Source organism: Typopeltis vanoorti, chromosome 5 (assembly GCF_054136105.1).
Source record: "Typopeltis vanoorti isolate ZY-2024b chromosome 5, IOZ_Tvanoo_1.0, whole genome shotgun sequence".
NCBI classification, from domain to species: Eukaryota; Metazoa; Arthropoda; class Arachnida; order Uropygi; family Thelyphonidae; genus Typopeltis; species Typopeltis vanoorti.
Window position 1 is genome coordinate 90388542 of NC_143553.1, and position 288358 is coordinate 90676899.

A 288358-nucleotide genomic window follows, 5' to 3' on the forward strand; every position below is an offset into this window, starting at 1 on the left:
GTATACATTGAAAACTGAGAAAATAACAAGTAAGAATAAGAAGCTCGTTTTTTTGCTTTATTTTTCTCAAAGTGTGTATGAAATATTTCTGCATTTATCTTACTGTTTTAAAGACTATTTTGAGTATTAGCATCTAATTTGTAATGCAAAACTGTCAGATTCTATTATTTATTTTTACTGTTATGTATGTTGCTTTTTAATTTTATTTTGAATAGTTAAGTATTCGAAAGAAATTACAATTGTTTTTCTTCCTTAATGGAAACATTTGACCCTGTTTATTATCACAGGAGTAGAAACAAGAACATCCCAGGACGACTACCTTTAGAAATAAGAACATAAAGAATTTCTTTAGGATATTCAAGAGAAGAGACCCACCGTTTTAGTTGAGTGCAGCAACGAGAACTGCTGCATCGTATTAGAGCCATAGAAGCAACATAAAACATAAACACCAACATCTTCATTTGCTTGAGCATAAAGTCGCTGTGAAGATGGCAAAATATGGACGATAAACTGTTGAAAGCAATCAACTATCAGAACGAAAATATGCACGGTCAATAATAAGGCGATGGGAGAAACTCGCCACCGTCGGTGTTTATTTCTTTTAAAATAAAATGTTGGTGCACTCGTCTCCCGCTAAAGTGTCCTCAATTAGTTCCTCTGGAGGAAATCACAGTCCCCTTATGAGAAAATGTCTTTTTATATGTATATACACACTAGGTAGACGTCTAGTAGTATGACTTTCGGCGTCCTCTGGTGGAATGCTTGAAAGTTAGCCAGCATTTCCACCGGCGTGATGCCCCTTTCTGTAATCAGATTTTGATAGTTGCTGATCTAATTCTAATTTTCCTCGGTCTATGGATTTCTATAAACTTTGCTCTTCAAGACACTCGAAATATGTAAGAGCTATAACATCCCAATATGTATAATGGAAGGATATTATTTTCGCATTACATTCTGCAATATAAAGGACGTGTGCTTCGTGGGAATCTATGAAGAGCGAACTAACTAAATAACTCGTTCTGTACATCGCACTTCTTAAACCTGTTTTTTTTTTCCTTTTTTCCCCTGCCTTCTCTCCGACTGTGTTGATACAGCCGTTTAGGCGTTGTAGACATTGCACCCAAACTCATCATCATCATCACAGGTTCCTGTGTAAACCCAGCCAGAAAGTGTTGCAAGTGTGGCTTCCACGCAGGAGCACATTTATCGCAGTTTGAAGACGCAGCGAGACACGCTGGAGCAGGCCTATTAGTTTAGTTAAACACAACGAAATATGTACACACACACACACACACACATACACATCGGTTTATAAAAAAATAAAGAAACAGATAAGGGGGACGCTGAAGCACCCGCCCGTCTTTATTACAAAGCAGCCCTGCGTCAGCTGGTAGCGGTCAGGGCGACCCAGACGTGCTCGCATTGGCCGAACGCTAGTTGAGAACGCCTAAGGGTCGGCAGTGAAAGACAGAAGGAGTAACAAAGAGGGCGCCCGGTACTGAGCATAATCGGTCGACAGCCAACCTGGGCCGCCCGCTGGTCCGCTGCACGCGGGGCTGAGCGTCGTCTCGTGGTCGTTGTTACAGACGGTCTCGTGAGCACGGGGTGCTCAGTGTTCACGGAGCACGTCGTCTGCTTTGTCACGCTGTCTGAGGTGTGGTGGCTGCGCATGCAACAGACGTCGATAACACGTGCTGCCTCTGGACTCGAGTGAAGTTCACGGCGGAGTGACGATGGAGGGGAACAGGGGCGACGGTGAGAATTCTCCGTCGGTACCAGTGGGCCTGATGTCACCTCGGTCGCTACACACCCCTCCCAATCTGGACGCTATGGGACTCATCAGTGACAACAACCCTATCGGCGGAAGTCAAATGGTACTCGGTAACTGTGGTAACAATGCCGGTAATGGTGGTGGTGGCAGTGGCGGGAGTCCCAAACACGGACAAGCGGTTTCGGTAATGTGTGGAATGGGATCTCCCGGATCAGGAATCGGTACTCCAGGTCGAAGTTCATCCGTCAGTCCTCCCGTTCCGGCCCTGTCGCTGGTGTCTACAAAACAGTACTCTTCTTCGGTGACTACGGCCGTCACAACCAACGGTGGCGTCCCCCGTCAGTGCTACGAAACCCCCACCATGCCGAGTCTTAGCATGGGTAGCGGATCGGTCCGATACAACGGTGTCATGACTCTCCCAACTTCCGTGGCCAGTCTGACGGGCTACGGTAGTAGTACCAGCAGTAGTAGCAGCAGTACCAACGGTGGTAATGGTGGTGGTGTTGGTAGCGGCGGGATCGGCGGAACAGGGTGCCAGCGAATGGAGCGGCCCATCCATCCGGTATCCCCGCCCGGCATTGCAGCCGACATCTCGGTGAACGATTGCCGCTTGATCGATTACCGCGGCGCAAAAATAGCCGCTTTCCTCGTGCACGGGGAATACCTGCTGTGTCTGCCGCAAGCTTTCGAGCTGTTCCTCAAACACCTGGTGGGGGGACTACACACTGTCTACACCAAGCTGAAAAGGCTCGACATCACCCCCATCGTCTGCAATGTGGAGCAAGTCCGGATCCTCAGGGGCTTGGGGGCTATCCAGCCCGGCGTCAACAGATGCAAGCTGCTGTCATGTAAGGATTTCGACATCCTCTACAAGGACTGCACCACAGCCAGGTAGGTGACCCCTACTGGTCAGCTCCTATTCCTTAATTTAGAGCTATCGCAAGAGGGAGGATTCACACTCGCATGAACCTCTTTCTAAGCGTGAACTATTTGAAGCACCGCACTCCGTAACTAAGCTACAAATAACCCCAAAGCCAATAACACCCGTGCCTGCAGGGAATTGCATCCGATACACCAATCAGACCGTCTTATAAATAGAAAGCCGAAACTTGTTCTTGCTGAGGGGTCAGTAGAGGATATATCACACTTGTTGCAATTATTCACCCCAGGATACGCAATTCCCTCCCCTCCCCCTCAAACATGCCCTAACAGCAGTAATTCTTCATTTAAAAAATCCGGTCTAGTATAGCAACTTCGTTCGTCCCAGCCCTTTTCACCGCATAATTTTCAGTGGGATGTTGTGCATCTTTCTGTTTCCGTTACTTGTCTTAAGTAACGATCGATTGAACGGCAGATATTTTTTATTCGAAACGAGTGGCGATTGCCCACTTAGAAACATTGCATGTGAGTTCAACTTCTTAATAGAAAATCAATTATGTTTTGATAATTTCCATATAAAACTATAAGCGTTTGCGATATACTAAAATAGTGTTCTGTAAGCGAAAAATGGAATCCCTTAATCTGTAAAAAACGAAAAAAGAATCTTGAAGAAGTCTGTCTGAAAGGTCTGGGATTAGAGAACAACTTTCTGTAGCAAACATCGCATGATTGGTTTGTAATAACATAATGTTTAATAACTGTTGTGTCCACATCGAACTTTTATATTCGAAAGTATAAAAGTTTTCTATTACCCAAACAACAACAGTAAAATTCTACACTTTGATGTGTAAGCATCCAAAAGACTAATTCATTCTACCAGATTATTAGTACTGATTTTGTAGTTCCAATACTTACGTCCTGAAAAGGATTTTAAGATCTATCTGAGAACGCATCTCATATCATTTAGTTTTCCCGAACTCAGAGAAATAAGGGAACATTGTCTATAAATCCTCAATCTATGTGACAAATAGATTTGGGTTTCTGACAAGTTTAACCGTTCAAACAAGAATCACATTTGTTGGTCGTACGGTTCAATTTTGACACTTATATTTGAAATAAATCATGCATTATTGGTTATTTTTACCAACATTTAGATGCGCGCGTTAATATTTGTAATTCTGGAAAGTTTGCAAATATATTTCCTTGTATCTTTACAAGAGGATCCTCCATCTAATTTGATTTGTAAGACTATGCAAGTAAAAAGTGAGTCATTCACTTCCTTCAGTACATACGGATATCCAACAAGAACATTTCACTTTAGCAACTATTCCACCGCAGTACAAATTGTAGTTTCCTCTGTGTTTATTCGTAGCATTAACTGCACAATTTATCTTCTTAATTTGACTTCCTGCAGGAAGAGGCAACGGCTCTCTCTCTCTTTTCCCCCCTCCTCTTTAAATCCGCTCTTTTTTCGTTGTATCCTCTGCAGATCTTTAGTATAATGAGAGACAGTTCTTCACTATTTTGTCTTAAAACACGTTTAATCTTAAATGCTTCTTTATCGTGTACATACGAATCTTTCGGGTATTTGCGGGTAGCATGTGGTCCCAGTCGTCATCTATCATGTCATTCCTTTCCAACCCTTTTTCTTCATAATTTGGTCATAGATTTCTAATATTTTTCGAAGTAAGTTGGGCGTCAAAACAGACTCGACCACCTCAAGTGCCTCTGCGATCCCATGGGGATAATATCTAATCAAAACCTGTCAATCCCGAGATTTTTCCACTCAGACAAGACGAAAAAAAAAATCCAAGTTATTGTTGTGTTGTCGTTAGTCAGTTTTCTAATTTATATAATATTACTAAGAGGCATCATCCAGCTGTTGTGTGTGCGTGCGTGCGTGGATTAAGGTATAACATTAAAATTCATTTTTTCCTTCAATTATCGGAATCAACCACTTTCATCTCCTAAATGGCATTCCAACATTTTAAAAATGAAGAATCCATTCTCTTAAGTCTGTAATTCTGTGTACTTTGTGCATTTAGGGAATTAAACTCTCTTAAATGTCAAGCAACGCTTTCCAAACAACAAATGAACTGTATTTTTGCTTGTTGCAGATATGTGGTAATTTTAATCGTCTAAAGTAGTTCCATCCAACTACTTTCGCAATACGTTTAACAAAAGAGAAACTAAAAGGATAGATTTATTTAAAATGAGTTCGGGGAAGAAAAAAAAACGTATAAAGAAGCGTTAGAAGATCAATTATAACTTCATGAAATCAAGTTGCTATGAAATGTGGAGATTTATTTTGTGAATTTCGGATGAACACACACACACACACACACACACACACACACACACACACTGCTACTAGTATATTATCTTAATAAAAGTATCCTACCCTGGTTTTTAATAATTTTTTTTTTAAAAAAGTCAAAAGACCATCTCATTCTAATTTCTCGAGACAGACAAGGATTTTAAGTGACGGCGTTCTTGTCACATAAAAGAAAATTTATACTTCCTTCTTGATCAACTTACTTGAATGTCTTCATTTTTATTCTAATAAAATATTCATTTACTTCCATTGAAATAACTTTTTGTTGTTTCTGTATAACTTAGCTCTTTTTGTACCCCTTCATGGCTCCTAGATAAGAATAATAGTCAGTTATGGATGGAATGTATCCTTCCCGGATCTCAAGTGCTCATCTCTACTTAATGTAGACATAAGCATATTCCAAATTTACTGATTCTAACAAACATTTATAAAATAGTAATCAGACAGGTGTAAGTGGAGCTACTCATTTATTTGAATAGATTACTAACAATAGCTGCTTTGGGGCATGTTGTTGTCCTTGTAATCAATATTGAAATCAGCAGAGAAATCGGAAAACGTCTGTTTTTCCTTGCTCGCCTACTCAGTGATTGTTGTTTGTGTGCGTGTCTGCTTAGCATTCTTACGTCATTTTCCTCACGATTTCTGCATCATATACGATATAAAATCATTAGTGTTTTAGGAGTTTGAATGTCTTTTTCTCAGTAGGATGGGGTAATATATTAACTTATACCGAAAAAATATTTTTCTGAAAGAATAGAAGTTTTCAGACTTTAGACTGGGGAACTGAATCAATATTAGAATGAGCTATATTATGTAATTTTGTTTTAATTAAGAGCAATGTCAGAATAAGAAGCCAGTTTTATTCCTTATATTTTTTTCAACATATTTTTGTTTGATTTTAAAATGATCATTTATAATATTTAAGGCATGAACAAGACTTCATTTAGTACTAGTTTTATTTGCTTTAGGTATTACTTGTTACTTTAAACTCGTACTATTCCTAGAGGGTAATAAAGACTGATGCTGTCCAGTAGGACAAAAACTACTTAAAGATATTTCAGCAATGTTGTTTTAGTAATAGCGCTTGCATTTTCGCAAAGAGTGGTTGTAGTGTTCGGTAGACAGGAAACAATAAATTATCATCAACTTATGTATCGATATATTTTTATTTATCATCGTCATAATCAGTTAGAAAAGGTAAAATGGATGAACACACAAGATTTTGACGATTGATAGCCTTTGAAATCAGCCAGAGTGCTTCTCTGTAAATGAGCTCTTATATTTCTGGTCTTCTAAAAGGGACAAGAAGTAAAAAACAACTTCAATATCATTAATAACGAATCTTTTGTATCCATAAATTGAACATTTTCCATTCCAATCAACATTATTTTTGGAATACAGGACGTAAAGATTTCGTTCTGCATGTCTCAGCATACTTTATTGACAATAATACTGATTATGAAGACAGATTGATAATTGTAGACTGCAGACAGGAGAAAGAGAGGAGATATGATTGAAACTTCTGATTGAAACTTCTGAAAGGGTCATACAAGATTTCAATTTATGGAGGGTGGGGGAAAGGACGAGAGGGCATCGTTGGAAGCTGAGAATGAATGCCGCTAAGAAGGGAGTGAAAGCTAGATTTTTCTTTTAGAGGGTGGTGCGTGATTACAATGGATTGCCATTGGATGTTGTGAAGAAATTCGTGCAAGCAGAGTGTGAATGAATTCAAGAATAAGTATGATAGCTGGTGTGTGTGTGTGTGTGTGTGTGTGTGGCTTCCCTCGATGAGTCTCTGACTCACTGGAGGTCTCTCTTAATAATAATAATAATAATAATTTTCAGCATTCAAAAAACCTCCTGTCATTGAGATTGAAAATACATCTTAAGGATTAATTCCGATAACGCACTATTTTACCTCTACATAATTCGGTTATTCAGATTATTTAGAATAAAAATTCGTGCATTCAGAAGTTTTATTAATATATGTAAAATATCACATTCACCAATGAAGAGGTAGCTTAGTTTTAAATAAGAATTTAAAAAATAAATAAAACTGCATATAAAACTGAAAATAATAAATTTTAGTACTATACCAAACGAATAGAACAATAAATGACCCTTTATTGCTAATTAAAAAAATCATTTCAGGCATCGTTCATTTCTAATTCGGCAATCAGATTTGTTAAGATGTTACTTTCGAACATTGCGGGAGAATACGATGTTCGATGTCTACGTAATAATTAATTTGCCTTTTTAAAAATATTGTTAAAATAAGCCATCTGTTCTTTGCTATTCCTGGATTTTGATTATATTCATCAATACGCATAGGCCAACAATCATACTGAATATTTGATTCTTAGTGTAGTTCAAATCCTTTATTGATAGGGAACAAAAGAACCGCGTATATTCAGATATTTCTGTTCTTCAAGCAGGGAAAGAAAGAAAAAAAAAAAGTCAAACTCTTGAGTTTGTCTTCAGCAATTTAGAAAGTTTATTCTTCGAATTCAATCATTTTTTCATTTATTTCCAACCGTACATTACACATAAATTATATATTATACAATCGACAGTTATCCACTGTAGGTGTGCTACAAACGAAAAGGAAACTAATACCGAAAAATCAATAAATAATAAAATAAAAATAGGCCCGTTGAAATATCTTTCTTTGGTAGCTAACATAGCGACCAAAGCTAACATTAATAAAAACGGGAACATCACTGTGGGGGAAAAACCTCTGAATGATTTCATTGGTCAGAAACTTGAATAATTAACTGGTTTAGAAAAGCCACACCTACAGTTTCCTTCTCTTGTATTATTACGCTTATTACGTGCCAATGCGTCTACTGTCGGAGTTCTCGTTCGTGGAAAATGTTATAAGTTAATGTCTGAATAAGGAAACCAATCACAATACAGTGAGCTAGAAATATCCATAGTTCCAGAAACAACAGGGAATAGGTTTTTTTTTTTTTTTTTTGTTCATTTCGTAGTATGTTAATAATGTTCGCTGAGTTATATACAGTATTACTGCATTATAAGTTTGTAAATTAATGTCGTGTTTCGCACAGACATATGTACGTGTATATCAGTATGGAAGAGCAAAAGTACCGTTGGGCCTGTAGCTAGTTGAAATAATTGAGCAGTTACTTATGCTACGCAAGATTAATTGTTGAAACAAATAAATAGGAAGGCATATTATTGCGTGTGATTAATTGTTGCGTTTGGGTTTTAATACGAACATTATCCAGATACTGAGATTGAGGTACAGTCGTTGTTATCCAAACCTCGCTTATTGGCGAATCAGTTTGATCCATCTTCAAATCTAAGTTAAGGAAAATATTTTGTGTACAGAATAAACAAAGATAAATAATATGAATGGTAATAAAAATAACTAAAAATACAACCTTTTATTTTTCTTACATCGAAGTTTCAACCCTGTTTGAAGATCCTTTTCTAATCTATATGGAAATAATTCAAGATGATATTTGTAACTCATATGGAAGGTATATGTTTGACTTTACTTTAGTTTTTATTCTGTAGGCAGTTTGCAACATTGTCATTTCGGTAGTTTTGATTCAATGTTTATCCCTGCCCCCTTTTAAATGCGAGGATGCAACACGGAGAGAGAGAGAGCGCTAGTGAACCATCCTAGCAGGTTTCTTCAAGGATAACATGAACATTCATCTCTCCGGACTGATACACGTTGTCCTATAAACAAGCAACAAAGCACATTTAGTTATCTTCTTTGTGTTGCAGCTTACATCAATCACTGGGATTCTCTGATTAAACTAACGCACGTCATGTTTCCATTTCGGGTTTTCATAAACCCTATTTCAAACAGGATTATCTCCACATGTATCCATGCTTGCGTAGGACTCAAGGGTGACCTGCAGTAGTTCAGTTAGTGATGCCCAAGTACCGGTCGGTAGTATGAAGTGTGGGTTAACTTCAACGGACGCTGGATATTTATTGAAAAAATAATAATAATAATGTGAAATGAAGGCATAGAACAAAGAAGGTGACATACGTTTGTTGAGTAGTTAATTTAGCTGTGCACCTTCCAACTTTTATTTTTAGAAAGTTCACAAGTTAGGATTAAAATAGGATGTCCTAGATGATAGAACTGGTAAGAAAAACTCACTCTCATCCCTCAGAACCTTACAAATTCTGATGTTATTTTAGAAATAGCAACAAATCGAACAGCATTCAAATAAGCGTGTGAAGTCTCCCTAAAGCGCCATTCCCCTTTCCAGCCGTAGACTGACATGCATCTGCGGATAATGATCAATCCCTTGTTCTTCAAAAGCTTCAAACCTTGCTTCCATTACACACACACACATACACACACACACTAGACTCTTTCATGTAAGGTATATGTCAAGGAATGTGTTTACATTTTACCAAGAACAATTTTAATGATCTCCTATCGTATTAGTGCATGTGATTTTTTTTGCGTAGGACTCGACAGACGTTTGAATACAGGCTTGGTATCTGAACGTAGTACTCATACAAAATCTTGTAACTTGGAATTTAAAAAAAAAGTGGTACTTGTCTCTGCTAAATGACGTTCGAATACAAGCATTTGTAATCGGTCAGATCGTTAGGAAACATCCGGTTTAGCATATCATTGACAACAGATAAGAGTTTAAGATAACGGTTTCACGAACCCAGAATAATAAAAAAAAAGATGCAGTTTTATCCTTTTGCATTTTGACTCATAAAAATGGCAAATATTTTATTTATTTACCATAAAAGATTATTAAAGATTATTGCAATAATAAATATTAATTAGGCAAAAAAAAGACAAAAGGAAGGAAAATATTTTCCTTCACTGTGGGGCACTTCAACACTTCAGCGTTGAAGTGTCCCACAGCTATTCACACAGATACTGTAACTATTCACTTAGAGCCAGCCGATTGTTGAAAGGATTCATAGTTATAGCCATGGCAATAACAGATCCATTTGCTATTCATAACAGTCACTGTAAGCTTAACTCTTCAATCTTTGCATTCTCCTACCACTAAATCACGTTATTATGTGCATTGTAATACTATATTGTATGAAATAAATAACGCCAATGCAGTCTGAGCAGAGGTATACACTTGATCTAACTGCAAATAATGACACCTGCACATAACTCAGAAACATGACCAAATCGTCCGTTTTGAAAACATAGAAACGTTCATTCGTGCCGATTGGGATGCGAGTTGAATTCCATGAAAAATAACAAACGATCGTTTTATAGCTACGATAGAGCGCAGTCGAAAACGCAGTTGTTCGTTAATTGTCTAAAAAATCCGCTTTCTGCTTGAAATAAGAATCGAAGACATTGATAAGTGGTGGACACTTTTCCCACGTGAGCCTAAAGCAGCCTACACACCTCGGTAATTCTTGCAGATGTTTATTTCATGACCCGAAAACGGTATTTGACGGACGCCAGCTGAACGTAGTAGACAACCTGAAGGCCACCCCTTAGTGTCTAGCGAGTCAGTTGGACGAAAAATAAAAAGAATGTGATCCAAACAGACGCCTCCATAACCGGGTCAAGTTATCACTTGGTTCGCGGATGACTGTTTTCTCCTTTTTTATTGTAAACGGAGTTCTCTTCTCGTGGAGGCTGTCAGAACCCTCTTCTCATGCATACATACATGGATGTATACATCCCTTCCTCCCCTCTCCCCCCCCCTTAACAATCTGTCAACGTCAGATCTCTGAAAAAAATACAAATAAAACACATTTCCAACAACAACAAAAAAATGTATTCATACAAAAAAGGAACCTTTGGTTATATTGTGGACTTATCTGCGATCTGGTCAACTGTGTTGAAACCTTGACGGTAATTTGATAGAGGGAAGGTGGGGAAACGGTTTTGGAATAACGGTTTTGCTCTTTATCATAACTCAGGTTGTGTTCGTAGCAGGAGTTTAGAAACTTTGTTGGGTAACTGTTACAAAATAATCAGCCTTCCATATCTGACTCGAGAATGCAATCGATACTGTGATCTCGATTATGAAGTCAAACAAATATTCCTTCGCTGTTCATCAGTTAGTTACTCGCAGCTACAAATTATTTGATCTGCTACAAACAATTTGTCTTCGTTGGAAAAACTTTCGAAGTAATATTGGCAATCATTTCTGGAACTAATAAATAGTTTGGATGCTTTGTTTGTGTCACTTGAGATGCATGTTACGGTGACTAATTCATAGAGATTTCTGCCATTTATTAGAGTTATTACGTAAATTTATTTCTGAAGGAATTAATATAATGTTGTTTGAATATGATATTATTAATGTTAGACATGATTTCAAATATGTCATAAACTTTATCATTCAATGTCATGTTTCGATCACTTTTATGATCACCCAATCAAGAACCGAAACACCTCCTACATGCGCAATCAATCGAAGTTAAGATATTTATTGAGCACTCTTGAACCAGGCCAACCTCGTTGACTATTGGAGAGCGTACTCCCTCTTCGAGCAAACCCTGGTTTCGAATCCCGTAAGTGACGTGGATATTTATAAAAGTCTATTCTAGATGAGCTTGTGTAATTCCATGAGTCTTAAAAAATTAGAATGGTGTGTCATCTGGAATTTTTTATTCCCTGTTTTTTCTATAAACTAGTGGTCCGTCGTGCCAGTATCAGAGTGGTGTTTGCGATTATAAAGAGCTTTCCTAGCCAGATAATTCCTGTCTGTAAAGGATAGGTGGGCTGTTCTAGAGATTGAATTTTATCCATATATTCCGCCCAACAGTGGACTTCTGTTACTGGTTTGTTTACACTGAAACGGTAAGAGACACGATGTATCAGGAGAACTATAACATTGTACTTTATAACCAAAACTTGTGTAGAGATTATTCAGTTATAAACGATTATACCAAGTTTACAAAAAAAAGATGCTTCCATGAATCTACAATAACAAAAACTACGTCGCAGGGGACAGGAACTCGGACTGTAGATTTACGCTTTCGTCGCTCTAGTCGTGATCATTTCAAATTCTCATACGTTTCTTGATTAAGTTTATTTCTATTTCTTTACACATTTTAAAAGCTGTGTTACTTCTAGTGGTTCTACATTCTTGATGTGAATTACAAATCCGGAAGATGGTAAATCGACTGCAGTTAGGGGTAAAATGAGCTTATAAAAGGGATAATGTGAGTTTAGTAGTGATGTAATTGATCAAGTAACTTGGTATTTTTACACACACACACACACACACACACACACACACACACAGCATCCTTTCTGTACCATTAACTAAATGTAATGCTAATAGGTAAGGCTGAGTGTTCATTATTCCCGCGCTTAAGGTTTTATTTACATCTCTGCGTTATCAAGCAACAACCACAGTGAGAATAAAAAAGCAACACTATTCTTGCCTTGTAATTGCAACAGCCACAATTAAAAAGATTATTGAAGATTATTAACAAGCATGAGCCAGCTCCCTTTTAAATGGCTTTCTTAAACGATTAAGAAGTTAAGATACTGAAAATATGCCGAAAGTGCGGAAATAGCCTAAAGTTACGGACCCTCCTCTTCCTTCTGACCATTATTAAATTCATGCATGATGAGGGAGGACAGATGATGTTCTTCTAGAATTATTTAATCCGGGCATTTTCGCAGATGGTTTCTAGAGATTATCAGCATTTTTATTGAATATCATTTAGTAGTCGATACATTCAAAACAAATCATTTTAATATTTACCTAGTTACTAGTTGTTACGAATGAGTTTATTATAGTTATTCGCACAATAGTTATTAAGTAATTAATAACCATTGTGCGAATTATTACTGATACCTCCGATTAGTTACTCTTTATTTAGTAAAGTTATTAGTTACCTTACAAATTAGTTATCTTTCAGCTATATGATTATCTACATTGCTTAGTAATTCTCTTATGGATTAGTTATCATACATTACACAGTCTTTGGTTATCTTAGGGATTAGTTATTATTAGTTATCTTTGGTTATTAAACACGTCACACACTAGTTATTTATTTATTACAGATTAATTATCATTAGTTATCTTAGAGCTTAGTAATCGTTTTTTCAAACGAAACAAGTCTTGCATCTCTCCTTCATTTTTACTACCTTAGTAGTAAAAATGAAGGATTAATAACTTAATAACTTTCAATGTTTTATTCTCACCAATAGCAACACTTACTTGAGTATTTGTCTAGAAATACTTCACACTCATTATTAGGTGGATCGCAAACACTTTCTCATTAGTAATAACTTCGTACCGTAAAAATTGAGCTTGGTGATCTTAGTTTTCAGGAGTTTTTCGTTATCTTTAATTCTTTGAATGCAAAATAATTCTCATTACATCGACTAAGTCTAGATGCAATATTTAATTAAGTCGTACGAGCTTCACACTCCTTTCCGATACTTCGCATATTAACAATTGAAAATATTTTCGTTGAAATCTTAGGAGTACTTTATGAAGATAAACTCCAACTGGAAATGCTTTCTGTTGACATCCGATGATCATCAACATCACGTGTTTACGAAAACCAATTCGCAGCGACCTGGTTAGCTTAACGTTACACGCGGCGAACGTAACGACGGCATCATTAAATCGCCAAATGGCTTGATTTGCCACTTGACCCCTTCTGACCTCCGGGTGGTTGTCAACCGAGCATTTCTGACGTTATGAATATCTCACCGAACGATATGGGAATAGGGATGAGAGAGAGAGAGAGAGAGAGCACGAACCCCGTAACGATGTGTCCGTCTTTATTCGCGAAATAACTGACCGTGCGAAGAGGTCATCGGCGCATTGACAAACCGTAGAGCAGACGAGGCTGGTATTGATTACGTCTACTCGTCTCGTGGTGTCTTGTCGTAGTCACTCAGTTAGGTAACAGGTGTCGGGACAGTAGTGCATACCGGACTCCAATAGTCTACAGGTTTAGATAGCGTCTCGGTGTTAAAATGTGATTATTATGTAACACCATATACTCAGCTGATATTTCAGAGACTGCGCCATCTATCGGTAGCTTCTGACAAGTACATCAACTGTATGTTCTTGTGCAAATACAGTCTGAAAATCTCTCTCTCTGTTTCTCTTCCTTACGTTAGCTTATTCATAGTGGCTTATACCCTTATTTTTATTAACTGCATTAAGCGAAGCAATTAAGAGCATGAAAAAAAAAATGTACCTTTGATGACCGGTCACTTTTGTACTACTGAACCCAATCATCCTGGATCACTGGATCATCCCTTGAGTGTTCTCGTAGTGGCCCTAACGTAAAACGACATACCATCGGCACCTATCTCATCATACCGAAAGCAGTTCAAAGCAAAGAAGAAAAAAAAAACAGCTTCTAAAGAAGAAAGTTACGAGATTATTGGTATTCCAACACAATCAGTCACTTCACTTTCACGCTAATTGCTTGCTTCAATTAAAATTCTTCGGTGGGAAGACAACGAAAGCTAACACACAGACATCATTGCATTAGTCTTGACCTCATAGTAGTCGGAATCTATCACAAGCGGTTGGAGGAAGGGGGAGAGGAGGAAATGCCGTTAATACAAGAAAGGGAGAAGGATTAAATACCCTGCTCCCTGCTCTTGGGGGGGGGGGGGGAGAGTGGATGCGGGTCTGATGTACATATCACAAGAAGCAAGTAAGTTATCGCAGCTGACTGAGGTTCGTAATTTATTCAATTAATTCGCCGGAATTCTAGGGTTAATATTATTGTTGTTTTTCGCCTCTTTTTCGATTGCTTTCTTTTATTGTGTTGTGCTTAACGAGACGTTGATTTGTAAGTTGGTTTATAGGAAACAAACTAAGTTATCACATGTATAAAAAAAAGAAAAACAAAACTCTCACACCCTAAAATAAACACTGCGGTTTCCCAAGCCCTTAAATTATAAAATCCCCTTGGAGATTTAAAAAATTTCTTTAGTAAGGCGGATTTGTAATCGCTATTAACTGAACCAAACGTTTCCTTGAGCTTTAACTGAACCTGAACGTTTCCTATATTAAAACCGTCGAAATGTATATGGTTCAAACAGTTGAAATCATCCAAGCAACTCCTTGCTACAAAGAAATGAATTTCCAATGAACAAAAACATCAAATTAAATAATTTGACAGAGTAGAAACCGAAGTAAATATTCTCGATAATTGAGGCAAACTTGTTCGGCAACAGGACTTGGAATTTTGTGTCGTAGTACTTGTCGCTATGCACTCTGCACGTGGATACAAGGCACACCATTCTAAAGATAACGAACATCATTTTATTGTTTTTTTCTTCTTCTAACTAAGCAGAAATTTTTGAAATTGAAGATCATAGTTCTCAGAATACAAATGAAATTTGATGTCCGATCTCTCTAAGGCTGGTTTTGCCAGTCGAACTCAGGTTTTCCTGTTGGAGTGTCCGTTTCTTTTCAGAATGAGATTTATCGTTTTCAGTATAACTAATTATGCACACCCTTCACATATGATTCTTGGAAAAGTCTAGTTGCTAGAATCACTATAAGGTACTGTGCCACCTTTCATGTCATGACAGAAATCTATCAACTCTCACTTATATTTCCGTTAAGTCATCAGATGACTATTCCTTTACATTCGGACGTATGATACCAATGCACATAGCCTTTCGACTAGTTAGGGTCAGTTTTTTTTTTAATTACGATATATTCACTAACTGGAAAGTCAATCTGTTTAATTTTCCCCCAGTTCGCATCCTTTTGCTTAAACATTACTAGGAAAGTTTTGGAGGGTCTTTACTTTTATACGAAAATATTATAACGAATATTTTCGCTCTGGTTGTTCTATTTAAACTTGGGACTCATCTCCATGGGCTTATACACTGGCTCCAGAGCCTCCGTAGCTCAGTCTGCATAGACGAAGCTCTTTGGTCGAAAAGACCTGAGTTTGATTCCCGTCAGTGGAACCTTTATCTGGTCTCTTTCGATTAAATGTGAATTAGCCGCTCTCATACGGAGGTACAGAATTTTTTTCTTCCGGAAACTCGGGTTTTTCGTCCTTCAGAACAGGCAAACCAACCGGTCCCGTGAACACACGCTGCTACATAAAAAAAAAACACATACTTAATCCCTCATTGGGGGGGGGCTCAACCAGTCCTAAGGGGGAGGTAGAGGAACGGGGGTAACTCCATACGAATAAAATAAAAAACACTGGCTCTTAATGCTGAAAAATAAGGCACTAAAACTTATTTGGGGGAATATGTGCCTAGCTAAAACCTTTGCGCTGAAAAAAGTTTCAGAATCCTGTACTTTAATTTTCTGGTAAGAGCACTATCTTTTCTTCTCATGTACAGTATGTATGCTTTGGTCATCCTCATCTTCTCAACATCCACATTTCTAAATTTTCGGAATCTATTTGAAATGTCGTGTTTTGAAATCTTCCAACGCACTACTGTCAATCTCAGAAAAATCACTTATAAAAGCCACAACAATCAATTCAATGTGCTCATCAGAAAAAAAAAAAACATTTAAAAAGTCTAATCGAATAATTTAGGTAATAAAAACTATACTTAATACGGCTTCCGTTGTTGGCGCATATGAAAATATGGAGGAACATCTTTGAAGTGCGTAGCATCTCTGTTCAATTGAGGGGGGGGGGATAAAGGCCCCGGATGTGAATCAGACACGAAGAGAGCGGCTCTTTATCATCAGGAGTACTATTAATGAACTAATAACAGAAAAAAACCTCAATTATTGTCAAATTGCCTCCCTTAATGATGGTAGTTTTAAAAAAAAAATGGCATTATTTTTAAAATAAGAGACTTCATTGTTAACGTCCGAATGTATTTTTTTCTTGAAATGTATGTTGTATAAGACCAATATTCGGCTGTACAGAATTACTAATACACAACAGATTAAAGAAATGAAGGGAAGCGATACCAATAATCTATAATAATAATCATAAAATAATCATTATCCTATACATTAAACACAACAGAACCGGCAGCAAAATTACTACAGGGCTTGCCATCTGTTTCTATTGTCACATTTTATGACATTCCCCATGGTGCTAGCTTTAATTATCACCGTTTGCTGTCTCCAGTCGACCACCTGGATGGCTTGACTTCATAGGTCCGATATTAATGATAAGTCTGGCAGGAAAACTGGCCTTTAATTTAGATTACGTTAGTAAGAGCTTAGTTGTAACACAGAGAACAAGAAAAGAGTCAAACACAGAGAGAGAGAAAGGCATGGAAAAGTTGGACGAAATCATAAGTAAATAACACGCACGACTGATTGTTACATTTAAAAACAATGCAATCGAGCAGTGTTACAAACAATTGAAATATAATCTGCATCTAACAATTGAAACTTGTGCATTTCAACTAATCATCGTTAGCTCGTAATGAAATAATTAAAACTCACGCAAACAGTTTAAAGCATGCACAACTTAAGTATACCGAGAAAACTACATTATGCGTGTCACCTTTATCAAGCAATTCTACCTTTGCGCAAAGTGTAATGTGAAACTTACGAAACCTTTTGCCCGGAGTCATCACGTTCCAAGGAGTTCCTTTGTTTTCCTTTAAGTGTGAGTGTGCTTCCAACCACGTTCAAGGATCATAAGAAGGAGGAGTCGTTGAAATTACTTCCGGCTGTCTTAACATTGGGCCTCAATGTTCGTGACGTAAGAGATGAAGGTCTCTTTTGCAAGACCTGGTAACACGACATCGTCTTGATTAGAGTTTTTATTTGAATCAGAAAAGTTCTCTCTATTTTTTTTTTTTTTTTTTTTTGCACATGTTCAGATTTGATTGCAGATGGCGCTGTTATCTGCATACAAAATAGTCTTGTAAAAATTAACTATCAAGTGCATTGAATGCAATAATAAGTTGTTTCTTCACTTCTTTGAGTTTGGTGTAAACTGGACCATACCAATAAGAGAAACTATTTTAATACGACTGACATCATCGCTCGTGATTTCTAAAGCTATACTCGATAGTGTGCATAATGAAAAGGGAGGAGAATAAACAGGATAAGGTGAAAGGATAAGGTATTTAATGCGCTGACTGACCAGTTCACTTAGCAAGCAGAGGCAGTGCATGATCTACTTAGATACTATCAGGACACGATCTATGAGATATTATCAGTGTAATGGCTAAACACAAAGTGAGGGTACTTGCAGCCTCTATATCATTACAGAAATAAGGCAGTAAGATCGGGATAATTTTCAATGTTTTGATTTGTGATTGCCTGATGAAACTTAAAGAGATCGAAAGATTTCAGTTCTCGCTCATCACAAAGAGAGAGATCCGAGTGATGATAAAATAGAAAAAATATGTAATTAAAGCGAGATATCTCAAAATGTAGCTGCCAGATATGACTGGAATATTGTGATACAATGATTAGTGGGACTTTTATTAGAAAGGTATTAAATACGAGTAGAGTGATAGCGAAGGTGTTACCGTGTGGAAACTACTAGATATGAGGTCATGCGACGGAAAACACGAAATGCTCAGTGTATGTAAACATGCGGACTTTCGATACCATTTAGCATCCCTACTAGAGTAGTTAGATCAATCTGATTTAGTTCTTTTTACTAAATTTAGCTCCATCCTATCACTACTGTTGAGTTAAATTATTTGCGTCAAGATTTAACTAATCTTTTATGCTAGCTAAATAATGATGCTGAGCGATTTAGCGTCATTTTTTATTCAACTAATTCTACTGATTTTAATTCCATCCAACCACTGCTGAGCTCAATTATTCCAGTGTTGGGCTCAGCAGTGGTCTCAGCTGAGCCCAATCATTGGAATCATTTATCTGAGTCCAGTCATTCCAATGATTGGGCTCAGATAAATCAGAATTTATCTAATTCAGTTATGATATCATGCGATGCATCTGATATGATAATAAATATGATAATAAATATGCACTAATCTTTTCGAACCAGGCGAAAATTCTGGATCGACTCTTATTCGACATCTTTTCCTCGGGTTCTTTATTAGAATCCATTTTCTAGTCATATGATAAAATATCTTTATTCTTACTGGTCGTCTAACCATCATTGGTAAGTTCATATTTCAGCGTGTAGCTTACTCGATCAGTTTACCTACGAGTCGGTAGAAAACCTGAAAAGACCCCCAACCCCCATTCATCAAATGCTGTTGGCCCTCCTACAAATATTGGTTCCGACGATTAGTCGTGCTATTTTTTTGCTTCCTGTCTGTATGACCACATAATCTGGGAGTCTTTTGTAGGAGACGCCAGACCAGCCAGGAGCGTTGCAGTCGGAGGACGACAAAAGCCCTACCCAGCATTACAAACTGCAACAGAGGGAAGGGGGGGAGAAGAAGAAGGGGGGGATGTGTGCTGTCTTTTATATTCCGTTATCTACGCGTCCGTCACCAGATACGATCGATACAATAACTAGTGACAAAGCACATGTATGACTCATTGCCGACAATTAAAAAACTGTCTGTTGTCCTGTGTCTCAGCAAGCGTTCTACAAGGCAGTCCTGGCCAACGCGAGTAATTTGAACGCTATAGGAGGGTTGGGATAAACCGGAGTATGGGGTTGTTCCACAGATGGAATGACGCAGAAATATGACAGTTCAGACAGCAACTACGTGGTGAATATGTAGCAACACTTATGGTCACTTAAGGCCTCTACAGGCAATTTAAAATGATACTGAACACGAGAACAAAACAAAATTGTGTTGGTCCCTACTCCTCTGACAATGCCTCGCGCATATCACGGTGCAGAATTTTGTAAATGCAGTCACTCTTCACCCCAAGTCGTACGTTGTTCTTAAATGAACGCTTCCGTTAATCATTTGTTTTCATTTGATCAGCATCTATGCATCTTCTGACCGTTTTTAGCATTCCTTCGACAATGGAGAGCTAATTAACGGGAGGGAGGATCATGCCCGTTTATACGGTATGAATAATGCTGTACAATGAGCTATATGTTCGGTAAGATTCTTATCTGTTTGCTCGCGAAGGGGAAATACCTTCTTTACCCTTCAAGCGAAACAAGAAATAATATGCCGTATCATTACAGCGTACAAGTTGTTTTTTTTTTCTGAGAATTTGCGATAAACTAGTTGTTTAGAGCAAATTTCCTATTAACGTGAGCATTTAAAAGAAGATAAAAAAAGGAACGCAAAGAGGAGCAATTGCTTAACATATTCATTGCAATGAAATCATTGGACTCAATGATATTGGTCGTGGCCTTCGCGGGGGCGTGCAAAAGTTGTCATCGACTTTATCTTATTCCAATGAAGAATAATGCTACTGTGACATTTTATAGCGAATGTTTTTGTTCTACTCAGCGTTCCTAAATTAAGGATGGCAAACAGTTAAATCTTATGAATCTATGACCTAGTCCTTTACTTTTTTTTTTAACTTAGTGTTCCTTTCCAATATAAATCATCAAGCGCCTGAATCCATTTGAAAAATATATAGTGAGTGAGATATGGAGGGTTTTAACAGGCTGAGCTCTGAGATAAGTTCATTAGATTCAAGTATCGTACACTGAAGTACTATATATTGAAATACGCGATCCTATGGGGAAGGGAAATATTATTTACAAGTTCTTTAAACTTTTGTATCCAAAAACATTGATTTCTTTCGATACTACGATGTAGAATATCCGGCAGGCGCGGATCTGGTAAAGCCGTCACTCTGCTGTCTTATGACCAGTCTTGGATGCTCATAAACAAAGAAACTAGTGCAACAATGCGATAATTTTATTCCATTTCTTTATAGGTTATGGTGTAGAATGATGAAGATTCAGTGGAACTCATTAATTAATACAAAATGCGTCAATGGAGGTGTTAACAGGCAAACGTAGTAGATACAGTTTACCATATTTGTATCATTGTTATGAAAACAGATGAAAAAAAAAACAAATCCTTAGGTTTTTATACTTTATATAGCATCGCAATGCTTAATATTGAATATTAACCAACGTGCCATATTAAACGTTTAAAACTCTTAGCATTGGTTTTTTTTTCGACAAATGAAAAAAGTATTAAGCATTCCAATTGTACTGTAAAATCCGATCTGCTCAGACAAGAAATCAAAATAATTAGAATGGTAATTGTCATGCTGTTATATTACAATCCAGTGCTTAATACGGTTATGCAAACAGCCTGAATCCACTGGCTGATCTTCCAGTGAAAGCTTTTAAGATTTATTAAAACCTCGAAATCTCCAATTTACTGAAATGATTCGTTTATGAATAAACCATAGTAAACAGATTTCTAGAATTTACTCTCTCTGTCTCTCCGAAGGCGGAACTCTGTGTAATTGTACGGGGCGGGACACAAAAACTGGGATGAAAATTGATTACAGTGGCGTATTCTGTTGCCAAGACAATACCAGCTTCCGATACTGTGAGCATGAGGGGAGAGATAGGGTAAACGTTGGGTCTGAGGGAAAATTATAGGGTTATAGTAAGTGGTTCCAGCAACATGTTGTCGACCGACTTGGATGAATCGTTTCTTTCCCATTCCCTCGGGAAGATGCAAGGAGTGAGTGGTGGTGGGGGGGGGGGAGTCGCAAGAGTAAAAGAAGACGAACGGGCATTCGTTCTTCCCTGGGTCATTATTGATGTGTTGTCAGGGGGTGTCGTGCGCTGTTTTCTCGTCACTTACTTGTGGCGCGTTTATAAACTGAATGCCTTGAACTCCTTATCTCCCCCCTGCCGAAAAACTGAAGAAGTAACAATAAGTTAACCTGTCAGAAGAGTATTTGCGGTGAGACCCTCGTGGGTACTATGAAAACATCGCTAGCCCCGAAGTGCGTACAAGTCAGTGATAGGTTTTATTAGTGAAGGAACGTGCCGCGAGTTACCATGTGACATTAGGCACAAGCGGAAACCAATCCACAAGGTGATTTCGATAATAACTTTCCCACTCCAAATATATTAAGAATCGCACCGCACCAGGGGTTAAGTATGAAGAAGCTCGACACACACACACACACACAGACGCGTAAATAGTTTTGAACAGCGAATTCATATTTGCGAGATTAAGGAAAACGTCAGTCACATTAAGAATAAAGTACCAGCTCCTTTTTCCAGATTTGTTTGGATAGAAAAGTTTGAAATTCGCAAAATTAAACCACGTTGAAAGTTCCAAGAACAGCTTTTACAAGATGCCTTATTCTGCTTCTTTTTGGCATATTGAATTGTTGTCTCTAATACTATAAAAAAAAAAAAAGTCCTAAAATTGTTAGTGCACTGCAAGCCTATGATGGGACGTCAACAGCAAGACGAAATACTGTGTGACAAGCGGAAACCAATCATACATCGGTGCTCATATGAAGCATTCGATGGCTGTCATGAATCTAAATGATTTTAGCATTGAATTAAGATAAAGCAACGATAACTAAGGTCAGTAAACTAAGCATGATCGATACGATAAAATGTTTGTGTTCTGATGTTGGCACAAAACATTAGAACATCAGTGTGAATCGGTGAAAAAACCTTTTCTTGAGAAAAAAAAAAACGCCTGAGATCAACTGCAGTTGAGACTCTCATAATCTACGAACATTCTCACTACAGACTAAGCCACAGTACCAAGTTTTAGGAGACAACAAAAATTGGGTGGCGAAAATAAATCAGGAATACCGAGGCCAGGCGTTATCATGGCTTTGGTATGATATGCAAAACAACTCAGTTTTCAGAGTTTTGATTACAGTATTACAAGAAAGCACCCGTGTGTGTGTGTGTGTGTGTGTGTGTGTGTGTGTGTGTGTGCGCGCACATAAAAATTATGGCACAGTGAAAAATCAGTTCAATGCATGGCAATAGAATTGTTATAGTCTATATTGATTTTCACTTTCAGTGTGTATTACCATCGTTTTTGGGTTTTTAAGTGCGATATAACATTCTTCCTGTTTTCTACCGAATCTTTAAGTAATAATGGAATACACTTCTGCTTAATTACCAGGAATTGTGGCGAACATTCGGAACTTAGATTAATCTTTTCTTCGATTTAATGTATATTAATATTGATAATTAATATTAAAATTTAGATTATTATTCATTCAATATTGATCGAATTAATAGGATTCCATCGAATGTGATACTAAGTATTTTCTTTTTGTTTCAAAATTATTTACAAAATTAATCTTTCGATTTTCCAAATTCTAATTAATGGTGCATGTAATTATTAAAATCTTGATTTTTAAAAATATCCCTGCAATTCGTTAACAATAATTAATAAAATTGGAGACGGTAAACTATTAGACCATAAGCCTAAACCATTGCAAGTGTTATAAAGAAAAGCGAAACATTACTTGAAGATGGCGCTTTGGTAGCATTTCCTATGACCGTTTTGTGTGGATCGCAGCTCTGTTATGAGTACATCTGGATTAATTATTGAGACTTAAATGAATAATGAATATTCGTCAAGACCGTACTCACTAGAGAAAAATGTTTCTATCTGTTAATTTTGGTTTGACAATTTCAATTTTCAGACCAAAAGTTAATTTTTTTTTTCTATTAGAATTATTGAAATATTAAAAGGGACTAAATGAACTAAAGATGACTCCTAAAATTGAAGGTTTAGAAATGCAACTGCGTTTGATGTAACACAGGAAAAATACAACGGAAATGATATCTGGAAGATCAAAGAGCTGTCTGAAAATCGAAATTCCATCTAATCGAATCTACAATTTCCTTCTTTAAACTATTGGTTTCGAATTATCTACCAGTGTAGTATTTTCTCCCCACTTTCAGCTTCTGAAACCTGAAATTACTCTTAGTTTGCACTTTGCAGCGGCAAATATCTTGTCTACGGAATGGATCCCTCCCTCTCTTATAAATAGTACTAAACCTTAGCTACACCACTTAGAATTCGACCCACTTAATAACCTTTGATATATTTGATAATTTCATATAATCGCAGTATATAACAAACGTCGAGTCTGATTAGAGGGTTCCCTAAACATTCTGGACCCTCGGACTCAGACATTCATTTACTAACTTTTATCGTGCTTAATTTCTAAAGGAGATTTAACAACCCATCTTGCCTATAAGTTTCAATTGTAATTTTTTTTCTTATTCATTGATTTTTTTTTTTTTATCCGTAACGAGTACCGCGTTCGTGGAGTCTAGCAAAGCCTAAACTGTTGTGCGGACACTTCCAGGTTCTTTGGCCGTAATGTTCATAAGATTTCTACCCAAGAGAGCAGATACTGCATTCTGCAGATTTTCTAATAATTTCTTCCATTGTTTAAATATCTCTGAGAGAACTGCTTACACACACACACACACACATGCGCGCGCACTGCCTGTATCCTATTATAACTTCTGGTAGATTCAGTTATTATTATAGAAGTTATTCGCTTAATATCTTGACAAACATTTCCTGTAATTGTAAGATATTAAGAGCTCGGTGAGAACAGTACTTGTTTTCTCATCGGTTATGTCCGTAAATCCTTTGCAACTATTTCTAGGTACAATGGTAGGTGCGAAGTATGATTATGAGTATGATATCCCAATTTCGCTACTATTTTATAACCTCGATAGGGCGTTTGTACTTCTGTGCCATTTTGTTTCCACATAATATTGGGTTGATTAAATTAATATCGATGTTTTTGTTAGCAATTCTTAAGTTAATTGCTTCAGCTTTATAAAGTAAACAGACTGTAGTTCGAACCCTTTTCTAGATATGAAATCCTCTAATAGGAGGCATAAAGAAGCTTGAAAAGCTCCGCGATTTGTATTTTGAAAAGCGTTCCCGTATTATTTAACGATCCATAGTGCTAATGTACGATAGGTTTCCAGTCTATTTCGTGAGTCGGGTTCGTATATATATATCATCGGATATGGGAAACACGTGCTCTTCAACTACTTTCTCTTTTAAATATTGCTGTAATTTTGAAGCCTTCGTAGCTCGGTTACTAACGGTAATGGAACCATTTTAAAAGGTTTTTTCATCTGAAGTAACTGCAGGGTGTTTTTCCCCTTTCCGGAAACTCGAATTTTTCATTTAACGAAACATGTCAACCGATCAGAAGAACAAACGCAATTTAACATACAGTAATGCACTCACCTCATAGCATTAGTTGTTTGAACCTTAAGTGAGATCAATTCAAACCGCATTTGTAAAGTAACCCTTATTGCTTCAGCTTTATAAGCTGTTATTAGCATATACTTCAGGTGTTCGTTTCAACTAATAGTGCATATTTCACTTCTGTCATTACATTAACTACTTTAGAATTTTATTCTGAGATTTTGGTGACTATTATTTTGAGAATAATGAATGTTCCGGTTCTTGTGATTTAGCTTTTAAATTACGAACTACCCGCTAGTTTATATCAAGGCGACATCGAAATCATATACCAGAACATTTAGCGATCAAAGTTGAAGTTTGGCAATGGTCCTTTGTACGCAAAATTATATTTTTCTCACTTCTGTGTTTACATTATTTAAAAGAAGCATATGTCTCTTATATAAATTCTTATTATAAGAGACATATTAGGATAGGGGCATTATTACGACATACTATTCTTCTTACCTACATTGGTTTCTAAATCACGTGATAATCCTCTTCTCTTGTAATTCGATTGTAACATTCTGCAGAAACGCGCTTGCTGAGTAGTTGAACCATTAAACTGTTAGATTTCTAGAGAGTTGAAACACTCATCTCGGATGCGATGATCATTCCAGAATGGTTTTTATCTGAAGTTTTATCTCTAGCTGATTACGTATTATAGTAGCAAGGTTTTTTTTCTCAAGGAAAGTGAATTTTTTTCTTGAAAACAGACTATAGAACGCATGCATTGACACAAATAACAGACTGTGGAGTTAGCTAAATTTAGTTGAGAAGAAATCAAGTTATGTGATGAATAAAAAAAAAAAGACAGGATGAAAAGAAAGAAAGTATGTGTTTAGTAGGGTGAGTTGTTGGTATGGGAACTTTTTTTTTTAATGCAAACTGTGAAAGCCATTTTCTAGTTTAATTGATATCATATTCATGAGTATTTATTTAAAATTTCCACATTTTTTTTTGCACTCCGACACTTTGTTTTATGGTATCAGAGTGCAAAACAGTATTCATTTCGCTTGAGAAAATTCAAACGATTTGAGAATAATATACTGAATGGGATTGTTTGAAATTGTAGAATCATCATAAGATGAATGGTAATCATCACGATTTAAACTTACAACGTTGCAGAAAGGGGACGATGAAAACTTTATGACTTCTGGGGGGAATGGGATATACAAAAGCTTAGAAAAGACCATCTTACTTAATGGTGCAGACCTACAGAGATTTGGATTCAGCTTACTCTCGATCTCCTTTAACTTGCTGCTCCGATTTCCAGATCTCCATTTTCAAGGTAAGCTATCAGCTTATAAGAAAAAATATTCTGCTGGTATCGGATACACTGTTTATTACCCAAGTTAATAAGTATCTTATCCAAAGATTTTTTTGCGATATTCGCTATTAATGTCAATATTTCTTGGCTTGACTTTCCACATTCGGCTCCCTCATCTCCCCACCAACCATTTAGTCGAGCATTCCGTTATCGGACAATGTTCCTCTTTGCTATTTCTTCTAGATATAGATGCTCATAAGTCGTTTTCTGTTTAAAGATCAGATGGTAGAAGGCTGAGACATGCTCCAATTACTAAGAGAAAGAGAGAGGGAGAGGGGGGGAGATCCATTTTCCATATTACTTTCTTCATCCCTGTTCGGCATTCATTTTTTTTTTCATCCGAAATGGTAATTTTAATTAAGGCCTGTCTTCAAATTTATTATTCTGTTCTAAGCTTATAAAGAAGAGAAAAGCTACTTTCAGGTCGTTACAGACTGTGACGCCATCTACATTACACTTTTACTACTCCACCTATACATCATTTACATAATTATCACGGTCATCATTACAAGAGAGAGAACTAACGGTCATTTTCCACATCTCTCCCTTCCTATCCCACAATGCCTTACGAACTGCAGCAACACCAGTGTGCGTCCATGACTGATAGAGTCATGAGTGCGTACTTCTAATCTCCCAGTCTCGCTTCACTGACTTATAACATAGCCTCTAATCCTGTCAAGCTCATCACCGTGATGAGTTACACTGCGCATGAGCACATCTTCTAAACATTAGGTGGGTCGGCGCACGGTTAATAATTGGCAAGGCAGGTGTTAATGGAGTTGTTAAATAATGCAGTTTTTCTTCTACTGATTTTTGTCGTCAGCACCTTGACTAACACCAAGACACCCTTCTCTTCCACCCCCTTCTTCATCAGTTGAATGCTTGATTAAGGCCTTACTTATATCTTCAGGAAAGAGAGTCTATCTATATTCGAAACGTTGTATAAAATAAGTCTCAAATCATTGAATAGTGATCTATGGCACATGCCATTAGCAGTCATGATTTGTAAAGTCTGTTTGGAAAGTGGTAGCTTTGGCTTAGATCAGTTATAATCATGTGATATACACTTAAAGAAGTAGATGGTCAGATCGTCTACAGAGCTTGAAATATCCATGTAAATGAATTCATATTACGGTTCGTGTTTTGATGCCATCAGAGGGGGAACTGGGTCATGAATCCAAAATTAGGTGGTGAGCAGGAGGAGAACAGACCTTCCTTCTTTCATTGGAGAGAGAGAGAGAGAGAGAGAGAAGCTGAAATGCATAACAAATCGGTGATAATAACTGAGTGAAAGTATACTTTTTATTAAAGAGTCATGAAGTTTGTATTTACAAATAATTCGTCCTTTTTCCATTTTCAATTTCATGTTTTATACCAACCGATTGCATTGACTGGCACACAAAATCTGCATTTATCTTGTTATATGCTTTTCGACTAACAATGACGAAAAAAAGTCACAAATATAGACGAAAGCGAGTGAAATGGAATTCTTATAACACGATCATAAGAGTGCAATTTTTAAAACATTCGTTTAAAAGCCGTTTTCTCTCTAAACAGTCGAACGTTAATCATCACAAGGTGGCACTAGTGCAGCGGCGCCAATATAAAGACAACAAAATATGATCATAGTAAAGGAAAAACAGGTTTGGAAGAAAAAAAGAAAGTAAGAAAGGAAAAGATTAGTCGGCGTTAAAGTTTATTTCTAACTAGACTTGACCGCACACATGTGAGACACGACTGACCACTTAGAATCTTTCGATCGGGAGCGCAAATCATGGCGAAGGAAGTAGTTGAACGTAATTTAAGAAAGAATGTTGACAAATAAACAATATGCGACGTCGAAAGGGTTGCGAAATGCACTCGCCACGACGATGTAGCTGAGAGGGGAAAACGAGGGTGGGGGATGAACTAAGTGCCAAATGAAACATCCGCGTTTAGTAGGCGGGAGAAACGAAAACCGCTCGGAGCTCAATAGACCGGCCTCCGTAGATCGTCCATTGTGACCTACGCCAGATAAGTGCGACTATCGCTCCGTTCCGTAAGACGATCAACCAGGGAACAGCGATTACATCTCCGTCGATGTTGCCTTCTCCGTGCGCTCTAACCAGGGCGGATTCTCACGGCAACCGATAAGGTAGGTAGAGTGCAGCGTGGAGTGGAGTGGAGAGAGAGAGGGGAGAGTTGAGAAGCGCGTGAAAAAGCTGGCAACACTTCTTATCGATTGGTAACTTGTTGGGTGGGATCCATCGGGCCAGAAACGGTCGAAAGCCTACACGACGTAATGATGCGTGCACATGCTGTGACTTACCCCCCCCCAACTCCCCGAGCCTTTGTCAACGAGGGGCCGACAATCCTCCATTGGGATGATTATATCAGATTTAGGCCACATGTCCGTTAGCGTAATAATAAGGTTACGGTTTGGGGCCGAAAATGGATGTCTAAACACGTGGGAATTAATGGAGTTTTTGTACACCCCAATAAAAAACACACAGAAGAGTAACCCACTGTGTAAACAGCGCAAAGCAACCTCCACAAGATCCCAGCCATGAGAATGACGAAGTAGCCTTCCTGCGATGATGAAAACTGCGTTAGAATTACTCTAGCAAAACAGATCTTCGGAAGCAGACTGTTTGTTTCCGAAGTTTGTTTCCGTGGAAACTCAAGAGCAATTCCGAGCCAGTCACTCGAATCTCCATTTCACAGAACTGGTTTTCCTGACAGCAACTACAGTTAGACATCTGCGATAATGTTGTTTATATCGCTAAATATTTACTCATCTCCGATTCCATCGAATCCAGTAAACTGCTGGAATAGAAAGTATTTTCACATTTCACGTCATAATCCTCTATACACAGTAGTTAACAACTTGGAAAAACTGCTGGAATTAAATCATGTTTTATAAAGATTGCTTCTTTACGATGAATATTCTGTCTGAACTTGCTTCCTAGTATAGATAGTATTTATACAATTAATTTACTAATTTCTCGTAGTGCAAAATATTTTGAAGGTATTTTTCACAATCGTATAGAGCAGAGCATTCTACAGTAATCATAAATCTGAGCCGAGTGACTGATAACTATTGGAATAACATGTTAATATTATCAGGTTATCCCAACGCTATATCAAGGGCTTAGTAACTTCGTCAAGCACTGAGAATTTGCTCATTAAACCGTGTATTGATATCAATGAATTAAACATCCATCATGCTATCTCACCTTCAAATTCGCAGCAATCCCGGTCACACCCAGATGTGACGTTTTGTTAATCACGTGACCAAAAGCAGGTTTTGGTGAGCTGTGAACTTGAGGTTCTCGAAATAGCAAAAACACCCTCCCCCGTCGAGTAGAAGTAAAATAAGAAAGAAAAATAGAGGAACGGGGGAAGAGAAATACGAGAGCCACCCATGACGCTACTAATTAAACAGTGATATATCTCCATTGTTCATAGTGAAACATGAATTATAAAACGATGCATCTCTCTTTCGCAAGAAACGTAGGTGTGACTTACAGCCCTCACCTCCGACCTTTTCGCTCGACTACTGGCTGAGTGGGCAGCAGTTCACATATTAGTGAGGGCTCAGGATCAGGGCGCATTCGATTCTGCACATTTTAACTGGCTAAACTCCTCCTAGCGAAATTAAGAAGTTTCGCCTATTGACATTTTCCTATTTTGGTTTGAATGCGTATTTGGCATTCAGTTAGTCATCTATCAAAATTAGCTTTCCGAAATAAAATAAATGTGAATTGTGACGTCATTTTTTAAATGTCTGTCACATACACATCAAAGTATATGATTATGAGAACTATCCTCGCTTTCAAACGAGAGTTGACATCACTGTGACGTCATAAACACAACTTGTCTGCTGTATATGTGAAGAAAGGAAACAATACTGTAATACAAAATTCTAGTTTGTTGCCTAATCGGTATAAACAACCAACAGATTTCTCCTTCCAGTGAAACAGATGCATCAATGTAGGTCTCCTGTGTCATGTAGCATTACGAACTTGGCTTCCAAGTACTTTGTACACGTGTCGTTGGTCATAAAGATGTTGTACGCGTAGCTAGAATGGGCAGGTAAACTGCCTTCTAATCATCAATGACCAAGGTGTAATTGCATCATCAAGTGTGTTATTAGAGTTGATTAAGTTTACAAGCCGCAGTCAACGGCAAGTCAAATGTTGGTTTAGAATCCGTTAATCGTGACTCACGAAGGTGTTTTCGTAATACTATTTCGCATTATAATCGCAACTGTTTTGAATTTTTGAAGTTACTGGATTGTCAGGAATATTGTGTCTTATGAATATTGCAGAGTTTCTAATTAAGAGATTTATAGTCTGATGTGCAACATCAGAAATATTGGTATTTTATACCATAGACGTTTATAGCTCGTGGCTCTAACGTGATATGAATAAAATAGAACGAATATTGATGCCAAAAAATATATTCTGCCTACTCGTAAACTACTTGAACTAGTTTATGAAGGTTCGGTCCATTTTCTTGTCCTTATGAGGAAAATATCACTGGAAAATGTTCAATCATTCTTACGTCCTTGGCTATCTGTTGTGCGGGCGACAACAACACAACTACAACCTATACAATGCTGTGAAGCAGAAAACTAAAATAATTACTGATTCATCCTCTCTCTCTCTCTCTCTCTCATGCACCATCAATCTTTCTCAACCTAATATGTCACCAAATAATCTAATGTTCAACTATGACCCTGCATGTCCTACTAAGAAATAGCATTAGGTTAGAATAAGTAAGAAAAATATGCATTTCGGATTAAAATTGCAATCTGTAATCGTATGGTTGAGATAACCATGTTAGTTTTTATACGTAGTTTGTAGCGAAGCAATTTCATTACTTCACCGGTACTGAAAGGCAAGAAAAAGTCGCGTGATTGATTCATATATTTCCCATTTACTGCCTATCAAAAATCTATTGAAATTGTTCCTTCTCAAAACTGGGAGAGAGAATCTGTTTGTTATGACTTTTAGATTTCGCTGTCTACTGTGTGTGTGTGTGTGTGTGTGTGTGTGTGTGTGTGTGTGTGTGTGTGTGTGTGTGTGTGTGTGTGTGTGTGTGTGTGTGTGTGTGTGTGTGTGTGTGTGTGTGTGTGTTTTCTTTGTTTCCGTGTCCAGCGAGATATTTACTTGTGCCAACAGACGGTCGCATCTTCGTGAGGAAGCACTTCTGACAGAAAATCGAATAATCATTTGCCATAGTCCATATTCTCCCCTGACATCATCTCCCCTATGAATAACAAATTTAGGAATAGTTCTCGTAGCTTGTCAAAATCTCGTTATCTTTATCCTTTCATAGGAACAAGCAACTCTAGGAAACGAAGATGCTTCTAAGAATAGGTTAGAAAGTTGAAGTCGTTTCTATCTCTCGAGATGTTTGTTTCCGGCCTGTGTTTCCCGTCACAATTGCTCTTTGTAAAACTGAATCGAGGTAAAGGAGATATCAAAGTATCTTACACATTACACTCTTTGTACACCGCCTTTTATAGGACCTTTCAGAATGGATATAAGTGTCAGAATGGTGATTAAGAATAATGTCACTAACGTTTCTTGTTTGATTATTGTATGTTTACAGTGGAAGAATCATAGATCTATTAGATGTCTTTAATGTCTTCCGAAAACCGATAAACATATTTGGTGAAGAATCATTCTTAGAAAAAGCAGTAGTGTAGAATGACTACACCTTAAACCAGGCTTCTTTTCTCTGATATATGGATCTTAATGATAGTTAATATTCTGCAAATTGATCATAATATCCGTAGCTCAGTTAGTATAGACGAAGCCCTTTGGTCGGAAAGACCTGGGCTCGATTCCCGTCAGTGACGTGAGGAACCTTTATCTGGTCTCTTTCGACTAAAGGTGAGTTAGCCGGTCTCATACGAAGGTGGGAGTTTCATCCGGAAATTCGGGTTTTTCATCCCCCCAGAACAGGCAAACCGGCCCCGTGAACATAGATGGATTACAGTCATGAATGCGACCCCATATGCCGGTCCTGAGCCCGGATAAAATTGTGTGTGGGGGGGGGGGGGGGGGTTGGAGAAAGCAATGGTGAACTACCCTGTAAAAATCTCACCAGGAATACTTTGTGGCAATACCTACAAAAGTCACCTACAGTCGGAAACGACTGAAAGGGAAAAGCAGTTAATTGATCATACGATAACAAAACTCTGTTACAGCCGTTGCATCGGTATTTAACGACAAGGAAACTGTTTATTTGCGTATTTTTAGATACTTAACTTCCAGTGATTATAATTCTTCAAGTATATGTTACTAATTTGCGATTAATGTTGAAGGCGAAATAAGCAGTGATCGTGCGAATTTTACAGTCAGACAAGTTGTGAGTGAATTTGATTGTTGGAAAAGAGAGGAAGAGACCGAAGAAAGATGTTTGCAGATTTAGGTTTTGTTTTGATAATTTTAAAGGTTCAAATAATATAAAATCGAAATACACTTCTGATATGAAATACAAATGATGGCAAATAAATATAAAGAAAATGAAAATAATTTTTTTATTCAAATTATGGAAATTATCATAGACAATCATAAAAAATCACCCTTTTTTGTCACTTGATTTATAATTAGAGTTGAGAAAATGTCAGAAATAATATAGCATAAAAAGATACTTCTCACAATATGTATTTTTGCGTGAAGCATGATTTCTTTATGACATCATTTGAATCTAGAGGATCTGTCAGAATTGGCTCTATAATTTTTCGTTGTCTTTCTCGAATTGTCCTGAAAAGGGTTCGATTTAACAAATTTCACAAATTTAATAAAGATGCCAAATACCTAATTTCAATAAAACTGCGTAGCCAGAGCGGAGAAATCATATATATATCCGGAAAGACGGATGAATGGTAAAAGTCATGATGTCGCGAACAGAATGAATTGGAAAAAGTAGATTGGCAAAAAAAAAAATAAATAATAAGGAAAGAAAGAGTTGGCACGGTATTAAAATCAACACAACGGATATTGAAACTTATATGAACGAAAGTAAAGGCTTAACTCAAACAATCGATTTTTTCGCGTTGTCAAGTAAGTGACGAGAGAAATGGAGTGGCCGACATTGTATGAGACGGTGGATTTAGGATGGAAATACACGTGGTGTATAAGCGTTAGCTGATAAGTTTGTTTTATTTTAAAAATTTTTAAATGTTAAGTTCTTGAATAAAAGAGCTTATATAGTGCAAAGTGATGCCACTAATAGAAGTAGGTGGATTTTCATTGACTAATATTTCATTATATTGTGTCTCGCTTTTTCTCTTCGATAACTACCTCTTTATAAGAGATGCATTTGGTTTCCCATGCTTATTCTGTTAACTATGCTACATTTTATGCTGTTTGTCATTTGAGTAAATCAAAACAAAAACAACCTCCGAAGTCAGTAAGATTTCCGGTAATGGGACATAGTACATCATGTTGTTGTTGATCTGGCCCCACAAGGACCAAATAAAGTGAAAAAAATTTTAAGTTGTTTATCAATATTAATTGTTTAGTTTTTCAGCAATCATCAATTTAATATTAAAATAATCAAAATAGACATACCATGTTTTACAAGACCTCACTTGGACTATTGTGCGCAGATCTGGTCTCCGTTGTGATTCTGATATATTGGAGAGAGTACAAAGGAGAGTGTTAAAATGATGTCAGGATTGTGGAATACTGATTATGAAGACACTTTGAGAATTTGTAGACTGCAGATACTTGCAAACAGGAGAAAGAGGGGTGATATGACTGAGGCTTACAAACTTCTTAAAGGGTCATACAGGATTTCAATTGATGGAATTTTTCAATGTATGGAGGATGGGGAAAGGAAGAGAGGACATCCTTGGAAGTTGAGTATGAAGCCGCCAAGAAGGGTGTGAGGACTAGATTTTTCTCTCAGAGGTCAAATAAAATTTTTCATTTTATCTGGTCCTTGTGGGGCCATATCAACAACGTAGTGTACTATGTCCCATTACCGGAAATCTTACTGCATGATTGGAATGGATTGTCAATGGATGTTGTGAATGAAAGCATTGCGAATGAATTCAAGAATAAGATTGCTAGCTGGTGTTTGTGTAGTATTTGCCTCCCTCGATGAGTCTCTGACTCCCTGGAGGTCTCTCTTAATAATAATAATAATAATAACAATAATAGAGTAAAGTAAGTTTTGAAAATATATCTGGCTATTCTTTTTCCAATCTACAATACGATGTCTTACTATCTACGCAAGAAACTAATTTAGATGATTTCTTTTTTTTATGATACAACGAAATCATATTACGATCTATGCATTGTGGATCATAATATTATTTCGTTGTTGATAATGGTATTATTGTGATAATTACAACCTGGACACTTTATTGGTGGCTTTTTCAGTAACGTTGAATTCATTCTGATAAATCAAAAAAAAAAAAAAAAATTATAAAATCGTGAACCAGCCTTTCAAGAATTTGTTGATTCACGATTCATTGCTTTACACTATGGACAGACAGACAGACAAACAGATGGATAGTTCCTAGTGATGGATATTCTTATGATAATTTTCACTTTTCTTCCCACATGGTTTATATTTCAAAGTATTATTAGATGGCATACACTAATCAGAGATTTTTTATTATAGGAAATTCTATTCCTTTCCTGTGTATTTTACCTCATCTCTATCTAGCTTTCCTTTTAATCTATTTCTAACCTACATCAAGTTTCTTCTTCTTCTTTTTTTTCTTTCCAGCTACACCTAGTTTTACTTAACAAAAATGGAAATGATCTCAGGACTATAAAATGGTGAATTTTGCAATGTCATTATTGAATATTGACGTAATTTTTATTACAACAGTTAAAGCTCGAAAAAGTGGCAATAAACATATACTGTTTATAGTACTTATATACTATAAACAGTATATTATTGTCTTTTGTAACATATAATTTTATATCGCTTTGCATAGTTTTGCCACCGAAATGGTCCAATTTTAGCATTGTTCGACATCTAGCAAAGATCTCAAATATCAAATTTTATTTAAAAAAAAACTCTTTTAAACAGAAGAAAAAGCTGTCATATGCGCACGAATATATAGAGAAAACGAATTTAACAAGAGCTTACATATTTTGCAAAATACACTTACCCGAAGCAAATTTTAGAATTATATAAGATCTATCACACATAGGATGATAAGTTGAAAGCAGTTTTTCTTTTAACCAGTTTGGTTTAATTTTAATATGGCTGAAGAAACTAATTTGAATATGGCTATCAGACTAGTTATGTTAATTAATTGTATGTTTCTTTTACCCAATTCGACCACTATTTCAAGTATTTGTGTAACTCGCAGACCAGCACATACTATTGGGTAAGTATGAAGACGACTGTCTTCATACTTACCAATAATGTGTTAATGATATACTTCAAAGATTAATGGAGTATCATGGATGGACGATGATCATCAAGAATCAATGACGCGTCAAGGATCGATGACGATCATCCAAAATTAATGACATACACATCAAGGATCGACGATGATAGTCAATAAGGAATGACACAACTATAATGTAAAAAACTTCAATAACTAATGACACCTCAGTAATCTGAAAACGCCAATAATCAGTGATGCACGTCATTGTATTTTCTATGGTTCCTAATATGATTATCTTCATCCCTTTAATAGGAATAATGTGCGCAAAAATGAAAAATGTTTAAGGGTCGCAATACATTCGAAAAATCTTCTAACTCTGCATCTATTTCTACGATTTATTATGAATTATCTTGTTAGCACTGGCGATGATGTATTAACCAATGAAAATCCTAGAGATCGACGAATGTATAATGAAAAACGGAAAAGTCTTTTAAGAGGGGGAAGGAACAAAAAAGACGAGGCAAAAGGTAAAGGGTTAGCAAAAGCCAAGAGGAAGAGAGATCGATACTTTCCTCCGAAGCCAGCTGTGGATGACAGCTGTTGGTGGTGCATTCTGGGAACCAGGTCAGCTGTCAGCCCTCTGAGAGAGACACAGACAAATCACCTTTGCCCGTGCGGCCAAGCCATAAGGTTACCGTTTGTGGTTCACCCGCTATCCCGCCGTCTTTCTGCGAACAACACTGACCATTCAGACTTGACGTCTTCTGTCCAGTTCCGCCTCGGAGGTGACGGAGGATGCTAAAGACAATAGTTAGGCCGATAGCATATTCATCTTAATCCATCTTGGCTCACAACTGCGGTGTCATTCTCCACTCCTAGAAGAGGGCGTGACAGTCGCCTCGTAACTGAGCCTGCCAAAAAGTTGACTGCGTGGTTCTAAGGTTACTTAGTTTGTTGGTATGTGCAGTGTGATTCGAAGGACGGTTCCCTATCTTAAGGTCCCTCAAGAGCAGAATAGTTACTTTGAAACTGGCTAGACGGAAAGAGGTAAACAACCATTTCGGTTGAAAGAACGGAAAAATGCTTCGATGGACTCCTTTAGAGAGATTAAAAGATGTTTTCCTTCTACCAACGTAAACAAGCACAAACATAAAGAGGCATACAAGTTATTCGCCGGCCCCAATGGGGACATGCAATAACATCTTGTAGAATGCAGTCAGTGATTGTAAAAGGGTTACGATGTCCATATCCTCTGATTTTTTTTTCTTATTCTTTTTACCCCCGTGTCATTTAAGCCTCTTCTCAATGGAACGCTTTCGGACTTCATGTTGTGTTTCAGTATCATGCTGAAACAGCCGGGATTGTGAAGTGAGTTTATTATGCCTGTTAACTGCGTGTAGTCTCCTGTCACTTTGCGTTTTGTGGAGAAAAACACCAGTTTGTAGGAGAAAATCCCAACCTCCATATAATGACACCTCTTAAAAGATAAAAAATACCGATCAATTTTCAGACGTTTGCACATTTCCCCATATTTTTACAGTTTTGCTTGCTTGATTCTAGAAGATTGTCGCACAAGGTCTGAAAATTAATCTACATTAAAGTTCCATAAATTTTTATGCAGCTGCTTTTGTTTCTTTTTGGCTTCATTCGTAAGGCATATACATTTACTTGAAAATATACGATTCGTATTCCATCAAGGAAGCAATGATGGTGGATCAAGGATTTAGCTGTTTTTTGGGAGGGAGATCAGAAATATTTTAAACATTTTGTTTTCTCTACATAATAAAATATTTCCATTTGCGTGGCATGATGTGACGCAATGTTCCCATGACAACGACAGGTTCTTCTTACATGACAAAGGAAGCGGAGTATGTTTCATGGTTAAGAACATAACATGAGATGGGTCAGTTCTCATGGACAGTGTTCCCTCCGCACACAAACATACACACGAAAGGGACGTGGGGGCAAACTAAGAGATATTCTAACATGCACGGAAATGTCGATTTTAATATAATTCACTTCAATGCTTTACTTAAAGCATTTAAATATTTTGTATTATAATTCAAAAATGCAGATATTCGATTGATTAATTCATTTAAAAATTTCCAAATACTTGATTTCTTTGGGGAAGGATGTCAGCCGGACGCGAGGAACTCTTTCGAAATCTTTTGCAAGTGAAGGTTCGAAAACAAAGATCTTTTTTTTTCCTTGGATGGAGAGAGAGATAGGCTAGCCTTCTTACAAGACAAAAGGAAATCCACAATTGGTCTAAGAATACATGCACATAATAGCATAATAAAAGCCGTATGATAAACATACTTTCTTCAATTATCCTGAATGACTCCGAAGTTTCTTTGAAGATACACTGGAATGATGAAAGGCTATGGATTAAAATCAATAATTCAAATTATGAAATAAGTATTTCTTTCTGTCTCTTATTCCACTCCTTTTGCATTTCTCATCAGCATGAGGAAAAGATACATTTCTAGTCTCCCCTCACCACCCCCCATTCTAAGTGGGTGGATTATATAGGCGGGAGTCAGCGTCATGAACGATAAATGAGAATATTTTTCGTAACCTTATAACCTCGTTCTCAATTTTTCATCAAAACGTTACCATGTTAAACAGAATTAGTAAACTTCAAACCGGTATTAAATATATTTCTTCCTTGTAACCTGTAATTTCAACAGAACTTTACCTGGGGGGACAAAATATCTGTCATTAGATGCAAAGCATTGCTATAGGTTTGATAGAAGTCATTTACTTTTTATATAAGTTCGAAAATTTTATTATTCCACTCGTGGCAGATAAATTATATTAGACATTGTCTACTATGTAATTATAGTGTTGTAACCGAATGGCAATCAGCATATAATCGTGGACCAAATACACAATAGAAAGAATTTCATTAAGATTCTTCGAAAAGGATGAAAATAGAGTTTTTTCTTTTATCCCATTGGACAGGAAGACAATACGATTTATATTATTGTGCATGATCATACAGTATTTCGAATAAACATAACAATAGCTCATGTTACTGCATGTAGAAAACAGCATAAGGAACTGAATTAACACGTTTTTTAGGTAAACTGAACAAATAAGACGAGTTGGCCTTTAAATAGTGCAATTTAAACCACAAACGAAATTTGTCGATCACATCTCAATTCGTATACCATGTGGGTGGTAAATGAATTTTCATTGTTTATGACGCACATGTTAGCGTTTAAACAGCAGAGCACTTCTTTCTTTTTTTTTTTTTTCTTCTACTTTACGGCTTCCCCTTCTTTCAAGTGTATACTGTGAAGCTGAAGCGCATTCCATTCAAGGGTACTGCTGGGGCTGACGGCAGATCGTATACTGGATCAAACATAATGCGCTAAAAGTCTTCGGGATCGGCTGGTATTTAAGTTTGCCGCACTACCAGATATGCCCTGAAGTACGCCGAACGGTGACGCGAGGAAAACAGTCGAACGAAGACCAGTTCTTGCTAGAAAGCTTATTTCATATCATGTATACAGCATGCAAAAACATTTTAAAAAAAAGTGGGGGATCATTACTTTATTTTCCCTCAACCTTGAAACTCCTGTGTAAAAGAAATACGAGTTAACACGAGTCCAACCCTTAACGTAATATGCATTCAGTTTTCGTATATTAATAATCAGTGGCGCACCCAGAGGGGGGGCCAAGGGGCCCGGGCAACTCCAAAGAGAAGGAAAAAACACAAGAAAAATTTCCAAAAATCTTTTCCTAATTAAAATTCATTTTTTTTATTTATGTTGTGTGCTACTTATGAATTAGCGATCTTTGCAGATGCTCAGTTATAGGTTGTATGCGATGTGTAGTGTGTATTCGCAAAACGTCTACTCAACTCGCCCTTCCCCCAAAGGTTAAATCCTGAGCGCTCGGCCCCCTCCAAGATTAAATCCTGAGTGCGCTACTGTTAATAATAACAATCACTTCCTCGGTGATTTCTTATTTCATGTTTCCTAACTATTCGACCAAATTCCTTCCGGTTAAAGGCAATCTGTGTACGCATATTTGTTCAGTAATCACATGATAAAGATTTCTTGACGTGGCAGCCTGTATAATTGAGTTTGCCATTCTCCGTTTAGGCTGTGGGTTCGTATCCCACTGTTGCATTGATATTTGTGAAAGTCTAAAAGATAGTTAATTTCATCAGCCGTTTGAAACCATCGCTTGCATGTTGACGGTGGCTTCTACTGTGTTTGGTCTCTCGATCAGGGGGCTCCGAATTATTCACCCCCTTTCCCTTAGCTCACAATAGTAAAGTCAATCTCACTCTCTCTCTCTTCAACCTTTCATAAATGGGAGAGTCTTATTCTTATCATTTTGATATTTAGGTGAAATTTCTATGATGCATTCTTTTCGATTTATTCCGTGCTTCTAATGTACCCCTAACTCAACAAACCATTTAGAATATTACACTCTGCTTTTCAACTCGTCCCAATGAAGTCACTTTTTCCTGGGAATAGTGAGCAATGGTTTGCTCACCAGAATACTTAATAATCCTACAATCCAACGCCTTCACTATTTTCCTGATCAACAAAATTTGTTATACTACAGTTATACTTCGATTGTACATCTCAGCTGTAAGTACCTTCGCCCTCTTGTGGTTGTTTTATATACAACAAGGTCAAATAGGATGTTCTTCTAAATTTCTTCTGGAGTGAATTGAAACTCTTTCAATTCAAACACCGGAACGAAATACATTGATAATATAATTTCAATGACATGCATTACCTTCATTACTCGATTCCGTAACTCTAAATAATTAAAGCACTTGGAAATAAATTGTTTATTTACTTATTCATACTTACGTATCTACGAAGAACATGTGCTGCCTTTGATCTCACTCATTGCTGAGTGAAGGCTCTTCCTTCCTAATTGGAAAAAGGGGGGGGGGGGTCTACCTCTCTTCTGGTGACCTATGTCCATCTTGGGAAAGTGCATATATTGTTGCGAATGTGTATGAACGACATCGCAAACATCCATGACCAAGACAGGATTCGAACCCGCAGCTCTTTGGCTGAAGATTGAATACGCTAACCACTTGGCCAACCAGGCCGGCCTTTAAGTATCTGTATTTCAAAATATTAATCATTCACTTTATATTCTCTCTCTGTATGGTAAAAGCCGATTTCACTGGTTTATCTCCTTACCGTTCCTCAATAAATGAGGACAACCTACATAACTGCAGTCCTAATATTCAATCACGCCTTATTTTCGCTATAAAAAATAATTATTCCCTTCTTCTTCTCTTACTTTTTCTAATGATAGAGACCTTTAGACCACACTTTTTATTTTAAAACAATAACCTCTAGCTTTCAAAATATCTCGTCTATAGCTGTCTCGACCTCAGAAGTAGGATTTTGCTTTAACCCACATCATTATTCTCATCTGAACTGCTCTCTACAATCAGAGACTTAACCAGCTGTAGAATACTTCTCACGCGCAGGAAGGTTATCAAAACCTCTTTAAGAATCGTAATTCTCTTTGTAACTTAGGTTTCTTACTGATTCCTCTCTCACCGTTTTACTGCATTCCGTATCCCACAGATGCTCAATTTCTTTTAATTTTTTTTTTAACAGATGCTTCCATGGTATTATTTAACAATGTTATTGGTATCTATAATGCTACCATAAAAAGAAACCTGTTAATATACGAACGGTAACTTGATTGCCGAGTTTTCCGTGCAGCCTATAAGCTACGGCTTATAGGCTGCACTCATTCGTGCCATGCTCTTAGGTAGTAAATGATTTTCATTGCAAGGTGGCGAAATACTTCCTTGCAGTGAATCGGAAAAGTACTTTGCTTCGTTTAGACCAGGGTTCGTAGATTGCTTAATAGACCACTTATGAAAAATATATGTTATAGGTTTACAACACTTAGTGGTTTAGGTGGGGGGGGGGAATCATTATTAATTCACAGTTTCAAACTCCCTGAAGTAATATTTCTTCTATGCAGCAATTTCTCTTTGCCAGTAATTCCCAGATTATGTCTTATCAAAAATGTTTGCTTTTCTACCTAATCTTTAGCCCGCCAAAAATGAAAACGTGGACTGCCCTTTAAATGACTAACATATCTAGAGGTTTTCGACCTCTCCAACATACATGCTGCTGGTTCGAATCCCATCGTAAGTATGGATGTATGTGATTGTCTTTAGGCGGGAGATGAATTTCACCGTCCGGTGCGAGCTCATCACCTGCTTATTGGATGCCTGAAACTTCTCGAAAAAGTTTGATTTCTTGTTCTCTAGAGCAGGACGAACTATGTAAAGATAAATAAAAAATACAATTTTTATTAATTAATAAAATTAGAAAAACATCTTCAGGCCACTTCAGGCCACTTTTTTTCTTCAGGCGAAGAAAAAAAGTGGGACTGATATCTAGTGCTTTTGAAATATACCTAAAATGTGTAGAATCTAAGAAGAATAAATTTTTATGAAAATGAAATGCTGATATCCTATGGGTAAAATGGATAATCACATTTAAATGAAAAATATTTAACTTTACTAAGTTCTCTCCACAAACGCAGTCGGAAACCAATGCGAATGGGGAGGGGGGGGGATTGGAAAAGACCACGTTTCAAATTCTCTTCAGCGATATGAGGAAACCAACCTGCTAGAGAACAGTAAGAATACTGATGAAGATTTTCGGCTATAACGGATTGTTCTGGAGTGACTTGAATGTAGGAAGTAATTTGGGGAACCAGGACTCGAATCTGGAGCGTACTCAAAAAGGCAGAACCTGGATTAGCGGCAGATTAAACACAAACATGGATTGAGAGCGTCTCTGAGACAGTGAACTATAAATATGGGAAGGGATTGAGGATTACTTCTCCCAAAAAATACCGACTAACCAAATTCTCAATTGAAGCCTAATTGAAGCCTTTGGCTCTTCATATTAAATATATTTAATAAGCATTAACAATATTAATTTAACAGTTGTTTTAATTATAAATATTGTCGATATATACGATCTATCCGAGATCGTATATATGCCTGAAACCTACAAGGAACTTTAATACGGTGTCTGTACAAGTCACATTAGTACCCTTGTAAATGTATTATATTATTCAAGATTTTGTTAAGAATCCCAGCATTTGTTGTTTTGTGGTGATTATAGCCTTTCGTATGTTTAGGGGCTGCTATACATACGCCCCCATCTAGGGAAATGACTATGAGCAAGGTGGTTTCCCGTTGCCTTCCTTGCAGTACTATATCCTATGACTGCACTCTGTGTGTTCAAGGGGCCGGTTTGCCTGCTTGCGGGATCAAAAACTCCAGAAAAACTTGGGGGGGGGGGACCTGCTGTCCACGCCCAAGACCGGCTAACTTGACTATGGCTGAGGATGATTCTTAAGCTCCTCACGTCGTCGACGGGAATCGAACCTAGGACACTCCTTCTCCCAGGTATATGGTTGCAAAGCGCACAGCCACTAGACTAACAGCGCCGACTTCAGCATTTATAACATGCTCGTTCCCTTTTGTTCCACACACACACACACACACACACACACACACACACACACACACACACAAATCTAGGGTATTCAGTGTCGTATATGCTATGATTAATTTACTTTGCCATCATTGATAGTTACTGTCTAATTTCAGATAAATTATCTCATTCGATGTAAAAGGAATATCAACGTGGTACAGATGTATTTTAATTTTAGCAAGAAACTCTCATGTTAGGAAGAAGCAATTATAATTTTGAAATGGTCTAAATTCTACAAGAGTTATTATTGGCAGAGAGGAAATAGAAGTATGGTTGCTAAGTTACTATGTGCTTTACATTACAGTTTATTTGCAAACACATAGCGAACAGTCATATACTTAGGAAGATGTTATTAATTCAAGAGACATTCAGCAAGACAGAAAGATATAATAAATATGGCAAGTGATTTCTCTTCACCATTTACTGCGTGTTGTTATTGTAGAGCGGGAATTATTTATTTGGTTTTAAGTATTTAGTATTTCTCAAATCCAACTGCAGTTTTTATTGTATTTCCTTTTATAACTACCACTTCTTTCCTCTTTTTGTCCCCTTTTCTCTTTTCCCTCATATCACCGCTTGACCTTTGAAGTGCACACCACCAACTACTCTCCGTAATCCCTAAATGCCCGAAGACGCGTGCTGGTTACAATCGACAAAGCGCCTTTATATAAAGCAGTCCGAAGCTTATGCCGTGCCTAAAGAGTGCACTAAAGGTATAGAAACTCCATCTTTTTGCAATTCACGAACTATCAGATCTGAACTGCTTTTTTTCACCCGCAAGCGTATATGATGATGACCACCTCTTATTTCAAACTTTGTCGTGAACAATTTCTTTAGAAGTATGACTCGGCTCCGTTATGTGTACCTCCCGATCTGGGAAGAAAAGGAAACGATTCGCATTCTTCTTAACCATTACCGACCGTGTAAAGTACTGAATCCCCCCCCCAAAAAAGAACAAATTGATGAGCTAAAATACATGCCGAAAAAACCGGGATTTGAATGAGGGAAAGAAACGAAGCATGCATGTTTCACTCTTCACCGTTTCTCAATGCACTTACCTGACCTGAAAATAGCTGGGATGTCACGTAGCGAAGCAGTTAGCCTTTGACATTTCACCGATGGTTGATACCTCTTCCCCTCCGTCTACTATTCCTAATTCATCTTCTTAACCATTACCGACCGTGTAAAGTACTGAATCCCCCCCCCCCAAAAAGAACAAATTGATGAGCTAAAATACATGCCGAAAAAACCGGGATTTGAATGAGGGAAAGAAACGAAGCATGCATGTTTCACTCTTCACCGTTTCTCAATGCACTTACCTGACCTGAAAATAGCTGGGATGTCACGTAGCGAAGCAGTTAGCCTTTGACATTTCACCGATGGTTGATACCTCTTCCCCTCCGTCTACTATTCCTAACTATGAACTTATGACAACTGATAAAAAAAAAATGTTTTATTAATGTCCAATAAAATGACTTAGATCAAAAAATCAGATTTTAAACTGGATCAGAAAATGACTTTGCGTATGTTTGTGAGTGTGTGGATAGTGAATGTCGTAAGCAATTTTTGCGGCGTATCGAACGTATGTCATTTAATGTTTGTACTAAAAGGAACTATATTTAAACTTCATCTTTGCAAAGCAGTATCGTTAACTGGCTGCTGACAGTATGCTTTTAATGATTGGCATGTCTTATTCTCTTTTGTTAAAGGACTTTGTATCATGTGAATCACGTTACACTATCTTCCAACAAAGATAGTGTAACGATAAACTGGAGATTGGGATTAAATATGTTTGGAACAGTGTCGCTCATTTTCACTTTATTTCTGGGATAACTACCAACCGTTCTGCACTTAGCATACTTCATGCAGGTTATAAACATCGTCTTCGTGGATGAATTATATTTCATTTATTAAAATTCGTTTTTAATTTTTGATGCTAGTTGTTTTCCGTGGGGGAGTAAGACAACATTCGCATTGAAAAACTCTGACCCGTGAAACGGGTTCCTTTAATTCACGGTGAATACGTTGCTCTCTCCTTATGTCCATTTGTTTCTTTTTTCCGACTAAGAATGCGCCTCTCACTATCATCCATCTGCTAGAAACTAGATCCTCCTCAAAAGAAGCCCATTAAAAGTAATTGTAAACGTGGCAAGAGCCCGGATGTTACTTTCTGTTGTAAACATTTATCTTTCCTTATAAACAAAGACGACTCAACTTGCCGCCATTTTCCAAATGAAGCAGTTAGCAGGATATTAAGTAAACGACCAAAATCAGTGGCCATGATTTAGTAGCGTGTCGCTAATCTGACCCCATCTTTTAAGCCCCAGACAAAAGTAACGGGTGGCCTTGAGCAGGGCGCGCGCGCGCGACTAACCATGGGCTTTACAATGACGTAACGGGCGTCTCAGACAACCCCACCCCACCCAGGGGGATGAGGTAACATCCCCCGGAACAAACACTAACCTATCGGCTTCTAGAACAAACCGGACTGCGAAACGGTGCGGGCGCTTCTCAATCCGCACGAGCACTGAAAACGTGATCTGGCTACGGCAGGGATGTCACGAAGAGAAACAGAGGATCCGAGCCTTTGCCAGCCCACCTGGTAGTGGTTCGGCCACTGATGATTCGCAGTAGGCTGTGCGTTTCATTTTTTTTTCTTGTATTATTATTATTTTATTATTATTATCATTATTGTCACCTCGCTTTGAGCCATGGATGTGACGTCATCAATATGGATGCGTGAATCGCGATGTTTTGATATGCTAAATCATAACTATTACGAAACAACAGTTAATTTGGCCAACAATTAAAAATGAGAATAACATTTCTATTGGCGCAATTCCATATCAGTTGTGTTTTCCTCTGAAGAGTATCTGAATCCAGAGATAAAGTCACAAAGAATAAAGTTCTCTTAATGGGTTGAAAAAACAAACAAACGTTAGATCAGTGTTAAATTATATGCTTTGAAATAATTAAATGTTAAGCACAGCTAATTAAATATTTGAAGAAACTAAATCATTGTCACTTCTTGGAAAACAGATTCGTCCAAGTCTTCTGTAGTTTCAAAACAGGAGTATTAAACGAAAATCTTTCAATAGTCTTCACCCATTATTTTGGTTGAGGTTTGTTATTCATTCAGACTTCGTTAGTTCCGCTTTGAGACACCAAATTAAAGTTTTATCGAGCATTGAAATCATCTTGTCGTTCAGACTTCTCAAATGGGATAAATACGAATTTTCAATCCATACAATTCGTGCTACATTATGAGAGGTAGAAAGAGAGAGAGAGAGAGAGAGAGAGATTACTGCGAATTTAATATCTTTTCTACTTTTTATATATTACTTCTGGGGTTTCATAAAATATACAAATAAAAGTGATGTATAAAAATTAATGCATCACATATATTTCTATTTAATAGTTTTATTTGTTGACTAAGACAAATATGGCGTCACGCTTCTATGAAATATGCAAGTAAAAAGTCATGCTTTCATAAAATATATATAGGAAACGTCGTCAAGAACAAATAGCAGTGATATTTTCAAAATGCTTATTATTTTTTTTCACGGTGATGATGATGGTAATGTACTTGTGTGGTCTAGTGTGAAATAATACATAAGTTGTAAGATTAAAGACATTTGTAATTCATATTGTTTGAAAATATTTAACTGACGAACTTTTTTTGGTTTCAGTTTCTTTTCACAATATTCTTAATTTGATACGCACACTTTTAAATGTTTAAAAACAATGGGCTCTCCAACAAATGCTTTGTGACTCGCATGTGTTGTATTGTCTAATTTGAACATTGTATAACCATTGCAGTATAGTCAAACTTCTAACAATAGGTGGTAAGTGTGATAAACATATAGATGCTATTAAACTCGTTATACACGACTTATAATGCATAACTCTGTTAATTGTTGCAATTAGAGCACAGTTACATTTAGAATCCTTGTGGTCTTTCATTGTACATTTACTTGAAGAGAGAGAGATAGAATCTGTATTTGTTTGTCGCGTCATCATTGTAGATTGAAGTGGATTATTGCATTGAAGTAGCCTTTTATATACTTATTACATTTAAATTTAAAAAGTTTTAATCTTTAATTTTAATATAAATGTTAAATATATATATTTATCTACTGTATACAAGCAGCGAACAATTTTTTTCCCTCCTTAGATGCTTATGGTCATCTTATGGTAATCTGAAATCAACCTCGTAAGTAGTAAATTTACCTTAAACGTTTCTCAATGTATTTGATTAATTATAGTTATTAGTTAAAGGGAAAAAAAAAGTTACGCAGATCTTTTTTTTTTTTTTTTTAAATCAACATTTTATATGGGAAAGCGCACCTTTGAGAGCATTCTGATCAAAAAGCCTTCATTTAATGGACACGAAGTGAAAAACTTGTTAGAAAGTTGGCAAGTCGATTAAAATGTTAAATGAGTATTTGGTAAAAACTTTTTTTTTACTATATTTAGTGCCGCTTAAAAACATAAAGAATGTTCACCACAGCAATGCTAAACATCTTTTGAAACCGCTAACAAATTCTATCAAACCATGGCCAGCATATTGTAGTTTTTCAACCCGCAACGCTATGAAATTTTCGTACGAAACGCTGTTGATAAGTTGGAGTAAAATTCCTGTGGCGGTTTTTTTTTCCCCCAATTTTTTCTTCTTTTTTCTCTTTTTCTTTCTTTTTTCATAACCAAGGAAAGAGTTTTTTTTTTTTCGGTAATTTTAACACAGTACAGTAATTTAAAGCATAAAAATACATCACTTCAGAAACTGGATTGTTTTTGCTTGTTAATATGCGCCGAATGCTCCTTCACAGAATTTCTTTGTTTATTCAATTCTTGCGATTTTACTGATGAACATGTTATCACGTGGTTTCATTAAATAACACCAACTTTCCTAATTGGAGTTATTTTTATGTCACTTAATCAAGATAATGAAGTTTTAAATAGAATTCAGCGACAATTGTCAAACTAATAAAAAATATTAACAATAATAAAGCATTTGAAATGTTGAATACTTAGATTATTTTAGTAAATTGATTTGAAATTCTGGTTAAACTGATGTTCTGGTTTTGTAAATTCCGGCAATGAAATTCATCTTGTGATTCTAGCATTAACTTTAATTGATGTATAGGCATAAATAAAGGGGTTTTCATATTAGAAAACTCGGTATCTTTGTAAACAAATAGAAATAACACAAAAGATAATAAACATGTGCCTTCTATAATAAACTACAAATATATGAACGTTAGGATCTTGTAACAATTGTGGTCTGTTGCCTTCTAAATGACGATAGTAATTCTCCTCATGATGATTAATACATATTCTGCCACAATCCTTAAATAATCAATGTAAATGAGATTCTCCGGCACTGTGTGCGTGTGATTATTATTGCCCGAGGGAAGATATCTTTTATTCCAGGCATAGGATGCTCTCGATGGGAAACCATGTAGTTAAGGTCACTGGTAAATTGCCCAAGTCGCATGTGGAGAGGCATTCAGGAAGTGCTAATAAAACCGAATGTTTAAAGGAGAGAAATTCTGTTAATGTTGGGGAAAACACAAAACCCATAGGAAGAAATAAACCGAACTCAGGTTATATGCCGAGTCCGTCTCCCCCCCCCCCACGTTTGCCTCACCCTGAAGTTTCCTGTTAAGCCGTTGATAACGAGGGGGCGAGTCTGTTTTTTTTATTTATGGTAAAAGCCACATTCTTCAGTGAAGGATAGGCAAACGCTGGCTACGGAAGACGGCCCTTGGCGACGCCTTCACGGAAAGAATGTTGAGATAAGGAATGGTCCTTTCCACTCACATGAAAAAGAGAGAGAGGCGAGGTGGTACACCATCAGACACTACTGCAAATGCAAAGCGGAAGGGAAGCCGTGGTTATTGTTGTAACTCGTAGTGACCTGCCTATTAGCTCTGTAAACGACTGACATTAATAGGATTGCAGTAGTATAGAAACTCAGTCAAAAAGTGAGGTGCATCTTTTTTTTTTTTCTCTCTTTATTTCTATTGTTAAGCTGTTTACATTTAATAACTTCCTATTACTGTAACGAATTCAAATATCTTGGTCTTCGTGTATAATTCGCTAACTGTTCTCTCATACTTTTTTAATCCTAAGCGCAAACGGTTTTTGGACCTATTATACTTTTGGTACGGTCGCACATAGGAATGATAGTTGCAGAGAAGTATATTTTGCACCAGAACATTTTTGCAGATTATGTTTTCTATAAATAAAATTCAAATACATAGGCAAAGAGGCTGTTTTGAAGTGTGCAAGGGGGGAAACAGATTTCTGTACTTGTAGTACGATGCATACGATGTTAACGGCACTGTGGTCAGCCATTTTGAACTAAAATGACGCATGGAGCAGAGTATAATGAAAGTGGACAGGTTGCCAAATATTTTATTGCAGGGCTGAGTATTAGATAAATTTCTGAGATGTTAACCTTTATGAAACGGTATGAAATAATGCACAAAAATGAGACAATAAAAATATCAAAGTGAAATGTCGGCCGATAGAAGGTTTTTTATTTTTTTATTTTTTTTAATTTTGTTGTTATTGTTTGCTTGGTTGGTTTAAATTGTGACCGAAACAAATAGGATATTAAATTAGCATATTATGTCTGTCAATTACATCTGCTTATCAGCTGAGTTTTCGGAAAGGGGAGGGGGGAATTTTCCAACTCAACCCTAGCCTTTTTATCTATTTATTTATTTATCATACGGATATGAAGTCTTCATGATAGGACTGGAAGGCCATAACATTTTTTATTTTAACAAAGAAGTCCTGAAGACTGTAGTGCATGTCGACAGGGGGTCTCTCAAGAAAAGTTACAGCTTGGTCACCCAGGAGATGCAAACAGGAGTGAATGCAAGCGTGCAAAAGTTACGCAGAACTTTGCATCCTCTGAATTTCCATGAGCTAGCTGCAATCCTACCAATTTTTCCTAATAACAAGAATTCATGCTACCAATGTTTCTAATGGTTCTCGTTTTTTGGGACTGCATTTTCCCAAAATTTGATAGCGGATTTTTTTACGGTATGAAATTGATTCGCTTTTTTTTTTTTAAATCGATGTCGCCATGAACTGGGAGCTGTATGTTCACGTTCTTGCATAACTATACATTTAATAGAATTCTACGCGATGGACCATATCTGTTCCTAAAGCAAGATAGTTCTGTGGCACAGCAGTCTTGCATGGTTTGATTCAAGGATTAAAAGAGTACCATAAATGAGCTGGACATTGGTGTATCTAAGAAAAGAAAGGGCAGTGACATAGAGGAAAGGCAAGAAGGATCTGCGATGTGGGTGGACGCAGGAAGAAAAAGAGAAGAAACCAATAAACATAAATGTTTCTTGGTTTCTTGGTTATATATATCAAGTAAGAACTGGACCCGTATACTCTTTCTTGCACATTAGACATCAAAGAGATATGACGCGTTTTTAGCTTTAACTTTTATTTTAATTTTAAAATTTCTAAAATAAAAAAGCAATCTAATACAGTGTCGCTTCCTTCGATTCATTTGAAGATCACGTGAAAAGTTATTTATAAATATAATGTACAATATCTTGGGAATATAAATAAGTTCTTCATTGAATTAGTTGATAGCAAAAAATGTATTTTGCTTATTTTGTTGTATATTTTTATGTTGTATATTTAAAGAAATCATGACGCCACATCTACTTTATTTAACACTTTGTATAGACAGACTAAGTCTATTTATACAAAGTATTGTATAGATAGACTTAGTCTGTCTATACAAAAAAAGTATTGTTAACAATACTTTACAGTGTTGTGTAGAGCTTAGGGGAGTGTTATTAACACTCCCCTAAGCTCTACACAATCTCTCACCGAAAGAACATGGTTTTAAATGCCGACACTCGCTTACCAAGTCATTGAACAGCACAAAATAATTAATTACTTTACTTAAATCAGAAAACTCTTAGTAACAACTATTAAATTTAAAAAATTACAATTTCTTTAGAATGATAGTTGAAACACGCACTAGATTACTGTGCACAAACAGAATTTATTGTTGCCATATTATCATGATGTGGGGCCATCTTAGTCAATAAGAAACAATTTTATTATATAGAAAGATATGATGAACTGGTGTTCTTTATTAGTGTACGTTCAAGACTTTAAGTAAGGAAAATTGTGTGAAGGGAAATATAATCTATGCATATGAGTAAACAAAAACTACAAATGCGAACTCGTTTATTTTATTCCGATTAAAAAAAAACAGTATTTGGCCATTAAAACCTTGCATTTCAGGAAATCTAACTTCTGCACTACTCTCTATTTATCTATCTATCTCTACTAGAAAAGAGAAACTTTGGCTCTCCTGGTCTCCTTCAGCACAGTGATGTTTTTTTCCCAAGGTTCCTTAGTAGTCTCATCTTACTGGGAAATGAATAGGAAGAAAATTGGAGAGCGAGAGAGAAAGAGATAGAGGTAGAATAAAATGTAAAGCATCTCTTCTTTTTTTTCGAGAAATTAATAGCTGGCTGTATGTAAGCTTTGTCATGTTTCCATATACAATTTAGTTGTTTGGCAGTTTCTATCATATCAGCTTTTTTTTTTTGCTTTAACATAAATTTTGTTAATAAAGAACTGGAACCTCCGTAGCTCAGTCGGTATAGACGAAGCCCTTTGTCGGAAAGACTTGGGCTCAATTCCCGTCAGTAACGTGAGAAACGTTATCTGGTCTCTTTCGATGAAAGGTGAGTTAGTCGGTCTCATACGGAGGAAGGGTTTTTTCCACCGGAAACTCGGATTTTTCGTAACCCAGAACAGTCAACCGGTCCTGTAAACAAACACAGGGATTACAGTCATGAATATTGCCCTTAGGGGATGCAGCAGAGGAGTGATTAGCGGGCTGCATTAATTCATCGTAAGCCCCTCATTAGGAAGGGGAGACGGATGAGAACTGGATGTTTCGAAAAAGGAATTGTGAATGCTGACCCTGATTAAAAACTAACCGTCAAGAGCAGGTTTTGTCACAGTTAATAGCTTACTCGTCATATTCTATTTAACTCTGTCAACAGCTTTCTCTCTCTCTCTTTTTTTATTTATATTTTTTATGTGACTCCCGCCCACGAAAAGTTGGATATTGTGCATTAGTACTGTGTGGGGGCTAAAAATATTTCTTATTTTTAAAATTTTATTTCTTTTTTACATAGTCCGAAAACCCTGTCCTAGAAACCAAACATGGAACTTTCTTTCAAACCACTTTAGGTTTCCAATAAACGGGATGATGGTATTAAATCGGTGATGAAATTCATCTCCCACCTAAAGACAATCACAAATACCCATTCTCATAGACGATTTGAATCTACAGCCTGTTGATCAGATAGCTGGTACGTTAAGCACTCTGCTAGCTAGAATGGAAAATTTATTTAGTGGGCTGATAAAAATTTCAGAATTCCCATTGATAAAAATGGCTGGAGGAAGAGGCCAAACTGATGAGAATATTTTGTCCAAGAATTCAGTCCAAATTGAGCTGACGGAGTAGAAGAGCTATCACTGGGAAATTTCCATTCGTCGGATTTCCGTGTCTTTGGCAGTTTCGATGACATAAAAATGCAGTTTTCTGACATGCTGAATACAGGAGTAGACATTCTTAACTACTCGGTAAATTATAATTTTCAGCCATTGATTCTCCTGCATTTCAATTCATTGCCTTATCATCATATGTTATTTGCATTAATTCAATACCCGCTACCAGTTTTCCCACAACATACTCGTAGATACACTTGTTTCTGTTTAATATCACGATAACAACACCCTAACTGACCATGGGATGGTTGTAACAAATAATAGACGCAACTTTATAGAATCATTCACTTGTCAAACATAGCACTGCACCTACCTTTCATGGGGCTGTATGGAGCACTGTACTCCAAGCACTGTACCTACCCTATCACTGGAAAGCATGGTTTACTGGAGAAACATTCTCAATAAATAAATAAGTATCAAGTGTGATATTTATTTATAGATCGTTTCGAAAAATGTTTATATATATAATTCACAGGGAGATCTTTATTGTACAAGAAAGAAATCGCAGCAACTTGAGTTCAATTTAGTTTTTATTCAGTTATAAGCAAAGTAAATTAACAAAACCGACCCATTTGTACTTGTCTTTCTGTTCCTTTAAGAAAAATCTGAAGACGAATCAATGGACTCAGCAAACGGCTGTAATTGTCTGAGAAAATTTGATCACCAGTGGCTTACTCTCTTTTTGTCATCTGTTCAATTGATGTACGGTTGTTAACTCCCCCTCCCCCCCCTCATCCTCCTCGTTCTCGTCGTTCCCTCGAGCTATGCGTGAACTCCAAGTAACCAACTGTTGTACATACAGGGCTTTACCATTATGCCGTCAACTCCCGCCACCGCTGACACCATAGCACGACACTAAACCCTCCGTCAGTGTCTCTCACATCGATTCACCGTAGCGCTTTGCCGTACAAATTGATTCCAAACGATTCTGTCAGCTGCGGTTGTGTCCGCGAAGAACGCTACAACGACGCAAGAGATAGGAAGTTTTATTTTTTTGTTGTTGCTTTTTATTATTATTTATCTTCTTACGACGCTGACCTTCACCGAGTGACAGAACCAGAACATTTGTATTGTAGCCCATTCGTCACTGGTGTTACATTCCAAAATGCTAGTCAAATATACGACCTCCGAGTCTGTTCGGAGTTAAAGAAGCATACATATACTTCTTTAACTCCGACTTCTTATATGTAAAGACGAGATGCTTCTTATATGTAGTGCGACTTCGAGAGAGAGAGAGAGAGAGCTCAATATAATAACTTGCATTTAGTCTCTTGAATAGATCTTTCAGATGATGTATCGTAATCCGCTCGTGGTGCCAATATTGTGGGTGTCTTTCATATGTAGGATTTCCATAAAAAAGTAATATGAGAACTAATACACAATTTGTGCTTTCCTTGTGTTACATTAAAATAGAGATTTTAGTCACGTTAACTCAACTTATAGTCCTTACAGTGTCTATCATTTTTAAAGAATGACCAAAGCAGTTTCTAACTATCCTTCAAGTTACCTGTGAACGAGTCTAGGATCTGAAAATTTGAAGTGTTACTAAACCTGCTTAGATAAATACGCAGTTAAGTCGGTAAAGACGATACCCTCTGGGTGGAAAGACCTGGGTTCGAGTCTCATCTAGGACGCAAAGAACCTCTGTCATGGCTTTTCATGTGCAAGTATTGGATTCGGTCTCGTACGGAGTTCACGGAGTTTTTCCTTCCAGAAATTTGGATTTTTCATCCTGAGAAACAAGCAAACCGGCCAAAAGAACATACACGGTTTAGAAGAAAATAGAAGACAATGAAGATAGGATTAACCTCCCTATCATAAGCAGTAAGAAGGTATCTAAGATGTCAAGTTACTTTATCGTGACAGGCCATTGAGCCTAATGGAAAAGAAGATGAAATGGGATGGGATCACTCTTCACTTAGCTGCAAAAAGAAATGCAGATATCTGTAGTATGAAATATTTTTTAGAAACCATTCTAAAAGCTGTTTATCAGTTGCAAATTCTCCATGCTTGCTATGCTTGCTGCGCAAACTCATTAATTGAGAAAGAACTGATATTTATTTGTTAATAAATGCGTGCATTTATAAGCATTCCATTTAGGCTTTAATTTTTGAAGACGTCTTAAGGCAATAAATTGAGCTTTGCGTTGTTGTATCGAAGGCCGATGCTTGCTCGTCTAGTCGAAGCTACCTTGGTTTTCTCGGTTGAGGGAGCTTCCAGGTCCTCGCATCAGCACTGTGATTTCATGCGCGCGCATAGCCATTTCACGTCGTCACACTCTGTTGCTTAAACACAGGCCATACGCAATCAACGTAGCTCTAGCCAGTGAGCTTCTGCCAGCCTTTACAAGTGTGCGTGTTGGGAAAATTAAGTTACAACCAACTTTTTATAACGATGTTATTGACCAGTTCATAAAGAAGAACCGTAGAGGGTAGAATTTGTATTCAAGTAGCTAAATTGAAAAAGATAGAATATCATTTGTAAAATAAATGTTGTATTTGTATGATTAAACGTACATACATTTCTAAATACATAGTTTTAAATGGTCAGTAATTCATTATTCCGCTAATCAGACTTCAATCACACCTCTCACTCCCTGAATCATAACAAGAGCAAGCGTGAATTTCAAGACCAGCATTCGCCCCTGCTGTTTAGCAATTGCAGACTGGTTAGAAAAGTTACAATCACTAAGCTGTTTGGAGTTAACAAATAAACTGTTTGTTAAATTACGATTGTGATATCAGACCCAAACTTAGAATATACTGCCTTCGAGTTTCAATTAAATTAAAATGAAATGTATCTTTTTATAATTTATAATAATAAAAAGAAAGAATTTTTCTTTTCTACTCACGAGAAAATTAAGTAAAGTTTCGTCTTGCTGTACTGCATATTGTGTATTTAGTTTCGGATTTGTGGTTATATTTATTATACTGTTCATGATCATTGTATGATATGAGTAATTGAAGCGATTTTATTCAGCATTGTCACGTTAATTCAACTTGTAGTCCTGAAGAAGATCGAGGTATATCTAAACAACTTTTTTCCCCTTAAAGAAATCGCCGATTATTTTCTAACGTACTGTATTGTACATCACGCTTTCTAAAGAACCTAAATTACCATTCCTAGTTTTCATAATAACTGCTTTTCTATAGAATTAAAATAAACACAACATAGCGGGTAGGCCTGGTTAGCCAAGTGGTTAGCGCATCCGCTCTACAACATCGGAGGTTGCGGGCTCGAATCCTCCCATTGGGAGTGGACGTCTGTAATGTTCACGTTCTATTAGGGTGGAGGAGGACTTCCTCAGTGGTGAGACCGATTAGAGGTTGAATACAATAAACAACAGAGCAGCCGAAAATTTGTTGGTGTCCAAAAATCATAATGTCAGAAACCCTTTGTAATATTATAATTTTTTTTTCAGTTGATAACACGAGTTAACTCATAACTAAACTATCTAAAAGTGTGTAACGAAATCAATCAAATAATCCTATTACTAAATATCTTCCTTTAAGATTCTAGTTTCGTCTCTAAGCTTTACTGGGATAGAAATATCACCATGGATGAACCGAAAACCATATAGGATCACTGAAAGGTCTTCCCTTTACATAATCTATTAAAGTGACACACCACTATTTTCTAAATACTAATAAATTGCATCGGATATAAATAGAACGAAAAAGCAGTTTATCAGTCATTCTTAAGGAACTGTGACAACCCAAATCCCAAGGCATTAGCCATAGCTGCTATAAAAATCATGTCGATATTTAAACACGTGAGTTTTAAAATTCTCGCGTAGTCAGTGAACAGAGCAATTATAATATGTCAGCTGCTAGTGGATGAGTTAAAATAATCAGTAATAGGATGAAATCATGGTTTCCATAATGATCTTCCCAAGAAAGAGAAGTTATCTAACTCAGTAACTCTCCACAATTTTTTATCTTAGATATTTCTATATATATTATTGTATTGTAATTTAAAATAAATAAAAATCATCAAGAAAGTTTCTTTCTTTTTTTATACTTTATGCTAAAGATGTTTTAAACTGACACACCATTTAAGTTTTTTAATCATATTAATATAAAATAGAAGAAATAAGAATTCTGGAATAATGATAGGAGGTTGAATCGACCGTTGGATGCGGTGATTAATTATTACTTGGAGGGTAATGGATGCCAATGAAGTTCTAACTGAGGCTCGGCTATTGCTGTTACCCTCCTGCCATGATCAGAGCTTTAATAGCTCAATAACACCCTATCCTTACATTGTCCTCTACAGATAACGGGGAAGATGAAAAGCATTCTTGCTTCGCCCATCTCGCCAGTACTCTTTAGTTCCTTCAGTTGGAATAATGATACTTCACGATTTGTTGTAGATGATGAAATGTAAAATGTAGATTAGGAATATAAACATTTTTAGATTCAGTTTTTTTTATTGATTACAATTGATAAAAAAAACCCTGAAAACTCCCCATAACTTTTATTTTTGAATTGCAGTCGACTGTAGTTGAACCAACTAGACGATCAGAAATCTGCTATATAAAAAGCCATCTTGGTTTAAGTGGTGAAAATGCGATTAATATTTTTTTTTGTATTTTTATTTTCAGATATCAATTTAAAAAAGTAGGAAAGTAAAAGCTTTAATTATTCACAAAACTCTTTTAATACATACTACACGCACGACAGTTTAGATGAATGCTTTAAACTGAACTCTTCGCCCCATTCAATAAATAGTTACAACAAAATGATCGTTAAAAATGTACTCAAGGGAGTAACAGCATTCCCTCCCTCAAGTGTCTAGCTGTGCACATAGAACGGTGGCTGATTATTATAGACGAAAGGAGAAAAACAAAAGAAAAATAATCCCTATGGGACGAAAATTAAGCAAGAATAGAAAACTTTAACGGCAGAACACGCAAAAGACGCATGGGGAAGATGAGATGGATGAATTTCTTAATAAGGTATGACGTCATTCGATTCGCTAACTGCCAAGCGGAGAAGAAAAAGTAGACGAACGTAAGAGAGGAAGTTTAGACATCTCTGAAAAGAAAGAAGGGAGGCCACTTGCGCATAACCAAAAAAAAAAAAAAAAATGAAATAAATCCCGAGCTGTTGCTAAACTGCTTCATACCATCCTGGTGTTGTGTGCATTTTACTAATAAAATCTTCCAGGTATGGAGTTTCCTATTCGTTTGTTTAACTTAACAACAACAACAATTTCTATTGCATGGAGTATGTTTCTTGTAATTCCGGTTTCGGTCCATCTGCGTCTTATTCCTTATCCAATTATGTCAGCCCACTCAACGGTTATCCTTCAAAAACTTATTTTAAACAACTAAACATATACTTAATTTCCCCCTCCCCTTTTTTTTAAAGTGTTGCTCGGTGTTAGCAGTGAAGAAACCCAAGTATCATTAAGCAAATAAGGAATGAATGAACGAATGACCAATACGAAGAAGGGGTGTTTGGTAATGAATGCTCGTCCAAGGACATCTTGGAAAACCAAATTCGTGATAATATCTCACTTCAATTATATAAAATAACAGAATGTATCTAATTATAAGAATGCTTAATTACATCGAAACAGAAAAGTTAAATAGAAATAAATCATCAGTTATAATTAAAAGCGATAGGACACTTTCTGAAAATATTGACAGAAACTCAATTAGCGCTTTTCCTATTTGAAAATACGATAGCCAAGAATAATTTAAAATGTGAACGAATATTTAGAGTTATTAGTATTATAAAAGGAAAGTAGAATTGCTGACTGAAGATTGATGATAAGAGAAGTTTACAGACGCCTCAAAGATCGCGCAAGTAAAAAACCGTGGAAATAAGAAGACACATTATATATAATACTGCTTAGTTGACGAAGTTCTGATGTCGAGATTTAAACACGTATTTATATAGAAGCTGCTGAGCACATTGTAGATATGAGTATTTGCTGATGGAGCAAAACAAAAAGAAAAAAAAAAGAAGTACTAAAATCTTGTACTTAGTATTATCAAATAATTCCCTGAATACTACAGCTAGGGATATAAAGTCGATATGAACATTGAATCGTGGCAAACAAAATTAGTACCCTTTGCAAGTTACAAAGACGGTAGGGAACAATGCATTCACTAACATGATATTATAGAGTGGGACCCCGTTTTCACTTTATTTCTCTATCGCACAGATTGCTATGTCTCTGGTCTACAACTCAACAACATGTTTTGTAGTCATCGAGTGTTTTGTTAAGCAGGAAGACAATGTACTGATATTGAACATATGGGCGAGGCTTGGAGGGAGAGGTTGGTTTGTTGTTTGTTTTACGCTAAAGCTATGAAGCAAGAGAGAGTCTCATGTTCTGTGAATTGCGTTTGTTCTCTGACCGGTTTGTGCGTGCACGACACATACAGGCAGCGAAAAAAAAAAAAATTAAATAAAGTAATAATTAGGAAAAGCCATATATATATGTTCCACGCATACTGCTACGGAAATTGAACACTGCTTTTTCTAACAAAACGGCCTCGTTACCACCATCTGTGTTATTCAGATGCTGAAGACTAAGATGTTTTTTTTTTTTTTTTTTTTTATCCAAAAGAACCGAAAAAAATTTCATAAAAGCCTGAAAAATGTTGCTCAGTCATTTTGTTTAACCTCGTAATATTCTCCTATGGGAACACAACCATCAAACTATGAATTAATTAAAAATATATTTCAAAGATAAAAAAAAATCTTTATTTATCAAATCATGTTAAAGCTGCAGACAGAAGTAAGCGAACTTTTAATGACTAACATGTTTGGTTTTTGACACCGTCAGTGTTTAACAGACTTGAGCAATAGTTTAACTTTTGTTTTTCTAAAAAAAAAGTTAAAAACGAATAGGCTTCACAGGTTTTGAATCTGCTTTGTTCTATTGATGGACATGTGGTGCATGTACCTTAGCTCCTTGGAAACTAAAACTGGTTTCTCCTAATCTCTTTCTTTTCTTAATCTTGAACTCATTTAGAAATAAGTTGATCTCTGTATTTGTAATTATCAACGAAATAGATTGGGTTCATTGTTAAAATTTCGATATATTATAGTGCATAGTCTGTGAACCTGCTTGCTGACGCTAAATCTATGTGAAATGATTAAATAATATTGTATCTCAAGGGACAATGTTGTAGAAAAAAATAAAAAATAAATTGTAGGGAAATCGGCGGAAACATTCATCAGCTCAATCAGTGCAAATTCCCTTTGCAACTGGTCTATTAGTAAAAAGTATTACTTAGGCCTAACAGATTTATGTTTTAATCCAAGCGCTCTCGTTCTGCACGGCAGACACTATCAAGGCTAATGCGTCATGTTCATTAACTGCCTAATCCTATAACTTGATTTAGGACAACTGGAGTTATCAGAGCCTTGAATACACGCTATAAAAGCTTGATGAAATGTGCGTTCTCTGTATGTGCGTGTGTTCGGGGAAAAGAAATTAAAAAAGGCGGGCAGAGAATATAGAATACTCTGCCTCTTATTTCCCCAAGTTGCCCATAAAGTTTTAAACATCTTGCTAGGAGCTTCCATTGTATTTCTATTTGCCTGCTAAATTTAACGACTCCCGGGTCACAAATAGTTCTGTAGAACAAAGACTACTAGGAAGACAAGATGATCTTTTCTTTATAACGTAATAGTTGAAGATAAAGAAAGAAGCAAGCCACCCTCATCTTTCAAAAAAAAAAAAAAAAAAAAATGTTTGATAAATAGTCGGCTTTAAACAATTGCCAAAATGCCGAGATCTTTTTCTTAACAACACCATTATCTCTTTTATATTCTTACTTAAAAAAATTCTGCGAAGAAATGGCGAAAGCTCACGCGCCCAACGTTAATACTACATTAGAGTGAAAACACAGCCACCTTGCGGTGGGTGTGTCGTGCTCTGTATTTTTCTCAGGTAGTGTGGTAATTTTCTTCCATTATGGGCCCCTTTGTTATATGTTTAAATTAATGAATTTTCTGCTCGATTCTCTCGTAATTACATCTTTATGTAGCTCTCTCGCGCGCACACACATACACACATGCGCTCGAGTACTTCCGCACCAGCTCCTCGAGTGTGTGTGTGTCTGTGTTGTGTGTGTGTGTGTATGCCTCTTCAATACCAGCCCTACCCGGCAATTATGGCAGCTCTCTGCTAGAAACACTGAGAATAGAGAGGGTTTTTATTTCGATTCATTCAAATTCAAATGCGGCCCAATAGGGGACGCCTTTGTTGCTTGTGATGCATCGCTTTCTCTTTGTACAATGGCACGGTACACACAAGGACAAAGACTGCTAATGTCGCACTCGCGTGCCAGTTTTACCACGTGGAGGCGAGAGAGAGCGAGACGAGGATGAGGGGGGTTACCTGTACACGTGAGGATATGTGGTCCATTTGACACCTGTGTGCTACCATTAGGTTTAGTAAGTTACCACGAGGGCTGATATTGCTGTCGAGTTGAACCTGGTGACAGATACACGGACTCGTGCAAACAAATATTCGCTTTTCAAATGCCACAGTGGTGAGGTAATTTATTGAAAATACTCGTGTGTGAAAGGGTTAAAAGAAAAGAAGGATGCTGTTGATGATAAGGAGTACTACTTACTGTTAACTGCCAGTTCGAGGGAAATAATATTTAACGGCTTGCGCTAGCACTCCGATAGTAGAAGGACTTAAATTATGATGACGCTTATCTGGACCAAGCTCTGAATCTTTCCATGCAAAGCATAAAATAGTAGAGATGCAACAGACGTTTCTGGTGCATGTCTACTAACCACTACATTTCGATTACCTGCGAATCTTCTTTCTTAATAATAGTCTTCTCAAAACGATGGTGAAAAATAGAGTGAATAAGTGACTGGAAGAACATGACCTCAAACACCCGATGTAATTACTTGGAATGTATAAAGAACCAAAGAAACATGTTTAACTTACTAGGGAAGGAAACTGTGGCAATTTATAGCAGTACCTTCTTAAAATAATAAAAAAATAATCTTGTACATTCAAAACTTGAATTTGTTCTTTTCTCTTTAAGATTAAAAAAAATGAACTAGCTTAAGATGATTCCGATCATCTTACGCTATATTGTTCATGATCATCATTCCTGATCAGCGTAAAAACATGATAAACGATATTCGTCTACATTTCGTCTTTCATAAAGCGTAAATAATATTCACAATCATATCTGAATCTCTAGCTTGGTATTAATATGCATTCCATTTTAAATCGGTTGGTTAAGTGACATTTCAGCAGCTTTATATTTCAGTCTGGTCACGGCGTCGAACACAAGTGCAAGTTGCTTTGTCCTTTTTTGGAGCAGCATAATTTTTGCTGCTCCAACAAAGGATGTTGCTTCTGTTGGAATAGCAGTCTCTCTCTCTCTCTCTCTCTCTCTCTCTCTCTCTCTCTCTGTGTGTGTGTGTGTGTGTGTGTGTGTGTGTCGTATTAGGCTGTGGGTATTAAACACTCTTCTCCCACACCACGTGTGAAGTTTAACTACTGACCATCCTTGACGTGAAGGTGTGTTGGAAGTCTATCGAAAAGAGCTAATGGACACGATGTTTTAGTGTACTTTTATATTCTCCTTTAAACAGCCATGTAGTCCGTTCGGAATCTTTGGATGCCTCCGACAACCTCCCCCTCAATCGGCAGCCCATCACAGAAGCTCGCAGCACCAGAGAAAGGGTCATTCGTTTGTGTCTTGTCTCTCGGTTTATTGTCGGAAAAGAGGACGCAGGGACATCCTGGATCGTTGGTAAGATAAAAGCCATCATAAAGCGGCCCCGCGATACTTGGATCGACAAGACGGTGCGACCCGTGTGGCGACCACCCTTCGACAATTACGGGGTTTTCTGGTCGTAAACACCGACGCAGATGGCACTCCATCAGTGGAGCTATCACTCCCCCGCTTTACGATCATTGCCTCTTCCTCTTCTTTCTCCCCATTTTCCTCCACCTCAGCAGCCGACTTTGCCACATGATCTTACTCTTAACCCTCCCTCCCCTTCATCTCTTCACCCCTTTCCGTTTTTTGATGGCTGCTGGGAAGAGAGCAACATGTCATCTTCGAGACTGGGCCTATTACCATAATACTAAAGGCACGCGCTTCTCTACATCGGAATCATGTGACCATCTTACATGTGACGTATGGCCCGAAGAGAGCATCAGTTCGGTCAAAGTAGCCTGCATTTTTTGTTTATACATCTGGTTTTGTTTTATAAAAAGAATGTTATTTTCTATCATGTTTCTTTCCTGTAACAGCTGAAAATAATTTCCCCTGAAATAGAATTTTGGAAAATAACAAGTTTTGGTTCAACAGAAAATCTACATATAAAGGTCTCTTTTTTTATGGTAACTTCCTTCACGAAAGTTTTGAAACTGACTACACTTTTGCGCCATGAGTGGGATTCGGGAACTGTATTCCAGTGATCAAACATCGAAACCTTTTCAAGCCACTTCAGACTAAGCAAGACAATGATTCAAATCTCATCTATGATGTGAGGCACCTTTAACAGTTTTTTTCAATCAAATGGTGAATCAGTCGGTCTGTAACGGAGGCACAGGGGTTTTTTCTCCGAAAAACTTCTGAAGATTTTTTTCTCCCTCGGAAGAGGCAAATCGGCCCCGTGAACACACGTATTTCCAGACATAAAATACTTACCGTTAAAGGGATTCAGCAGAGGAATTGCAGGCCAGCTGCATTAATTTCCCTGATGAAGACTGAGTTTCTACATGTGCTTCTGATGAAGATTCTGCAATACCCGAATGGATTGATAGATGAGTGAAATCTAAAATGCCACAATGAAAGACGAAATGTAGCTCTCAACAGAACAGAATTATATTCTTTCGGGTGTAAACGTGCTATACGGAGGAAGTTCGTGTCTGAGATAATTCCAATATGTCAAGGCTTGACACATTTTCAACCGATTTCCTAGTGCAAAGAATGTTTGTGTTTGGATAAAATTGCAGTATTACATTAGATTTCAGGAAATATTTATTAAGATCTCCGAAGCATTTCGAGCTTTCTAAAGAGTCTAAGGGTCTGTAATTAGCTAATAACGATTTCTGATTCTAGTAAAAAAAAAAAAAAAAATGAAATATAACAGATGAGATCCATTCATATACGAGTATAATGAAAACTATTATAACGACTGTATTGGATTTATTATTTATGTCTGTCATAGATGCTTTTAAATTGAAAGCAGCGATAGATAACTCACAAAAACATCTCTCTCTCTCTCTCTCTCTCTCTCTCTCTCTCTCCCTACATTTTGTCCTCTAGTGCAGCCGACACCATACATTTCAGAAGTCTTTTAGGTATGTATAACTGATCTTGAGGTAGCTAATCTCAGACAGAAGTGACTCGAATTTTTTTTTTTTTTTTTTTTTTTTTAAATACAGGCGAAATGTCAGAGATGGTTCAACTTCGCCTGGGCAATATGTTTACTAAGGGAAGCGTATTATGTCTGTCAATTATGCATATCATCCAGATGATCGGTTTTGGTGAGAGGAAAAAACCCTTATATTCCTGTTTTTGAGATCAACTACCCAGCTTAAGTTAAAAAACACATAAATATTTATTGAATCGTACACACCAGTTTCAAGACTGATTTCCCAATCACGAGGCATCACCTGTTCTTCTGATTGAGCTATGGAGCTTGATGGACAACAACCTAGATTTTTGGCATATTTATACAAAAATATACACAGTTTTTCTTTCATAAGTATCAAAAGCATTTATTGGCAATATTTTTAATCTCAGAAATATATTGACAGTATTTTTCCGAGCTCCATGAACTTATGTGTTCATGGAGCTTTCATTCTAAGCTTCATGAACTTATCTGTTCATGGAGCTCAAAAGACTACGTATTCAGACTGATATTTCATTCCTAGTTTTTCATGACAAAACTTATTTTTGCGGTTTACATAACTTCGCACAGCCGTAAAATCCTGTAATGGTTAAACACATTGTTATATCAATCTCTCCACTGACTATTTCTATTACTCATTTCTTTATGTTATTTATCTTTGAACTGAACAGTTTATTTCACTTAAATAAATGTTACTTTTTTTAATGACGTGGTTTTGTAAAAAAACAAATTAAATAAAATAAACAATAAAAATAATTAAAACTCTGGGTGATAAAAGTAGCCAGTTGCTATAGCAACAGTTCCTTCTTGATCTCTCCACACTGCAGACATCAGGAGTGGAGTCTCGGATGACGACACAACTCTCCACACATCAAACTTGGATATATTTCGACCCCGTGCCCAACAGGGATACTGTTTGCAAGTCCCACGCATCTCCACAACGATCCGTATCTGTGAAACGTCACCCCGCACGAACGAAGGTCACGAGCCACTTACTTAAGCCAGCGGCGGAGGCAACTGTGGTGATATACACCGTCACTCAGTCCGGTCGTTCATCTTCCGCTTCCCTTCTAGCGATGTGTCGGTGCTCTGTGCCTGAAAATGGCGTGCTCTATTCTATAGGGCCTCGAAGCCAGAGCGCAATCTCTCCGCCCCATTTCTTCTGTGTGGTAAAGATAGCACAATGATATTGGGTGCGCTGTATCATAACACAACCCCGCAGCTAGCGCTCCTTGATGGAAACGCACACAAAACTGACACTCCCCAAAAAAAGTTTGTCCCAGTCGGGCTTCTCAAGATAACGAACTGAGTGTAAACAGTTCCCTATGTGTTTAGAGGCCGATAATTAAAGAAGAAAGAAAATTGCAATACCACTTAATCAAAAAAGTAATAATAGAAATAATAGTATTTGCATTATCTCTCCGTGTACCTTTTATTTCCATTTTGGTTGCGCATGTTTTAATATATATTTTAACGCTCTAATGATTAATAACCAGACCCTTGTATTTAGTAAGAACTATCTACAAAACTACAAATTTTTAATATATATTAGTACTCGATAGCCTTATCGCATATCGCTTTATTCTAAATTTCATATTATACTAAACAATTAAAAAAACATCTGTGTAACCTACGAGCAGCAGCTCTTAGGTTACGCATATCTCGGTTACGATATCAATTTTTTATTTTGTATTTTAATAATTACATTTTTGTATTTTTAATATTCTTACAGTGACTTGTTTTCAAATCTAAAACTGGTCTCTATTGTAATTAGCACACAGGCTGCAAAAATCAACGTAATTAACTATCCATCCATCGCACTTGTCAAGCACGTTGAGAACTCCTCCCCTCGTTCTAATCTACTTCAAAAAACAACAGGAAAATCAACTAAAATGTGAATATTCTCTCATTAATCAGTCAATAACGACAGTCTGCTGTTTACTGTAGAATATCCAAATAGGGAATTGAACAATAAATCTGTAATTGTTGCTAATTTAGCAATTGCCATTTCGAAAGTTTATAATGAGAGATGCCATTGTTGCGTGTAATATTTTCATTAGTTGCTTATCAATTTTAACATCTATTCCAATACGCTTTGCCAACTTGTTATTTGGCAACAATAGACACACCCATTGGTTTAATAGTAACTTAAGTATTTACCCAAGTAAAATGCAGGCTAAAATAACAAATTTTCTAGTTTATGTCTAGCAGTTTAATCGACTGTCTGTAGCCATAGTTACGAAAAAAAAATATTCCAGTTCGTTTTACATGTAACTTGGTAAATTACATATATAATGAACATTTAGAATTAAGAACAGGTTTACATTGCAACTCATTCGAGGGCAGAAACTTGACCTAAATGGTAAATGCGAGTTAGCCTTGCTTTTTTGTACGTTTGATATGTGGAACAGATTGATAAACAAACCGTACTCACGTAATGTGCAGCTACAAAAGAAACAAAAACGGCATAGAAGTGCCGCACTCAAATATTCGACCACGACAAGAAAAAAAAAGATAAAAAAAGAAATTAAAAATAATTAATAATAAAATTGGATATGTCAGAAAATATGAACTTTTAGAGATTCACCTCGCTTAATACGGTAAATATCGCCTATCTGGTAGCGTCACATACTGAATAAAATACACAATATACTGCTGTGTCTGGTATTTCATAGCCTTGGTTGCTTTAGCCGTAATTTCAAACAACCCAACCTAACCCAACTCTGGTATTATATAGAAGTACAAACTATTGTTGTCATGGAAACCAGGAGGCATAAAGTCATATTCGTCAGAATTCAAATTCGTCTGAAAACAAACTAACTGATTTATTATATATAGAGATTATACATCATATATTTTTCTACAGAGTTTAAGGGAAGCAATCAGAGTGTGATACCTTACATCACACTACAGTTCCTGCTTCTCCGGATCATCCTATTCTAGATGCCTCTCCCGGCAGTAATTCCCCACCCCGCAGTCAGTCTCTTGAAATTATGTAGCAGATAATTTTACTACCTTTTACTTAATGCATCGAATTTTATGTGAATCTCATCTCGAAAGGTTGTGAACTTATGGTATATTTAGAGACCAAACATGAAAGTTTTTTCCCGAGCCACTTCAGGCCTCCAATAAATAGGATGTTGATTTCACATTGGACGATGAAAATCGACTCTACTACTTAATGACTTGTATGCCCCTAATGGAATTCGAACATGTAACCCCGTTGGCGCTGGATTTTTTTTTTTTTTCCCGAGTCAAGTGAAACTATTATGAAAACAAATACTTTTATTCGTCTGAGATGGAAATTGGATCTCCCCAACCATGGTAACGTTTTGTATTCTACTACCTCACAATGGGTGGAGCAACTAGAAAGTGTCAAAAGTTGTTTGGCATGTATTATGATATATAGTGCGATAAATCTTTCATCATGATATACTGTATATTTACGTGCAATGCGACTCGGGAACTTTAGTATATAATTGGAGATTTTACATTGCCACACAACTAATAGAATAAATTACTAATTTTTTTTGTTATTACAAATAGTTTAAATTATTATTAAAGCCTAATTTTTCACGTGTCTTTTCTTTATCAACAGATATGTTTTGACATAATTAATAACATGCATTTTTCATATTATAATATTAATTTTATATCATTCATGGCGTAAGTCAGGACCAATAGGGTGGCGGGAAGCGTTTTTCTCGAGCACTAAATCACAAAAATTGTAATGCAAAAATGGGGTTGACTTTTTTTTTTTTTTTTAGTTCATAGACAAAAGAAAACCTTGACGCAGATATTTACCTCTGGCAGAACCCTAGGATTTCGCGAAAACTTTTAGGAGTTCCAAAACTTGTATTAAGCGTAGTTTCGAAAAAGAAAAAAAAAAAAAAAACTTCAGTGAATGGGGAAAATACGATATTAACATTCGTTTGGAAAATACCTGAATTTGGATCCAGTCTAGAAGTCGAGAAATATGATAAACGAGTTTCAACTAAAGGTCAGTGAGCCCTAGGTGACAAGGGAGGGAAAGGGTAACCGCTCAGAAACTCAATTATTATTTTTTTTCTTTCTTCTTCAAAGCAAACAAACCCAAGCAAGCACAGATATAATACGCTCGGTTCATAAGTTGCCTTCACGTAATCTGAAACAACCCCTCCCCTTTTGTACACCTTGTCCATACATGAGTCATCAAAGCAAGTGATTTGCCTGCCGCTTCTATTTCACGTTCCACACTTTCGCTTTGGTCAACGCCTCGTGGTAAAAGCTTTCCTGTCGTGAGATCATGAAACGTAGTACCGCACTTGGGGTATTAAAATGCATGGGATTGCAATTGGTCGTGTGTGAACGTTCCGTCTGCTAATTCACTGGCTCGGAAAGATTTTCACCCTATGAAAATGTTAACGGAACATCCATCAAAAAAAAAAAAAAAAGATTGCTGCTCGAAACTATTTCTAGAATTTCAATTAATTCCGATCGATTATCTGCCTTTTATTTATATTTAGACACTCATTCAAATTCTGTTACATGTTTTAGTTCATAGTTAATGTCCTGAACTTTGACATTATCTGAATGTATTTGTCGTGGTCAGTAGCACGAATTCGTTGTATATCAACAGTATTTATTATATTAGCACTAGTCTAATCTTTCAAAAACATTTGTTGTTAAAGTAGTACTTTCAACTGCTTTCTAGCTAGCTGAAACCGCCATTCTAGTTCATTGTTGTATTTCGTAAAATAAAGTATCAACAATAGTGCATTCAGGAGGCAGTATTAACAGTTATTTGTTTCGCAAGATTTAGCAAACATCAATAATTGGCTAACAACAATAGATATTCTGTTCTCTTCAGTTATATATTTCATCGGCATTCTACTAATGGACAAATGTAAGTAAATGATCTTTATTAAGTCTTCTTAAATCATAAGCCTTACTGTGAGAAGAATTTTAATGATAAAACATTTATCGATATCTTTTCGCTAGTATTGCCCATCATCTAGCTTTTAAGGCAAAGAGTGAAGATATGTAAACATGCATGCGCCCACAACTTTGTCTCTTTAATTTCAAATAAGCTTTTCAAATATAAACTTCGAACAAGTCTCTGCGTGAAAATGACAAGATTGTTCCTTGTATATCACAGCCGATGTAGTTCTGCCGGAGGACAGAAGTTGTCAACTTCTGTGGTTTGCCAATGTGTTCTCGAAAACAGCGAGGGAGTTTTGTTTTAAGACATGTTGCTTTGATTACGAAAAGTCACTGACTTGCACTATAGCTGTACAAGGAAGTACAATGAGTAAGGGGCCAAACACAGGAAGGGGAGAGACAAAGACGGGAAATACGAGCTTCCAAATGTTCCGGAACACTTTTTCTTCGATATAAAGACCTAGTTGCGTTTCTCAAGGAGGGTTCTACTGAGCTTATTTGTTTGCAAAGTTAGGGAGCGTTCCCCAAAATGGTACCTCCCGAACATTTGGTGTATGGATAAAAATATAGGGCTAATTTATTGCACCATCGTTTCACAGAACGCTTTAAGTTATGTTTTCGGGAGTGAATAGGAACGAATTTCCTTTGAAGGCACATTACCACCCATTTCGGAGGGGGGGAAAGGGAAATATACTCACTCTAGCTGTAGATCTTTAACCTCTGGTGTCCCCTCCCCTCCTGCTTCTTCTCTTCCACCTCTCCTCCGGATAAATTCTCAGCCCCTAATGGTAATCATATAAATTTTCGCGTTCGTTATACCTATCTGTGCACGTGCAACTGTACGACAGGGCAGCGGGACAAGCGGCAGTGCGGAAGAGAGAGAGAGAGAGAGAGAGATGCCGCCGCTAGGAAAGTGACGGAAACGTTTTCAGAGAGAGGTGTTACTGCGGACTAAACTCACACAAAAGGCAATAACGATTCCCTGGGCAACTGGGACCGTCGGTCCGTATTGTTGACCTTTATCTGCACTTGCGGCAACCCTGTGTAAAATACGGTCGTTATTAGTGACACCGATGCTGGTCACTGTGGGAAGTTAAAAATGCGCTGAAAGAAGTAGAGAGAGGAAGAAGCAGTCAGGCCACCTGTTGAGTGAAGTCTCCTGAGTATCGAATGGGAATCGTAGGTTGGGTTGGGTTGCATTTGGTCATCACCGCATTCGTCTGATTAACGATAATGAATGGCATGCGGTCATTTTGGATAGTGTTTTTCGAATTGATGGTTCCTGTCCAAAAATAATTGAAAAAAAGACATCCTCACACATCTATTTGTATACATGCTTGGTGGAGTTCAAAAACGTTGCAATAAATGAGGAAACTGTGTTCGTAACTCATCAAGTTCTATTGAAAAGGGTCCTAAAAGAAGAAAAAGGCCAGGAAAAGTACAGTTCTTTAATAATCAAACACATTCCCCTCCTTCTGAAGTAACACGGCATGATTTTACTGAATTTTTATAGTAAACACGCATATTTTCGTTTTATTGCATAAAAGTGCAATTCTGTTGGTTGTATTTGTCATGGTAGCGTTCAGACTACGATATTTGTCATGGTAGCAGCGTTCAGTTTTTAGAAAGAAACAGGAAACTTAAATCGTTAAACTCCGGATCGTCTCATGCGATATGTTTAATTCCCAGAAGGAGCCCCCTTATTAACATTATGCTTCCAGAAAAAGGCAGTTAATATGAAATTACAGTCATTTCCTGTCCTGCTTAAAACAGCTGTTGAAAAATCTAAACGCCTAGTTGCTGCTTCCTAAGCCCGGGGCTTTATTGACCTGGCAAAACCAGTAAGTTCCTTGACTGTCCTTTATAACATCCGGGACAAGGATAGTGACCGAATACTGTAGTCAGCACGCATGCTCGAAATATAATGGGAATTATCTTGCGATAACGTCATTACAACGCTTAAAATAGAAGTAATCTAATAACAAAAAAGCTGCATTAATTTCAGATTGAAAGAGATTTAATATTTAATTATATGCGAATCACGGAATGAATTAATCTTCCTTTGCCATGATCGTTCAATAATATTACTGATGTTGGTCATTTGTTTGAGAATGACGGGGAAAAGGGATGGAGATATATGGGATCAACGGGAGAATGCACGCGAAGAATTGAGCCACATCGTATGAATGATGTTAGACGAAAATTCGTTGCGTATCTGGATTTAAAAAAATATCTTGTATCGAAAATTATAAATGTCAGACTTTTAGTTGACATTTAAATTAATTGAAGCCATTGTTAAAAAAAAAACAAATGAACTGGAAAATGATTCCCACTACAAAAGAAATTATTGTAGTTTATTGCTGTGCACCATGATTGGTTATAATCTTGCTACCACGTTCCTACAATGAAACCAATCATGATCGCTGTTCTGCTAAATCTAATTAAGATCCCAACACTACAAATAACGCAACGCATCCTTTCAATGAAAATTTTCTGGAAAACTTTAAACAACAAATACTGAACTTCGCCAGTATTGTCGACGGACTTAATCTTTACCAAAACAACACACCGACAACGAACACAATACAGTAGAATGGCGAATGAACTCAAGCGACGTATCCTTTGTCAATGCTGACTTTGTCTTTTCTGTTAATATGATGTGCGTAAATAATTTTCGGGGAAAAAAAGTGTAGGCATTTCCAGCATGATTCAAGTTTCCAGTAAACTGATTATTTTTGCTTCTCAATTCCTAAATCAGACTTAGAAAGATAAACTTATGTTTGGCCGGCTGCATTTTTTTTTTTTTTCATCTTGAACCTCCCGGATCATCTCCCACCTTTAAAGTTAATTGTATTACAATTTCGCCTTGTGTTTAAAGAACATTAGTCTGAGGCGCTTGTAAGTGGGGGATAGGGAAGCAGGAGAACAGATTCCCGCATTAAATAATTGCCTGAAGGAAGTCCAAAGTCGGGGGACTGCTACAATTAATATTCGAATCTTCTACAGGTAATAATGAGTAAGGCTGAACCCGATATTAGTGTGCAAGATAAGGATGCGTGTATCACAAAGATAGATAAGGACAGAGAGAAAGAGAGAGAGAGAGAGAGAGAGAGAGAGAGAGAGAGAGATGGGAGGGGAGGGGGAATCTTCTTTCATTAAAAAATTAAGATCCGAGCAAAAACGACGCAGGAAAGTCATCGGAGGGGGTTGGGAAGAAAAGGGAAGGGTTCATCAGAAGTCGAGATTAGGCTCCGCTGTGCGTGCGTGTTTCTGCCTGGCTCGCGCTGCTCGTAATCCCATCTCCATAATTAAATTTATACCATCTTCAACATCCTGTTCCAATTGCTGCCCAACACTTGGGCTTGATTTTCGAGGCTCCGAAGAAATTAATATGATTGAATGAGACAGAACTTAATGAAATAGAAAGGTTCTCTTAATGCACAGCACATAGCACTCCCAGGATTTTTTTTTTTTATTCTATCCACTACACAAGTAGTAGTTTCGGAGTGTTGGAGCCTTCTTCTTACTCTACTCTTTCCGTGGTAGGAGGGGTACACGAGATACCGAATGGAAACATGGTATTATCTGTGATAGATGAAAAAGTTTTAAATTCTCAAAGATGATCTGTGTTTGTTTCGTTTCGGCTAATTTATATTACTTACCCCCCCTCCATCCCTCACACACGCACACACTGGCATCTAGCATGCAAACACTTTGTTAACCAGACTTGCATATCAATTCATTTCGTTGATTATCTTCTGAAAATAATTGTAAAGTACAAAATCCATCTGATGAAGAAAAAAAAGCTTTACTTCTTCCATTAATTATCTCTCTTACTGTCATTAAAGTCTGCATGCAATGTGTTTGTGTGTATTATTATTTTATTACAGCTTTTTTTCCCCTCCATCTATTGTGTTTGCTATTTCGAAGAAATTATCCATAGATTATGCAGTAGTTTTAACACTAAAACGTCTGAATTTCAATTGCACGTAAAATTGCGTGCCAAAATATTTTGTTTATCCTTTGTCCATTAAAGGAACAATTGATAATGCCGTGGAAACAAATCCAATCGATAATTGTTAAGACTGCATTGTTAAGAATAAAATACAGTTACATATTTTTAGAAACTGCCTAGCTGAGTAGAATAATATTTGCGATGACCAATTTACGCTTTTTATAGTAAGTCTGGTTTTTTTTTCTTCGTAAAAATCTATGTTTTCCTTTGTTTTTCCCTATAGATTCTTTACATTACGATGTGCAACTTTTTTTCCATATCAAAACTCCTTTTAGAAAGGCAGTTTATGTCACAGTCCGAATGTACTGTTCCATTTATTATTTATTTATTATATTATAAATTATTCAACGCACTTTATTGTTGATTAATAACCGAACTAATTCACATATTCAGGCTCTCAATTCTACAGTATACTGAGATAACATCCTGGTTACTTAAGAGCATACTATCAATGGGTTTTTCAAGCAGTGAGTATAACGCACACACTTAGCTCATTGTTCTTATCTTCGTCCCTACCCTATCATGGCTCCAGGATGGTGCGACTTTTGGCGTCTCGAGAACACTAGCACTTCGTCACCCTCCCTCTTGTTCTTTACCCTCATCTCCCTCCTCCGGTTAATCAATATTTCTAGTGTTCTGCCGTAATTTGAATACCTTCTCCGTATCGTCCATACGAAGCAAGAGCCCTAATAAAAGTGTCAATGGTTCGGCTGTAATTGCTGTAACAGACAAACCCAGATACTTCCCTTCTTCCTCCCTTGGGAATATTCTTGGGTAGAAAGAAGTGAGCCTTTGGAAAGCAACCGTCGAAACCAGAAGAATTTTTACCCTTTTTTTTTTTTTTTTTTATGTCTTCCGCGTAAGACACAATGGGGAGGGGGAGGTGTCGTGGCTTTTATGATCCTGACATCAGTTCCTTTTTAATAGATTCTCGCCGGGGAGAGACAATTTAATCTGTCGCGCATGACAGAGGAAATGGAATAAGCATGAATTTTTCAGGAGGCCTCTTTCATCGTATCGTGTTTATAAACCACCCCGAAGCTCGTTAGGAGACTAGCTTTAAAAAGGTATTACTGCGGAATGTCAACGATGCAGTCAAATGAGAAGTGTATTCATTAATCACCAAGGAAAGAGACACAGTTGTGTGGTTAATTTTACCCATAGCTCTTCCAAAACTGATGAGAACGAAAAAACGATTGAAGAAAAAAGAGCCATATTAAGAAAACCTGTTAGAAAAATTATTCCACTTATCAGAAGAGGGGGGAAAACAGGGGGGACACTTTAAGTGAAAACAGACATAAACATGGATTAAATGAATCGTTTGTTAAACCCCCCCAGGCGCGCGCCCGCACGCGGAAGAAAAGGTTCACAAAGAGAGTGCTGTTTTTAATTTTCTTTTTGCTTAATTCCCTCGATTCATTTCCAGGTCGATGGCTAAGGTAGAGAAGCATAATCTAGCGAACAAATTATGTCTTCTCTCTAGAGAGAACTGATATTCTTCAAATCTGAAGATGCCATTAATAACATTGTCGTGGGTTACTACCGAATCCTGGAATTTCTTTTTCTTAATGCCGAAGACGGATATATAATTAGCTTTAAAACTAATCAACAGCAGTAAGCAATTTTTCTTCTGTTCAGCTCGTGCATTACGACAGCACCATAAACCTAGTTCACTTTGTTAGCAGAAAAACTTTATCACCGAGCCCTTTCTATCATATCTGTCGTAACCCCAGGGATCATAGCCTCACACCTATTCAATTAGGGAACGATTGGTGAATTTGAAAAATAAACCTTTGGTGAAATATTATAAAATTTAGTTGTGACATAAAGGAGCTTTAATTTCTTAAGTTTGTTTTTTTTTTCTCCTTTCTTCTTTCCTTCAGGAATATCTTCATGAGGGGACGATAAAGAACGGTTTCTTAAGATGATTAAGAGATGAAAAAAAAAAAAAAACGTGTTCTGATCGGAGCACTAATACGTGTCCAAAAGTATATCGAGTATATTAATGTATTGATTATTTTCTTTCTTAGTCTTGCGAATGTGAATTAACTTTTTTTGTTTTAAATTCCATAATGATAGCTTGAAGTCCATCAGCAAGTATATAAAAACACAGTTATTATATACTGTATTACGAAGCCATTCTAGAAATATGTATATTTCTAGTATATCTTTATCTGTTTTTTTTACATGATTTCTAGAATATCTTTAGCTATTACGTGATTTGATTTCTAGAATATCTTTAGTCGTTACATGATTCTAGAATATCTTTAGTCGTTACATGATTCTAGAATATCTTTAGTCGTTACATGATTCTAGAATATACTTAGGTGTTTGTTACATGATATCAACAGTCTTATCTTTAGCTGTCGTTGCATGATATCTACAATCCTATCTTTGGCTGTTGTTTCATGATTTCTAGAATATTATTAGCTGTTACGTGATTTCTAGAATATCATTAGCTGTTACGTGATTTCTAGAATATCATTAGCTGTTACGTGATTTCTAGAATATCATTAGCTGTTACGTGATTTCTAGAATATCATTAGCTGTTACGTGATTTCTAGAATATCATTAGCTGTTACGTGATTTCTAGAATATACTTAGGTGTTTGTTACATGATATCTGCAATCTTATCTTTAGTTGTTGTTGCATTGATTTCGACAATTTTATTTTTAGCTATTTGGTGCATGATTTCTAGAATTAGCTGTTTGTTACGTGAAAAATGGAATCTTTGGCTGTTTGTTACGTGATAAATAAAATCTTTGGCTGTTTGTTGCATGATTTCTAGAGTGTTTAGTTTTTTGCTATACGATTTCTAGAACTTTATCTTTAGCTGTCGGTTACATGGTTTTCGAATATTTAACTATTCAGATAATCCACAATAGCCAACCGTCATATTAATCCACAATATTCATCTGGTCCGTGAATCTAAAAGCTGTTCTGTTAAACTCTACTTAAACTTTATCAGTTGAAATTGCAATAAAATGTTTCGTTTGGAATGTCACACAATCTTATTAATAGAAAAGCTCATGTTCGGAATTTTTCGCTTTTATATATTGAATTGATGATGGCAGAGAATTTGCATTTTTTTTTCAGTACCCTGGTGTACTTACTGATGACATGGCTTTTAATCAAGTACGGAGAAGCGAACGAATATTAAATGATAAAAACATATAAAGGTACCCCAAAAAAAGCATATAATGTTCGTGGCCCAAACAAAACGAAACTCGGTACTGATTATTGATTTCTGTTAATGACCAAGAACTAAGGAGATTAATGTAAGAATAATTGCCTTCAAATGATTTCCAAAGGGCCATGTGAACCAACGAACACTAAGTTAAACTGCAAGAAAGCAAGATGACGGATAAAAGTGAAACTATGGGCTGGAGGAACATAATTTGATGCGAAGTATACTTAACTTAGAGATGAGATCGCTAGTTGAGGATATTATATAATAATTTACACACAAGTTTAACTTGAAGAGACAAGGTACAAGTTGCCAGGCTGGCAAACAATAAACAAGTGTCAGGAACTGAAAAACGGGGGAAACAAATTCTTCCAAAATAGTAAAGCCATAGACAGAGAGGATAGAGGGTCTTATTACTGACATGACGTCTGACCCTTACTGTTGCAACATTAAGCAACAGATCTCAGATAGTGCATATAATGGCGTGTGACTTTGCATAATTTGCATAATTATTGTTTGTCCGATTTAAATCAAATATTGATAAGACCAATTTTTTACATTCGTCAAGCAACAGAAGGAAAAAGTGACTGTGTGATGGGTGCTTATGCTATTAAAAAAAAAAAAAAAATAGGTAAGCACCCATTACAGTCGTGAATTTCTGAACATCGTACTCGCATTTCACTCTGTACTCACGCCACAACATATTCCGACCAACTATTGTGTTCGCTATATAATTTTGCTTCAGTCTGTAAAAACTTTTGGATCATACTTTGTGGATAGATTCATAGTAATCAACAGTATTTAATATGTAGAAATAATAGAAGTGCGTTTATGCATTTCATACATAATTTATTAATGCAGCAGTTGGTTCTGGCACTCATCATTGTTACATAATTTTCATTTTTGGTTTTGGGTAAATATTGCGTATTTTTTTAGTCTATTATATTTTATTTATAGATAACGCAAACTCTTAATCTTCTTTAGACGAGAGCTTATTTCTTGCTCGGGGGGGATATCAGCATTGCTACAAGGGGTTGCTTATGATGTTTCAGTTTGGAGGATCTCGCGAAGCGCAGCTTTTTTTTATTTTTTATTTTCTCATAAACCGAAATATTTAAATTTTAGACTCAGTCACAGTACGTGAGCCACATCAAACACTGTAGACAAAGAGACTCACAGAAGGAGAAAAATTGAATAACAGAAACGTAGATGGGTGAACAATGAAACAGAGAGGGTAGAGTGAGCGTGTAGGTACAGAAGAAAACAAAAAAAAAAAAAAAAACGGAGAAGGAAAAAAAAAGTTGGAGAAATATATTTAGACAATGGGTGGAAACAGGAAGGGGATGGACAAAAGCAAATCGCTCGAACAACCTTCTTTATAATTTACGTCCGTTAGCTACAAGCGATGACCGGAGGAAGAAATGTTAAAGCTAGTGGTGGTGGTGTTTGAACTGTCTTGTTTATTTGCAACCTAAGGATAAAGCACGCTGTAAATATTCTTGGAAGGTCCCTGAGAAAGCAGAAAGAAACTGGCGACAATGGAAGTTGTTAAAAGACCTAAGGATAGTTGGACAACCAGAAGGGGAAGGAAATGCACATATAAATTCAGAGCCTAACAATGTCACGTGCTCTCTGAACCAGTAGCCTCCCTACAGACAGTCGAAGCGGGTTTTATTGTTGCAAGTCGTGGTAATAGCGCCGCTATTGGTAATAAAATTTAATGAGATTCGCCACCGTAAATTATGTTTTATAATGACTGTTATGTAGCTCCAGTACCGGAGTAAGAAGTTCGGGGAAAGGTTTGTTATCTGGGCATTCATACCTCTCTCACCACCCATTTTGCTCTCAACTAACATCTACCTACTTTCTATTTTCGTTTGTGGTTTGTAGAATGCGATCTTTACCATGAGCGAATTTCCCTACTAGTCTGTTTGGATTTTTACGTCTATAAGAATACGAATATTACAATATTTATGAGTTAGAACTAAATGAAGTGACCGAGACAGAAAACCAATGTTGCAGTCTTCAGAGTTTTTGCGTTGCTTGTAATGAATCTGATAAAATTTTCAGGTTTGTAAACTAATCAAGATTTTAACCTTCTGAACTATTTAATGCTTCTTTTGTAATTTATTTGAGAATAACAATTCAATGAAAGAAGATAATTTAGAAAGGAAAGAACACATTAATGATTCAGGAGGGAAACAATGTCATTAACGTGAATTATAATAATTATAATGAGCATTTCCTTTTAATCTGCAATATTTATAATATTTCTATGATCAGGCATAACATTCTTAAAAACCTTTGGTGATGATATTGTCTTCTGAGATTCCCATTTGCGAACAACCTTCAATTAAATAAGAAGTTAATTATTATATCTGCGCATAGTTTTATTTTTCTGAAAGAAAATTTTATCTTGCCGATTATTAATTATCTCTTCCTTAAATATTATTTCTTCTTAAACACCTGTTTAACTTTTATAATTATAGTATATACTATGCTGAAATAAGCACTCGGATACCCTTCTCAGTTTTCGAATGAACATTCTGATATATTCTTGTCAATCACATCGATCTTATACTATTATAATTAAACCCAATAGATATGCTACATTAGAATCGACTGTGCATCGTACAATCAATGCCGCGTGGAGAACTTAGAATTCCAAATGATGTATTATCTTAGAATGCAATGGTATTCGTCTATCCTTTCATGACATTAATAAAAGAACTCACCACCCATAATCAACTAGGAAGCACTATCAGCCTATTGAAATGTAAGGATGGTGCTCATCTCGGCCAAGAAACGCATAAGAACTCCTTCCCGTGTCAGGTGTGAAACTTTCAACTTGTTTATGCAGAAACTAGAAGCTCTGATACTTAACAAGGACTCCGTTTAATAGGAAGTTACGTTCTATGGGTTCTACGGAAAGACGACGTCACATGAGCCGTTAAGTTCGTTAACTATAGCAATTAACAACGTCCATTGCGCTAGTATTGAGAAATATCATGACTGGTCCGTTATGTTTTGGAAGTTCGTGATGTGGAGCGATGATTTACGTCAAACTCCTTTCCGATCGGACAGACGAATGTGGCTGGAGAACTCATGATGTCCGATTGCATCATACGAAGTACGAAGTTTGGTGGTAGAGGTATAACGTCTAGAATTGTTCCTCCTGGTGCGAACTCGGAATTTTTGTTCTGGTGTCTGGAAGGGAAAATGCCAGCAAATATGCAACACTATTGGAAACTGCAACGCGTCCTACGCTTTGGCAGTTTAAAGAACAGAACTACGTCTCAACACTACAGTTCATACTGCAGTGGTATTGCGATATGGTTTGAGGAAAATCATGCGAGAAAAAACTTGACCGTCCTGATTGAAATTCCCTATCTGAACTCAATAGAATACTCTGCAATGAACTGAAAAGTTGGAGCGTCCATCAATACTATACAAGAAATAGTACACGTGAACCAATAGTTATGTTGGTTCATGTGTACCGACCCGACTCATATTATCACAAAATGATGGGATATGTACCGAGAAGAGTAGGAAGTGTGATAATTGCCTGTGAAGGGTTAGCCACTTATGCTATTGAGGTCTGTGTGCAGTTTAAGTTTCTCTGAAACACAGTGCTATTCTGTTACTTATTTCGACACACACACACACACACACACACACACACACACACACACACACACACACACACACACACACACACACACACACACACACGCACACGCACACACACGCACGCACACACACACACATCATGTACGAGACTCTCCTGCTCAATCGATAGTAGCGAATGTCCTTTATTTGAAAAAATCTAAGTTCGAGTTTTGTCTATGAGGCAACAGTTGTTCTCCTCATACACAGAAGAACCGATAGCACGATTTTTCACAACTAGAAACTCATACTTTTCATCCTCCAAGATAGACAAATGGGCTGGAGAATACGCGTAGTTTACAAACAACATATTTCAATGGTTATAAGGCTAACTACCTCATCCTACTAAGACAAGTATACTTGTTCGGTCATTGGCCTGAAAATGAGTGAAGAATAGAATAGATATTATATGTAGTTATATGTAGTTGTTCGGTTCTACGAATCTTGCATTCGCAGTTATCTTGATATTGGGACTGGACACAATAATCTTGGTGGATTTTAAAGCTATTCTGAGTCAAGAACAAAAACGAAGAAGAAAACAAGTTCTAACCTAGTTATAGATGTCATGCGATATGACTGACGACTCAAATCTACAGCATTATTTTCTAGAATATTCCCACGTGTGTGTGTGTGTGTGTGTGTGTGTGTGTGTGTGTGTGTGTGTGTGTGTGTGTGTGTGTGTGTGTGTGTGTGTGTGTGTGTGTGTGTGTGTGTACAGAGTACTATGATAGTTCAAAACAATAGCAAAGAAGTCGGCAATTTTAATGCTGTAAGAGGGTCTTAACTGTATCATTCTATCAGCGATTATCCTTTGGTATACTTTTCTCTGGTTTTACCTGTTTTGCTTATCTTTCCTTTCTCATTCCGTTTAAATGATACCATCTCAGATGTCAATATATACTTGGATCTTACTAACCAACTAAATAATTAATCTCATATCTCAGTGTTTCTCATGGATGTTTTTTGGTTGATATTACTCTAATATCAGTGGATATGATTTAGGATGGATGTTCATTCTGATGCCGGAAGTCACTCTCATACCGTTAGGTTAAAATTTTGTTTGGACTGGGAGTTATTTAGAAGGCTATCTTCGTTTGCATAAAAACCGATTATTTAATATATCTTGACATCAATGGTAATTTCCGTCTTCCTTAATAGCGTTGTTCATATTATGTATTATAAATAATAGTGAAAAAATGTTATTTTCTAAGTTCTCCACCCATCACTGACTGTCATATGTACAATCGAATCAGAATCTGAAAGGATATGAATTGATTGTACATCAGTCCACATTGATGTGCAATGTGAATTGATCTTTCACATCTTTTACTTCATCTTCTGGATGCTAATTTTAACTTAAATGTAACATATCGATTCCGTGTAAATTAATTAAAAATTGTAAAAACTTTTTGCCTGGAGTGTTATGGTTTTTTTCATTATCTATAAAACTTAAAGATTCTAGTTATATTCCTATAATTTTCCAACTATTTGTTTTAAAGTTAAAATGGTGTTATTCTTCATATTCATTTATACATAAACTAGATTTAAAGTACTATATTCTGATCTATTATATACTAGGATTTTCGGTTATAAGAATATAATAGTTTTAATAATTTTGGCTTGTAAAATGAGACAGAGTTCCTTTATTGAAAATGTTTTTTTTTTTTTCACGGAATTTTAGCGAGCAGAATTTTGCAAAGTGAACCGCCATTTGAGGATCAGTCAGAATTCTCACACGAACCCAGAGATGAATTGAAAACCAATGCTTGTCGCTGGTCGATAAGATAAAGGAAGTAAGGTGCTTCAAAGAATTATAAAGCTGTTAGGGTTCTACCATATGTATTTTAACTTAAAATGTATCATTTCCATCCTAGGGTTTGTCCGTCTCGTACAGCCGACAGCCCACCTTTCATTAACCCGATACGTTTTAATATAGAAGTTACTAAAACACACGCTTACTAGAAGTCATAAGATACTCAGCTATGAAAAAGCAGCCTTTATTGACAGAAATTAATAATGTGCTATTTTTTCTTTTGCCATAATATCTGCTTCAATGCTTCATGAAAGACTTTTTATCAATTTCTACCAGAAAGTCGACGCACTCTCAAAGCTTGGTGACTGTACCAGTTAGCATTTTAGGCCTAACTTATAGCACTTTGTTCTCATAATTCTGTTCTGTAATTATGGATAAAGAAATTTAAATGCAATGGTTCACTTATATAAAAAAAAAGTACATTTTTGAATATTGGCTAGCAAAATACAAACTATTACCGTAAGCAGCACGCTCAGCTCGCAGTAAAGTCATAATTTGCATTTTTGTAAATTTCGTTCGATTTTTTTTTATGTAATGTGAATAATTCACATATATTTATGTGAATGAAATTCATTGTGGAGTCTAAATAATAAGTTTAGTTCAATCCTTTATCCAAGTGTGAGCAAACAAAGTTTACGGAGTCGTTCATTGTGGAGTCGGTAATTCACTTGGCGAAGAGTTCGTTTATTCCAAATTTTATTTACTTTCAAAGCTGTTCTTGTTTTTGTAGTTATTCTAGATATTGTAGTTTTTTTTAAAAATTAAATTCCCATATATGATAACAATATCATTAACATTTATATTTCACTGAAACTATTTTAAAACAACAGTAAGTCCTTGGAGCTCCGTAGCTCAGTCAGTATAGACGAAGCCCTATGGTCGGAAAGACCCAGGTCCTATTCCCGTCCATGACGTGAGGAACCTTTATCTGGTCTCTTTCGACGAAAGGTAAGTTAGCCGGTCTCATACGGTGGTAAGAGTTTTTTTCCACCCGAACGAAACATTGGGGGGGAAGGGGAAGCAGTGGGGAACTACCCTGTAAAAATCTCACCAGGAATACTTTGTGGGCAATGCCTACGAAGTTACTTACGGTCGGAAACGACTGAAAGGGAAAATCAGCTCAATAAGTCCTTCGCTTTCCAAATTTTTTTCCGGTGGGGAGATGGCACTCAACTTTCTCCTATGTTATGTTTAAAGATTGACATATTAATTTTAAGATTTCAATATTCCAACTTCATAATCCGAATTTCCCAATATTCTTGGAATATTAAATCTTTCGTGATAACATGACAAGCAGAAATTTCTGTCTTACAAAAAAAAAAAAAAAAAAAAAAAAAAAAAAAAGATGGCTAATATTAAAATAACATCAATATCAATACGTACAAACAGACATGCAAAATATTTGAGTGACATTATATGGAAACAGCGCTTACATGGCAATGCACCTCACTGGCGTATTAACCTGCATTGAATAGACAAATGCTCCACCCCGTTCTTCGTGGCACTTCTCATATATCCACTAACCTTCGTGTTTCATAGGTAAAGCAGATACTGTTTCCTAATGCCGGTGCTGTTTAGCTCTGTTGATGTAGAAGCTAAGTAATTGAATAGAACTTTACTAATACAAAGATAATACTAGTTTTCTATCTCACCTCTTTATAACTAAGTTTTGCATGCATACACAAAAGAATTCTCTTCTATAGAAACCCAATACCGGTATAATCTACTTGCCATCCTTGATGTTGCCTGCGTTGTTATCTCAGCCATAGAAGTTGTGCAGTTTGGAATCACTAATTACTGGAAAGCTGATATTCAAACCTTATTACATTATCTACTCGGTATCGTGATGGTAAATAAGCGAATTATTTCTACACTGCTATGTTCCTTTAAGGTTTCAATTAGCTACTTAGTTAAAAGAATTTACGAAATATTGAATAGTTGAAGTCTGTAAGACTTGAAATGATCTCTTATAACGAAGATGAAGAAGGGATCTTACCCAATGTGTCACAATTTTGGCTTATGTTTCGCTCGTTTCTTTTTAAGCAAAGAAAAGAATCTTTCAACAATTGATACCGGATCCTTTATCCAAACTACAAGATCTAAGAATAATTACTATATTTCTTTTATATTCATCTTTTTATCACGATAAAATTTAAAATGAAATTTAAGAAAATAAAAGCTTCATATGATCTGCTGGAGCTTGTCGGCTTCATTATCTGTTGTTTCAGCGATATTATAAAAATTTGCAGGAAAAAATAGCAAAAAAAAAAAATCTATCCTAAAAACAAAATGTCCTTGACAACGCATATATACGTTAATATTGCGTATTAGCAGGATATTTCATTTTGTTGAACTAACACAAGTTCTGTTTTCACATTTTGCGCCGAATCTTAACTTTGTCTCTTTCATCGAAAGAAAAAATAATTTTATCTTCAATCTCAGACATTTCTTGCCTAAATTCTTATAGAATATGATCATGACATTTATCAGTGATCCCTTAGGTTTTAACTACACAAACCGAACAAAAATCCAACAATACAAAACACAATATTCAAGTAAATATAATCAACATATATTAGACTGCTATCACAAACATTATCTTTCAGTTTCACATGAGAGTATGGGGCTTTTTTCGTGATTTTTTTTTTTTTATTAAATGTCAGAATTTTTTAGGATTTACTTCCAATCACTGATAAAATATCACCAATAAAATGACAGACTGAGAAATAATAGTTACAATCTTCATCCTATTTATGTGAAATAGAAGAATAACAGTCGCGATTCGTTCATTTAAAATAAGACATTTGCTGATTCCTTTGAATATTACCTAATTGAAACTTCTGAATCTTTCTAGTTTTACTTTTATTTTCTTTGCTTTTTGCGAGACGTTAGTGTGTTGCAATTTCAGATAATAAAATATGCAATTACCTATTATGCAATACAAATTTTGTAATCATTTTATTAATGGTATGGGTGTAAGTTCCCCCCCCCCTCCTAAGTACGGTCTGTTTTTTCACGAGTATATGGTCTGGTTGATTTGTCTTTTGCAGAGCCTCTATAGCGTAGTTAGTTTCGACGACGTCCTTGTGTTGGAAAGACTTGGATTCGAATTCTTTCTAGAACGCTAAGAACCTTTTATAAGAGATGACAGAGTTTGAAAAACCCGAAAACGAGTGCTTTCATCCCTCAAACAGGAAAACCGGCCAGAAGAACACACGCAGTAAACAATGAAAATATATTGGCCTTAGTTGCTTCGGCCGTAATTGTAAACAACAATAAACGTTTTCCAGGAGGAAGAGCCAAGTTCTTAGGAAGAAAATTATTGTTTTTATCAGACAGCCTAAACTTACATTCAGTTGAAAAGATTTTATCAATGATCTCCGAACTCTAGACAGGAATCGAGTCTTTTCAACCAATGGATGATTTCGCTATCGACTACACTACGAACTGTAGTGTAGTCGATTATGATAGCCAACAATGTTCTTTAGTCTTCTAGATTTTAAACTTCGGAACCATAGAATGCACAATCCCATATGTGAAACATAAAATGAAATTATTTGTTTGTGATAGCGTGCTACATTAGAACTAATTGTATCATAATTGACGTGTGTGTGTGTGTGTGTGTGTGTGTGTGTGTGTGTGTGTGTGTGTGTGTGTGTGTGTGTGTGTGTGTGTGTGTGTGTGTGTGTGTGTGTGTGTACGTGTTTTAGTTTTTCTTTTACTGGCGACCTCTATTCTAATCCAGTGAATTCAGGTTCAATGTATATTACACGGCATACAGTGCCACCTGTCTGTTAGAAAGTGCACTATTCCGATTGCTACGTTAGAGCAAATTATCATTGAGGTGTGTAGGTTTGCATGTTAAATGTCGACATTAATCGGTCTACAGTATTAACCCGTGAGCATGCGACATTCACAGTCCCATTGTATGTCCCAAAACCTCCAATTATCACGCTCTTTATTAACGATTTGTCCCGTTTCCAGGTTAATGATGTGAACCGTTTAATAATGGCAGCTCAGAGCCGCGCACACCGAATGTCCTACATGTAAAGTGTTCTCTAGTGGCAGCAACGCCCCGACATGCTTGGCCTTATTTAATTCTGAAAGTATTAATTTTAGAGCTTAATTGTGATTCGTGACGTCATAATGACCTCGGACGTGGAATGGCTGATTTACTTCTTGACCATGCGAAAAGATGAAAATGAAAACATAAAAAGTTAAAAAAAAACAGTAAATAAACTTAGGCAAAAGCTGACAAAAAAGAAACAAAACTGAACAAAGTAAAATGAGATTAATATTAAAATAATGTACAGAACTATTCAGAATATAAGATCTCAATATATAATAAGATCGTTGGAAATGCTTTAATTTCTCTGTCGAATGTTTTGTAATGTTTTATTAGACATTTCACAGCAATGTTTGAGAACCTATTAAGGTCACTCTGTCTGTCTTCGCACTTATATTTCCCAGTGGTTGGACAGATTTTAATGAAATTTAGCATTTGCGATCTTTACTAAAATTTCTAGAACCATTTCATTTTGATTTGCAACTTTCATACCGAAATTGGGGAGAATAATAAAAATTATCTTCTACTAGCCGCATGTTTTTTTTTTTTTTTCATTCTTCTTCAAATTCAGCCGGTACACCGCTCCTCTGCTGCATCCCCTAATGGCAAGTGTTTTGTCTGTATATTTGTGTGTGTGTGTGTGTGTGTGTGTGTGTGTGTGTGTGTGTGTGTGTGTTCACGGGGCTGGTTTGCCTGTTCTAAGGTACGAAAAACCCAAGTTTCCGGGTGAACAAAACCTCTACCATCCTATGAGCGTGGCTGATTCACCATTTGATCGAAAAGATTTGATAAAAGTTCCGCAAGGCATCGACGGGATTCGAAGCTGGGTCTTTCTAACCAAAGGTCTCGTCTAAACTAAGTGAGCTACTGAGGCTCTTTTGCTGCATGAAATTAGCAAACTAATGCATATAAAGAACAGAAAAAAAAAATAGTGTGCTGTCATTTGAATGAAGATAACACTGAGTTAGATCTAGATTTATGAGGTGTGTGCGCGTGTGCGTGCGTGTGTGTGTTACTGTTTAATACTAATCAAAGAAATAGCTTGACTGCAGTGGATAATCTCAATCAACAAAGCTGTTGTTGTTAGATTACGAGATGGCCTTAAAATTAGTTTGAATGTACTAATGCGTTAAAGATCCTCTTCTCTGATTCTGTTTTGCAATAAAACATAATGGAATTTTGCCCAAAACAATTCTGTGATATGAATTACATTTTCTAATTTTGTACTTCGTGAGAGAATTTAGAACTGTCATTAGAAATGACATAACACGCTCTACATCAAATCGCTTACCCACACGATCATTTAGTTGGAAGGATTCTCAGAAATCTTTCGTAGTCTTTGTCTAGATAGGTTTGGCAAATCACCAAATGACTTTACCATAAAATATGATGAAAAAAATAAGGTGCGCGGATGTTGATTTTGCTGTTATTATAACTAACACTGTATACCAGATCAGGATTTTGAAGATATTAGTATAATCTGAACATGATACATTCATGTTCAGATTATACATGAAGATGGGTAGATGGGTATCGGAGTAGACGGATGTACAAGTATTTTATTTCTCGACTCTCGCGGTGGAATTTTAGGAGATATAGTGCTCATTAATAATCGATGACGCATCCTATTCAGGCTTGCCAAATCCATGAGGTCTCTACGATTAATGCTCAGAACGTCATCTAACTTGAAATTGTATAAGATTGAGATGCAAATCACACATTTTTTTTTATTAATCGCTTAGATCATTTTCATATTAGTTACAAAAAGAACAGGCGGGAGGGGACGAGTTTTTAAGTGATTTAAGGCTTTAAAGTATGCAACATGTTTGCAGCAACAACAAAATAATAATAATAATAATAATAATAATAATAATAATAATAATAATAATAATAATAAACTTGTAAAGAATAAAGAACTTTTATTATTAAAAGACCAGAAGATGGTCTTTTAATAATAAAAGTTCTTTATTTTAATACATCAGACCAAATATGTACAATTTAAATAATAAACTTGTATTAAATATTTCTTTTTCTCATACTGCTAATACAAACTAGAATAACTGCGTAAGAAAAATTGTAACGTAATAATTAACTATGTCATAAGATGATCGAAGATTCTCTTTGCATGCAAAATCTCCATATGTGCACTGCACGCGTACGTATCAAGTCGGTAGAATTTCGAGATGGATGCGGTACACCCAGAGGACTATTTTCATTCACAGAACTGAACTGATTTCAGTTCAGTTCTGTGATAGCGTAACCAGTAAAGGAAATAACTTAAAAAGTTTATATTTTTATTATTATGCCGTATACTTGCAACAGTTTTTAGAATAGGCCATTGTAAATAAGTGTACATTTTTTTAAAAAAATGTATACACTTATTTACAATGGCCTATTCTAAAAATTCATGCGAAACGAATTTTGCAAGAATCCGACAATTTTCGGCATCGATTTCTTGCAACGAATTAGCAGCGTGGATTGATCTTCTTATCATCACTATCACCGACGTTTTTCTTCATGACCAAAGAATCCCTGTCACGATGGATTTTCGTAGGAATGATTTTCTCTGGATGACTGCTTTCCTTTGCTTCTTATTCCGAACTCACTTTCGGCGAGTGGATGCGCCATAAAAATAACTGGCGAACCCTATGATTCGAACAACAACGAACAGCCTAATTGAGAGAAGGATGCCATTGACCGTTGGTGGCGATACTTGACATATGTTACCTACAATCCGATTGTTTTAGAGTCTTTGAGAGAATCTGGAGCTGGAAACTCTCTCTCTCTTCCCCTCACAACTAGCTTATTTGTTTTTTGTTTTTTTGTTTTGTTATTCAAACTCTTTATCCGAATCCTTCAAATGATGTAATTCGAACTGTTATTTAATTTACTAACAATTCCTCCAGTCTTTGTGTGTGTGTGTGGGGGGGGGGTAATAACCCGTCTTTAGCAATTCTTTACGAATATACAATTCTCTAGCATTTTACCTCTTGCTTGATAAATCTTAATGAAATTTTGTACAGAACATCCTTTGCTAAACTGTAATCTTCAACGATTTTGGTCCAGATTGGTCAAATTTATCTAATACTTTACATAAGAGTGAAATTGTTTTGTATAATAATCGATTTATAAAATTTTGCTCTCTCCCTATGAGACCAGTTAACTGATCATTAATTGAAAAGCCTCTTCTCAGGGTCCTTTGAATTCTGGACGGATTCAAACTTCGTGTTACTATAACCGGCCGTTCTGCTCTTGTTTGCTATGTAGATCCTTTAGCAGTTTTCGATACAGATCCCACGATACGATTTCGTACGCTTTTATTCAAGTATTGCTTTATGAGTGATGTTGGTAATTTCTGTGCGATGGAAGACTACCATTTGCGAGTCTAGTTATCGATATATAAAAATTGGGAAAGTTCAGAAAAACGAGGCAACTTTGAAAAGTATATTAAGAACAGTAGTGTAATAACACAGAATAAATAAAACACATTTAAATATTGAATCATTATTAACAAATATGAAACCAGATAAAATGCACATTGAAGGAAAGTCTTGCCTGTTCTTTTTTGCTACTAACCAACTCTTAAATTTTTCTTTACCGGTTGTACATAAGGAAAATTTTCAGGACTTTGCTGTTTTGATTCTGAAACAAACAAACAGAATAGCATTCGGAAATTATGCTCTTTTGCAACAATTGAATTGACAGCCAGTTTTGGTTGGTTTACTTTAAAAAAATGAAAATAAATTGTCGCATACAATATGTGTCTTTCAGCCTAATTTTGCTAATAAAAATGGTCTCTGTAAAACCTAAGTTGAGATGATTCGAAAAATCGAAAATACGAATCTGGCTGGGTGATATTCCATCCAGCCAGAGCCGAGTGGTTTCAAAACTTTTTGTTGCTAATTAAAAATAATCCGATTTAAATTAAAATTAAAGAAAATAACTCCAATACAAAACTCTCTCCTTACAGAGCAGAAACAAAATATGCGTACGGACGGAAAAAATAAATAATAGACACATTCGAGAAACCTATTTAAAATGCCATACACGTCTTTGAATGTATCAAAATGATGCTAAAAGGGGGTGTTTTAAATATTGAGACATTTTATGATTATTATTAAAATAGCAATCTTAATTACAAAAATAATGGGCATTAATTATTACACATTTCTCTACTTGTAGGCAAGGAGTTTCTTTAGGCACAACTGTGTGCTATAATTTTTAATTATTGCACTTATGGTGAGAAAACCCTCAAATCACTTCATTATTTGCTTATATACAGATCTAAATAAATAAAAAGACAGCTAATTTTCCCCATAGGGACTCGTTATGGTTATTATTATTACATTTGGTAAAATTAAAAAAATTGAACAATACACTATTTAAGTTTAAGTTTAACAAATATTAAAAGGATAAAAGTGGGCTGTAAATATATAACAGAAAAGTACCAAGTAAGAAGAAAAGAACATGTCTCTCTTGACAGAAAGTTTTGGTTTGTGTACTTAGAAAAATGAAAACCAACTCTGGTCGTCTTCTCGTTTATATAAGAAAGTTCATGCTATCTTTCCAGTCCAAAAGCAAACACCATTTGGGTTCCATTATGTGCACCAAATTGAGCCAGAGAGTCTTGTTCTCAATGGCGGTGATATTCGAGCAAAAGCCGACTGTGCAGCTTTCTATGTAAGTTTTGTGCGAGGTGTTGCTCGGACTCGGTGACATATGGATGCTGATTTTTTCTGTTTCTTAGGTGAACTTGTAGATGACTGCTTTGGTAGCAATGCAGACAAACAGTGAAGGCTGTGGCACAGCATTGTGCCACAGCCTTCACTGTTTGTCTGCATCTGGTCTGTTAAACTTTGCATCTGGCAAAGTTTACCAGCCTAAGCTGGTAAACTTTGTCTTGTAGGGAAAGATCCGTTAAAAGCTGGGTAGTATGTGTAAGTGTGCAGATAATGAAGAGAATGAGGATGCATATATAAAGGATAAGGTCGGATGCACTGACTTGAGGAAGTGGCATATTTTGTTGGCGTTGTCAGGTAGAAGTGATCTCTCTCTCTCTTTCTCTTCCTGTTTTCGCATGGTTTGCTGGCAAAAAACACAAATAAGAGTTATCAGTGTGTTGGATATAATATGGTGAAGAGTGTAGTTGTTTTTGAAAGTCAGTATTCTACTTCAACATTGCCAAAATTGTGGTAAAAATGATAAAGCTTTAGGTTCTTTACTGTATGTAGAAGTTGTTTTTAACAGCTTAAGTGTCCGTCCTACTGAGACTCAGTAGGACGGACACCGTATGAGAAAATGTGACACAATCCCATAAAACAAATTTTCTCATATGGAAATTCTAAATCAAATTTTAAACCAAGTAATTAACACCTACTAAAAATACTGAACCTCGTAGATTATTTCATAGTAATATCTAGAAGAAAATTTCGAGTAATTTTTATTTTTTGAGTTAGAAGATGTGATCTGATTTAATTTTGCAAACCCCACAGCATGTGATACGGGATATCTTAGATTATTTCCATTTCAATTCCTTATCATTGCCAATACAGTAATAAAGAATACCCCAATACTCACACACACACACATTGCTTCACACAGTATAAAATTATAAACTTTACCCCCTGAGTTGAGGACTAAGCTACGATTGAAGGTTTCTGATCGCTGGACTCCCCACGTAGCACCGGTTGGAGGCCGATCAGTATGCCACTAAGTAATTTTTCTAGCTGTCCCGAAAAAAAAAAAAAAAAAAAAAATGGAAAACTAACCTTTATACGTTTCCAATCACCTGATGACAGGCAGCCTAAGGATTTTTTGTTTATCCCCGCATAGTTTAGAAGCTATTGAGTGATTTCATAATAGTTTTATAAAACTCAAGCAAGTTTCATTGTATGGAATTTTTCCATCGGAAAAACAACACTTTATGCTCTGTTATTTGAGACTGGTATAATATCAGCGGCGTGGGGAAGGGGGGGAGGGGAAGCCTTTGGTGTTTGCTTTTTTTTCTGATTTTTTTCAGTTTATATTAATTTCGAAATAAAATTTTATCCATGACGGACTGATTGTGTGACACTGTGTACATTAGATGATGGTCAGTCGCAAAACTAGCCGCAACTTATCCATATTAAATATAAGTTTTATATTTAAAAATGTCTGACGCATCTGAGAGGGAAAAAAAAAAAACAATTAATGAGAGCAGAGAAAGTTACAGAGAGAGAGAGACAGAGAGAATTGTAGTACGATACGGTAACGCTAGACCACCGGACTGTTAACTTTTAATGCTGCATTTGGAGTTTCCCTTACTGGTCGTTGATAGGCTGACTCTGCCTATTGCTTGCGGCAATCTTTCCCACAACAATGAGATAGCAGGGCAAAAAATAAAAGAAAAAAAAAAGAAACATGACCAGAGACTTTATTCCGCACGTGATTTCATTGTTTCCTCTGCACGTGTCATTAATCCAACCAAAGTGAGGTGAAGGTCAAGCAGTCGACCAGCCGGATTTGTAGCTCTGGGAATCAGTTGCCCAGCTGCGAGTCGTGAAGGAACGCAATGTCGGAGCTCTCGGTCATGTGACCCTCATCGGTCCCAAGAGCTGTGCTATTGGCAGGAAATGGAACGAATAAGGATGGAAAGAAAGTTGTTAAGACAGACAGACGGTACATTTTGATGTTTGTTGGAGGAATACTAATGGTCCGTCTGCCGGGTTTTCCTTTGGCGGTGACCTTTCTCGCCGTATTAATGAATAAGACATGGACGTGACTGATTGGATTGGGCCACATCAACTACTAATAATGCGTCCATTAATCTTTGCCACGGAGACCTTTTTGCTGACCCTCGTTGTCTCATATACTGGATAACGCCACTCAAGATTGGTCTGTCCGAAAAGCTTTTGCATTGTTCCGGAGGATGGTGTTTGATTCTTTCTGTAATCGTGATATTTTCCTGTCAATGCTTCTTTTTTACAAAAAAAAAAAAAAAAAAAAAAAAAAAAAAATCGATTCAGCCTCAAATCATAATTCCCAATGAATTAATTAAAGAATACTCACATGATGTTTTGTCACTTCACCAATTTTTTTAATGCGAGTAAAAACATGCACTCATTGAAATGTCTGATATTTGCTATCATTAGACTATCGTCTGCTTATATATATTTGAAATAGACAAGACTGCTACCATATAGGCTGATTTGTCTGTTTTACAAAAAAAAAAAAAAAAAAAAAAAAAAAACGTCTTTTTTTAGGATGCAATCGGAAAACTCACCTTCAGCAGCTGAAAATCTTATAAATCTTTCTCTCATCCTAGACTGGATTTCAGCCTAGAAGAATTTTATTGTCTTATTATTCTGTGGCATAACATGTTATTGTCAAGAGTCTTTCGTATTTTTATGTGCACCCCCCGCCAATGAAAAGTGGTAAATCTACCGTATATCAGTATGCTATTTTGGTTGGAGAGAGGAAGTTTATGATAATAAATTTTATCATAATCATCATTAGAATATGCACAGCTCGAAAAGGCGCTTATTGAAAAAAAAAAAAAAATGGAATGTTATAAATGCTCAGGATAACAGTTAACCTAAGCAGCACCTTTTATGCAGGGAGTCCCTCATCAAACCCATTATTCCATTTGAGGAAAAATCGAATGACCATTTTGGTACAGTTATATTCATTCCTGTGATGACAGCACAATAAATTAACTGAATATTCAATCTTCCCTAACCTCACTGGGAATGCAGGCAATTAAGTACTACTCGAAACTTATATAGCAGATCAAAGAAGGATTTAGGATTGCAATACGAAAGACATAAGGAGATGATTTCATTAATTACACAATACAAATGCACCTCTTAGACCTAAATAAGCCATTGTTGTCTCGGTGATGAGGGTTTCACGTCCATTTCCAAATACAAACACGCGCTACCGGACAGCATCAAGCGATGACGTCATAAGCCGTGACATATCAAGGCTGAATGAAGAACGATAAGGGGGGGATGGGGGGGGGGTTAAGAAGAGCTTTGCCAAACACGGATTCTAAGTAAGTCTGCAGCAAACGGAGTTGAAAACTAAAGTTGCATAATGCTTACGTGAGTGGCTGCGGTGTAAGTAGCTGGCGGGGAAAGTCAAAGAAGAAATTCCGAGACGTGAAAGTGATAAACGCACCACTTTGACCCAACCTGACAGCAATTATCTGCGTGAATAGTTGTTTTATTTACGTGTGCAACAGAGTTTTCTGATGCGTGCTTGCTGAATACAGCGGGTCAGAGTAAGGATTGGTTGATAGGCAGACGAAGATGAGGACATGAAAAATCTGAGAGTTCCAAAGAAAAAAAAAAAAAGGAGAGAAGGAAAAAAAAAAGAAACAAAAAAGCTCTCGAACTGTGCGTGAGTTTCAAATCTACCTTTGTGAATAGTGGGGTAATCCGATTGGTCGACTTTGTAATTAATGGCGGTGTCAAGAAATAAATGTAATAGAAGAACAACGCTAATGTGTGTAACAATAACGAAGTTACTTCTAATGCAGTTCTCCTCGTGCAGCAGAAAACGCCAATCGTGCGCCGACACGTTTGTAAATTGCAAGAAAAAAGAAACGAAAAAAAAAAATGACTAATGAAAAAAAAAAACCACGTGACTCCCTGTAGTAGTTCATTAGTAATCGATTTCTTCGAACTTCTGTCTTTAGAAATGACAGCCTCGAAGGCATTTCAGCATCTGCATGTCCGGCTTAGCATGAATATCCCCCCCTTCCCCTCTTTTCTTTAGGTCACTGAGTATACACATGTCTTGGCTAAAGTTGGGATTATTTAATAAATAAATGTTTTAAATCCAGTTTGTATTCTTTATCAACTGGCACTGATGTATTCAAGATGGCATTAAAAAAAAGAAAAGATAATTTTGCTATCTTAGATTTCGTTCTTACAGGAAAACAAAATATTTTTACTTCATTTACTAATATCTTCTATTGTCTGCATCAGTCTCTATGACGTCATTACTGGCCACGCCCTCTGTAATGACGCACACCAAGTATTGTTGATGGAAGTTCCATTACAACGCTAGATTATTAGGCGTGACAACAAATGGGCAGTTCTTTCATGGTCCTAAAAATGATCCGCTCTAGAAGATGCTTTAAGGTTTTATAAATACTGTAAAAAATTAAGTCCATAAAGGAGATAGGCAACTCATTCTTTCGTTAATATTCCAAACATCACATTGATAACGTATGAATGAGAATCAGACAACAGAAGATAAGTTTTTTAAATAAATTTAAATTTTTACACCCTGTCGAGCTCCTCAGAGATGCTGCAGGATTTTTTCCTCCTGGAAACGTATTTTTCTTCTCATAGAGGAAAAAAGTTAGCTATGACCTAAGCAATTAATGTTGCATATCGTACATCCGGATAATACGATGCTCTATAAGTCGATTATCGTGAACAACAGAGTCGTGTGACAATGCTGTTAATTCACTATATAAGTCTTAAACCATAGACATCAGTAAGTCAATGTCATTGAACGTATGTAATGGAAGTTATTTTACCAGATCCTACGTATAAGGATATGTCATCGATGAAGTCATTCTGAAGAACGTCGCATTTATGAGAAGATAGGATACTGTTTTTAGTGAGCCAGTCACCGTAAATCGGAAACCATGATTTTAAAAAAATGACGACAAAGAAATTCCATTGAAAAACTGTAACAAGGAAGTTGAACCCCGTTGATAATGCTTCGGAACTTTCCGACCAGCACGCAAATAAGCATCACTGCCAACAACTCTGCCAAGAAGGAATCCAAGCGGTATGAGTGTGTCGCTCTATAATAATAATAATAATAATAATAATAATAATAATAATAATAATAATAATAAGTACTGTAAAACATATCTAAGAGTTATGCGAGGAATGTCTACTGATGTGAAACGTGCCTCACACTGCACTCCCCCCTCCTTTTTTATATAAACTCCGTGAAAAGAAACATTAATGATGATAGAAACAAACAAACAAACAAAAAATAAATAAATAAATCCGACAAAAAGAAAACAGCTTAATTCTAAAATTAATATACTATTTTTTCCGCTACAAAAGGCGATAATGCTTACGTGCGATTAAACATTCTGTCCTGGAAGATTGCTGCTCTAGAATGCCCTTTCTTTTTTTTTTTTTTTCTTTTCCCCAACATGCCTTTATTCCGGCTGTCACACTCATTTGCTCATATCTTCATTACGCCACCTCTTTCTATTTTAATTACATTTATTTTTACTTTTGCAACTTTATAGGCCGAGGATGCAAAGTATTTTCTGTAGGGTAGTCAACAATAACTTTATCTCGTTGCAAGCTGTCCCTCTCTTATGAAATGCTCATCATTCGGCCACTCTCAGTACATGCCACCTGAAACTGATATGTATCATTCCTATTAAACTTTTCCATGTTTAAAGTACTATTTTTCCTCTGAACGCGTACTCTGATCAAGCTCAAGATGACAATATCAACAAAAACGAATCCGATTTTGAAAATACCAAAAGCAGAACATTTGTCTTGTGTCCAAATAGAAGTTGTTCCCTCGCTTAGGCGACATCTGCACTACATCAATGTGAAAGTGAGTACGTATTCGGCCTATTAGATGCTAAAGAAATCCCTACAGTAGGAAATCTTCATTACGTCACCTCTTTCTATTGAAAAGCTGCGAAATAAAAAATCGAAAAAAACTCGAAACTTGAAAGTATCGCTTTTGACATTTCATCAATGACTTCGTCTCGTCTACGACACGACTACTTAGTAAGCTTGCATCTTAATAAAGTTATTCTCTTCTTCCTTTTGCAGTTTGGATCGCCAGTTAAGTCTTCTACCTTCTACTTGTTATGATGGATAATTTTCTATTTTCATATTTTTCTACTAAGGCAGTAGTGTCTAAAGAATCTTTCCTTTTACCGACCCCTTTTCTCCTTATATATATGAAGACCGTTTTGAAGCTATTGAGAAACGGTCTTTATATATAAAGACCGTTTCTCACTAGCTTCAAAAATGTTTCTCGTAGATTAGATTTGCTACTAATACATTACTTCTCATTTAGTGATTGATTCAGTATTTCAAATCGAGAATATCTTCAACTCTTGCCTTAAATATTCCTCTCTATATTATCCTCTAATGGGTTGAAGATAGCTTAGTCAACTTCAGTGCAACTAAAAGTACCGTCTTGTGTCTTACAAAAAAGAAAAAAAAAACGCGTACTGACTCCCCTGTCCTCAGACAACATCAAATAATTTTATCACGTGACAAGCCATTCATATTTACTTCTCTTGGCATAAATGCATACAGTATTTCCGCTTTTAGATTTCTATTTTCCCTCTTGGTGTTATTTCACTAGTGAACGACTGCTTGTCTGTACCTCCAACTTGTTTTATTTCAAAATACTGCTTTCACATTTGAAGTGCTGCATCAAATCCCTCCATAAAGGACCTTATGAACTAATCATCAAATTAATAGAAAGATCATAAATGTACATCGATCTTTCTTTCCCTGCCTCATTCCACTTTGCTCTGTTTTTCTGACTTATCTTCTCAAGAAGAACCTTCATGGATACTATTCGACCTAACTAGCGTCCTTCCTTCACTCTCCTCTAGACTTATCGACACACACACACACACACACACACACACACACACACACACACACACACACACACACACACACACACACACACACACACACACAAAGTAGTCATTTCACGGTTTATTATCAATTACTGTGAAAAATGTTTAAGTCATTCACATCTTAAAAACAATGCCTTAGAGCCCTTTCACTTTTGCTACAAAGTGTATTATACACACTTAGTTCCTTGCTTAATTCCCTGTTTTTTTGTGTCAACAGTGGGTTGTAAATTCTGTTGTCATCTCCCTTTTTCTACGTGTGTGTGCTTGTTCTTTTCTGATTCAGCCAGATAATTAGGTTTTTGTTTTCAGATCTATGAAAAAGACTGCACGTACCTTACAGTAAACACAGCAAGTCATTTCTCACTGCTCAATTTTCATTGTGTGTTCGTGTTACTTAGTAGCATATTGTTTCACTAAAGCAGCTTTTTGATTAGCTAAAATTAGCGTAAAAGATTTTATCTCAAAAATGGCTATTTTGGTTCTCAAAGGTATTGAATTAAAATTTTCTTAATTCTTTTAAAATTTTTTCTTTAAAATTTTCTCGAATTTATTGTAACCTCAACAGTTATAAATAATAACATCCCCACTTCCGCATTTTGAAATCATGAGATGAATCATCAACTAGATTCTTATTTGCGCCAAGTGGATAGTATTTCCATTTTGTAACCAAGTTGCTGTTGGTTTGATTTTGTGGTAGCCAAACTTTTGTATGACGCAGCATCATTCTAGATTTATCATCATCATCATCATAACATAAATTTCCCCCATCTTAATTATTATTTTTTTGAGCAATCTTAATTTCGTCGTCACGTGAATAATTTTCAAAACAAATATGTCTATAAATGAGTGCTTGTATTAGTTTTCCAAGTTTTTTAATAGCAAAACTTCCGATGAATAAAAAATGGCAAATTTTTTACGGCTGAATTACCTTATTAAGCCAAATGATTTACATATTGAAATTTTAAAAACTACGAAGTAAGGAAATAAGTTCAGCACGCAACTGTTATATCAGTAACGTCGGTATAGAACAGCGCAGTATTTTGTTCATCCTACAGACATCGGCAGCATTCAATAGCCATCCAAGAATTAGTGGTCAATTATCTTAAAACTTTGCATGTCTGCCATCAGAATCGATTGCCCTTTTTCAGCCAAATACGAAGACAACCGGTAATACCCTGTAAATTTCCTGTCTTTGTGTCTCGTACTATCTCCTACTACTCCTGGGTTTCCACTTTATTTTTCTTGTTATCTTCATTGTTTCTCGCTGTCCTCCTCATTCCTGCTCACCCCACTCCTCGCACTATCTGTCGTGTTTTTTTATACTAATTATCATTCCATGCATCCACTCCAGATGGCGCCAGTGACAGCTGGCGCTGCCGTCATTTACCAATGACGTGACATCAATACATAGTTGTTCAACATCTGTCAGCAAGGCCTTAATGCCAGCCTCTGTATCCTGATTACACCCGGAGATAAAATAAGTCTTTCTGTCCGCGCTTCTTTGAGCAAAATTTAAAGGCTAAAATTAGGCAGCCGTCTGCAGCGAGGAAGTAAGGCCCACTTTTATGATATACAGCATTCATAACCTGGCGCATGTTTGTGCTAAACGTGCGCGACAAGGAAATCAGAACCATTACACTACGCACGTGCTTCTTGACTTCACAATGAGCCCTTTTTTATTTCTCTTATATATAAAAAAATTGACTTTCTTGCCAAGAAGCGCCTTAAGATATGAAAGATATTTTACTAAGCGATAATGATAGTTTGATATCTTATCCTCTTTCAAAATTCATAAATTAACGGTAATAATTAAAACACACGAGAGATTTGATTTCGTTTCACCAGGAATTATGGGACGAGAATTCAGTGCTCTGAATGGCTATTATGGATGCAAGGAGAAAAATTATAGTGAAACTGTGTAACCAATTAACAAACTTACGTTATTTAATATAATGAAATAGATTTTTCCTAAGCTATTTGCTCTCTTAAGTCACGCCATCTTTAGGTTTAATATATAGAGGAGGATGAAAACTCTTTATTATAGAACCAACCGTTTCTCGCCTAGCTAGATATTTATCACTTTATTTCCAATCTATAGAGGTCAGCAGTATCGTTGGTTCATCCATTGTTGAAATTATTAACAATAAATACATGACAATATCTGAAAAGGTTGATGCTTTTTATTCTGTTAAAATGTTCAACTGTTTGGATATTTTTAATGAAATGGAATTTATTTTGTATTTGAGTATTATCGAAATGGGCAGGACTGGTTCCAGTCAAGTAAGTTTGTTGGGAAATATTGGTTATAAGTATTATACATTGTGTAATTTTACACAAGACTGCCAAAGCTACATCTCACAACGAAACCAAGCAGTAAGATCAATACTAATATATTGATCAGTATTCTAGATCAACTTCTTTTGAGCGTTATAACTGCTGGACAATAAACGGCTATGCATCATGAAATAATATAATAGTTTATTTAATTTAATTAAATAAGGAACATATTTAATTAGCAAACAAAAGGAAAAACTTTGTAATATATTGGAGGTCTTAAATGTTTGCATCGTAACAGAGCTGAGGGTCGTGGTATATTATATGCTGTATCGGGAATGATCGCATTGTCTTCCTACCTCCCTTACCAAAACGAAATGAGCTAGATTTAGCTGTTTCTTTCCTTCTTTTTTTTTCATTCGAATTAATTTTAATTAAAACAGTTTTACAGATGTGTTCGAAGGTTTTGACTGATCAAACTATGACCAGTAGTTTGCAATAAGACTGAATGGCACTACATCTGGGACATAGGTTTACTAGTCCACGCACCTCGTGACCTTAGCTGCCAGCTATCTGCCAAGTGCATTAATTTTGAGTAACCCACATTCTAACATATTGAAAGTCTATTAAGTAGTCTCTGATTACAGAACCAGTATTTTTTGTCATTTTCTTTGTAGTATTCCTAAACTGGTTTTATTTTTTTTTTCGCGTGCTAATTCATTTCAGCATACGTTAGCATCTGACGAAAGGAACCAAGAGGGTTGAAAGGTGGATAAAATAAAATACAGACAGATATCTGAAAACATACCCAAATACGTAGGTCAAAATTTCTATATCTTTTATAAGATTATTATGGGGGAATGTCCGTTCCGTTCGTAAATCATTAGTGCTACTACGCCGTAATTTTCATTATAATATTGCAGAGTTTTGTTTCTCGGACTGCATGGCAACTCCATTATGGACAATAAAAAAAAATGTAGTCTTAAGATGATGTTTTCTCGGAACTTGTCAAAAGTTATTTTTATGAAAAAATATTGTAAAAGTGATGCACATGTAAGTGAAAGTTATAATTTTTAAAACGGATTGATCTATAAAATAACTGTCCCAAAGAAATTGTGGAGAAATTATTAGCAAGGCAAAAACTGTCGAAGTTCTAAATATAATTTATATCCCGCTTTTATAACTTCACACGCTGTAGTAATAAATTATTTACACATCTATATTGAAAAAAAAAAAAAAGGAAAAAGCTGATTGAGTAAGCCTACAAAGGGACTTCGCTTCTGCTTAACAATACTAAGCAACCAATGGGCATTGGACGAAATATGAATTTTTAATACATTAGAGAGAGATAACGTTTAGGAGCGTGAAAAATCACGCTCCTAAACGTTTACAGCAGAAAACAAAAGCTATTTTAATATTATAATAATGTTATATCTATTTTAAATAATAATTTTAATGGGTGTACTTGAAGTTACAGTTACCATCCCTACTTATTTATCATCCCAGGATTGGGTCGTATTGGTCTAGCTGTGATTTTTCCCAGCTGTCAGTAGTAAATTGACTCAAGTCGCATTATAATGAGAGGAATTCTAACTTCTGTAGATAGACAAAGGGAATCCCAGTCCATCATACTTAAGTTTTACGAGTTCTCTATCCAATGTCTTTTTCTTATTTCGTCCCTGTTTTCGGTGATAGATTTGGAAACATGCGATGAAATCTCCGTACGAGTGATTTCTGTTGATGCTTCACCTTTTACCTTCTCTCCTATCTGTCACGCGTCCATTTCAGTGTCTTTTTACATCGCGACCTAGTTGTTTCTCTCTCTGCTGTCTGTTCCATCACTCAATTCCCTGAGCCATTCTAATAATATAAATGGTTAAAAGAAACAAATGTGATCCTGAGGTCAACGTGTGGCCTCGTAGCTTATATTCATTCACGACCCCAAGATGGTGCTAAAAAGATCGGGAGTGAGCTGTGAGTGAGGAGCATCAACGAATGCTCATAGAAATCCAATCTCTCAAAAGCGAGGCATTTCTGCCACCCCCATTTCTTTCAAGATGAAACAGCCCAAGTTGCACATAGAAACACGATCCTTTAAGTACCTCACTTTCCTCATTTTATTTGCCTCCATTCATTTCTAAAAACATGTTTACCCAAACTGCAGAGACCGAGCACATCCTAAGAGTTTTCATACTGCCCCCTACGGCCCGAAACGCTATTTTAACCGCTTCTCCCCTCCCCTCTTTTAGTTGGCCCCAAACAGACGACAGGTTTATTAGAACTAACGGCGGATGTTTTACGAGGACTTTACTTCCTGCAGCGTACGAGAACGACTTATCCTGACGCTCCCATAAAGCTGTTTTAATGACCGAAGAGACAGTTAAAGACGTGATCCAAGACGACGCGAACCCTACAAGTGTCATGTCTTGGTGTCCCTCAGACACCAAGAGAGAGTGGCATGGGGCTACTCTTAACAGAACAAAGAACTAAACTGGGATGTTGTGCGAATGGAACACTTGTACTGTTTTCGATGGGAGTCTATGAGTCCTATAAAACTGTGGAGAAAAAAAGAACACTTTAGAGATGTCTTTCACAGTATTTTGTTGGTAATACGTTTGTTCCATCTGCATCAAATTAATTCGAAGTCTTTTCTTTGTGGTCATTACGCTTCATTGTATCAGTTTTGTTGTATACGTTTCTCTGTGTGTTCCCGAGCCGGCCATTCAATCATTGTGAAAGAAACACATGATTGAAAACTTCGGTAACTTTAATTTTAAAACTTAACTTAAATTCCACTGACAAGACTATGAATTGTGAATACAATATTCTGCTCTATCAGGTGTAGTACAACACTTTGTTCCAGATTGGAACAGACAGAGTTCTTGTTGTTCACTATAGTGTATGCATGAGGCTTATTGTTGCTGTGTATATTGTACGCTTGAACACAGAACCTTGTTGTTCCCTATAGTATACGCATCAACACACAGTCTTGTTGATGCTCGCTGTTGTAATGTAATAGTATATGCATCAACAGAGAGCCTTGTTGTTGTTGATGCTCGCTGTTGTAATGTAATAGTATATGCATCAACAGAGAGCCTTGTTGTTGTTGATGCTCGCTGTTGTAATGTAATAGTATATGCATCAACAGAGAGCCTTGTTGTTGTTGATGCTCGCTGTTGTAATGTAATAGTATATGCATCAACAGAGAGCCTTGTTGTTGTTGATGCTCGCTATAGTATATGCATCAGCACAGAGCTTATTGTTGCTCGTTATAGTATAACGAGCCAACACAGAGCCTTGTTGATGCTCGCTGTGTATATGCATCAACAAAGCATTATTGTTATTGCTCGCATAGTATACGCATCAACAGAGAACCTTGTTGCTCACTGTAATATATATTCCTCAACACAGGGCCTTGTATTGTTGCTTCTATAGTATATTCATCAGCATGGACCTCGCGTTGTTGCTCGCTGTAGTGTATGATTTCACACGGTTTTTATTATTGTTGGCTATAGTATATGCATCGAAATAAGTTCCACGTTGACCGTTATAGCTGAATGTATATCGTGTGATTTGTAACAGGAGTTAGAATGATCACTCTTTGCATATTGAACTATAAACAGTTCATCTTCGACAATAAGAGCATTCACAGCAAAAGCAATGGTAGCTCTGACTCATGGTTCGTATGCAGAAAATAATGGAATGGTGAATATAAGCTTGAGCTTACTGCAACGACTCTTGACCGACTGTAAATTCTTGCGATGTTATAGTTAACTTTTACGGGGGGGGGTAGCAAAAGTCAAAATTATCTAATTCCTATAGTGGTTCCTTCCTGCACCAAATGTGAAAGGCTATACTTATTCAGGAAAATGGGTTGGGGAGGGATGTTCGAAAAGTTGGGCAATGCGAAGCAAACTCGGCATGTGCATCCAAGTACGGCAGGTAATATTTCTTCACTTGCGGGCCGAACTAGAGAATAATTTCAACGCTCAGCTTCAAATCTCTCCTTGCATACTCGGCAGCTAATTAATTTTTACCCCAATACGTCTACGTTTGCGGGAAACGGTGACAGCTACATAAATCAACGGTAAAAAGTTAATCAACTGTGTTCAGTGCAAAAACAGTGGACCATCTGCTCTCTTCTCACTGGCTGCAGCACATAGGGCCCGCCAAGCGTGTTTCGCGAAACTGGCTTAGTTCAGCTTTTAACTGTAGATTCTTCAAATCCTCGAAACTGCACGTCATCGGGAAAATGCCTTTCTTTAAAGGCGTAATGCTGCTCGAAACTCCACTCCGAGGATTTACGACACTAGCAGCTAAACTGAATTCGCGTCATGTGGGACAAGGCAGAGTGCTCTGTGTGTTTGCCGCTCTCTTGAAAACACAGAGATAAATATGCCGCTCCCTGACCGCTCCGGAATGGCTTCGTACTTTCACCACCGCTTAATCAATAGCCATCGTTGAGCAAAGTGACGGTGGCGTTCTGTGATTCGGATTCCAGAGGTCTGCGATAGGTCACAAATGACCCCAGTTATCCTTCCGCGTCGTGACCTCTGTTGAAAATCAGTTTGCCCATCGTTTTTTAAGTCTTAAAGATGTCCTTTAGGACGGCACTTTATAACAGCTTTCAATTCGCTTTAGCTGCAGGTTAAATCTGTTGTAGATACAGCAAATAAAGGTTAAATTTGCTGTAGCCGATTTTAGGTTAAAAAAAGGAGCAAATTGACTCTCCAAAGTGAATGGATCCTCATAGAGAGCTTTTATTTATACGAATTCCATGCTTGAAATGTTGCTAACCTAGCGTTTATTACTACTGCGGGTGGGGATAAGTATTAGATAATCTGGAAACTCTGTTGTAGACACCAACAACGGAATTTTTTCAAGCCTAAGCAGAATTGGTGGTCTCATACTGAGCGCAAACCGCCTACTGCCTTAAGACATTAACAAACATCTGTGCACAGTGGAATCCGAACCAATAGCTTGTTTGTTTGTTAAATAGGGGAGACTATCACTCAACCAACAAAGTCGTCAAATATGTGCGTTTCTTCTCAACGTAATGGTTGGCGTGGTAGCAGTGCTATTTTACTAGGGAATTATTTCCACTTTTCCGTTACCTTCCTTTTTCAATATTATTCTGTCAGTAGATATGTATGTCAAGGGGTCCCGATTTGCATGTTTTGAGGGACGAAAAACTCAAGTTTCCAGGCGCTAACCGTCTACCCACGTATGAGACCGGCTAACTCACCTTTGATTGAAAATCACTGATAAAGGTTCTTTGCGCCATAGACGGGATTGCAACCCAGGTCTTTCCAACCAGAGTTTCGTCCAAACCCCCTGAAGTACGGAGGCTCCATCGTCAAATCTAGCGACTATATATAAAAGGGAGAAAGTCATGTGGAGATATACATGGCTCACTGCGTGAAAATAACTCTCAAAGTTTAAAATGCATTTTGTTTTCATCCCTAGAAGAGTAAACATGTGTATGTAATTTAATTACAAACAGAATTTAACTTTATGTTGTGTGAATGCTACTCAATGAATAATAATTTATTCATTGAGTAGCATATAATATAGCAAATAATGAAACATATATCATTATTTTCATTAAGTTTGTTTTCTTTCCGATACTAGATATGTTCCTTTTCTTTTAATGTTACTTCAAAGCACATGTCTAGCCTGTGGGAACCAAATTTGTTCCCACACGTCTCACTAGATAATTAAATGCATTGAAGAAAGTAACGAGAGTGCTTTTTCCGTATTTAAATTGTGACTTACTATAAAAACCTACGGAAGATAGTCTCGAAAATACTTTTAAGTGTAACGCAACACAATTCAGTTGATAAAATAAGTTCGTGACAAATTAGTGTTCGCATAGTGCATTTAGAAAGGTGAAAGAAAAAACAAAATCGAAACCCTCAACGACTGTTCAGAAAGCTACTTAACATTCATTGAGAATCAACCGTCATAATTATGTACAGACATATTTTATATATATAAAAAACAGGTCAACCACAAAATGAAAGAGCGATAATGACTCTTCAACATATGAACGCAAGCTATCTACGATCAGATATTGCCTAATTAGTAACGATTCCGTGGGTCGGCTCATTGGTAAATGCTTAGAAACAAGAGATATCTACGAGTAATGTCACAATCCAAGTTTGTGTGTGTGGGAAGAGAGAGAGAGAGAGAGAGAGAATTGAAGTTACAATTTACATTGAGAGCAGGTATATTAGCATTAGTCAATAAATTAAACTGGGCACGCAAAAAAAAGTATTGAATTTATACACAAAAAATTTAAATATATAAGGAATATTTAAAAAGAAATTTCGTTTCATTGATTTTTGTTCAAATATAAATTACACCCGGCAATATAATCGGTAGATTAATTATCTGAAATGCCATAATCCATGCACGAAACTGTATCACTAGTGAGAAAACAGCAGGACAGTGCGATTACTAATATGTGATCTGCTAAATACTCCTAAAGTGGAGAGCAAACCAGACAGACAAGCAAAACAATTATTCACTTCACTATTTAATGACGTCCGTCTGTGCTGTTTGTTACAGTTAACTTTTTCTTTACTTCTATGGCATTATCATTTTCAGAATGTTTTTTTTTTATTATATATTGCATCAATCTCGCATATTTCAAAAACAAAGCAGCAATAAATGAATTTAAATTGAAGAATAATAGGAAAAAGTACTTATGTTATTAATATGGTAAGTTATTGTAGTGTTTCTTAATGTTAATTTTGATTTCGACCCACCCACCCTGTTATGCGACTTTCTGTTTCTTTTTTTTAGTCAATAATCTCAAACGTAATCAAACATTATACAAAACTACTGTCAAATTTGTAAGGCTTTTTTATCATCAGAACAAATTAGCTCTTATTTACGACAAACCCCCTTTAACTGATAAGAGAGAGGGATACGATAAGTATAGCGTGAATGATGATGAACCTCCAGCGATAAGTATTCAGGCTTCATTTCCATATGATCATTAATAATAAGAATAATAATTAATGAAATAATCAAAACGAATAAAATAATAGGTTATAATAAGTCCTAATAGGAGTTCGCGAATCTCACGTAGAATTGGATGCGAAAATCTTTATAAAGGCTTTTCGAGTTTTTCTCCCCACAAAACAGGCATACCGCCGAAGATAAACATAATTAACAGATACAGTACTGTATCTGTTATGAGTCCACAGTACTGTAAGACTATGAGTCCACAGCACTGTGGACTCATAGCCTTAGTGTCCGCGGGGTTAGCCTAGTGGCTGTGCGCTTTACAACCATATGCCTGGGGAAGGAGTGTCCTAGGTTCGATTCCCGTCCCCGACGTGAGGAGCTTAAGGATCTTCTTCAGCCATAGCCAAGTCAGTCAGTCTTGGGCGTGGACAGCAGGGTTTTTTCTCCCCAGTTTATCTGGGGTTTTTCATCCCGCAAGCAGGCAAACCCGCCCCGTGAACACACGGATCTACAGCGATAAATATTTAACCCCCATGAGGGGGGGGCTCAACTCGCCCCAATAGGGACGAGGAGAAAAAGGGACGCAACTCCATACGAATGAATAAATAAATAAATAGCTTTAGTTGCTTCTACCATAACTGCAACCACCCTACCCCAATCCATCATTCCCGGACCTTTTGTATGATGCGTTATGGTGACGATATTTTTACCATCTAAAATTGTTCTCAATCAGAATTCCAAGCATTCTTATAAGATAAACTTCTCTACAAGGATTCAGTTTAGAAATAAAATTTGGTTCGTTGAATTAACTGAATTCCCTTTCTAGATTTCATACTTTCAATCAGATGAAAGGCTTCAGCTCTCTCGCCTGTGAGTCTCCAAAACGATAACCACCATGGGAAATTACATCGACACTTGTCTCATCGCCATAATCATCATTCTGTCCATAAGTTGGGTGCTATGAAAATCTTAATCTATGTTCTAAAAAAAGAGCGCTCTTTTAGAAGAAAAGTTGGATTAAATATTTCCTTCCAATAGTTATGGCATCCATTTCACAGAAAAAAAAAAATATATATATATATATATATACAAAAAACTTCAATCTCTGTTATCTATCTTCTCGAGAAGATGCTTGTAGGATTTCTATTCCTCATGTCCAAGGCTGTTCAAATCTCTTCGACTTGTTCGCAAGTTATTGCCTTCCTTTCATTCCTTCCTCTAAAGATAAGTTGCATCTATTGTCTATGTGGGAGTGTACTTTGGAGGACATTGAGAAGGTTAGCGTTCTTTCGCACCTGGATCACATCAGATACAAAGGAGCTGGTAAGTGCAGTCTTGGTCAGCGTGCCATCTCTGCCTACATGCAGATTTCAATAGATTAGTGTTTCTCAAACTTCAGATATCTGTATACCCCTTCTTAAATTTTCATTATTACCAAGTACTTCTTATCAAAATAATAATAATAATAATAAATAAAAAGTATATTTCATTGTAAATGTCTGTTTTATTTGAATTTAGATTTACGTGTAAACAAAAATATGATTTATTTTTAATAGAACAACATTTATAAAGATACTATAAATTTTTACTTGATTTAAATAATTTATCATCAATGAGAGGGATAAATATCAATGTTTTCTTGTTGCTTACATTTTCTTTAACCAATGATCCGTACTTATGCATTTGAAAGCTAAAAAATTACAATATTTATTCGAATATAACTCGCATTTGCATTTTTTACCAAAATTAAAGCAAAAAAATCGTGGAGCAAGATATATGCGGAGATTTTCGGAAACTAAAGTTTTCAGAAAAAAAAAAAACTGAAAATGGGTATGACTTACCAAGAAGCTTCTATTCGCCATCACTACTTCCGGCCTCGAGAGTGACTTCCTTGTGTGCATCGTCAAAGTCATCTATCCAAATAGTATCATCTTCTTTCCCATTATTTCAAGCAAAAGTTACCAGCAATTTACAAGACTTGAGATACGTAATGAACAATTCTTCACAAATGACTAATGAGAAGTGAAAGCAGAGTGCGAAACAGACAGCAATTGTAAGCCAGTAGAGATAGAGCAGACTATGAAGACGTGCATGTGATTGGTGCGGTATTAACAAAAGATCGCTGATCCAAAGACAAAAGCAAGCCGACAATTGAGTTGGCTCTCATTTCAACAATTGAGTTGAAATGCTAATTCTCTTCAACCGAATTCCATAATATCAGAAACACATTCACTATATATTTCTTAGTTTTAACACGTTCACGAACGGGGTGGTGTCAAACAAAACCATATGTTTTGCAGTGCAACATATGGTTTTGCTTGAGTCTATACAGCAGAGTCTGTGGGATGGGACATGTGATTCATTAATTAGTGCCGTTTTTATCCCGGTTGTCTCTAATTGCATTATTTGTTGAGAAATGTATTACACAGACTGCAAATATCCCTGTAGCTTATTCAGTGATACAATAAAACTACTTGTTTTTCTTGCGTCTTCAGTATAGCAGCTGTTGCGGAGGGCGTGTTATTTTCCTCATAGACCAAGTTACTATCGTCCCACCGCGAACTTCGGGGCGATAGTAACTCGCAATTTGAGTAGGAGAATGAATTCATACATAATATATATATATATATATATAATTGAAATTAGGATATTACTCGGGATGTATACATTTATAAAATTAATTTAACTGACTAGAACCCGAGAAAGTATAACAAAAACCTTTAATACATCACGACTAGTTTCATCGATGCTCCGACTTCTTCAGGTGAGAAAGAAAAAAACATAAGACTTATAAAAATAACACGGTAAAAACATGGACTTTCCAGCTTAATGAAAAGAAGTAGAATAGTAACAGTCATATTTGAATAGGTGACCGCGTGCTACCGTTGGCATGAGTTGAATGTGTCCGACAGCTAATTTTAGAGCGCCAGTACTGGATTACTCCGCTATGGGAATCAGGCAAATTGTAGCTTAGATTGTTGTTCAAGTGTGAAGGGTCCAGAACTATTTCTTTTGATTCGATAAATCGTCTTTCAAATTCATCCTTGCATATATATAAATTAGTAGTGCGTTCCCAATCAACTTGGTGTGGCTGTTCTTCAAGGTTAGAGTTTGCCGAGAAGAGGACATGACTGGAAAGGGCGCTCGCTCGTGTTCTACTGTAAGAGATGTCACGTCTATGTTCCTCAAGACGAAGTGAAACAGATTTATCTGTCTGGCCAAAATAAGGTCGACCACAGCCGCACAAAACTTTATAAACACCAGGAAAATGCAGTTGGTTGTGTTTTGGTTTTGGTCGACTCAGAAAAGAACGAAGTTTTGGCAGAGTAGTATAGTCGGTCTTTATGTTGAATTTCTTCAAAATCCTAGATAGTTTTGGGGTAAGAGAGCTGATAAATGGTAACTGTATATGAGTGATAGGGTTGGAATCATCTTCTTGTCGAGGATGTTGGCGTGGTCTCAAACGTTTAGTGATGTTACGAAACGAATATCCATTATATATATATATATATATATATACTGTATATTCCATGCGTTAATGATGCATAGCCGAAAATTGCCGAAAATTGCCACATACCCCCGGGGGGGGGGTACGCGTACCACACTTTGAGAAACACTGCAATAGATGAAAGTCAAAGTCCTCTATGAAAGAAGATTCTTAAATGGAACAACTTTACAAAGACAGCTATAAAGTTCTGCTTCACTAATCCGATTTAAACAGGAATGATTACTTCATAGACTGTTTCCAGTTTTGATAAGTGCTTTTCAGACATCAACATCGCTTTAATTTTTATGATTCACTGAACTACTCTGATGACTCAGACGTGAGGCGTGCCGCTACTTGTAATGAGAATCACAGCATGCGCTTGTAATACTTAAATTTAAACATTCAATCTCACTTTCTCTTTTCATCTATTGTAACTTATGATTGAACCAAAGATGGCCTCGATACTAGGCTGAAAAGTTTACCACTAATAAAAATCACGCAAGCTTTATCCGTTTTAATTATTTCATATCTTTACCTTATGATTCATTAACTTCTTTCAGTATGAAAATATGTGAAAAGTGCTCGATCTTTAGTATATCTAAACATTATGAGATACATGCAAAGAGTGGATCCCCATTTCTCTATTAGATATATTTGTAAACCTTTAAAACCATAATCAGAGAGCGTTAAAAGAAAGGCGTGTTCTCTTGCGAAGGCGATTCTATATTCAGTGCAAAGCATTTTAAAAAAACTTACATTTCATGAGTTGCTGTCCACTTTAAAAATAGGTTGCAACTGATAAAATCTGAGTTTAAGAAGTTTTGTTTGATTGTTTTGTTGGGATATGAAAAGCAGTAAATCGGGAAGCTTCACTGATTTCATTGGAAAATGATTATGTTCACCTTCATTGATCACTTCATCGAATGTGCATATTGAATCTGTCATATGATGAAGCTTTTTGCAGTGATGATCGCGTATTCCAATGTTCCCTTTTCTAAAGTCAAAAAACATCGTTGAGGTTTTAAAAAATGTAATAGTATCGTGGAACATTCTGTCCCTCAATAGACCGCGTTGTTCTTTCTTTTGGTCCCCTTTTAAGATAACTGCGATTCATCATGTGTTCATTTATTGTTCAAATGGATAAAAGCAGTCCACTGCAGATTATCGTTTCCCAAACGCGAAGAAGCACCTCCCATCATTTTTACACTAGATAAAATAAGGACCGGCTGTCCATCGGAAAACGAGCAAGCGTGTCAGGATGGGAATTTAAAACCATAATGTGCGAATTCAAAACACAATAAAATAAGGATTTCACGTCAATTCCTTCATTAAAGAAATTTTAATTACCTTGTATTAATTTATTTACTCCAGAACAAAGATTTAAAATGAAATTTTAGATTGGCTGGTACCAAACTTGAATACTCCTTTTTTTTTGTTAATGCAGATGCTGAACAACAGCTCACAGTTTCATTTGTTTACAAGCTAACACATATAATACCCTTGTAATGTGGCTTTCCACTAAAACACACGGATGGATGCACTGTCAAAATACCCGATGAGCTGGTTTATTTACAACTTGATTAGATTTTGCACTAGCTAACTTCTAGCATCGGGCGCATTCTGTACTATTTTAAATTCAGTCCACAGTTTTGTGTTAAATGATTTCGTCACACATTCTGTGTTATTTCCAAACTATTTAATAAATACATGTAACGATACGTGATAATTAATTAATCAGTACAAACAACCTATTTATTCCTTTAGACGTCTTTGAAAACAGTTTTTGCTCCAACTAAGTGAGTTCTAGTTGTGAGATAAAACTTATCCCTGAGATGAGTTTGTATGATTGGAAGATATTAGTTGGATCCGTTTCCATGAACTGGAGTCGAATGTTTTCTTATGATTTACAATTAGATGATAATAGCAAATCATTTTGTGAAGAAAAAGCTTGAAAAAATCGTATGTAAAAAAAAAAAGGAAAAAAAAAGAAATATACAGAGAGTGAGACAGAGAGGGAGGGAACGCTAAGAGAGAGATCAATATTCTGTACCACAATCGTTCCATTTTCCGTGAAAAATCTACAGGCAAAATTTAAAGCCGTCATCATCATTAGCATAAATCAGCTTAAATTAAAATTCTCCGCGTTCCCCCCCCCCTTCCTCCATGTAAACTTACTGTGGTAACGAACACCCTCACGTCGCTCGAGATAATTTGACTCGACAAACAAGAAACTTCTTGGGACTTGCCAACTTGGAACCTGCGCTTTTAACAACATCACTCGTCCAAGGCTGAAGACGATGTCAGATGTACAAGGCCATTATGTCAATTGACGGAGGTCACCGAACTCTCGGGATAAAATCGGTATTGTAAGGACGTTTATTAATACCTCAGACACCGAAGCTATGAAGAAAACGAACGTGGGTAATAGGAGAAAGGACAATCTCGATGTCTCATATGTAAATAACGGGAAATCTAATACTCGATGTTATACAAACTGTAGTCTTTCTATTCAGTGATAACGATGATGTTATTGAACCGTGACGTCATCTCACGAGCTTCCTACTGGCAACAGCTGTGTCGTTCGCTCTTGTTAGCTCAAAGGACATCTTTAATGTATTTTGAAGCATTGTTTATAAGGTATACATATAGCAGTGGCCAGAAATAGTGTTGCTTCAACTTTGGGGACCCCCCCCTTCCCTGCAGAATTGGATGATTTGTCCTAAAAAGTTAATGTCGTATATCTTGTACTAAATATTTCGAGCTAAACTTGCGCTTCTTTAACTAAATCTATTTCTGGATAAGTAAGTGAGACCATGGGATCCGCATTAAATTAATTCATTGTATAGAAATACTTGATTAGACAAATAAATTTAAAAAAATGTTCATTCCTCGAGGAAAATTAAACGTCATATACTCACCCCGTAGGAACGTCTGTGTAAACCAATGTATGTTGACCTCGACGCTTGCAGAATTCGGATTATGACTGCACGTTCCTCAGTTGGACAGTGTTGGACCGAATCCTGTCAAGATTGCGAAGAATAGTCTCAGACGAAATTGGAGTCTTAGACCTCTGAGTTCTCGAAACTGAAACATTATCCATCCTCAGACAAAGGTAGCAAAGTACTTCTCACAGCTCGCTCCAGTTTTTCTTTCAGCAAAACAGGCAAATCAAGAACACGCTGAACTGACAGGTAAAAACATAATTTTTTTTTTCAGCCAAAAGTTGTGTTTAGTCGGTCCCACAGGAAGATGACTTTGGTGTTCTTGCCGTTTTTTTTCACTTGATTCTCTCTTTATAGTCGTTCTTGCTGCAGTTAACACGACTATATACTTTGTATAAAAACAAAAATCTATATACGGATATTATAAAGAAACGAACATTTTCATTCTTGGTGTTCCTTCACACTTTCTGAAACTGCTCTTGTTGCGTTAATATAATTTTATATTTTAGTTAGAAAAAATTAAAATAATCCAATTCGCATTTCTTAAAGATTTCAAAGCCTTATTATTTTAAAAGTCTAACTGGCCAAACGGTTGTTCTTATAAGACACGTTGCTAAAACGGTTAGATACCTCCAATCCAACGTCCTGCAGCAAGCCATTAAGAATGTTGAATATCTGGAGATAGACTTTGGGAGAATCTTAAGAAAGTTAAGCAGCTCCTTAAATATTGAAAATAAAAATAAATATTTTTATAAAAAGATTCAAAGTGACTTGAATGACAATATAACTATTTTTAGGTAATAAGGATAAAAAACATTCCTTGATCCATCTTAGCTCCTTGGTTAAGGAAATGTATTTTTCAATTCGGCTAAAATATTGAATTAGATTCCAATCCGAAGTGTGCCATGATTTTCTTCAATATATTTTTAATAAATTATGAATACAGTATTAGAGATTTGTTTTCGTTTGTTTTCTATTGTGTTTTATCCTGCTGTTTGATATACATGATAAAAAAAATCTAAGGTTGATTTTGTATTTAGGAAGAAAAAGTCGGAAAAAAATCAATACGGTTCTTGAAAGCAGGAATATTTTTCATTCCTCCACAATTTGCATATGTGATGAGTGAGAAGGACAAATAAAGATTAAGAAATAGGAGAGAAAAAATATGGAAGGAGAACTGCCGAATAATTCAATGTTTTTTTTTTAAAAAACCTTGCTCATAATCATTTCCCTAGTATGGTAGCATATAGCTACCCCCACCAGCCGTATGGCTGAGGGAATAGAATAGAATTTTCAAGCATGATCTAAAAGTTTATTATAATAATACTAAACGTTCAGAAACATAATAAAGAGAATTTGTTGACGTAACGTACTCTTAAGAAGTGAAAATTTTCACAATTAAGATTTTAGAATTATATTTTAAAATCAAATTGTAGTTTTGACTAATATCATCATCGTGTTAGAAGTTTTTGGCTCGATTGCCTATCACGAAGCTCCTCCTTAACACAGTAGCGACAGTTTCCGTTTGTAAAGACCTAAGTTCGAATACCTATTAGGGTTTATTACGTTTATTAGGGTTGCTTCTGACTCAAGCAACCCTAATAAACGTATTTTCACCTAAAGATTAATCCATAAAGAGGAACAGGATGTGAGGAATCTTTATCGGGTCTTTCCAATCAAATGGTGAGTTACTAGTCTCGTACGAAGGTGGAGGGTTTTATCTTCCCAGAAACTGGAGTGTTTCGTTCCTGCAAACAGGCTTCGTTAACACAGATATATACAGTCAGAAATACTTTCTCCTTAGGGGATGCAGCAGAGAATGAGAGTTCTGGCTGCATTAATATATATATATATATATATATATATATATATATTGTATATATAAAAGGATGCAACACACACACACACACACACACACACATGTAAACAACTGCAAATATGATCATCCCGTCATAATCCACAGCACAAAATGGAAGGTAAGTAACATCTCTCACAAGCATTTTTTACTCATGAATTTCATTGAACTGCTGCATAGCATATTATAAAAATTTTATAACATGTTAAATTATTACATTATAAAATGCAACCATCTTTTTGTGTTCGCTTGATCAGCATTTTGTTGTGCTTAGGACTCACCTATGCTAAATTCTCAAATGTCAGTATCTGCCATCCTACTTTAAATGCATAAACAGAATCCAACTACTCCATCGATAAATACAGATGACGGAAATCCTTTCAGTTTGTCTTAATAATAACAATGTAATTACTTGATAGCAAAGCAATAATAAAATGAAACACAAGACGTTTAATAATAACATAATCTGTGCAAATATATGTTACTCTGAACTAAAATATTTGGATTAGATGCACAAAGTACTGAAATTGAATATTTCCAACTCATTGTTCAACATCATAGCTTTCTATAAATCGGATTATTTCCTAACGCTGTCAAGTAATGTGTGCAAGTCTATATTCCGTTGGAAGCATTACAAACTGCTGAATCACTTTATCCTCATAGAAACCACTAATAAAAATTATGAAATGATATACAGATCATATAAATTTACTTCTATTAGTACCAAATATTAAAATACCGAAACGTCATTTATTCATTGAATTGTTCGATGTGTAGTTCGCTATTTAATTATTTTACTGAGGATTTGTTTTTTGAATCGTCCGACTTGAATTATTTCTAAATTTACGTTTCAATTATCTGGCGAGAAATGGATTTTTCGGGGTGTCAGGTAATATACGTACCAGATGACAAAAAAAAAAAAAATGCAAGTTTTTGTAATTAAGACAACTCTGTAAAGGCAGCGTGGAGCTATCTCATCTATTTTCGGCAACCGCGAGAACACAACAGGATTATTATTAAAGAATATGACAGTGACAAAAATAATGAACAAATATTTCCTCATCATTCGCGTATCATTTTCAGCAGAAAATCAACTGTATTCATCCCATCACTTAATACGGGTGTACAGAGATACAGATGGTTGATACCGCAATATCTTGAGACGTGTAAAAGCACTACAAAACAGACGAGAAGTAATCTTACTTGGACTATTCCTCCACACCATCAGTTTAGAGGGGGGGAGAGAGAGAAAGAGAGAGAGTGTGTGTTAGGAAAGGGGAGGCGGACAAGATGGAGAGAACGTGTTATTTAGGGAAATAACGTTGTCAAATCTGTACCTCCTTTCAATCAACGCCCTCTGACTCTGCATGCGAGGGTTATTATTCACTCACTAAACACAATTTGTCGACTTGAGAAAACCGCAACGACACGTCACGGGCTGCTCGCAAGTGATATTGCTTCCACGAGGACAACACTCACCCCTGCGTAAGGCCATAAATCTTTCATGGGAGACGGAAAATTACATTTTAAAATTTGAAACTTGTTGCTTATCACGGCCAAAATCAGCGACCAGCCGCGATAATTGCCAATATTCTTGTCGCTCGCTCGAGCCGAGGGTTTTAAATTTCTTCACAACCCTCCGTTCCTTTGTCTCCTGGTTAGAATAAAAATCGATGCTTGTAACCTCGGTAGGCGCACGGCGTATCAATAGAAACAGTTTATCTACTCGATGACTTGGCCCAGAGAAATAGATATTTGACAAACGTTTACTATATTTTTCCATATTTTTCAGATGGATTTTTTACATGTATATAAGTCAGTTATAGTCTTTTCTCCTCCTCTTCTCCCTCCCCCTCTTCCCCTCGCCCTCCTCTTGGCTTGTACTGCGCATGAGTGAATATTAGACAGAGGACGAAAATGCGAACCGGTAGCAATACTTGTTTTGTCCACAACATCATGAATCATAAGACTTTCCATCGGCCATCTTTACTGTTGGCTGACGTTTTTGGGCATCTAAGTTCCGCTTCAAAAACTGCATCGCAAAATAGTTGCATGGTTGGATCTTTCAGGCCGTATATCAATCATTTTTGGCAGCTACGGAAACAGGATTTTGCAAATAGAAGTTTCAACAACCCATCTTGGTAGAGTGTTGGACTGCTGTGTAAGAAAGGAATCGCGGAAATAATATCCTGTGTCAGTGATGCTGTGAGGACATTCATAGATGAAACCCCACTGTGGTTTAATAGAAAGGGAACAATACTTCAAAAACCGGAAACATATGAGTGAAAGTTTATTCACCCAATCTCAATCCCTATCCGCTGTTTTTTTTTTTTTTTTACTTTTTTTTCTGTTTGATGTTTGTGTATATAAAAGTCCAAACTCCTTTTCGTAAGGAACATATGAAAGCGATTTATATTGTAAATAATACATCGAAACTTATCCTCTAACCTAAAGAAAAAATAAATAAATAAAAATAAACTAGAAAGAGAGATTTTCTGATACGAGGGTTATAACTCAAAGACATTTCAAAGCCTTACAGTTATAGTTTTTTTTTTCATTATTTTTTGAAGATTTATAAATAGGCTACATATTTAGAATGAACAAGAAACGTGACTAAATATTTATTGAGTATGAATATCTTTAATCTTGTAATCTTAAAATTGTAAATTTTGAATGTTCTGAATACTTTGAATTCGAATACTTACCTTGCCATTGTATAAGTTCATCTGATAAATCTGAGTATAAAAGTGGACCTCTCTTTTGAAACGTCCTAAATTTAAGAAGAGTATAGATTCAAACAAGTACTTCAGTTCTCAGATACCATTACTTGATTCTGAGTATATTTCGAGGTAGAAATGAAGTTCTCGCACAATTATTTATCTTCATGAGTCGCTGTATTCTTATGAAAATGTTTTCAATTATGTTAATGATATTACTTGTCTATAACTAACCCCCATGGGGGAATTCCATGCCATGCTCCGTACTTTGTAATTGTTCTCTCTAACCGTGTAGTTCTAGGCCTGGCAGACCTCCGAAACGAGTTTCAATGGTAGGACTAAGTAGCTCCGCAGCAGGGACGTTGTTAAAAAAGAGTCGTTTAGACAGCGATTACCATGGTTACGAAAATGGACACATTGGAGGTAAGTTAAGTTCTTTGTTATTGCCACAATTACATGTTCCAAGTATGTCCCACTTTACGAGTATGTGCCTAGTGATTCATATGAATTGCATCCAATTTATTGTCGATATTATATTATGTTTCATTGTTCATGATCTATTCTTGTTAAGTAGTCCAAGAATATGACAAAATGGATAATAACATTTGTTTGATCGTTATCTTCTTATGATAATTATGCTGGTTTAGTATTTTCCGTAAAGAACTAAAGGTATATTAACATCCATATAGCTATCTCCTATATCTACCTATTTATCTATTATGTAGAATATAAAAAATAGGTCAGAAAACTTATTTAATTTAGTATCTCTCTCTCTCTCTCATTAACGTTCTTTCAGAGAATGTTATCTACAAAATAGTGCGATTTTAACAGGTCAAACTCTTTCCCTCGAATGAAGAATTATGAAACAAATTCCTCTGAGTACCTTTCGAGCCACGACTGAAATTTAAAAATAAAATATTGCGCCAATAATAACGATGTTCTTCGATATATCCGAACGTGTATGCAGATAATTTCTTTATTATGGGGGGGGGGGGGGGAATCTCTTCACAATCCTTATAATGTCTTTATAAGGATTATAACAGTAATAAGAAAACTTTATTACTAAGTCGTCAGTGTTTTTGTTATCTTTTAAATATTGTTTATCTAGGATTATTAAAAATACTTCCCATAGAGACCTAAGAAATAATATACACCATATTGTTTCCTTTTTCCTTCTTTTTTTTTTTTTATTTATACCTGCAATTTTTCCTCAATAACGAATAAACCGACAAGTAAGAAAACTAAATGAATTATTATATAAAGTAACTTGTACAAAACTCTCAGAAGAATCTAAAAAAGAACTTGGCAAAGCGTGGTTAATAAAGAATACAAAATAGTTTCATGGGATGAAAAAATAGCTTGAAGATATATTGGCCTAAAGAGTACTCTTATATATCGGACATTAAATAAATAAACAAATTACTTTATCAAAAGTACTGAAATAAGTCTCATTATCGACGGGTGTCAGATAAGACCCACTGAATTAGGTTTCCTTTTAGGACACGAGGAAAGTTGTAAATTCGTGATATTTTGATAGAAAGAAACACACTAAGAAAAAGCATCACGTATGAATGTAGTCGATCACTAAGCATTAATTCTTCGAAAGTAATTTCATAAATACATGCTGAGCATTTTGAGTGTATTTTTTATCACGAACATTTACTGATCAGTATCGCATAATTTGCTGAGTTCACGTAGCTGAGTTGGTTTCTACGGAGCTCTATGGTTGGAAAGACCTGAGTTTGAATCCCGCTCATGACGCGAGGAACTTTTATCAGGGCTTTTCAATCAGAAGTGAGTTAGCCGGTCTCATATGGAGGTGAAGGGCTTTTTCTCTTGAAAACTCGGTTTTTTTTCATCTCTCAAAACAGCAAACCAGCCTCTTAAACACACCTATCTACAGACATAGAATACTGGACAAGGAAGGCGGCGGGAAACCACCTTGTTCTAGAAATAATTCCCTAGTGAAGTATTCCCTAGCACTCTTTTCAATAGGACTTATTATCAGGATTATGCTCTCTTAATCAGCGTAATGCATGAAAAAAAAAAAAAAAAACTTAGTGTTGAAAATTATTATTCACTGCAAACATTCTACTCGTCAATGAACGTTTATTTTCAAAAGACTGGAAAGTGTCACCTGCTGACCTCACTATTTCACAGCCAAACTTTCATCATTGCTTTCAACTCAATCCAGTTTAGCAAGTACGCTCTACATAAATTGGGCGTTATTGTCCAATGGCTTTATTGTCTGAAATACATTATTATTATTATTATTATTAGTAGTAGTAGTAGTAGTAGTAGTAGTAGTATTTACATAATTGATACACAGTCAAAACAAGATATCATTCAAACAACAATTTGACTGGTGATAGAGAACAGTTCAGATTCTACCCAAGAATCTAAGAATAGTCCGTCAGGTAGCGTCATAAAATATGGACTGTCCCAAGTAATGCTGTTTGTTGTAGATCAATGGGATCACTTCGCTGATGTTTAATTTTTGTAGATAGTTGGATAACTTCTTTGAAGTTGCACCAAGTGCATCGATAACTATTAGGATGACTTTGGTGTGTTTAAGCCATAGCCGGCCAACTTGGATTGCCCAGATCTCGATATTTAGTACTTTTTTTCCAGTTCGTTGTTGTTAATGTTGTTATCACCGAGTACTACGATATCAATAATCCAAACCTGTCGATGTTCGATAATTGTGATATCAGAAGTGGGAAAGCCATATTTTTTGCATACATGAAAATGAATTATTTTGGTCACTTGATCATGGCGATATTATAATCAGTTTGAGCTATCTTGCTGCGGGCACTGATTACATGTTCCACAGTCTCATCTTTCTGATCGCATAATCTGCATTTGCTGTTCAAAATTTTTGCTTTCATTGCATTAGTTTGTAATGCCTGTTCTTGAGCTGCTAGAATAAATCCTTCTGTTTCTTTTTTAATACAATATATCCATAATATATCCATATTGCTACAATATATCCATATTGTAGCCATTGCCACATCTTGTTCACATCAGTTTTGTCCTCAGTATCTCGAAGAAATTGGCCATGCAAGGGTTTATTTTTCCAGCGCACATATCGGTTATTTTGTTGTCCCTTTTTTAATCGGATTTGTTTCCTTTGTTTCCTATTGCTTTTAGAAGGTCTTCTTGTGTAATTGCTTGAAGCATTGGCTCAGAGCTATTGTCGATGTAACTTCTTAAACTAATTTCGTTTTCTTCCACAGTCTGTCTCACTTGCAGCAGACCCCGTTCACCTATTCTCCTCGGTAGATACAACCGGTCAACATCACTTCGTGGATGTAATGCATGATGCATAGTCATTAATTTTCTAGTTTTCTGGTCCAGCTTGTCCATGTCTTCTTTTGTCTAATGTATTATGCCAGCTGAGTATCGGATTACTGGTATAATAACCCAAAAATTCATTGCTCTAATTGTTTAATCCATTTAGTTTTGTTTTCAGAATATTTCTAACTCTTTTGATGTATTCTGATGCTGCCTGTTGTTTAACTTTCGAGTGGAGAATATCACTGGCTTCTAATATTCCTAGGTATTTATAGTGTTCGTCAGCTGTTATTATTATTATTATTATTATTATTATTATTATTATTATTATTATTATTATTATGCAGTTAGATGCTAATATATTGTAAATTAAAATGCTTAATACCACTTCTGTGAACACTAAAAAAGCTGATTTAGATTTAGTGCACTATAAGGAAAATCACGTAAAAAAATGCAGCATCACAAGTTTATTTTAAGCGTTCCACTGACGTTATTAGAAAAACACAATATGCTTTTACTTCTTTTTTTATTTTTTGTATCCATAGTTCAGCTACTTGACTGCGAGGTTAAACCTTATCTCAATCTTCCAGTCGTGTCTGCTATTTTAGCATGTGTGATCCTAATCCGGCAGGGGAGTACTATGACATCTCTATAGGCCATAAAAGCGCTGTAAACCAAACTGCTTAACTCTTCGCTGTCAATGCGCCTGTCGTCTAAGGCATTTTTTCGCTCGCCACTTAGGGAAAGGTTGTATTCACCGTCACGTAGAAGATTAGAGATCTCGCAAAAAAAGAAGGAAAAAAAAAAACACTCATTGACACAAAAGATCTGTCTGTGGAGCATAAGAAAGATTGAGCAACCAGAGGTCGCCACCGGTCACATAACTGTTCTTGAGAAGCGGGCACGAGTGATGACAACGATAACACACACATAGCACGGCGACAGGCAGATGGGAGCGATAATAAGGGAGTTATGTGAGGGGAGGAACGGCTTCAAGGACCGCTAGAGTGAAACTCACCCCTTTTCTTCAGTGTCATTGTGGTCAGAGAAATGTTAGCAGCATCTACTAGGAGGCTTCGAGCGGTTTTTACTCAGATTTTGTACTGATATTGATAGGCGGTAGATACTGTTGACCAGCTGTCATTCGTCTGCTCAGTGGCTCTAATTATTCAAATTAAAATGATGAAAATTATCACTTTAATTAATATTTATATTAATGTGTGCCTACTTTTGCTAATACATCAATAAAGTGTTAAAGAGGCAAGAGCCCGGTCCAAATTAACATTTGCAGAACCCATTACTTTTTAAAATAATCAGCTAGTGAGCTCATTCTTAAAATAATCATTTAAAATATTGTTTTTTTTTTTTACCTTTATTCATATTGAAGCGTGTAGCACATCTATATTACTTCGATGCATCAATCTCGAAATCGTTACACACTTGCATTGATGTGGAAGAGTAGGTGTGATGATATTTCCCACTTCTGAATTCAATGAACTTAAAATAATAAAAAGCAATTTCTGATTCATAAGGAAATAATAAGGACTTTATTTACATTCGTAAAGAACATTGACAGAAGCCTAATCTTTAGAAGGATGTAGAAAATAGGACATGCTTAAAATGATTCAATGTTTACCTTAAAACAACAACTTTTGCGCGTAGTTTGTAAATGAAACAAAAATTTAAAGTTTCGTGGATGAGTTAACATTTGATTTAAAAAAAGTGATGAATGAAGTTTAATCAAAACTTCATTCACGTAGTGAGGATATTTTTACCGCTTTCTTTACATGATGTAAACAGATACTGTTTTGTGTTTTATATGTTTTCGATTACACATACGAGATTGATGAAACGTAAATATTTCATTTGAGTGAAATCGCATTTTTATACTCATTAAATAAAAGGTAAATTACGAGTTCCAGCTTTGATAACTAGGGGGGAAGTATATAGTATAAAAAATTTGCGTTTTTAAAAAAAATCTACTCGGTTATTAACAAGTTTTTTTCAATGAATAAAGGAAACATTGGGAAAAGTTGCAGGGTTCATTTCTCTGAGTTACGTTGCTGTGGTTGTAACAGAATAATGCAATTTTTCTATACGTGCAAATTACTCTTAATTTCAATGCATATGCATTGGTGTTGGTATTTCTTTTTCTTTGCACGTTTAGACCCATTGAATATAGGTCTATGCCCTCTCCTCCCTTCCCATCGTGATGGGAGATTTGTGGTCATTGTCTTATATTTGTCAATTATTTGCATTTCCTCAACCAGTTTGCCAATTTTTCTAGAGAAAAAAAAATGGATTTATTAGTTTGAAAAAAAGGAAAGAAAAAAATTGGAATAGATGATCCACTGGCGTTTGCGTATTCGCTCTCCAACCAACAACAGACTGCAGGTTCGAATCCCGCTACTGCATGAATATATGTGATTGTAAGACTACCGTAAGACGGCGTAAGACTACCATCCCGCTTATTGGGGACTTGAAGTGGATTGAAAAAATTCCGTGTCTGGTGATCTCTAGAGCAGATTTCGGACTATGTAAAAATAAATAAAAATACAAAAAGAAAAAAAAAAAAAAGAAATGAAAAATATCCTTAACATGTTCACGGTACAAATGTACTATAGATTTATAAATAAACCTTTCATGGATATGATCCAAATAAAAATATTAATAAAGTCACTTTTGACTAAACAAAAATGGTTTAGTCAAAAGTGACTAAACCATTTGAAAAAAAAAAATCTCTAAAATAGCTATAATAATGATTAAAGTCAAGAGTTATATGAACCCAAGTTTGAATCAATTTAAAATTACGATAATAAAAGAAATCAACATTTTTGGACTTTTTTTTCGAATAATTCAGGTGCATTTTAAATGTTTTTATTATTAGTTGATAACAAAGCACTGTGAATTATACCAAACCCAACTCTATTTTCTGATTTTTAAAAGCGGCCTTCCACGACCTTTCTCTAATTGTGTTTCTCTGAATTTCGTCGCCTTCAATAAGTTGGCCAAGACCACATGTTTCATGGAGAGGTAGTTATAAAATGGAAAATCCAAAGTTTTGAGACTGAATATATAAATGGTGTCTAATAAGAATGAAGAAGTTAATAAATATTAAGAGCATTCGAAACACTTCACAAATATAAGATCCCAAGAATATGTCGCATTTGAAGAATTCTGTTGTTTGCGTATCCATAACGGTATGCTAATTAAGATGGGGGGGGGAAACACTGTCTGATATATTAGTACCACACGGTACTAATGCATAATGGGTAATACCTTGTTCTAGAGAGTATTAAGACCTCAGGGAAGCTTTTAGATCAGAGAAAATCTACTTGGGAGGTCTCTGCCCATAGACAGTTCCGGTTGGTGATTTGACACATACGAAAGTAGACATACTGGCAGCCCTCCCTCATTTCGTTTGCTGCCATGGGTGAGGAATAGCTATGTCAGCATTTCTATGAGTGAATGGCAGGTTGTCAAGTGGCGACAGTGATACAGGTAGAATTACAGACAGCACCTGCCAGGAATAACCGACATGTCAATTTTCCAAGCAGTTTTTTTCCTTCTTTCTCTCTTCAAGATACCGAAATCTCTAAACATGACCTCAAGTGGTGGCTTGAGAGTCACAACTCTTCCAACCTTTCTGACCAATTCTCTCTCTCTCTCTCTCTCTCTCTCTCTCTCTCTCTTTCTTTTCAAACAATACTTTTCGAAACTATCTTGTATTTGGTGTTTGAATCTTTAAAGTAGACAACATAATAAAAATCTAGAATCATTTGATGCCGCCTTCAATCAGCCTTAAGAATATTTATAAGAATTGTCATTAAGCTCTTCCGATGTATTTATATTGCAACTTATTACAAGTTACAAACAGCCTTGGTTAGCGATTGAGTCGGCCATATTGAATTGTACTTAGAATATCGTCCATCTATTCTTTGTTTATACGGTACACACACACACGATTCATACTAAATTACAATCATTAGCGATAGGCGAATGGATCAATCACGCTACAAGAAAGGCTCGTGAAAAGAGGCGATTGTTGTCTTTCTACATCCGTAAATGACAGTGAGTATAAAGCGATTGTGTTTTACTTGTCTTCTTTTTTTTGCTAGTTTAAATAAGTAATAACAAGTGTGTCTGCAGACAGCAACTTCTATGGAAGCTTGAGTACATTTATCAGAAGAGAACGACAATAGATACGATATAAATAAGATCGATAGACTCATGAAAGTATCGTTTTGCATTTACTTTCACTTCAATTGAAATGTCCCTTTCATCTTTTCTCTCTCATTCGACACTACTAATTTCCTTCGCTAATGAATAGCAAAATATGTATTTTCTTTTTGATATTTCCACCACTCCTTTCTAAGACACTTACCAATCATTTTCTTTGTCATATTTTTACCACAGCCTTTGTTTAGATCGTCCATTAAAATTTTCTGTGGTAAGATATGAAACAAATGAATCATGAAAATAATCATGATGCCTGTGCAACTGAAGCTTTTCAAATATGGAAATAAGAACGAAGCCGTTGTAGCTATGTAAGTTTTATTTCTAAAAAAATAATAATTTGTACTCTTTTTAATTCGATTCTATGAGGGTTTAGAAGCTTCAAAGTTAGCTACAATTCACCTGGTTTTTTTTTCATCTTAAACATTCTGGAGATATCTAACTTAAAAGCGTCTCATAATTTCTTGTTGTCTTGGTTATCATCACTAGTTATTTGAGTAAGTATTTTGCTTCACTTTCCAAACTTTCGCACCAGATCTGCGCTCTAAACTGAAGGTTCAGTAATATTCTCGTTCCCCCCCCTTACCCTGATAACATTTCCCCCTCCTTAATGGAATGGAGTTACCAGCAACTGGTGCTTCAGTTTCGCGCACTTCCTATTCTGCTTCTTCTATTTGAAGCCACCAGATTTATGTATGGCATTTCCAGGTAAATTCTCCCTACCTGTTTCACTTAACTGGCCTCTTCACTCTTCACAGCGAATTGTTGCCATGGGAACGCGAATGTAGGACTTGTTGATAACGCTTGAACCACGCCCGTCTTTTGAAGGGGAAGATTTTTTTTTTTTCATGTTTCTCGAATGGAAATTACAAGTCAAATAAGGTTTAAGTGCAAAATAAACAGCGAACTCTTGAGGTTCTTTCTTCACCTTTTGATGTGATTCTTTGATGCTTGTTTCTGTTTTGGAGCCAAATGTACACTTGCGTTTATCGCTTACTTTATATTACAAAGGAATGAACTTGTTCTTTTGATCCACCTCGACTTCGCCTTAATCTACAGGTGTCATTTTAGACTTGAACCTTCCAAGTTCAAGTAATAGGAAATTTTACCTGAATACTTGTTAGATTTCTTCAAAAATTGAATTCCTTTTTAAAAGATAGTATATTCGTTAATTTCTTTTTGAAAATACCCGCTTAAGTTATGATTAAAAAACAAACAAACATTAAACCAGCATTGATATTTTAATCACTTGAAATTCGCTCGTTGGCTGTAATGACTTTGGCAATATTTGCATGTAAGATGAAACTACAAAAGTTAAAATACTAAATACTAATTTTATTTCAATGAGGAGACTTGCAGCTCAGTTTCACGATAAAAAAATGAAAAGATGTTGATGTTGTATTAAAAATAAATAATAAAAATAAATAAAATAATCCTGCTCGTATTGCTTAATCAATAATGTTAAGTAATGAGAATATTCTGTTCTATTATAGCCATCACCATGCGAATCAAATCCATAGAGAGCAGTGTGATGGATTTTGATGGTAAAAGGCTTTCGATTAAATCGCAATTTTGATATTTTCATTCTGTCCTGTCATAGGATAAAATTCCAGTTCATACTTTATTTATTTACTTAATCATAAACAGAAACGTTCTTAGATCTGCAATTCTCTTCTGAGAGAGAAAGAGAGAGAGAGAAAGAGAGAGACTTTGAGAGAGAAAGAAAAGAAACCTAGTATCATTGAACTTAAATAGCTGCATGTTCCATTATTAACAAGTTTAAATAAAGTGCTGAAACATGGTTATTACTTTAGATGACCAGTAGCTATGGAAAGAGCTGGAAATTGAGATTTTGTGTAAAGATCGAAGCAAACCGCTAAGAAATAGATTATGCCATCACACTCAGTAGGCGGGGTGGGGGAGATGGTAACTCTCATGTTTCGTTTACCTCTTAAGTTTTGAGACTTTAAATTGATCTTCTTAGAGTGGTTTCATTGAATCCACTAAGCTCTCAGTTCCTTCATACTCGTAGCTCTGCCAGGATCGACAATACCCTTTGGATGGAAGGATCCGGGTTCCATTGTAGGATGTGAAAAACCCTTATAAAGATTTTTCAACTAAGGGTGAGTTAGTCGGTCTTATTCAGAGGTGGAAGGTGGTATGAAAATCCGGAAACTCCGGTTTTTCATCCCTCCTACCATCAGTTGGCGAGCGATGGAGAGGCGACTATCTTTCTCTAACTGAAAAAAAAATGCGGAAGAAATACCCGTAAAATGAATGTAAAATCACACAAAAAATGATTTAATTCTAGATTTAAGAATAAAGGAAACCTTCTGAGAGATAGACAACTTCTTGGTATAAACATTTTCCGACCGAGACATTAAAAATCTTTTTTTCTTTTTTCTAAGCTCTTTCCAGCATCAGTCAAAGTAAGGAATTAATACAATGTATGCAGCAGCGAGAGGAAACTTGTCAAAATCATTTATGCAGATATTAAAGGAAGAGACGTGATTTCGTGAACTTTTTCCTTAAGCAATGTCACAGTAAAATACTCCTGAACACATGAAAGAGAAAGGGACAAATATACAATGGCCATTTTCTAGGGGGAAAAAAAAGTTTTTTTTCTTGTATTTAGTTTTTTAATGAATTATTATTTATTTAGTTGACACTTTGTTTGAAAATGTTAATAAACGAAGCCGTGAAATTTTGATTGAACGCTAGTTACGATATTTCTTATTCTTTTCTTGAAGGGCTTTCGGATTTCTCAACATACCTTGAAAAAATAAAGTACGAAAGTTTGAAATAAATGTGAAATGCAATTCGATAATGTCATAATATTTATTTCATGACGTTAGTGAAGCATGCAATTCTTAGAATGAATTTAAAAAACCTCCAATAGAGATTTCGAATCTACTTATGATAATCAACGTAATTCAAAACAAAATCATTCATAGTATTGCCAAAGAAATGTGGATAGAAAGATAATGAATGTCCCAATATTGGATGGTGATTGCAGATCGCCTGGTATTGAATGATATTCCGGAGAAAAAGCCGAGAATCCCAGGAATAATAGGCTGGAGGATCACCACTTCTGTATATCTTATAAGTGTGATCAGTTCCAGATATTGACAGCTTAAGAACTGTTTTATGGAAGGGCTTTTTGAAACAGTCATGCTATCCGCCACTGTCAAGATATAAACAGAAAAGAAAGATTAACTACCCAGTAGGACACTCCAGTATTTGTTAAACAGATGTGCTGAATAAACTGGAGTGATGCAAATAACACTTCGCAGATCTCTCTATTAAAAACCATTATCGTTTACCTCTTCTCGTATCTGAATAGTTATCCGTGACTTCTAGGAATGGATTGAATATAGTTCCTTCTGTGACAATGGATTATACGATAGCTGAAGGATTGGCCCTTCTGAATCATCTTTCACTACGAGAGCATTGGACGTGGCAGAGAAGATATTCCGAAATTTCGGAAATATTATCGCTCCAGTTATTGTTCCATAGGTTGGCTTTTTGGTATTTCATTATCTTTTTCATTATTGATATTTGAAAACAAAGCATTTATAACGGCAGAAACTGAAAAAAAATATATTAAAGACCAACAAAATAGAATGTATTTTCGGTCAACAAGCATTGGTTATGAGATTGTTTACAACCTGTAATAGCCTCAGAATAACTCATAGTTCTACACGATTCACTGCCTCCATTGATCAGTTTCTGTCACAGAAACTGAGTGTTTCCTGTCAGCATGAGCAATTCTTCCCTACAATGATCAATTAGAACACATAGACTTTTCTATCAGCAGGACATTAGGAAGATGCTGAGAGTTAAATTTCGTAAATATGTGTAAATCTATACAAAGACTTATTGACGATGGTACTTCTATTGTAATAATTCGCATTGCACCCAAATAATTAATACTAAAATACCACACAAGCTTCTGTAAGTGTGCATTGTAGTAGTGCAAGAATATTTTAAGAGATGAAGTAATTTGGAAAATGATGCATTCACGCTTGCTCACACACCCAAATGTGTCATCAATTAAAGCGAAAGACCTCTGTCAAGTCCATGTGTTCATGATAATCGTGAATCTTATGACTGGCTCGAGAAAGATAACGAAAGTCTCTCAATAACTGTAAAGTAAACATGAACAATTCTGTTTTGTGGATTTCATTTATAAATTTCAGTTAATGAAATTTGAAGCTTATTTGATAAATAATGAGCCGAAATTGAAGATTTTTGCTAAACTTTATTTTTTATATTAAAAATCATACAATGGAGACAGAGAATTTTAATTTCTCTTGTAAGTTCATGAAAGTAAAAGAGAGTAAAAGTAAATTTTGCCATCTTCATGTTATTTTAGCTTGCTTCTTTAAGAAGCTGACATTTATGTTCAATTACACGTTAAATAAATTTTGTTCTTTTTTAGAACCGAATTTGGTTTCAGTTTCCCGTGGGTTTTGTAACTTATCTACTTATTAGCATCACTAGTCCATCTTAGCGATCAGTCTGAGTTCACAAACAGAGCTGTCTTTCCTTGGCCGCTGAGCTTGTGAATTATTGTGTATATTAGTGATATACACTACAGTACAGTAACATGAGGAAATCGGTTTTTACAAAATTATATGAAAAAAAAATTATGAAATTACATGAAACAACATTAGAGAATTAGAATGAGCAAGTATTAAGAAATTGTTATACATAATCAGTTAGATCCCTTTGCACAAAAAACTGTCGTATTGGTAAATGGTACACTAGTAGATTAAGTTGTTCAAACGTAAGCCTGAGATTCATAAAAATATATTATTATGAATCGTAGGATTATATTTGAACGGCAAATTATAAACTGAAGTTCAAAGTTAAAGATTTTTTGCCTGTGGACAGAAAATGCCAGTTTCGACACAGAAATCTCTTTCACTTCATTTGGACAAGAAGCTTTACATTATTTTTTCAATAATGAATGACGTTACTTATACAAGCGTACTGTCATGATTTTTTTTTTTGTAGCAACATATCGATTTTCTTTTCTATTGGACTATTAGTAGAGTCAAATTGTGTCGAAATTACCCAAATTTCTCTATGAGTTGATGTCTGGAAGGAAGAATGCTTTTACGAAACGCGTCAATTTCTTATGATTATCTTCAGTAATTTTTCCTTATTTTTTATCATCTCTGATTACCTCGTAAATTTACATACGTATTTAATTTCAATTATAAAATAAATCTTTATTTATTTATTTTATTTAAATTTTACAATTCACTGAGTTAAAATTTAATTTCAGCCGAAATCGTTAGTTTTGGTTATTCGCGCTTCTAATTCATAAAATAATAAAACATGGTGATTAAGATAAATTGTTATTTTCTTAACATGTTAGTTAACAATTTGTTTAATTTAGAGACCAAAAGGTTTAAATTAATCGTGGGTTCAATAGGAATGGGGCAAAGCTTTGTTTTATGTTCTTCTTTCACGAAATAATACTAAGTTATAAAGAGCTTATTTCATAACTTTTGAAATAATCTGATAACAGAATGAAATTACAATTCCTACATAATCTTCTAATCTCCTAAATTTTGAGAAACCTTATCATAAGTCACATAATCATAAGAATGTAAACTGACATGATTCACAGAATCAAGAATGTAAACTGAGAATTTATTCGTGTAATGCATTATTATGATTGTGTGAATCATAAGAATGATTATGATTCACAATCATAATTCACATTATAATCATAATCATTCTATGATTATGAACATAGTCATAAGAATGTAAACTAAGCATGATTCTCAAATCACAAGAATGTAGCAAAAACTAAGCATGAATCACAGAATCATAAGAATGTAAACTGAGCATGATTCACAGAATGAAGAATGTAAACTGAGAATTTATTCCTATAATGCATTATTATAATTGTGTGAATCATAAGAATGATTATGATTCACAATCGTAATCCACTCTTATGATTATGGACATAATCATAAGAGTGGATTATGGCATGATTCGCAGAATGAAGAATGTAAACTGAGAATTTATTCTTATAATGCATATTATAATTGTGTGAATCATAAGAATGATTATGATTCACAATCATAATCCACTCTTATGATTATGGACATAATCATAAGAATGTAAACGAAGCATGATTCTCAAATCACAAGAATGTAGCAAGAACTAAGCATGAATCACAGAATCATAATTAGGATGCCAGTCCTGTACATGATTAACAGAATTATGAAAATGCAGTTAAATGATCATTAATATTTTATAAATCATCATAACAATGCTGCCAAATGATCTTTAATATCTTATGATTATGTGAATGTAGCCAAATTAAAAGTAAAATCATAATTATGAGAGCGTAAAACTGAGCATGACTCACCTAATCAAGTGACTAATTACAGTAGACAACGGGTAGCCTATGATGCTGGGATGCTAACTAACACTAATTAAAATGCATCCTTGCTGATGGCGGACAAATTTTGGACAAGCTTCATAGTAAAAGAAATAACCACTCGCCGAACTTCGTGTGTAGAGTCGGAGAACTTAAAAAGCATCCAACTATCGCTTCGTTATAATTCATCCACTATGAAAGCAGCTGAAAATGGCAATACGATCATTAATTGAACAGTACGGATAAGAAGTGATGATGGGCCTTGCTAAAAAAAAAATAAAAATACCGTACGACAGGTTTAAGTAATGAGTACAGCAATAAATAATAATTAAAAAGTTAAATTAATATCGATTTAATGCGAAATTTCACAGTTTTGCACGCGATGTACTTCATTAAGCTGTTATTAAGCTGATGCGCATGTTTTACCTTGTTACCCACGTTATCGGATGTTGTACACTCTTTAACTAATGTTCGCAGGACGATTTCCCACAATCTGTCCAACGCGGGTTTTTCAACACAACCCTGTGTGCACTGCTATTAACATGAAGCAACGTGCGTGCTTGTAACTCGAGACAAGCGCTTCATAAAGCAAAAACATCAAATAGAAACATCTACAGTAATGCGTATGGCATGACCCTGTAGAAGGCGCGTGCCATGTTCTTCTTCCCAGCTGGGAATTATATTTTCAAGTTATTTATCCTTCAGAAATAAAATTGATAAGAAGTCTAAGGAAAATATGCATCAAAATGCTAATTGCGTATTATCCTGTTTTAAATTATTTCGTTTCGTGTATATATATAAGAACGGATCATGACAGTGTGAAGATTAAAAGATCAATAGGCTTGGCTTTGTTCTCCGTTCTGGTCGGCTGTTATTCCTAATTCCAGTTTTTTTTTTTTTTTTTTGCTACCAGTTCAGCGATCACTATTCATTCCATTGTTGTTTGCCTTGCCAATCGAACTATTACTGGAAATTCTGTTGTTGTTTTTATTATCAGATCAGGCTTCGCTATTAATTCTTTGTTGGTTTCATTGTCAGTTCAGTTATTATTAATAATTCCATTGTTGTTTTCACTACAAGTTAATTTATCACTTCTAATTATTGTTGTTTTCATTGCCAATTAGCTATCACTATTAATCCTTATTGTTGTTTTCATTGCGACTTTTTCATGATAATGCATTCTTTACATTGCCAATAAATTCTTGAAATTAATTTTCTTTAAAGTAACGAACTCCAGAAAATTTAAAACAAATTTTAAACATAAAAAATCTTCTGGATGTGTTGCATAACTTAGTATCATAGTGATGAAGTGAAACAATAGTGTTTTAAAACTCCTTTTGTAAGACCAGATCGGAAGTGTGTTAGAGAGTTTAAGATGATTACGTATATTTTGGCGAGATTGATATTTGACGATGATATTATAATACCCCCCTGTAGATGATCTTCAATAAAGTGTAAGAAACGTGATTGTACAAGACGAAATAGATGCATAAAAAGAAAGTAACACTGAATGTAATTCCAACTTTCACTACCATTGCAACTTAAACTCAAAATGCATTATACGAAACATTTCCTGTTGATATTTTTAACTTTCATCTTTTAATCGAATTAATTATGAAATACAATCCAAATAATAAATTAATTGAGGCCTGGAATTTCACTGAGACCTCGGCCTTTCATATTTTTGATCCATGTTCAGTAGAATGCGATTCCTGACCCCTGGCAGTACTGTTAGATTAGTTGCTTTTTTTTATGTATTCTAGTGTTCAGTTTTTGAGCAGTTTTAAATAAAATAAGAAATAGAAATAAGGAACATATACATTGCAGAAAATGCACACGTATAGTTATATTTAATATTATATAATTAATTTTTATAGTTCACACACTTTACATATGCAGATAAAAGGAAGAAAATTGAAAAAGGTAACTGTTACAAATAAATATGAAAAAAAAATGAAAAATGAAAAATGAAAATATTAAATAAATATTTCATAGTAATATGAAAAACGAATTAATGAGATGGATGAGCTTGCTTATTTTGACCCAATACATCCAGTCTTGGCTTAATATTGGATAGTGCATGTCTGAGAAATTTCCATAACGTTCATTCCAGTAAGGTATTTCGTTTTTAGTACAATTAATGTTGAAACTGCAAATAGAGGTAGAATTTCTCATATGATTCATATTACAGTTCATTTTGCCCATTGTTCTTTTCAACCAATGGAAACCATTAATTTAAAGGTTGCAATGTATTCATCACGTTTGCCTGAACCGATTTTGTGTGTTCTATCAATGCTTTTGTTCAATAGGGTTTTGAGCTGTTTTGTATTTTCTTTTCTAAATAAATAAAAAATAACACATAATATTATTTTTCTCTTTTTTTAAAAAAAATTTTACCTACGTTACAAAACTGTGCTAAATTCTGAAAAGGCTTCAATGTGCGATCCACCATCCAAAAATGCCTTATCTTAGAAAGGAAACCATAAAAAAATTTTTTTTTTCTTCTAAGAGTCATCATTCCGATCTCCTGGGGACCTAAAAAAGAAATCTGGGAGGTATTTATGGGATTTTTGACTAGTATGCAGGAATAGGCAATTTAGACAGAAAATGTCAATAATACAGAAATTGTCGTCTTTGTGTTGAATAAAAAAAATGCTATGATGCGAGCTTCACAGACTTTCCCATGAGACTCGATGGTCTTAAAATACCATATTTCCAAGGCCGAAGATTTCTAAGAAGAAAAACGTAAAATAAAAAAAAAAATCACGGCCTTCTGCTCCTTCATGCACGAGATTAAAGGAAATTTCCAGACAAGGGTCGCTTTAAGGGCTCGGTGTTTTAAACATCGTGCTCTAGAGTAAGCATTTTTATCCACACACCAAATGTTTTACGAACGCCGACAGCAGGACCCTCGTGCAAAGAAGCCTCCACTGATCCGCAGGCTTTGCCTGTCAAGCTGTGGTCGGAACAACTCACTGGGATGTCGAACTTGATCATCACACGCGGGGCGATGAAGCAAGAGAGCCTCGGGTTTCTCTCCTCCATTCATCTCTGTCACCTGAACAAGCACGCGTTCGCGATGGCCACTTATGCAGCGACTCAGCTTGAGGACGGCTCGGAAGCACAAGATCGCAAGACTCGACCATCAAAGATGTAGATTCTAAGATCAGATATCGCTAAAAGTTAATAAAATTTAATAAAAAGTTTTCAACTTAGGCACCACCTAATTAAGGTCGTTATACGAAATCCGGACGGAACCCGAACGCTTCAGACTGATAAATATTAAGGGGTGGATGCAGGCATATAAATTATACTCCCGATAAACTAACTGGAGGCAGCTTTACCGTCTGCATGTTAATGCGAAACTTGTGGACTATTTTAAGATAATCGATAATAATTTAGTTTGTCATACACATTGTTAATGTATCTCCACACAACGCATGTAATTCTAGTAATGATTGCCTATCAATAATTTTATATCATCTATGTAATGCTATACACGAATATCAACTAACAATGTAGTCTTATATATACATCGCTCATCCTAATGCCATAATTATCCTGACAAATATAAATAAAATGCTAACAATAGAGAAATATTGCCTAACAGAAGCTAAGAGAACCCTTCTATTGTTACCATGGAGTATTGTTGTCATCCATTATTAGTTTATTCAAAGTAGACGTCCTTTTGTTATTGTTGCAATGCAGTATTGTTGTCTCTGTGTCAGTATTGGTTTATCGTTTGCTAAGTCTTTTTTTAAATTCATTGAGAGAGTTTTAACTGCATTAATACTTAACAATTTCGACTTCATTCAAATTGCATCATTATTTTCCTGGTTTACACATCTCATTATTCATTCCAAAAATATCAGGAATAATATCAAAAGAAAATAAAAAGAAGGCAGGGGAAAGATTCCTCTGATACTTCTTAGTATTGTTGTGTCAACATAATGAGAATTGCTTACAATTTACTTGACACCAAATTAATCATTACGGGAAATGATAATAAAAATAAACACCGATGACACTTGGAGAATGAGTCTCACATCCAGGAGAAGTTTTTCTGTACTTCAAAGACTCTCTGGGGTGTAGTTATTGTGGAGTGTAAAATGTCAGAATAAAGATTAGCTTCTAAACTGCAAAGAATTCATAAAGAGAGCATGGAGTTAACTGGAAGAAAGATGATTATTTAATTAGTTATTACGTAGGGATTAAAATATATCGCCTCATATAATATCCTAACTATGCAATGCCAGTGAGTCAAACAGAGTATATGCATATAGGTAGGGATTTTAAAGAAATTACCGAAATAATCAGCGCTCATAGACGGGCGTGTATTCATATGAGCCTGGATAGATGCGACATTTTTTTTCCTCCATTACGCTTAAAAACTGTAATGACCATTTAAACTGGCACTGGAAATGAATCTGCCGAATTTATAGCAGGTTTTTAAGTCTCATTCTCAGTGCAGCCATTTTATCGAGTGAGAAGTAGTGCGACTCATTTAATATACTACAGGTTTAATAAGATCGGAGAGTCATAAGATCACACATATTTGTAGCCTCATCTCGCTTTATAAATAACCATTATGTCAAATGGGACTCTGATGACGGAGTCTCAATATTGAGTCATTAACAGCCAGGCCAAAATTCCTGTCTTCGTAAATTCAGAGATGAGGATGAAATTTGAATACTAATATTTAAATGGAGAAAAAAATTACTAGATCGTGAGTATCATCACTCATTTTGAGTTGATTACCCATGAGGTTGATTAAAATAGTTTGAAATATTTATTCGTGAGTTCTGAAGTCTAAGTTGCCGTGTGCAGTGTGCTTACACCAACAATTTGTAGAACTATATTCATTATTATTATTATCGCTTTAATCGTAATATTAACATAGTTTCATGAGTATTGTTTTACTTGATTGATACACAAATCTTTTTTTATTAATAATCTTATAATATTATGAATGAACGTAATGTCATCAATTGTTTCTTTAGTAGGTGAGCGTTTAGACAAGAGTCACATGCTGGCCAATGGGTACAACCATCATCACCATCATCATCACACGACGGCAGCGCAAGCAGCAGTAGCAGCCAGCGTGTCGTCTTCTCATATAAACCCCATTCCGTTCATGGCCCTCAATTCAACCCATCATAATTCCATGATCACCGCCTCAGCATCTCTTCCCCTATCTGCCTCTAGTCACTCTCACAGTCACGTCCTATCTCGCAGTGATGGCAGCTCCATGAAGGAACGACAGTCTCACGGAAATGACATCATCACTTCCGCTAGGTGAGTTTTCAAACCTTTAATTAATAAATGAAAAAGTCTATTAATTACTTTTTGGGTGTGTGTTTACGTGTTCGCATGAATTTAAACTACGTTATTGGGAATCTGTCTGTGTTAATATCCTTAATATTAATAAATAAATCTGTTAGCGTCTGAATCCCAACACGGGACAATCGTCTACCATCATGCTTCTCATGGATGGTACTCACATATGTTCACGTTTTAATCGACTGAAGGTTACCATTTGTAATGTACCCTTTTGTACCCAACGCACGGCACTTATGTGCTTAGAGGTCTTCTACCTCTCGTGTATGGGATCAATATTTTTTTTTTAAAAAAAATTACGGTTAGAAATATTTAGTTAACTCCGAAAGTTCAGACAAATGCAATTCGTTCCGATTGGTCTGATTTTGTATGTTAAGAAACCCGAGTGTTCTGTATTAAAAAAAATTCCTCGACCTCTGTCTGCGATCGGCACTTCCTCTGAAAATTGTTCTCATCTACTTTCAGAAGAAATCAGATAAATTTCGTTTTTAATCGTGTAATTAATATCGAAAATGAAAAGGGTGGATAAATTTAATATTCCGAATACTGCTCAGAAAATTTTTCAAGCAGATGTTTTATACTCTCCATGATAGACTTCTGGTCATAGGCTGTACTGTTACACGGGACTTTCAATGTAGTTGCTTACCTACCAAAAACGTAAAATGAAAAAATTCCCTTCAAACAGTATGTTGATGTACATTCCAATGCAAACTGGAGAGTGGGTGGGGTAATAACCGAGTGGTTAGCCCATCCTCGAATAATGTTTGACTTTTGGCAAACATTTACTTGTTTGATAACGTCCAATAATCTTCTGCACGAATTACCATTTTATTTTCGCTCCTTAGAGACAAAACTGTCCAACAGCCTGTATATTTTAGCTTATGATTAAGAGTTCGCTAGCTTGACAGGTGCTAGAAACATCTACGCTCTGTCGAAAAGGTTAGCTATTTCGAACTATGGATTTTCTTTGGAGACCAAGTAGAACCCAGAATACCTTTTAGTATTCTACATGTTTGGAAGATGTATTTATCTTAGGTGAACTCTCGATCGGTAAGTAAATCATAATTAATGAAATAAATAACCAAAAAGCTTTCAAGTTGGCAATGAAAATTATTAAAAGCAAGGCTTATTAATAATTCATTATTATTTATAGCCTTAATCAAAAGTACTAATACAAAGTCAACATACGGGCTCTTGGACTTCATCAACGCAGTGTATCTCTCGTCAGTGTAAAACCAAGGGAAAATAATGATGATAGTAATGACTATTTCGTTTAATTATATTCAATATCAAGTTGAAGTCGTTTTGTATGTTTTCTTCATTAAATACTAAAAAAAAAAAAACCTCACAACCAATCGCATCAAGACTTGGATGCCTTTGAACAGTTCTGGATATCGAGCATATTATCCCTTTCTACACGCTAGTGAAAATTCCACTGGATAAAATGGTTTTAATCTGCCATTTTATCCAAAAAATTTCTCATCCCCAAATATTTCTGACGAAACCACGGTGGTTTAAGATGGTACGAGACTGTACGCTGGTTTCAACATTTCACGGTTGTTGTTATTCTGAGTCCTGGATAAAGACAAAAGCTTTTTAAGTTTTTGTCCTTATGTACTTATCTAGAGGGACTCTCTCTCTCTCTCTCTCTCTCCATCGTTGAAAGAAAGAACTGCAGCTGACCAGCTTTAATCTTGGCATAATGAGAAACAAGAGGTGTGTATGTGTCGGTTATAGCACAGAAAAACTTGGTCTGCGTGATGCTAAAAAAAAAAAAAAGAAAAAGAAGAGGAATCACAAAACCAAACAAAAACGCTGCATCTCTACTTTAAATTGCACGTATGGCAAAGCAGTATTTCTGAATAGTGATAGATGAAGCAATTTTTGCATTAAATGTGTCATAATGTACGGCAAGAAATAAAAGAGTGAAAAAAAATCTAAGATTGATAGTCGGAATCACCAAGGTTTCTGCCTGAAAAATAACTCACCCAGTTAACAGCGCTCCTTCCAGTGTGTGTGTGTGTGTGTGTGTGTGTGTGTGTGTGTGTGTGTGTGTCAGCGAGTTGAAAAATATCCATCTCCTTTCCCCATCCCCACACTTGATAATCAGTCGATTCTAATTAGTGCCCTTTAAACTGTGTGCCATTGTTTCTTTTCCTCGGTCCTCAGCTAACATCTGTTTTATTTCAACACAAAGAGGTGGCGAGCAGTTAATTTAACTTCTCCGGGGACTGAGTTCTCTTTCTTTGTCTGGCCCGGCCTCTGCTGTTAATTGACTGACACCGAAACAATGAACAATAACGTGGCTTTACTCAGCCAAATATCACAGCTACTCTGGGCCCTTCAACAAATGCCACTACCGACTTCGTTGCAGACTAATGTCTTATTATGTACGCAAAATAGCAGTCTTTTTTTTTATTTATTGAAAACAAATAAGATAATCTAGTGATTTTCTCTTTCAAACAACCATATAATATTAACTACAGTTCTAATTATTGAAGTACAATTTTTTTTGTCTTGCTCATCTAGTTTTATGTTTTTTGGACATCCAAAAAAAAAAAAGAAGTAAATGCTGCGGGCTAATATTCCAGCTAGCAAAGTAACTTGTCTGAAAAACTGGAAACCAAGTGCGTTAAAAAAAGGAAAGAGAGAGGAACCAAGCGTGATGATCCAACACCCAGTCCGGTTAAGTCAGTCGTGAGATTGCAATTTTATGTCCCACATTTTATTATTTTTTAAGCCTGTAACTATAAGACAATTGTTTCATTGCAACATTCGTTCAATCAGTGTCACAGGAAGTTAAACGACTTCCATAATTCAAAATCGTTACCTACAAATCCATTTTTTTTTTCAACGTAAAAACGCACCAATATCTCTATTAGTAGATGACTGATGATTGTTTTTGTATTGGAAACTGTTTCTCAGAAAGTTGGAAGCAATCGCTCCTCGTGGTATCGTAGCTGCTCTACCATCATAGAATGGAGACATCACAAGCTTTGGATGTTTTCTGCATCCATTTAATTTCTTCAGTAAAATTTCTTCCTCGTCCATCCCTCTCACGAGGTATAGACGATGAATTGATACCTGCAGGTTGTCAGTGTGTGCCAGTACTGCTGTAACTGGACAGAGTTTCTTGTTTAAGCGCTTCTGTCGGTTGTATAGCATTAATCTTTTAAAGGCAGACCAAACAATTATTATCAGAATACAAGAAATTGCGCTCAGTACCTATAAGTAAATTAAGGCTACAAGGCGTCGGAGTTTTATGTATTTCAATTAAGCCATCATGCAGTTTTTTTAGGGAAGAAACACGCCAGTTTACGAGTGTAAAAACTACGATTACCTTCTGAGATCTGACAATGCAGAACTGACTAGAAAGGGGGTCTAGATGAAGACCACATGAAGGAGCCAACTAACAAAAAGAAACACATCCCTTAATAAATCCTTTTAAGGGGAAAATCATTTTACATGATCGGTGCAATAATAATAACAACAGGGAAAACTATTTCAGTATCAACGTATACTGAAATAGGGGGATTCAGAGAAAACAATTATTGATAGTCGTTGGGCGAACTATCTCAATAAGCGATCGACTAATATCCATCCAAAGTTGATCACTAAATAAGAAATTCAGCTTCGTCAGTATTAATCAGTCCTATAAAAGTAATTTTAATCTAAGAATGTACACTTCCTGACATTTCTTAAACTGATAAAAGTAGCGTCAGTAATATACACAGAAGTTTCCTAACGAAAGGGAATTATCATCTACAATATTATCAGTGAAAACTGATTGCCACACATATCAACCGTACTGACAACGATTATCATTGCCATCAATCATTCGAATGCACATAAATGTATATATTCTGTACAGGCAGACAGAAATCCACGTATTCTCCCGATACTCTTAACTGACCATTCCGTCGATGAGCGGAAAGTTGGAAAGAAAGAAAGAATAAATTTTAGGAAATAAGTAGGGAACGATGTTGGTCTGAAGAGCAACGAACAGCGGACTTTATTAAGTAATAAATTCTTCTACTTTGCATCTATCCCAATATTTTATTTTCGTATTAACTAAATATATTAACGCATCTGGCCATTTAAGTAATCTTCTGAAAATAGCTAGAATTAAAAATAAAATAAAAAAAAAAGCTTTGCGCTACATGCAGCTAACATCAAAAGTTATTCTTCGATATCAGTCACATCTCAATTCACAGCAAAAGTTTAAACTTCGAATTAAAAATCGAAACTTTGAAGCAATGAAATATTTCAAAAAATCCTTCCCAAGGCAGCTCACATTATCGGAAGGCATAAAAACTCATCAATTAATAACCGAAATTAGACCTCCATTAATTAGAAAAAAAAAACTTATTGTATAGGCAACGAAATGTAATGGGGTCTCGGAGGTTTTCATTCTTATCATCATAAGAAGCAAACAAGAGAAAGGAGGGGGTAGATGAGCATCATAAAGAATGTGAAAGAGACCCATGCTCTCTCTCGACATCTATGGATGTTTAGGTATTTTAAAGTTGTGGTCTTTAAAAAGTCTTTTTTTCTTCTTCTTCTTCTCTTCATTTCGGCCCGTTTTTACTCTCAGATAACGGAAGAAAAGGGACGGCAATGGTATCACTTGTTTCCGTCAATGAACGCGCTCTTGGACGCCGTCAGTAGTTGTTGTCACATGTCGGTAATTAGGGCACAGGTCGATCGACCGTTCCAAGACACAACGACGTTGGAGCCCCGTTTTTTTTTTTTTTTTGGTCCTACGCTATTGGTGTGTGTGTGTGCGTGTGCGTGTGTGTGTGTGTGTGTGTGTGTACAAAACATGGCTTTAATTGGTTTGTCGATAAAGTAACAGTCACTGCTATTTTCCCGGGTTTTTTTCCGATCCTTTTTAATCCAACATTGAGAGAGAGAGAGAGAGAGAGAGAGAGAGAGATCGATGAAGCAGATAGATAGATAGATAGGAGGGTAGTGTTTAAAGATGTAAGGCTTTATCTCTTTGTCTACTCTTCCAAGGAGGCTGAATCTTAGTTTAACAAAGAGAAGGTTTTAACGACAACCAATCTGTTTGTATTTTTGTCCCATTCAACTTGAAAAAAGTTTCTTGTAAATTTTACTTCTTTGAAAACTCTAATTTCAGCGAAGACTTTATTCGCGCTTATTATGGTGTCAGTGACCTTCCTTATTGTTCCCATATCCGACCAAGATGAGCTTGACGAGGTTCTATCATTCTTTTGGGTGGATTTTTTGGACTGATAAGGTTTCCAGCGGCAATTATAGTCTTGTGTTTACACGAAGACTGCAGAGAGATAGATTCTGTCATCAGCTGACACACACTAAACTACAGATGAATCACTTTCTGATTTTTTTTTTTTTTTTTTTTTTTTTTTTTTTTGTAGAGAACTTCTATTAAAGTTTGGTCCAAAGATCAATTTCAGGAATTATTAGTGCGATTAAACCCCTTTTTTTTTTTTCTCTCCATTGCAATAATTGACTTAAAAAGTCATCGTCCATCGTACTGTAGAACGCAATGCGGAAGCAATGACTTTTTTAAGCATATCAAAATAATAGCAGCTAAATGGTAGTTCAGAAGCTGACGCAAAAACGTATTTTTTTTATAAAAACTGTGAAAACGGATTCCGTGGAGGAAAATACCAAATTTTATGGCAGTAAGTGAAAATTTGACGTTTGATAAAATTTGCTTCTAAACCCTTTTGAAGAGTTTGCTTTTCGCTTTAAATTAACTTCTGCAGAATCTGCTTTTATATTAACGTATTCAGTATTTGTTTTTAATATAAATTTCTGCAGAATTTGCTTTTAATATAAACTTCTGCAGAATCTCCTGTTTATATGCTTCAATAGCATATGCCGATGATACATTTCCAAGAAGCATTATAAACGTTGTTGATATGCTTTTGAAGAATCTGTTTTTATAAACTTCCGCAGAAAACTACTATTCGTATGCTTCAGTACCATTTGCTGTTTATACACATCCAGAGAGAGAGAGAGAGAGAGAGAGAGAGAGAGAAAATCTTCTGTTCACATGCTTTAACAGAATCTTACTGTTGATGCGTATCAATATAATAACGCTACTGCATTACAAAGTTAACAAAGACATTGGTGAGCTCCTTCACTTATATTTTCGTCTTCACCCTTATTGTCATTTTTAGTCCCAAAAAAAGAAGAAAAAAAAAGCCACCATTCAGAGTTTGACACTGGAAGTTCTTTTAATCACTTCACCCTCGAACATTTTTGAAATCATTTTTCCAAGCGATCATAACTCTAACACACTCACGTTCATAAACACGATTCTAGAGGGCGGGAGGTAAGATACGAAGTCCCCCTATGTGCCTGGGAATTGGCGCGTGTCCGGGTGTCAGAAAGACGTCCTCAGAGCGGGACGCGAAGTCCCAACCAGCCTCCTTGATTGCATCTGACATTTATTGCATGCTCTTGGTGTCCGCAACGCACGAGCCTTTTGTCTACTATCATTTGTCATACGGGAACGGCGAAGTGACAGTGTACATCGCATCTTAGTGTTGACGCCAGATGTCGCCGGTGTATGATGCAGTGAAAGATTGTGCTAACTGGTGAGGCCGGTGTGAGTTGCACAAAAAGAAAATGAAAATAACTTAAAACTAGATATTTATTAAGGAATAGAACTGGAGACAGTGACGTAAGTGTGTCATATCGTTGGTTAGTTAGCCATCCGGGATGAAAAATATTCAAAAATTAATGAAACTCAGAAATATACAAACATGCCTAACTTATTTCTCACACATATGGATTCTGTCAATCTCATAACATTTCCTAATATTAGCCATCATATTTCCTTCTGACGTCTAAGAAATGTGGTGAACAAATTTCTGCATTGTGATTAGCAAACGAAAAATCAAATAGAAATCTCATATAGGATATTATGGATCCATTTATATTTTATAGCCAAATATAGAAATAAATTTAAAAAGTTTCAAATTTAACAGAGAGTTTACGAGAATATAACTTTCGGCATCGGAGTTGCCTTAGTTTGTACTACTTAAAAGACGCGAACTCTGCCCAAGAACAACCTGTCTTTTAATATTTTAGTATTAGAACACACGCACGCACGCGCGCGCACACACACACACACACCTATCAGTATTAGTAAGATGCATTCTTTCATAAAACCCATTGACATTAATGCTTCTAACCGATCCTTTTATAATAAATTTATCGTGTGAGATTTGTGGAATGTACACGCAATCATTTAAATAAGAACGAAAAAAAAACTCGCACGTTTTGCAATATCCGATTTGTAACGTTCAAGGGTGTATAAAGGTTTCAACGGGTTAATACTATTCTATGCATCCATCTTCATTTCGCTTTTGAATGATAGAATACAAGAAAAACAGTTTAAATACGCATTGCGACAATACTAACCATTCAGAATGCATAAGTGGTGATACAGTTGTTACGTTATGCCCATCTATCAATTACTGTCGATTGTTGCCTATCTAGGTTTTTCTCTCCACCCAAACAGTCTTCTGAGTCACATATCATCGTTCTCTTTTGTAGGTTAACAAGTATCACAATATTTCAACCGTTTGGTGGTTTGTTTTAATGTGGAATTTTGATTCCGATTAGATTTATCTAGCATAAGTGAACACATTGAAAGTCTGCCAACATTCTGTCAGCAATTATTAGACTCGCAAAGAAAAAATTACGTTAGCATATTTTAAGATGCGTATCTTAAAACATAAAATACTTTTGTTAAAAGCGACTAACCAGAAATGTAATTTATTCTGTAGTATATTGCGCATAATTTTCGGTACGACAGTAGAAAGGAAATCTTGCGCTGTTTTCATTTCTGGCGTCCTACTGAGGGGATAGATGGCGCTGTCATCAACTCACACTACTACTAGAAAATGGAGAAGGAAAAATCAAGCAAAAAGAGGTTGTTAGTAAATATCTCTATCGATATATAATGCCTGGAGTGTGGAGGCTGTCAGCAGAAGCATGAGCAGCTGCCCAAGATCAAGAAATAATCCACATTCAGTAACATAAGCAAAGGGGCTATTGTTTCGCGGCCGCTGTCAATGTGTAAAGCACCATTCTAGGCGCCCCTCTAAAGGTGTTTTTGTCCGGTCTGTTCGCAAAATTTTATCTCTCTCCAAGTTAATTTAAGCCGACAGGATGATGGATTGCTAGTTGTGCGTTAGGAACAACACGACTACGACTCTTTTCTCTTTAGTCCTTTTTTTTCTCTGTCTGCTCAGAAACAACATCAATCATTCATGTCATGGGAGACGGCACGAGATGCCGAAGCCCACTACACCTCTGCCGGAGCAGTCCGCTGTCCGCTTGCTTTAATCTCCGGCAACCGAAGTGACAGATCGCGGCATATTGCACCAAGCCTGGCTTGCTGAAGATGATAAATTATTTCCAAGAATTTATTTCATACCACCTTAATTTTCATCTCATTGCACGCGGCGACAGGGCATGACAGCCGGTTGTCCCGGATTTAGTGTGTCCTAGGATGCGATCCCTAGCTTCCTCGCGGCTCTCAGACTGATTGGGAACGAGATTTAAGAGATTAAAGCTCCTTCTGATGAGAGTAATTGGTAGCGCTAAGAGGGAGAAGGGATCCTCCTATTTAGCGAGCGACAATTGCGCGTGGTGTCATCATACGCCATGCTTTAATCCTTCTCTACTCTACAGAATTCGGTTTCTGGCCACAGAAGATTTACTTTGTCATTTGTTGTCGTCGGACTGAGACAGAACTTCGGTTTTCCAAATCAGAGAAACAACCTTAGCGAGTTTTCCATCCTTCAGTGCTCTGCTGACCATTAAAGTTCTGAAAGATAGAAAGAGAGATAGAAAGGCATATTCTCATAAGAATTAATTAGTCGCTAGTTTCTCGAATGTGATCTCCCTCCCTCCCTCAGCTTCAACTCTAACTGTTGTTAGCGATTGGGTTTACTGCTAACTTTAAAAGTCAAATATCGTATCTTGTGTGCTGCCATCTAGGGACAATGATAGGAGACAAAGTAACGTTTATTTAAATTTCTTAAATTATCGATTCTTATGTAAAGTTTTAAAAGACTTTCGGATTATGAAACGTTCTAAAATAGTGCCGCAACTAAAGTTACGGATGATTAATAATTTTTGTATTGAGATTGTTTATTTAGTTGTACGCTGTATTTTTAAATACATATATCTCATAGATTAATAACTAAAAACGTCAGAAAAGTCAATAAAGTATAGTATTACATGCAGTTAATAATTGGAGCGTGCGAAGATCTCCAAATATGCTTCCTAAGGATATTTCATTGAACCATTTCAGTAGTTGATTTCCTCAGTTTTTCCTTAGTGAAATGAAATTTAATTGCTCAAGGTTTTTTTCCAAACTAACAAACTTTATAACTAGTAAAATTCATGCTTCTTTCTCGCAAAAAGAAATGGTCTCATGTATTTGTCCTTTCCTTAAAATATCCACATCATCTATAAAAGAAAATAATTCTTAACCTAGAAATAATTTTAACCTCCTGTTTTTCTTGAACTCGACGTGATCAAAAAATGCCTAGACTGACCACAAGATGACACTACTGAAGTTAGTTAAAAACTCCACCGCAAGGCTTAGGTAGAATAGAATCTGTTCTGTCATTTGCTGTTTATTTCGAGAGATTCTGCCTTGAGTTAATGAGAAGTAAAAAAAAAGGTGTGATTGAGTGTTATGCACTCCCTTTCCCCAGATTTTCGCTCCATCAAAAAAGTGTAACTTCAGAGATCAGTTTATTATTATTATTTTTTTTTTTTTAAAAAAAAAGCTGTTTTAGTATTCATTTAGTCTATTCTCCATGAAAAACAAAATCACATCCTGTAGACATTGATATCCACTGCTTCTCCCCAACGTTCCGCCCACGAACAGTTGAAATAAGTTTGGCACGGTGTTGCTTTTGTTTTATTTATTTATTTTTGAAAAGCAAAATTAACTTAGAAAAGACGATCATGCGATATGATCTTACTGCACTCCATTTAGTTGGCACCACTATTGCTTGAGTTTTTATTATTTATCTTTTTTTTTATTATTTTATCTTTTTTTTATTCTTTTATTCTTTCTTAATTTCAAAGGATATGATACTTGACTACCCAATAAATAAATCTGACGGAATGTATGAAATACTCGTATATTTTATTCTGACATCTTATACGTTTCTTTCCCTTTGCTATTTACTAAGAGAAATCTTATTTGAAATCCGTGGACTATAAACGCACAGAAGCATCTTTTATCGCACTTATGGTAAGTGCTCTGAGCGACTTGATAGGATCATTTATGCAATAAAAAGATTGAAATCAACGAGAATTGAATACTTTTTTTTTATATTATAAGGGAAAAGGTATAGTATGTGTCACAAACAATTCTCGCTTCCAAATATTGTAAAAAATGTTACACTATATAATCTAAACGCATGCAATACGCCAGCCCAAAGGGGAAAAAAATGCAATAATGAAATAAAATCAGCTGATAGCAAACTATTTTAATTCTCTTATGCGTCAGCTTCGCTAAGGAGGGTTTGTGATGATCAATTCACGTTCACTATTTAAAGGTATTCTCTGGAAAGAGAGTTTAAAAACTTATTAGTTCTAAATGTCAGTGTCATTGTCGGTTGGGTGTGGTCATTGCATTTGATTGATTTGATTTCCCTTTTTTATAATCGTAATGAATTTGTATTTTTTTTTTCTCCACCCGATGTGCACCATTGGAGCAATGAGACATCTCTACTGCTCAGTAGTAGATTTCTGCGTCGACCCTGAAATTTAAAGAATAATATTCTCTCTCTCTCTCTCTCTCTCTCTCTCTCTTTCTCTCTCTCTCTGCTTAAATTGTGTGTGAGAGAGAAAGAGTTCCGTCAAGCCAAGATGTGAAAATATGTTTATCAGAGCAAAATATTACGCTTGGTTACGAAAGGAGAACTTACCTCAATTCTCCCCCCCCCCCAACACACCCCAAGATCACGATTTTATCATCCCTAGTGGGTGCTGCTGTGTAACAGCAGCATATCGACGTGTTAATTCTATTTTCCGGGAATGCTTCTTGTCAAAGTGTTCTTCGGGAAACAATCAAATTGCCGAGTTCCTCCCAGTAATTCCTTGAAGATGTATTCAACCGTAGCGATGAAAGCTCACGATAAAACAGAATTGTTTCTTCCTTCCTTCTTTCTTCTCTATTCTGCATGCAAAATCTTGACGTGGGATGAGAAATAGAAAAGTTCAAATGCATTAAAAAAATAAATTAAATAAAATAAACAGATGAAAGTTTACAATTTTAATCTAGGGAGACCAAGCGACGTTTTCCAACTAATTGCGAAATTATTTAAATGAAGGGGATATTAAATCCCATATTATTTCAAAGCCGAATAAGAAACTCAAAGATAGGAATCAAACAGTTTCATGCCGAATATAGCGAACTATAAAAGTTTCGGTGAATTGTAGCGTAAGCTAAAGCACATAGTTCAACACTAAAGCTTTTTGACAACTCGTATAGCAAAGTATATAAAAAGTTCTCTTCGCTATAACCTCAGTATTACCTAGGTCTACCTACTCACTGATGAGACCTCAATAAAGGTCGAAACCTGTCTGGGTAGTGACCTTCCACCATAATGTATAACATCATACATCTCCTAGGAGATGTGTTTTACATTATGGGAAATACTAAGAATAGTGATCAGAACTTTCCCCACCTTTGCAACGAGTTGCCCTAGTGTTGAACTATATACTTTAGCTTACGCTACAATCCGCCGAAACTTTTATAGTTCGCTATATTCGGCATGAAACTCTTTGATTCCGATCTTTGAGTTTCTTATTCGGATTTGAAATAATGTGGGATTTAATATCCCCTTCATTTAAATAATGTTACATCGCCGAAGTGAAGCTTATTGGCTCTTTATTTTAAATAATTGTGAAATATTATTTCTAATACTTTGAAATTGAAACGTAATCATTGTTTATGTTAATTCAGTCATTAGATATGTAAATTCCATGAAGCAATATAAGAATCAAATATTCAAAGAAAAGAAAATCTCGTTACCTAAAGCATTTTATTCGACCGATGTAATGATACTCGTATCAATAGATGAGTTACAATGACATGAAATATGATGTGTGAAATTAAGAATAAAAAGAACACTGCCAAGTAGATAAAACGTTGAATGTCACGTAAAAAAGGGGTGTGACAGATTTTTTTCTCTCTCTCAGCATCATCTACCTTTGTACATAGGATTATTAGGCTTCAGACAAATGTAGAAAGTCCATATCTTCTCTGTTTAAGGCAGTGGATTCCAACAGCGCCTTCACCGTCCCTTGCGTCTTTCTTGACAAGTCTCTCTCAAAATAAGCCATCAGCCCTTCCCATTTAGCGGGGTGGTTGACGAGAAGTTGGGAGAAAGGAGACTGAAAAGGAAAAACGTTTATTCCTCTCCCTCAAATGTTTTCCACTGAATATTCCTTTAGTTATCCTTGAAATTCGAGGTTGGTGAATAGGGATTATAATTGCGGCACTCCATGCATGTGAAGATAGAACGAATGCTAAAAGAATCTTTGAAGAGTTGTTGTTGTTGTTGTGTTTATTATGGTCGAAACAACTAAGACTGCGAGGTCAGTGCATGATGCCTGTTAAATGGGAATAAATAATCTTGGTTCTCATTTATGGAATGTTTCATATTCAAGTTGTTTATGATGCAAACATGAATCGTTATTATTGAAAAATGTGGGTGGATCTCCTTTTAAGTGCTGTGAGCATCAATTTTGTATGACTGCAACGATAGAGTAACTCTCATAGTAGAGTACATAGTAGCAATTCGCAATCGTATACCACTTTTTCGAAATACAAAATACAAATTTAGAAACAACTGCGTTTTCTTCTTTCCTCTTTCAAATTAGGCTATTGCGAAATAGTCGAAATTCCGCATACGAGAGGAAAACCGAGTGACCGAACGCTCTCTTTATGTGTGTGTGTGTGTGTGGTGGGTTGGGTGGGTGGGTCTTATATCTGTAAAGTGGGTGATTTGTGAGAAAGGATCTTATTGTCGCGGCCTTAAATCAATTCGGTACGAAGAGTGTGGTACTGATTTAGTGTGAGGGAAGGAATTTGTTTAAAAATTGAGACTGTATTGTATGTTTCATCTATTAATCCAGTTACGTTACATACTTTATTTCTTGGTTATTTCATTCATTATATTGCCCTCAAAAATCATTGCTGTATGCAGTGTTTTGCATTTTATTTGCAGGAGTGCTGACTGATATTACTTTTCCATGAATTGAGCTTATATATATATATAATCCTCGATTTACACGGTAGATGGGTCTGAAAAAATATCGTGTGAATAAATTGGTGTAAATCGAGGCTAACATTTGTTGAAAATGAAGGGATAGATTTCGTATCACTCAATTAAATATTTACGTATTTTTAAATAAATAAACACTGTATTTTTATGTACAGATACACAACAAAAATTTAAGGATAATAAAATGCGCTAAGAAAAAATAAATACTTTTATTTGAACAATTTATAATTAAATATATAATAAAGTATATACTGTATAGCGATGTTTGAACAATTGCCTCCATTTTCAAACGATTTAAGTTGATAAACAGTACAATGGCCCTTACATTAGCTGGGTGGACCAATTATATGCTTATAGTAATAATTTAAATCTTCATTGTATAGAATATAATATTATTTTACAGCTTAATTGTTACATTAAAAAATTGTAATCATCACATGTCTGACAGACTGATACCTCAGTATACCGTAACAGTGGAATAATAACTGACGTGACATACTCAATTGGTGTATGCTACCAATAGGTACAAAACTCATAACAATGGGCATAGGGCACATAGCCTTTTAATACAGCACGCACATATTTTTTTGTTATTCTTAAACTGAAATCGTACCGTGTAAAACGAAAAGATGTAGGATTTTGACCGTATAAAACAGAAGTCGTGCAATTTGAGTACCGTTTAAATCGAGGGTTATGTGTATAGTAAAAAATGGGATTTATATAACGGAGTCCAAAGAGATCGCATCCAAGAAGGATGCAAGGATGCGATCTCTTTCTCTCCTCTTATCCAAATAAGACCAAATTATCCAAATAAAGTCTTATCCAAAAAAAAAAAAAAAAGAGATTAAATGTTCGTTTGATGGAGCGTACATAGGTGACAGATGTTTTATTTCAAAAAATTCTTAAAATACAAAATATAAAAGTATTTAAGTAAAAAAAATATAATGTGATTTATAGCCAGAAAAAAAAATACGCAAGAAAATAGTGCTAATAAAAAATTTCTGGATTCAGGGTAACTGGCGCTCTATCGGGATTCATGAAATATTGAAATATAAAGGAGAGAAAAAAAAAAGAAAAAACACTTAAAAATGTTCGTGGACCGAGGGGCAGCGATAAAACAAGCGTGTGGTGTATTTCACTTTGGCATTGCTTCCATAGAAGCTCCTCCATATGTAAAAGTTGAACACACGTTGGCATGATTTATCGATTTTTCTTGGGCGCTATCAAGCATCGCATTGTGCCGATGAACCAATGATCGATTTAAAATGCTGAAACTTCCGTGCGCGACACACATCTGTTTGTTCACACCTGCTTCCAGATGACGATATAAGAAGTGTGGAAGAACTTCGACATCCTTGACACCTGCACATTGACTGCCGGATTCACCCCAGTAGCGCCCTTTTTTTCCCCCCCTTAGGTATTGTTCACCTTTAATTTGTTTCTGGACCCAGAAGAATCAAAAGAATGGAATTTAATTTTCTAAATTTTAGAAAAATAGAAACTTTTATTTGCAAGATTTCAAAAGCATGAAATTTAATTTTCAAGATTTTTAAAAAAGCATGAACTTTATGTAAGATTTTTAAAGCATGAGCTTTAATTTTTCATGATTGAAAGATGCATGACTTTTAATTTTCAAGATTTATGGGATAAAACTTGCCTTTAATTTTCAAGATTTAAGAAGAACAATTATATTCGTTAAATTTCAGAATGGTCACTTAATTCTGAAGTTAGAAATAAAACCGGAAAAAAAAAAAAACGAAACCCCCCCAAATTTTTTTCCGGGCTCAGGAACCGGCACAGGGTGACGAATCAGGCTTATGGCTGGGTTAGTATTCCTTCCTGGCTGTATGCCGTATGCGTTCACGAGACCGGTTTGCCTGCTTACCGGATGAAAAACCCCAGATAAACTGGTGGAAAAAAAACCTGCTGTCCACGCCCAAGACCGGCTAACTTAGCTATTGCAGATCTTTAAGCTCCTCGCGTGGTCGACGGGAATCGAACCTAGGACACTCCTTCCCCAGGCATATGGTTGCGAAGCGCAAAGCCACTAGGACACCATCTGAACTATATTCGAGTTTACAACCACTTTCAATTAGATTATTAAAAAAATGGAAGATTTGAGTTAACCTTCAGGTAGCTTCATATTGTAGATAATTGTCGCTCAGACAACTTATCTTTTAAATTACGGAGAAACTACAAATGTTTTGAGCATCGTGTTTCCAAACTTAGATCCAAAATTATTCCTAACACGGAAATATTTGTCAGTTGGATCTATTGGGTTTCTGCACTACATTAAAGAGTAAAATTAAACGTCTATGCTCCTCTAGACTTTACTGCAAACGTAAGGACCACACCCACAACGTCTCAATTCGGAGAACATGTGCCAAATTGAATCTCAGCCAAAATATTCAACTTATCTGGATAGCAAAGCTTATCTCAAACATCCGGAAATTTGTTTGTCATTTAGAGTTTTATCTCTCTGTTTCTCTTCTTCCTCAGCAAGCGGTGTTCGAATTTACGACTAATAAATTACGGAATAAATTTATGAAAGACATCGCAATTTATTCGGAAGAAATATTGTTGTTGTCTTAGCAAATTGAAGTCGGCTTAGCTTAACATATCCTACCCTTAAATCGTAATTAAAACCTCTCTAATGGTATTCCATCTAATGTTACTAATCTCAATCCGCTATTGCAGTTGAACTATTATATATTTCAAACTGAAATTTCACGAAGATATATCACGATCTTTTTGACATTTCAATTTGATGTCGTTTAGTGAACTTAATTTTCTCGATTTTTGAGAAATCATGGATTCTAATTTTCTAGATAGAAAAAGCATGAACAATACTTGATAAAAAAAGAATGCTTGAATTATAGTTCTCCGAGATGAAAGTTCTATTTTCTTTCATTAGAAATTCTTACTTTTTAGTTGTTTTTGTAGACACTGAGTCAAGTTATTCTTTTCATACTCTATCCTTGCTTACATTGTAACGTAAATAGTTAAAGGAATTCCTTATAATCATAGATTAGTGTTAATAGTTGTTTATTTATTGTTGGAGATTTTTTTTATTGTTGCACGTAATTCTGTTGCTAAGATTGATCAGAATTATGGCCGAAACAACTAATGCTTTGAAGCCAGTGATATTCTCTCTCTCTCTCTCTCTATTTAAAAAATGGTCGAGGTTCGTAGTTAGGTCTTTACAGTCATTTTTGTAGCCGGATTGCTATCCCTGTGCATATCCTTCCTGACAGTTGGTGCACTGTGTCTGTTTACATGACCAGTTGGCCTGCTTACCAAGGAAATTTCGGAGTTATTTGGAACTCAAAAATATTCCTGCTGCTTATAAGAGTGACAACTTCGCCTTCAATTGACAAACTTATAAAGGTTCTTCGTGTACCAAATAGAAGTCGAACCCAGATCTTTCTATTCAGAGGGCGCCATCACTGCTGAGCACAAATTCTCTGGCATTTTTTCATTATTTTAATTATAATGGAGAAAAATTTACTATTAAATCATAATTAGTTGATTATAGTAAATCATTGATTACTTCATAAATGCTTTAATTTAAACGAATTTATAAAGAGGACAAAATCCTTCAACATCAACATTTATACTGGAATGAGTGCAATAATAACTCATAACTACTGATAGTGGATATCCTAAGATTGGGAAAATGAGATAGTGGGAGGGATGAACGCTTTCCTGAGAGGAAAGCGTTCACCTCTCTCCCACTGGGTTCTTCGACGACTCTCCATTTCATACAGCGAAGAAAGTGATGGTTGTAAATCTTGGTAAATTACTTTTCAAGTCATAAACCCTGGAATGTCATTTAGATATTTTAGTAATAGGGAGGGAATATTCTCCCTACTCATGCCCTGGGGAGGTGCTAGTGAGTCCTGAATCACCCCGAGATTCTGAAAGTAGAAGAAACCAGCAACATTGAGGGAGCGATCATGTTTATTTAATAATTAATATTATTAATTATTTAAAAAAATCCTAAAAGCTTATAAAAAGAAATTTCAATTGCTCCGCAATCGGGTTGAGGTATTTGCATAAAGTCAATAAAATTAGTGCAACACAAACAATTATCTAGCTCAATAATCGAAAAGGAAAAAGTATAATTTTTCCCCTTCTGTTTTTCCTTTTCGTGTTTTGTAATCTGCCTAATGAGGAAAAAAAAAAAAAGCAAAGCAAACATTCCACCAAATGTTCTCAGATGTCTTTAAGCGATAGCATATACACCTTTAAGGAGAATTGCTTGTGTCTCCTAAAGTTAAATAAAGTTGTGTAAGAAAGTCAACTTACATCCCCAAAGTGTGTGTGTGTGTGTGTGTGTGTGTGTTGTCTCAACGCTCCGTCCCCTATCTCGGGCACACAAAACGTCATAGAAAAGAGCACGTGTAATCTTTTCTACTCCTCCCCCCATCACATGCATATTTAACTCACTTCGGTAGCGTTTTTAACTTCTGGTTAACCTTCCTTTAATTTCCTGTCCCTCCGCCCCTTTTCCCCTCATAAAAAAAAAAAAAGAAAAGCCGGCCACGATAGCCCCGCCGCTTTCCCGCTAGATCGGTTACGGAGGTGAACCAAAGCTTATAGCAGACTTCATTAGTGAATTGCCGCTATGTCCTACTGGAAAAGTGGCAACAGTTTGTCGGGAAAATTTGTTTGTTTTCTGGGGTTCTCTTCCCCCCCCCCCCTTCTTTGCCGTACTACCCCCTTTCCTTCCGACAACTCTTAGCTGCCGTAGGTAAACAAACATCTCGCGCGTGAGAGTGTGACTCGGTGGCGTCTGAGCCGTGTGCAAAGTCGCTAGTAACAGCCGAAATTAAAAGTGAAAACGGCCGAGAAGCACGCTTAAAATTACATTTACAGAGATTTCATTAATCATGGGAAATAAAGCAGTGGCACACATGCGAGTGACTTGGGGGTGGGAGGGGGGTAAAGACGGGGGGGGAAGAGAACCGTGGCAAAATGAACAACGTTGTTTCATTAAACGCGCATGCAAATTACCAAGGCGCACTCGACTGAACAAATGGATTCGTAGCCGCCCGAGGCAATCTTTTCTCTCCTATTAGCAGTCGTTAATTTGGCCTCATTTGTCTCATACCAGATGTCAGCACCACCGTGGTGCCGCGTGCACCCGTGTAACCCCTAGCGCCAGATGGATGGAGAGATAGTGACTCGTTGGCTTCTCAAATAGTTTTCAAGAAAGTACTTTTCTGTTTCGGAAAGAGAGAGAGAGAGAGAGAAAGAGAGAAGAAGCAATTTTGTCACCAAGAAGAGGAAGTCAGTGGAAGGACGGCCATACAGAGGGGACAAGGCAGTAAGAGAAAGGGGGATAGACTCGATGGGGCGATGAAATGAAACGTAAAAAAAAATGTTAGCACAAAGCAAAATATGGAAGTGTAGAAGAAAAAAAAAGTATGAAAGTAAAACATGGCCTGCGGATTGTATAAAATCCAACAAAGTAGATTAAGAAATGAAATTAAGAGTCTGACAAACACATACGAAGATTAATTATAATGCCCCCGCGAAACCACCTAAGACTCAACAAAAGAACACTTACCAAAAACTTATTTATTACAGTTTGCCTGGAGAAAAGTCACAAAAGTATTTCGTATTTAAAGAACTTCATTTACGAGCCTCTACCATTCTAGTAGCATTCTTTGAAAAGGAGAAGAATGAAAAGAATTTTAAGTGCAACGTATAAAAAAATAAAAATAATAAAAATTAAAAATTAACCTCTGGTTTATATGATATTTAGAAACTTAATGAAAATTAAATGTTATATTTAGCGTAAAACGATTTAAACGAATGACTTAATTGTTCTTTAATACAAATTTCCTTTTCGGAGAAAAGTACATGCTTTAATTAATTTCGCTATCCAATTCCGCTAGGAATTATCCGAAAAAACACAATCTCATCTTACAACAATTAGTCAATTGTTGCAAGATGCCATTAGAATAGTTTGCAACAATTAAAATTAGTAACGTACAATTGACACGTGCATGTTCATTTCCATTGTTTTCTACATCATTGTTGAAAATCGGCATTTTTTTAGCATCACGCTCAATAATGTTTAGGTGAATTAAAGTATAAAAAAATACACAATTTCGTGTATCAAACGTATATTTCCAAATTAACTGGAATAATTAACATCAGTTGATTCAGTATAATTTGAAATGCTTAGCTAAAAAAAAGAAAGATAAAAAAAAAATGAAGGAAACAGAGCAGAATTTAGTAAGAAATATTTCTTCACATCGGTGTTTTATCAATTATTCCGATAGCGTGAACTAATCGCAACCATCAAGGTATATCAACAAGATTAGATTTCATGAGTGATGTATTTTTTTACTCTTTACGAATTCGGTTGTTATTACTGTTTAATTATGATTAAATTCACGGCACATCACAACCGGAATTGTGTGTGAAGGAACAAATGAAGGCCGTAATTGAAACATGATATTTCTACTCGAGATAAATCCTGATATGAAACAGAGAAGCGAGATAGCTTGAAAATAATTAGTAGAAAAAAAATTAAAAGAAACATTTGAATTAAAAATGCAGGTTTACATTACATTCACAAAGATGAGCAACGTCACAGTTGAAAAATAAAACAATTGAAAAGGCCTGCAAGCTCGCTGTATTTATTTTGTATCCCACGCAATGCTAGGAGTCAATTCATAAGACTAAATAGGTACTAGAATGTTTAAATATCTTTGTCTTCGTAACTTATAATGAATCCAACATATTATGCATAACCATCATGCTGATAATATACAAATGAAGATTATTCGATAGAGATGGGATTTTCCCTCCTTTTAGCCGTGTGAGAACTTTATGGTTCAGCAGTGAGGACGACCTCACGATGCTGAGGATGGATTTACGAACAAAGCCAGAGAGGATGTTCCGATAATATTTTAGTTGCTCGGTGTTTTGACAGTTCATTTATAAACACTTAACAGACTTCCTGAGAGATAGTCGTGACGAAGGTCTTGATGAGTAACGTTCATCGGGACAGATCATTACCAGTTTTGCTTTCTCGTCGGTTGTTATATTTTAGAAGGGTCGCTGGGGCTTGGTACAAGTCCAAATAGCGGTATTAAGGCGTTTCTTATTTTATCTCAGAACACATGTGCTCATTTCCTGTGTATAACGATTAGATGAGAAACTAATGAAGTGAAAAATTCCGTAAAAAGTGAGAGAGAGAGAGAGAGAGAAAGAGAGAGAGAGAGAGAGAGAAGAAAGGTTTCATTGGATAAAAAGTTCTGGACAAAACCTTTCTATTATGCTGTTGATTGGTTAAGAGAGAAAGAGAGAGAGAGAGAGAGAAGAAAGGTTTGATTGGATGAAAAATTCTGGGCAAAACCTTCCTATTATGCTGTTGATTGGTTAAACAACTAAACAAATATCGGAGGCACATATTTTGCCGTCTGTAATTTGGAAGTACTGGCCATAAGGATGGCAGCCGGTTACACTATATTCTTTTCTTTGACTTTCTTTTTTGTGCGTGCGTGTCTTACTTCACTTTTTGAATATATTTTGTATATTCTATTTTCATTATAGTGCCTACAGCTAGAAAATCAAAAATTTATTTGAGATAAGTGCTAATACTTATTAATAAAGTATTCTTCACGTTCTTAAGGACATTGATCTCTAAGCAAAAAGCAGAAACTTTTATTTATTCTTTCTCTTCATCATCAATTCCCCCCACACACCCAAAAACACAACTCCAAGAAGCCTCAAGGGCATGACTATGATCCAGCAAATTAGAAAATAATCATAAATAAATAAATAATCCAGAAGAACAGAAAGAAAGAATTCTTGTTATTCTTATCACATGAATGAAAATAAGGGGAGGGGGGGGATAATAAGAACCCTGATGATAGAAAGAATTCTTATACAAAATAAGAACCATACCGGAAGATCCACAATGCTGAGAAAGGCGAGAGATTGGCTACAATTTAGAAGCGGCCACAATAGTGATATTATTTTTAATAATTAGTGGTGTTATTTTTGCTGCCGTTGCTTGAGTTTTAGAAGGAACTGAAATTCTCCACAATCGTATCACGAAAGTTGCTAGTTCTAAATCAAAATGGACTTCTTGATTTCCCCCAGTATTTTCGTCACTTTTTTACGATATCCTTTTTCTATTATAGTTTTTTTTTTCATTTGAAGTAGGAAGAAGGAAGGAAGCAAAATGGTCCATGAATGACATCGAAACTAGATGAATGATGTGATCCGTAGACTTGTCAGCGCATTTTACTTCCTTCTTTATAATCCTGCCTCCAATTGTGCCAAATTCTCAAAGAGACTTAACAACATGAGAATTATATACAACTGAAATCACCTTAGAACTACAGTAAACTAAACGTGCACGTGTTGTTGTGCTGATATACGAAATATATCCTTTGTAAATCGAATCCACAAAAGGTTATGAATCGATAGCATACCGGCATTGTGGATGAATGAAGAATAGACAAGCTAAAAGTCTTCCTTGAGAACCGAAATATTTTCCTATAGAAGAACTTTGTCCCACCACGTGATGAAAATCATCCGTCGTTTTGATATCCTCTGGAAGAGATTAACCTTAATCTCTCAAGTGACCGACGGATATACCAACCATTATACTACGGAGGATTCGTGTAAGATAAAGATTTATTCGTGTAATAGCGAATAAGATATTTATTTTGTTTTGTGGGAGGGCGCACGAAATCGGTCATATATTGGTAAGACTGTTATGAGGACTCAGAGTTGGCAACCATCCCCTCGGGCCTAAGCGTTTTACAAATGAAAGCTTCCGTGAACGGAGAACTGCAAGACTCGTTGAGCACTCTTAGGAGTTGTTCACGAGATTATTAACATGCTGCTTATCATTGAATTTATTCCAATGTACTGTTTGATTCGACTGATATTTAAATACATCCTGTCGGCGTAATAGAACTATTTGTGTACGTCATTGGAATTCACACAGATTACGAACAATTCTAATTACATTTTCAATCTCTTTTCTTCTCTCTCTCTCTCACGATTTAAACTCTCTTTCAATCGTTGTTCGGCTTTGATGTTCATTAAATACTCTCGTTTGTGCTTAAGATTTCTTCACGTGCAACTACACTTCACCACTGCAAATGTATTTACAAAGATGCATACCTAAAATCGCGCGCGCGTGTGTGTGTGAAGGAAAATTTCCCAATGAATAACGAAGTTAATCGGACTGAGACCCGAGAGACTTCGTTCCAAGAAGATTACCACAATAAAATCTAGAGAATGCTTGATGCTGTGATTGGCTTTAACAACAAAACTGCACATTAGTAAAATGTACGTTTTAAATTCCTGTGGAGTGCCAAAATGCTTATCTTCCTCTAAAGAGAACGCCAAAAGAGAAAAATACTAATTAGTCCCCCACTTCATCCAGCATGTATTCAATTTCCTTACACGTTCTTTGTTTCAGCAATCCATAATTAATCACGTCTTCGATAATTTCCGCTTTTTTTTTTCTTTCTCTCTCTCTCTCTCTCCCCCCTCCCGAAGTTCACTGTAACTTGCTAAACTTCGTTGCACTTAAAATTCAAACCGAGAAAATGGGTTAAGGGATATAAATAAGTTTTCTAGCCCGGCTACCTCTTAATTGTCTTTAAAAAGCATGGCTACACACATTAGCCTAAAGATAATTTCGCTGCACTAATTTAGTTTGGCGCACAGTGCAGATTTCTTGTCGCGTTCCCTCTCGATGCCTAAGGTTACAAGATCGGCTGACGGCGAAATAATTTCTTGTCAAAGCGTTCGACCGCTACGGAAAAGTTATTTATTGCAATTATAATTCCGTCACCTAACCTTTGGGTAATATGTCCTCTCATAAAACTTCGAGTACTGTTAGTGACGGTCATAGTTTTCGATCATTCTTTTCCATCCCCCCCGTCCCTACACACCCTTATCCTCCCCACTCCGTCTATTATGCGCCATCTGCTGAAGGAACTAATTTTAAATAATAAAGAAATATCTCCAGAGATGTGACAGGAATTGTTCTGATTTTAAGCTCTTTGAATTATAATGGCTTCCTTTTTAACACTCTGTGAGCATTTGAGGTTTTTCTTACTTGGCAAAACGAGCTTCAAAAACGATATTTTATTTAATCTTTGATTTTAAAAGAATAATTTGTGTTGAAAGCTATAAAACTATCTTTTTAATCCTCGTATTAAATTTAATCTGTCGTAAGGAAAGAAAGAATACTCAAAACAGCACATCCGTGTGTCATACCATTAAATGCACTGTTTGTTTACTGAGCCCCAATTCTTCGAATTGGATTCGAAAAATTGGGGCTCAGGTCACGAAGTGAGTGTATTATCAATTTCGTGTGATCATCAGCCAATAGTTCTATTTTAGAAAATATAAATACTTGAATTCTTCGCTAGGGAACTTTCTGGTTCGATATATGTGTCTTTTCTTAAAAGTCCTGTCGCTATCCATAGATAATAACTATTCAGTTATAGTTTAAAAACGCAAAAAAATTCAGAAAAATTCCTCGCCTCAATTTGAACGTCAAGTCTTTGCTCCTAAAGGATAAGGATTGGAGGCATATATCAGAAAGAAAGACAGAAGGACAAAAAGAGAGAAATAATATGACAGGATGAGTTAATTTGTTTCTGAGACAAAACTGCTGCTAAGAAGAACCAATCAATATAGATCAGAACTGGACAAAACAGCTAATCCACAAATATATTTGACAACACGAAGCATGTTCTCCTTATCTAATAGTCATTATGGAGCAATTGCTCTAATTAAAAAAAAAAAGAAAGAAAGAAAAAGTGCAACCTTACGAACCGCACTTTCTGGTTCGATATTTGTGTCTTTTCTTAAAAGTCTTAAAGACAAAATCTAGTGGATTTATTAAGTGTATGTTAGACGAGTGTGTTTTTGTAGGAAGAAAAAAATTTATACATCCCTGACTTCAGTAAACAAAAATATTTCCACTCCCTGAGATTGAATCACTCAGTCTCGTGTTCAGAGACACGAAGAAAGTGTTTGCGTCATAGACGGCTTCAAGCACAGATCCTTCAAGCCATTGGTTAACTCATTTTCAACTGAAAGTGAGTTAACTTTCGTGGTAATCTCAGACAAAACGGTTGGAGTCAGTATCACATTTGTGCCACGGATGAGTGAAGGCCGAACATACCAATCTTAAAGGGGAAAAAAAGGGTTTAAATCCACTTCAGGCTTCTAACAAGAAAGGTGGTAATATATGGAGGCCAAAAAAAAAACATTCCTAACCAAATGATTAGAATCGATTTCCAACAGAAATAAAAACATTTCATATGAAAGTGATAAAGAAAGAATCGCCTCTATTGTCGCGTACGATTCTCTGATAGAGAAGTGAAAGAGAGAATCCATTGTTCATTGCATGGCTTGCTAGTCTTGTTCCTTCGTTGTTCCTCACTCATTCAGAAAATGAGTGAGGAACAACGAAGATACCTAAGAATTTCCGTATGCCAAGGGTGCATGGCATGGCGCATTGTAGTTGTGCAGAAACACATGACAGAAGATTACTTCAGAAGTTTCCAAAACTGCATTTTTAAAAGCATTGAGAACGATTCATTCTTGGACAGTCTTTATGACTCACCCAACTTTATACTTTCATGTATTTCGCATAATAAAAAACCCTTTACCGGAAAGGAAAATTCTGTCACCTTTTTATATGAAGTTAACTCAATTTCAGTCCAGCATTAAAGTAGTTCATAAATTCGCAAAAAAAACCTGCAGTTTTACTTTCTGCTCCTAATACTGTGGAAAACCGAGCCATTTCAATTTGTAAGCTTGTTTTTATACTCTTGCCAGTATACTGTTTACGTGAACAATAAACTTGGGAAGGGGAAGCGAACAAAACAAGCTGTAGCAGTAAACTCAGGAGTGCTTGCTAATATTTAAGTATCCTAAATGAGAAAGATAGTAAACACTGCTAGTTTTAGTTTAGATAAAAGTGAACAAAAAATCCTCGTAACATGCCAATGAGGGAAGAAGATGATCGCCTTTAAGAGTGAACAAAGACAACAACTGAACTCACTGCTGTAACACTCACAAAAGTGCTTTGCATCAGTTGATTAGAGAACAAAGTTTGGTAGAACGTGGTATGCATGAACCATCTCCATGAAAGATTTCTCCAAAGATCGTTACTCATATAAGTGGCTGTCTCAAACCGGGCTTACTCTCCACATCTCCCACGAAAACAATGGTGAGTGTTCAGGACACTTGGAAAATTTGCAGTATCTAAATTCATATATCTGTACTCCATTCAGAACAAACTAGAATTATGAGAGAGTTTTCAAGGATTCTACAACGATCACTTTGTCATACAGTACACTAACTGATCAAAAATATCCGGATGTCTGCTCACCCCAAGTCTCACTCTAATATGAAAGGCATTAATATGGAGTTGTTTCACCCTTTGTGATGTAATTCCTTTTAATCTTCTTGGAAGACTTTCAACTAGATTCTGCTACATTGCAGCAGTAATTCTCCTCCATTCTCCCAGAATGTGAGAGATCTGTGATTAGCGGGATCTTTACTAATGTCGTACGTTAGTGAGATCTGTTACTAATGTCGGGAGATTCTTCCTGGCTCACAATCGGTGTTCCAATTCATCTCACAGGTATTTGATGAGGTTGAGATGCGGGCTCTGTGCAGGCTACTCAGATTCTTTAACACCCTTCTCAAACCATTCCTGTACATGCCTTGCTTTGTGGATGGGGCATTCTTGTGTTGATACGGGAAAGGATCCTCACCGAACACTTGCTATAAAGTTAGAAACATAGCATTAGTTGGAAGCACGATTCATCACGCCAGAGAACATGTTTCCACTGCTCCGGTGTCCAATGGAGGCTAGATTCACTTCATCCATCCAATACTTGGCGTTCCCTTGCTGATGTTAGACCAGTGTGCGGCTGTGATGTTGTATTGCCGTACCCACTCGCCATTGTGCTGTTATTGCTCCCAGGCATTTCCGGTTCACAATTACATCCCTTACAGTTGATCGAGGCATCTTCCGCAGTTCCCGAAATGAGTTGTTATAAAGGTGACATCCTGTGTTAGTGCCACCTCGAAAGTCGCTGAGTTCTTCAACAACGGCCTATTTTACTGTTAACATTTATCTGTGGAGATTAAAAGATGGTGCGCTTCCTTTTATCTATATGAGCCATGGCCGTGATGCATATAGCTATATCCGCTACTACGAAGGGATGTCCTGATATTTTGGATAAGATAGTGTACCTTCAATTGGAACCAATTTACCCACACACGCATCGTTTGCTACAGGTTCTGCAACTTCTCGTGTACGCTGGGACAAAAGTAAAGCATCAAGCTATATAATATTTGGAAGGTCTTGATAAAATATTGCAAGCTAGTATACCTTATTTGCGCACAAGATGCCTTGAGAAACCTTATTTGCGCACAACTACAACAATCAGACCGCGCCTCGTGAGTGATATCAAATGTATGAAGCATAATTGGAATCATAACGATTTTAAAATATAGCTGTTGTGAATATTTTTCATATGATGCACTGACGATGCTGAACTATTAGTAACTAATTATGAAGTAAGCGCATCGATTCACAATTGCTTTCACTCGCTGTCCATTAAGTTCGAAATATTCTTAATTATTCCTTGATGTTTTTTTTTTCTACGGAGCCTCCTCAGCTCAGTCGGTATAGACGAAGCCCTTTGATCGATCTGGGTTCCATTCCCGTCCAAGACATGAGGAACCTTTATCTCGTCTCTTTCGATTAAAAGTGAGTTAGCCGGTCTAATAGGGAGATAGATGTGTTTTCATTCACCCGGAAACTAGGATTTTTCGTTCCTCAGAACAGGCAAACCTACCCCGTGAACGCACACGATCTTACAGTCAAAAATACATAGGAAACTTTTCCCCTGCTTGGTTGTTGGGGCCCCTGTGCAGTATTAGCCCCAGTGCTAAGCACGGGTATTATGGATAGAATTGCGAACCTTCAATATGAAATCTGCATCAAATTATTTTTTTCAACCTGATTATATTACCCTCACTCCGCCTTTCTCTGTACAATACTCTTTCTAAATATCAGGTATGCCTTCATAAGGTGCAATCAGCAAGTTCTGTTTATTGGATCTATTAGATCCATGAGCCTGTATAGTGTTGCAAATTCACAGCCAGCGCTATTCTGTTATTCTGTCTCCAAGAAGCAATTATTTCAAAAACGAAGACTGACTGACTGTTCTCCTTCTGGTCAATCCACATGTGGGATGATGCGAAACACGATCTACTAATCCGCTGTTATCCTAAGGTACCTTTCTGTATAAAGAACGTGATCACTACCCTAGTCATTGAAAATGTTCGATTAGTTTTACTCCCTTCCATGTCTGTCCTATCTATTTTTAGTCATCTCCTTCCAATCACAGAAGTGTCCGTTTATTCTATATTAATTTTGATAGTTCCGTTGATGACACTTGACTTTTGTTTTGGAAGAGTTATAAGGAATGTCAGATAAACTGTGCTACTAGCAAGTCGTTTCGTGTGTGTGTGTGTGTGTGTGTGTGTGTGTGCGTGCGTGCGTGCGTGTGTGTGTGTGTGTGTGTGTGTGTGTGTGTGTGTGTGTGTGTGTGTGTGTGTGTGTGTGTGTGTGTGTGTGTGTGTGTGTGTGTGTGTGTGTGTGTGTGTGTGTGTGTGTGTGTGTGTGTGTGTGTGTGTTGAAGATGTAAAGTTATTGTGTATTGTCTATATTTAGTGCATGGCAATACTTGTATTTTATAGCTTTATACATCAGATTTCATATGTCTAATTTTTGATAGAACAGGACAACTCATCTTATGTACATATTCTCCTGTGTCTATAACTTACACAGTACACAAACACAAAGCCAATAACGCGATGATTGTTAGCTGCGTAAGCATCCCTTAGAATTGTTTTCTTTTCCTCCCGTCTGCGCATAACAAGTCTGTACTGGGTGTAGATAGTTGAATAAAATTTAGTATTTGGATCTGCTCTAAAATTTGTTGGATCATCTCAATTGAACCATTTCAAGTGGCAATTTAATGACTTAAATTGGACCATTTTAGTGCCAAAATAGGGCAAAACGTTTTGAAACAACACAAGATTATATGTTGCAATTGATGAATAAATCGCGTTTACTCAAGAAGCGAAAAATGGCTGTGGGTTCAATTGAGGTGATTATGAATTACGTCACTATGTTAGAATGCCAATGCAAATTACATTTTTATTTCAAATCGTTCCTATATTTTGAACGTATTAATTTTTATCTCTTATTTATTCTGTAATATCTTCTGGTGGGTTGGGGATATGAGAAGTGAGACGGCTTGATGCGACTTCCGAAATTCTTCTTTGTGAGAAAGCTCCGTGAGCGATAGATTCTCTCTCTCTCTCTCTCTCTCTCTCTCTCTCTCCCCCTCCCATTTTCCTCTTTCTTATAATTCTGACTATTAAAATGGAATCGGACTTTCCTAGTGAAACTGTAGCGTTTAATTTTCTTTAGATCGGATGTGTTCGTTGATTACTTAGCCTATTTATAATTCCCACTGGTTTGAGTAAATCCTGTTTGGTTTCTCTGAGTTTAGTTAGGGATTCCATAGCTCTGATCAGAGTTCTTATTCTCAAACTTCAGAGTTTTTCATCTCATTGATATATCGTGCTAATATTGATCAGATTAATGAGTCCTTTGTAATCTAGGTGGTCTAGACGTGCTGAAGTTTCTTTCAGTGGTAGAATTTATGCTTATTACACTCGTCGTTAGCAAAAGCTTCTGCTAAGATCTTTTGCTACTTTTTCAAGTCTTTTTACATTATGAATAAATCTTCTAACTCTAGATATGATTCTTCCATCCATTTTTACGATAAGAATTGTGTGATCGAGTAGTGATTCTAATAGATGAGGATAAAAAAATTTCAAGTTGAGCATCTACAGCATATACATCAGTGATATAACACCAATCTATTTGTTTCTCTTATGTAAATTGGATGTTTTATATTGGTTCGAGAATTTTTAATTTTTATTTATTTTTTTATTTATTTTAGTGTAGGCCCATTTTTCATCCCGAAGTTCTTGACTGAATTCTGCTCGATGTTCTCAGGTTTGGTTTGATCAGAATTATGACCTAACAATTAGGTTATGTGGTCAGTCTGTTATGTCTGTTAATGGCGTGTGTTCTTCTGGTTGGTTTGTCTGTTTGTGGAATGAAAAATCAACTTTTACCGATAAGAACTGAGGTATTTTCTAGGAGGATGGTGCAGAATCGTAACATGGCGAATGCCGCATTATCCTTCCAAATGCTCTGTGGAAGCCACAATGTTTTCCTCATAGTGCAAATCACCAAAATTCCGGCAATCTCTGACTGTTCCTGGAGTATAAATGGAAATCATTAGGATTCCTTTCATCAGCGTTAGAACTCCTTTCGACTTGAGGTTCTTTTCTGTGGAAGCAGTAAAGAGTGAATGAACAAAAATCCAATAAAAACGAGTCAAGTTGATTGCTGCAAAGGATTACTGGCAGGGATCGGTGATTGTAAAATTCAGCGCCATCTGCAACCTAAAACTGTTTTTGCAAACAGTAGCGGTGTCTCCGTTCTCGGAGATGAGTGAAAATGAACAAAACATACGGCAAAGACTGTAAAGAGACTTAAAATTGATGGAACTAGGAAACATTGGAATAGTCGCTAATCCTCACTCTAACATGATCCCTGGAAATTTTGACCTCTTAATTAAAGTTAAAAAAAAAAATCTTCAGGCGAGACATTTTTGCATGAAACGAGTCTTATATCTTATAATCGGTGTATAATGTCTTATGCATTATATACTGATTTCTGACACCTCTCAGTAACAGTGATTTGGAAGTGATTATGTTGAAGGAATATAACTAAACAAATCCAAATTGTTGCTATATTTTTCTCCGAACTCCTCATATTTTTGATATATGGGTCGATCAAATGGAAAGGTAACGCCTGTTCAGCTGTGAACAGTCGTTGTGCCTTCACATAGGAAAACTGGCACATATAAATGAATTATCAATGCCGTGTCATTCTGAAATATCGGAATGAATGTGGTAGTCAGACCACTCACGGAAGAATCCAAAGTTGAACTACACAGATTATTCATTTCTAATGGCAGATTGAGCAATCAAATGCATTTATAGGTGTATGAAGAATGTGTGTTTTGGTAGATCGGCAATGCATACTTGATATAGAAATATCTGCAACATCTCATAAGATATACTTTACTTTCCGAGTCCGGAACACCAATCATATCCTCTCAATCCAAAAAACAGCGTCGTGCCGATCATTTTAATTATGATGTTATATCTTGCATAGATTTTTCCTTTTAGTTCCTGACAATGTACCTTATACGACAAGGTACGATCCAGCTTAACTCCAAGATATTTGGGGTTGCTGCAGTGTTCGAGGCGTTTTCCTCTCCAGACAATGTTTAACTGGCGTTTTTCTTCCCTATTGCGCAGATGGAAAGCGCAAACCTGAGTCTTGTTTGGGTTAGGCTTCAAGCAATTGGTCTCATAGTAATTGGAGAGTATTTCTAAGACTTCTGTCAACCTCTTCTCAACTTCTTCAGAACTCCTTGCTTGACTGCGTATAGCAGTGTCGTCGACATAGATAAACCTCCTCACTTGTGGGTGGATTGGCTGATCGTTAGTATAAATATTGTAGACCATCAGAGCCAGTACGCTGCCTTGAGGTAAACCATTCTTCTGATTTCTCCATCTACTCTTCTTTCCTTGCAAAGTAACGTAGAATGGTCGATTCTGAAGCATGATTTCAACTACATTCATGAGGTGAAAATCTTTCGTTATTTGGTACATCTTGACCAACAGTTTCTTATGATTAATGTCATATGCCGCTGAAAGATCAATAAAAGCTGCTCCAGTCACAAGCTTCTTCTCGTAACCATCTTCAATGTGCTGCGTGAGATTCAGAATTTGGCCACAGCAGGACTTTCCGGGACGGAAACCGACTTGCTCGAGTATAAGTTTCTCGTCAATGTTTGCTGCTATTCTTTCCAAAATCATTTGTTCATTTGTTCAAAAGCTTTATACAAGTAGCAGAGGAGAGAAACAGGGCGAAATTTCTTCGGCTCTATAGGTTCCTTTCCTAGTTTAAGTAAAGCTACCACTTGCGCTTTCCTCCATAATTTGGGCAACTGTAGAGATTCTATACACTTATTCATCAATTTTATCATCCATTGGATGGTTACCGGACCGAAACGCTTTATCTGTTCTGTCCGAATGTCGTCCGGACCAGCAGCTCTATTCTCTTTCAGGTGACATATAGCTTTTCTTAGTTCTTCTTCGGAGAACAGAGAGGCTAATGAATTAGTCTCAGCTTCTTTAATGCGCGTAATGGTTTTCAGTATCTTCTTGTCTGTCCTGCCATTCAATAATATCTGGTAAGCGATGTGGTAGTCATCGCTTTGGCGTGACTTCTGTTACGTAAAGTGGAGTTTTAATTGGATCGTTGCTTAAATTCTTCACCAGTTTCCATGCTCGTCTGCTGTTATGTTTTATATCCAAATCCTGCAGTAGCTTCATCCATCTCTTCTTTCTACCGTGTGAGTTTGTCCATCAGTTTTTCGCCTGCCTCAATTGTGTCTACAGCGAAAGGATCCTCGTCATATCTGATTTTATATTCTTTTAGTTGTTCTGTCTGTTCTTCATTAAGCTCAGCGATGTATTGAGTTCTGCACCGCCGAGATACTATTTTGATGGTATTCACGAGCTCTTCATAGTTACTTGAATTCGCTTCAAGAGTGCTTATTATCTGATCGAGTTCCTTCGCAAATCCGTCCCATCTTGCTTTTCTAAAATTAAATCGTCGCTTAAAAGGTACTATCTCTGGGTTGATAACGGCTCTGACTTCACAAGTAATAACAGGTCTGTGCTGAGTTCTTGGTATCGGCTCTTCTACTATCTTCGTCGCTTGCAAGGCCACTTGTTCACTGATAAAGATGTTGTCTGGATTATAGCCTCTTCTCCACCTTCCACTATTGAATTATGGTCTTACCTTGGGGTCGTGAACCAATTTCAGTCCTTCTCTCTCAGCCCAATTTTCCAAGTCAGCACCGTTCCTGTCAGTCATTTTGTAGCCCCCATGTTAAACTCTGACAATTAAAGTCTCCGAGTATTATTTTTACCTTCTGGGCGTTAAAGTTGGCAGGTTCTTTGAAGACGAAATCTTCGTTAGGTGGCTTATATACCGATGTGATTGTTCAGGACTTGATCTCGATGGTTAATATTTCTATATGATTATGGGATGTCATATGTATAGAACTGATATCCAAGTCTGGTTTTGCAAATATAACACTACCGTATTGCTCGTGTGGTTTCTCAGCTACTAATTTCATACCATGAATTTTTGGTGCTGTTTACCCCTCGATGTGTCTCCTGGATAACTAAAACATCACATTTGCGTGTATCACACATGTCTGCTAATAAAACTTTCTTTTCGGATGACAGTCCTTCAATATTTATTGAAGTCATCTTAAAAGCTAACCTTGAAGAAGGCCGATTTATAGGATTGTTCCAGTAGCTGAAGAATTAGCCGTTGAGTTTCAACGTTGCCCAGGGTACTCCCGATTGTGAATTCTGAGTGATCTCCTTTGTATATATAACACAATCTACGAGGAGGCTCCTTCAATGTACCCCTCATAAGATATGATCAAGAGGGTCAAAGCTTTCTTCACATTCTCAATGCTGATGAATAGAAGCCATGGCGCCGCTTTAACTCCAGAAATAAAGTAAACGAGCCTGAAGTAGAAGCATCTAGCTTTCTCGCTATCCAGAAAGCCATGAAAATCGCGCCGTTCAGACCAGACTATTCTCGTGGTCAACAAGAAAAATCAGCATGGCTGACTTTTTTTGTTGAGCATGAGAATATACTGTCGATTTTAATTTTGGATCGCAGTTGAGAAAATTAAAAGTGGAAATGTTATGTACGTATCATTAGTGCACAAATATTGTCCTGATTTCACGAAAGCCATGAAAGGAAGAAAAAAGGGAAATAGCTCATGCGTGGAAAAAAAAAAAAAAAGATCCCCCATGAAGAGCTAAATTCATTCTAGGATTAGATAGAAGAAGAAGAATTGGGACCAGACTGTTACTAAGAATGTCTCGGAAACCAATAACCTGTTGGATCGCTATGTGCGGCACTGCTTCAGTTGCATGAAAATTAGTATGAGAAACAGAAAACAACATGTGAATGAATGATAAGGAACAGCTGAATGATGCGATAGTCAAGCCAAGGATCGAAAGATTCGTGAAGTCCTACAGCTTTATAATTGGGTCAAATGACTGTACAAATACCCGGTAGCAGTACCACGTATCTGAATGCACGATCGGATTCTGTCTCAAATGAGGTATAATATCAGGACAAGTTTTATGCGTACTGCGCATGCCCACCATCAACAAAAAAAAAACCTCTTATAAGGTGGTCAGTGCTATCTACTGTCCAATGTTGTTTGACGCCGTGAATGATTGGAGAAAAGATGTCATTATCGTTGTTTTTGAATGGCCGTCGAAATATCGGTTATGAAATCCAGTGTATTATGTCTGTAAATGACGCGAGTTATTTTGGCCGGTGTGCCTGATTTGGAGAATAATAATAATAATAAAAAAAAAAAAAAACGAGTTTTCGAGAGAAAATCTTACTATCCCGTGTGAGACGCGCTAAGTTACTTTGGGATAAAAAATCTTATAAAAATTTTTTATCTTTGCATCGTAAATGGGACTCGAACCTACTAAAGAACTAATTCAACTAAAGAACATCGTGTGACAGATATGACTATAACATGACGAAACCATAGATTTATCACATTTGGTCACAACGATACAGGGTGACGGATGTAGAATTGTAGCGAAACATGTTTTCTTGGTATTCCTTATTTCCCTTGACAGCCCTGGAATCTGTTCCGACTCCAGTAGGGCAATGTGCATGGTGGAATTTCCTAAACATCGTTGTGAACTCGATATACACCCTCTGTAGTTACATGAACATGGTAGTTTGTTTGTCTTAATGGATTGTTTTCCCCACCCATGGAATCTCGGTTCGATTGAACATCTTTCGGATGTGGAGGCTCACTGTGCAGTAGTGCACAATTAGGTGTCTCTATAACATATTGGTTACTCAGTGTAGATACGAAGGATTATCAGACTTTCGTGGACAGATTAAATTTTTTTTCTGTCATTAATCTGATGGGCTATAATTACTTAAAAATTAAACAATACCTGCTACTAAAGAATACCGAAGGATTGTGTAATACTGTCTTATTAGGCAATGCTGTACAACCGCTGTTAAATTCTTCACGAGCTCAACTGAAATCGGTTTAAAAAGCGAAAATGATTTCCTGCAGTACACTTGATCGAATCTCAGTCTTATATTTATATATTCAGTAGTGTTGTCGCTCAAAATGTCTCAAAAGCACTGAATTTGCCTACTTTGCTCGTCCCTTAAAGTGTCTCAATATATTTTGATAAAAGCACTATTCGAATATGTTTAAACCTTGAAAAAAAGGAAGAAACAAATTATTGTAATACAAAAAAGTAATAAGCAGGGACCTCCACTTTGACATAAATAGCAGTAGTTATTCTCCATCAAGCATTTTAACTCGTTTACAATAGCAGCCGGAATAGTAGCATTCTTTCTTCAAATTCAGTTCCCATAGCAGTAAGGTAATTGTACTTCCATTTCGTCCAAAGATATTTCTTGGAATTATTACAATCAGGATTCCAGCTCAATTCTGGAACTTTATTTTCCTGGAATCAGATGCTCAATAAATCTTGTTTTTAGAGTCGATCACTATATATTATAGGTTTTTGTTACTATCATCAAAAGTCCTGCGTTGTCCATTAAAGATCTCTCAACATTATGATTCCTCATTCACCAAACCTCATCGTTGGTGATACAGTGCGAGATTTTTCGACCATACTCGAAATAACTTGGCAGCCCTAAACATCCGCTCGCTTAGGTCTCTTTCTACTGCACAACTGTGAGAGCGATGGTCAAGACGTAACTTGATCATCATTGACATCATTCATTCACTGAATGGTGTCAATATGATGACAATCCATTCTTGGCCCATCAGAGCGCATCTTTATTTCATCCGCGGACTTTTCTCTATCTTTTGACATCATTAGTAATAGATTTTAGAAGATTCTATTTGTAGTAACATGTGATGATAAATCATTGATATAATACTCGACAATCAATGCTCTTTGAATTTTAAAATCTATATTGCGTCCTACGAACAAAGTACTGGAGGAAAATGGAGGATAGAGGATGAAAATAACTTAGTTCGATCTATTTCACTCAAGCTGCTCTCAGAGAGCTCATGAAGAGTGTGCGTAAAAATGGATTGCGGTGGATCATTTTCTTTGACAATGCCCATACATACTATTGTGTTATAGGCTTTACGGCCTCTCATAGGATAAGATTTTTTTAAATCATTTTTATTATTTTTTATTTATTTTTACATAGTTCCAGAAACCTGCCTCTATCGACCAAACATGAACAACTTTTTCAAGTCACTTCATGCCTCCAATAAGTGGGGAAATGGTCTCACACCGGACAATGAAATTCATTCATTATCCGAAGACAATCCCAAACATCCATGCTCACGGCGGGATTCGAACCTACAGCCTGTTGTCCAGGGAGTCGGTATGCTATCCACTCGGGCAACTAGACCGCTGTGATGAAAGATCTTCAGTTTATAGTTTCCTATATCGAAATGTTTTAAAGCACCTCGTGAACGATTGATTAAAAAAAAATGAACCCTCTAGACTTGCACCAGTCTTCTTCGGACTTGGTAAAAGTGACTGAATAATACGTTGAACAATTTAAAAAATTCTTAAGCGTTCTGTAGAGACGTTTCTCAACATCACGACTTGATTTAAATTACTGCACCACCGCTTTATGCATTTATTACGAAAGCGACATACCTGACAGATTCTTCTGAATTTTCGTTGCACAACTGCCACTATCTTGATACCTCCTGATTAAAATGAGATTGGCGTGCATGCGCACAAACTCTATGCGCATAAACAATCTTAGGTGACAATCAACAGTTTATTATTATGATGATTATGTTATTATTACGTGATACCTCGCGGGAGTTCAAGGACTGATCATGGGAAGGCACACTACTTCATACAACTCATCTACGCATCATCCAGCTACACACACACACACACACACACACACTGCATCTGTTCACAACGCCATTAACACCCAATACGATTTTTGCCTGCAAATTGTGCGTGTGTATGTTCTCTTGCAAATTTTGTTGTATTTGGGATCAAAAAACCCGATTTTGCGGGCGAAAATGCTCTGCTGCTTTTGTATGGGACGGGTTAACCAACCATCAATTGAAAAAGCCAATATAAAAGATTCCTCGCGTCACTACAAGAATCGAACTCAGGTTTTCTAATCGAAGGGGACGTCTTTTTCCCGTCCTTTTAACGATTGTTCTGTGAGCAATTTGATTTCAAAATGACTTGCATTTAAACTACCAGCTCTTATTGTAGAAATATCAGATATTTCTTCTATAACTTATACTCTTTTAAAATAATACTGATAATAATAATAATTCCAGTATTCGAGAGAAATAGGTTTCAACTTTATTAATCGAATGCTACATTGTACATATCGAAGTGTGTTATTCAAAATAATATTAAAAACAACTATGCGCAGCGCACGTTATACGATAAAGAAATTCCCATTGAGACGTCAACTCTACTAGATCTTCGCAATATACATATATATAAACTGGTTTGCATTAATTTACCCATGATTGCAATTAATGAAACAATGTAAGTGGGTTTCGAGTTTTCATAATAAAAAAGGTTGGTGTAACGAAATGTGAACTGTCGATTCCATAAGATGAATTGTGTATTCTTCATCTTTAAGAAGCATCACCCAAAATAGTTGAGTTTTGACCTTATGTTAGCACATGAAGAGGAATCCATCCACAATATGGCCTCACAAAGAGTGGACCGAAAACCTTGAAAAAGTACGGAGGATGAAAGAAAAGATAAATGCCCCGCGGCTACTGAGACATTGTGGTCCTCCATACATCACTTATCTGCAGACATTTTTTCCCCACTTCTAACAACCATTAGCCGTACAGCAACAGGCCTGATATTTCAACAACGACAACGAAAGAGAGAGAGAAATAATTACCAAAATGACAATGCGCCGTAAGTTTGTCCCCCCAACATATTTCAGACGCCGAACTTGTCGCTTGTGTTTACATCGATGTCCATAATTACAATGCTTTGTGCCGTCCGCCCGTGAGCATTAAAGCGTGTCTTTTGGATTCATTAATCGAATCTTGTAATTAAAGTTTAATTTCGTCTCGCAGCTAATGAGGCATAAAGAGACGCACACTTCATCACGAGCGCCCAGAATATGGATCGTGGTGTCAGCGATCATTAACTTCCTCCGTAGTTATGAATGTGTTGGTCCGCATCTTCGGGAAGTGGGGGGGATTAGGTTGTCATATTGGCTTAGGCTTTCCAGTTCCCTTTGCATCTTCATTAGTCTGTACCGGGGAGGAGTAATTGTGTTGTATCCGAGTCCAATTCTTGCTCTTCCGGTTCAATTCGTCTTCGACTTTTCTGTCACATCCGGGTCTTTTGAAGCTGTTTCCGGTAATTTAATGGCGAATTTTCCGATTTTTGCCCCCCCCCCCAAACCATCAAAGGATGGTTGAAGTGTCAGGATGTCACCTAAGGACCAGAAAGTTTATCTGCAAGCGAGCTTTTCTGTGTGGGTTCTCTTCCCGCTTTTCATAATTGTAGGAAGTGACGTAATGATGGCAGGGCAGCACGTGACTTGCATGTTGTCTTGTTTCCGTCGCCATTTCTTAGGCAAGTGAAGGACAGCAGAATGAGTGAACTAGACAACCAAATATAGACCTAATTTAGGTCATCAAAGGCTTGACCGTAGTTAATGTTTTTTGAAAACCTTAACACTGCTTGGTTCTCAACAGTGGCGCCACCATACTGTGAAACCCATTAAATAAAACTAAACCACATATACACTACATGCTATTAAAAATATAAGTTATTCATTTTAAGACCAAAATGTACATTTATGTCTTTTCAGGTTACGGGAGGAACGCCAAGACCTCAATGATGCGAAGGACAGGATTTACGGCTACGACAGTCACAGAATAAAAGATTCAGCCTATCTGAACGGTAGGTTATAGACTTGTATTTGTTTGTAAATAGCACGACTATCATAAGTTCAATACGTCTTCATTTGCGAGTAGGTATATAAGCAAGTAATATTTTGCTCCATTATCGGGTAGGTCCTTCGACTAACGGTCACAGTCCAGTTCTGAACCTTTCTCAGAACAGTAGCAGAGCAGGGCCAGGAACAGGAGGTGGAGGCGGAGGTGGTGGAGGAGACCAAAGTGGTAGCGAAACACCCTATAATGATTGTCCTGAAGATGAGTACACTGAAGATGATGAAGATGACAGGGATCAAGGTAAGATGTGTTCTTCGACTCAGACAATTTTCTCTTTCGTTAAAACTGAAAAAAAGTTTACTTTTCATTTGAATTAGTTTTCTTTAACATTAAAAAGGTACATTGCGTTAATTCACAATATTAATTATTTATGCATCTTATGTTATTTCACATAAAACATCTGTCCGGTTCATACAAAACATTATCTAATAATACAAGCTGAAATGCATCTAGACTGAGTCTCTCCAACTCTTAAAAAGGCTAAACGAAGAGGAGGAGGAGCAGTCAATCAGATATTTTAATATTCTTAAGGATACTTATTGATATAAATATGCACGCTTCATCGTTAATATTTAAGATTATTATTAAGCATCTAAGCTACAGCTTCCGTAGCTCAATCAGCGTCGACGATACCCTTTGGTTGAAAGACCTCCGTTTGAATCAATCCTGTCAGGGAAGCGAACGGCTTTTATCAGGACTTTTTAGTTGAAGGTGAGTTAGCTGGTCCCATAAGTTGTTGGGTTTTTTTCTTTCTTACAATCAGACAAAATAGCCAGGAGAACAAACGCAATCATATACAAAGTATTTTTATAGACATGGAGCTCACCACTTTATCCTAGAATTACGTTTACAAAATCCCAGAATACTTGGAATGCCATGGACGTTAAGGGCCTGTCAGAACCACTAATAATGATAGACCAACTAAAACGAAACGTCTTCATTTTAGTTGGTCTTTGTTGCATGCTTATGTCTCCTAGATACCTAGAACTTTTAGCTGGTGAAATTATGGCTGGTAAGTATTTAGTTTTAGTAACTAAATTAAGTGTTGTCATTCTCTTTCTACACATCTTTCCTCGGAAAGCATATTCAATTAACAGTTTATATCAGTGAATTGCTGAATTATCACTTGAATAGTCATTCCTATGGCTGAGCGAATGGTAATATTTTTGAAATGTTGAATATTACGTATTTGAATACTTTCTATAAACGCAATTTTTATTCCTTCGATGGTTGGTATAAAGTATTGATACCAGACCCAAATATTTTAATTATAAAAAAAGCAAAAACGGAATTGACTGCATCTAGTATGCAGAGAGGTGGAGGAAAAATTACAAGGAAGCGGGGAGACAAATGACAATTTTCAATTAGCAGCTATAGGCTGTTTCCATGTATTTTAGGACTTTACTAAGCAGAATATTAAAATAGTTTTGTCAACAAAAAAAGGTTCTTTACTGAACTACTGAGTCATGTGCCTCATTACTCGATTGGGCAGCATCTACATTCTGAAACCAACAGACTTTCGTTTGGAATTCCACTATGGCATTAGTGTTTATGAAAATTTGTAGGCAGGACCTCATTTTCATCTCCCGGTATGTGACCACAGCCTGCTTATTTGGAGGCATGAAGTGGTTTAAAAAGTTATGCTTGTTTAGAGTTTAGGGCAAGATTCCCGGAATATTTAACTCAACCCTTCATGGTGTTAAATTTGCTGTAAGTTTACCTTTCTGGGGAAAGTGACATAAAAATATTAAAAGGTTACTTGTGTCACATATCTTAGTCTTAAAAGAATAGATCGTAAAGTATTTTCATTCTCTTGTGTGGCACGACCATGTTGTTTAATGGACCCTGAAAAGGCTTTGTTTCCAAACTTGATTTTCCCCAGCTAACAATGACCCACCTAGTCTTGAACCTCCCGTGGAAGCACTTCACCTAAGTAGTCGTAGCTAATTCCTTTTCATATGTAATTTTGGCTGGCCGATAAAGATTCAATAATTGTTGCATATTGATGATGCCCTCTGTTAGTAAGACTTGGTTCGAATCCCGTTTAGAACGTGAAGAATTAGCCGGCTTCATAGAGATACCACTGTTTCTTCCCTCTGGAGCACTCCGAGTTCCTCCTAGAAAACAGACAAATGAGACCAGAGAATACAGACACAATACACTGGTCTTATAGTGGCTTCGGCAGCAATTCAAACCAAAGTGCACTGACGATAAGAATTTCAGTTGAGATTCTTCTCGGGCATTCCATTATAAATGAGTACTTTTCGTGATAGATTCGTTTTACAACTTTATTAGCAAATATGATTTTGAGAAAGCATCCTTCAAATTGCTCTATGATGGGTTTCCTCCATTTTTTTTTCTGATGACTCCGATAAGTACTAAAGCATATTAAGCTAATAAATTTAACTTCCATTTTGGAACTAATCCAACTGCTCTTTCCATGGACAATAGACTCGTAGAAACTATCTTCTTCCGTTGATTTGCAAGACCTCTCAGCCTAAACTCTATCTATAAAAAAGAAATTATAAGAGAGTCAGCTAAGCATAGATAACCAAACAAATTGTGTTGAGCATTCAAGTTAAAAAAAAAAAAAAAACGTTCTTCATAATTTAACCATCTGTTATCTTTCTTTACTTCAGACTTCAGTGACAATCCGGATGTCAGCAGCACAGCTAATGGAGAGAGGTTGCATTCCGGACAACAGTTTCTCTTTCCACACCTCACGGGCGACAGTGGCTCCCCCACCGGTCAGGTAGTCTCGTCCATAGAGACACTTTTAAGGAATATTCAAGGTCTTCTTAAAGTGGCAGCAGATAATGCTCGACAGCAGGAGAGACAGATAAATATAGAAAAAGGTAAGGAACTGCTCTGACCTCTTCGTTTTCTAAAAATTCTCTCTCTCTCTCTCTCTATGTATTTTGCTGCGTTTGCTCTTTCTTCACACATGTATATAAATGTATATAAATGTCCTACATTCTTCTGTTAATCGAGTGTTCGTGCATTCTTCAGTCAAACTGAAGAACAATAAACAGAATTGAACAACCTATCCTCATCTTTGAGAATTTTTAAATCACCTGCTACATGATATTTGGGAAACAACCACACTCACTGTAGATAACTGTACGTAAAAGCTATGCATTTATTAAGCCTAATATCAGCTCACATCGAACTCTCGTGTGTAGAGTTAATTGTTAGGCCTAACTTCACTAAACACTTAGGCTTAATATAAGTTAAGCCTAACGACCATTCAGTTGATTAAAAAAATCTTATATAAATTCATCCTTTAGGTATAATATATATGTTTTGTGCTAAACGTTGTCCATTTTCTCTCATTAATCAGATCTAAAGTTTCCTTAACTTACTCCCGAAAAAAAAAAAAAAAAGGAAGGCTTATGTCCTAAGCCTTAAGCAATCTTCCCCACAATTCTTCTGACATAGTTGATGTCTCCACATCTTTTCTGAACCTCGTTAACAGAAGAGCTGAGTTACTTGGGGTTGACTAGGCTGCACGTGACAGAGACATAACCTTCAACATTCATCTCCCGCCACAAAATTAATTATTCCTATTACTACCCGTTTCCTCACCCTACCTCGCTGCTTCACCACATAACACGCTCTGACTCCGTAAATAGGCGGGGCCAAGGTCATGTCTTTAAGACGAAATCTCCTCATCGTGGCTATGAATTTCAGCGACGTGTGGAGAATGTGGTGGCTGGAAACCCAGAAGGGAGGGGGGGGGAAGGCAAAGGGAAGAAGGCTACGACCGAAATGGATAGATGATGGTGGAAGTAGAAATGTGACATCGTCGACGGCGTGCTGGCCATTTTACGCCCTGTGCACCGCGGAACGGGCGGCCGACGCGAAAATCCAATACAGGTTCCAACAGTGGAGCCCTTCCCTGAAACTGTAATGATAAAGACAACAGTACAATGTGTGTGACGCTCGGCGAACGCGGCCGCTTAATTAAGAATCTCCCCGTAATTCTTGTACGCCTCCTTGCCAGAGATTAAATTATGACTTTCTTTTGGGTTTATAGCGGCTTGTACAGATCCCGGCTGCTTACTGAAAAGGCAGGACACTCGGCCGCTCAGCCAACTAGAAATGCAACTTTCTAAGTGTTATCTTTCCTTTGTGTTCCTTGCTGGAAATATAATGGTTTTAAGTGAACAAAGCCTAGATTCGTTACCGGGTTTTCTTGGAGCGCGCGCTAAATCATTAACAAGTGCAACAACTGTGTTGAACAAGTGGTCCCTGTAAAGCGGAGATAAGGGCCTAATCACTCGTTTCTTAGTGGTAATCAAGCTAACCCTTTCTTTTCCGGCAAGGTGCTAATTCATTTGCTTAACTTGGGGTGTTCGCCACGCCGACACGCCGATTCCCCTGAGGCGACGATCTCACAAGATACTGGAGAGAGTGTGGAACTCATCCGTCGCTTCACAAATTCCTGGGGGAGTCGTAACACCAGAGATATGCGTTTCCGGGCCATTCCCTGACTTTCACCTTCTCTTCCGCTATGTCCCCAGGTGGTCATATTCTGTCCCCTCTGGTTCTAATGAGTAGCTGGCGTAAATTTAGGTGCGAGGCAATAAAAGGATGTATACCACGCTCGCGCCATTTCGCTCTACCGAGGTGCATGCTTGTATATTTATCTCCGTTATTTTTTTCTCGTTTTTAGTTCGCCGTCTATCCTCGGACATTGAAAGGCGTTTTATTTCCCTACCTGCGAGGTAATAAAGCCTCTTACAAACCTCACACTCTGATTAGCAGGAGTTTTCGCGTAGTTATATGGAGTGAACATCTGTCCAGGTAGATATTGAAGGCAGTTTCGTGATCCCATTTGCACTACTTTATTTTGAGGTTTGTAAATTAACTTCGAAGAGATAGAGACAGTTTTTCTGTAGCCAACAGCCTTAAAGTCTCTTTTAAAGCAGTGTAATATCAGGTGAAGGTTCAACGAATAAAAGTTGAAACACGAGTTACATTGCATCTCGTTCCTGGCACATTCTCCTAAAATTATTTGGGGTAACCTAGCAACTGCCCAGCAAAAAAAAAAAAAAGATTCAGTATAAAGTAATCTAATCTTCTGTGTATGATCTGAATTGTATGCGTTTGAACATGAGCAGTGTTGTCAGCGCTGTAGATTCTCATCTTTCCAGCATCTTTTTAGGAAGCTCAAAGATGATGTGCGTTATTACAACCGTTTCACTCAACGATGAAATATTGTCGCATCTTCCATTCATCAGAAGTGGCACCATCTGACACGTCTTCCCGTTTTTCAATATTTAAATCTTCACTGCGGACAAGTCTTTCTTTTTCTATTTACTGAAGATGCATTCATTTTAATAATTGCTCCTTGTAATTTTGGCAAAAGATTAGGTGATATTTAGGTCAGATTTCTGTTTCCTACAGTTCACTAGATGCAAAACAAAAAAAAAAATCTTTTTCTTACCTCCACTCGTGAAGCACATTAAAGGAATTGCATGTATAGCATTGACTTCATTGCTGTGATGTTATGTCAATTTTACTTAAGCTGCTTGACGTTACATCTTAGGCAGAGTGATTAATCTGGTCTCTATGTGTCAGTGGACTCACCTGCTGTTCCATGTTATTCTCCTCCTCCCCCCGTTCGAAGATTTTTAATAGATTTATTTATTTTTTTTTTTTAAGCAGTTTTGGGCGCCTGGAATTTCTGTGGTGCTTATAAAGCTGAGTAAACGGGTGTCATCAGATCACGTGTCAAAACATCCTGGAAAGATCCAAATGAGATTTCTCCTGATTATCTAAATTGAGAATAGTGATGTGCCTGTTTTTATAGATAAATTCCTGGTGTCTAATATTTGTCCATTTTATCCAAAGATGGACATCTCAGCATTCGGCATCATCACTGGGATATCATCCTATTTCTAAACCAAAATTTTTGTTTTGCATGTTGTTTTCTTTTCAAAGGCAAAGTTTAACTTCACAGATGTTTCTGTGGCAGTTTGCTGAGTTTGAAACAGAGCTTAGGAACACGCTCTTCGCTTTAAAATCCTATTTTTGATTAGAGAAAATTACAAAGGCCACATCACACACTCACACTTCTTTACAAGGGTTAGCGAATGCTACAGCTTTTTGGATTAAAGGATAAGCCAGCAAAGGTTGGTCGATTGGTAGAGCCTCTGCTACTGATGGCTCACGAAAAAAGTTAAGCAAGTTTGAGTGCGGTTAGTAGTTGGAAGGAGTTCAATCGTTCGATGCTGTTGGCACACTCTTCCTCGATGAGTTTTTGGGCTTACTGGAGGTTTAAAATAATAATAATAATAATAAATGACCCAGAAAATCTTACTGTTCTTACCCATGCCTGGAGTAGCCTTGCAGTTACAACAGTAGCGTCATCTAGTGATCAGTGTGGAAACTTTTTTTCTATTTCTACTAATTGTTCTACCTATTTTTTCATGCTAAATTTTTTTTTTTTTTAAAGTCTACTTTTCCTTTCGGCCAGTCGCTTCTCATATTTCTCTCATTTGCCATCTCCTACTTTACTTCTTTTTTTTTTTTTAAATTTCAGTCATAAATTAGTGCTTCAGACTACAGAAGATGACCTATCTTAACATAATTTGAGAAACTCACTGCCCACTTTTCTTTAAGTTTGTTCTTCTATGATATACTTTTGATATTTTAAGAAAATACAGCAATATCCAATACACACACACACACACACACACACACACACACACACACACACACACACACACACACACACACACACACACACACACACACACACACACACACACACACACACACACACACACACACTTCCTACAAGCACATTGAATTGTAATACACATTAGTACGAGGAAAAATAATTTGACAGGAAACGGCTCCACATTGATTGGCACGGGTGTACATTTCCATTAGTTCTTATTGGATCACTTCCTTATGATTGCATTACCACTTTATTAAATCATCCTAGTAAACGAAATGCCTGCCTGCAGTACTTCTATTAATATGTGCATTTACCTTCGCACCATTCTAACAATTTTTATTTGAAATGCATTAATGTTAATTGCACCAGAACTTTTAAAGAAATTAATGAATTATGATGTCAGCAATAGCGTTCGACAAATTATAAGTTAATAAAGGAAACAGAATTATTAAAAGCCATATACGGATGTTAATTGAATTCATACGAAATGGTAAAAGGAAACTACTTAGCATTTTAATCGCATTACTTTGAGAAATGAAGACAGAAATGGAAATGTTCAACTATAAAATTATCAGTATATTGCAAGTTTTCAAAAGTGACATCATCTCTCTCTCTACTCCTGATGAGTCTCCTATCAGATCCGAAAGAAGTAGTAGTTCCAATGCTTAATGGTACAATGCGAAGTAAACTGTCATAATTTTTAATTCAGCTTTAAATGGTATATTATTGGATATATTTGGAAAGTAGCGTTTAGAAAACGCATACAATTATCAGCACGATTGTAACTGAAGAAATGTAATCATATCTCTTCCGCTAATTACAAGCTAACAGGTAACAGAACAACGGTGATTGGTTGACTTGCTAAGAGGGCGTATCCTAAGTGATTTAAATATTATTCAGGAACATTCCAATCGTTTCGGTATATGAAAAACAATGAATGAAACTAATTTTAGATTTAATGGCATAAATAGGTATAATAAGATTATTTTAAATCTTTGTTATTTATGTGTGTGTATTTGGTAATGCTTGTGTTAAAATATTTTTTTTTAATATTCTTAATATAATTTATCCCTCCTCTCTATATTATTAGATTTTCTCTCTCTTTTTTTTTTTCTCGCCAAAATATTCCACTGACACAATAGCCGATAAATATGCCTTGGAACTCATACGATTGTTTTCTTTGTACGGTGTATTACAAAATTGACACAATAGCCGATAAATATGCCTTGGAACTCATACGATTGTTTTCTTTGTACGGTGTATTACAAGTTCATCTTGCAAGCTGAGTGATAGCAATAAAATTTATGGCAGCTGTCATATGCGCGCGCGCGCTAACATGACAAGAAATACAACAATTAACCGAACATTAATGAAACAGTTGCGGTGGTTTAGTAAAAAAAAATAACAAAATAATAAAATTTGTTTCAGTTTTTGACAAATACTTTCTGCGTTTAATTAAGAAAACTTTCTTGGAACTTCTGGAAACAAAAACTGCTAATACAATTAACATATTTTAATTAATTTTAAAAGGCTTTCCACTTGTCATTGTCATCGTTCAAAAATTTCAATAAACCGTTAATTGCAAAGTGTTTTTTTTTTTTTTTTCATTTTCATTATTTTTTTTTTTTCGGCATATCAAAATTGACGAAATTACCCAACATAGACATCCATCGGGTTGTGATCGGCTCACCATCGGGTTTGCCGAACGAGAGCGAAGAACAAGTTGTCAAGGAGACAATCCAGCCGAGCACTTTACGCCTGGTAACAAGTGTCTGCAAGTCGCAAGGCAAGTCGCGGATAGCCAAGCGAGCAAGGGAGCAAAGTGGCTGTCTCTGCGGCGCGTCGATTTAGTGGCAAATCAACCCCCTCTACTCCTGGGAGGCCAGCAAATCAGGCTTAACAACAACGCGAGTCATTAATCATCGTCGAGCAAAAGAGGGGAAAGTTCGGCGCATGCGTGGTGCTGCGGCATTTGTCCTCTCTCTTGTCACAAATGATCCCAAGGCGTTGTTCTGGTGTCAAAGCAAACTTTAGACGAAAAGTACTTAAACATTCTGCTATTAAAAGTGTATTTCCATGAAAAGTGAACAGCTTGGAAGGAAATCGAAGTGACAACACAACTGCAGAAAGTGATACTGCCTTTGCAAGTAAAAGAAAATCTTCTTAAATATTTTTGGAAACAATGCACTCGTGGAACAAATGACTACATCAGCAGAGGGGGGGGGGGGAGATAAATGGAGGGAGAAGAAGTTCACTTCAGTAATTTGGAGATGATTACTTAGATGTTTCTATCGAGTACAACTTACAGTTGGGCATCAAACATCCCTTCCGGAAAAAAATCGTAATAATAAAAATAAAATACAAACTATGATGCAACGAACTCTCTCATTGTGAATAAATTGTTTAAAGAATATATTCTTCTTTAAATAATGATTTAATAAAGGTTGAAATTTAGAGAATCTTGACTGTTTCTTAAGATTTGGCCAAAGACCTACGTTGGTAACTTGAAACTACACCTTTGTAAAATGGCGTCTTTCGGATTGCGTAGTCCAATCAGAGCAACGTATACATTATCACACGGTTTCGTCTTATTGTATAATTTACAACGTTACTTGTTTTCCGAGTACATATTTCTCAATGTACTATTTTTTTTTTTTTTTTTTGCGTTTTGAACATAAAATGGCTTGGAGTACAAAATCTATTCAATCTCCCTTGCTGTAAATAATTATTCAGTTATTTATTTGCAGTACAACATTCCCAGTACAACATTGTGAATGTTTTTTAACGTCGGCTGTCGAACTTCATCCCATCTTGAGTTCGTAGCCATGTACAATGTATGAAAAATACCGCTTGTTAACTAAATTAGGTATTGGTTGGGGGTCATATAATTGGTGTGGTCTCAGAGTATTTGATTCTGAAATACAAACGAGTCTTAGAACACACCAATTTATATAACACTGACCAACATTAGCTGTAGCATCTACAGTTATAACCTGCATTCGAAGGATTTTGTTTCTAAAACAAAGGCTTCTTAAACTTATTACATTTATTAACTTCCAATTACTATTATTAGCTTCCTCAACATTGAAGATGCGAAGTTTCTCTTTCATTCCCAGTACAACAACATTTCTATATTGAACAGCTTTCAGTTATGTATAAAAATCCAATTCAGAGAACACTGCCTCCATAGCTTAACTTATTCTCCTGAAAATCCTGGCGCCTGTTAAAATAATAATAATAATAATAATAATAATAATAATAATAATAATAAAAGTCTTTTCAGTCCATACCAGAATTTATAATTTCTACGTTATTTCATATTCGGAATTATAAAGATAATAATTGAAATAGTAGAAAGATCGGAATACATAAGCCTGTTTGCCGTGTGATAATATAATCTCTTTCCTCTTCAGTTCATTATTCATCCCTGGAATACAATTTTTGATTCATAAGTTACTTTATTAATGTACTTAAATCGTTCATGCGAAGAAACAGGAAGCTGTATTTTTATAGACAACACTGTACTCACGAAAAAAAAAAAAAAAAAAAAAGTTAAGAATCAAGAACTTATTCAAAAAACCCACTTCCTCTTTTCTCCATTCCCCCCCCCTCTCAGGATGGCACAGTGAAATCCCCGTTCTAAAGGGAACGAAGGCTTATTAGTAATTAAAGAGATTAATTTCTATCTTCCGGTTGACAAGTAGACGCCATTCTGAAAACACTGGGACTTTCGTTTTATGTGCGTCCCTGGCGATCGAAACTGTACAATAAACTGCTTTCCGGCATACGGAAAAAAAATAATCCGACGAAACTTATTCGATGACTGTCTGTGTTGTTCTGCTATTTTAAGTATACTTAAAATAGCAGAACAATACTCTGTTGCCGTGTCACGAGCCCTGTAATAATACCAAGAAGGGGAAAACAGTAAATTGCTGTGGATTTCATTCGTTGAAATGAATAAAATGAATACAAGATGCAATATAATACACAACTAGAAAATTGAAAATCTTCTAGCACATAAGAATAATACCAGAGAAATACAATGCACGCTATCTTTCCTAAATGGTTTCAAAAATGTTGAGATAAAATTAGTGACTTCCTTTCTCGTGCCTTCAATTTACAACGAAACTTATAAAGGGATGAAGGAGGATGCCTACTTTCCCTTGGAAAGTCCAGGAATAATAATAATAATAAAATACTAGAAAAAATTCCTTGTATCCTGACGGGGTTTGAACCTAGATCTTTCCATGAGATGAAATATTTGACTGCATCCAGTTATATATATTTTAAATATACTTGCGTTCAGATAACAGAATATGAATGAATAAATTATTATTTTTCCGATAATTTTGTGATAATTTTGATGCGAATGCAGTTATTGTAAATCTGCAATGCAGGCTAATAACGCATTTGACAATGACTACTTTCCCCTTAACCAAACATTGTCCTCAACTTGAGATACAAAAACAAATACTGCAAACGGTACTTCCTTCTAATAAAGTGAATAATGGTTGTCTTTCAGCAACCACGTAAAACGAGTTGTAGCTACCTACACCCAGAAAATGACAATCACCATAATTGCTACGAGTACTAGAATCATTTACTGCATTGGGGCGGGGCTGGTCAACTGTGATTGTTGCGTGTTTCTAACTTCCTGAATGCCAGACACGGGACACGAGATGAAATTAACATGTCTCAATGCAGTTGAACCCCGCCCATTCTGACATCATATGATCTTTGTTACACACCGATTACACCAATAAATGATAGGCGTGTCCCTGAAAGGGCACTCGCTCTACCAATATGTTTAAATTGCGCCACAAAAAAAAAAAAAAAAAAAAAAAAAAACGCGGGGAAAAGAACAAAGATAATAAAAATAATACCATCTTAGTTCTTTTCTATTTGCATTGATTGAAGTATTTTTATTAACATCGTCTATGTTAATTATAGATCTTTTCATTATTATAGCGTGGCAACTTTTAATGTATTCATGCAGGTTGTTCTCTTCCAAACACATGAATATTCATTTGCGTTATTAGCTAAATCTCGTGACAAATTATTAACACCTGACTATTTTACGTGTCCTTAGACTTCCTCCTGATTTGCATACGAGCTTTAAATCTTGCTAGTCATCAGAGTCAAGATGTTTATCTAGACAAGCATTAAATTTTATTTAAATCCAAGAATGCTACTAGAAGAAATTACACTCACTTCTTAATGTATTTGGTTCACTATCTTATCTTTCTAAAAGGAAGCTGGGTGTGTGTGCGTGTGCGTGTGTGTGTGTTTTCGATACACTCGCCACTTTACGTTTTTGTTTTCCCTTTCCTATTAAACAAATATGATTTACAGGGGCCTGCAAACGTGATTATCTCTCACCTCCTCCAGTAAAACATCGTAAGAGTTTCGAGAATAATTGTCTGTAACTATAAAGTAATCTTATAAGGGGTGATATGCATTCTGTATTATTTTATCATGGCCCTCGAATGTTGTCGAGTGAGAAAAAAAAAATAACGAACTCCCCTCTATACTAGAAGACATCTAGTGTAAATTACCTCCTATTACGTCTTTTAATATTTCACTTTCTCTTAATTTAATTTTCGATGGCTGCATACTCTTTTCTATTTCTTTTACTGATTTGAAAGTAGAAAATTCATGTTAAATGATTCAGAAGAAATCTCTTTATCTTTTATTTCATTACTCTTTTTTTTATTCTATTACTTTTCCTTTGTCGAGTCATTAGTAGATCGGTAAATTATAATTGCTAGTACTTTTCCTTCCTTAATTTGACATCGATATCTTTCTGAGTCCTCAGGCCATACCTCAATAACTGTAAATAGCTGACAAACAGTCACTTTGTGATTGCCCGCTAGAGGGCGGGTAGGGAGAGACTTAGACACATTAATGAACAGGTGTCGTGTTCAAGTACAGTTGTCAAGTACAGTTATCAAATGTGTGAAATTGTCATTGATTTCTATCGCATCTTTTTTTTTTTTTTTTCATTTCCTTTTATTTGTTTATTTATAGCGGAACTAAAGATGGAGGTCCTCCGAGAAAGAGAACTAAGAGAGACGTTAGAAAAGCAACTTCTCGAAGAACAGCGAACAAGAAGTGAGTATTTAAATAGTTTGATTATTGCAATGCGTGCAACAACAACAATAATAAATAATAAAACACAAAAACGGCGAAATTAAAAAAAAATGAAAATACAAACATATAAAAAATTAATGTCTTATACTTAAACTTTAAAACTAAAAAGAATTTTAAAAATTCAACTATTAACAGTTAAGTAATTTTAATATTTAGTATATTATTATTGAAAAATTAATCTTTGGAAATGAATTAAGGTAGTGTTTGATTTTAAAGTTTGATTACATTTGTTATTAATTTAATTTATTTTTATCAAACTTTATTTCATTTCATAAGTAAACCAAATGAAATTAATAAATAGTACATAAAGAATTACACGTTAATAATTCCTAGAATGTTCACACGAAAATCCGACAGAGAACCACAATTGAGTTGCAATACTTAGCGTAGATGCTATGGTGCTGCCCCCTATTTAAATTAACCATAAATAAAATGCAGTGTATTAATACTTCTGCCAGAGAGAAAACTAATTTAATATTAATCTCAGTATAGGCTTCTGATAACAATTAAATGAATTCAATAATGGAAATATGAATTGCTTGATAATAAAGAACTGAAATTTGCTTACTTAACATAGCGTACTCTTCGATGATTAGTTCTTCCTTCTCTTTTTCCTACAACAATAATTAGACGATAATTGATAATGGTTATTATTGGATAAGAATTCGATTTCAAAGCTGCAAACATTGCGCTCTGCCATGTTTGTAATAATTCCTATCGAAATGATTGAAGCACAACTCTCAGTAAAGATGCAAAATTGAAATGGCTTTGTCTTCGGTTTCCTACAGAAGCAAACAATGAACCAACTGACACCCATCTCTGTGACCTAGTGATAACCGTAAGTACTGTATTCATTTCAACCTTGTTAAAATCCATTCCCCAGGATATCTTTAACGTTTGCAAACACAGCAAATAAACGTCTGGTGAATGTGTCTTTAGCAGTGAACTCTGATGACCTACACTAAGAGCTACGTCTCATATTACGCGATGATATTCTCTCTCTCTCTCTCTCTCTCACATGACAATGCATTTCTACTCTCTCTCTATCTCTTTCTCTCTCCATTCACCTCTGTAAATAATAATGGGGTAATCGAATGTCCCAGTGAAGGGGGCGGGAAGTAAGGGGACGGTAGAGCAAATCAATCGTTCATAGCCGACGGTCGGCGGAAAACATAGGAGCATACAGTTCTAAGTGCACAACCTTTGCCCATATGCCACAGCGACGCCTCGCGTGCTTTTACAGCACGCCCATTGCAGCGATCGACCCCCAAACGTCATCTATCATACCACGAGGCCCGATATTTTTCTGGTCCGTCGATCTGCTGCCTCCAGATATTTGTGATGCACTTAAATTCCTATCTGTCTTTTGGGGGGCTAAGTCTGGAGCTTGTTGGTGATGTATGACTTGGATGGGACTTTTTTCTTCTTCACTCTCTTTCTCTCTTTCTCTCTCTCTGTACACCTTTGTCTTATTTGGTATCAAGCTCTGGTGAGGAGGCGATAAAGAACCGACGCAAGTCCATTTGTGTTTATTTACAAGACAGTGACAGAAACAATGCGGAGAATCTTTTTCACTGGAGGACCACAAGGGAGGCGGAAATACTGGAACGAAAAGAAAGAGAGAATTAAAGAAAAAAGTAAACGTTATTAGAAAAAAAAGTCACAGATGTGCAAAAGATGTGAAACAAAGCTTTTCAATTGTTATAAATCGTTTGCTGCTTTTGATCCCATTGTTATTCGTTCGTTTTATTTATTTTTTTTTAATATCAAAGTAAGTTTGCGTGAAATGTAAAAAAAATCCTCTGTATTCACTGCTGAGAACTTAGATAATTCACGCGTTTTGGTGGTTGCCGCAGTCGTATTAACTAGTACATGACTCATCTGTCGATATTTGGGTTTTTTAACTCCGGGTTCTCTGGTTTTCCACTCAAAATCATGAATCCGGCAGAGAACGCCGTTGATAAATTTAAATCTCCTGGTCGATGTCTGAATAATAATAATAATAATTAATGGATAAATAAATAAAAAACGTGTGCTCTTACTGACAAGGACTATACATTAAAAGCTCTATTCGACCATCAAAGATATATTTTCCCCTGTAAAGAACGCTTCTCATCATAACTGACTCGTTTTCATTATAAAATTAATTTCATGTTCATGTTGTATATTTCTTTCTTTTTTTTTATTTTTATTATGCATTAGTTTATATACAAAGACTCCGTTATAAGTTTCACAAAGAATTAAGACGTGTCCTCTTTTTTTTTTCTAAAAAAAACTTTCTCTAAACCATAAGACAACTCCGATTTCTGCTACATTAGACACCATCATCCAAAGAAATGAAAGAAATTGCAGGCGAAAGAAAATAGCTGTGTTGTTTGGAAGTGAATTATGGATAAAATTTTCTCCACCTATCACACTAAGTGGAATGAGTAGGCTTTTCTGTACAAAACTCTTCAGATCAACGCGAGATAGCAGCGAAGTATCTGGCAAATGATCGGAAAGTTTAACTTTCTCAATTCTTGGCTGAACACCATCTACGAATCGTTCTTTTCTGTTTTTTTCGGTGTAAGGGGTCACGTCCAAACCTACACTTAATGCTTTCCACGTGCCAGAACAGAGCACTTTCAGCCATAATTTTTCCCGTCTGAGATATGTTTACAGTCGCTAGCCTGATATTAGATATAAAAACTTTACTTCTAAGACAAGATTTTTTTCTGTTTCTCTTTGCCGATCTCTCTCGCCCACTCTAATCCACAAATTTAGCTCAAGTCTTGGCAATCTCGTGCTGGCTTGTTCTCTGTTATAAAGTAAGTGTAAATTATCGAGTGCTGGCCAACAGGACCGCAGGCTCTAAAATGCCAAAGTAGACGTTAGTCCAGAGCTGAACAGGAAGAGGCTAGCAAAAGCGAACGCTCCGGAGCGTGTGTGCGAGCGCGCGCGCATTGCTAGGTCATTAATCACTGTCAACTTGATTCTCACTGTCCCTCTCCACCTCCTTCTCTCGCTCTGTCTCTCTGTCGCTCACTCTCTTCGGCTTTATCCCATAAAATGCCGATGACATCTGCCTCTGTCGGGTTGAGTTCTGAACATGTCTCTAGTATACTATTCAGTAGGGTCGTATAATCCTCTCTTTCTCTCTCTCTCTCTCTCTATCTATCTGTCTATCTGACTAAGCTATGCCAAACGGAAAGGACAGTTGAAAATAGCGCACTGTTATAACTGCATTTCCGGAGTTGGTAATAGAACATGCAACTCTTTCTCATTCTACATTTGCAAGTGTATACACATACAGAGTTCCCATTTCAAATGCACAATCATATCATTTGCTGAGTTTAGTCGAGACACATGCAGAGAAAGAGTGAGCTAGTATGTGTGTGTGTGTGAGAGAGAGAGAGAGAGAGAGGGGTTACAAAGTATGATAGTCTCTCCTATCTTCACATCCATTATTTATTAGCTTTCCTATATCCGTATTCTCTTATAAAAAAAACTCATGGTAAAAAAAAAAAGTTACTGAATTCTTTTAAAGGAGAATTTCCCACATATAACGCCTCCCCCCTTTATTCACAGTAGAAATACACAAAACTATAGCCTTTAAGCTTTAATACAATGAAGTGAAACTCAGTCTATAATCTACAGTAAGAGCGTTAGATTAATATAAAATACCACAATTCATGCATATACTTATACTGAAATAATGTGAATTTATGAACATGCCGTATGTTAAATATCTCATTATTGAATTACTGAAAAGAGAGCCAAAAGGCTTCACTTCGGCGATGCACAATTATTCAAATTAAGTGAATATTGAATCCAACATTATTTCAAAGCCAAATAGAGAAACAACAAGAGTTTCGTGCCGAATATAGAAACTATAAAAGTTTCGGCGGACACTAGCGTAAGCCAACCTTTCATGATAGGGGCAACTCGTAGTAAAGGTGGAGTAAGATCTGCTCACTATCCTTATACTTTTGACACCTTTTTTAGTAACTCCTATGGTAAAGTGTAAATTCTGCATCACTACAACCTGAATATTTACGGGTCTGGCTCCCACTGATGAGACCTAAACAAAGGTCGAAACGGGTCTGGGTAGTGACCCCCCCCCCATAATGTATAACATCATACTTGTCCGCTAGGAGATGTGTTTTACATTATGAATAATACTAAGGACAGTGATCAGAGCTTACTCCACCTTTACTACGAGTTGCCCTGCCATGAAAGGTTGGCTTACGCTTGTATCCGCCGAAACTTTTATAGTTTCTATATTCGGCATGAAACTGATGAAACTGTTGCAGTTTCTCTGAAACTCTTGTTGTTTTTCTATTCGGCTTAAAAATTATGTTGGATTCAATATCCACTTAATATGAATCATTATTGAATGTTAGAAATAAAAGAACCCTTAATCAATCGTGTCAAATGTCATTAAGCTTATTTCTAGCCACCTTAATTTTTTGTTTCAAAATAACTTAAGTTTTTATACTGCTATTCAAGAAACGTTGTATAACTCTGTGCAGAGTATATTCATATGGATGGATTCATGGATACATAATTCAGCAGGAACTTTGCTCTCGAGACTTAAGTGATACTTTTTTCCCCCACCATGAAATAAGTGCAGGCTTTCAATATGTCGATTTTATATTATGAACAAAATTATGAAAGAACAAAAGACATTATCAGATTGCCTATCAGATAAAACGTATGGTTTGGGAATAAATTTGCAATTAGTCACTCCTAAAATTGCGTATAGTTTTATAGGATCGGGAACATTTTACATTCTCTTGACTCATATACAAACTATTTATGTCGATTTTTGTTTACGGAACTTGGAATTTATTTTACTATTCCTTCTAAAGAGAAAAAGAAGCAAATTAGGAGGGAACTGGGAGACACTCTTTTTCTAGAGCTCCTCGGTGCAATCACCTGATGCTTTTATTTTTATTTTATTGTATTAAAGTTATTGTTCAATATATGAACAATATTAGTCAACATTTGACTCGTTGTTCTTTATCTATACTAGGAGTCAGAAACCGTTTTTGTTTTTTTTTGTTTTTTTTGAAGGACAAAAATATCTTCCAAGAATCCTCACGAGTCTGCACATTCATGGAAACTATACACGCGTTCGTGGACACTACGTAGATATTATATTCGAGATGTAAGCAAGTAATGAGTTTTTCCCCATAATATTCATACATAAAAGCAAACAAAAACACGTCGAATTTCTTTACGCTTACTGAAGAAGGTGAAAAGATAAACGAAAAACCAAATGCATCTAATATGTCCATTAGTTTCGTGGTTCCAATAAATCTCATAATAGTGACCCACGTAATATAGGTCTTCGCTGTTGCAATCGTATCATCATAATGCAAATGAGACATTTAGTCTTGACCGGAACTGATTCCTGACGTGTTTAGATCCTGTTTCCTCATTAGAATCCCACACATATCGTAATACCTTACACTCATCTCGAATATACGATTCACCCACCATGAACAACGATACAATATGGCTTCACTGAGTAGAGGATTTTTTTAAACACTTAACATTGAAGGAGATCCACTTTTAAATAGTAGAATTGTTTTGCTTGGCTGAGTAAAACTACGTTGCAGCCACTTCTACCAAAATTACATCCCACTCTGGGTTTATTTGGACGACTGGGACAATGATACTGGTTCAGTACTCCTGGTATATAAATTTTGATATTCGCAGTTTTTTTCCTCTTTTTCTATTAACAGGAAAAGAAAACCTTCCTTAACTATTTTATTAGATCTCGTTATACGCTTGCATTGCCTTTTTGTTTCTGTAGTAATTCAATCGAACTAAAACAAAAATTAACCATCTAGTTACAATTTGCGGGCGATTTAGATTTTTGCCATAATAACCACGTATGTTTTTCTCAGGATGCTGTTAAATGATTAATAATAGACGTAAAGGTCGGGGGGGGGGGGAATTATATCTAAGAAAAATCTACACACACCTGAAATAGCATTGTCTCATAAATGCTATTTTAACAACTACTTAACAATAAATAAAATCTGACTCGGGACATTTCTGACAAATCCCTCATAGCTTGGTTCAATTACATTCCCTTTTGACTTTCGCTTATTAATTACAAAGAAAGCTGGTATAAATATGATTTATTGCACAACCTTTTCTTCTTCCTGGAATTCTGTTCACTTCATTGAAAAGATAATTAGGTTTAAGCTGTCATATGTTTTTTCCACGTCTGTTTCTGTTGTTCCAATTTCCACACTTACTTGTTTGTGTTGTAGAAAGCAACGTATCGTATCCCTTCAGGCTGTTGAATTAAACTACAGACTAGAAACAAGGCTTACATTAGCAGATCATTATTACTTTCATTAAAAGTAATATAATCCATCGTGATGATAAAATGCTTAGTGTTCTCTGAATTTTAAAATAGCGGTTAGCTTAAATATCTTTCTCTTTTGAATTTGAATTTTATTTCTCCTTAGTTATTTTTTTTTTACTTTCTCTTTAAACTTCTATTTTGCTTTTTCTCTCGTAAATATGATTCCAGCCATATTCTAAAGAATTTCATAAGTGTTGCATTGATGTAATGAGTTCTTCAAATATCCAAAAGTATCCTTCTATTTTTTTCTTGGATTCTATCTTAGAGAAATATTTTGTGTAATGCAAGATAACGCCGAGTATTCAAGGCCCTTTCAAAATTGAAGAATAATTCAGGATTCACTTACAGAAATGAAGAAATACGAATGCCAAGTTCATTTCTGGAACTTGGCTTTTACATTTCCTCTGTGTTGTTCATTCGGAATTACAGCAGATGAAATTGAGGCTATTTAATTTATCAGTCAGTTTCACTAAAAGTTACTAGTAGATTAAATCTATCGGTAACTTTTAGTGAAGATTTCATTTATTAAATTTCGTAGAAATCTGAGGGATCAAATACATACACAAAGAGACAGAAAAAAGATTAGAAAATGCACCTTAATAATTGCTATGCATTTTGCAAAACGTTTATGATTTAAATAAACAGGCAAAGAATGAACATTATACAGGTCATCCTTCTTAAAAAAAAATTGAAAAATTCGTCTTTTGCTGCCTAGAGTAATTCACACACACACACACACACACAAACTTTCCTCAAATCATCGCACTCCGTGAATGAGGATCTAAGATTTTCTCATTTCCTGAGCATTTCGGTTATGTAACAATCAAATAATTGTCTCTGATGACAAACATTGGTGATAAATAAAGTCCAAACTAATTTTTGGAAATTTAAAGCCAATAATTATCATCGTATGTTACGCTTTCGCGCAGGCCTACACATTCTACCGCGCAAGCTTCCGTAACCAATAATCGCGCGGTGGTATTCCGGTGGTATCCCATGTCTGTCGGAACGTGTGTGTTCACGGGACCGGTTTGCTTGCTTTGCGGGAGGAAAAAACCCCGCTGTCCACGCCTAAGCCCGGCTAACTTGACTATGGCTGACGAAGATCCTCGAGCTCTTTACGTCTCAGACGGGAATCGAACCTAGGACACTCCTTCCCCAGGCATATGGTTGGGAAGCGCACAGCCACTAGGCTAACTGTGCGGACTACGGGTAATAATAAAAGCCTTAATTATTATTATTATTATTATTATTATTATTATTATTATTATTATTATTATTATTATTATTATTATTATTATTATTATGAGAGACCTCCAGGGAGTCAGAGACTCATCGAGGGAGGCCATATACTATACACACCAGCTATCATACTTATTCTTGAATTCATTAATACTGCTTGCACTCACAACATCCAAAGGCAATCTTTTCCAATCACGCACCACCCTATGAGAGAAACATCTAGTCCCCTTCTTAGCGGCATGCATTCTCAGCTTTCAAGGATGCCTTCTCGTCCTTTCTCCACCCTTCATAAACTGAAAAGTTCCATCAATTGAAATCCTGTATGACCCTTTTAGAAGTTTATAAGTCTCAATCACATCACCCTTCTTTCTCCTGTTTGCTAGTGTCTGCAGTCTAAAAGTTCTCAGTCTGTCTTCATAATCAGTATTCCACAATTCGGATATTATTTTTAACAGTCTCCTTTGTATTCTCTCCAATATATCAGAATCACAACGGAAACCAGGAGACCAGACCTGCGCACAATAATTCAAGTGAGGTCTTATTATTTTGCCTTGTAATGAGGCAAAATAACATCCTTATCTTTTACACGTTAAAGTTCGCTTCAGCATTGCAATTATTTATCTTTTGAGTTGTATTTGCAATCTTTTGCCACATGGCTCCTGAACTTCAACTTCCTATGTATTAACACTCCAAGATTCCTAGCCTCATCAGTTTCTTCTAGCCTAATCCCACCAATATAACACGACATTGGATATCGAATCACGCCGAAGTGAATGACTGTACATTTACCGACATTGAACTGACACCCATTTTCCCATGCCCACAATTCCAGCCTGTTCAAATCATTCTGCAAATACTGTATATTAGCAGCAATCCTGATTACCCTACCTATCTTTGCATCTGATAGGTAGGGTAATCAGTATGTCGGTAGGGTATAGGTAGGATAAGCAGTATGTCGCTTGTCAAATCCTTCCCAATATCATTAATGTACAGATTGAATAACAGTGGACCAAGCACTGATCCTTGTGCTTGGTCCACTGTTATTCACTTTGTTACCTTATATATACATCATAAAAGCCTTTACGTTTTTATTCAGCTATTTTATAACATTAAGAGATGTATTTTGAATGCAGCAAATCACATGATATGGCCATCGGTGCTTTTTTATGATGTTAGTGTTTTAATAACTATTCATAATAATTTTATCTTTATACACGCAGACAGTTGAGGATCGGGGACAGAAACCAGTGGAGATCCTTTTAAAAAATGCTACTAGCCTGTCTACCCCGAAACTTAAGATCAATTCAATTCGCCTTCAGATTATCTTCTTTACAGACTGATCACTGTACTATTATGCAAACAGATGGATACAAATTGAAGATTTTATATCTATTACTCCCATTAAATAATTACCATATTTAATTAATTATGATTAATGAAATATAGTTAGATAACCAATCTCCATAAAAAATAACATATTTTTTTAAAATATGTTATTTAAAAAAATAACATATAAACTTAAAATGAACTTCAACTAAGTTTTAAAAATGAAAATTAAAAAAAAATTAAATTAACTTAAAATAATAAAAGTAAAAAGAAATGTGTCATACGACAGTGCCTAATGATAATGCATTAGGAGTCTTCGTAATCAGCCAACGAAAAACCTCATTATCATACTCGTATAATCTACCAGGTCATGTCTGGAGGAAGTTCGAGTAATGATATTTGGGAGATGCCGTCGAGGCCATACTTTAAAGAAGAGATTTGTGTGGTCTGTTTGGGAAGCATCTTCGAAGGCGGTGTCGTTTCACCCTCATGTCTCTACATTCCAACTCTTTCTTTAGTATAATGCAAACAATGCTACCAACTTTGTGGTTCAAAAGAAAAAATAAATAAATAATAATAAAAAATAGAAAAACGATTCAAAAAATTCAACAGAGAGAAACTTTCTTCCACATTGACTTCGCAAACGTACGTGATCTTATCATCACTTACAGTTCTCCAACCTTCTATTCGAAATCAAGCCGCATCTTTGTGCTGCCAGTCCAACAAACACTGCTTGAGTTAACTAGGTGCGATTCTATCCAACAAAAAAGTGGTACTTGATCATTCTTTATAACTCAGACGTTATAAAGTGGATGCCAAACAGAAATCTCTTTCTTTTTAAGTCATCCCTGGATTTCTTTTCAAAAACCAATTGCTTTGCATTTATTTGTTTCCGTATCAAATTTTACAAATCCTACTGACCTGGCTAATTTTTCATCCACAAAGACACGAGACTTCCTTCCCCAAAGATGAAAAGTAAAATCGTTTTCATTGACTAATTCAATGTCCACAATTCAATGTCCATTTCCGATTCTACAGCGCATTCAACAAGAGATTCCGAAGGAATTCATCGTTGTATTCAATGACACTGAAATGATGCAAAGTGCGATGACCTCCGTCATTTTAAAAAAAGATGGAGATTATAGCATGACTCCAAAATTACGGCCTCGCGCATTTCTATCGTGCTGACAAGATCAGATTTCAGACTATTGTTTCCATTCTCCGGATCTTTGATCGAGTTGCAGGAATAATTTTTGCTGAAAAGAAGGTCTTCATTCTCCATCCTGCTAAAAATTTCCGATAATTATAGACTGGATTGGGTTGATCACAGTTACGGTCTAACTAACTATGTCTATAAAGTCAGTGTATTATGTCTAATAATTATGTCCTGAGTGATTTGCTCTTTTATTTTCCTGGGTGTAAAGCCTACGTTTCCAGAGAGAGAAGCTCAGTACTCTATGAGATCGGCTAACACGAGTTATTACAGGATTATTCAAAACCTGAGTTTTGAATAATCCTGCAAAAATCCACTGTATTACAAATTGTAATATACTGCATTCTACGCTTACAGAGAAACAGAAGCTCCCGTACTGTAGGTCAGAGCCGATTTTATCATTAGGCGAACCTAGGCAATCGCCTAGGGGCGCTAATAAAGATGTAATAATTTTCAGATATTAGGAGTAATCATATATGTATACAAATGTATTGGTTTTGATTAATAATTTTTTAATGTTCATAATGTTATTATTTTTATAAATATCCACAGGTGTACGTGTGCTTGTGTGAGTATGACAAAATATATATAGAGAGACAATGTAGCGGCGCCTAATTTTCTTTACCTGGGGGCATCAGATACTCTCGGATCGGTCCTGCTGTATTGAAGGCAATAACTTTCAAATACAAGAAGACATTGATAGCTGATTTTCAAACGTATGAATAGAAAAATCGGCTCGTTTTGCAAATGGGTCCTACCTTCTCTCTCTCTCTCTCTGGCCAAGAAGTATACTGCATCTTCTTCCCATCTTATGCTTTCACTTTCTTACTCTCTTACATACATCGAGATGGCATCACCGTAACATCATCTAAAGACAATCAGATTTCGTGGTATCAATTCCCATGGGATATTAACAACAATATTGACAACAATAACAACGATAAACAATATATTTCGGACTTTTATTCCTCAAATTAGGCAAACCTGCAATCCATCTGATATCACCTTACTTATGTCACTCGTCTTTAGACGCGTATCATGGAATGCTTGGAGAAACTTAGGTAATTTATCTTGTCATTTCGGAGTCGATCTGGTCTAGAATTAAGGCACACTCGGCAAACTATCCTGTAACACATCTTCCACTCTTTGTAGTTTCCTCTCTGACCACAGTTCCACTGACTAATCACGCAAAAATCGGCAATCAGCATGTCACAGCAGATCGAGTCCTCTCTTTAATCTTTTCTGCCAATGCATGGAGTCTTTTTCCTTCATCTAGTTTTTTTTATTTATCAACGATCTCAACTCACTGTGATCGTCGTTTGTATACAAAGTTTGGCAGAAGATATTCTCCTCGTCATTTGACAGGCATTGCCATTCTCTACAATGGGTTTAGAAGCCGATCGCCGATCAGTGGAACTGTAGTTGGGTTGGATGGATTTACCACCGAAGTAACTAAGACTGCGAGGCCAGTGTGTACTATGACGGATAATCTGGTTGGTTCGGCTGTTAACCTTCTAAGAAATGCTGATGTAAAATTCACATTTCCTGGAGAAAAGCCCCGTTATCTTCGTATATAACCGACTAACTCCCTTTCTGTCGAAAATTCATGTGAATTCCTCGCGTTCTAGATGATATTCAAATCCAGGTGTATCTAACCAAAGAGCATAAGTGTAACGTCCTCGCGACTGCGCTATAGAGGCGTTTCAGTGGAATGAGGAAAACATAGTCGACTTCAATGCAAACAAAAACACGTCGAGTTTTGTTTTGGATAAAGTCAATGATGTCTCAAAAAAAAAAAAAAAAAAAAAAAAAAAAGCCGTTATCTCACTTACCTTTGATAGTACTCAACATCCTCGAACCAAATCAGATTTCTCTTCTCGTGATGACTTTTATTCCACCCTTCCGTAGTACAAGCACATCACATCTACAATTCCTGGAAATTAAATAAACTCAGCACGCTCTTCACACAGCCGCTAAATGTATTAAACACCAAATCGATCCTTCCTTAGAACATTATTTGGAAGTGGCGCGCAAAAATTCCTGATGCACAGAAGCAGCAGTTTGACTAATAGATAATCTTTCGCCTCCAGGCTCGCTCCAGTTTCAACCTTAACACACAAAAGGCTGTCGTGATTTCTGTGTGTGTCATATACTCACAAGAACTCGTATGTCCTCTGGTGTCATTTTTCTAGGTCTTCTATGCATTTCTTGACCGAAATGATGTCTTCATATTTCCATCGGCTAATGCCAATAGATGATCTAGAGTGATTTAGTCTATTAGAATGTCGGCTGAATAAGATACCGATATGGCAGGCTATATCGGTTCACGTATATATAAATAAACCCCTTATCCAGGCTCTAAAAATTTGTCTATGGAACTTTTCCTGCTAAAATATATATATATATAATTCAATAGCTCAACCCGTAATTCAATAGACGTAATTCAATAGCTTAACCCATGCTGAAGGGGGCGTTGAACCACACGAATCCTCGCAAGAGTTTGGGAGTATCGTCTCCAAAATATTCTGAAAAAAAAAAATACTACCACAGATATTCTATACTCCTGAGACGTGGTGAACTCCTGCATTCTCATCAGATTTACTGTCGAGAAGTCCCTCTCAGAAACTTCGCGTTCCATGACATTCCATAGATTCTTGATGAAACTGAAGTCTGATTGAGAGAGAGAGAGAGAGAGAGAGAGAGAGAGAGAGAGCAATCCTTTAATATAAAGTCACTATCATGTTCCTATATCCATTCCTGAATGAGGTCGGCAGCGATGTTCACGTGCGCCACCATCCCTCTCTCAACTGGTATCAAAGGTCCTTAAGGACTGACAGAAGAGCATGCCTGAGCTGAACATTCCGCTGCTACTTGCTCGCATTGTTGTGATCAAGCATGATGGATAAGCAGCTTTGTGGTGCTGTCGCCTTGTCTTTCCTCTGGTCTCCAGTGAACAGTGCAGATGCTCGTCACCTACCCTAGCAGCTGCTTTTCTTCTTTGGGTGAAGGGAAATCTGCTGTTATACTTCATTTTGGATAATTTCTGCACACACACACACACATGACCTTATGTTTTTCTAGTTGCACCGCGCAGGCGTTTCACCAATTATAACACGTCCATTTCACTTTACGAAGTTTCTTCGTCTTCCTATTACATCGACCAGCTGTTTGTAACCATTGACTTAATGTTTTCTATTTATCACACCATATTCTTGGTATAGCTTAAACACTGTTACACGTGGCCATCCTAACAGAACTACTATTTCGTAGGTACACTCATGACACTTGCTCCCACCATAGTTCCCCCTTTCAGAGTTAGATTCTCGTTCCTAATTGGTAAAGTTGTGCATGCATGTATGTATGTATGTGTGTGTGTGTGTGTGTGTGTGTGTGTGTGTGTGTGTGTGTGTGTGTGTGTGTGCTTTTCAAGTTGCTGTATTTTGTTTTGACATAAAATTTTTCTTTTCTCTAATTTTAGCACTAAAAACTCTGAGGTTGAAAATCTAAATTTAAATACTTGACATATGTTATAAGAGATCCTAAATACAAAATTTCATTAAAATTCTCACGACATTGTCCTTCGGTTGTAAAGATCTGGTTTGGTTTCGAATCTGTATAAGATGCTACATACCTTTATAACAGTTTTTCAGTTAAAGATGATCTAGGTGTTCTCATAAGGTGACAGTGGTAGGTTTCCCTTCAGAAAATACGGGAATTTTATCCCTCAAAAAGATGCAAACAAGTCAGAGAATTCAAACTGAAATGCGATGGATTATGTTAGTAACAGAAAGTGAAGTTGGTTACCAACTAACTTTTGATCATATAGAAGGAAAGGAAGGAGGAGGCGGAGTAAAAAAAAAAAAATACATATACATATATATTTTCCATATATCCCTTATTACTGTCAAAGAGAAGTTTCAAGAGAAATTGTCCACTGCATTCACAAAAATTGACACTGTTGTCGGCGAATAAAATCGGAGTCATAAAATTTGAAACAACCTCTAAAAACTTCAACGTCATACAGTAGCTTCATAAAGAAGACGCAAAACATCTCATAGTAATCCACTTTTTCCACAATAAAGCAACGAAACTGCCTTCCCCTCCCTCTTCCATAATTTGCGTAACGTACTAAAAAAAAAAAAAAAATCCGCTGCATTCGAACTATGAAGGGAAGGGCTGCTCAAAGCGACAGTCGAATTCGGACAAAGTTCGGAGATTTAAAAGGTCTTCCACTCCTCGGCGAGTGACGTCATCATATTCCCCAGCAATAATTCAACGTTTTTCTGCAGCGGCGAACTCATAAAAAAACACGGTATGTTCCATCCCGCAGGCTAATCTGTTCCGCTTGTCGTTTACGGCGGGTGCCGGAAAAAGATGGAGTCCCGTAAACGTCATCAACGGAATAAATGAATGGGTTGGGGGTAGACATGAAATTAAACAGCCGCCGCCAGGGGGTGCTAGTCGATGCTTAATAGAAAACTGAATACGAATTGACTAGTAATGTAATCTCATTTACGGCAATATACGAGACTCCTTTGGGATCAGAATTTTGTTGAAAGTTATACCACGGAAATATTCTATAAGAGCTGAGCAGACAGATGAGTGTCTGCTCAGAACATTTCAAGTTACTCGACTGTGAAGTTCTCTTAATTTATAGAGGGTGTGTCTCCCTATGGCACTTTTTTGTTTGTGTAATCGAATAACTGGACTCGGGTGTTGTCTCCAGGATTCTATTTTTCTTATGTATGTGTGTGTGTGTGTGTGAGAGAGAGAGAGAGAGAGAGTAATACACAGTACTTATGCAATCATATGTTCCATTCAGAATTTTTTAAATAAAATCTGTTCACAAAATTCCTCAAAGGTGTGCTTTATTTCCTTTGCAGTACTTTACCAAAAACGGCTGAAGAAGGAGAAAAAATCTCGACGTAGGTTTCAGGAACAGCTAGAAAACGAGATGAAAAAGCGGGTCCAGTACGAAGAAGCGCTACGTAGTACTTCAGCCGAAACACTCCGCCTCTTAAACGGTAAGGATAAAAAGAATGGAAAAAAATATATATTTCCAGTTTGTTTTCATTGTATTCCCAAAAAAGTATTTGTTCAATTAATAATGGTCTAATTGCTCTAAAAAAGTAAGAAAAGACAGAATGAAAGAAATGGACGTGGAGGCAGATAAAAAGACATTTTCGAAATGAGTTTGGAGTTAGTGTTAAAGAACAGAACGTGACTGCAATATATATTCTATTAGATTTTTAACCGGAGGAGGGAATTAAGGAGAGAGAGAGATTTGTTTGTGAAAATATCCGCAGAAAAATAGATTCCAATGCTAGAGAGGAAAACAGTAATCTCTTATTAATCAAAAGTGATTCATTCTTGCAAGAAATAAAATGCCTTTTAGTTTTATTTTACTATCATTACTGTCCAAAAGCTCCTACTCCTAGAAAGTATTCCGAAAACCGGCATATAAGAAGTCAGAAGTAAGCCTAAATACACTGAATCCTCAATATCCAAATGATTCAGTTTTACTAACCTTAATGTTCATTAGGAGCTCCGTAGCTCAGTCAGTATATACGTAGCCCTTTTGTCTGAAAGACCTGTGTTCGATTCTCGTCAGTGACGTGAGGAACTTTTATCTGGTCTCTTTCGACTAAAGGTGAGTTAGCCGATCTCATACGGAGGTAGAGGGTTTTTTCACCCGGAAATTCGGGTTTTTCGACTCCCAGAACAGGCAAACCGGCCCCGTGAACACACATAGATTACGGTGATGAATACGTCCGAGCTAGATGCCGGTACGAGTCCGGATAAAATGGGGGAGTTGGGAAAAGCAATGGTGAACTACCCTGTAAAAATCTCACCAGGAATACTTTGTGGGCAATGCCTACAAAGTCACCTACGGTCGGAAACGACTGAAAGGGAAAATTAGGTCAAAGTTCATTATGATTATCATACATTTTATTATCAAATTTCTTTTGTATGTTCAATTTGGTTTTACTTTTATTTGAATTATATTTAATAAAATACTTAGGAATGTTTTATTCTCACTTCGTATGACTGTTAGACTACTTTCTATAAGAAAAGGGTTTTAGAGATCGTCGTGTATAAGCTGTTTGTGTTCTCCTAATAACATTTATGAACTAAATCAATCTTCATGACATTTTGTATGAATATTATGATTTCAGGGGAAACCAGAAAGTAGATTACTGTATGTATATATATATCCGTTGATTTTAACCATTTCCATATTTGAAATTCGGGGCATTCTTAAAAGGTCTTGAGTTACTGCCAAGAAAAATATTAAAACTTGAGCGAAGTGATATGCAAGTAGGCGTTTTATTTTTAGTCACTTTGAACGGAAATCCTAATCTCGACACACAGATAAGAAACACTAAGATAATGATGCTTAGAAAAAATATTAACACTCTAGAGAGAGTGTTGTAAAGACTATCCCTATTTCAGAGACCCTTAAAAAAATTCTATGTTTGATGTATCTGAAAGCTAAACTGGATATCATAGTTTAGGGAATGCAACCGCCATCATTTAGCTGGTTGTGATATACAGAATTTCTGAAACGAATAAGATCTCATTCTCATTACATAAGAATTCTTCTTAACACAGTTAAGGAGAAAGAAGAAACGTTTCAGCATGTTTCTTGAAGAGTTGGAAGGAGTAGGTTAAAAACGGTGTGAAAAGGACTATGCTAAAGAATAGAGACTGATGAAATGGAGGTGTAAAAGAAGGTGGTTCGGTAGTGAAACTGAACAGGCAATGTGTAGATCGGCAGCTGCTCATGTTTTCGTAGGCTTAAGGAGTGAAACAATGAGATTAGCCAGTTCAGTGGAACACTGTCTATGAAAATAACTATATAAGAGGCATAAAGAAAACAGAACATCGGTGAGAAAGTGACTGGAGCGAGCTAAGGGTCACCTGTTGATCAGAATACCATTTTCTTAACTACATGGCAGTTAAGTACCCAAGTCCGTACTTGGCAACTGCTGAAAGAAATGAAAGTCTACAGGATGCAGTATCACCAGATAGGTCTAAAATACGGACTGATAGCCGCCGTCCCTATAATAAACCCACATACATTTAGCACCGTGGGGTAAAAATAATTCCTAGGTGAAATTATTTCCCCATTTTTTATTAAAAAAAATTAATTTTATATATTTTGTGGGTTCATTTATTTTTCTACATAGTCCGGAAATTTGCTCTAGTGACCAAACATGAAACTTATTTCGAGCACTTCAGAGCCTCCCGTAAGCAAGGCAGTCATCTCACGCCGGTTTCACCATGCCCACATTGGGATTCGAACCCAAAGCCTGTTGGTTGGAGAGCGAATACGCTAAATCACTCAGCCAATCACTCATCTCATCTTGTCTCGTTATCTTATCTCCCCCCCCCCCCTCTCTCTCTCAAGGAATCTTTGTTTGGAGGTGCGAGTAGCCACAAGCAATCCTACAAGTGCTTCCAGACGCATGCCATGAAATTTGACGGAACAGTTGAGGCACACAAGTCTTTGTTAATAACAACGAACATAAACCGTCGATTGATCTCTATCGTAGATGGAAGTCGTTCGACCTGTGGAGCGTTGAGTCACATTACTCACTCCTCATTCCGATGACATGCTTGAGTTTGAAAGAAGAGGGGGGGGGAGAAGCATCACAATACAATACTTTCTACTGGAAATTAGTAGACAGTTTTCCACGACGCAATAAATGTTTTCCATCGAAAATACTTATTGCAGCCAAAACAGGGGGCAATACATTATTCATTTCTGTCAATAAATACATGTTTTATTTATATCTGTACATGTTCTATAACTTTTGTTAGAACAGTGTATGTACAAAAGTATATCATTTAGTTATATGCAAAGTAATCAAAATGTCGCTGATGTGTATGGAATTGAGAGAGGGGGGATCTGAACGGGACAAGATATGTTTTTTACATCATTGATATCAAATTCTTTGTTATGGACAAGAGAAAATGTTCAAGGAAAGGCTGATTTACGATACAGCGTCTGTAGAAAATTTCATTAATAAAGGTTAAGTAGATCTGCCATAAAAATGTCGAGATAGGACTTGACTTGGCGACTCTATTCACTAGGCCTAATTTGCTTAAGGCCAAATCTAGTGAAACAGTTTACACATAATGCCAGCATTCAAGAATGAGGAATGATAATAATGTAAATAACATATTTTCAATAACAATTTATTATTATTACTTTAAAATAAATATGAAAAGTAAAATTTATTGAATGAACTTAGTTTGAAAGAGCCGTCTTGGGAATTGCTGCACGCTTATGCTACTATTAATTTACTCGTCTTTCTGGTGTTTGTTAGCCCAACAGCCATTCCTGTGCTCTTGACAGTCACCCGTGCGATCGCTGCAAGGATAACTTATGCAAGTTTATATCCATGAAATGTTTCAGTTGACAACAGGCTTAGGTTATCGCTAACAGCGGTCTGCCATTTTCAATGAGTGCTTAATAGCATCATCATTTGTCTTCTATCCTGTACTTTATTACTTTATCTCCACTGTTTGACTTCAGGTAAGTCACGTGTACCGATTTTTGCAGAAGACACGCCCACAGTTTAGCAACTTACTTGGTTTTTACGCAAACTTGCTTCAAATTAAACCCGTGTTGATTTTCCTGTTTTTTAGGGAGGGGAACGGAGTGGATTCAAGTGTTCTAATACAAGTTTCTGGAAAGTGGATATCTGTGAATTAAGGAGCTTAATTAGAACAATAAGAAATAAACGTTTGAACAACAACAAAAAAAGTTTTAGAAATAAAATAAATACATTCAGCTATTTTTTACTCAAAGAGGTAAAATATTTATCCAAATGTGTACAGGAATAAGAGACTAATTTAAAAATACATCGTTGAACAATGGGTATTTTATCAGAACTAAGAAGTTCAGTTATAGCTTAATTGATATGAGATGCAAAACTGAAAGATTCAGAAGACTGAATCACTTTCTTACTGGAAAACTAGCACTACAGATAGTTTCATGCAACAGAAGGCAACAATTCGCTCTACAAAGAACAAATATTAATCATTCCGTTTTACAATTTGTAAAACAAATCGTACAACAATTGTTCACTCGATGAATATTAGTAAATATACAATCCGATAAAGCCCAACCGAGTAGGGGGAAATGAAAAATTCCATCTCTGCTTATAGAGTATCAAGTGTACGCTCTTGATCAACAAATGATATTGATTGCCATGGAAACGTTCATATTTCTAAACTTCTGTTAAACGGATACGTATTATCAAATAAAGTATTCATTAAGACGGAAAGATACGACGGTGGCGCCACCAGGCGACAATATTTGAAGTTCACTAGCGCAAGCTTCTTCAAGGCCACCAAATTGATAAATTCTCGGATTACGATAACAATCGTCATTCGCTACGATTAGCTAACAAAGTCTTCCAGCATTCAATAGCTACCATATCCTGTTTGTTCATTTTAGTATGCGCTTTCTCTCCACTCCGTCCCACTCTCAAAAACAAAAATGGGGGGGGGGGCGACAAGAAAAAAGAAAAAAAAAGAAAAACGCGAACTTAGTAACTGTTCGCAAAACAGGATGCATTAAACTCTCGTGGAGGAATCTAAATAAAGCTTTTACTGTTCCCTCGTAAAAAGCGGTGAAATATGATTGGCTCCGTTTTATGCGCGAGAGCCGCACAGACCCCAGTGAATAGAAGTAATTTAGGGATATTACAACTCCATATTCAATGGCATGACGTGGCATACTTCTGCGGACATAAACGCCGGGCTGATCGGGCGTGACACAGCCTAGGAGACGCGGGAAGGCTCGCGTGATGTTGCAGCATCCTAGAAATGAGAGAGAAAGAGGCGAGCGTTTGTCTGTACGTATGGATGTGCGCGTGTGTGTGTGTGTGTGTGTGTGTGTGTGTGTGCGTGTGTGCTAGAGCAGAAGACAGAAAGCACTAAATAATGCGTTTCCTCCATTCATGTATGTTCAGGACTGTCATGATATGACTTATGTCCCTCGTTAAAGTCATTGTAAAAAGACCCTGTTATTCATTTGCTCGATAAGTATGGAGACCTAACTAGGAGAAATGGCACAAGGTTTTCCCTACTGCTTGTTTGCAGTTTTCTCGCTTAGTTTAGTAGCCTGATGAAAGTTCTTGTACGCTGGCAAAGTTCCATTTCGTACCTACTATCTTCTCTGCCAAAAAATGCGTTTAGACTATCTTTTCGCATAACTAGGTTTGGAGTAATGCCTTTCTTCTTATCTCTGGACTTCAAGAGCGTGAATGAATCACAGTCCTCTCTCTCTCTCTCTCTCTCTCATTCGCAACACACACACGCAGAGGCACAAAACAGGAGACACAAACAGGCAGAAAGAGGTGAGAGGAAGAACGGATATTGCCACCCACTGAGATGGGTTACCTTCTTTTACACATAAGTGAAGAATTCCCATAAATAAAATTTTCCGTTTGCACTCCTCAAGGCATATAACCAAGCGAGACCTCTACAGCTACAGAGATGCTTCACATTTGTTAAAGTTCATAAATAGGTTGGCTGACTTCTTTTTTCCCCTCTATCAACCTGTCGAGACAAGACAAGAGCTCAGAGCTTTATAAATATTCTAAAAATGAAGAGTTTTTACAGTTTATATAACGTCTGAAATTTATTGGAAAAACTTTCTCTCTCTTTCTTTCTCTCTCACTCGCTCTGTCTCTCCAACTGTGCAAATATCTCTAAAGTGAAATATATTCGTTCATTCCAATTAAGAGGGTTTCAGTTTCCTCTCAACATATGATTTCCATCGTTCAGTGAATTATATAACAACTGACAGGAAGCTGGCAAGTCTGTTAGTTGAATTAATATAAACTGGACTAGATTTCTTATGATGCTTTTGGTTTGCTGCGTGAGTGTGAGTTCGTGACAGCTTGCGCGCATTTGCTGAATACTGTGGACTTAACGCAGAGGAATCAACAGTAATAATGCAATATTAAATTCATGAATGATCTCTCTGCAAATGTTTTGTTTCGGACACTAAAACACAAAAGACACAAGGCTAATTCTGAAACATGAGATTGTTTTATAAAGGAATAACTTCAAGTTTAAAATATACGTACATGGAGGCATATATATTGAAGGGGAAAGAAGAGAAAAGGGACCCTTAACTTTCTCAATTATCGGAACAGCATTTCGGAGCTTATATAAACGTCAGGGGAGCTCCTGATACTAAAATTTCATTCAGAGGAGAATAGCTGAAGCATCCTATCTCAATTCAGTCACTGATTCAGTGCAATTAAAGGTAAATGTTATGTGAAATAAATGCAGATAGCATTTTACTGAATACTTTATGTAGTTGCATGACTTTCTTTGTCTAGGTTTAAGTATTTTTTATGATATTTCCATTCTCCGAAAGGTTGTAAATCGATAGCACATCAGTGCCGTGAGAGTAGGTTAAAGGTTACATAATCCGCTCTAGAAACTATAAACATGGCGTTTTCTAAGTACTTTAAGCCTTCATTAAGTAGGGGGGGCGGTTTACACCTAATGGAGGACAACCAGTCACCACCGAAACATGCATGCTTCAGTGAGATTTTACCGTTTGTTGGTTGCAGTGCTATCCAACGCCATCTACAATGTGCTCTGTGGTTGATTACTGATACGCAGTATTCGAGAAAAATGGAAGTACTTGAATAACTTTTGCAAAACAGTGTATCTGTAGAAAGTTTATTAAAGTATGTTAGATGAATGTGTGTAAAATGATATGTCCAATGAATAATGAACACATACTGAAAGTCGAGAAGGGAAAATCGAGATAAACAGATTTTCCTCAATGGCAAGTGTGAATGCCGCCATGGTTCGAAGATTTGGAGAAAGGAGGAGCAGACATAGAAATATGTAAAAAGGATTGATGAATCTGAAAATAGAGTGGGGAAAAACTGCCGTTAATTGAAAAAAAAAAAATCCAAACCAAATGGTTAATCTGCGAGTAAATTTCCTTGGACAGTATACCACAATGAATTTGTCATGCGAGATACTCCACCTGAAGACATTAACATAAACGAACTGCCATAATTCAGTTCACACTGGGATGAAATTTTCGCCAGCATTTAATATTCACATCACCAGGAAATAAGACCAATAAATTACACTTGTTAGGTATAGTAGCTGCCGTGTCCGTTCTTTATAGTGACAACTGATCTCCTGTTTGGACAATGCAAGGTCTACTCCATTTGCAACGTAGATTATCAACGTAGATATATTTGTTATTCACATAGCAAATAAAATATATGCGGATCGATGAAGAGTTTTTTTTTTTTAATTTTTGCGACTCATTTATGGGTCCGATATTGTGAAGCTTCAGTAGTCTAATGTTCCCTATTGATTCGTAATGATTCCTTCTCGCCAATCCTGCAGTTTTTCAATCTGCTTTGTTTTAATTGTCTATCATTTTTCCAGACTCACAATGCAAAAGTTTTGTATTGTATTTGTTAACAACTAAAACACAAGCAGTTCTTCATTCTCTTTTTTCCCCTCTGTCTAAATTCGAGTAATTTAATCATTGCGTTCCTCCTAGTAATCTTACTGTTTTTCATCATTTGTTTAATTCCTCTCTCGTAATTTACTATATTGTAACTTTTATTCGTTCATTTCTCAAATTCAGAATATTTGTAACTACCTTTATTTTGTTCTCGATGTTTCAATTTGTTATCAGTTCAGTATCAGAATTTTTCTTTGATTCTTGCACGAGAGTAGCAAGAATCAAATCTCGTATAATACAGTCACCATAACCCGTCTAGGATTTTATTTTGAGATAAAACTTTAAAAACACGGGAGTGAAATCTCTAAAATGAGACCGAGTAATTCAATATTAATTAATAAGTTTTCAAATATTTTCTTAAAGATTGTATCAACAAAGAACTGGTTTACTTTGAAAATTTTTCTCTTTTTATCTTATTACTTGGCCAGTCCTTGCTATCGACTTTCTTCTTTCGTTCTTCATTTTTTACCATGTAATTTCTCTCTTACTGTTTCTTCCAGTCTCTCTCAAGTGACCTTTGTCTTTGCTGTTCGCCTTTTTCAGAAATCTGTGTTGGTTCTGTATCTCTAATTGGTTGGCATTTCTTCGGAATTTTTCGAAACTTTTTTCTCCACTGACCTTTTCAGTTTCTTTTAAAAATATCCACATGTATCTGTCAAAGTCCTAACAAACGACACTACCACAACGAGGGTGATTGTCCACGATTTGAAAAGAGAGAAAGTGCAAAACAATATTTTATTATACAATTTTAATCGTGTAATCAGTTGAATGTTGTGCAGTTGGTAGACTGCGAATACCCAGGTTAATGTCAAAAATATTCCCTTATTTTTAGTAAACTTTGAAATTTAAAAGCGACACCTGTTAAGCCATAGGTAAGATCATATAGAATATAGAATTTCTGCTTTTTTTGTATTGATTGTCATTATTTTATTTGTGTCAAGGTGACACACCTTGCGTAAATGAATTAATGACAAACAATTTAAGGGCATAATTTATAAATAGAAGTTCTTCGACTGATCGTCTCTTGAGATTTGCTTGTTTGCAGTATTCCACGAATAGGAAACAAGAGTATTATCTGATTGTATATGCCAAGAAATTACGCATTCGTGGTGTTTGTAAGGATCGAAAAAAAAAAGCGTGTGACATTTTAGCAACAGCTAACGAATAGGAGAGGAGGAACTAAACATTGGTCCAAAAAGCTGTTTTTTCTTGATGGGAGTTTTTTATTTATTTTTTTATAAAGGGTTGACATGGTAATGAATTTTCATTTGGTCCTACTTTATACACAACAGATACTAAACCGTTGTCTAGTATAGAATGTAAACCAGAAGGTATCACTCGATAAGCTTAACGAATTTCGTTATAGAAAGAGACTTGGATTAAGTCTACCGTCGTTACAAATGAGGCATGACAGACAGCAAGTCTACTCTGTAAACTTTTTTTGAAAATTAGTCCAATACTTTGTCCATTCTTATCCAGCATATTAAGAATAAAGAGGAAAGAGAAGCAAACATTTCGCCAATGTCCTTTTCCTTTTTTTTTTTAAAATGTGACTCCCACCCAAGAAAGATTATAAACCTACAGTACATTAATACCGTGAATGGGTAAGGAGATTTTTTTGAAATTTTAAATTAATATTCTTGTATCGTTTATTTATTTTCTACATAATTCGGAAACTCTGTTCTAGAAACCAAATATGGAACTTTTTAAGTTCACAAGCTACAAGAAGGGACGTGGTCACACACCGGATGATCAAATTCATCTCCCACCAAAGACATCCACAAACATTCATGGCTGATTCGAACCCGTAGCCTGTTGGATGTAGAGCGAGTAGGCCAACCGGACCAGCACATGTTCCCTTTACAACTCTTAATGGAACATAACCAGAATTTTTAATGCTCAATTTATAGTTTTTGCAGGAAATATTTGAAAAGCTCCCCCTTTGTTCCTCTGATCAGTATTTAACGCAAGTGTTCATTCCGTAATCTTATTTCAATATTAATTTTTATGAGTAGTTTTATTAATTTTTAAACACTAGTTAAAATTGAATTGTTCAAATAATGAGCCAGCTAATGACCAAATTTTAATAATTAATATGTACTAACGAGCATGAACAACCAGTGTTTATTAATAGGAAGAAGGTAAAGAAATAAGAGCAATGTTATTAATGGAAAAATAATTAAAGCAACCAATACCAAGAGAAGAGAAAATTGAGGATCTTATAGAAACTACATACTCCATTAGGGCAATGTATTTCAACAAGAAGACATGGATATCATACATTAATCGTAGGTATAAAAGTACCTCTAGAGACAATCCGTCAGTATATCAGAACAGCATGAGAGCAGATGATAGTGACTTCCAGAGAAAGACTTCATCTGTTGTAGTCTTATCCGCACATCTGCGCGTCATCTTTTAAGGCGGCAGCGGCTTTAAAGTGTGACAGGAATAAAATGTTTCAGCTTTTTCCCCCTAGCCTGGAAGAAACAATAAATAAAAAAGACATGAAGCCATAAGAATAATTTTGGTCGAAAGACAGAGCCCAGTCGCATCTTCATATATAACCTATTTATAATATGTCGCCTATTTGCGATATCTACAAACAGGCAAGCTACAAGCATATGTCACCAATAATTTCATGACAGATTTCGGAGTGCTATTAGTCATCAACCAAAAATCTGTTGGAAGCACAGAATTTTGGCTGATGACCTATGATCGAGACGAATTCAAAATTTCTGTTAATCTACAATGACCCTAGGCTTAGATGTTGGAGAGTGTGAATCCAGTTTCAGTTACCTCTACAGCCCAAGCATAGCAGATTTGTAATGATCTAGAAAAAAATTTGTTGGAAGAAGACAACGTTTAGCAGTACCTCTGGCTATAGTATAACCAGATAAGCATACCTGTGATTTCTGTCCTCCTGTGATGGCCTCTGTCTACCTATCGATAACGGAGTTATCCAGGATGACAGTCTACCTAGTAGTAAAAACGTTTAATGGATTATGTAACAGCCAGTTCCAAAACGACCAGCCCATCATACTTCGGTATCTGAATGCTATCAGAATATTCTGGAAAGGCATATATGATAGCAGGAATAAGTGCGTATTCTTAATCTTTTATTTACAATATTTATTTTTAAAAGAGCATCCCAGATTCGAATTGTCGCTTTTTGATCTGCTTCTGGTTGTACCAAAGCATGTCAGGCCACTAGGATTTATTAGCGAGGCAACCAATCATCCTTTATTACTAAGGAGCTAACATATTTATTAATAGGAGAAAGTGTAAACAACCAATTTATTTACTCGACTATGTAGATATTTTTTTATTAGTAGAAAGAATTAAAAAGCATCTATGTTCATTAAACTGGTAAGAAGTGTAAATGAGCAAACTTATTCAAAGGTGGCAAGGATCAAGAAAGTATAAGTGATCAAGCTTATTTACTTCTCTCATTAATAAATATTGGTTCACACACTGACTGACCCATTTGATAAGCTTGGTTGTTTACACTTCCTTGCTCCTCTCTCCTTAAATGAAGAACATATAGCATCTTAAACCTTCAATGTCTTTGATATGCGACGAACCTTTATCAGGACTTTTCATCTGAAAGTGAGTTAATCGCTCTCTCATACGGGGGCAGTAGAGTTTTTACTTCCTGAACTAGGATTTTTTATCCTACAGAAACAAGCAAACCGGGACGAAGAAGACGCACAGTTGACAGCCATAATACACTATGCAAATAGGATTAATCGCCCTATCGGAATCTTAATTAGGTTTCAAAGAAGCCAAGTTACTTGACTGTGACAAGCTATTGATATATTTTACACTTTATTTCCCAGTTGCTTATCGTAAAATAAATCTCACGGGAGTTCTTAATTATATGCTGCCTTTTCAGAAATGCGAAACAGCATTTTCGGTTGATGTACCTGCAGTACAAAAAATGTTGTTACCTACCATTCGAAAACAGGATTTAGACCAAGGTCTAAATCCTGTTTGCGAAATGAGAAATCTTTAAAAGTGCAATTCGATCGAAAATCTGCAAGATTTCTTCTGCAGGAATTTCCGATAAATTTCTGTTTCCCAGAAGCAAAAACAGACAAACCGACCATAGAATACATGCAATTAACATGTGTAATATACTGAGCTCGACTTCAATTGCTTCGTTTGTCATTCCTTCTTAAAATCCTAGCATCGATTTTATCCTAAACTGAAATAATTGTTTCCTGGAAAAATAAAAAAAAATATTCCCCCTCCCCTTTTTAACGTTCTTTTCCAGCCCTTATCCACAATCAATGAGCCTTGACTTTATGGCTATAAGTTTGTATTTGACAAAACCTTTTTAATTAAGTTATTGTACCAGTTTCTTACTAAGCAATATAATTAAAGAAAGTCGTTTTAAATTCTCTAAAAATTCAGTCAAACCGCAAAATGCCTGCTGTTCGATGCTCTCTTAACTGTCTCCACATCAGTTAAGAGAAACTGAAATGCCCTCTGCTGTTAATTTATTTTAACCAAATTGCAGACATCATTCACTGATCATACTGTTTGGCATTCTTGTCTTCTTTAAAAAGATCATAAATCAATGAATAGAAATTAAACATTGTAATTAATCATTCAACCACCGTATAATAATATAAATTATTTATTGTTACTTTTGTATATATTTATTGTTATTTTTAAAAGTTCGTATTATTTGTTGAAACATAATATGAAAAGATATAATAACTGATAAAAGTAGTAAAAACTTAATTGTGGATGTAGTCGTATTTTTATTTTTATATAATTTCTTGCTAATTAAAATTTTAATATTCATTTAATTAACTTACGTTTTATTTTTCTATTATTAATCGATTCCATGGCTGCGCATTTATTATACATCGACATTATATTATCGACATTTTCAATACACAGGCTGTAAAGAAAAACTATTTTTCGTAAGCATATTTTACTGCATTTCTTGATAAATGGTGATTTTAATTTCAGTTGCATTTTCTGCATAAATAGTGATTTTTAACTATTATTTTAATTTTAACTAAATGCTGTTGTTTACCAGGATTTTAAAAAAAATGAGAATAACAGGCACAAATGGGGATTAATATACAGAAGTGGTAAAAATAACCCAGTTTTTTTTAGTAGAATGAACAAACAATTTTTTTAAGGAAGTGCGAAAACATCCAGAATTTATATAAATGGACAGAAGCAAAATAACCAGTAATTTTCAATAGGAGGCAAATGAATCAGTATTGTCAATAAAAGAAAACTAAGAATCGGTATTTATCAGAATAATGAAGTAAAACAATCTGTAGATGGAAGCAAAACAATCAGTATTTGATACAGGAAGCAAAACAATCAGTATTTGTTAACAAAAGGAGGAAAAATGATCAGTATTTGTTAACAGAATAAGGCAAAACAATCGGTATTTGTTAACAGAAGGAGTCAAAATAATAATATTACCGCTAAAAGGAGGCAAAGAATTGTTATTTATTAGTAGAATGAAGTAAAACAATCCGTAGGTGGAAGCAAAACAATCAGTACTTGTTAACAGAATAAGGCAAAACAATCGGTATTTGTTAACAGAAGGAGTCAAAATAATAATATTACCGCTAAAAGGAGGCAAAGAATTGTTATTTATTAGTATAATGAAGTAAAACAATCCGTAGGTGGAAGCCAAACAATCAGCATTTGTTAACAGAAGGAGGAATAACAATTCAGTATTTGTTAACAGGAGCCAAAATAATAATATTATCGCTAAAAGGAAGCAAAGAATTGTTATTTATTAGTATGATGAAGTAAAACAATCTGTAGGTGGAAGCAAAACAATCAGTACTTGTTAACAGAATGAGGTAAAATAATTAGTATTTGTTAACAGGGGGCAAAACAATCATTATTTTTAAAAGAAGGAGACAAAATAATCAGTATTTGTTTACAAAAGGAGACAAAATAATATATATTATCACTAGAAGAAAGCAAAGAATTGGTATTTATTAGTATAATGAAGTAAAATAATCGGTAGGTGGAAGCAAAACAATCAGTACTTGTTAACAGAATGAAGCAAAATAATCAGTATTTGTTAACAGAAGGAGGCAAAGTAATAATATTACCGCTAAAAGGTGACAAAGAATTGTTATTTATTAGTATAATGAAGTAAAAGAATCCGTAGGTGGAAGCAAAACAATCAGTACTTGTTAACAGAATGAAGTAAAATAATTAGTATTTATTAACAGGAACCAAAACAATAAGTATTTTTAATAGAAGGAGGAAAAATAATCAGTATTTGTTTACAAAAAGAGGCAAAATAATATATGTTATAACTACAAGGAAGCAAAGAATTTGTATTTATTAGTAGAATGAAGTAAAACGATCAGTAGGTGGAAACAAATCAATCAGTACTTGTTAACAGAATGAGGCAAAACAATCGGTATTTATTAACAGAAGGGGAGGCAAAATAATAATAGTATCGCTAAAATGATGCAAAGAATTGGTATTTATTAGTATAATGAAGTAAAACAATCCGTAGGTGGAAGCAAAACAGTCAATACTTGTTAACAGAATGAGGCAAAACAATCGGTATTTGTTAACAGAAGGAATCAAAATAATAATATTACCGCTAAAAGGAGGCAAAGAATTGTTATTTATTAGTATAATGAAGTAAAACAATCCGTAGGTGGAAGCAAAACAATCAGTACTTGTTAACAGAATGAGGTAAAATAATCAGTATTTGTTAACAGGAGGCAAAACAATCAGTATTTTTAATAGGAGGCAATATAATCAGTATTTTTTACAAAAGGAGCCAAAATAATATATATTACCACTAGAAGGAAGCAAAGAATTTGTATTTATTAGTATATTGAAGTAAAACAATCCGCAGGTGGAAACAAATCAATCAGTATTTTTTACAAAAGGAGGCAAAATAATATATATTACCACTAGAAGGAAGCAAAGAATTTGTATTTATTAGTATATTGAAGTAAAACAATCCGCAGGTGGAAACAAATCAATCAGTACTTGTTAACAGAATGAGGCAAAACAATCGGTATTTATTAACAGAAGGGGAGGCAAAATAATTATTTGTTAACAAAAGGAGGCAAAATAATAATATTATCGCTAAAATGATGCAAAGAATTGGTATTTATTAGTTGAATGAAGTAAAACAATCCGTAGTTGGAAGCAAAACAATTCAGTATTTGTTAACAGAGGGAGGCAAAATAATAATATTACCGCTGAAGGAAGGCAAAGAATTGGTATTTATTAGTAGAAGGAAGCAAAAGAACGATATTATCAACATTATCAAAGGTAACATAGGCTAGTGTTTATATCAATATAGGCCTTGCTTCCTTCTGTTGATAAATACTGAGGAAAAAACATGTTTATTTGTTTCTTATGTTCCTTATTATTTATTATCGGAAAGAGAGCAATGTTTAAAATAATAAACAAAAACTTCGAAGAAAAGCAGGAAAAAAAAAGAAAATTAAATAATTCTGGATCTTACTGAAATCTTAAGGCTAAGGTTAAAGAGAGATTTCTGAATAAAAGAATTACCTGTCTTAATCAATTGCATAATCTATTTTTTTATTCAGTTATCCTTTCGTAGATATGACCTATCGGCAAAGCGTAACAAAAGTCAATTGACTAGAAGGTATTCTATTTTTTCAAAAATTGATAAGTGCCTCACATTTACTTGCTCTTAATAAAGTACGTGCCCATTGAAGATACCTTCAACTCCACGTACTTAGAAAAGGGGAAAAAAATAATAACTATCGAACAGCAAAAGTCCCCAACTCTTACCATCTGGTAGGCTTACGCCCTCTGTGATTGTAGGAGATGGAGACTCAATTATAGCAGTGCTCAGACAATTTCATTTTAAGCTTTTGACAGGGCTTTTGGTTTCGCTTTTGTTGCACGCCACGCTCCCAATCCCCCCGTTCCATTTGCATTCACTAGCGACATATTACAGAGGCTATGAAATTCTATTAATAGTTGTACTATACTCAGTTCCGATACTCACTCTTTCTCTTCGGTGTCGGCATGCACAAAGGCAGTAATGCTATCGAATCCCACTCCTTCCTAATAAAACGCAAGGATGGCACGCTTCTCTCTCTGCTACCCTAGAAAATGAAATTTTCAGAAATCATAGGTCTGCAGCACCATTTAAATGCACAGTAAAATGTTTTTATTAAGAGCAGTGCTGTTAAAGAGACGCTTGTTTCTTCTCTCGCACAGGAATGGATTGAAATTAAATAAACCTTCTCTCGTGTTCTGGGTGATAAACGTTTCTGTTCACTTTTATGTTGCCCTAGCTTCCGCACATAAAACCACCAACAGAGAAGCGAGGGGTTTTCGTTTTTGTATTTTTTTTCTTCTCTTTCTCTCCCTATGCAACACTATCTCAGAGCTTCTGCCAAAACTATTCCCCAGGAAAGTATTAATTATTGATTTATTTTCGTTACCGTTTCCTCTAAGTGTATACACAGTAACAAATATCACAAAGTTAGTTTACATATTTTATGCTGATTTCTGTTTACAACCGTCGTTTCGAACTTTCTTAATGCTAAACGGGTAGGCAAATATGGTCTCTTTCTGCATAATAAATGAGACAAATAAAAATATTCGCGTGCAACACAACTATCTTCCATTATATCAAAGTGATAATCTTCAAATAAAAATGCCATAAAAGTTTCCACTCAGCTCAACAAGCACTTTCTCATTGGTGAAACGCGGAAATTAGGTTGGGGAGAAACTTAATTTCCTCCAAACGCAAGATCTAATTTTCCAGTATGCACTGAGTTACAATTTTATTGGACTCGCCTCCCTTTGGTGATTCTAATAAATTATCTTAAGCAGATGTTCGGTTTGAAAGAGCTAAAGGCTGTGTGTGCTATATGTTAGCGAGAGAAACGGAGGTTAGATAATAATCCTTGTCTGTTATTAAACAGTGCATGTTAAATGGTTTTTTCGTGTATTGCTATCGATACTTCTTGTAGGACCGATTTAACAGACAATTGTTTCGGACGTAGAGGACCAATTGCAGCATTATGTCGCATTAGTCTCCTCACTTGCTGATTCTCTTTGTCTCAACTCACATTTGCAGTTGAGTTGGATGTACGTTAGCAGTCTAAATACCGTTCTTCGGCGAAGTACAGATTCCCTTGCACACCAAAATCGCATTATCCATGCTAAAGGACAACTGTTTTAGCACAATAGTTGTCATTTAGCACTTTAACATTCAAATATATTTAGCTAGCATTGACAATGGCGACTGAATTGCTACTAAATCAGGTTTGTAGCACAGCTTGAAGAGAAACCCTTCGTAAGAGCTTGAAGATCTATGGTCGAATTACCTCATAGGTGTGATGAACATTTTTAGGCCTTTTTAAGTGAAGCCGAATACCTTTGTACCGCAGTCGGATGGATGACCTGATATGAATTCTTCGGTTATAAAAGTTTTGGGTTCGATTCTTGTTGTTGACGTGAGAGATACTTTTTTTTTGCGTAACCCTCTGGAAATGGCGTTTACATTCCTATCGTTAGGAAGCCGCGCCTGAAGAAAACCGTTTTAAGTTCGATTCTGGTTGTTGATTAGAGGAACTTTTTTTCTAGGCCGTTCTTCAGCTGCCTCTTGGATTAGTCGGTCTCTGGGTACGGGCAGGTAACTTTTTCACTCCCGAAAACTCGATTAACCCGCATTTTAACAAAATCGATCGTAGAATTCAGTTTTAGACAATAATGTATAGTGTTAAGACGAGAGACCACGAGATGGTAGCAGTTGACTGCCATACTCTCCAAATGTCTATTAAAATCACTAATAGTCTTATGCTAACTATCTATGATAGATAGAGGTAGCGATTAGCCCCAATCTTCAAAAGTTAAGGCTAAAGGCCGTTGCGTACTGCTTTGAGAGATAAAAAAGAGTGAGGACGTTTTTTTGTACCTAACAAAACAGCTAAATGAAACATGGCATCCTGAAAATCGTCTATGAGACTTCTATTGAAAATGATCGCTACCATGGACAACCATTGACATTGGGAACGAGACTACGGAAAAAGTAAGCGTTTCAATCAGTGCGAAATGATCAGACGATTGGTTGAATGCAAGATAGAAGAAAGGATTGAAATTTCAAATTCCATACGTTTTTGAGACTGAGTTGTATCCGAAAATCTTACTATGAAGCATTTCTGAGCCTCTCTAACCGCGTGATTTCGCTCTCTTCTATTTCTGTTGTTAGTTTTTTTTTTCCTAAGACAAAGGCGATTTTGGACATTCCCGAAAAAGGATTTCATATGTTCAGCAGTGAAGAAATGGCAGGCAAAGTGGATATCGATGACAGAACTCACAAACAAAATGAAAACTTATTTATATTTATGCAGCGCAATAAAAAATAATATACTGTTAATTTTATTTTTCTGTCGACGTTTATAATTAATTCAATTTATGTATAAAAATTGTATTCATGATTAATGTCATGGAGAAAATTTAACATGCGCTTGGCCTTTAACATTCAAAGTCAGGAGTTTCTTCGGGGAATTTTTTGATTTTCCGAGCTTTCAATGTTGTTTGGGATCCTTCTGAGGGAGGGTAACGACACTGATTACTTTCAACCCGCCATTAACACTGTTCTATGAGGAAGTCGTCACTTAACTTCATATATATCTCTTGTTACACATTTCCCCAACCATACCATCCTTTATTAATTCCTCATTGCTCCAGAGTTTATCAGTGAATTCAATTTCTTAAGCATTTACTAAATCACCATATTCCGTGGCTTCCAATATTTTCATGCTTCCGTGTAGTCAGCAGAAGAGGCACTTTTTCGCTTCCTCTGCTTTCAGATACGCACACTTTAGAATGTTATTCCACCTATCCAAAGGCAACTCCAGTGTGCGTATGTTTCTTGAAGTAAATCTAGCGCTTGCGTCCAGTGTTCTTGGGAATCGGTGTTCTTTCTCTTCAAGACCATATAAATGCAATGTCAGAATGCAACATTAAACTGTTAGCACAGATTCAAAGTACTTTTCAAATAATTTCGGAGATGAAACTTGCATTACAGCCTTAAATACACAATATTTTACTTTCATTAAAACTTAGGAAAGTATAAATAAGTCAACTACGAACATTTCCTATATTTCATTATACAGAACCCAGCAAACATTCCAATTCTTGCGGGTCTCCTATTCTAGAAAGAAAAGGACAGATGTTCTCGTTTCCGTATAGTGCGTCTATTGGGGGAGGGGAGTTAACGCTTAGTGTCAGGCCGTCCTCTTATCCTTGCTAATCTGCTGTGTTCTCTGGGCTGTTTGTTTCTGAAAGACAATAACAACAACACACACGCACAAAATCCGCCACCTCCCTATGAAAACGATTAACTTTCACCTGAAAAGTTCCATAAAGGTTCCTATTGTCGTCAGCGGGATTCGAACCCAGAGCTCTCGTTCTCGAGAGCGCTGGAACAAGATGTCTCTTTCCAGAGCTCTAGATGCTTTTGCGACCGCATTTGGAAGAGTAAAGTGTGCAAGTAAAACCGGGTTCCTCTCCTACAACAAGAAATCTCAATTGCAATAAATATGTAACTTGCTTATTTTAAATACAGAGGAATATCCGTTGGTTAAAAAGATTGAATTTATTATTTACTATAAAAAGAAATGAAGACTAAGGTACAGTATATCGTAAAATCTATATCATCTAAGAAGTTTACAGAATAATCGTAGGTTATGCGGAAGGTAACGAATATTACAGAGTTTTATGTCGAGGTGTTGCTCTACTGTTTCGCATAATTAAGCTCCTAAGAAACTGCACCACATCGCATCATCAATTTTAAGTGTGCTTCTAACAACAATCAATTATCCGTCGATCTGTGTTTAATCATTATAACAAATATTCTGCTTAAAAGAATTTTACTGAAATTGCGTGTGTGGGAATGTTACTAAGATCAGTGAAAGATTTCGATTTTAGTTTAAATCAGGCAAATTTTGGTATTTAAATTACCTAAAAGACACAAAATCGTGTAAAATTATGTATAATTTTATGCGATTTGAAAAAATAAAGCAATTGCTCTGATCGGAATTACTGATATGGCTACAATGAATCTAGGAGCAGGAAATGTATCTTTTATAGTAATAATAATAATAATAATGAGAAACACTTTTTGAAATGAATATAGAAATAAAACTACTAACCCGCTGGTCCAACGCTCATAATTCCGCATCCGATTCGTAGTCTCCTGCGATTGTTATAAAATGTTATCTATTTGGTCGTGAGCTGCAAACACCATTTTTGTCTTCAGTTATACGTTTCCTCTTGCGCTATATATCTCGGCGAGCTGTATAACAGTAAAATATAATTTAACACTAAAATATAATTTCATATCATTTTTTATTTTTCATTAACTTGAATGCGATCACATAATCGGTATATACTAGCTGCGCTGTTCCTACGAATTATTTTTATCCGATTTAAGTATTACAGTTGTCTGGTTTCAACAAAATTGAAATAAAAGCCGTAATCCTAAACAACAACAACTATATTCCACTGGCTAACTTATCATCACTTCTAAAACCCTTATAAAGATTTTTAGAGTCCTATACGGGATTCGAATCCAGATCTTTCCAGCCAAAGAGCATGGGAGATACCAACAGAGCTACTGAGGCTCAGCAACATTGGAGAATATCATATGATTGCACAACACACAGCTACATAGTGAAACCAACAATGTGTATCTTTCAAGTATTGTTATCACTGAAGCCTTGGAAACTTTTTTGTACAGCAACAACAACAAAAAAAACCTACATTATTAAATTCATTGTTAACCATATCTTCTCTCTCTTATGTGTGTGTGGACCCTGTGGCATGTAGTCATAGATTCTGTTTTCTCCCACGGCCAAATCTATATGGAACTTCAAATATTCGATCCTCAGATTCAGTAGTTGAACTCTATAAGAATGAATCATCGGCTGCGTTATTTCGGCTATGAAGAATGGCTGTTTTATAGGCGACTATTCCCGTTAACTGACTACTCTTTACTTGATGGTAGAGTATTGAAGTAATTTTTCAAATAAAGTTCCCCAAACCTAAATTTGGTGGGGATTTTTTAATCCTAACTATATAGCCAAAGGGTGAGGAACATGCAGCCACTGTTGTGACCCCTCACTGCGTTTGTTTTGTTCGCCTAAACACAAACGAATACAATTTTGATAACATAGTGAAATAAGTAAAAAATTATAGGATGAAATAAAGAAAAAATATAAATATAACAAAGATAAAATAAAGTTAAATCATTTTTAAACAGAATTTAAAGAAAACTTGGTTATTTGAGAATAGAAAACGATTCTCTTAGAACCGCTAATAATACTCCTTTTCTTTATTCCTTTCGGACTTTAACAGTCATACAGATAGTGCATACAGCCATCATTTTTATGACTAATAAAGTAAATGATCTAATTAATGCAGCGCATAACTTGAAAAACCTTTTTTACAGAATCCCTGACCCAAGAGCTGGAACGAGATCGCAGTTCTAGGCCGGAAGGAGACAAAGTTCACGGTAAGTGATACAAGTACAAAACGGACCTTTTGAGTGTAAAAATTGACCTTATAAGAATTCTTTAGAAGCCGTAGACCCCTCTTTTTTTCGTAGGGGAGGGGGAAGAGAAGGGGAGAAATAGGAATAAAAAATGTCATTTTTACCCTGAAGGGACGAAAACTTAAAACCACACTCACAACATGTAAACAAATGTCTTCAGGAGGAGCTCTTACCACAGCCACTTCCTTGGAGTACCCCTAAGTATTTTAAATGTCCGTTATCTCCTGTGTTTTGTTACAGTTTTCAAAAGACCTTTGTCCTTCTAGTTTGCCTTGAGTACCGCCTTCTTACTTACCCTTCCTGCGAAGATTTTTGCCCAACTTGGCCACTATTTTGTTTTCTATTTGGTAGATTTCCTTTCCAGAAAACCCCCTTAAGGTTATCAGACATAGATAAAGACTGTTATCAACTCACTGAGACGTTATATAGGTGAAACCCGGACTGTATACAAAGTGGAGTATTTTAATCATATTTTGACAGGCCAATAAATTACGGGACTTGTTCAACTAATCGCACAACTAATCGCTTATCAAAGCTCACAGTAAGGAGAAGCAGCAGTAATGAAAATTGACTTTAATTACTTGTAATTAGAACATACAGTTATGTGCTGTTATTATAAAGGCCAGTTTTCGACGCTAATTATAACTGGTATTTATCAGCCTTTGTTACAAATGGCAGTTATTTGTTAACGAGAACTGGTAGTTAGAAGATGATATTAGAACTAGAAATTAGCAATCGTCTTGTTCGCTTGTCGAATCATTTTTAAAGCCCCTTTTGCTTTATTAAGACATTTATTGAATGATAATCAGACTTCTATGACCTGTAACCAATTATCTACGATGTAAAATAACAGTGTTGAAAATACCTTGCACTAACATAACTAAATAATTATAAAATCTGATGAATAAGTTTCTACCGCGCTGCCTTCAGCGACTTTTAAAAGGTCGCGTCTCGTATTAAATTAAGAAGTAGAAAGTATCAGCCATTATTAGAAATGACACCTTCATCTATTATTAGAAAATGTAAAGAGCAACCGATAGATCTTGCAGACTTTTCAATTATTAGCACGTATAGCAGTAAGATGCCATTCATTATTGCTAACTTTCTCCTGAGCCCTGGTGGTTATTAGTTATTGAATCAAAGTCACTCGTTCCATTTTATAACGAATAATTTAGCGGGGATCTGAGTGGGACTTCTTATATGTAGAAGATTGGGGTTGTCTGCAATATTGTTTGTTTTTCTGCACTAGTAATGTGATTCACTAATCACATTATTAATCACTATCTTTCTCTTAAAAGAATCCCCGTTTAGCTTCTTTAATGAAAAATCATTCGCAATATATTTGAATTATGTGGTTTGTTCAACAAGAACATCCTATTTTAGTAGCAGCTGATTGGTTGCTTAGATTAGCCAAAGACAACTAATTGTTATGACCCAATTGTATTATGTCTATAGGCATAATATTCTCGTAATTCGCATTGTACTCATTTTGCCGGTTTTTATCATCTTGCATATGACTTGCATATTGTGGTTTTCTCTGTTTTAGACAGAAAACTACGCCGCTTCCATATGGATTAGCTAATTCGTCTTCAAATGAAATAACCTTATGAAGGCCCTCGCTTCCTATACCAGATTCGAAACGAGGTATTTTCCACCCATAGGACATTCGCTTTCCGCTGTTTTACGGGAGGAATTTAAAGTGGAATTTGTTTGCAATTAAAAGTATCTAGAATCCACAGTTTAAATATCATCATTTTACATTTTAAATTGTACTAACTGCATCGACTGATACTCACTAGTAACTAATCAGTTGCCATTAAATGTGGCTAGAATTACGGAACTCAACTATAAGAAAGCTACATTTGGTTATCATTTGAACAAGGAAATACAAAGTCCGTTATAATGATGACCGCTTATTGTTTATGTTTTTTTGTGATGAGTTTTATTAGTTGCACTGACAGTTTGAGAATGCTGCCAACTGTATAGAGAAAATAGTTAACAAATAGGCAAATTAAGTATGAGCAATTTTGTCATTTTTTAAAACTTATTTTGGTGCTTGAGGTTGTTTTCACACGGACCATCAACAGCTGGGAAACGTTTGGTTTAATTTCAGTCTTTTACCCTGATTGTGTATTTTATCAGAACGTTCTGTAACTCTACATTATTTTAAAAAATCTTCAGTTTAGGCAATTATCAGGTATTGAAGAAGCATAAAATACTCATAGTATTAACACCAATCAAGCGATTCATACTGTCTCATACGGAGGTGGGAGAGTGTCCCTCCCGGAAACTTGGGTTTTTTATCCTGCAAACGGGCCTCGTGAACACACAGTTCTACAGACATAAAATACCCTTAAAGGGAAGCAGCAAGATAATGACGAGCGCCTGCTGTATGAGACTCAGTCCATCTTGGACGGACGAGAACTGAATGGATAGCTCGAGTTGCCTTGGTATTGTTGCGAATCCAATGGATCGTTAACTTGAAAACCTGAAAGGTTTTCACCTTTCAGGTTTTCAAGTAGCACTACCGATGCAAATCGTGTTCAAGATGGAAGGGAAAAACTGTATTATTTTACTAGTAATATCATTAAATTCAGTTTTTTACCGCAAACATTAGTTTGACAAGTTTAGATGAGAACTATAAAGATATTGACCCTTTTAACACTCTTAAATATCCTGTTATGAATAAGAAACATATGCTTATATATAATGATGAAAACGTGGTATAAATTACATCAAGAAAATGCTAATACGTGATGTGTGTAGACTCGAATCCTTTTTTATTAAAGCTGAATAACAAAAGGTAACACGCACTTTCTGGTCTTTAAATGTGACCTCGTAGATCAGCTGGTGAGAAGACTTTAGAGTGCAATGAATCATTTGCATACTGTTGATGGTTGGCGTATTGTTTCCTACTCCAAATAAATTAGTCGGTCTTAAGCGATTGATCTTTCTTACTGACGAAGAAAATTTTTTCCGCCTAGAAACTTCAATTTTTCCCATCAAAACACAGACAAGCCGACCTACAGAACACACAATTTAGAGACACTATTCAAGAGGATTCTAAGTCTCCACTGTGTGAAGATAATCGAAAGAAACCGTTTCGGATAGTGTAGACTTTATTGCTCTTCAGAAGCCACACGCTAATTTTTGTGCAAATAATTTGTCCCATGGAGTTGTAATGTAGTTCCGTGTGTAGAGTAGGATTCCTAAACTGGCTCATAAACTCTTGATGGGAGTGTAATTAGTGAATCTTTGTATATTTAATATTTAATTTAAGATAAATTTATAAAATCAAAATATGGGTGCTGCTATTTTATCCATGATTTAGTAAATCATGGATAAAATAATTTTAGGTCGTTGATCTTTTTTTTTTTATTTTTTTTTTTATCAGTCTGGTTTTGTTATCTGCAGGAAATATTCTTAAAAAAAAAAAAAAAAAAAAAAGGAATTTTCGATTTTTTTTTTCAAAGTAGCAATTTGTAAAGCAATAACTTAAGCTACAATTATATAGCTGTCATCAAAAAGCTGAAAATTTCGTTTTCAATTGTTGCCATAGTTACACAGGCCAAAATACAGAAAAGATGCACTTCCCAGTAATGAGTGGAGTTTGTTTTCTTTCTTTGTTATGCGCATGAAGTACAGTACACCCATATCAAATAATAAATACTTAAAAATAATAAACCAACTGAATGAGAAATATGGATGTGAGTGAGAAGGTGAGGGAGCTAGTGCTGTTTTCGGCAAAAACTGCCGAATCATTTTGACACTCGTTCTTCTTGTCTGAGTATTGTAAGCTGCACATGCGAGGTGCCCTTTTTATGCCTTAGAAGTGAGCGGAGATTGGTTTTAATACATCGTCTGAATGAAAGTGCAATATTATTACTATTATGATTCCAAATTAAAACAGAAAGAAGAGGGGGGAGGGTGACTGTGCTGTCCATTTTAATGGCTTCCGTAGAAGAGCCACGTACCGAGAGCAAGCCAGGCTGCCGTAGCTGTTAACACAATCATTCATCCACTGACAGCAGCAAGTTTGGAGGAAAAGTTTGGAGAAGCAGATGAGACGCGGAATTTTGATCCGCTTTAATTAAGACGACGTGAAATATGTCCACCAGCGATGTGGTGGGCGATCACTAATTTTCTTTGCTGGCTCCATTGTTGATAACTCAATATTACATTGAATGAATTACCGGCCTTCCCTAATGGCGTCTGAGCGGAAATATTAAATACCGCGCCGCGCTACGTGGCGTTTGCGTTCCACGTTGCTCAGCAAAGTTAATGGATTTTGTCTTCTTTGATGAATTTCAACTCAAGGATGAACTAATTGCTTATGATCTGAATGGGCCAGCGGCTTTAATGGCGGCACCAGCTGCGGATGTTCCCAAAGCTACGTTTACAGAAAAACGATGACATCTCTGCTCTATCCACGTCATCTGCGGGCGCGTGTTTAATAACAAAGTTGCCTTCGCCATTCTAATGCGTCATTGCACTTCGATTAATTCCGTGACAGCGGCCTCTGGAGGTAAAAGCGGTAATTTCTTCCGGATTACAATTTCTCTTCTGTTCTGTCTCTTTTTAGCCTGCAATGAAACGCCTCCTACCACGCGCCTTACGAAAGCTTCTCCCCCCCCTTTAGGTAGACCATTATTTCCTCCCCCCCTTCCCCACACTTCTCCCTCCCCTCCCCCCTCCCCCTCTCCTCATCTCTACCAGCCCATACTTTTATTGATGGCTCTCCGACATCAAGCCAGGTACATGGAAGGTGCACGAGGACTCTATCCATCACACGGGAAGAGCTCCGCCACATCTGTTCGTGTCACGAGTCCAGCGTGTTTTCGAGCCACTCTCGTTGAAACGGTGACCATAACAACGGTAGTCATCACAGCCCTCGGCACCCTTACAACGAGAAGATGCTGGTGAAAAGGATGTTGCCGTAGAATGGGAAATGCTTCCTGCTGTTTTGCGGGAATTGATGATGGTTAATGGAAAGTTTTTTTTTTTTATATTATTATTGTTTTCTTTTTCTTTCCCGACTTAAAGTTCAATTTCTGACTCGAAGGTATACCGCACATCGAAGCAATCGTCGGCAAATAACAAAGATACTTTCACCATTGATGACGTGGATGGTAGTCGGGCGATTTATCTGATCTCTTTATCTTCGTCTTCTTACTGAACGAAAAGCCGTAGATTTATAAGAGAAAACACAATGATGCCGAAATGATAACAGAAATTTCTGTGCGGATTGGTCTCTTTATACTTGCCATTGCTCACCAAAAGGAAACAAAGATTCATTCGTGATTGAATGCTTGTTCCATCAATGGATACCAAGCTGCAGTTTCGTTGATAAAGAACTGCTAGCATTATTTAAAAGAACTTGAAAAGTTATTAAGATGTCCTAGAAATATATTAACTGTGCTTTGTGTAGGAAATCTCGATTGTTTGGAAATGGAATCCATTGGAGAAGACAGAGTGAACATGCACAGATAGATCTGATCAACAAATACCGTCAAAGATCTTATAATTGTACAATAACACAAAATCAAAGAAAAGTGCGGAGTTTCCGCTCGTTTCATATCGGAAACTACAACAGAGAAACAACATTCCAAATGACTTGACCACCTGTCCATTAGAAATCTCCAGTTGTTTCTGTAAAACAATCTGCTATTGCAGCTCTTTCTGATTCTCCACTAACGTACCTTTTACATCGTCAATTGTTGTCTTTATAACAATCGATCGAGTATTTAACAATAGGATATGTTTATTAACAACAAAAAAGAGAGTTCTTCTGCAGGTCTAGGATGTACTTTAAAATATTGTCGATCCTTTAAAAGTATGTTGCGGAAAAGTTAACAGAAATTGTTTTCTCTATTTCAATAATGGATGTATTCTGTTGTTCAGTCTTCTCAGAATAGGCGATAAAAAATTATGAAGAAGAAATTTTAGCAATGGAGAACAGTTACGCAAGAAATGTTTCTTGGTTATGTGTGACAATGATCAGACAGTTATTTCTTACGTCTACGCGGAAGTTTCTATATTTTGTCATCGTAACCAGCTCCGATGAGAAATGTGTGCAGAGCGGTTTTCTCCTATACCATTTTGCATTAATTAATTCTCAAAAGAGCCATAAATGACATTTAACCTGAATAGATAACTGGACGCGTTTTACTGTTAGAGTTGAACACAATCAGAGAGCTTCTGAAAAAGTTAATTGCAAATTAATCCATGTCATAATGTCTGGTAACTAGCAACGCTTGGGTCGATAGCAGAGTATTGATGACAGAGCTCATCAACCTCCGAAATTCTCAAAGACACACACACACACACACACACACACACACACACACACACACACACACACACACACACACACACACACACACACACACACACACACACAAATTTCTCTTAATATGGAACAACGCAATGAGCCCAAAGAAGAAATTGCATTCCTCTAACAGGTGCCAACATGACTTAGTTGCCACAAATATTCTTTGACTTGCCTGAAAGAAATTTGGCAGAAATGTTTCATCGTATAGGGATTCGATTCCTCTCTTCATATCTGTGTGATCCTCTTATGGCAACCATTTAGAAATCATTGCAAAAGAATAAAAACAACAAAAAAAAAAGTTAACATAGAATAAAGCAAGTGATGAGACTTTAGAATAAGGTGATAAATATTTCTTGTGCCTCACAAAATTTTGATTGATAGAAGCGTGAAAGTCTATTCTCTATCAATCTTCACGGATTGCATTTTCTCTTGCCTCATTCCAGCTTCATTTACTGTCCTTTTCTTGCCTCATTCTAGCTTCATTTGCTGCCTTTTCTTATGCCTTAGTCCAATTTCATGTATTGCCTATTCTTGTGCCTTAGTCCAGTTTCATTTATTGCCTATGCTTGTGCCTTGGTCCAGCTTTATTTACTGCCTATTATTTTGCCTTAGTCCAGCTTCATTTAATGCCTATTCTTGTGCCTTAGTCCAGCTTCATTTACTGTCCTTTTCTTGCCACATTCTAGCTTCATTTACTGCTATTTCTTGTGCATTCTTCTATTTCGTTCCATCTCGTTCCATCTCGTTCACTGCCTTTCCTTGTACCACTTCCAAACTTCGTTGACCGTCTCTTCTTGTATTCCTTCCCAATAATTACTGCCCTTTTCAGAGTAACAGTTCGGAAGGGACAGCAAAACAGACAGCAACGGAAGCATGTGCGCTATTCGTGTAGAACAGAATTCGAAAGCGCGTCTGTAGAAACATTATTATGTCGTACCTCATTCACGGAATATAGTTTTGCGAGCACGAACCAAGTCACGGTTGAAATGCACGTGACGATAGAATGTAGCGATATTCCAATAGTACAATTAACTAAGTAATCATTAGACGTAGCAAAAAGTCAGGCTCTGCATTCGAAAAGTGGGATTTTCAGGAATTTCGATGCGTTGTTGAAATAACTTGCACGGGATTACGGCCAGTATAATACCGTAATCCCGTTCATGATGCTTTGCCCTATTTAACAGGCTGCAGATGATTAATTAGTCCAAACAGCTATGGGAGCTCATATTAATTGTCCGATCATGGCAGACTTAATATGCTTAAGCCCTCGGTACACTATAAGCTACTAATAGCTGTGATTAACATAAAGGTTATATACAGCCTATAGAACAGCCGATTCAGCGAGACATAAGTAGCATTAGCAGTCCATACAGACATCCTTTCTAGGGCAAACATCGGCAGAGTGTAAATCATTCCCGGATGACAGGGCCACTTGGATTTTCCATCTTAAACTAGCAACTTGAGACTTAATAGCGCCCGAAAACTACTTCCTCCGAAAACACGTCGATTAGATGGGATTGTGGACAGATTTTTAATTATTTTTTTTTGTCGATTTCTTATTCAATATACATTAAGAAAGGATTTCTTAGAACTTCAAAACGCGTGGTAAGATATAAGAAGAGTTCACATCACTTCTGTAAAAATAAATAAATAAATAAATAAAATAAAATAAAATTGTTTGGGATTAATATTTAAAATTCTAAATGCTACAGCGGCTTTTATAAATTAATTTGAAACTATTTGATGTATAGGAAGTTTGGTTGGTTTTCCAAGCTGTTCCACTGTAAAAGAGCACGTGACATCGACAATATCTGTCTGCAGACTTAACAGATGAGTTTGTTTGTAAGATGAGTTTAGCTAGCTAAATGCGATAAAGTCGTTTTTTTTTTTTTTTCTCAACTCATTCGTCTCACTACCTTGATGAGTGCTTATGCACATGAAACTCAACTTCTCATTAGAAAAATAACCGTACCAGGCGTTTTAGTAACAAGTAACACGCTTACTCACCCGTATATACCCCCCCACACACACACACAGACACAGACTGACGGCCGAGCCAAAGTAGACTATCGCACATATTCAAGACAATAATGTCCTTGCGTAGCCCTATGTCTAATGACATCAAAATAATTTGAGCAGTTGACTTCCTTATGTATCTATTACAAATGAAAACCTACTTCTCATAGGTATATATTGGCTGTCATTTTTATAGCTGAGATTGTGAATCTTAGGTTCATGTTGCTTTTAATTTACTAAAAATGTTTTTTTTTTTTAGTTTTTTTTAGAATATATATATATATAAACAATATTTATTTTATGGAGCACTCTACTTTAACCATTTATTTTGGCTGTGATTGATTTATGATTATATCATAAAATGTAACTTAAACTATATTAGCAAAAAAAAAAAAAAAAGGATCTATTTCTATAATTAGTGAAAATGGAGAAACCTAGCTTGGTAATGTCTTGGATATCTCCGTATACTTATAGATATACGGATGCGGTATGAAAACTAGATTAATAACGGTGTAATATAAATTATCTTTAAATTCAGGATAAATAAAACTAGAAATATAAAATAGTAATCAATAAAAAAACAGATATAAAGTAAGATGAAACCGTAAGGCATAAAAACTGAGAAATATAGAAGTGTTGATTAAAAAAATGGTTATAAAATTAATGACTAAAACGAGAGATATAAAAGTAATAATCCAAAACCAAATTATAAAAATAATAGATAAAATCCAAGATGTAAAATATATTGAACTCAAGATAATAAATAAAATCCACTGACCGTTTTAATACTTACACTTTATGTATATTCCATAACACAAACCACTCAGCCAACGAACTTAACGTGCTTGTTGAGTTCGTCGTTCAGTACTTCTATATGCCGGTTTTTGTGTATTATTCTTTCATCTTACTTCATATCACAGCTTTGTATTTCTAGTTCTACTTATGTGTTGATAGGAATTGACTGTAGCGGTTCGTCAGTAAGATGAGAATATTCTGCACGTATCATGAATTATTAGATGTCATCTTTCAAGGATTATTTTATAATCACATTTATATTACACTGTAGATCTGAGAATTAAAATAAGAATATAATTTAAGAAATACAATGTGCCTACTGAATCAAGTGGGGAAGAAAGGAAGATATAACTCCCAATGCTCGCAAGTTAATGAAAAGTATAATGTCGTTAAACTTTCATACGAAATAACTTTTTAAACTGAAATAACTTATACGAGGCGATATGCCTTATATTGGAGTTTGCAAATGCATGCGATGTCTAACAAGTTTCTATAAGACTTCATAGTTCTTTCTATAAGACTTCATATATCTCTATAAGGTAAGTCACTTACAATGAGAAGATGCAATAATTATTTCAGAAAGTCGATTTGGAATCTCGAACAAGAATTTAAAAAGTATAAAGAAAACTTATTTGTATCAGCATCTGTATATATCCACCTTTAAAAAAGGTCACATATAACGAAAATCACGTCCCTGACTATGTCAGAGAAAAAAGGAAATGACGTCACAAAAATGCTATCCGACAACAACGATTGTGTTTTTCGGTGTTTGGTGTTAGAACCATGGTGTCATTAAAACATTTTCCTTGCTTTATAAACAGGGTTTGGGATATCAGAAACGTTGGTGAAGTAATAAAGTGTGACTGCATGGCATTGGCGTGGTCATTTTAATCTGCCCTGCAGCAACTTGCACTGCTTTCGGTTCCTACCAGGAGTCGATAGTTAGGGGAAGTGTGTTGCCCGGATGAACTATCATTCTTAGTCACGTGGATTAATCTGCATAGTGGAACAGACTTACGACCCCTGTTGCTTCTACGGATGGGGGGGAAAGTGGGTAGGGGGGGAGTCAACTGTCGAATGTGATGCAAGTAGAGGGAGAAGACCCTGCACGTGCAAAATGTCTCGCGCAGGGCAGTTTCAGTAACGGTAGCTTCTGGGATCGCTCTCATTAATCATGTACAACAATGGCGGGAGAGGGATTGCCGAACAGAGATCGGGTGAACCTCTGTTTGTTAATGATGACGTACGGAGAAATGAGTGATGGCGCTGCAGTCACCGGCGAGCAGAGTCTATAGAGTCTTAATGCACGCGGCAGTCCGTGCCTCGGGAATAATGATAAGAAAACGTCGGGAGTCATCCATATTTACCCGTTCAATCCACTGCTAGATAAAGACCTCGGAAAAGTTGTATTGTCGTCACCAAGAATGGGCGGAGGGAAAAAAAAAAAAAAGTAAAAATAAAAAAAAAATAAAAAAGCACTGGCGAAAAGTCGCCTGCAGGCGCAACTGGCGGCTATCCATCACCGGCACAAGATGAGGGCGTTCAGACTATGACAACTGTTAAAATGAATTCAAATTAAGTGTCCCCCAAGATGACGAATCTAGGAAATTCCAGGCGTCCATTACACTCCCTGCAAAGTTCGCAGCCGTTCAACAGAGAACAATGGGCTCGTCGGCCCGAGGCGCGCGCGGATGTCATTTTTCCGGTAATGTGCGGCATGACCGCATTATGGTGCGCAGAAGAAGCGAAAGGCAAGGAGGTGGGGATTGATATTAGAATGTTTTTAAAGCTAGAAAGATTTATATACGTACCCTTGAGGGAGGCACCGGGAACCTCGCTACTTCACCTCCGGCATGTGTGGCAACTGGTGGACTAATGATGTGGCAGGGGGGTTTGTCGCCCGCGCGAGCAGTTCGCTCAATTTGCCAGTCTCTTCATTAGAATTAATAGGCAGACAATGACTTACTAGTTACTGTTTCAGGGGGAGACAAAGTGGAAAAGAAGAGAACTAATTAAATTCATATCTGCAATGCAAATTTCCGATTTTTTTTTTTTAAAACCCCGTTGAATATTGTACGTTTACAGGTGGTCTCTGGGGGGGATGGAGATGTCAACCAAAACAGGGGAAAGAGTAGCCGCAGACTCTCCCTTTCGACTAGAAAAACATTTACTTGTGGTAATCATTATTTTGTCAAGCGGTAATTTAAAAATAATTGTGATAATCTCTTTCATGGTTTCAATGCTCGCATCCGATTGGTGATATGCTAGAAAACGAAGTCTGAAATCTCTCAAGAGAATATAAATCTCAGTTGTTGTGAAACGTATGTTAATAACATTGTAAAAAAATAAATGCAGTATATAAATGTAAAATACATTGAAATTTCAACTTTCTATTTTTTTTTTTTTTTTTTTTGTTATCTTCTAGACTGCCCGATGTCTGTGTAGTGCTCCGCAGAATGTAGACAGAAGAGTCTGAGCAGGCTGTCACCGAACTGCACTACCCACAAGTTCTCCCGAAGAACTCGTCTATAGGCAGACCAACCCACCCAGAAGAGACATATCAACGTTTAGAAATGAATGTAAAGCTTAGCGTCCACAGGAAGCTGTGTGTGTATATGTGTGTGTTTACGTTAAGCGTGTGTGTGCAACATTATGGACTGGCTTCCAGACAGAAATGAAGCGATTAGCCTCTGAAAGAAAAGAAAAAAAAAATGTACAGACAAAAGTGTGGCATTATCTTCCCTTAAAGAGAAATAAACACACACACACATCCCCCCCTCTAGTGGCAGAAAAACAAAACATTCTTCCAGCAGGACTGGTTCACACCGTGCCGTGTGTTTTGATTAGAAACTATATGTAGAAAGATCAACGAAAAGTAGTCCCTGATGTTGTGTTCAATTCTGTGCGTCTTTTGTATGTAAGCTGAGTACTCATGTACAAGAATTGCTCGGTGTAATACTCTAATTGTATTCTCGTTGGGAACGAGAATTCATGAGAGTAACAATAATGGACAACAGGAATCACGGTATTGTGTATTATTTAGATGTGAACAAGTATTTGATGTGATTGCCCTTAAATATGTAAAGAAGAATATCACACACTGACACACTAACAATGGTTTTAGATTTTTGCAGCCTTCTCTTTGTAATATTCGTGATAAAATATTTAAACAGGAAACAATCACATTAATTTATCATTTTAAGTCCCGGAAAGAAAAAATAAAGATGTAAGAAATTTTTTTTCTAAATATGATGTTTTTATAGCTGAACTTGCCGTCATAACCACGTACTGTATACTTCTACCACACACACACACACTGAATAGGAACAATATTTATTCATATCTGTGTGGTTTATACGTGTGAATTATTATTCCTTTCATTTTCCTTATAAATATACCTACTACATTATTCATGCGCATTAATTATAAATATACATTCCAGTTTTAATATCCCTTTCTAACCGATAGATGGCGCACATGAGAATCTTCGTGCAATTAATAATGCAGTGATTTTCGAAATATTTCTCATAAGATTTCGTTTTCATCCAATAGGACGTTAGAAATGGAAAATTTATTAATATAATTTTAAATTGTGGATCCTGTTTAGTATTGTAGCTTATAGTAAATGCTTTACTTGTCCGGAGATTAGCTATTTATAGGACAAGTTCTCAACAGAATAATTTATAACCAAAGCTGTTCTAGGATAGATTTTTAACCTCTCGCTCTGTGTGAACAGTAAAAAGATGTTAACTGTTTTTACGGTTAAAATAATGCAGGAGAAAAGTACGTATCTTGTACTGTGTCCTAGTTAACCACTCTGCCATGCCACTTAGAGTGACACTTGGAATTGTGGGATACTCTTCGATTTTTTTTTTTTTTTTGTATTGAAATTTTAAGTAGAATGACCACTATCACCCACCGGTAGGCGAAGACACATTCAATATCTGTACCTAGTCATTATAAGGAAAATGAAAAGAGCTATTTTGAAAGATAAGTTAATTTACCGTATTTTTTTAAATCTTTAAATTATTTTTAACTTCGAAAACAACTCACACAGAGAATAACTTTTTATCGAACACTACACGAAAAGATCGCAAAAATTCCAAAGATGCTTAACTTGTTTACTCTGTTCTCCTTCGGTGGGGACTATACAAACCTGTTTACAATTTCTTCCCTTGTCCAGCATGTACACCCCTTTACAAGGCAACAGTCTGTAATTAAGCACCGTGTATGGCAGTAGATACCAAAGTAATGGTTGATGCCACACGCAAGCACATATTCTATGGTTTGAGCAGACAAGCTCTCTCTCTCTCTCTCTCTCTCTCTCTCTCTCTCTCTCTCTACTCGATTTTCCCTTCCCCAGACTCCGTTCTGAGATCCACGCCCAAATTGGGTGCATTCTTCAGTTGGGAGGAAAGTTAGTGGTAATTTATTATTATCTAATGTTCAAACACCTGTTAAGACAGGAAGTTTCCTGACTCAACAATCGTGAAATATTTTACAGATACAAGGTATTAACTTCTTTGCCAATAAAGAAGTCTAAAGTTAATGGATTTTTAATGAATACAAATACCCAAACCTCATTCAGCTCATTATAAGCATCAGCGAATCAAAAACGGTCTTAAACTCATTATTATTCAAAAATAAAGTACACGTTTTATAAGTATTGTCAACTTTAGTGAATTCTCAGTATTGTAGCGATGCTTTCGTTACATCCCCTGCGTTATTTAGCCAACCATGTCGATACCCTACACTATACAACACAGCAACAGTTAAGGATTTCTCATTGTACTTTCCTACACCAATAGTTTTAGATGAATACGATAACGCGTAAGTTTTTTGTAGCGTGTATATATATCATTACAAACTCAGGCGAGTTAGTCAACAAAATTTATGATTGCGTGCTTCTCGTCTTACCAACTGTATATTAAGGAGTAAGGAAAAAAAATGCAGACTATCTGCAGTGAATAGAGACGTTTAATCAGGGCATCTATTTCTATTACTCCTGAACACACTAGTCGATATTATCAAGACAGTGGTGCTCCCGACAAGACTCCCCTTAATACACATGGCAAAGCCAAAACTGCCCAGTCGATGAGGATCACCTTCGATTTTAAGAATAACGTTTGTAGAACTTAACTTTATTGTACGATTTTCCCCCCACCCCCACCTTCCATCTTATCCTCATTCCCTCCCTGGATGAAAGACTTGAACCCCCCCCCCCCAAGCTGTATTTATATCTTCTCCTACGTGCGTTTGTCAATTTTGCACGTGACAAATGTCCCACAGCACTAGTTATCTCTCTGTATATGTTAGTACCTGTACAATTTCATGTCTTTGTACTAGAGTAAGGTAAGTGCGCCACCTGTCGGTATGCTATGGAAGTAGAAATGGCGTTATTAGTTATTGGTTAGTTAGAACCAAAAAGAAAAATTTATTGTGCCAAAAGTGTAATCTGAAATTGATTTTGCATTTGTTTCTCATTACTGTACATAGAGGGCACTGTTGTCTCTAATCAGAACGCTGTAGATGTAGCCGAACCCCTAGTGGTGTGACGATGGTATTTTTGTATGTACGTAGCTATGTACGTGTCTGTGTTCACCCTTTGAAGGAAATTAAACCACTTAATAGCTTCAAGGTGTGTCTGTTATTTATTTTAGTTATTATTTTTTGAATGCTGATAGCAGGATCTATGATAATTACTCTGTAGTGAAAAAAAAAAATTGTTTCATTCTTTACAAAAACACGTTACAATAATGGTATAAATAACAGAAAAAATCGTTTGCTTGAATTTCAAGGTGTATGATTCAAAACAGAATTGATGATTGTTTGCATAGATGCGCATATTATATACATATGAGTTCAAACATATTCAAAGATAACGGTATCCGACAAGGTAAGATGACCCTTTTCTCATATCCTCGACAATAAACAGCCCTTGGAAATAACAGACAATCAACAACTGCTGTCAAACATTATTCGTTCCTGAAACATTCAAGCATTCTGCACAGAACTACACTCTTATCATAGATCACACAAACACACAGAAGAAAAAAATACAAATGTTACAGTTATTTGTTGTCATACAGCAACTGAGGATAGTTGGTTATCAGTTTACTTCTTACTAGCCAATCTCCAAGATTTTACTTCGGTTTGTATTTTTTTTTTCCACTGTTCCTTTCTCTCTATATCATGTATGCTGTGTTTTGAAGATGCGATGTGTATCATAAGGGATCTAGCGTTCATCCACTCGAAGAGAGGGGATAACTAGATAGTAGAACTCCCCTTTGGGATTATTGAAGGTAATTACTACCAAGTCAGCTCATAAACAGGAGAGTTTCTGAGTGCTGTTTTGTGGGCATCCTTGGCTATGATGTGATTTCTTCAAGGATCAAATACATTTTCTGCTCGAATATGCAACTGTCCTGTTTCATCATTTCACAGCAGCTGAAGTCTACTTCAACTTTTACCTTAAAGAAATGTAAAATTTTTTTCCTTTGTCTATTTTTAAAGAAAAAAAAACCCATTAAATCTTAACTATTGAGTTCCTCACTCTGAACAGTCTACCCGAAGTGTTCGTCCTCTATCACTCATTTTCCAGAATGTCATTTTTCTGATAGGCTTCAGCATAATAAATCTCTTTCTAGCCAAGGAAAAGTTGGAGTCCTCTCTCTCTCTCTCTCTCTCTCTCTCTCTCTCTCTCTTTTTTTTACCAGAAAGACAAAAAATCTTGGATATCAGTAATCGCTAATCTATCGGAAAACATAAAACCTTCTACAAAAAGTAAATAAGCAAAAATTACAATTGCTGCTTCTGTGAATTAATCATAACGATATGTAGAAAGTTGGTTTTTAGATTCGGAAACTACGTTATACTTGAAGAAATTATATTCTTGTTTAATCCTTTTTAGTAGCGAACAAATTAATCCGAACACTCACATTGTAAAGAAACATTTTAATTTCGCAAGAAAATAAGTACAAAAATTAAACCCCAACTTTACCTAATAATTTATATGCGCTCCTCTGTTCCTAATAAGTTCATTGATTCGCTTAGGCGTGGACTCTACCCCCACGTAGAACATATTTTTCTTCCTTCTGCATCCCGAAACCATACTTTTATAATGGATTGTATTAAGTTATCCTTTGTATCACAATTTAATTTTCCAAGTCTCTTTTTCATTATGGTCCACAAATTTTCTATTGGTTAATGTCGGAAGAGTTACCTGGCCACTGAAGCAACTGGATGCGGTGATCTTTGAGGAACTCTCACTTTTTTTGAAGTGTGGCATGCAGCGAGATCCTGTTGGAAGATGAGTTCCTTGTCTTTCTGAATCTGTGGGACCAATATTTTTATGTATTGGTCACTTTTCATCATACCGTCAACAGGCACAAGTGGTCCTGGATTATCATGTGTAAAACAACTCCAGAATATTTTTAGCTGGGTGTTTTGGAGTTTTTTGAAGGGGGGGCGAGATAAGTCTTTGCATCTATTGATTTGCAAACATAGGGTACTCGCTCTCCTTGGAAAAAGAAATGGATCTCGTCTGAGAACATGACCTTCTTCCACTTATCAACAATCCAATCTTTGTACACTTTTTCCACTGGACCCTTTTTTTTTTCTGCACAGCCTTCGTCAACAGTTGTTTCGTTTTTGGTCTCTGGGCAGTCCTCCCTGCTTCCAACAATCTTCGACGGACTGTCATGTCAGAAACATTAACCCCCTTAGCTGACAAGTCTCCATTTAAGTCTACAGCAAACAATCTTGGATTCACTTTCCTTTTCTTTAACTAGTAAATGATCTTGAGTAAGTGTAGTTTTCCTTTTTCGCCCATATTTTCCATGTCTGTCAGGAGAAAAGGTACTTGTCTCCCTAAACCTCTTTAAAATCGTATTAACAGTATACTCAAACCAACACCACACTCATTGGCAATTTGTTTTTTGAGTCATAGATATGTGCTGAAAAGACTACGTATTTTTAAACGCTTTCTTGGAGATGTGTGCATTTTATAGCTACACAAAATGAATAAAACACTAAGAATGTCAACTTGTTTACGCTATTAAAAACGCACAACACTATTAATAAGCATCGTGGAGACAGTTAAAACACGCATCACTCGACCAAAATTATTGTAAACTGACACAAAAAGCAAACTAAAAACTTGAAGAAAATTCAGATTGTTCGGATTAATTTGTTCGCTACTGTACATACGTGTAGGTGAACAAAAGGGATAAAGAATAATATAATTTCTTGTCAAGTATAATTTACAGAATCATATTTGTCTTTGGCTGGTAAGACTTGAGTTCGAATTTCCTCTAGGATACAATTCATCTTTATAAAGATTTTTTCAACTGAAGTTGAAATAATTTTCTTAGCTATTTCAGTAAGGAGTTAGCAGAGAGCAAAAGGCTGCAACATCATAGAGTAGAGTAGACAGAGAGAAAGAAAGAATGAAAGAGAGAGAGAGAGAGGGAGAGTACTGAGATTAAATCATTGTCCTGCCTACCGGTAAGTGACTGATATTTTTAACATAGAATGAGTCAATCCGTATTGACTCAGCATTTCATAAAGCTTGAGCAAAGATTCCTGGACTCCACTCAGTATTGATGCGATTGGATTGTGGAAAATTGGAAACAGATCTTGTAGTCAAAGACATTCAGATTTACATTCTATAATTCAGAGTAGAGTACTACTCTGTAGTAGAGATAATCACATGAGATGAGAGCGTGGAGCTTTGATGTTACCCCCTCCACTGCATAAGCTGCGGGAAACTTTCGATGCGCTAACTGGGCCCACTAATATTTTTGAAGGAAAACAGAATGCCATCATTTGCTTAAAGAATCTTTTAGATCACATCTTGCAATATTGCATTTCTTTCCTGAAATTAACCAACGAGCGAAAGATCACAGTTGCAATCGTCATCTTCGGATCACAACCGAATTGAGAATATATATACGATGTATTAGAGAGTAGCATATGGGCTGTTTACTTATCTAACCAAGCAGTATATTTTCATTGGGCCTGTTCTTCAGTTACAAACAAAGATTAGTAAAATTATTTCTTTATTTTAAATTTCTTCAAATATTTCATGTGCTTAAATATTACTTCAAAAATAAGTTATTGAGGAAAACAAGATAAAAGTAAAAAAGAAACCTGAAATTATCAAACCGAGAAATAATTATTTTTGACTTTCCATTTTTCGCTCCGAATGGCGAGGAATACGAAAGCAATCTACGTTGCTCTGAAAATTTTTAAATTCCTGACATCATCTTTTTAGTTGATATTAAATCGGTCCTTATATTGGAATTTACTCAATAGTAGGTAGATCTTTGAGTTCTGATTATTTGTTGTGCTGTAACCGATGTGAATTCTGTCACTGCCGGTGTTTCTGTGGACAAAGTACCACAAAAACATCGAAGAAACTTTTTTGACAACTGTGCTTAGTAAACCTGATGGAAGACACTTCTTCTGGCTAAGCAAATATCTTGCTAGCATAAACTTCATTATATAATTTTTATGGTCTATTTAAATGAATGATCTGCTTTTCTTACAGCTTAAGTATGTCTTAACAACTTCCGCTCACAATGCTGCCATATTTTTGCTGTGTATAATTTCTTTCCTTATCGAATATTTTCTATCCTCCAACAAGTAGGGTTCAGTTCAAATCCCAGAACAAAGTACACAAATTTAGTGCTCTGCGCACGTATATAAAAGCACCAGTACAGAAAGAAAGTATTTGTTTCCAGCACAGATAAGTAAGCAAGAAAAGTCACAGATAAGCAAGAAAAGTCACAGATAAGCAAGAAAAGTCACAGAAAGCATTTGAATCCATTCGTGGGAGTTATAATAACATGTCCCATTATAACTATGTCTTAATTTGGAAACAAATTAATTGTTAGCTTCCATTTTTTCCTGTTCGTGAAAAACAAAAATTAATTTAAAAGACTTGAAATCATCATTAATAATAATAAGCAGAACTTTGTCGTCATTTGACTTTATTAAAAAAATTGCCAACACACATTTTGTAGAGATATCAAGGAGGGGCAAAAACATATTCGCTAGACCGATCACCATCAAAAAGATACTTTCTAATATGTTGGGTATCCCTGTTGAGCAAATGTTATCAACTTCGTATGATGGTGAAAGAGAGAAAAAGAGGGAAAGCAATGGTAAAGTACCATTAGTTTCCCCTCTTTTCACCATCACAAGCAATGGTAGAGTACCAATTGATGGTGAGTCAAGCTAAGTGATAGTGTACAGGATTGTGAGGGTGTCAAAGGTTATGACATACCCACAAAAAAAAAATGTTTTCATGGTAGACTAATAAAACTTGATGAAGAGAACATAGTGATGTGAAACTACTTTACTTGTAGCACAGTTCAGGGAAACCTCGCCAAAATCTACCAATGCATTCTAGACAATTCTACTTTACCACCGCTGCGGAAAATCTCGTTAAATCGTTCCATCAGTTATGAAATGTTTTGACAAGATTTTCGGTATCAGGTATTGAAAACTCCTCCTGAGGAAGGTAATGTTTCCTACTGTGGAGCAACAACAAATTCATTATGTGAAATAATCATTGATTTTAAGGAGGAATAGCAAATAAATTTCTTGATGACAGTACCCATGGTAACCATACATACATACATACATATACCTAGGTTTGTAGATCGGTGCCTTTTGTTGATTCCATATTTCAATCGCAGATTTAATCATCTTAATACAACGTAGTTTGCTTTGTTGATTTTTACGATGAGCAGCTTTTAAATCCAAGTATTTTAGAATGTCTATCTCCAGAGTCTTAAATACTAACCCCGAAACTATTTTCAGGAATGGATAATTCAGTTGTGGTTTTGTGGCCTAATGAATAGTAATATCTAGACTTCGCCACCGTTTGAATCTCATTGTATCTTTTTTTTTTAAATGGAAGCCTGAAATACTATAACAGAAGATCAAATGTGTTTCTGAAGTGTACGGATTGAAAAATACAAAAGAAGACAAATTTTGTTTGACCGATAGCAACAGATGGTTTCAATGGTTTTAGAAGAACTGGATGGAATCTTGGATGGCAATCAGATGAAAAAAAATCCTATAAATACTTGAAGGAAAGATATGCTGAAAAAAACTGAACCTTTATTTTTTAAACAAGCGGCAAAGAGAAAAGGATCATTAATTAACTGGTCGCTCTTTTTTTTAACAAAATTAACGGGTTTTTTCCAGAGCGAATGAAGAGGAGGAATATTCTCTGACACACGCTGATTTGAGATTTATACAAGACTGAGAGAGAGAGAGAGAAAGAGAGAGAGAGAGAGAGAGAGAGAGAGGTTGAGAAAAATTATGTAGGGCAAAAGGAGAAAAACATTAAAGTTCATGTTGGTCTCAGAAATATTATTGCTGAAAAAAAAAAGTTTTCCCCAATAAATATTGAGAAGAGATTGAGCTTTTACAAGTACTGAAATAGGAGTACTCACATGATCCTTTTTATTGTACCATACTAAGCTAATTAATTACCTTTTTCTCTTCTCCCTTCTAAAAAAGGGAAAAAAAACAAGACAACAGTTTCTGTTGATGTTGCAGACATTTCTAAATCTTTAAAAACATGCGCAATAGGACTAGCCATTTCAGAATTTAACTGTGTTTTCTCCTACTACTTATTATACGACTCAAACTAACAAATCGTTTATAATATCAATATTCAGAACAGATATCTTAAAATAGAGGCAGTCATATTTTAACACAATGCATTTCTCAGTGCTATAAAAGTTGGTATAAAAGTAGCACTCCCGTTTGCTCAGCTGATGTCGTCGCATTATTAATCATGACAGATTTAGGATGTTAACACTCAACTTCCTCGTTTCTATAGAAGAGCCATATCACCGATAAAATGCAGATGTTTAGTGTTAATTGTAAGACACAATACACTGGCCTCGTAGCCTTACAACCTTCTTACTTCGGCTGTAATTCCAAATAAACTCAGCTCTGACAGCAGCCATACCTAACCGCAGATTTTACTGAGAAAATCAGGATGTAGGGGAAGTGATGTCTCATCTTGATTGGAAATGAGCATTAGAAGAGGTTCGAGGAAATATATTAGAAAAAATTATGTCAAGTTTTTCTTATGGGAAATAAGACAATATTATGTTTTGGTTGTCTTGAACTTCAGTAGTTTGTCCTTACTTATCTGAAGAATGGCAAAGATATGCAGTGGTTTTCAGGATATGGATGATTTTGAAGCTTGATAGCTTTTTAAGTTTCAAGATCTTAGAAACGCCAAGAGCGATTCTATGAATTTCTTCAAACCTTTCCATAGTTTGTGTCGAAAGTTGAGTATGATCAGCTATGGATTCAGAATAGCGGAATCCATATTGATAGCCACTAATTAATTGATAGACCTCACGTTAATGAAGAAGTTGATGGTGTTTTATATGGAATATTCTTCTATTTAAAAATGTAAATATATTTGAAATATCTACGAGATACCCTACGATGATTTTGTTGACTTTAGTTAATCTCTTGGACTGCATGTATTCTCGAGAAGGTTTGTCTATTGTTTTATTGTTATTGTGTATCGGCGCCTTGTTTTCAAACTGAAGATTTTTCGTATTGCAGCACCTTCGGTTGAAAACTCTTTTCGACTAAATGTGTCGAAATACGAAGCATTAACAATAATCAAAATGCTAGGAATTTCCTTGCATTCTGGTAGAACCAACTTTCTTTTTGTTGACGAGTGAAATAAGAATACAAAAAGACGAAAAGGAAACAAAATGAAGTAGGTAAAGGGTAAATGTGTACTTGCGTTGCTATTTATAAAAAAAAAAAAAAAAAAAGATAAATAATAGAGAATAAAGAAGTGAAATCACCAGGAGATCGTTAAATATTTCAAAGCCTTAAATACAAAATACCACGTAAGATGCCTCAATAAGTACAAGGTTAGTTCAAGATCATCTGAAATGACTGGTTCAGGTATTTTTAGAATTTTTGAGGATAATTTCAGCACGTCAAGAAGTTTGTATGCACTTCTCATTTGGTATTAGCGACACTCTCTTTGAACAGACGAGTTCGAATTCCGTCTAGAATGCGAAGAACTATTCTAAATACTTTTCAACTGCATGTGAGTTAGCTGGAGTCTCATACGGAAATGTAAAAATTCTTCCTCCCAGAATTGTTTAAAAACATTAATTTTAATAAATGATCATTTTATTAAAAATTAAAATGATTAATTAAACAGTGATAATGTTTTATTAATAATTTATTAATTCTGTTTAAAATATGAAGCATAAAACTGGTAAACACAAACAAGAAAACTGTTAACAATGCGATGTAAGATAAAATAGCTACGCCAAACCGATACAATATGACAAATTTCGTATTACTGGTTTTGGCTTTCGTTGCAAATCACAAGCTTTCTCTAGAAGTGATGATTTTATACATGAACAGCACTACAATAGCATATTAATGAATGACACGTCGTGGATTTTGTTAGTCATTTAAAATTCTGAAGTACTAATATCAGATTCTAATATTACTTCCCTTTGTCTCCAGTCCTTTCCGGTTGGTTGGTTGATTTTTTTTTTAGATTACCTCTAAAGCAACAAGACTAAGAATGATACATCAGTTGTGTGTGTGAAAATAGCATTTATTCTTCAACTTAACTAATATTTATTTATTTATTTTTATTTGTCTGTTTCTGCGTGCGTGCGTGCTCCCTGACTGAGAGTTTCCGATAAAAAAAATCTTATAAAGGTTCCCCTCTGACCGGGAAACTTACAATCTTTTTTAAAAATAAAAAAGATTGTAAGTTGAAAAGATCTTTTCAACTTACAATCTTTCATACTCGTCCAGCAGCTACCCTGCAGTATGAAAACTAACGTGCATTCAATCCACCGCAAAAAAGGAGATAACAGTCGGTCATCCATAAGGCACACCTGAATTCATTGGAGAACGTTATTAATGGCCAAATTCATCATCAATAATGACCCTGCCAATCTCGATCCTTACAATATCGCTCACCGTTCGGACAAAAGCCATGGAGAGGTTTAGAGAAATGCATGTGATTGCTCTTGAGATTTCTAGGGCGTTTGATTGAGTCGAGCACAGACGCCTTCCTATCAACTACCATCATATGGTGTACATCATATGGTGTGCAATCGTTACAATTGGATTGCCAATTTCTTCTCCGATCGTTCACTGTGGGTCACTGTGGATGTCTTCCTTTCTTCAGACTTTCCCACCAATGCCAGAAGGTCCCAGGACTCAGTTCATCTGTCTACGCTCTTTCTGCTGTTCATAACTAATCTTCTCTCACTAACCTCAAATCTTTTTCTTAGGCTTGCGTATCTCGTGACCGCATACCTTCATTCCTCTTCTTCTATTGACAAAACTTGTAGCAAACAACAATTAAGACAGTGGCGTAGCTAGTGGCGGGGGGGGGGGGGATCCGTCCCGGGCTGCACCTTGAACTTTTTTGAACTTTTGCTGTTAATTCTAAAATACAGTCTCGAGAACTCCGTTCCAAATATTGTAATACTACTGCGAATTTTCCTTACAATTGCTGTAAGTGTTGCTAGTTGTGAGAGGAGTTTTTCTAAATAAAATTGATTAAGAATTACTTACATTACTATGAAATAGACTTTGCCAATGTCATCGATGATTTTGCTAACAGCAAAGCAAGAAAAATAACATTTCCGAATGTTGAAAATTAAAATTTTACTTCAAAAATAAACATAGTGTTTTAATTTATTTCTCTATACGTCGTTTTGACTTTTTGTAATATTTTTGGTGTGTATTGAGAGGGGCGGCAAACTCAGAGATCGCCCCGGGCGGCAATAGCTCTAGCTACGCCACTAAATGAAGATGTTCCATAACCAATGCCTTATAAGTGTTTATATATTTCTTTAGGATGACAACAACCTTCTCAACTTCACTGCTATTGAAAACACATTTCTCTCTTATTTTATTTGAGAAAAATCCCCCCCCCCTTACCTTCCCTTAAATCGACAGTCAGAATCGGATCTCTCCTCTTAGCTATTTTTTTTTTTAATATCAGTTCTCCCCCCCACAAGAAGGTACAAAAGCTATAGCAACAGGATTGTGCTGTGGGGAGGGGGGGACGTGCTGTGGGGAGGGGGGGGACGTGCTGTGGCAAAATGCATGAACATATCCCTCTAGCCTTTTTCAAGCATTAGCGCAGTGGTTCCCAAACTTTTTCGGTTCACGGTGCCCAAAGTCAGCACATAGGCCTACCTAACAAAAGCGAAACAGTTAGTGGTTTATACAGTATCCGCTAGATGTCCTTCCTATCATCGCATCGTCACATCAATGGTCCGATTCTAAAACTACGTTGGCTAAGTGTCATTTCAGTGAAAATATTGGAATATTTCGTGTCGCACAGTTTTTGGGAACCACTGCATTAGCGTATCGCATTCATAGCTCTTCCACCTACAAAACTTAACTGCCTTTTTTGCTCAGGACGCAACCCACCCGAACAACTTCTAATATTGCATAAACGCCCAATCCAATCTGATTTACAGTAATCTTCTCACATCGAGGGTAGTGCAACCTAAAAACCTCCTTAAAAGTATTCGATGCTATTCAAAGCAGGACAATCCAATAAATTGAATCCGTCTTCAACAAGCTAATTCCAGCCGCTTTCTCATGGTTTCTGTTTCTGTCTTGAGCTCCTCTTTACTGGTATTTTCATGAACACTGTTCATGAAAATACGAATGCAAAACCGTTTTCCGTTCCCTTCTCATCCGTCCCTTAGGAGGGGTTGGGTCCCCTAATGAGGGGTTTACGAAGAATTAATGCAGCCGGCTCGTCACTCCTCTGCTGTATCCCCTAAGGACAAGAATTGATGACTGTAGATGCGTGTGTATGTTCACGGGACCGATTTGTCTGTTCTGAGGGACGAAAAACCCGATTTTTAGGGTGAAAAAAAACTCCTGCCTCCGTATGAGATCGGCTAACTCACTTTTAGTCGAAAGAGACCAGATAAAAGTTCCTCACGTCATGAACGGGAATCGAACCCGGGTCTTTCCGACCAAAGGGCTTCGTCTACACCAACTGAGCTACGGAGGCTCTCGTTCTGCAGAACTGACCACATCATTCCTTCACTTTCCTTTAAGTCTGTAAAAAACATATGCAGCTGCTGGTCAACATTCACTCGCCACTCATATTCAAGCCGATCAAACCAGGTTCTCATATTTCTCTTTCATTCCGTCTATCTCCGTTCTTTGAAACAGTCTTCCTCTAAGCTTTTTCCGGACAACAACCTCCAGTCGTTCGAAAGGAATATATACATATCCCCACACACACACACACACACATACACACGCATGTTGTGTGTGTGTGTGCGTATAATCATGCTTAATACTCATACTACACTAAACTCCACTGCTCGCACTACGTCAGGATTAGTTCCATTGAAGGATATCCGAAGATTATAAGGGGAGAGGTCACCCAACTGTGGTTTTTTTAGCTGATTATTTGGAAGAATTCGGATTTTCGCAATGCAGCCAAGCAAAAGTGGCTCGAGCATAGGCACTGCGGAACTGCAGCACCCCAATTTTTCTCGATATATAAATATATTTATTAGTTTATTTATATTTGCTTGTAATATTTAATTTTATCATCAACAATCCTATACAATTATCTTATTTTGTATAAAAAATAATAAAAATCCATCTTGTAGCACTTAGGAGGGCGAAGGACGCTAGCAGCACTGTGTTGACCACAGTGCCATATTGCTACGCGCGCAAGCATATGCACGTCATAGTGAGATGCGAGCTATTAGCGTAATGCGGCACTGTCCGTCGCGCAGTTCCACTGTTGTTTATATGCAGTTTGCGCCAGTAGTAGAGTGTTCGTAGTGCTTATTGTGTTTACTCCATCTCTTTAAATATTTGGACATTACCATTAAATGATTTAATTGTAATGTCCAAAAATTGTAAATCCATTCCTTCAATTACAATTAAAGGAATGGATTTTATTTTTAGGTAATTTTGAATTATACCAAACTGTATAATTTTATCGATAATAAACAATATTTTTTCATGTTTAATTTTTTTTTTAATTTTTACCATAATTTTGATATTTTATCCAAACACGTATAAGCTGTACTTACAGTGTGTATGTATATTTCGAAAGTTGCAGCACCTCCACGATTTCAAGCCACGAGCCGCCACTGCAACCAAGTGTTCAAAGATCAAGGCATGAAGATGAAGAAAGCCGACCAGTAAGAAACTGTTCCTGTTCACTGCTAGGGAGGCTTCAACAAGTCCATTCATGCAAAATTCTGTCGTGTATAATAATAAAAAATGTTCTGAAGGTTAAATTCGATTTCATTGAATGGTACTGAAATAGCAGATTTCCAGAAAGGGTTTAATACGCATGTTTAAACCAAAGGTATTTAAAATAAAAGAACTGCAATTTAAACACGTTAACACAATTAAATTACTTTGAACAGAAATAAAATAAAAAGCTGAAGAGACTTGGGTGTAGGGGGGGAGAAGTTCAGTCGAATACCTAAATGTCTAAAAAAACTGTATCCATCAAACTGTGGCTTTAGAACTTTTAGAATTTAACTTTCTTTCTAGTTCACATGGAAACATTGGAGTGATGGAATCCCTAAGTGGAGTACTCATTTCATAACTTTTAAGTAGTTCAAATAAAGAAAGAAGGAATAAATACACTTTATTAAAACTCAGTTTGCAAATTCACATTAACGTAATATTTATATGAATCAAGATAAATGAGATTGAAAACAGATTGCGTTCTCAATCGCCCGAATAGACAAATCCTTAAAGGAATTCAACAGTCGCTAAGCGCTTGCTTTGTAGGGAAGCCATCAAGAAGTCGATCGTTGTGTCTTCCTGCTTCATCCTGGGTGTTTTCATAATTTTTATAATTAGTACTTATGACGCAGTTAATAAGCTGTTGCAGCTTATTTCGATAGCCCAAATTATTAAGAACAAACAACACGGCTCATTCTCTAAATAAAGAAGACAAAAACCCTGAGTTAGTGAGTGCATCTAGCTTTTTACTAGATGCTGCTTTTCTTGAACTACCCTGTGATCAATCGAGTCTCTGTAACGTCTAAGTGGCGCATTAACCAAGATTTTGGCGATACCCAACCAGAATATGAAATTCAAAATACTGTATGAGGATTAATTAAAAAATAAGGCAGAAGGTAAAAGTTTTGCTGAATGAGAAAAAAAAAGGATGGATGCGCATCACTTCTACATAAGACAACATTGGTTGTTTTTTAAGTTTGCTTTGAGATATTCAACATACGAGTAAGTATTAGCAAACTGCAGTCTCAACATTGACATTATTCGTTTTAAGTTTTTTTAACGTATTTTTTTCTATGAGAAAATAGAGGTACAAATCTCATCGTACAAGGTAGGAAACTTATCGAACTTCCTGCAGACTTCAAAACAGATATAACAGAATACGAATATAACAAAATAAATCTGTCCTGAATGATGTTAATGGCAAAAGTCTGTAGTTGAGTAGGGTAATATAGATACGTTTACATTTTGGGGTGAATGGCAGAAAGCAATTTAAAAACTGACAGAAAAGTTTGGAAAGTGGAAGCCTAAATAATATTGAATAAATGGAATTAGAGGATACGAGATAGAGTTTGAAATGTGGATTGGGAAGTGTTATAGAAGAACTCTTCATTAAGCTGACTACGTTAACAACCAGAAAGGGAAACGATGCAATTAGGATGATCAGAAATTACTTTTTCAATGAAGCATTGATAAAGTGAGATAGTGAAATGAATTTAAAAATGAGAAGAAACATCGCAGAAAGACTCGATAAGAGATGGCGAAAAGCAATACATAAAATATGCACAGAAAACTGATGCTAGGAAGACCTCATAGAAGAAGGATAAATCTCAGGAATAAGCAGTGTGAAGCATCGGAAATTTCACGTAACAATTCAGACAAAGGATACCAAAGTAGGCCGAAAAGATCAATTAAAAAATCCATATTGGATTTAAAAAATAGAAATAAAGAACTCATGGAAAACACTAGAATAATTGTTTAGGATCATCATCTTGACAATTAAGGCCGAACTGAGGAGGGGGAGACTCAATGTATCCTGCCCATCATTATAAACGCTCTCAAACCGGTTTGCCCGTTTACGTGAAGGAAAAGTGTGTTTCCGCAATAATAATAATAATAATAATAATAATAATAATAATAAATTTGGCTATTTGGCTATTTGGGTGGTCAACTCAGTCTGGATTAAAATCTAGATAATGTTCGTTTCGTCCTTCACTGAATTCGAACCTTTTAACAGGATGTTGTTCCATACTAACCATGGAGATATCTCTTTGCAGTCGACTAAAATCGTAAAGGGTTTTAGATTTTCTAGTGGTCAATAACTGAAAACCAAAATTCATGTTTGTTGTTCTGATTGGCTTAAAATAAGAGGGTGGAAAAGTAATTTTGGATGGGCAAAGAAACTTGTGACTTGGAGGTTGTTTCTAAAGTTTTCGATAGTTTTGTAGAAAATTTAAACAGGATTGATGAGTTGGTTTGTTATTAATGAAGTGCATTTTTTTTTCAATCCAAAAAGAACTAATAGGCCAGATTAATACGATTTTGTCATCGTTAATTGGGAATTACTGACCAGAATGACAGTAGCCACAGTGGGATCCATCACCAAGTAGGCAGCTCTTATGTCAAGTTAGAAAGTAATTTTTTGTCTGTCCATCGGAGGTGTATTTTCAGTTCGATTATCTGTTAACAGGAGGGGAAATGGGTCTTTGAAGAGGGAAGGAAACTGGAAAGGGGAAAGAAAAGAGGGTCAACGCTACATTGACCCTCTTTTGCAGGATTCGAACCCATTTCTTTCCGGTTAAGAGAGACTTCTATCATTCTGCCTACAAATGCGTCGGCGTGGAGGATAATTTAGTTCGACATTCACTTAACTTATGGGTGTTGTCCAACTTAAATAAACAGAATAAGAGGTCTACATCTCAAACTTTTTTATATTTATGTGCGAGCTACTACGAGGTAATGAGGGCGGGCAAAAAAAAAAAAAAAAAAAAAAAAACGGAAAGTGGGGAGCAAAGACGAAAATAAGTAATCATATAAGCCAAGGAATATTCACTTCTATATTTAATTCCATTGGCATTTTCCATTCACTGTCGTAAAGATGACACCAAATCATGTAGCCACAACCCCCCTCCCCTCCCTCTCCTCCGCATACCAAGAACGATATTAAAATCGAATGTCATCGTCGCATGGAGACGACCTTACACAACTGATCTTTGAGATCTTCCAAGCCTGCGCAAACACACACACACACACACACACACACACACACACACACACACACACACACACACACACACACATACAGAAGAAGAAAAAGACATTCGCTGCGAGTGTGGCGTTTCCAAGGAAACCAAAAAAATATGTGCATTTCATTCTTTTGCCCAGGAATTCGACTGTTGGCTTAAAAGGCCTCCAACACGCCGGTGTTCTGAGAGCAGATCTTCACTGATTGGTTTGTTGGAAATCGTGAGGCGACCATCCGATGCACTAGTTGTGTCCTAATTACCACTGCTGCCGACTGTCGTTCCGTTTTCAAATCATTTATCACTTGCAGCCACTTGCTTCAGGGAGTTGATCTCGGTTTTGATTGGCCGACTGTCATACAGCCGAACGTCCAAGGATGCCTCGAAGCGAGTGTAGGAATGATGTATTCTGGCATTTATTTGGGAGAAAGAGAAAGACACAGTAGGGTATTCAACGTGTTCTTATCAAAATAATCGGAGAAATTAATCATTTATGTGCATGCTTTTCTTCCGTATCGTGGCCCGAAGCTATGTAAAAAGAGCGCGCTGTTTAACAGCAAGATAAATGGCATGAAAAATCTCTGTGAATGAAGCCTGTTGATAAAAGGCTCTTAGAGTGAAAGGGTGCTTTCTTAAACTCATTGTTCCATTTAAACTATCTCCAACAAAGAGTTTTCATGCCTCCTAAGGGCACTACCAAAGTGGCTACGCAGGGTGTTGTTCCTTGTCTTCTTCGAGAAACTTCGGAGCTGATAAAGGATGTGCTTTATCATCTGTTTCTTTTTTGAGGTTAGCTTTTCAAGGTGCTCCGTTATAAATACGGCAATTTCCTATCATTGACATGACGGAAAACTTCCAACTTTTGGTAGGTATTAGCCGAGGAGATCACGATTTTTGTGGTCAGTGCTAACGGGACGTCATCGTACGAAATCTTTCACTGTTGTGCTGGCCATGGATATTCGGGAAAGTCTTTCATAAAGGTCTGATCTTGTCCTACCCGATTATTGATGCAGAATTCAGACGTTTACAAATATCTTGATTTTTTTTTTCGATATTTGTATGAAATTCATTGGCTCGGTTTGGTAAGACAAGAAGCGGAGATCATGTAAATCACTGCTCCCCCCCCCCTTGCATTAGACAACCTTTATTCTGCTAATCAGAAGTTTGTTAAACAGGTAAAAAAAAAACAATTTTATAATAGCGTAGAGGATGTTACTCTACTTGTATTGAGTGCTTGCATTGTTGAGAGTAGTGTATATTATAGCTAGAGTCTCTAGAGATGTATAACTAAAATTAGCAATATCATTCTAGCGAAATATTAAACAAAGGAAAAATGTTAATAAGAGCCTCCGTAGGTCAGTCGGTATAGACGAAGCCCTTTGGTCGAAAAGACCTGGGTTCGATTCCCGTCAGTGACGTGAGGAACCTTTATCTGGTCTCCTTCGACTAAAGGTGAGTTAGCCGCTCTCATGCGGAAATAGGGTTTTTTTTCTTCCGGAAACTCTGGTTTTTCGTTCCCCAGAACAGGCAAACCGGTCACGTGAACACACTCATCTACAGACATAGGACACACCGGGAGGCGTAGGGATAACCCGCCTTATCCTCGGGACGGGTACGGGTTTGGAAGGGAAAAAAGGCCACTAGGCCTAATACGTAAAAGGAAGAAGATTTTAATCAACACACCTAGTAAAATTGCTGATGGCATCAAGCAATCCTTGGACTATTACATGGACTACTATGCTTTCATTTTCTTCTTTTTTTTTTTTTATCGATTTGTTCCTGTTTTCCGAACACAGTTCGCTTACAAAAGACTGTCGTGTTTTAAATCCCTTCAATGGAAGTTACTGTTTCGAAATCGGAAGGAGGTAGATTCACTTAATATTGTTCACAAAGTAAGATAATTGACTAAAATGCGCTAGATAGACTAATTACAGATTTATTTCATCATCTTTGCATGTACACGACAAACAATTCATTTCGACTTCATAACAGACATTATTTTCCTATCTGAACACAGGCCTGTCTTTCTAAGAAACTGCATATCAGCTTTCCTTATTATCATTCCTAAAAGGCGGAAATGGCGTTTTAGGAGTGGCATTGCGCACTTAATGAAGTTCTAACAAGCAATACGTTGAGCTTAAAAAATATATAATTTATTTCGTATAAATTATATATATATTTTTTTAAAAAAATATAATTTATACGAAATAAATATTTTTTTATTTAAGAAAACTTTCTTAAATAAAATACTAATCACCAACAGTTTTGAAGTTCTTAAATGTTTTTCAATAAAGAATTAGTAAAAAAAGAAAGAAAAAAAAAGAAAAAGGAGGTACATCCATCTCTACATTACAAAGGAACTACCGACCTTATTTTTTCTACACACCAAAGAGATTCTGAACGGGTTTTTTTTTTTTTTTTTGCTTTGTTGCATGTTAACCGAAATAGACATTTCACTATTATTACATTATTAGACGCCTGTGAAGAAAGGTTGCCTAAATATCGAAATAGGTGTCGTTGCAGACTTAAGTCCTAATTGAATATTTGTTCCAGGAGTGATCCACTGGAGATAGAGCGAATGCTCCAAGAGAGGCGTATTTGAACGGTTGTTGTGCAGTCTTCGAGCTATGCCATACCTTCTCCCCCCCCCCTTTAATTGTAGGCAGCGCATGACAACGTACGGGGGAGGGGATATAAGCCACCCCCCTTTTACAGTCTATAATTACTAAGCTTTGAAGCAATAAATCATTGGCTTCTTGGCTGTATAATGAACGGTCGAAGGAACTGATAAGGTCACAGTTCACTAATTGAAGCATTCTCCGTTCGCACACGTTTTCCCATCTCTCTCTCTCTCTCTCTCTCTCTCTCTTTGATGGGGGGGGGGGGAGAAAGGATCTGTTTCGTTTGTTCCTTCGCTCATTCTTTTGCTTCCGAAAATTTAGTAAATTTTGCATCCTTCGTTTTGTTGCTATCGCATCAATCCAATCGTCTTTCCTTCCCTTCCCCCACTCCCCTAGAACCCCTTTCTAAATTTTCCGGCTGCGTTAAATATATTCCGTACGTGTCCTAGGGTCTTACCATCGAAATCTTAACCAGCGTCAAGAGTTGTGTATGTTGTCTGGTGGTAATGAGCTTGCGGCAATTAATCTCACAGTAACGAATTGAAAATGAGTCCTTCTGGAGAGTTTAAAAAAAAAGAAGAAAAGAAAGAAAAAAAAAAAACGAGGACGGGGAAGTACTCAGAAGGGTGGGAGAGCAAACAGCATGGCAACAGTTTTTTTTTTTTTTTTTCGGTAAAATCGGAAAGATGTTTGCCGTAGCTACACTCGGTGTTAAGTGGCATCGTTCCTGACAAAAGCGAACAATGTAAAATAATGACGGACTAATTAAAAATACTCCACGCTTTTTCTAGAGGAGGAAATCCCACATAACCCTGTGGTAAATTATGATTGGGGAGTTTGATTGATTTCTTCTCGTTTGTCTGTTGAATACACAAAGAATGCGGCGGATATTTTAATGCGTATTTCTACACTAAACACAGTCTCCGGTTGTTTTTTTTTTATTGTTTAAACGAAGCACGGACTTTTTGGTGTATAGAAGGGTTTTTTTTTTTTTTTTTTTTTTTTTTTTTACACATTTCCATGTACAGTATTACGACTTGTGTTTAATTAAACGGAATAATTAATCACAGTCTTGACAACTAATACAAAAGGATAGATGGGGGGAAAAAAACTTATCTTGTGCTCAGTTGTTGATTTTCACACATCACCCGAACGATTTAATGAAATGTTTCCAGTTCATCCTACAGTGTACAAGCAATATAAATAGATATTTCTGCATTTTCTGCGTAATTTAAAGTGCAATAATCAAATACTTAGCATTATTTCATTCAAGCATTGAACGATAACCTTATCTTCTCCTTCGAGGGTTTTTTCCTTCCATTCCTCTTCCATCGGAAAGTTTTCTTCCTCAAAGGCAAACTAGCCTAAATTCAAAGTTTTTAAAAGGATAGTTCCGTGCGATGACGAAATTATTTGCAAGCATAACAATTACTGTTTTAACAATTAACAATAAGAGTTGAGGAGGAAACAAAGTTTATTAGAAGGATGACCGAGTTTGATATATTTATCGATAGAAAAGTCCATGACAAATATTAAGCACTCTCTGGTTTAATAGCACTGCACATTAATCGTTACATTGTCTCCTATGCTTATTTAAAATATGCTATTTCTATAGACATATTTAATAGTACACCACATTAATTAGTAATGTTTACCATCAGACAATACGTGCACAAGAAAAGATTAAAATGTTTAGAAATGTGACAGAAGCATTTAACAATGGGAACTCTAGAAACCTAACTATTATAACTGTTTGTTCAAAACGAAATGGAGTTACCATGGTGATTATTCACCAAGTCCGTGAATAATATCTTCATCTACAAGGTGAATGAAATGAGACAGAAATTGAATTTCGCTGTCTACCGAAATTAAAAAAATAAATAAAACAAAATTAATGTTCTCTTTTCCTTCTCTCTCCTCGCAAAAAAGAGGGGGAAAGAGAGAAGGGGGGAAACGAGAAAGGGGGGAGAAAAGGAAGTGCCTACCGGCCTTCTCACCACAGGTAATCTCTGACTGCTGAAAGTGAAAGAATGGGTAATTTTATAGAAGAATGACCTCGTAGTTGCCCAAAATGTCCAATCATCAGACATATTAGCTCTGTTCTTCCTTCTTCATTTCCAACTGTAGCTTCTTCCGTAACAAATTCCTTGGCGTAATGAAGTTTTTTTATACGGCAGATTAAAAACGATGTCATTATTATGCATGCTTTGAACATGGCATTAGAAAAACTCATCCGAACAACTTCTTACCATAAACCAGGCCACTGGCAAAACCAAGTAGGAACCGCATTTCAGCTTATGATCGGAAAAAAAAAAAAAAAAAAAAGACGAAGATAAGAGCATTAAAATATGAACGCTGCACGTGCTGTAGATCGTATCTGGCTGCTCTGCCAGATGTTTGCCTCTGGAAACAAGAGTAATAAATTTACGGAGTAATTCGAATGCAGTGGAATAATTAGAACATCCATTATTACCGAAGAAGCCTCACACTGTCTGCCACCCTTTTGCGATGAATTTTTCTTAGTGGAATTCTGAAGGAATATATATGTGGATGTAGATGTACGTATCTACACAAGCAGGATAGAGTAGAAGAGGGGGATTTCTCTCCTCTTTACAGGCAAGTATAAATTCTCCTCTTAACTCATAATTATTGAAGATGTAATCCTTAAATCCGTTTTTCTTTTTTTTTAATCGTAAGAAATTTTCATTTACATAAAGTCAAAACTTTGATCGAAAAAGTGTAAACTTTTGAAAAATTGAATTCTTACTTTTATGTGATTGTTTTCTGGTAATCGTAAACAATTTAATTATTATATAAATTAAAATATTGCGATTGACTAATTTCTTTAAGGGAATAGCTTTTGAAGACCCTAAGCTCCCTTTCTCATTCGGGAGGCATTAAGATAACAACATGGTTGAGAGTAGGGGACCTGTTACACTTCAATCATAGATGTTTTTGATATTGTTGTGTCACAAAGCATTCGAGATATTGTTGTCTTCTGTGAAGAATTGGGCTGTTTAAAGTAATATCTTATGGAACAATAACAACAAAAAAGTTTACAAAAATATGAACTTTGTTAAGGGTTGTATAAATTGCCTTGAGCAAAACTTCACTTATCCCGTTTAGGAACGTTGAAGTTTATTTGAAGTGACCCATAAACAGTGTTTCATGGACTGAAATCATATAACTAAATGACCATCAACAAACTTATCCCATGTTCACGCGCCCCTTTTTTGTTTTTTTGTTTTTTTGGTATCTGACACATAAAACCTGGTTTGCAGGAAACCACTTATACCAGACATGTTCTTAGGCAGAATTCTTGTGATAAGGAATTCTTATGATAAGGACTTTTTTTTTATGATTCTTATCTTGGGACATCTTTAGAGCGACGACGTGGCCGATGATAATTTCATCGGTAACATAATTTATTTTCAAGTGTTCCCTAATATCCATATCTGTACTTAGCCTTATATACAAGTCTTAAAAATCTCATCTTCAGCATTTAATATTCTTTCTCTCTCTCTCTCTCTCACACACGCACACACACACACACATTTTCATCTGGAAGCAATGAAATAATTTTTCGCGGAGAGCTTCTCTTCTCATGAGAAATAGTTTTGACAAATGTTTGCCGATATTTAAATATTCTTTGCCGATGATGCGAAGATAGGCAGGGCAATCAGAGATGCCACCGATATTCAGCCATTACAAAATTATTCGAATAGGATGGAAATTTGAGCAAACGAATATGGTTATCAGTTCTTAGTAAGTGTAAAGTTATGCATTTGACGTGATTAGCGTTCCAGCGACGTATTATATTAGCAGGGTTGTGCTACAAGAAACTGAAGAGTAAAGGTATCTTGGTGTATTGGATAAGTTGAAAGGTCACATAGCAAAAGTTGCAAATACACTCAAGAGGATAATTGCTTTGCCTCTTTATAAGGCTTTGATAAAACCACACCTGGATTATTGTGCGCAGATTTGGTCTTCCGGATTTCAAGGAGATAAAGAAGCTGTGGAAAGGTTACAAAGAAGAGTTACAAAGATTATATCTGGATTATGGGATTTAGATTATGAGGACAGATTGCGATAATACGGAGTACAGACTCTGGTTAACAGGAGAAAGAGGGGTGATATAACAGAGGTCTATAAACTTTTGAATGGATATCGTCTGATGAAATTTTTCGTTATATGGAAAGTGGGGAGAGAACACGGGGAATCCATGGAAATTAAATTTATTTGCAGTCAAGAAAAGACTAAGAGTTAGGTTTTTCTCTTAGAGAGCAGTGAATGAGTGGAATAATTTGCCTTTTGGGCATAGTGAGTGCATCTAGTGTGACGGGAAGGTATGACAGCTGGTTTGTATGATTTATAGCTTTCCTCGATGAGTCCTTGACTCCCTGGAGGTTTTAAATAATAATAATAATAATAATAATAATAATAATAATAATAATAATAATAATGTAAAGGAATGGAAATCGAATATATTATTCCTCTTAAGCCTCCTCAGTGCAAGAGCGCTGATAGACAAAGGTATGTATACCATATTTGTTAAATTATTCTCTCTTTTTTTTTGTAAATTTACCTTTTGAATGTAAATCAATGCATTCCGCTGAAAGTTATTTAAAATATTTTAAAACTACGGAAAAAAATTACTTTTTCTCTGTTTTTCCCTTTTCCCAATCGATAAGCTGCAAGTACGAGATCACAGTATATAATTATTATACATATTAAAAAATTTGCTTTTGTTACTAGAAAAGTAGGCTGCCGTGATACTAACGTCACGTGATTGTTACCAAGTGGATTCTTTCATTGAGTAATATTTTGTGATGTACCTTTCGTGTGTTTTTCAGTTGTGGTGTATATTCTTTCACTGGCTTTAAATAATGTTCTCTGCATGGGCGAATGCTGGTCTTGAAATTCACGCTTGCTCTTGTTATCATTCTGGGAGTGAGAGGCGTGATTGAAAGTCTGATTAGCGGAATAATAAATTACTGACCATTTAAAACTATATATTTAGAAATGTATGTACATTTAATCATACAAATACAACATTTATTTTACAAATGATATTCTATCTTTTTCAATTTAGCTACATGAATACAAATTCTTTCCTACGGTTCTTCTTTATGAACTGGTCAATGACATCGTCATAAAAAGTTGGTTGTGACTTAATTTTCCCAAGCAACACGCACACTTGTAAAATCTGGCTGAAGCTCACTCGCTAGAGCTACTTTGACTGCGTATGGCCTGTGTTTAAGACCACGTGAAGGGAGCGGAAATGGCTATGCGCGCGCATGAAATCACAATGCTGTAGCGAGGACCTGGAAGCTCCCACAACTGAGCAAACCAAGGTAGCTTTGACTAGACGAGCAAGCATCGGCATTCGATACACAATGTAAAGCTCAATTATTGCCGCGCAAGCTTAAGCCGTCTTCTGTCTACAAAAATAAAAGCCTAAATGGAGTGCTTATAAATGCATGCATTTATTAACAAATAAATATGACTTCTTTCTCAAGTATGGAGAATCCGCCCCTGGTTCTCTGATTCAAAGGGAAAAGTTAGGCCTAACTAAGCCGAAGACAGGTGTTTGGAAGAAAACTAACCAAAGTGAAAAACAATTCACAAAGTTAAACACAATTAACAATATTATGATCCTTCGAGAAAAGTTGGACTAATCGATGACAATCTGTTTATTATAATTAACTGTTGTATTCACGATTTACATTTACTGAAAATTCCATCGTTTTATTACGTAATCAGATCTTAAACAGCAATCACTTTAACTTAAAACCACGACTTTTCTGAAGTCCATACCTGGGTTCACACAGATCCCTGTCTGCTTACTACAGTTCTTGACAATCTCAATATTTACTTAGGAAAAAGTTAGATAGGGGAGGGATGGAGGGGGGAAAACTGGCGCTAGAATTTTACTCATATGATAAAATTAAAATACCAACATCATCATGTGTTCCATCGCGTGATGTACTTCTTAATTTAATTCGTAGCTTAATGCTTATTATTTACATTATTGTCAATCTGCTAACTTCTACAAATCGGGCATAATCTTCTTATAATCGATGTGCCTACTCCTCAAAAAAAAAAAAAAAAAAAAAAAAAAAACTGTATTAGCATAGAGAATTATTGAATTATCCCACCCAAGTGAGTAGAAGCAAAAAAAAAAATAAATAAATAAATAAACTCATAAAAATGGAGGAGATTCGACGAACTGGTGGGTGGGAGTGGGGTGGGGGGATAAAGACCCACAAGTATTATGACAGAATTGCTTTTCAAAGGATAAACGTAGAAATTTCCTTTATGATAATACTATCAAAAAAGGCATAGACATATAATTCCTATGGTGATGAACTACTGGTTACCATGGGATATGGTTGCTATGGTAACGGACCAGTTACAAGCATACAAATCGAAAGATTTCTAGATCTATATGATTATTCGAATGTAAGGTATGCAAATATCTTTCTATACTTAAGTCTGCCACTTTCAAAACGTAAATCCATTTGGGAGGGGAGAGGAAAAGTAAGAATTTTTAACAAACCTCCATTGTATATGACGCGCATATTGAAATTAGTAATATTTTCTGCTTGATTCTAGATTCCAGACTCTGACGCCACCTATCGTTAAGTTCAGATACTTTCATAATGCAATATATTCAACAATTAGAAAGAACCATTTCTAATAGAGCTATTTCCAGTTTGATGGTAATATGATATTTTCAAGTCCTGTGATGAACGAAAGCTGTATCTACTAAAAGGTGCAGTTCCTGTCATTTGTAGCGAACAAGTGTATTTATCCAGTTAATTAACCCTCCCTCTTCGTCCCCATCCATTAAGCAAGGCTACCTTTTAACAGAACTAGCTCAAACGTTGCTGGAATAGGTAAAGGTAAATATAGCATTCCTGCTACGCGATACAAAGAACGGATTCCATTTAACTCTTGTACCTACTTAGAATTTCAGTATCAATTACCAGTTGTAGAAAATGCCTTCCAGTTTAGAGATATTTCAATCGTAAACATTATTAGGAAAATATATGCCACTGGTTATTATAATAGGAAATACGTCCGAAATTAAGAGGGGGAAATGACAAATTATTTCAAGCTAAATCAGTTGAATGAATATAGGTAGTTGATTATAAATCTGTCAGCTGTCTATTATTCACATAACACAAAAAAAAAAAAAAAAAATTAACATGAAAGAAATGTACAATTCCTACGCGATGGTATTTGTATCTTTCAATACCAAAGTCCACTACACTCTACAGGCCTGTATCGCAGTGACACAATCCAGTCTCCACTCTGATGATCGTTAAAAACAATCGTTTACAAAAACTACAAGTATTTGTTTACATTAACTCCAGGTGGCGCGCGTTGCGTTTCAGAACTCAGCGTGCTTTTAGAAATTTGGCCAACATTGACGAGATAACGTCACTTAGTGAGGATGAATTACGCTCACAAAAGCCATGTGTCCGAGGAAAATGACAAGATAAAATAGCTCTCAGTAAAGCCAAAATCAACACCACGAATCACGAAAAGATCACAAATGTTTCATCGCTGTACTTCTGTACAAGAGAAGAGGGTACCTGAAGACGGATATAAATATCCTATCGTAAACTTTGTTCAGACTGTCCAACAGTCGAAGCTGATTACTGTTATAAGGAACGAATATAATGAAACTTTTTAGTTCGACGTAATTTAAAACCCCATAAATATCAACTTAAATTAAGTGCAATTATTTGTAAAATTTCTCCAGAAATATTGCGTGCACTTTCCTATTTTATTTTTAAAATGCAGCAAAAACCATAATCGTCTGCCTGTTGTGCTGTTGTCAGAGATTCAAAAAGAAAGCAGACGAACGACTGTTTAGATATTTAATGTCGACGTTAGCAAGCAGAAATAATATTTGAATGTTCTCTTAGCAAAATCAGCATGTTATGATTACACAAAAGGCATCTTCTGTTGTTTTTTGCTTTTTTTTTTCACACTTGGAACTGATAAACTCAATATATTATAAATATATTATATACGCATCACAAAAATACATTTACATAGAGTTCAAGTACCTATTTATTTATATTTTATTATTATTTTTTTTTTTTTTTTTTTTGTACTCTTATTTATGTGTGGCCGAGAATACAGCGTTGTGTTCTGTGGAATTTTAAGTTAGTGACAGTGTCTCTCTCTCTCCAACTCTAAAGTGCATACTTTTTAAACCTAAAACTTTGCTCGTGTGTTGGTAATCCAAGTTTTTCATGCACATTTTAAATGTTCATAAAAATTAAGTGTAGTGTGAGCTTACAGTAATGAAAGTTCCATGAAAAACCAAGCTGTCACTTGATAAATAGTAAAACAGATCTTGCACTATTAATAATAATCAAGTGTTGCGCTATTTAAAACAGATCTCATGAAATATAAACTTAGAGGGGAAAAAAGGAGGGAAAAGTTTTTTTTCTGTGAAAAAAATAATACCATAATCCTGCGTTATGCTATCATTGCGTGTATATCAGACCACATTATTATACGAGATGAAAAAAATAAAAATGAAAATAAAAATCTGGGTTTAAACCCCCGTCAAGAAACAATGCATCGCTATCCGAGACAAGCTAATTCAGTTCCTCATCTTCTTGATGGGGTTTAAACCCAGTTTTTTTGCCGTCCTAATGACTATTCTACTGATGAACTTTGGTGTTGCCTTCTAGTTGCTATAGCAATCACTTGCATTGTTTATATTGATGAAATATTATTCAAAAATTACTTTCTCTTCCATAGGAAAAAAAATGATAATTAAAATCAAGCTATTTAAGTTAGATTCGTGTACATTCTGATATCCATTTGGTAAATAGAGCGTCACTGTTGCCTAGTTCGCATACTGTGATGAAAAACTCGGGGATTCCGGGGAGGTAGAGATTCAGCTAATTTGCCTTTAGTTGAAAAGATCTTATGAGCGTTCCTAATGTATACGAGAAGAATTGAACGTAGGAAAGATGGTGTACAGACTAGGCGATGTTCTGGTCGGCAATTCTCCGTTGACAAGAACTGTCGGTAATGTTAATATTAATAACTTAAGGAGTTTTATTACTTTTCTAATGTCAAAAAATTCCGTAGCACTCTGTTTCTTTTGTTCTTTTTCATACCAAATTTTTAGTTAATCTATCAATTAGCGAAACGAGTATAAAATACAAATAATTCAATAAATGTATCAGGCTTCTAGCGCCATCAATTGGGGGGGGGGACAAATTATATTTTTATTTTATTTTATTATTGTATTTTTTTCTTATTTTTATCACCGACTTGCAAAGTATTTTCTTTCAGAGTTTTCCTATCCCCCCGCTCCCTTTTACAAGCGATTTCTAATGGTTGATTAAAGTGCTTTCTTACTCAACTTAAATATTTAGTTTTTAAACTCAATTTGCCTAGAACGACAACTTCTCAAGACAGCAGGGCTGCCGTAGTGAAAACAATGCAACCTAACCCCGGCATCCGCTAAATGACCTTCCCTAATTAGAGGCTGTAAGACAATCCCTTCATGGATTTTTCCTATGGTGCTAATTAAACAGACATCAGGCTATTGTTTCTTGCTGACGATGGGGAAAAAAATGTAATGGTGAGAAGGAGTGGCAGAGAGAATCAGAGAGAGAGAGAGAGAGAGAGTAAGAAGATATGTCGAAAGACGAACAGGGGAGATAAGCAGAGAAAATTAAAGAGAATGATGGAACGAAGGTTCAAGAGAAAAACTTGGTGAAGAATAGGGCAGAAAAGACGTTGGTTAAGAACTAAAACATAATGAGTCTTGAATGTGTTCTTAAGGAAAAACTTTCTAACGAGAACAAAGCTGGCAATAAAAGTATGCATTAGATTTTAAAGAAGACTCCCCTGAAATGACCAACGATGTGTGAAAAATACATCAAGAAGGAAGCAAATTAAGTTACTTTACAATTAGCGAATATCTGTGTTTGGAAGTCCAAATTTTCGTCAAAAACATTCAATGGAAACTTGCTCTGCGGAGGAACATAAACACCATCAAAAAAACAGTCGAAGATGAGCATCTTTGTATCAGTTGGAAGTAATGAGGGCGTCATAAAAGTCATTTATGAGCAGCAAAATATTATACGATAAAAGATAAATGCAGATGACTAATTATTATGACAGCACAAGCAGTTATTTTTTTTTAAGTTCAGTTAGTTTGCTCATATCATAAATGTGTAATTCTGAGTTTGCATTATGAGGCTATGAGTTTAAACCGAAGCTGAGTCAACTTAGTTGAGACGTAAGCGAATGACATTTTTCTTGCAGAAATAGTTGCCCCCCCTTTTCCCCCTGTTTTACGCTTACAGACAATGCAGGCTTTCCAAACAAGATCGGACGGAAAAGAGTGGTTAATCCTTATTCCCGAAGTAGCTTGTATCTGTAAATGACGTGTGTTCTTCTGGCCGATTCGCCTGTATTGCAGGACGAAAAATCCGAGTTGGAAAGATCTGGGTTCGCGTCCTAGACAGGATTAGATCCCAGATCTTTCCAACCAAGAGGGACGAAAATCCTTCCAACATTGCCCATTTTCCCATAGGAGAATCGAATCTCGTCTAGAAATGAGGAACCTTTACCGGGTCTTTTCGATCAAATGGTGAGTTAGCCAGTCTCATAAGAAGTAGAGAGCTTTTGTCTCCCGGAAACTCGAGTTCGGAACAGGCAAATCGGCCCCCTTGAACACACAGATTCACAGCCAAAAAATTCTTACGGGATGCAGCAGAGGAGAGACGTGCCGACTGCATTAATTCGTCGTGACACCCATAATCAGGGGACTCGAACCGCCCTAAGGGATGGATAGAAGAAGAAGTATACTGAAGAAGAATGGCATACGCTCCTAGAATTATATCCTTTAAATTCAGGTATATGATGAGTACACTATTGTTTTTTCTGTTCAAATAATTTTAATACTTTGGAAATGACGTACATGCAACATTTTTTTATTTTTTATGCCATAAAAATTATGTCATAAAAAATAAAAAAATGAAACCCTATCAATTTGGCCATTGTGAACAGAATTTCATTTGGATTTCATTTTTCTACTTGGCAAGTAAATGTTGAATTTATTACGTTTTGTGACAAAAAAGATAATTCTATATAATAACCAACACCCTGGATTTAGAGGAGTCGCATTGACACAGAAATGGCACACGAATCCAAAGTCTTCATTTCGGACTACCAGAACACGACACTTTTTTTTTTTTTTCATTCTCGTAATATTCCCTTCCCTTCCTACAAAAATGTACCATTAAAGAAATAATGAAACCGCATTAAACGGTAGCATTAAATTAAAGAAATTTAATGCTACCGATTTGATTTGCACATTAAATAAAAATGTGCAAATCAAACCTGTAATTTTTGATTGTAACATGAGAAAATTATAGCAGGCCACTGTTTAACTGTAAAATATATTATTAATTTTAGATGGGCAGCAAACAAACATCTTGAATTTGAAATTTCTGTCTTGGCATCCTTTCAGAGCCTTCAAATAAGCCACAGTTAACTTCCTCTTCATTTAAATAAGAACAACTGGGGGGGGGGGGGGGGGTCCTCCTTACCAAAAAAAAAAAAAAACTGGTTTGTTAAGAGCATCTTTATTGACAAGATGGACTGACCATCCCGCATCTCGGAGGCTATATAGCTGATTTATTTCTTTCGAAATAAAAGAAACAGACGGAGAATCTATAAGAACTTTTCGGTAATTCCCATAACTCTAAACAGGAACGTGCCTTCCCAGTTGTTAGTCAGTACAATGTGCTTGTCGCTGCCATTCGTTAGCTAAAAGCCCAAATTAATATTGCCATCTCCTTATAGCGCCAAAGTGACTGCATAAGGCTGAACATGAACAAGGCCTTTCTCTCTCACACAAAAGGCTTCTGCCCAGCAAACAGACACGACTCATTATTGTAATAAAGAGCAACAACGAAAGGTGATACTGCCGTTCCTTACTACCTATTCATTAGTGACTCCGTTAGCCGTGTCACATGGCAAATAGAAAGTGCATGTGCTAGCTCTCAATTGCACGAGAAACGCGTGATAATAACAATGGTCTTGCCAGCAGCACGCTCTCTATGCTGTTTATATTATAAAAGTTCATTTCGATAATAACAAAGGGCACGTTAAATACGGCACACTAACAGCATCCAGTGTCTCTATGGTAACGGATTATATCCATTACATCGTATTTCGTAGATGATGGACTGAGAACCTTTCGGAGTTTTCTCGGAGAATTCTGGGGGATAGATACCGTGAGTTTCAAGAATAGGAGTTGAGGAAAGGCTTGCGAAAATACTGGTAACGATATGATATAGAAATGTCTTGTGGATGTCTTCGGTTGACATCTGAGATATCTTGTTTATAAGACGAAAAACAGAGAGAATTACAATGCGCATTGAAAAAATGTAATGTATTTATGATTAGAAGCTAACCGAAATGTTTGTACTCTCTCTGTCCGTTCCTTTATGTATCCCCCTTCCAATTTCAATATCCAAAATTTTGATCCCTTTTCAAATATTTTATTTATCTTCCCTGCTGGATTATGGATCTTGAGACAGCGGTTTTCTGATTCTGTTTCATGCAGAATTCGTAGCTTACCGCTAGATTATAATATCTCACCAAGTGATTCAGTTGTCTTTGATTTTGCTGTGTAGTGTTGCACTATTTAGGCTATCAGAGTGTTTTCAACTGTTACTTATGGATAACAAAACTTACCACTCTAACTTGCATTAATCACAATCGAGTTGCGGAAAAGGAAAAAAAAAAGCAGAACAGCAGGTTCTTTGCTGTTGTTGTTAAAGAATTTTAAATATTATTTTATTTAGAAGCATTTTAAATAACAAAACAAAGAAAAATTTTCTACTAAAGTTTATAAGACGAAAGTATGTGAACAAGACTGTAACATCCCTGATTAGTAAGAATTCCGAAAATCGCCATGTCGCAAAATCTGCTACTGTTTAAGCAGAGCAAAAGTATCTGAGTGGACTAACTTCGCTTCAGATGAAAAGGCTGAAACGTTTCTTGCATATTAACATGCTCCGAATTCAGATCTTTCTCCTGTTGGCAGTTTGTCTAACGAATCATGATTCTAGTTGTTTGATAAGAATCCAAAACGAATCAATATCACAGTACCCGGAGAATTTAGAATACACTCAAAGTTTTAGACCACTCGAAAGTATTCTGAAACATATATAATCGGGAAAAAAAAATCTAGTAGGTTCTAAGTTATAATTCTAAATCTTCTAGATAAATTAATAGCTGACATTATGGCATTATTTTTCAACATGTGTGTGTTGTTCTTTTACTAATCACAGAGACTGCTGTGATTAGTAAAAGAACAACAGGATTTTCCTCACGTTTATTTATATAGATCGAAATTTTATTATTATCATTATTACACGTTTTATAAGTGGGGCATGCTGGCGTAATGTTTCAGCAAAGCAACTGCATCTAAAAGCTCTATATCACTATGTGATAAAGAAAAGAATTTTTTAAAAGGTCGATATCAGTATTTAAATGCATGTTTAGTTATGTTAATATCATTTCCTTAGTTGTCAACTTTTCTGAGCCTCTGCTATTCTATCGGATATGTAGATATTACGTCTTCTAGGAGAGGGGTACAGAGAGTCGCTTTTTTGCAATAGTGGGCCAGTAGTTTATTGCGTTATACTGTATATGGTATTTGGTGAGAGTGGAAAGAGGAGGAGGAGGAGGAGGATGCAATTTGTCGACGATCCGCTGTAATTTCTTATCTATCCTCTTACCTGTTTCACTCTCTCTCTCTCTCTCTCTCTCTCTCTCTCTCGGCGTTTCGATTATCTATTTATCTTAGCATTTTATATTCATTGTTTATAGATTCATCTTAAAGAAGGCATTTGAGGATTGCAGCGTGCGAAAGAAGATTAAATCCATATTACGAAGGTGATGTGAGATAATGTTGTAATGGGGAAAGCTGAGCAGAAGGGGAGAAGAGGAGGGGGGGGAATTAAATGAAATTTTTAAAAAATCACCTTTTTTTCCCTTATACGATCCAAACTTTTGATACACGGCATTCTGGAAAAAATCATCGGCTCGCTTTCTAACTACTTGTGAAACGTTCCAATTAAGGAAGCCTAACTGAGAAGCTTGAGGAGCCAGGGGGGGGGTCACCTTTGGAAAATAAACGGTTGCGGTTTGGTGCTGGTGGCGATGAAGGTGGCGCCTTCATTTAGTTTCATTACAATGCTGTTGTTCATGAGTGTCTAAGTAAAAGCGCGAGGAAAAGTATCAGAAAATTGCCTCGAGCCACAGTTTGACGAAGAGACTTTCTCCCAAAGTTTGTGCAATCTTCGGACGCAATCAAAATATCTTAATAAAAGTCGGTGTTTGTCTTGGAAAAGGCAAGTTATTTAACTGCAGTCCGGCTGCTATAAAACGCTGGTTTTACGACCCTCTATACAAAGACGGCGTCCGTATCGGCACCGCTCTTTCTTAGTGTAACCGCCTAAGCAAGTTTCTATTTTACAACCGTTTCTTGCTAGGAAATTAGCCCTGCGTTGTAAAATTAAAGAATATTAATATCAACATGTTTGGATGGAAAACTCATATTTCTGTGGTATGCGAACATAGCGCCATCCAGCGGACATTCGAAAAATATTGCATCTCCTTCACTGTCACTTGGAAAACTATAGTCGTATCATGCTTAGGGCACTAATAAACTCACACAGACAGAAGATCGAAGTATTATCTTTATTACCGAACTCCCATAAGTCAAGTATACTTGCAGCAAAAAAAAAAAACAAGCATCTTACTTGACTTACATATGACAGCACGTTAACAACAGTGCCATACAGCTTGGAAACAAAACTGCTTGGGAAGTTCCCGTATTTGTTGTACTTCTTTTATTAGTTTGGCCTTTCAGAGAATAGAATTATTCCTCTTCTGTGGTTCCATGGTTTTATCTTATAACGATAATTAAGAGTATGATGACAGTATGACACATCTGTACACCAAATATATGTGACACCAAGCGTCACATATTTTTTTTTTTTTGACTTCGTTATTCTGATTCATTAGGCTCCTAATACTCCGTAATTGTGTGATCGAGAAAACCTAGTTTGTTTCTTTCTAGAAATCTTTAGTGGACTTTCTTTCTAACGCAATGAAGAAAGTTAAAATCAATGTTGATGATGCATGTCTGAAGTTCATAGCTGACTACCTCGCGATTCTATCGCTGTTGAACTTCTGTTATAACTGGATTACCCAACTTGATCGGGTGAGAAGGAGTTTTTTCAGATTTAAAACTTACTTTCAAAATTCTAAAAAATTCCTTGAGCGCTAGGATGGTAAGAATGTGATAAATTGATCGAAACGGTGTAGAATAGTAATGCAATATTTCCTTATATTGGAAAACTTACTTGGGCATTTCTAATTTTCCAGTAATTCGTGGATCTCCACTCTTGTAGATGACACTCCAGGTGTCTTTTCGAATACATATCTTGTTTCAGTTTTTTTTTTTAAAAAATTATAAATAAATAAATATCGACGAATGAAAATTATCCATTAAAATCTCTACGTTAGGGATATTTGTTGAAAGGTATGCCAACCAAATATTGATATTTCGCAGTTTTTCATCTAAAATGTACTGTATGAGCATATTGATATTTTTTTCTAGAAGTTGCGCATAACCCAAAGCTAAAATTTCGTAGAAATTATTTCAGTTTTTAGAGTGCGCTGCTTTAAAAGAAAAAAAAAAAAAATCTAACTTTTTCTAATAACACAATATCGCATCGAATACATGATGTTGTCTGATAACAGTGAATCATTTCAGACAAAATAACAAAGAAAAAAAATCCGCTGTCTGTTTTGCAAGGTGCGTCTTTAGATATCTTTAATCTATTTTGCGTGTTTATGTCACACTTTAATGATGTTTTCAGTGAAGAAAAACACGTTCTCTCTCTCTCTCTCTCTCTCTCTCTCTTGCTTTAGCAAAAGGCACAGCTAGTAAGGATATTTTTAACCGTACTAACTTTCGCTCTCAAGAAAACATATTAATTAGTTTTCCTGTTATGTTATTTGTGACATTAAAATACGTAGAATTCCTTACTAGCAAAGGTCTAGAGTCTTTACAGACTAACTAGACTTATTCACATGAAATGAAATTATTTCAACGATGAGATCAAAACACTTCACTTTATTAAGGTGAGTTTGAAGTCAAAATCTCAATCATGCATAATTTCGTATATTCTCATGTTTTCTGTCATTCTTGACTTTTTTTTTTTTTTTTTTTTTTTTGAGAAATTCAGTCACGAAGAATCTTCGATAGCTTTCCTTATGAAAGATGACGCATTTACTAAGAAGACTAGATTTTGGAAAGATCTGTAATGTGTGATCTGAAAAAAAAAAAAAGTGACTGAGATGCGAAATGATCTTAGAGTATAATGTACAAGGAAGCATCACAGACAAACTCCAGATTATTTCAAGTGTCATTTGTGAAAAATCAGTTAAATTATATGAAAAAAGTGGATATAGTTAAATGTTTTTTTTCCTTTATCCTTTCGGAATTGTATTTTAATATTACTGTGTACCGGAATACAACCCAGTAACAATATTTACATAATATGACAAGATGTTACTACGAAAATAATAATTATTTAAGGGGTTCTTGAAGAGAAACATGATGTAAACTACCTAATATTGTCTAAACTAGGTGTTTCCCAAAACAATTTTGGAAAGTTCTGATATTAATATCTCATATAGAGATGATAGGGTCTCGAAAAAAGTCACATTTTTATTGATGCAAAAAAGACAAACCAGCCGAAGAACACACACAGTTCACAGATATGATAAATTAGTCACACAGTCATTGGTTAAATGCGACTTCGGATCACCAAATAATCATAGTCAAAATTGGTATTACAGAAGATAAGATGTGACATACTGACGGCCAAAATTCGCATTAAAAACTTTTGTTTAACAAGAAAATTATGTTTACAGTTTATGTAATTCTTGACTCTTCGAAGCAGAGCTCAAAAAAGTTGCTAATTAACAAAATTAGTTATAATATTAATAATGATAATAATAACCGAAACCTTTAATAGCTATGATATCACCAATTAAATATTTGCATCAAAAATAAAGAAAATCTTACAGAAAATTCAATTCTGTACAATTGAAATTATTTATACCGTAATCTCGCTCTCGGGCAATGTCCATTTGGTTGGACAATGACATTTTTCAATTATCCCTGTTACATCCGACTAATTGACAATACTGAGCATGCGCAGCGAAGCATTCAAATATGCGTAATTTCTCTTCAGGCCATCTGAGGCTTTCCAAACTTGTGAACCTTTGAACGTAATCCATTCAAGTTCATGTTTTCACTAAAAAAAAAAAAACAGTCTTTTATAGCGTGCCAGTCTAAACGAATATTTTCTGTTTGCTTATATAATAAATCCTTCTTTCATGTTTTTATTAGAAAATAATAATAAAAAAACTGATCCGTCTTCCATATTTTTGTTTATAATTATATATTCTTAACTTAATTCAAGTGTTTTGAAAACCCATCTGATTTTTACTTGATGAATTTTCTCTACTCTGTATCCCTTTTTTGTAATCTCGTTTCAAGTTCTTTATTGGTGAGACGCTATTCTCATCATCCGTTTAGTAAATCACACTACAAAAACCTAATTCTTGTCTTAATACTCTCGTACCCAGAAAATTTGTTCAAAGCATACAGCTGAATTCCTTTCGCGTTTGTTACGTTCTTTGTTCGCATCAAGCTTTCACCTAAGGGAATTTCGTAATGCCGAGTGAATCTGTAAGTTATATTATTTATTTATTGTTTTTTTTTTCAATTTTATTCTCCTCAGTATAATTTATTTTCTGTGAAAATTTGATTCTGTAACCTTAATATAGGCTTGTTCTTATTTAGGTAAGCTTAGCTGAACTTATAAATAGTATGAATTTTTCCTCTCATTCAAAACATGAAAATCATTATGCAGTTTTTCCCTCAAAATAACGAATGGTATTAGTTACTTGAGCAATAATTCATATCGTGTGAATGTGTTTGCTTATTTTCAATCACTATCACACGACAAACAACTGACAACTGTTATCAATAAAAGTAATATTTATATCAATAAATAAATAAATAAATATATATATATATATATAAGTGACTAACGGTAAACTATTAGAGACACGTGTGCATGGGCACTTCAAGAGTGCGCCCTCACGCACACACACACACACACACACACACACACACACTGGTCAAACAGCATATTTGGTATCTAATTTCTATACATCATTATGTGTTTGCTAGATTTTTTTACATGAAATCAAATCTTAAACGAGCTAGAAATATGATGCTAAACCTTTTTTTTTTTGTACTCGTAGAATAAAAATTGTCTTGAAACGTGTCTAGTCTTCTTTTGTTCCTCCATTCGTTCGCCACAATTTAATTACGAAAAGGTCAAAGCAGAGGTGAAAAAAAAAATATTCCCCAAATCGAAGTCTTCCAAAGGATTTTCTCAGACAGTAGGCAATGATTAATCCTAATTCAAAAATTTGTATCAAATAACTAAGCACTTCTTCCTAGAAACAATCCTTGAAAACTATTTTAAGTTTATTTTATTTTATTGTAACGAGTATTATTATTTTGATGTATGATATTCAAAAACTGGAACGTGCAAATATTGAATATAAATGTGGTCAAAAGTTTTGAGAACAGAAATTATTAACAGAAAAGGTTATAATGTCTATGTTCGTTAAGGATTTAGCTTGCGATGTAATTATAAATGTTATTTGTAATCATTCAGTAATAATTAATAAAATGAATGTGTTTTTGGAATATAACATTGATCTGCTCTTTCAGTGATATTCTGTTGGAAGTTTTCCGAACCCAATGATGAACTATTTATTGAAAACTAATCGGTGATCCTTGTCCAAGAGTAGAAGTATGGATAATACAAATTGACATTATTGCCCAAGTTAATCGGTTCGATGGATTATGATTTATTCGCAAATCTTATGGTATATCATCAAATTCTGCTACTTGAAAACGAAACTGTGATCTAATTTGAATGCATGGCCATTTTGTGATCATTCACTTCAAATACTCCACAGCCAGAGTCCACTACAACGCTATTATCTATCCCTATACAAAAATCTCCTGAAGCAACTGCTCGTTTCTGGTTCTTCCACTCACCCTCCACTAAGACCTTAGAGCCGGCCAACTTATGAGATGCGGAAATCTTAATATATTCTTTATGAAGTCTTAACCCTAAGGCCATTTCTATTGCTTGAAATAACTCGTCACGTACAAAACTATCGTTTTCACTTGTCAGTCAACAGCCATAATCCATTTACTTCCTGTCATTTCGTGAAAGACCGTAAAATTGTGACCTTTAACCTATGTGAATAGCATGTATGCAGAAGTGACGTGCCCTCACTAGCCTCACGTCATTCAGTGTGTCAGTTGCTAACTTCGATCACGTGACTTGCCGGAAATCGCACACTTTCTTGTGACAGATGATGGGGGAAGAAGGGGGGGGGGGGCAATTGATAACTCAATGGTACATCCTCGTATGAATTCTTCCGACAAAGTGCAGGCAGGAATGGACTGTCATCATCTCAACGATCTATTGATAACTCTAAATTACCATTGGTTCATCGAGATTGACTTTTTGATAAATAGGTATTGCAATCAAAAAATGTCGATATTAAATTGAAAAGAAAGATAACAGAAGCTTATTAATTTTCACTAGTTTTTATTTTTACAGCGTATATAGAAGTTTGCAGCGCCTACTACAGGAATGTCAAACTCATCGAAGTATAATAATAATAATAATAATAATAATGACCATTTCTGCTTAGCTGCGTTTTGAGTTTCACAGGTATCTAAAACCTCTCAATTTTTTAGCAACTGTGTTTCAATTTATTGTTTAAGTCGTATTGTTACATTTTGTGCAGTCCTTATTAAAAATTCCTCATTTATCATCCCTTAATGTGTCGTTTATTCGAAGTATTTGGATCAAGAGGTTCTACACTTTCATATAATTTTATAATTTCCTCGAATTGTTATAGCACAAATATGACATTTCCTGTTACATAAGTCAACTCGATTATTGAAATAATATTGTTTATACAGTTGTTATCACGTAATAGGATACAGATGTATTCACTGAGTAATTTGTATTTTGCTATAATAAACGCCTTATGAATGGTAACAACACAGATATCGCAGTAGACAGAGAAAAGGCTGAATGCAAATGCTGAAAATTCCCCATATTTTGTAAAAAAAAAAAAAACTCTTTTCTGAACACGTAAACAGCATTTAGAAGAACTTGAAATAATTTATTTCAGGACGCCCCTTTTCTTTTCTTCTTTCTTTTTTTTTTTTTAATTTCTTAACGGTGCACTAATTTTCCGATGGTAATGTGAATTTTCATAACTCACTGTTTCCCCTTTTCCAATCGTACTGATATCCAAGAGATGTCAAGATATTAAATCTAATACAAAATCAATCACCACATGTCAAAATATTAGATAATCATCCCCCTCCCCCAACACACGTAACCTGTGCTCTGAATACGCAGACCTACTAGAGGGAACAGGATCTTGGATTTCATGATAACATCGGAGGAATTTATGATGGGTCATATCAATCACCTTGAAGGAGAAGAGCGATAAATAAATAAAATAATTCTGACCGTATGATAATAGAATGGAAATTATGTACTGGAAAACATCATTTAATGGATAGATTCTGAGGGGGGGAGCTTATAGAAAGAATATCGATGCAAGTGACAATTCACTAAATTATTAATTAATGGTTACAAGGCAAATTTGAATCTTAGCTAGCTAAGAATGCTAATTAATCTGAAAAACTTTCGTGAATATGTAAAAAAGGGATGAGAATATTGGTAACGTATTAAACCTAATCAGTTCCTTGTATATCGTTTTGAATGCTCCAGCTCAATTTGAGGAAAGATTTAATAAGCATTGCTTAAGTGAAAGACAGAACATAAGGATAAAACAGGATCTGAAATGTATTTATCTAATGTAGGAGGAGGAAGTTTTTATATATGAAATAATTTGACATTGATATGGCCATGAGCGTCCACAGAAAATTTTCAAGGGGAGGCAAAGCAAACTTTTCCAGTGGGACAAAGTTTAGAGACAAGTAATTACATCAATACATTTTTATTTAATTTTTTTTTTTTTTTACAAGTAGATCCGGGGGGAGACAATTCCCCTTTGCGGACGCCCATGGATATGGCTCAATGTAGAGAGCGTATATTTTTTTTGGTAAGTGTGTGTATGTCAAGATTACTCAACCCACTTCTGATCATTTTCTACGAATGTTGAGATTGAGAATAGTACCTATGATTGGAAATTTGCAAAGGTTATTCCAATCAAAAGTAAGATTGGTTTATCACATAAAGTTGGTAACTGCAGGCGGCCAGTTAAGTCTCGTTTGCGTTGTACACAGAGTAATGGAAAAATTAATTAGGAATGGTATCCAAGAGATCCTTGATAGAGATCTTATACTGAGTAAGCCACAGCAAGGTTTCGGTAAGGGTGCATCGATTATGTCATTTGCTTATTTATTATTTTTTTTTTTATCACGAGGGGAGATAGACTAACGTAATTGCTAGGTATAACATTAAGATTGCAGCAGGGGTCCTGATAGCATTCGACTTAAGACCCTACCGAAAAAAAATGTACTAAATAGGTATTGATGATAATCTGGTGAAATGTTCAGGAAATCGATTGAATAAGCGAAAGGAAGTCATGTTCGGGGGAAGAGTTCTCAAAGAGCTGGATTGTTAGGTACGGATCGCACCACGGTTCGGTGTTAGGCTTGTTGTTGTTGTGTAACATTCATAAATGATTTAAGCTCAAATCTTAAAATTCTCATGTTTGCTGATGATGCGAATCTGAATAGAGTAGTCAATTATTCAGATGACCTCGATTCTTTATAAAATGATCTTAAAAGATTGAAATACTAGACAAGTAGGGTTTAAAACTTAAGGCGAACACATAAAAGTATATGCGATTGGTAAGAAGTTGGTGTTGGATTGATATATGTTGAGCAGGTACGATTTAGAAAGAATTAATGAATCCAAGGATTTAGGTATTTCGGCGGATAGGAAATTAGTTCGTGAATCATATTGGTAAAGCAACTAGTCAAGTTCAGCGACTGTAAGCTTAATTTAAGAAGCTTCACTTGTAGGAGAAAGGTAATTATGATACCGTTTTGTACAAGTCTCTGCTTAGGCCAATTTTCTATTATGGCTTACGACTTTAGTGAACGCAGGATTTAATGAAATGACAAGAAATCGAAGGTATTTACATAAGATTCGTTAAGTACTTGAAGAGATTGTATTATGGTAGTTATGAAAATTAGCTGGTTAGTTGTAATTCGTTGGATTTATTTAACAAGACGGAGAGGAGATTTAATAAAAATTTATACTAGTTCAGGGCATGTATAAGACAGCAGAGGTTTGTTTCATTTGACTGGTCCAGGCTTCACTAGAAGACATAATAAAAAGATAGCAAAGAGAAACTTAGAACAAATATGTGATGGACTGGGAACATAGGGAATATGAATTTCAATAACTTTAAGGTAGAGGATTAGGCTGTTGTAATGGTTGGAGGATAGGTTAAGTGACATTTATGTATCAAATCTAATTTTCATGATATGTAATAAATTTTTTTAAAAATTATAAAAACTAAAAATGTTTTGGAATGAAGGTTAGGGCGAAGGTAAGCTAACACACACACACACAAATCTCGTGTAAGCATTTGCCTGCTTATTTCTTTGAGTTGGTCGATCTTGGATTTAAAGCTGTCGGTAAGTTTCCTCTTGATATTCTACTTTTCGCCCTCTCAAACATAAAAACGATGTAAAAGATTTATGATGCTTATATGTGTAAAAGTATGTATAAACGATAAAGGTTTGAGACAAATTTTAAAAATTCATGAGTTTATGCTAATTACATGGACTTAAAAATCTTTTGATGAAATAATAATAATAATCTTATTTATTCCTTTGCGAATACTCACTCATCAACCAATGTTATCTGGGCATTATAAGCATACTTTATCCTTTTTTTTTTTTTTGTTCCTATGGCTGTATTATTCTTTTCAATTTTCTGATTAAAAAACCACAGACCTACCTAGTTACAGAGGTCGAAAAAAGGTTTAGCTGCCATTCAGAATATGCAGAACATGAAAATGAAAACTATTTTTCTCTCTTAAGTACTAATTCTTTACAAAATATTGTTGACTGTTGTATATATTCGTTAAAATATACTTTTATTTATTCATTTTTATAGTGGCAAAGCTTAGAGCCATGTATAATGAAAGCAAATCATAACACTTAGCATTCATTCAAGCCATTTTGACATCCCATTAAGTCATTTATTCAAACAATTTTGACTTTAGTCAATTTTGATTTCTCCTTAAATCTATACAACAGACTTAATAAAAAGTCAAAATGATAGGTGGCGTAGCAGTCGTAACATCATTTTAAGACATTGCAGTCTGAAAAAATATGTTTTTTTCTTGGAGCAGATCGTGTTTGTTGCATTTTTTTAAAAATTTTATGTTATGGTTATGTTATTGAAAACTTGTAAATAGTCCCGACTCATTTTGTTATATGTGGCAGTGTGAGGCAAGTTTTTATTTTTTAATTTTTAGGCCTAACTAGTTGATTCCATAAATGGATGTACCGTTTTATTTAACAAAAGAATAATAATAAATGATTCGAGTTATATTACGTTATTGTTCACTGATCACAGTTTAATTTGAATCTAGATAACACTCATTAGATTTTTAATGGTAATGTGATTATACATATTTCTAAATTTTAAAGAACAGTTAACTCGTTATTTTACTAATATTAGAAAAATTAAAAGTGTGTTCGTCATTATTTAAACATTAGAACTATAGAATTTTATAATCATGAATTTTCAACATGTTTTTGGAAATACTTTTTTCGTACTGGTAGATTTTCATCTGCCAGTACGAAAAAGTATTTATGACAGCAGTTACTATAATTTCTTTATCTCTACTTGCAATGGCGCATATGGGCTTAATTTTTGGTTTTTATTTTAGAAAAAAAAATGCATTTGGCCTTTATGTTGTATAGGCAAAGTAATATATTTCTTTTTTCTTATACATATTTTTATGTGTACTGATTTTTTTTTAAAAAAAGCTTAGTTGCATGTCAGTACTTGTTTTCTCTTTGTTTTATTATAAATATAATATGACGTTTAACTAATATAACTAGCTAATACAAAATATGTAATGTATCTCCAACAAACGAGCTAAGCTGATAAAATGGGAGATTGTCTGCAATTCAGATTCGGCTACTTGGCTGAAATTACTGATTATTTTCAACGATGTGCTTCTGAATTATATACAATTTCCTATTTTATCGCTGCTTAACTTATTGTTATAAGTATGTGGTGTGTTTTAGAAGATATTTATTTATAGATGAAGTATGTAAATAAGTCGTTCAGTTGTATGGGAAGGGAAGTCTTCCTCTACAGTTCCACTCCATTTTAGTTTAACTTTGCTGAAATTCTCAGGGGACTTGAAGCAACGTAATAAAAGTCTATAATCGATTGAATCACGTGACTTATAGAGGCGTCTGAAAAAAGGAACCCTACCCTTACTCATCTGTCTCCTGATCCAGCTGCTCTGAAATAATCAAAGGACCTTAAGCAACGTAAAAAAGACTATATTCCAATTTCAGTCAAACCTGATTGAACGATGCAGCCTGTAGAGGACTGTGCAGCGCGTGGGATAAAGAGGGTAAGAAAAGAGCACTTTTTAGACTTAGAATATCAACTAAATGATACTGGAATCTTTAAACTGTCAATCGGATAAGCAGCCGAACGCTTAGACGTGAAGATTCGTACGATAAGTTAATATTCTTAAGAGTCGAATTAAACAGTGAACAAAAAGAGCCCCATTAATTAGTACTGCATATTTAATTAAGAAAAAGTGAAGGCTCATTCTTAGGTAGAATGATTATTGTTGGTGGAAATTCATATGTTCATATACCGTATTAAGAAAAACAAATGTAACAGTTACTTTTCTGAAAAAACACAAACTTTTTCTGTTACGTAACATATTTTGTATTTTTCTACTTTTACAAAACCGCAGATCTCTCTCTCTCGCTAAGATTATTACGTATTTTGTGAATGGTCTTTTACTTAAGCAGATGATGCTTACAACAACGAATGTGAATATCGTTAATTCCACAATAAATTGGAAGATTCAAAGAAATTCATTAGTCAAAAAGTGCTGAGGTAAATAATACTTTAAGCAGACGAAATCTATGAAAGTTAATAAGAAACGAACTAGATGACGAAAGAAAAGAATCATAAGGTATTTTTGTGTTATTTTTCGAAATATAGAAATTTAGATTCATTATTCAGGAGATAAATCAGGGTTGGTTAGAGTTTCAAAGAGTCTGATGATCGTTGAGTCAAATGCGAGTTTCATCCATGGAGATGATGGAGAGTCAGATGTAGGAGCACTGCCTAAACGAGTCATTGAAACTTAGAGTCTACACACTCACTCAGTATAGGATTAGAGAATAGAGGATTATCCCAAATTTAAGAGACATCTTAGAGAATTCTCGAATTTATTACGTGATGTCCCACACTATCCCACGTCTATTTTTTCTTACTCAAATTCAATATTCTGCATTAAAGAGGTAGCCATCTTAAGATTAGATCCTTTTTTTTTTTTTTTTGGTTATGATACACAATCTCAATAGATTATTAACCCCTCAATATCAATTTCTGACAATGATTGAAAAGCGTTATTGTCTCCAAATTACTAAAATAGCTCATACACATCTCTTCTTGGAATTCTGTGTGAATCATTTCATCGTTTGGAATCTAACTTTTTTTGTTTGCTATAATAAGTTCCTGAATACGCTCTGATTAATAGGTTAATCGGAAGGAATAAAAATCAGCAGACGGTGAAGAACTGCGCATTCTTTTATATTTATTGGAAACGACTGTGTAGTCTGAAGCAGGCCTATTATTATTGTATAAATTTAGTTTGTCTCCCTTCAGGTTCTTTTATTTATTTTTGTTTTATTTCATATATGTCTCCTTGTAACGTCATATTAATCACCGTGTTCATAGTGTTATATTTTGTCGGACCGTGTTGTTATGTATGAGTTATGTCTATTTTTCTTTATTCCTTTTCTGTTCTAACATGTTTCACGGATTAAAAAAAAAGTTAATTGCAACTCTGTGGCCTTTATTCAGCAGAATCGAACAAGCATAATTCCCAAACTGCTGAGCTTTCGAATCACACCTTAGGCATGAATGTTTGTGATTTTCTTTAAGTGGAAGATGAATTTCATCACCCGGTGTGACACTACTGTCTTCTCTTATGGGAGGCGTGGAAGAGGGTCGAAAACATTCCATGTTTGGTCTCTTGAGCAGACTTTCTGAATTATGCAGAGATAAATATAAAATTAATAAAATTAGAAAAAATCTTCAGTCTCACGGTGTTAAGGGACTATAGGATTATAACCTTTCGTGGGTGGAGACAAAAAATAATAATAAGGGAACATAGTAAGTATCATAAAGTGTAATTTCGTTTTCGTATTTTTAACTCTAAAACTCAAAAAAAAAAAATCGATCATAAAACATAAACTATATTAACATACAACAATATACTAGTTAGCATTAGGAACGTCAGATGGTGTACATTACCCGCGGTATTCTCTTGTTCGCTCTCGTCTATCCCAGACTAACTAAATATCGCTTCTGGCAATGACAATAGTGGAGACCGACCACCAACTAATTTTCAAAAATGTTAGGGCTAAAGGAGTGCACGCTACTCTCTATGGAGAATAAAAGGATGCAAAAGGTTTATGTAGTTTAAAACTATATACATGAAAAGATGTTAGATTTTCTATTTTAAACGCATATGAACATTACTATCATAGTTATGCACATTAACTGAATACCACCGTGTGAATTTGTAAGTTTAAAAACACCATGAGACGAGAAATTTTCCATTAAAAAACAAGAGCAAATATTGATATATTTTTAAATTATGCAAATTATAAAAAAAGATATAATACACTAGCTTCATGGCCTTATTTGCTTCAGCCATAATTCGAAACAGTCCAATCAGTTTTCAGTCGCTTTAAGCTCTTTTTTAGTTCGGGTTTTTACTATTTGTATGAGCAAATTATTCTCCTCTGAATAGAATTTAATAAAATGACGTTTTTAATATTTCTACTCTGATTGGTCATGTGCTATTGGTTTTGATTTAAATGTAGCAATGCTCAGAGGCCAAACGTTTCAAAAGTGACAACTCATTCATAGCTGGATAAAATTTAATGAAATGTTAACATTTTGAATTCTAAGATTGGTCTTGCTATCTCAATTTTGTTTAAGAAATTGGGAAAATATTTCGAAAATATACAAAATGATATGTTATTGCTAATGATAGTAAATAAACTATCTACACATAAAAGCGAAATACATAGACTTCTAAGTTCGTGTTAATAAATTAGTATCGGCCCATGTATGCGACCTTTTCAGAGGCATTTTAATACATTCTTTGAAAATTACAGTTACTAAAATTTTAACTTTAATTGTATTAAAATTCCATTTTTTTCTAAACAACATTGTTTATCGACGATATATTTAATATAACTACCGCATGGCATAACCTACTGTTGCCATGGAAACCTAATGTGGCGTCTCGCTTAAACAGTCAGACCAACCAACGAAATTATTGTTATACAAAAAGATATTGTGAAAGTCAGTTCACGATTTTTTTTCTCTCTCAAAACAACACAAAATTCCAGTATTGTTAAACCAAAGTAATGGTTAATGGTATTTTAAACAAATGTACCAATTTAATGAGTATTAAATTATTTTTAGTTCAATTCTTAATGAGTTTTCGCTATGTAGTTCAAGATATCTGTCGCCAACATACAGTAAATATGTTTATGCTCTGAGAGAAGGGAAACACTGAAATCTATATATAGAATTCTCTAAGTTGTTTTCTGGTTAGAGAAATCGTAACATAAATGTGTGTTTATTATTTAGTTTATCCATTTCTCAAGTCTGCTGTTGAACAACCAATTTTCCAAGGTTATTAAACTCTGAACGATGATGAAGTTTAATGGTAAAACATTTTTTACAAGACAACTTTTTCTGCTACAAGTAAATAAATAAAAACTTGAACCTGAATACCGGCAGAGAGCATGCGCTGAAATCATACAAAAAAAAAATAAAATAAATAAATAAAATAAAGGAGGGGAGGAAATACTGTATTAATAAGGTGACGTCACTTTAGGAATGTTCAATAAGAATATTCTTAGCTACTGTCTGTGTGGAAAAAAGAAAAAAAAAAAAACTCCATCAGAGCAATCATCAGTCCCTCGTGGAAAAAGGAGTGGTCAGATCAATGATAAACTAGACGGTATATGAAGGAAAATTTAATGAAATGTTAACATTTTGAATTCTAAGATTGGTCTTGCTATCTCAATTTTGTTTAAGAAATTGGGAAAATATTTCGAAAATATACAAAATGATATGTTATTGCTAATGATAGTAAATAAACTATCTACACATAAAAGCGAAATACATAGACTTCTAAGTTCGTGTTAATAAATTAGTATCGGCCCATGTATGCGACCTTTTCAGAGGCATTTTAATACATTCTTTGAAAATTACAGTTACTAAAATTTTAACTTTAATTGTATTAAAATTCCATTTTTTTCTAAACAACATTGTTTATCGACGATATATTTAATATAACTACCGCATGGCATAACCTACTGTTGCCATGGAAACCTAATGTGGCGTCTCGCTTAAACAGTCAGACCAACCAACGAAATTATTGTTATACAAAAAGATATTGTGAAAGTCAGTTCACGATTTTTTTTCTCTCTCAAAACAACACAAAATTCCAGTATTGTTAAACCAAAGTAATGGTTAATGGTATTTTAAACAAATGTACCAATTTAATGAGTATTAAATTATTTTTAGTTCAATTCTTAATGAGTTTTCGCTATGTAGTTCAAGATATCTGTCGCCAACATACAGTAAATATGTTTATGCTCTGAGAGAAGGGAAACACTGAAATCTATATATAGAATTCTCTAAGTTGTTTTCTGGTTAGAGAAATCGTAACATAAATGTGTGTTTATTATTTAGTTTATCCATTTCTCAAGTCTGCTGTTGAACAACCAATTTTCCAAGGTTATTAAACTCTGAACGATGATGAAGTTTAATGGTAAAACATTTTTTACAAGACAACTTTTTCTGCTACAAGTAAATAAATAAAAACTTGAACCTGAATACCGGCAGAGAGCATGCGCTGAAATCATACAAAAAAAAAATAAAATAAATAAATAAAATAAAGGAGGGGAGGAAATACTGTATTAATAAGGTGACGTCACTTTAGGAATGTTCAATAAGAATATTCTTAGCTACTGTCTGTGTGGAAAAAAGAAAAAAAAAAAAACTCCATCAGAGCAATCATCAGTCCCTCGTGGAAAAAGGAGTGGTCAGATCAATGATAAACTAGACGGTATATGAAGGGATGTTCGCACCAGAGGCAAGACAGCGAAAAACAAAAAAGGACGAGAAGGGGGAGTGTTTTTTTAAAAAAATTCTTGTTACAGTCAAATTAAACTTTACTCATTGTAAAAGAACCTCAGCTTCCCCAAAGCTAGTGTGTGTATATATATATATATGTGTGTGTGTGTGTGTGTGTTGTAAACGAAGGAAGAAAGAGGCTCTTTGTACCACGTACATATTAGAAGTTTTACCTGAAAGGCAATAAACTCCAAGCTCGTTTCTTCCTCGGCTAGGCAACCCTATAATTAGAGACAACCAGGCTACAATTGCTTCGACTGTTATGCCTGAGGGTTACCTCGCAACTGTCACATCAGTTAAATATTAATTGTCCCATTCCTCACGGGAAGTTGGGAGCTAATAACACCTTTACTTAACTTCCATGGACTACTTAATACCAGTCTAGTGGACGAATACCGTTCATTATTTCTCTCTCCTAAACGGCCATTAAGAAATCAAGCCCAAAAATGGAGGGGTATAAATTTAAACGTTTCCCCGACTGTGTTAACGTTCGTTCGCTTGGTTGCTTCTTCAACATCACGATAGAAGAGAGACGAATGACTAGGTTACCCTCGAGGCACAAACACCTGTTGCGCGGACCAAAGTCGTGAAAACAGACCAATGTCTACAATCACAAGGTACCAATGGTAGTTTTTACAAATCTGTTTGTCGTTAACTGCCCCTGCTTAACAATGAAGTGCAGGGTGTATGGGGCAAACTCGTTGACCGATGCTTACGAAAAGGGTGGATCCAATCACCAGAGGAATAACAGTGACATCTATTTACGGCTTCCCCCCGAGACAAAGAACGATTCATTTCGCAAAACGATGTGAGGCGAACCGTCTATCGCTCTGTACAATGATTCATGAAATATATTTGACAAAGGAGGGGGACTACCTACTAAAGAACTGTTCGTCTACTTTCAAAGGTCAGGAAGGTTGTTCGACAAGTTAAAAGCATTGAAGAAATGTTCGTGGTAGAAATGCTTGCTCGAAACCTGTTATTTTCCTCATCTGCGGCACGTGGACTAGAAACACACGACAAGACAAAAGTGACTGGCATTCAAAGAGACGTGAGGCAAGGTGCAAGTTTGGCCAGAGGTGACGGTAAAAGATATTAAAAGTTTAGGCAATCAGCTAGTGGACATCTTAAAATTGTGAGATTTGAAAGTTTCAATTTTAAATCTTTCACATTTCTGGAGACTGGATTCATAGTGATTCACGTGCTTTTGAAATAAGAAAGCGAGGTATACAACGTGAACTTATCTAATGAAAATAGATTTTTTTCAGGCAGGGTGGGGTAGAGGAAGATATTTTCATTATTCTTTCATATGCGGTTAATTTTAGACATTAATAATAGGATAACATTTCCAGAGGATTTCTAACACTCAGACTTTGCTGCCTGGAATGAACACAAACTAAAAATACACTTTTTTTCTTTTTTTGTCTTTTATCACGTTATTCTTTATTCAACAGTAAATGCGATTTGTCGTCTTTTTTAACTTTTATCGTGCTCCTAGCAATAAAGAATTTAAATGATTTTAACCTTTTTTTATTGTACTTTTCACAATAAATGAAATTATATGCTTTTTTCCCCCTTCAGTAACATTCACTTCCACTGACAAGTCTAATTATAGGCGTACCAAAAACTAGATAACTACAAAGGAAGAGAGTGAAGGAATTATTTTCTTGTGAACACAAGAAAATAAGTTTATAATTTCGCAATGACGAAATTTCAAAATAAATACCGGAACTGGGAGGGGATTGCCGGAAAATCCCACTTTCCCTCGGAGCATAACGTCTGTAAGAAATAAGATTGACTAATCTTATATACCTGTATGAAAGGTATATTAAAGTATTCCAATATCTGTACATTATTATATAAAACAAAGGCTGGAAAGGGTGTCGAATATGTCAGCAGCGCAGCTTTGTGAAAGGTTGTATAATTTATCCAACGTACGATATCTTTTTCAAT

The 288358-nt window shown here is 35.9% G+C and overlaps 1 protein-coding gene across 1 annotated transcript; it reads left to right on the plus strand.

Annotated features, from left to right (window-relative positions):
• The first annotated feature begins 1733 nt into the window (after window positions 1-1733).
• LOC150106645 (dachshund homolog 1-like) lies at window positions 1734-239004 on the plus strand. Its single transcript, XM_090393448.1, has 10 exons — window positions 1734-2662; window positions 117982-118109; window positions 136620-136914; window positions 175426-175517; window positions 175631-175810; window positions 178210-178425; window positions 188286-188369; window positions 203437-203577; window positions 224548-224610; window positions 236217-239004. Exons 1-10 carry the CDS (start codon window positions 1734-1736, stop codon window positions 236234-236236), a joined length of 2148 nt encoding a protein of 715 aa, XP_090249574.1. The 3' UTR covers window positions 236237-239004.
• The last annotated feature ends 49354 nt before the right edge of the window (window positions 239005-288358 follow it).

What these genes read in the sequence shown, in the direction of transcription:
- LOC150106645 (XM_090393448.1), top strand. Translation starts at nt 1,734, where the DNA reads ATGGAGGGGAACAGGGGCGACGGTGAGAATTCTCCGTCGGTACCAGTG. An exon ending in CGAAAATGGACACATTGGAG is followed by an intron (nt 118,110 to 136,619) that starts GTAAGTTAAGTT and finishes TTGTTTCTTTAG; the next exon opens with TAGGTGAGCGTTTAGACAAG. An exon ending in TGAAGATGACAGGGATCAAG is followed by an intron (nt 175,811 to 178,209) that starts GTAAGATGTGTT and finishes TCTTTACTTCAG; the next exon opens with ACTTCAGTGACAATCCGGAT.